Raw genomic sequence first — 288358 nt, forward strand, 5'->3', positions numbered from 1 at the left:
TATTGCTTTGTCCCTATTTAGATACTAAGCACCTAAATATCGATTATTGTGTAAACCTGAAGAAAATTACCCTTTCTGAATACCCGTATCAACACATTAGTTCACCAGTTTACAATATCCATCGTAAACAACAACAAAAAGACGGTAAGTGTTTACATAGTCGTTCCGACAGTTTTATTTCGGATTTTTAAAACAAAACCTTATATTCAGTCTTTCAGTACAAAGAATAACACTTGTCCAACCTACCTCTTTTTTCATATCGAAATAAACGCTCAACAGGAATATTCTAATGAACAATAGCTAACTCTAGCATTTTATCCAAGTCCTAGCACGCAGGTTCCTTTGTAACAAAACAAGCTGAATGCCTGTCATATGACAGGGAATAAAGATTAATTATTTTAATCAAAATTGTAAGTCAATAATTGTTTTATGAACATTTTTTTTCAGTATATAATCTACTAACAATATGTGTATGGAGAATGACTCTCCTATTTCTAGTATTTCACGAAAACAAATATTTTCTATGTATATTTGGTCATCTCATTTAAGTATTGATTGATTAGCATTTTTGACTTCTGTTTACATCTTAAAATTATGTTTAAATATTCTTAATAAATCATTATAGATTGAAACACGCGAAAAACTTATTCTAAATTCATATTCCTACTTGGTAAACTGTATGACCCTGCAAATGATTAATCATGTGATGGTAAAGGCAATGGATTTTATTATGAATTGCGGGGTCTTCTCTTTGGACTGTCATCCTGATTTGGGTTTATTAGCCTTCTGAGATGAAGACAACCTTGGAAACCTTGACAACCAAGGGAACACAACGGGGAATTTCAGCCAAAGATTATTGGCTTCAAATCTAATTACATCACTAAAATCCCTAAAGTACAGCATCGTTCATTTTGTATATATGTACATATATATATATATATATGGCTGGAAGAATATTAAAAAGACAGAACTGTTTATCATGGCAGAAAGGGTCTTCGTTTCTTACAAGTTGCACGCCGATCGGTACTCTAACGGCCGAGATATCGGCGTGATATACTTTGGTCTTTATATAGTAGAAAATTGAACTCTCAAGAAAACTATATGCTGGATACAAATGGCTATTAAGACAGTCTATTTCATGTAAACACGATTTCATACTGAAGCCGCAAATTTAAAAAAACAATAATTAGAAAAACGTTTTATCCACAAAAGATATTCAATTCACCTTTCAGGATTTATTACCTTCTCGCATGCGATTCTCGGATCGTAGGCGTAATGCCACTTATATTGGCAACACAATACACCAAGTACGCTTGTCAATCTATGAACACGTAGAAGTATGCAGGACTGCAAACTCCTAAGTCATCCAGATTCGGAGTTTACACACATGTGAAAGGGGCAGTCACTCAATATGATTTAAAATTTCAAAATCGTCTCAACTAGGGTATTGAATAATGAACTTATAACCACAGAGTGTCTGTCTAGTATAAATGAATTCTGAACTCTAAATGACAACACAACTTCAGTTATGTGTGCCCGAGAATGTTTGTTTGTTTGTTTGTAAGTAAGTACAATATGCAGGGGTGTCGATAAGCAATTATGTCTCCGGGCCCCTTTTTAAAGTTTTCATAAATTCATGGGCGTATAAAGAATTTTTCTGGTGGGCATAAAATAAATGTGTTGAGAATTTACATTTTTTGGATAAAAAGGTATTTTTTGAAGCAAAGGGAGTTCCAGGAATACTGCGATTTTCCCTTGAGTGTATTATGAAAATGAGAATACAATATTCTATATCCCATATTTCCGCGGAACCCTTAATTGACCCCAGGCCCCGGAACTGTAGACCCCCCCTGACACCTCTCCCCCTTCCGTCAGGCCTGACAATATACTCTGTACTCTATCCACCACAGGTATCGAAACGCGGTATGTGGTGTTTTAAGGCCGCAGATGTATCGCTAGGCGAGTGGGATGCTTGTTTTTCCATTGCAACCGGAATTTTATTCATAATTAATTTTCATGATTTATAGAGTAAGAACGAGCTGGATTTTTAACAAAAAATACGGAACGTTTAAAGATTAATTTTCCCATTAGTTGGATCTAAAAATATTATGTCTTAATATAGGATCATAGCGAAGTGGTTAAGTCACTCGACTCATAATCTGAAAGATGCGGGTTCGAATCCCCGTCGCATCAAACATGTTCGCCCTTTCAGCCGTGGGAGCGTTATAAAGTTACGGTCAATCCCACTATTCCTTGGTAAAAGAGTAGCCCAAGAGTTGGGGGTGGGTGGTGATGAGTAGCTGACTTCCCTTTAGTCTTACATTGCTAAATTAGGGACGGCTAGCACAGATAGTCTTCTTGTAGCTTTGTGCTAAATTCAAAAACAAACAGTCTATATCATGATAATTTGTGACTTAAGTGATTAAAATTCGTTTTTCATCTCGTTATTTCAACACAAGTAAGGTGAATAAGTTTTTGAAGAAAAAGCAACTAAATATTTGTCGTTTTCTCAATTTTAGTCACAAAGTAATAATATAGATTACTTCAATAAAATAAATTGGTTCCTGCACTGTTTTTTATATGCTATAGCGTAATAAAGTATTTTTTTATCATATCACGGAACTATTTGCACAATTGGCTATTTGCGCTGTTTCTACCTTGGAGATAAAACTCCAATATTAATGTTATAAGGCCTTAAGCAAACCCCTGAGCTACCGGTTAACTGAATATTTCTAAAATCAGTTTATTGTTGTATATTGTTTTCATAAACGTGTATGAATATTTTATTTTTAATCTACATCATTACTTTACTTTGATAAAGCTTCATAGTAATTAGAAATGATTTATATAAACCAATTTTTAACAATTAAGTGTGGACACTTAATGGCCGTTTGCAGCTCAGAGAGTGCTGAATCAAGTAAAAATATTGAAATAACGCAGTTTCTTTTAAGTTAACGATAATGTCTATTAATCCCAGAGGAAGGTTTAAAATATTTGCTTGTGTGCTTTTAAAATCTAAGGGCCTGTGAAATAGTTGAACATGACAAATGTTTTTCTTTTACGAGCTTTCTCACTTTTACTTTACTTCATGAATAATAAAATAATCGTTTGAACAAAATTTCAAATTTAAAGATGCCTTTAAGCTCGTTCATATAATAAATTCTGATCAACCAATAAAATTTCAAATTTAAGGATGTCTTAAAAATCGCCTACGTGATAAATTATGATCAACAATTTCCAAACTGAAAAGATTGCCAAACAAACTGAAAAAATTAAAGTTCCAACTGCATCTAGAATTAAATTTTTTGAATATTCAGAATGATTATTCTAACAATACAAATAATAGACCGAAAATATCTTTGCAGGGTATAGGTTTCTTAAGTTATTATTTGTGAACAGGAACAAATATAAAAGGAGAATCTAAGGGCCTGTGAAATAGTTGAACATGACAAATGTTTTTCTTTTACGAGCTTTCTCACTTTTACTTTACTTCATGAATAATAAAATAATCGTTTGAACAAAATTTCAAATTTAAAGATGTCTTTAAGCTCGTTCATATAATAAATTCTGATCAACCAATAAAATTTCAAATTTAAGGATGTCTTAAAAATCGCCTACGTGATAAATTATGATCAACAATTTCCAAACTGAAAAGATTGCCAAACAAACTGAAAAAATTAAAGTTCCAACTGCATCTAGAATTAAATTTTTTGAATATTCAGAATGATTATTCTAACAATACAAATAATAGACCGAAAATATCTTTGCAGGGTATAGGTTTCTTAAGTTATTATTTGTGAACAGGAACAAATATAAAGGAGAATGAAATAAAAATCAATAAACAAATATGTCCATCTTACCTTTTTGCCGCTTTGATATTGTTGGTAGCTTCTGCAATTCAAAATACAAATTTAGTTTGTGAAACGACTAACGCATTGTCCATTTAACACTATGTTTGGGACTCAGTATACACGTTTTTGTAAATATATAATCTAATCATTTGTTTATACGTTTCTGTTTACATAATCTGTAACTCATAAATATGCTCACCCCTTCTAGTGGTACAGCGTTATGTCTGCGGACTTAAAAACCCAATTTTGATAATAGTGGTGGGCAAAGAACAGATACTTCATTATGTAGCTTTGTGCCTAATTATAAACAAACAAACTCATAACTATTTGGCTTGGCTCGGTATGGCCAAGCGTGCGACTCGAAATCTGAGGGTCGCAGGTTCGCATTCCGTCGCTCAAACATGCTCGCTCTTTTTTAGCCGTGGGGCGTTATAATGTGACGGTCAATCCCACTATTCTTTGGTAAAAGAGTAGCCCAAGAGTTGGCAGTGGGTGGTGAAACCAACGAATAGTGGGATTGACCGTGACTTTAGAACGCTTCCACGGCTAAAAGGGTGAACATCTTTGGTGCGACGGGGATTCGAACCCGCAACCTTCAGATTACGAGTCGAGTGACTTAACCACTTGGTTATGATCCTTTATTAAGACGTAATTATTTAGTTCCAACTAATGGGAAAATTAATCTTTAAACGTTCCGTATTTTTTGTTAAAAATCCAGCTCGTTCTTACTTTATAAATCATGAAAATTAATTATGAATAAAAATCCGGTTGCAATAGAAAAACAAGCATCCCACTAGCCTAGCGATACATCTGCGGCCTTAAAACACCACATACCGGTTTTCGATACCTGTGATGGATAAAGTACAGAGCATATTGTCAGGCCTGACGGAAGGGCGAGAGGTGTCAGGGGGCTACAGTTCCGGGGCCTCGGGTCAATTAAGGGTTCCGAGGAAATATGGGATATAGAATAATGTATTCTCATTTTCATAATACACTCAAGGGAAAATCGCAGTATTCCTGGAACTCCCTTTGCTTCAAAAAATACCTTTTTATCCAAAAAATGTAAATTCTCAACACATTTATTTTATGCCCACCAGAAAAATTCTTTATACGCCCATGAACTTATGAAAACTTTAAAAAGGGGCCCGGAGACATAATTGCCTATCGACACCCCTGCATATTGTACTTACTTACAAACAAACAAACATTCTCGGGCACACATAACTGAAGTTGTGTTGTCATTTAGAGTTCAGAATTCATTTATACTAGACAGACACTCTGTGGTTATAAGTTCATTATTCAATACCCTAGTTGAGACGATTTTGAAATTTTAAATCATATTGAGTGACTGCCCCTTTCACATGTGTGTAAACTCCGAATCTGGATGACTTAGGAGTTTGCAGTCCTGCATACTTCTACGTGTTCATAGATTGACAAGCGTACTTGGTGTATTGTGTTACCAATATAAGTGGCATTACGCCTACGATCCGAGAATCGCATGCGAGAAGGTTATAAATCCTGAAAGATGAATTGAATATCTTTTGTGGATAAAACGTTTTTCTAATTATTTTTTTTTTTAATTTGCGGCTTCAGTATGAAATCGTGTTTACATGAAATAGACTGTCTTAATAGCCATTTGTATCCAGCATATAGTTTTCTTGAGAGTTCAATTTTCTACTATATAAAGACCAAAGTATATCACGCCGATATCTCGGCCGTTAGAGTACCGATCGGCGTGCAACTTGTAAGAAACGAAGACCCTTTCTGCCATGATAAACAGTTCTGTCTTTTTAATATTCTTCCAGCCATATATATATATATATGTACATATACACAAAATGAACAATGCTGTACTTTAGGGATTTTAGGGATGTAATTAGATTTGAAGCCAATAATCTTTGGCTGAAATTCCCCGTTGTGTTTCCTTGGTTGTCAAGGTTTCCAAGGTTGTCTTCATCTCAGAAGGCTAATAAACCCAAATCAGGATGACAGTTCAAAGAGAAGACCCCGCAATTCATAATAAAATCCATTGCCTTTACCATCACATGATTAATCATTTGCAGGGTCATACAGTTTACCAAGTAGGAATATGACTTTAGAATAAGTTTTTCGCGTGTTTCAATCTATAATGATTTATTCTATATTTAAACATAATTTTAAGATGTAAACAGAAGTCAAAAATGCTAATCAATCAATAGTTAAACGAGATGACCAAATATACAAAAGAAATATTTGTTTTCGTGAAATACTAGAAATAGGAGAGTCATTCTCCATACACATATTGTTAGTAGATTATATACTGAAAAAAAAATGTTCATAAAAAAATTATTTACTTATAATTTTGATAAAAATAATTAATCTTTATTCCCTGTCATATGACAGGCATTCAGCTTGTTTTGTTACAAAGGAACCTGCGTGCTAGGACTTGGATAAAATGCTAGAGTTAGCTATTGCTCATTAGAATATTCCTGTTGAGCGTTTATTTCGGTATGATAAAAGAGGTAGGTTGGACAAGTGTTATTCTTTGTACTGAAAGACTGAATATAAGGTTTTGTTTTAAAAGTCCAAAATAAAACTGTCTGAACGACTTTGTAAACCCTTACCGTCTTTTTGTTGTTGTTTACGATGAATGGATTTTGTAAACTGGTGAACTAATGTGTTGATACGGGTATTCAGAAAGGGTACTTTTCTTCAGGTTTACACAATAATCGATATTTAGGTGCTAGTATCTAAATAGGGACAGAGCAATATGTTTGCAAGAATCGATCCTAAAGATAATCTCACTACCATTACGATGCTTCCGGATAATCCGGATGTTAGACCTCCATATTTATCTGCTGCTACAAGTGTTCCCCGTTAATCATTTGTACTGGAATTTTAGTAATAAATGTGAAATGGTATTTTAAGAATGATTTATTTGCTGTGTGTCAATGAGTTAATGAAATTATGTCAAAAGATAAAAAGTATTTTCTTTTAGTTATTATGGATCTTTCATAATGTAAGGCATTCAAAAATGTCTGAGTTTTTATACTTACAATAATATTATTAGTAAAATCTAGTGTTTGTCTCTGTGCACAATAAATGATTGACAAGTGTAAGTAAGTTGTTTTCCATAAGTTTGCATACTCTACGTATTGACATATTATCATACAACGGTCAATCTAACTATTCGTACGTAAAAAAGTAGCTCAAGTGTTGGCGGTGGATGGTGATAACTAGCTGCCTTCCCTCCAGTCTTACACTGCTAAATTAGGGACGGCTAGCACAAATGTTTCTCTGGGAAGTGTATGTGATACAATACCTGCGCTAACTCTTAAAGTCTTCATATTATCGCATTTATGAAATTCACTTCCTCACAAACATGATAATATATAGCACTCTCTGGTGATCTACAGTGTTTTAACATAAGAAGCCAAAAGTATCTTCTACTTCAAAGCTCTGGATACCACTAGCTGGTTCACACGTTAGCTAATGCATCTTAATGGTTCGTTGTAATAGAACGACACACCATCCTGCACTCGTATCTAACGATACAAGTGTCAGATATTGTGTGCTCATCATGGATTTGTAACAGTGGCACTCTACCATATTATATGAAAAATAACACACAAGCTATATATATATATATAATATAATTATTTATTTATATGCCTAGATCCTTCATTTGCTGTTCCTTACATGGCCTGGTAGTTAAGACGCTCAACTGGCAATCTGAAGGTCTCAGGTTTTAATCTCATTCCCGAACGTGTTCGTCATATAAGTCATGTGAGCGAAATCACATGACATTCAATTTTGCTTTGCGCTAAATTCAAAACAAGCATATCTGTTTTTTTTTCTTTCCAAAGTTTCTGATTCGTCATGTGTAGCGTTCATTCACAAGTAGAAATGTCACTGCTTAGGTAGTTCAAAGTAACTATTGTAAGACTACCTATCTACGTTTTTGTGATGCTGACCCAGAAGATGATGTACAGAAAAGTCAATTGTGACTTATAATGCCCCCATGGTTAAAAGGGCGAGCATGTTTGGTGCAACGGGAATTCGAACTCGTGACCCTCAGATTACGAGTCGAACATCTTAACCCACCTGACCATGCTGGGCCTGTAAGTACGTGTTCGACGAGAATTTTGGAAAGTATTAATTGAAGTGAGTGAGTTTGCATAAAAAATGTAAATCACTGGAATATGCTTCGATGAATAGTGGATTTAATTATTAAAATAAAGGCACATTTTTCATACCAAAGTTTTAATGAACCTAGCCTTGGTCCACAACAAACTTCAAAGGCCAACTGCAGCCATAGCCATCAAATCCAAAGAAAAGGAATTTAGAGAATGATAGAAAAACAAATCATTGTTCAGATTCCTTTGCTAATTTTTGAGGTGTTGCAAATGAGCTCAATGGATTTGTCAAAACACTGAGCGACTCTCCAAAACTGACATCAGTAAAGAGTGAAAACTTAGTTAGAAAGACAAAAAAACTACTAGCCTGGTTGTGAGAGTAATTTGGTAAGTCTGCTAGTTCAAGATTAACTTTCTTCCTTTTTACATTCCACTTACTGTAAACGTATTTAATAACCAAATCGTAAAAAGTTTCTCTGTTCTAAAATAAATAATCATAAAAGTAGTAACCTGAAGTTAATTAAAGAGATATAATGATGAAACTTGCGATTCTATTCAAAAACTAAGCTTTCGATAGAAAAACCAATAATATAAGTATTTTATTATCCACGTTGAGTCGAGACAAAACTTAAGTTCACTATGTTATTGTTAGCCACATCAAGTGATATTCCAACTTCCATTCTTATCTTCTTTGGTTCTCTTTCTTCAAGTTCAGTAAACAGCCCTACTCAGTTTTGTATTTAGCGATAAATTCTAGACAGGCGCTTCTGAGCTACAAGTTTGTATTTTTGCGACTTACAGTAGTATAGCACAAATCAAAGATTTTAAACCGTGATTTAAATTTTAGCAAAGCAATGTTGTGAACATGCTCAAAGTGAATGATTTTCAATTGTTATTTAGATTATTTTAATTTTTAGGTAATATCAATATATTTAACTTTCTATACAATAAAAGTGTTTCAGTATTAAAATTGTAGAGACTGATTTCACCATATGCTTTATTTATCATCTGAAGTTAACTTGAATGGTCACAAACAATGAATACACCTGATTTTGTTCCGATTCCAATCTTTCTATGCGTATGTTCACTAACAAAGTACCTCCAGATTACGAAAAAAAAAAAAACCTTTGAAAACCCCAGGGGGTTAAAGCAGTCGTTTAGTAATCTAAGGATCGCAGGTTCGAATCCTCGTCACACTAAAGATATTTGCCCTTTCAGTCGTGGGGGGTTTGTAATGCGACGGTTAATCCAACTATTCATTGGTAAAAGAGTAGCCCAAGAGTTAGCGGTGGGTGATGAATAGCTGCCGTCCCTCTAGTCTTACACCGCTAAATTAGGGATGCCAAGCACAGATAGCCCTCGACTAGCTTTACGCGAAATTCAAAACAAACCAAACCAAAAGCATTCGAAAAAACAGTTCTTCGAAATAGCAGTCAATCAGATGTTCAATTTGTTCATTGATTTTTCATTATGAATTAATGTACTACGAGGAAATTAAGAAAACATATTAGAAAAAGTCGTATAATTTACCTTTTGATGAACTTTCAAAGTGAAATGGACCGATATTACTTAATACACAAGGAATAATATACATATTCAGAAATTAGATATTTAATCAGATTGGAGAGTAATTTTAAATCATGATATAACAATAGGCAATTTTATCAGACCAACAAAGATATTCCAAAACCCCAACATTATTTGTTTATTTTAACTATGTAATAATTAATACTTTATGTTATGTATAATACCACACAAATAATTATTCATATTATTTGTTGGTTGAAACGCAATGACAAGTTTTTTTTAATATCTCTGTCCAGTCACGATATTTTTCTGACCATTACAGGAAGTTTCTGACCGCTCAGGAGTTTTTCAACACGTACCTAGTTCAGAATTTGCTTCATCTTTATCGTGGGAATTAACTCCCACATATTTGAATAATTTGCAGAAACGTTTTGCGAAAAGCCATGATGCAATATCTTTATTGAACTGTTAGCTTTTCGCATGTTCTGCTGCACGCCTTCGTACCAGTTCCACATCTGAAGCCTAAATCCGAGTGGACAGGCGTCGTTGTCTTCGATCTGAACATCTAATCCAAATATTTTCTAAATAATCAACCGCAGGCTAAACTTCGGGTGGTAAAATGATTTCTTCAGTAAAAAGTTGAACATCTCTGAAATGTGGTCAGTAGAAAAAAATGCTTGAGTAAAATACATGCCAGTCTTTGAAGCAGAGTCTACATCTGTGTGGTATTTTTGTTTGAGGCCAATTTAGCTGACAAAAATGAAAAATTCACCCACAATTAACTGCATGTGGAAATTCAATGTTAGCGACATTTATCATTGCAATTTCAAAATCTGTTATTATAGACACACGGGATTCAAGACAGACACTCCTTTGTCTTTCTGAGAAGTGTCATATGTGTATGTTTATTTGTATTCGACGACAATGCATAATTTAAAGCGACTGAAATGCTTTCTTGCAGCCTGTGAATCGTAATAGTTGTTCAAAAATACTAGAAATGATCTTAAATGTTCCATTTGTATACAAATGATCACAACTTGCCAGTAACTATAGGTTCCTTCCTTAAAGAAAACCAATATTCAATCATTAGTCACACCATAGCCAAACATTAAAAAACTGTTCTCCATTTACAGTTTCAGTGTACTCTTTTGGAAAAAAAACATCCACTGGATAATTTGGAGTAATTAATCTTAGATATTACTTCTCACATAAATTCCGAATACTACTTTTTATTCCGTCTATGGATGGCAAATTAGTTGTCTCAGTTCAGCTGAGTTCAAACAATGCGTGTGAGACAATACAATGCGATGCATTACGTGTAGTCTATGAATTAATTCATATGCTGTGCATTTCATTCTTAATACCAATATCATCCGAATCGCTAGAATTGTTGTGCTTACGACGCCCGATTAACGGTATCATCAAATGTTATCACATGATCTTTGCATTGATTTTAATTGATCACGTTTCCAATGAACGTTTTCATCCCTTGTTTATTTTTAACAAATAAACATCCATTCAGCTCCAATTTAAGTCTGTCTTTCTCACACCCAACAAAATTTAACATTATGGGGAAATCAATTTGCAATGAAATTATAATATTTTTCTCGACATTGTACACACTGTGTACAACGATTTCACAAAATTGTTTGTGAACAGTGACTAATGTTCAGTCGAGGACACTTTCAAGCACTCTTTTCTGGGCGCTTCAGTTTATCCAACAGTCGTCAGTTGTAATAACAGAGACTAACGTATCGAAGAAACAAATGCTTATTTCGGTATGAAGTCTTGAGGGGTAAACATTGGAAGATTACTGAGAGGCGCTCAGAAACATCTGCGTGTCTTAGCCCCACTCGTGATGGAGGTAAAGGGCTATACTTTGACGTTTATGATTCGGCATTTTCGACGTTTTCGGTGGTGTCATTGCATATCTTTTCAACCATCCAGCGATCATTATCGAACTTATGGTCCTTCACGATGACGGGGGATCTAAAAATCCAATGCTTAGACTTTGTTGTAGGGAGAAACAGGAGCTCCTTTCTAAAACCTTTATAGTAAAACTACGCTCTGGTCACGATTTGTTGTTATTATTTCGTATTTGAGAGGTGCACCAAAGAGTCACAAGTGTCATACTTTGACCAATGCATCAAAAATCTTCGCCTACGGATTACTTCATCACTTGCTCAGTAGTCATGAGAGATCGGGGTATTTGACATTATGGGTTGTTGTTGCTTGACCTGCATTGTGATCTTAGTTCCATGTTTCTGCTCTTACAATATTAAAATGAAATGAACACTATACAATCAGTGTGGCACATGAACATTTGTAGTGCTAACTATTTAGTCAACAAATAATGTTTGTAAATGTATGTTTCTATCAGTTGGTATTTATAGCATAGCGGCTCATAAATAGTTTCGAGTTTTTCGTGTACAAACATTTGACTCATAGCTCTGTCACCTCTTGACCGATTTGAGATCTAATTATAGTTTCGAACACATGAGGTCAATTGTTTTATATTGATATATTTGCCCACGCCCAAGACCTCAGAATAATTTGCTTTAATCTTGCTTACAATAATTTCAATTTGAGGGTGAACTGGTAGAGATCCTGATGAGTTATAAAATCGATTGGTTATATGCTTAATATTGCTGTTGCATAAAGATATATCTAATAAAAAGAAAAAAAATCCCATAGATTAATTCACTCTAATCCTGCCCTAAAGAATTTCAACTTCCGCGGCTGCTGAGGATATTCTCTTGTTCTTCAAATGATATACCGTATATGGACGTGTGAATGAACGAAACTTAAAATGTTTAATCCCTAATTTCTGTTTCACAGGTGGGTCTTGTGATTGTGCATAATAAGAAAAGAAAAATGAAAGGAAATAAACTGTTTACCCTGTATGAGTAAAAACTACATAATTAATAACAACTGCCGGACAAAAAACATGTTCTTTCACGTGGCAGTAATAATGAAAATAATTCTGTATTCTTTTTTCTACGATTTACCTATATATGCTGTTGAAGATACGTTGTTTCATAAAGAAAATTTTTCGTACGTTTTCATGCAGGCAGCGACATGACATACACTACATTTCAGGGAGAAGTATTTTCTTTCAAATTTTCTGTGTTAATAAAGTGTTATTGATCTACGCTCTTCGTTTAGTAGATCTTTTTGATGTACTTTAAACACATTTTTAAATATATGAAAAATTTTCAAATTAATATTAACACTATATACATGTATATATATTCAAGTAAAAAGCAATGTAATAATTGATTTTATGCGCAAATGAGAAATGTAATAATATTTTTAGTCGATTTAAATTGTAAAGAAGTAAGCGATTAGATACTTGGGAGTTATATTTAATACACAATTCAACAAATAGATGGGGCTATATGCCTTATGCTTTTTTGTATAACCAATAATACAGTCCTTGTGGAAGTGTTTTAACTCTCACACAGTTGATATTAAATTTTACAAATGATCAAAACTTGATTCTGAAAAACTAATTTGGTTAGAAAAGTAATAGAAAAAATGAGACAATTCCATTTATTTGCACAGTAGCTGAAAAGTTCTTAAATGTTCTGAAATAGCAGCTCCAGTAAATTCGAAATACATACATGATGTATTATCAACTCTACAACGTCCGGCATTGCCAAGCGAGTTAAGGCGTGCGACTTGTAATCTGAGGGTCGCGGGTTTGCATCCCCGTCGCGCCAAACATGCTCGCCTTTTCAGCCAGGGGGCGTTATAATGTGACGGTCAATCCCACTATTCGTTGGTAAAAGAGTAGTCCAAGAGTTGGCGCTGGGTGGTGATGACTAGCTTCCTTCCCTCTGGTCTTACACTGCTAAATTAGGGACGGCTAGCACAGATAGCCCTCGAGTAGCTTTGTGCGAAATTCAAAAACAAACAAACAACTCTACAAAGCAGACAGATAATATAACTGGCTCCAATGGGTACCGGACAACTGGCGCTTGGTTTAAAATTTCGTGCCGACGAAATAATATTAATCTTTCTGCAAACTCAAGGTATTTGTAAATATGTTTTAACTACACCATATTATTTATATATATATATTGTGCGTGTGTATCTTATTATTTCGAAGACCAAGGTGATATGTAATGGAACAAACAGTTTTTGTTGTTATTGTTTTAGAGCAAAGCCACATTGAGCTATCTGCTGTCTTTTACGGGGTAACGCAAACGCAAACTAACGTGGCAGGGGTTTAGTTTAGAGAGAGAGAAATCAGAAGAATTTTCTCTCCAAATGGGGTTTCAAGAAATGTTGTAGTTCCTCTTCGTTCCTTTTTTACGGAGTATGTCAGCGTTGTACGTTTTTAAACATATAGCTGTTCCGCCAACGGACAGTATAAATAGTAAAGGCATGGTAATCATTTCTTTGCAATAACGTCTAATAATTATCACGTCAGAAATTAATGTAAGCTGCTGTAAAAAAACACTATAAAAATCACGCTGAATAATTTTTACTTTCATTTTATTGCATTATTCAGATATATCAAAGCCTCATGAAACTAAATTAATTTTATGGAGCCAATTGGAAACTTTACAAACTAATTTAGCATTGGAATTTGTTGAGAATTTAGTACATTTGTTCTACTATTTGTTGGTGATATTACAACAGGTCTGACGAATCAATAAATTCATCTCTGAAATGAGATTCACTCTTCCACAGTAAAACAAACTTTCCTTTAGAGAACAATCTCTTCGAAAGATGTAAGATTTAATTACTGTTTGTAAATTAGATTTAAGACTTTATAATTGGAAAGAGGTGAATAGGAAGTGAAATGTAATTGCGTTGTGGAATAAAGTTATTACAGTTGTTCTAAAAAAATCACTTAGTCGATTTCATTGCGATAACAAATTCTCTAAGGAACCCTAGCATATAGAAATGAGCTATATTATAGTATACACGTTTACTAGGTTCAAGACAGACTCATCAAATATATTCAAATTACATTTAACTCCACCAGGGAGCCATCTTTAATAGATGAATTTACTGGAAGCGTTATTCTACAATATATATTATATTTTAATATAACTACATACTAAAAATACCTTTGTAGTAAATTTATATATGATAAATAAAATAATACTGAACTCCACGAGACTGTATAAAAATAATCACTTCATTTAATCAGTTAAGTTGTTTTTTTTTAATTTTAGACATTTGAATTAGTGTTCAATTAGTTTCAGTATTCCAGTTAGGAAACAAAATCTAGTATTTTATAAATTTTGAACACTAGACTTGTTAAGACAAAATCCGGAGACATACCGCTGTACTAGCGGGAGGCTTACAGTTAGGTTTTTCAGCCAGTTTTTCCTAACTGTAAGCCTCCCGCTAGTACAGCGGTATGTCTCCGGATTTACAACGCTAAAATCAGGGGTTCGATTCCCCTCGATGGGCTGAGCAGATAGCCCTTTGTGGCTTTGCTGTACGAAAAAACACACCTCAGTGTAGATTTGTGCTTTTTAAGTATTATTAAAGAAATTAAGTATTTTTTCGTGAATAAGACTATAATTTTTCTTTACAGATTTTAACGTAAAGTTCACATGGTTTGTTTTATTAACCCTTAGCGTCTCTAACTTCAAAAGTAAATGCTACAAAATATACTTCCCAAGAAACATTAATTACTTGAGAATGATAACCAATTGTAAAATAAAGTATCTTTAAACAACCCTGTTCAATTTTTTTAAATATTTTTTTCATAATAAAGACATTTACATACTCTCTAGCTTCTCAACCATCCAACTGATGTTGTTTCATTCAATCAGAATAAAAGTATTGACCAGCACGTGCCGTTTTCAGATATATTCATATTTCTTTGTATTTCATTATCTACAGATGAGTTGTGCGATTTAATTTCTATTAAATCACACACTCCAAATTTCAACAGACCTAACATAAGCATACTAAAGTATTGAATAGTCGACAATCAAAAGTGATAAGTAACAAAACTATTTAATGAAAAAATTATTGAACAAGGCAAAAACGAAAAACAACATTAAAGGAAACGTGTTAGATTGAAAATTATTGCACTAAAACACCAATTAGTTCATTTCAAATAGGTCCATAGAACGGTTTATAGCAGAATTATTCACGATGCAAAATAATAACACAATTTTAAAATATGATTATGTAATTATGTTGTAAAGTGTAACGTGTTATAAAATGTGTATGAAGAATCAACACAAGTATTTTCCAAGTTATTTATTTGAACGTACTTAAATACTTACACATATCAATAGTAACTGGATATTATTCAATTACTTATAAAACATTTTTTTCTTTGTCGTTGGTTTGTTTGGTCTCCTAAAGAAACACACACATATTATCAAAACAAAAAATATAATAAAGGCAGTAAAACAAAAGAATATAAATCTTCTAATACATTTCTTAAAACTGTCTTGTTAATTATTTAATTGTTATGTGTCAAAACGAGCTGGCCCGGTATGGCCGGGTAGTTAAGGCACTCGACTTATAATCCAAAGGTCGCGGGTACGATCCCTCGTCACATCAAATATACTTGTCCTTTCAGACGTGGGGGCGTTATAATGTCACAGTTAATCTCCACTATTCATTGGTAAAAGAGTAGCCAAAGAGTTGGCGGTGAGTGGTGATGATTAGCTACCTTCCCTCTGGTCTTACACTGCTAATTTAGGAAGGCTCGCACAGATAGCGCTCGTGTAGCTTTGTGCGAAATGCAAAAACAAACAAACGTGTTTTTTATTTGTTTGTTTGTCGCCATTAAGCGTAAAACTACACAAGGGGCTATCTGTGCAGTACCCAACACGTAATTAAATTTAGTTTCTAGAGTTATAAGCCTTCAGACTTACCGATGAGTTAGTGAGGGGAGGAGGAGGACTAAAATGACTGAAAATAAGAAAAGTGCACTTAAATAATGTTTGAATAAAATAACACAAGGAAGTAAATGTACTACACAAGCTGTTCAACTGCAAATGACTGATTATGGTCAAAATTTCAGTCGTCATCATGGTGTGTATTAGTGAGTTTAAAACACTTCAGTTTGTTCATGAACCATGATTAGAGTATTAAAGAACACAGTTAGATCTTAACTAATATAGAGAGCCATCTTATAAATTGAAACCAGCTTATCATAGAAGGTTATTGTAAAATGACGACAAGCGCTTTTCGTCGCATTGACAGGGTACAAGCTTCGAGACTAAATCACAATTTCGCAGCCGCAAGGAGATATCGGATCAGTATGAAATGGTTAGAAACAGACTTCAGAAGTTGAAATGTATGCCAAACACCCAATGAAATTTCCACGTGCAATGAGGGGTGTAACATATGTAATGTTATTCGTTTTCACTGATGGGCAGCACTATATTATACAGCCACGCAGGCTTGTACACATTTGGAAATAATCCCATTTTTTAACACAAGCATATTGATGTTTAACAATACTAGTGATAGGTAGTGCGATAATGAATTATAAGAACAATTATAATTCACGTTAATCACTCTAAATTACATCATGATCATCTAAAAACTTATACATCCAAACTTACGTACTGAAATAAATTACTGCAGGTTTTCTACTCACAGAAACTCCGCTTCCTATAATTTAATAAGTAAAGTAACTTGGAACATTTTTACATATAATGAGTTTTCGGAGACTTCACCATAGTCTATCTTCAAATAATAACAGTATGAAAAAGGATGTATGACTTTTTTTAAAGATTTTACAGAAATGTGTATTGTGTCAGTGTGTTATATATAAACAACAGAGTATAATTATTGTTATTTCAGAACAAGGGGAAAATATACTATGTTGTTTTGTGATAGAAATTGGCTGTATTTTCTTTTTTAATTATTATTTCTTTAAAATAAGGCAATGCAATTCATCAGATATTTTATTACTATTGACATCGAATGTTTAGATGAATTTTTTGCTAAAGTAGGGGGGCTACATGTAGTTCACAATATCTAATGCTAATAATGACGATTCGATATTTTCTTATACCTTTTCTACAAACCCACTAAACGTTAACTAAACATAGCCTAACTCACAAAATATCCCCAAGAATAAGCATTTTGTAATTTTTTGTCAGAAGGGATCTTACACTCTAACAAATGAGTTATATAGGGTATAGCGTTTTTCGTTTAATACTCTAATGATAAACTGGGTCAATATTTTTTGTTGTTAATTCATACGATCAATGTATATACGAAATTTTTATAGTGCAGGAAGGTTCGCTTCTGGTGGTGGATTTATAAAGCATTCTCGACTGGTTTGTTTTGAATTTCGTACAAAGCTACACGAGGGCTATCTGTGATGGCCGTCCCAAATTTAGCAGTGTAAGACTAGAGGGAAGCAGCTAGTATTATGGTCTGAGAATTGGTAAGTGCTTGCTGGAAGATACTTTTTTTCTTAATATGTTTCTTCTTTTCGTAAGTAGTATATTTTTACAATTTCTATAACTTTATCTTTTAGAACAGTTTTGCTAAATGCGATATTATGTGAACAATAAATTTCGAAACGCGGCCTATTCTGTACAAACTAGACAATACATCAGAGACAGTTCGGATACGAGATAATCAATAATCTGGAATAATATCATGTTAACATAGAAGATAGGGGAGCATGGTACGCCTGCATACCACAAAAATGCATTTCAATGATGAAGAAAGATTTCTGCTTGTCATCTGTATTAGTGGTTTGCTGACGCCAGTCCCAGTATGGCCAGGTGGTTAGGACTCAGACGCAGTCTGAGGATCGCGAGTTCGAATCCCCGTCGTACCAAACATGCTCGCCCTTTCAGCCGTGGGGGGCGTTATGATGTGATGATCAATCTCACTATTCTTGGGTAAAATAGTAGCCCAAAAGTTGGTGGTGGCTGGTGATGACTAGTTTCCTTCCCTCTAGTCTTACACTGCTAAATTATGGACGGCTATTGCAGTTAGCCCTCATGTAGCTTTGCGCGAAATTCAAAAACAAACCAAACCAAAATTTTTTAAACAAAGGTAAAAATTGAAAACAATATTTGACTTAGTGGCCTCATATAAACAAATAGTATGGTGAATCAAAGAATATGTTAGGCTTCTACATTACAAACTATATATTTTAATTTTACCTTTTGACGAAAATGAAAGAAACCTGTAACTTAATCATCAAATATTTAATCTACTGTGTAATACTGAATAATATATTTGGTGCAATGTCATAATTTTATTCACATACCTAATTTAATTTAGGTCGTTAAATGTGGATTACAAGGTTTAATAAAATGATAAATATTATTATACTCACTTTTTGTCCAGCAGAAACACATTAGCTTATACAGGAGATAAGGTGGAACTTATATCACAGAATCAGCCTGGTCATGGTTGAATAGGATGTGATATTTTTTGTAGCTGTTTTTAATAACTTTTGATATATATATATATATATATATATATATATAATCCACTAATGTGTTGAACATCCTTAAATATCACTGAAAGAGACAACTGATTTAACTAGAGATCTAATGTCTGATCTATTACAATAATACCCACTTTGATTTTTAAATTCTTAATTATACTCAGCAAATACAAAACTGTTTTTGATTGTGATACCATTAAAGCTAAAGGTCTTAAGAAGGTTTACAACATATTTGAACAGTTTATGATTAAATGTTTCAACATAAGGCACTATGGATCTCACAGAACAACCTACTTTGTGATGTTTTGGTAATCGGTACGAAAAAAACAAACTCGGCTTCTAACGTATTGGTCTGAGACGTTTAAAAATGGATCATTGATAACGCTACGTAGCAAAATTTGTACTTTTTCTTGTTCCTGGGCGGAAAGTTAATATGTTTCAATATAACACACCATGGTTCTCATATGGCAGCGAAATCTGTGATGCTTTGGTAATACATATAAACCTACTGGTCTGAGTTGCTTAAAAACCGGATAATTAAATTAATTAATTAAAATAGCATTATTCCAATAACAATAGTTATTTCATTTATCGTATTTCTAAACATAGTATCTGTTCCAGTTTTTAATCTTTCTAAAGTTTCCCATTCTTATTTCTTAAATATTTAGAGTCATCATTTATTCTTATAGAAATCTAGACATGTAATGAAGTAAAACTAATTACAGCTATATATACATTAATCCTAGAAGTAATCGGTAAAGATTTGTGGTAACACAGCAAATTTCCAATAAAGAGAATGAAGTCACTTAAATTTATTGCACCACAAGGAAATCCAAACTTGATTCCTCTGTCTAGTATTTCTTTACGGATTTATTAATGAGCTAGTTCAGGTACTAAATATTTATATAAACAATACCAGTAAAATAAACTATTGATTTATACACAGTCTTGGTATTTAAGGATGCTATAAACAGTAATTAATTAAATAAATACATCTTTCCTACATTATTAACGATAACTGGTATTACCAGGTTGATGGTGTTGCTATGGTATTTCGTTAGGGTCTGTTTTAGCTAATGTTTTTATGTAAAACATTGGCTAAAATTATGCCTAATTGTATTTAAACCTGTATGCAAGAGACGTTATGTGGATGAAACTTTTAACAGCTTACTCATAACAAAATATGTTTGTTCGTAGTTAAGCACAAAGCTACACAATGGGTCATTGGTGCTGTGTCCACTACATGTATCGAAATCCAGTTTTCAGTGTTATAAATCTTCAGACCAGACAAAATATATCTGCGAAGTACATATTTACATTTCTGTACAACATTCAACAATATTACTAGTTTATTTCAAAGACGTTGTATTATATGTGAATATTGAACAAATACTGCTCAGTGTCTATCGACTTTTGAAATACTGATAAGATATTTCTTTATCAAATTTTACAATCATTCTAAGACTATGGCTAATAGCTCTTCATATGAGTCCCACGGAATTTTTAAATTCCAACAAGGTTAGTATAACTAAATTTGTATGCTAAATTTATGAAATTATCTAACAAAATTGTGTATGATTATAAGAAACACAAAAATATTAATTATGTAGGGTGTGTGTGTTATATGTATCCTAAATTCTTTGACGATACCTGAAACTTTTGTACCAAATTTTTCATAATACTAGAAAATATAATATTATCCCAGGTACTTTTCCAATCGGCCCGGCATGGCCAGATGGGTTAAGGCGTTTGACTCGTAATCTGAGGGTCGCGGATTCGAATCCCGGTCGCACCAAACATACTCGCCCTTTCAGCTGTGGGGGCATTATAATGTTACGATCAATCTCATTATTCGTTGGTAAAAGAGTAGCCCAAGAGTTGGCGGTGGGTGGTGATGACTAACTGCCTTCCCTCTAGTCTTACACTGCAAAATTAGGGACGGCTAGCGCAGATAGCCCTCGTGTAGCTTTACACGAAATAAAAAACAAACAAACAAATAACTAAGCTGATAAATGTCAGTATTTAACTCACCTATACTGATTCCAAAGGATGTCAGGATCCGATGGCCTGAAGGGGAGGAAAAATCAGAGAGTATCGCCAAGCGGAGAATTCTTTGAGGTTAGTGAGGTTATGGGATATTACATTCCAGAGTGGCACGAGAGGGTTAAAATTTTCAACATGCGCTAGTAGAGGGTGGATAGTTCCACAAAGTAGCGCCAGAAAGCGTATAGTTCGTTTGTAGTTAAGGGCAAGGCTATACAATGGGCTATCTGTGCTCTGCCAACTGGTATGAGAAGCCGGTTACTAGCATTGTAAAGAGCATTTAGTTCTAAATTGCGTCACTGAGGATCCATGTGGGGCACATGTTTTGTTATGTGGATCGCTTGCAAACCACCAGATGGTGTTGTAGCTTCTGTGTGATTATGAGCGCCAGGCTGTGTCATGGCATGCAAGAAAACTACTACTTCATTCTCTGTAGTTTTTAACACGACATTAGTGTTTGCATTATTATTAGGGTCAACTTTACACTTGAATATCAATAATATGCAAGGCGTTTTATGCATTGCAATTTTGGTACAAATTTTGTTAAGATATCACAAGAACTGATGATGCTATTGCAGATTTAGTAACTTAGGACACAATTTTTTATGAAACTTTTGTCAAGAGTACCTGTAGATATTCATGTTTGATAGCATGTCAAAACGTACTAATTATTTCACAGCCATATTTTTGTACTTGGGAGAAACTAATGCATCATAAAAATACAGATGTATCTCATTTTATCAAAGAGAACCTCAACGATGAAATATTATAAATAGGGTTAATGTATAATTATTTTTTTGAAATCATGTAATGAAATGGCATTTTTCATCATAATGTCAGACTAATCATATTAATCTCACAGTACTGACAGACATTATATAAGCTTCATTGTGGTGCCATTTTTGTTAAAATATCACAAAAACGAACACAGATATTACAATTTTCAGGATTATTGTTATGGCGTTTCACAACACATCTTTCTTACCTTGGGAACCCATGAATATCTTTGAATAGAAACGGGTTTATTTTCTGCATAATCGACTATTTTATGTTTCTAATTTACACATGCATTAAAAGATATGGTTGTATTTTGTTTTTACCAATTTCTTGACTCCATTTTTGAGAACGGCCTCAGCTCTATAATAACAGTGCTTCTTGTAACATTTTGAATCAGGCACTATTTTACTAAAAGAAAATAATAGAATCACATTGAAAACAAAACATCAAAAATAGTTTTCAAAAGAACTAATGTTGAAAACAAACGTATTACGGAATAATAATTGCATGTATAAACGACATGATATATGTAAATTGTATTACAATAAAGTATGAAATTCGTGATGATTTTAACATAATGTTACGTAAAATAGCTAAATATTTGTTCTAATACAGTCCAGTCCCAGAAGTGTGTCAGCGATAAGTTTGAAGGCTTAAACTGAGTTTGGATATCTATGCTGAGCATAGCACAGATAGTCCATTGTATACCTTTGTCTTTACCAACACACAAAAAATAAGCAGATTATTCTAACACAATAATCAGACTATGTGTTAAAAATACCTTTCTAAAACAATTCATAAATATATATTCTTAATTATATGATGTTCGTATTAGGTCTATTATATGTTTTAACGCTACATTGTTCATGAAGTCCTTTACGGAATTTCAAGGATTAAAATTGTATAATAACGATGTTTCAACCACACTTTGTTTGCCATATCCATTGCTAACGACGCGTTTCGGTCAATCCAGAGCTCATCAGGCTGGTTGGACACCATAAACACAACAGTGATTGGAACAATGTTTATCTAAACCATTGTTTCAATTCCATTTTTATGTCATGCATCACCAGCTTAGAAAAGACGTCAGCACATTAATATATGTATTCTATCTGGTTCATACAAACATTGAATTTTCGTGCGAAGTTTACATTACAAGTCAAACATAATTATTTACATTTACTACTTTTCCAAAGTTACAGATTCTTTGTTGCTATTAAACATAAGCTCGAAAAATAAGCCCATTTTTAAGCGTTTAATGAAATATAAAATTTATTCGTAAACTAGTTAGGCTATGTGTCTAGACAACACAAAATATTTTGTTGTAAAATATATGTTGTTAAACACAGTATATTAAATGTGATATAAGAGTACATGGAGTTGTGAAAACAATATTGATACTTGTTGTTGTTTTGAATTAAGCACAAAACTACACAATGGACTATCAGTGCTCTGCCCAGCATGGGTATCGAAACCAGTTTTTTAGTGTTGTAAGTCCGCAGACATACTGCTGAGCCACTGGGGGGCGTTGATACGTGTGGCTTATAAATTAGGCTAAAATTGTATGATCTTACCTACATACTGACCTAAAATCTTTTGTTATAAAAGTAATTAAAACTTTACATAGGTAATTGGATTTGTTTTATAATAAATCATTTGCTTGGAAAAATAATTGAGAAAGCACAATATCAGTGTTAGTATATTTAGTTCGAGCAAAAGCTCCATACAAATTTTAAAACTAGACAATAACAGCAGACATAAGAGTGAAAACGTGATAAATAGAATGCAGATGTAGTGACTGTTTTCCATTTCTACATATTGTATTACTTTTTATGTATAAGAATTAGACAAAATTATATTTACAGTTGAATGCTTTAGGTTAACATAAAAAAACGTTCTTTTGAGGACGATTCAGTTGTTAGGTTGTGCATATGAAAACCATAAAGTTAAACTACTATACTGTATTTCAATTAGTTATTGTTGTGTACGCGATACATATATCTAGCGTTTCGATGTTTATGTTAATACAAAAAATAGTGTACTATGTAGAATGTAATTTTATTATATATATATATATATATATATATATGTGAGTATATGTGTAAACTATGTAATACAGTACACATATATAGGGTGGACAAAAAGCGCCTCCCCTTTGAAAATGTTGGTAATTTGTTATATCTGTTATCACATAAAAGAAAACTATACAAAACTATACGTTTTTTAGAAGACGCTGGGCAAGAACTGTTCAAATACGATCTCAAATCCCAATTTTATCACTGACTTTCATAAGTACTAGACCTTTTCGAAATTTAGTTACACTTTCTCATAACAAAACCATTAACATTTATAAACATCTGAGGTGCTCACAGTTACAGATAAAATCACCAAGTAAAATTCCGTCATTCTCTAGAGTTCTTCGCGGTATTAAGATGACCAAAGAGAATGCTAGGAAGTAGCACAAACATAGAATGTCAAATTGTTTGGTAGATATATGGTTATAAAATGAACTATCCACGCTTTGCACACCGCATAAATCAAACCCTGATTTTTGCTTTGCAAGCTCTCAAGCTCCCCGATTAGTGATCAGGGAACAAATTAGAACGAACGTGTGGTTTCAAGAAGGGTAAAAAGCTAAATTATATTGGCTCAAGTCGACTTTAAACTAACAATCATCCGGCCTCTCACAAATTAATCCGAGGGTCGTGAGTTCGAATCCCCGTCACACCAAACATGCTTGCCCTTTCAGCCGTGGGGGCGTTATAATGTGACGGTCAATCCCACTATTCGTTGGTAAAAGAATAGCTCAAGAGTTGGCGGTGGGTGGTGATGATGAGCTGTTTTCCCTCTAATCTTACACTGCTAAATTAAGGACGGTTAGCGCAAATAGCTCTCGAGTGGCTTTGCTCGAAATTCAAACAAACAAAACCAAACTCTCACAAATGTTTAATTACTTTCACCTTAGATTCGTTAATTAGAATGACGTTACTGGATTAACGATAAAGTTGCATTCTCACAGGACGTACAGTATCTAACACACTATACTGTTGTCTAGTGTTGATGTTGACAATTTCATTATAATTAGAAATAAACCAGCTACTGTGAGTTCATAAACGTTTAACGGTTGCTTATATGAAGCCGGTACTACACCAGAAAAATTTCGCAATTAATATTTTGTTCACAAGGCTTAGCCACGTACAGCTTTAATGTTTATAAATTAAAATTAATCTGGAAGAGGAGTTTTATTTTCGCGTAATAATAACTTCTGGAAAATGTATAATATAAGTAAAGCCAAATGTTTCAAAAACTTTATTTTTAACAACATAAAATAATTGATTACCTATGCCTAGTGGTTTCTTACAATATGCAACTACCAAAAGAAATTTTACTTATCTTAGTTCCAAAGAATCTTTAGACATTCATATTTATATTACCAGTGGGGTACATACGTGAATGAATAGAAAAAAATATTGTAACAAACATAAATTATTTTAAACATTTCTTAACATACTGTTTTCAAAATATATCCTTTTTTTTCATTCTTACTTTTATGTCACACTGATATTTTAATGGAAATATTTAAACTGAATCACGGAGAATTAAAAAAAAATACATTATTGTTGACTACAGCTATAAATATAATAAAAAAATGAACACTTTATACACACAACAATGAAATTAAACTTAAGCTCCCCAGCGGTATGTTTGCAGACTTATAACGTTAAAATCAGGATTTGATACCTGCGGCGAGCAGAGCACAGACAGTCTATCGTGTAACTTTGTACTCAACTACAAACAAACCTTAAATTTAATATAATTTAATACCAATGCAAAAAATTATAAGCCATTTTTACACGATTTTCATTGCGATACACAAACAATGAAGAAGTTTTCAAGATTTAAAAATAGCAAACACTTAACCTTAAAAAAAACTACCATCTCTTTTGGCTCCATTCTATGTGTAATGTGTCACACCTTAACATGCTTGTTTATATACAGATTTCTAAACCGTTTCTGACAGATGAACAGAGTGTAATATGAAGTGATATTGGCAATATAGAGTCAGCAAGGAGGGAAGGGTGTTCCCTTCAGATGTCATGACTTGTTATGCGTCAGCTACAGTATAATCACGAAATCCATTTTTGCGACCAAACTCTTGTTAGAAAAATTAAATAGATCACAGTAGTAGGTACAATGTTGGTGTATCTTTTGTGTTCCAAAGCAGATTCTGTAGCTTTGGAGATCCAGTTTAAACATATTTACATTTTGCATTTTAATCCTCAATGTATAAGGATCTTACAAATTCGAATCTTGCTTTAAATCTGAATTTAAATCTGAGTTTAGGTTAAAACTGATACGGAATTAAATAAGCTATTGAACTTAATGCTTGTGAAATATTTAGGATTTGTTTAGAAACATTAACATAGTGTCAGTTCCCAATAAAGTTAAGAGAACAATAATAATGATTGATATCTAACGGTTCTTCTGCACTATTACGGAATGAAGTAAGCTTTCATCTTTTGGATTTCACACATGTTGGTAATGTAGCTTAAAACTTTCTGCCATTTTTACTTTTAAACAACAAGCGTATCTTCGTATTTTTAGACAATGTAAAAGAGTCAGTGCAAAATAAATATATTAGATAGTTAAAAGGGCTGTCACAGCGAGCAGAAAAGCAACACCTGCTTAATCTTTTATCTAGACAAAGAACGCGATAAATGAGTAACTAGTATCATTAAAAATTAACAAAAATTGGTAACTAAATCTTCATTCGCCAAACGTTTTTTAAATAAATTACGGTTCCCAAAAAGTATGGACAAAATGAATAGTTATTGAAATTAAGAAACAAAAATAATTACTCAACATTATAAGCCCCTGAACTGTATCTTGAAACAAGTTATCAGGCTCACGCACTAAGTACATATAATTCTTTTTAAATTCTAAGGCTATTAGCGCTTTATCCACCGCAGGAAAACAAATTCTGGATTTTAGCGTTAAAACACTTTTAAGCTTACTTGTGAGACAACAAATGAATCACGTTTTAAGATAAAAAGCATTGTATAATACAGTGTTTCTTAAAGTGTCGTCAGAGGATCCCTTCAGTGGGGAGCCCAGCATGGCCAAAGCGCGTTAAGGCGTGCGACTCGTAATCCGAGGGTCGCGGGTTCGCATCTCCGTCGCGCCAAACATGCTCGCCCTTTCAGCCGTGGGGGCGTTATAATGTGTCGGTCAATCCCACTATTCGTTGGTAAAAGAGTAGCCCAAGAGTTGGCGGTGGGTGGTGATGACTAGCTGCCTTCCCTCTAGTCTTACACTGCAAAATTAGGGACGGCTAGCACAGATAGCCCTCGAGTAGCTTTGTGCGAAATTCCAAAACAAACAAACCCTTCAGGGGGTCCGAGAGGCCAAAACTATTTTCATAATATAATTCCTTCAATGAAACGTTTTTGTACGTTTTGAACCGAGCGAGAGTGTAATGGTTTTTATAGCAAAGCCACATCGGGCTATCTCCTGAGCCCACCAAGGGGAATCGAAACCCTGATTTTAGCGGTGTAACTCCGAAGACATACCGCTGTACTCGCGTTTTGAGAAGGAAGGTTATGTCTTCAAGTTCTAAGATTTCTTTCTCATGTTTTTGCATACATAAGCGATATTATTTTGAATCAAACTTTTCATTGAATTTATTTGGGATTTAAATGAATTTTAATCTCTATAGTCGGTAAATATGGATTTTATCTATTCTAGAAATAAATACATATAAAAATTGGACTTAAGCTTGAATAAATTGAAATCTAATATTCTATTAGAAAAATTTGGAAGAAGAGATATAAGTGCATAGAGGAATCAGAGGACAAACAAATTGTTCAATCGTTTGTGAAGTAAGCACACTTTGTTATATTATTTTACAATAATATTTTAAAAAACTTGAAAACTTTTCTAAATTTTTAAACTTTATCTAAAACATTTATTATTTTATAATTTAATTATATTTTATTCTAGAATAAAATAAAATTTACTTATAAAATATTTTTCTTATATTTAAGGATGGGTCGATGGCTTAAAACGTTTTCTCAACACACAGCTGCACTGTCTACGTCCAAAGATGCTGAAAAAGATTAATCTGACATATCAGAGAGTTCTTTGACTCATAGAAGAGAGGAATCTACTCCAAAAAACCTGGGAGAACCTGTAAATGAGAAACGAAAATATGAAGAAGGCTATCTTTCCCTCGGCCTTATAGATGTTAATAATATACCTTATTGTGTCTTATGCAACAGAACATTTTCAAATTGTATTATGGTGCTAGTTAAGTTGCGGCATCATTTTGAGACCAATTATTCAGAGTTTAAAGAAAAAGGAACTGAATATTTCAAATGCAGACGTGATCAGCTCTAAAACGTATTTGTTACAGCTTTTCAAACTAGAAATGAAAGAAGCCACTGAATCATCTTACAGAGTAAGTTATCGTATTGCATTGGCTAGAGAAGAGCACACAATAGTTAAGAGACTAATAAAGCCTTGTACAATTGACATTGTTGAATACATGCTGGATGAAAAGTCAGTAAAAATATTCACAGCAGTGCCACTTTCCAACAACACAGTAACTAGTGGAATTAAAGTAGCTGCAAACATGAAGATTGAGTTATTATCTCCACTGCAGTATTGTACTTTTGCTTTACAGATGGACAAATCTACAGATGTGGCTGGACTTGTTGTTTTGCTTGTATTCGTCCTTATCAGCACCAACTCGTCAACGAATATGTGAATTCTTACCAACAACCCCAAGTGGTGCTGAAATATTCAATGTGTTGAATAACTCTTTTGAAACTCGTTGTTTATCCTGGAATAACTGTGCTGACATTTGCACTGATGGTGCAAAAGCAACAGAGGGTAAAACTGCTGGCGCCTTAACACGATTTAAGGTAATGGCACTAAACTGTACTAGTAGTCGTTGTATTCTTCATGGTCACTCACTCGTGGTAAAGAGAAATGCCAGTTTCACCTAAGAATTTCATTGATGAAACAGTAAAAATTATTAATTTTATGACATATCGACCCTTGAATACACGTCTTTTTAATATTCTGTGTGATGAAATAGGAAGTTTGTATGAAGCATTACTGCTGCATATAGATGTATGATGGTTGTCTCGAGGAAAAGCAATTGTGTGATTGTTTGAGTTGTGAGCTGAACTAGCCGCTTTTTTCACGGAACACCATTTTTACTTGAAAGCACGACTGATAGACAAACTATGGTTATTCCGACTTGAGTATTTGGCAGACATTTTCTCGAAATTGAACGAAGTGAGCCTGTCTCTTCAAGAAAAACAGTTGACAGTATTTGTTGCCAAAGATAAAATTCGAGCCTTTAAGCAAAAATAAGAATTTTGGACCACTCGTATCCGCCATCGTGAGCTTGACAGCTTCCCGGTAGTTAGACTTTTTTGACAAGATCGGTAGTGATATTAACGGATGCGATTTTTTGATATTGTATAATGAAATTTGTCAACATTTGGAAGGTCTGCATAACTCAGTGAACCAATATTTTCCAAATGATCAATGCATGGTGTTACAAAATCATACATGGGTAAGAGGAGATCTATTTAAAGTGCAGCAAACGCAAATGCAAACGAACATGGCATGGGTTTAGTTTAGTTTAGAGAGAGAGAAGTCTGAAGAATTCTCTCTCCAACTGGGTGGTCAGGAACGTTGTGATTCCTCTTTGCCCCCTCACGTGAAAAATTATTGAAATTTACATAGGGTTTTTGCCTTTATTTTATTTTGAGTTTTTTAAGGTGAAGGAGTGAGGTTGGTCACAATATAATTAACTGATGAGCGAAACAAAGGCGGCACTGGAGAGGCCAGCCAGGCCAGAACCAAACCAGCAGTTGTCAAAGTAAATATCAATGCGAGACGACCCTTTTCAGGACTCGGCGATAATGTTGCACTGGCTGGGATCTAAAGATCCAATGCCTAAGATTTGGCTGTGGGGGGAAACGGAAGTGCCCCAAGAAAACCCACTTTCACAGGACAGGCGCCGAAAGATTTACCTGTCCTGTGCCCGAGACATGAAAAAGAAGTACATATTATAGTCATGAGGTTTATCTTTTATGTATTTTGTTGAGTGATTTGTGATTGCTGAAATATGTTATATGTTATATGTATTTTGTAAGTGCACTGGCTAATTTACATCGTGATGCAGTTAGTTGATTTCTGTGTTCTGCTTTTGAATAATATTTGTATGATATTTCTGTGAACCTTATTTTTAAAAGTTGGTGCCCCAGTGGCTCAGTGGTATGTCTGCGGACTTGCAACGCTAAAAACCGGGTTTCGATACCCATGGTGGGAGTTGAGCACAGATAGCTCATTGAGTAGTTTTGTGCTTGATTCAAACAACAACTAAAAGTTGGTAAGTTACTAATTTGGTGTACATAATTTACGGGAGTGTATGATGGTAGTGTGTATGCTGCTCTTAGTATTTTATTTTGTTGCAGTCGGATTTTTTGTAGTGTGTTATTTGACATATTATATGTGACTTGACATGATATTCTATTAACGAACGGATGTAAGCCTTGTATATTTGGATAATGGTCTCTGGTGAGCAGTTTGAGTGTTGTTTGCTAGTTAAAGTCATTAAATGTGAAATGCGTTTTTTGATGGATGAGTGTATGCTGTTAACATGTTTTTTCCATGTTAGTCTTGAGTCGAAAGTGATGCCAAGGAATGTGATGTGTTTGCTCATGTTAATGGGCGTATTTCCGAGTGAGATTTTTACTTTTTCTAGAGTTTTTCTTTGTCTTTTTAATTTCCTATAAAAGGTGATTGCTTGTGCTTTTCTTGGATTTAAAACCATTTTCCATTTGTTGCTCCAGTTCGAGACATTATTTAGTGTTTCCTGAACGCCAGACATGGCCATTAGTGGGTTTCTGGAGGTACTCCAGATTGCAATGTCGTCTGCGTATTGTGAAATGTAAGTGTACGTTAAACTTGGAAAAGGTATATCACTGACAAATATAATGTACAGTAGTGGAGAAAGGACTGATCTTTGGAGCACTCCTGCAGTTATTTTGAAAGATTTGGATATAGTTTTACTGACTTTTATTTGTGCTGTTCTATCTGTTAGAAAGTTTGATATCCATTTAATAATAGTGGGATTTATTTTCAGATGTGTTAATTTATACTTGATGGCGTTGTGCCAAACGCTGTCAAATGCTTTTTCAACACCTAAAAATACATTTATGGTTACCTGGTTGTTATTAAAAGCTTTGTAGACTGATTCAGTGAGTCGTGTGAGGTGATCTATTGTTTGTCTGTTTTTCCTAGAGGCATTTTGAGATTCCGGATTATTTATTTCACAGAAGTGACGAAGACGATTTGAGATAATTTTATTCATCAGTTTGTTAAGGCTACTTAACAGACTGATGGGACGAAAATTATCTGGATTTTTAAAGTGCAGAATAAAACAATGGATTTTAATGTAACAGAGTTATATGGTTTCAGATTCAACATTGCATCTAACCTTTGAGATACTACCACTTGTCGTGTTTTAGTATAGTATAAAACAAAATATCCACAATTACCTGAAACTATTTGTTAAAGTACTCTTCCCATTCCCAACTACATATCTGTGTGAGGCCGGATTTTCTTAAAATGCTTCAACCAAAACAACATATTGCAACAGACTGAGTGCAAAAGCAGATATGAGAATCCAGCTGTCTTCTGTTAAGTCAGACATTAAATAGATTTGCAAAAGTGTGAAACAGTGCCACTCTTTTCACTAAAAATGTTTTTTTTTGGAAAATATAGTTATTTTTCACAAAAAATATGTCATGTTTAACATGTACTGGGTTTATTATTGTTATTTTTAGATGAATTAATAAATAAATAATTAAAAACTTATCAATTTTAATTTCCAATACGGTAAATATCGATAGATTTAACCCACATATACTAAAGCTCTTTGGGGATCCTCTATCATTTTCAGGAGTGTGAAGGGGTCCTGAGACCAAAATGTTTGAGAACCGCTGGTATAATACATAATAAGTAACATAAATATATTACCAACTTATAAGCAAAAGTGTACATGAGCTAGTTATAAGCCATACCACAAACTGATATGTATAACTTATTGGTTCAGTAATATTACCCAAGAAAAAATTTGTTTTGGTTTGAATTTCGCACAAAGATACACGAGGGCTATCTGCGCTAGCCGTTCATAAACTAATTGTGAAAGACTAGAGGGAAGACAGCTAGTAAACACTACCCACCACCAACATTCTGAATACTCTTTTATTTACCAACGAATAGAGAGATTGACCGTCAATAAATAACGTCCTCATGGCTGAAAGGGCGAGCACGTTTGGGGGGGAGGAGGATTCGAACACATTTTAATAGAAGGGTGGGTTATAGATGTTGATTTAATGTTAGCTGCGAGTAGTTAAATATACGGTTTGATTTTTAATTGTAGTGAGTAATTTGGTTAGCGCGTATTAAATTATGACGCATAGTGTCTGATTTAGGTTGGTGTTGGTTTATGGCCTTTAATGTCAGTTACTGATTTCTTTTGGTTTGTTTTTTAATTTCGTACAAAGCTAAACGAGAGCTAGCTGCGCTAACCGTCCCTAATTAAGAAGTGTAATACTAGATGGAAGGCAGCTAGTCATCACCACCCACCACCAACGCGGATTGACCGTCACATTATAACGCTCCCACAGCTGAAAGCACGAACATGTTTGGTGCGACGTGGATTCGACCTCGCGACCCTCAGATTATGAGCCGAGTGCCTTAGCCACCTGGCCATGCCGGGTCAGGTATCAGGTATTGCTTTGAAGTTATATCTTATCAACATTTTTCTCCTAATTTCTATTTGGGCCCGGCATGGCCAAGCGCGTTAAGGCGTGCGACTTGTAATCCGAGGGTCGCGGGTTTGCATCCCTGTCGCGCCAAGCATGCTCGCCCTTTCAGCCGTGGGGGCGTTATAATGTGACGGTCAATCCCACTATTCGTTGGTAAAAGAGTAGCCCAAGAGTTGGCGGTGGGTGGTGATGACTAGCTGCCTTCCCTCTAGTCTTACACTGCAAAATTAGGAACGGCTAGCACAGATAGCCCTCGAGTAGCTTTGTGCAAAATTCAAAAACAAACAAACTAATTTCTATTTGATTAAAAAATACAAAACTGAATTTATCCGCAATTTTGAGAGTTGAATGAATTCCATATTTCATTTTATTCAACTTGTTTATTTTTCTTGTATTTTTATACTTAAGTATTCGTTTAATCAGTTAGAGAACCACTACTATTATTCTAAATTGAGATGTATTTAAGCTAATTTGACAGATCGGGAGTGTACCACTTGGAAATCAAACCTGCTCTTTTGCTATAAAACAAATGTATTTTGAATTTGAAATTTTTTGGAACGGACGTGCACCGTGTATAATACGAGTGTTTTATTTTATCTATAATTTTCTAAAATTAAATCAAAGTTCACACAATCGATATCGGTGGCAAATCGTGCAAGCTTTCAGAAAAATAGGAAAATTATTTAAATGATTGCATAAGTATATTTATTTAGAATTTTGGAAATGTTTTCAAGTCTTTATAATTTTTTTTTTCAGTTTCCTCGTAAATAAACTGCAAGTTAATGTAATGTAAAGAATTGTAATTTGTAAGTGAAAAAACTACATATTTAGTATATAAATAATTTTTTGAAAAATTTGCAAAATGTAGTTTGTATGTTGGATTTTGCTTAAACAGAAAAAAAAAGACAATAATTGTTAAAAAGATATATCACGATATAGAATTATCTAGTCTAGTAAATTAAATCAGATGGGTTCTGCTCAACGTCGTAATTTTCGTTTTCCAAACTCAAGTGATGTTTTTACCACTTTATCTTTTTGTTAATTTAGCGATCCGTAAAGAAAAACAAAAACTTTAGCACATTACTTTTAACCTTCTGGGACTCAACTTAAGAAATCGAATTTTTATATTTATATGTCTTTCTCTGAAACTCTCTTGAGAAGTTTGAAAGATATTTTTTTTCTCTTCTTTCATGGATGAGACTCTAGATATGCTGAAAACTCATGTTAATTGCCTTACTTCATTTTCCTTGCATAATTACAGGCTTAGGAACAAAGTTTATAATTTATCCAGTGAAAAAATAAAATGTTCTTGTTAATCGAAACAGAAAGGCTTGATTTTAATTACACTTGATAACAGAAATAAAATACTTATTTTAAATAAAAGTGATTATACAATAAAGTTAAATATACATTATAGAAATGCAGGTGTGTTAATTTAAATAAAGATCCATCTTTTACTAGGAAAACAAAATTGCAGTTACCTTTTACAGTTAAAGAAAGATAAAAGAACATCATAAAATGTTCACAAGGAAATCAGATATGTACTTTCCTATGTTCTAAGTAAATGTATATACAAAATATTAATAAGATATATTATTTTGTAAAACTAACAATGGCATTACACGTCATAATGGTTAGGGCGCTCCACATGTTCGTTCTTGGGTAATGTTGCTCAGCTATCTTTCAGTTAATCAATTGTTCACAATTATGAACTGGTGGTATCAGTAGCCCTCGAGTAGCTTTGCGCGAAATTCAACAAAACAATTACAATTAACAATACCACATATTGCATACCTATAATCACATTTATTAAAGCTTATATAAGTAACAAATTCACAGTAAAACATAATCTTGAGTGTTCAAACGTAGTACAAAATATGAAATTTAATGATCGCCTGCATGCAACAAGTTTTATTATTGATTTTTTTTTACTTTAATATTTTATTATTTGAAGCTGTCGAGTCGTGTATACATTTGTATTTTCTTTAATAGTTCGTGGTTTTAAAAACATACCTTTTCCATTTGATGTGTCTTGCAATGGTGGATTCGGATTTTATGTATAATAGCTTTATTTATGCAAGCTGAGGTGCTCATGTTTTGTCCGGGTTATCAAAAATGTGGGGGCTGCTGTATATGGTAAATGACACAAAAAATTCTAACTTTCACACACATTATTTATAACATAAAGTAATATTACAGTAGTCAATATACTATTTCACCAGAAAGTTTGTATAAACTGTAAGAATTCAATATGTTTATGCTTCAAATATGGTATATATTGTGCGATGGTCAGGGCAACTTTGTAGGAAGAGGTAGCAAAAAATGTTGTGGCGATAGGTGTGCTTCCTGTTACCCCTTTCAATACTCACTTCTGTACGTGCTTCCACCTTCTTTTACATGGTTAATTAATTAATGGTCATTGGCTGCAGAAATGTGTTACGGATCAAAGTTGGAAAATCACGTGTCAAAGATTTGGTTAGAATTTCGCACTAAGTTACACGATGGCTATCTGCACAAACCGTCCCTAACTTAGCAGCGTAAGATTAAAGGAAAGGCACCTAGTCATCATTGCCAACTGTTAGGATACTCTTTTACCAACAAATGGTGAGATTGACCGTAACATTATAACGCTCCCACGGTTAAAAGGGCGAGCATGCTTGGTGGGATATGGATTCGAACCCGCAACCTTCAGATTATGAGGCGAGTTCTCTAACTACCTGGCCATACCGGGCTTCGCGTATTAAAGAAGGAAGTTGGTATAACTCAAGAAACGGTTCTTCATTTCCGCATTATGATGGATTTTGAAGTAGAAATGTCTACTAAAATAAAGGAGAGAAAAAGTTAACAAAGAGAATTTGCAACTGACCATTGCCGGACATATGCTTTAGGGACGTCAGCGTAAAGGGGTACGGGATTGTAGGGTGTTGCAGTATATGGTGGGTTATTAATTAGTTTAGGTAAAAAGGTGTTTCTTTATATTGGTTTAATTTTGGTTTGAGTCGTTGTATGAGTAGGGCTTCTTCGATTTTGTGCTTGTTTATGTTTGTTTCTCTACCTAGTATCTGGATGTTTTCTATGGTTATATTGTGTTTATTTGATTTGCAGTGTTTAAACTCTCGTCACTAAGACATGTGTCTGGCAACGGGCAGTTGCTCTCTTTGTTAATCTGAAGTTGATCTAAGAAGGTCGAAACGTTGTTCTCTAGTTTAATTTAATAAAAATGTTAATACCCATACCAGCCGTCTTGAGATACATTTTTACTTCAAGTGGGTTTTTCGTCACCACGAACTAGAAACTTGATTGCATTCCTTCGTAGAGAACACTATTGCACTCTCTGAGATATATAAGACTGTTTTTGCTCTCCCCCACACTGTGTTTTTGTTATTTTCTAGAAATTTTAAATTTTGTTTTGGAGTAAAGATGTGGCGCCATCTACGAATGTAGTTAAAGTTAACTCACATAAAAGATAAAAAATGCTCAATGACAGCAATATTGTAAAGTGGGGAAGGTTATGAACCTCCTTTCCCATTAATATTTCCTTTATTCCAGGAGTAGTTGTTTAATGGACAAACAGATAGACACATAGACGTTTGTGCTTTGAATGTACAGGTTAACTGGATGGTGTTAGCATGGGATCAAAACCCGCGCCTGCTATAGTTAATCAATTTAGTAATGGTAAAGAACAATAGTCAGAGTTTTTATATCGTTTAACATTAACCTTATGTTTATTTTACAGTTAAAAAACATGATGTATTTTACATTAGTTAAGCAGTTGAACATGATTATAAGTTGAAATTACATTTTCTGTATTTTTCAGTATATAATTAAAAACGTTATTTTGCAGGAAGGATTTAACGAAAATCGATTTTTTTTCTGAGTTGTGCGCTAATTTTCCTAGATATGTTTCTATAGGATTCAAGATTAATTTGATAAAACACCTGTTAAACCATTCTTACAAAAGTCTGAAGCTATATATATAACTTGAAGAAATAAGTAGAATCAAGCAGCTTCTGAATTTTACTAAAATAGGTAGTACTAATTTCATTGAAACTATTGTTTGTTTGTTTCTGAATTTCGTGCAAGGCTACAGGAGGGCTATTTGTGCTAGCCGTCCCTAATTTTGCAGTGTAAGACTAGAGGGAAGGCAGCTAGTCATCACCACTCACCGCCTACTCTTTTACCAACGAATAGTGGGGTTGACCGAACATTATAACGCCCCCACTGCTGAAAGGGCGAGCATGTTTGGTGTGACAGGGATTCGAACCCACACCTTCGGATTACAAGTCGAACATCTTAACCTATTCATTGAAACTAACATGATGAAATATTAAAGTAGTAGTTCAACAATAATATGAGGAATCGGATGTGTCAGTAGCACCATATGTAGGGTAAAATCCGTAATATAACTGTAAGAATGAATTAGGTTTTCATTTTGTAAGTGTTTATAAAAAATACCAAACGACTGACGAATTAGTAAGAGTGTAGAAATTGGACCTTAATTAGATATTCAAATCATTTATGTTTTTCAATCAAATTGTGAAATAGTATGTATTTATTGTGCTTTTACCACAATATTTTTGGACAACATAAAACCTATTGGTCCATCATGGCTATTTCAACTTCTAAACTATAAAGCTATTAATAGATAAATTTTAACAAATCTTAAAGCTAATCCTTACCATTTATATACTTATCAATATTTCTCTTGGACTCACTTTAATTTACTGCCTCCACATTATTCAAAGGCAACCCGTTCCAAAAACCAACCACTATCTTAGAGAAATAAAACTGTCTTAGCTGAAGATGATGCATACCTTGTCATACTTTATACTGTGTTTTCTAGTCCCACTTATCTGACCGTTAAATATGAGAGACACCTGATACATCAATACTATCAATTCCCTTTACAATCTTAAACACATCAGAAATCCTTTCCTAACTCTCGGTTTTTCAGAAAAAGCAATTTGAGATATTTTAACCTCTCCTCGTATTACAACACTCCGTTCCTGGCATCATTCTAGTAACGGTTCAGAGAAGGGATCCTTACCTCAGGATAGACACTGAAGATAGTGTTCTAAATGTGGCCTAACATGTGGCCTATGACATGAAATTATAACATTTTTTAGAGTTGTATTAAGTATTCCCATAGATACAATCTAAAATCCTATTTACCCTTCCACTAGCAACAACACACTGCTTGGATGGCTTTAGAGACATAACAACTATTATATCAAGACCTCTCTTTTTCATAACATTTTTAATTTTATTCTTCTTTAATTACTTATATTTAGAGTTATGATGATTGAAATGCATTATCTTACATTTTTTATAACTAAAACACATTTGCAATTTATTTGTACAATTCACAAAATAATCTAAATTCTTTTGTAAATCAGCAGTATGGTTTTCTCATCTAGCAACACCCAAGATTTTAATATCATCTGCAAAATTAATTTTTTCATCTATACATTGATCTAAATCAAAAACTAGCAATGGTCCTGAGACTGAACCCTGAGATACCCCATTTGTGACAATAATCCAGTTTAACTGAACTCCATTATAACAACCATCTGCTTTCTTCCATCCAGCCACTTTTCTATCCAATTTGCAAAGTTATCTACCACACCTATAGAAATAATTCTTTACAAGCCTTTTGTGTGATACTTTGCCAAATACATACCGAAAACCCAGATACACTAAATCAACACTCTTACCCTTATCTGTGCAAGCTGTAACATTTCCAAAGAATGTCTAAACATTTGCAAGTTATGATTTTCCCTTAGTTATACCATATTGATTATTTAGTAAGATTCTAAACTTTGTTAAATGACTTTGCAAATTATATTTCATCAGACTTTCCAAACCTTTTTTTACAACTGATGTAAGACTAATATGTCTATAATTACTGCGACAATACTTACACTTACTATGAAAAGCTGAGTTGTATTAGCTAACTTCCAATCCTTTGGTACCTACCCCCTATTCAAGGGCTGACAAAAAATAGTAGCATGTGGCTCAAATATCATATCTTTAAGCTTTGGAAATCCTTGTAGAAATATCTGATTTAGGACACCTATCGCTCTTTAAACTTCCCATTTTTTCTTAACCACCTCAGAATAAAAGCATTTATCTTGTTCGCTCTTGTTTCCACTTATCAGTTGTTCGAGATGTGGAATACTGCTTAAACTGCTGTTAGTTAAAACGAAAGAAAAACAAAATTTAATAACTCAGCTATCTCATAATAGTCAGATACTAGCCTTCCTTTATCATTCTTCCAGGGTCTTACCCCATCCTAACATTCTGTTTATCCTTAATGGATTTAAAGAAATCCTAACTGTTCGTTTTTATATTTTCCACCAACATTTTCCCATACATCATTTCAAGTGTTTTAATTTCCTGTTTAAGTAATTTTTTGATCTTTTATATCAGTCAATTTAAATTTATGACACTTTTCTTTAATTTTATCTCTTATATTATTTGTGAGTTAACCCAGTTTTCTACTTCCATCCATTCTTTTCTTTCTATAAGAAACATGTTTACCTTGAATATTTAAAAGAAATTATCTTTACAAATTTTTCCACATCTGATCAGTGTCTTCAAAACACTCAGTTGCCATATTCACAACAAACAGTTCTTGTCTCATCATTTCAAACTCTTCTTTTTGAAATTTGTAACTAAAATATCATTTTTCCTTATCTTTATAGGCAGCAAAACACTGGACCTAATACAATTATGATCACTTGCATCATGATGTTCCCCATTTTCCATCTTCTCAACTATTTCTATATTAGAAGTTAATAATAAATCTGAAATAGCATTACTTCTAGTAGGTTTCTTGACTAATTTGTGAAGAAAACCACATTGAACAGTTTCCAAAAACCTTTTATCCTCGTGGTTTGATTCTATCATTTCCCAATGTATTTACCCGAAATTAAAATCACCCACAACATGACTTCATTAATAGCTTAAATCTTAATCTAATTATAAAGCTTCTCACTAATTTCATCAGTATCATTTGGTGGTCTGTAACAAATTCCAACTTAAAGCCTTTTCCCTTTATATCCACTAATATAAATCTAAATGGATTCAATCTCTTTGCTTTCGTCTTTGATGTTCTCACTTTCAACTGTAACTCACAGTTTACCTTCAAAGCAATTTCTACCCACTCTTTAGTACCCTATCTCTATTAAATAGCATGTAACCCTGCACTTGAATGAAATTCTTGTCATCAAAATCATCTATGTTTAACCATGTTTCAGGTATTTTCATTATATCAAAATTCTCCATTTCTACAAGTGCTCTAAATTTATCTATTTTATTTCTTATACTTCTAGCATTATAATAGTAACAATTAAGCCTACTCTTATAACTACTTCTGTACTCATTTCCTATGCTAAACATCTACCTCTGCCTCTTATTATTTTTCCATTTAGTTTATCCAGACCCTCATCACTATCTAGCCTTACTTTAAACTTTACTTATAGCTGAACTGATAGCCGTAGCAAACAAGCCAGCCCCTATCTTGTATAAATGTAAATCGTCCATTTCGAAGAAGCTTCCTTCTTCCACTGAACTGATCCCACAAGTCTAACCAGTCAATCTACTCATCCTTACATGCTAACCTAAGCCCAGTATTTAGCCTACTGTTTTACAAGTTTAAAAAAGTGGCTTTCAAAGCTAAAGTGTTATTACCTAATTTATTATCGTGTTCTTTCCGCGTGAAAGAGATTGAAGGATCTGTTACTAAGAAGTTTTCTTTTTTTAGAAAGAACATACTCCAATAGAATGTGGAAATGTGTTTGGTTTACTCATTATATCCTTATAGAACGATGCAATACTTATGTCCTAGCTGATAATTTTATCGTATTCAGTAAAGCCGAGTTTGGACAGTAATGATTACTAATTTTACGATAGCATTGAACCAGCATAGTTTAGTCTATATTGATTATCCATAATGTCTTAAATAAAATAATCTTGTCATTATTAATTTTTAAATATCATGTGCATTACCATTATACATCAGACAACCATGGAAACTGAGTTCTCTGTATGTTTTCTGCATGACCGTTATATAATATACACCCTTACAAGTAAGATACTTTACACACTATGGACATTACTGTTATCCAACATATAAACTTGTCCCTAAATTTTTTGTTATAGTATAAGAGAAATTTTAAAATACCTACAGTCAGATATAATCTATTTAGAAAGAATATGAAGTCTATTGGTTTGATGGATTCACAGAATTCGAAATTTTGTTATATAATCACTAATGTCATCACTTTTATTTATAATTTAACGTTATAACATTAAATGAATATTAAGATTAATGGTTGCACTGCTCTATCATATTTAGGTATTTGATTTAACATTGTAACATTAAATATCTGTGGAATTTATACTGATGAATAAATGTGTCTTATAACAGTGATGTTCTACGTCCCTTATTGGTTTTTAGCAACTTCCTGTATCATCGTTCGTGCTCAACATTTTCTCAGTACCGAAGTTTCCATTGTAACAAACGTTTTGACCATACCTTTCCACAATCCTTCCACTGCGCGTTTAGTAGGCTAAGAGTACAAAAGAGCTATCTGCGCTAGCCGTCCCTAATTTAGCAGTGTAAAGCTAGAGGGAAGGCAGCTAGTCATCACCACCCACCGCCAACTCTTGGGCTACTCTTTTACCAACGACTAGTGGATTGACCGTCACATCATAACGCCCCCACGGTTGAAAGGGCGAGCATGTTTGATGCGACCGGGATTCGAACCCGCGACTCTCGGATTACGAGTCGAACGCCTTAACACGCTTGGCCATGCCGGGCTCTAAACAACTCTTAACTTCGAGTTGTGATTAGAAGCATGTAAAAGTTTGGCTTCTAAGCTTTCCTTAACTACAAGGTTTTCTGTATTAATAAAAATATTAAGAAATGTACCTTGCTTCATTGCAATAGGTGGTACATTCTTGGGTTAGATAATTCTTTCTCGTAACCACAACCTTTATTCTCGGAATAAAAGTGTTGCTTCAAATTGTCTTAATATGTGGTGTTCAAGCTCGTTTCTGCTTTAATCGTTCAACTGTGATAGATTCTGAAACTTTGGTGAACAAACCGTAAACTAACTTCATTTAAATATTGTGGAATATGGTTTTAAATATTCCAATAATCTCTCTTCGAGCAAAAACCTGTCTGTTTGAGCAGTGCACGTATGAATAAATCAAATATGTAAGCACTAAATATATGGCCCGACATGGCCAGGTGGTTAATGCACTCGACTTGAATCCGAGGGTCGCGGGTTCGAATTCCCGATACACCAAACATGTTCACTCTTTCAGCCGTGAGTGGATTATAACGTGACGGGCAATCTCAATATTCATTGGTAAAAGAGCAGCCCAAGAGTTGGCGGTGGGTAGTGATGACTAGCTGCCTTTTCTATAGTCTTATACTGCTAAATTAGGGACGGCTAGCGCAGATAGCCCTCGTGTAGCTCTGTGCGAAATTCCAAAACCAAACAAACAAACTAAATATATTGCCTGTGACTGGGATCTACATCGACAAAACTGTGCAATTATACAAGAACGATTAACTCTCCGTGAATAACATTTAAGTTAAGCTTTTTACTGCTATTGTGATATATCCCGCTGAGGTGTTTCGATCATGAACGACCGGTTTTCTTCGCAGCAGTTTGTGGCAAATAAAACAATAGGCATCGTATACTACTTTTATATGCCTTCTCTGATCTCAGTTCCATGTTGGACTATTAAGATAAGAAGAATGTATGCAACAGAAAAATCCTCTACACATTGCATACACTTTTGTCATGTAAATTGATAACTGTATCTATAAGATCAAACTATGTAGATAATTGTTATACACAAGGTAATTTTATTACCATGATATTTTACAGATATATATATATATATATATATATCACTGTGAAATAAGATAATTTTTCAATTACGTGTATGCACGTCGTAGCTTCAGGTAATAACGAATCTTGCCTAGAAAACAGTTTTCGCGATTTGATCATGTATGTTGTACATTATAAGAGATAATTTACACACATGTGAATAATTTAACTCAGTTACGGCTCTTTGAAATTGTAATACATAACATAATAAATCGAAAACTGGCCCAAGATAAATCATTGTACGTAACACTAGTAAGCTTTGTTTTTTATTCACAAATACTAAAACGTACATCTCTTGCCAACAATGTAACAAAACACATTGGAATATTTCGTAAGTGCTACTGAAGATAGATTTATTCCAGTCATCATACGTGAAACGTTGTCTTCTGCGAGCCAGTTATCAGTGGACACATCTAAATATCATTGATAACGTTTTATTATAAAATCGTTTTTAAAGACAAAGTAGGAAAATATGAACGGTTTAGATATCCATCATCGCTTGATATATTCTGCATAGAACGTATATATATATATATATTATTACGTACGAGAGATCTCGCTGTATTCTCGCTGCGTGCAGTCTCGTGCTTCGAGATGAGCTCTTTTACTACTACCAAGCAAATCTCTCCCACTCGGCCAATAGGGAGGGATACAGTACAACTTATAGTTGTTCAGTCTCCCGTATCAAATTACTTTATTAAGTAGGCCTGTTCTACCATTACACCGACAATTCATCTTCATGCACCAAAGCATCCTTACTAACAGGCGAATCCTCTTTCGTTTTTCCTATACATAAGTGGCTATCTCGTTTAGAATGGCGGCGCGTGTATTTTTGGCGTCCTTGCTACATTTCTAAAGAGAAGTACTAAAGTTTTTATGACTAATGGTAGAAACTGCTATAAAAATATTTGTATATACAATAATTCATTATTACATTGTTTAATCACACATTTAAATGTACTCATTAAACCCGAATGATACAAAAAACGTTTTTCTCTCTATATATGTGTATATATATATATATTAATTTTAATTTATATTGCTATTCCTTTATTTTGCCTTTACCTTATTTCTTTATGCGACACTGGCGAGCAAAGGTTAAAACTGGCAGACGGTGTATTTCCACCGCAACGTGGGTCCTACTTCCTCAGTCACATCCCAAATCTAGGGTTACATTTTATATCCTACATTATAGCCAGTACCCTGGAATCATTTCGTTTGATACAGCGTTTTTTTATTTTGTAATTTTGTTTCGGATATTTTTTGGTTATAACAAACTAATTAATTAGTCAGAGGTCTGTATTTGTTGTTTTTAACGCAGTCCTTCCTTGTGATTTTGTTTTGATTTACTTAATTTATTAGTATTAATATTCTCTTTATATATATGTAATTAATATATACACACACACATACATAACTCTTCTGATTACTGATGTAAATATCCAATTAATTTTAATTTCAGAAAGTTAACTATAACCCTTGTCATAGAAACAAATATATCGACTTATCCAGGATTTCTACTGTTGGGGCTTCTTTTAAGTACAGAAGCTGTTTACAACATAATTTATGTGTTGTACAACATCTAGTTTCCAAAGAATGTTATCTGCAACATTTGGTTCTTGAGAAGCTTGATATGCTTTAATACCTGAGGTACGTGTTTGCCACATCCCGTATTTTAAGTCTCTAACTAATATTCAAACCTTTGAGAAAACATAACTACCTTATAAGGAGATTGAACCACAGTATATATTATGTGTATTGGAGCGAACGAAAGAGTTTAATCCAAATATCTTATTTTTTCACACATACCTGTGAAATTTGAGTTTCACTTATGTTGTATCCCTGCTAAAACTTCCGGTCGCACCAAACATGCTCGCCTTTTCAGCCGTGGGGGCGTTATAATGTCACAGCCAATCCCACTGTTCGCTAGTAAAAGTTTGCCCAAGAGTTGGCGGTAGGTGGTGACTAGTTCCCTTCCCTCTAGTCTTTCACTGCAAAATTAGGGACGGCTAGCGCAGATAGCCCTCGTGTAGCTTTGCGCGAAATTAAAAAACAAACAAACAAACAAATAAGCTGCTAAAACTTAGCTTCGGACATTAGTGACCTGCAAGTGAACGCTTTTATTATTATTGTTTTATTTTGTCTGTACAATAAGGCAAACGAAAGGAGTTTCCAACCGAATAACTAGAAACGACAAACTAATGCTATAGTGAAATGGTTGCACATTATACACTTATATTTTGTTTAAGCAAAAAACACAAATATTCTTAAAAGAGATCCGATATAAATGTAAAAAAAATATTTTTAGATTTCTATACACATATAATATTTTCACGCTATTTAACATAGCATTTTCGTGTGTAATGGATATGTACGATATTATTAAGAATTAGCTAGCTGGTAAAAATTCCTCTTGTTTTAACAAAAACAAAATGCCACTTACGTGAATATTTTGAACAATAAAATGTGTAACGCATAATTCAATTATAATCTAACTTATATGTATAGTGTGAGCCATAAGAGCTAAAATGCATGTTTCCAGATAGAATAATTTGATTACTGTCTCTTCATCACGATTTTAGTGACGGGGTTTCATAGGGGACGTGATGGTGGGTGAAGAGAAACTTATATGTTGGTATAATAAACCAAAAGTAAAGACGTAATGTGCGTAAGATTTACCATGAAAGTGAAAATATCGATTAAACCTAAATTGTTTCTGAATTAAACTTTTTTCTGTTGCATTACCAAAGGTTTTAAGAAAAACAAACGACTTTAACCAATGGAGACTAAATTTAGAAATTGACAAATGTATTTACACTTTTGTTGTCTATACATTTCATTTGCTACTTTCAATACATAGACAAACAAAAATATGAAGCTATACTGTTGTTCCTATGAAATATAGTATAAAAGCCATTCTAGGAACATAATGTCAACAAAACAAGCTGCTTTTTGCATATATTAGAAGATAATATAAGTAATTTTTACCAATAATTATTCTATGAATGCGCCACGAATTCATTTTGTGAATTGTCTTAATCTTGGGAGGCTGACTAAGGTGTGTGTGTGTGTATTTTTTTATAGCAAAGCCACATCTGTCTGTCTGCTATGTACACCGAGGGAAACCGAACACATGATTTTAGCTTTGTAAATCCATAGACTTATAGCTATTCCAACCTGGGATGTGTTTACAAAATATTGACAACATTTCTCTTACTGTGTCTTTACGTGTTATATCCCACGTATTATTTTCCTATTGTAATAGGACATTATCATTCTGTAAATACTAGACGCACATCGACTAGTTGATGCCATAAGAGCTCGATGCATTGATACAAATACTTATAATGTTGAATTTTTTGTTTACATTGGTTTTAAGTTTAACACATTATTGTTTTATACTAAATAAGAGGCTAATAGATATACAAGACTGTTCATTTCAAAAATAATTGAAAGTATTATTTAGTTTATATATGTTAAAGTAAGTTATTTTTAGAAGCGATACTTATGGCAAGTTAACTTCTTTTACTGAACTGACGTTGTGAATTGACATCATATCACTTGAAGCTTCTGATTTTTTTCTTGTTGCTTTAATTGAGTATGGTTGAATCATATAATATTTATTAGTGTGTAGAAAGTCCTAGATTACTGACAAAAATATAAAAAACATACGTGTAAAAATTAATAAAAAAAGGTAGAGATATAGATTGGATGATCGTGAGTTTAAGCTTAAAATATTTTATAATGGCGTATTTTAAAGTGATATAATCATAAACTGTGCTGTAATAACAGTATATAAAAGAATAACTTGTCTTGCCAATTGAGTTCTAAAGTAATTGAACCAGACTGGTGGACTTTTGACGTAAAAAAGAATTATTCAAAGCCACAGAATCAACTGCGGTAACCCACGAGATAGCGTAAGTAAATGTATCACTGCTTATTTAGTGATAACAGAGCAGAGAATAATAATTACTCTTGTCAACTAGACTTTAAAGCTACCGAATCGGCCTGTGTGTACTTTCGAGGAAAAAGAACATTTTTTTAAAGCTCTGGATTTAACTATGGTGACTAATTGCGTAATTTGTTTATATGTTTGACTTGTTTAAAGAAATATATATATATATATATATATGCAGTATTTTAAAACAAGAGGAACATGTGCTGTTTGTTTATTGTTGATATTAATCGTTAACAAGTCACAGACACCTTCTGTAATGAAACTCAGCCTTATGAAGCCTGACAGACACAGTGACTAACAATGATTCAAAACATAGTGCATGTTGAATAATAGATATTTCAAAGAAAGAAAAAGAGCTGGGGATATGAAATTTGTAAACTGGCTGGTCCAAAGTATTCATACTAAATAAATGGAACATTTGCTGTAGAGAACAAATAGCAGTAAATAAAGGCTATCTGTGCTGTATCAACTTTAGGAGTCGAATCCCTATATTTTGTGTTAAAACCTCTCAGACTTACGGCTTGCCATTCAATTGAAGAAGTCTGAGAATTTAGAAATAAAAAAATTGACGTTTCTAAAACTATTTTTACATAAACAAAACCAAGTTATTTTTATTTCTTAATTTAAAAAATAGTTTTGTTGTTAAAAATTTGCAATATTTACAAAAAAACAGAATTATCTGGCCTTTGTCCGGGTTATGAACTTCACAAAATGTGGGGGCAGATGATATGATAAATAACACGAAATCCTAACTTTCATACAATATTATTTATAACATAACATTAAATTATTCATTATTACCTCATCAAAGATTTTGCATTAGCTCTAATAACTCTATATGTACGTACTTTAAACATTGTGTAAATTAAGCGATGTTCAGGCTGACTTTGTAGGAAGGGGTAGTGGACAAAGTTGTGGAGAAAGGAATTCTTTCTCTTATCAGTTTTCAGGATCCAGCACATTATGTCCTTTCACAGTGTTTCACGTCATTGATTAATTGACGATCATCGGCCGCAAAGATGCGTTAGAGGTTGTAGCTAAAAGGTCATGGTCAAAGTACAACTTCTTCATATCAAGCTTGTGGTGGCTGTTGGAGTAGAAACTTCAGCTAATTTTATGTATTTGTAATAGTTTTGACCATTTCTCATTGCATAATCAAAAGATGTTTATGTGCCCTCCTCTCGACATAGCGTATGTATATTGTGTTATAGAAAATTTAATAAATTTTTGTGTTTCTAAGGACATGACTTAAGTCAAATGTATAAGAGCAATAATGGGAACCCGACATGGCCAGTTTTGGAGAGTCGCTCAGTGATGTTGAGAAAACCCACTTGTAGAGAAGTATATATGCAAAAACGGCTCGTTTGGGTTGAGAAAATATTTTACGTAGAAGAGCGAACAACGTTTCGACCTTCGGTCATCGTCAGGTTCACAAAGAAAGAAAGAGGTAACTGACCGGAAGCTGACCACATGTTTGGAAGGGGTTGTGTAACTGAGTGTCGGAATGTAGAGGGCGGTGTTAGATGTTTGAATATATAATTTTATATTATTTATTTTATTATATTTAATATAGGTATAAAGGTGTTCCTTTATGTTGGTTTATTTTAGGTTTAAGTTGTTGTATAAGTAAGGCTTCTTTAATCTTGCGTTTGTTTTTTATTTAGTATTTGAGTGTTTTCTATGGTTATGTTGTTTTTATTTGACTTGCAGTGTTCGAAAACGTGTGAAGGTGTCTTTTTATGTTCTTTGAATCTGGTTTCCATTTTTCTACTTGTTTCTTCAATATAGAAGTCGTGGCAGTTATCACATTGTATTTTATAAATAATGTTGGTGTGGTGTTTGTCAGTGTAGTTTTTTACATAGTATAGACCTCAGTTTTGTGCCTGGTTTTTGAATAAATTTGGTATTAACTGGAATGTCATATTTTGTTACTAGTTTTTGCTAAATGTTGATTATTTTTCTGCTGATGTCGGGAATATATGGTATACAGCAGTATATGGTTTCGTTATTTTTTGATTCGTGAGATATATTTACTTTTGTTGGTTGATTTTGCTTTCTGTCTAGGTGTGTGCGTGTAATGTTTTCTACGGTTTGTGGAGGAAACTTATTGATGTTGATGAAGTATTGTTTTATTTTGTCTAATTCATCGTTAATTTTATCTGGTGAGCATAGTTTTATTGCTGTGTTTATTTGGTTTCTTAGTATGTTGAGTTTTTGTTTTGTTTCATGTGCTGAGTCCCAAGGAATGTATAGTCCAGTATGGGTTATTTTTCGGTGGATTTTTGTTTTGAATTGTGTGTCGGTTCTTGTAATTTTGAGGTTAAAAATGATATTTGATTGCTTTCTTCCTGTTCACATGTGAAGTTAATGTTAGGACGTATAGAGTTGATGTGATTGAAAAAATTAAGTGTGTGTTCTGTAGATCTGAATCCCGCAACCGTGTCATCTACATATCTGAACCAGTATAGTGGTGGATGTAATGCTGTATTAATTGCTTGTGTTTCAACTTGTGTCATAAAAAATATTGGCTATAACTGGTGATACTGGGTTGCCCATGCTTAGGCCATTTGTTTGTATATTGTTGTGGTTGTTGAACATGAAGTTTGTCTTTATCGTGGTGATTTCTATGAGGGTTGCTAATTGGTTGCTGGGAATGTCTGTAGTTGGGTTAGGGTCTCGGATATAGAGTTCTAAGGCTATCTTGTAGGCTTCAGTGGTTGGAACTTCTGTAAAGAGGGATATAACATCAAAACTGGCCATTAAGGCTTTATGATTAAGTTGATTTAGATTATACTTGAAAGTAAAAGAGTCTTTGATGAATGAGCTGGCTGATGTTACATATTTGGAGAATGCCCATGGTATGTATTTACCAAGATTGTAATTAAACGATTCATATGTGGACATTATTTGTCGTAATGGACAATCTGGTTTATGAGGTTTGGGAATGCCGTATATTTGTGGTGTGCGTGAGTCGGTTTTACGTAGGTAGGAATAAAGTATTTATGAAATTGTGTTGGCTTTTTTCATTTTTAGTAGTAATTTATTTAGTTGCGTCTCGTGTGTCTTTGTTAGACTTCTGTGTACTGGTTTAAATTTGTTCGTGTCTGATAGGATGTTCTTCATTTTTTGGATGTATTCATTCGTGTTCATTATGACTATAGCGTTACCTTTACCTGCTTTTAGAATTTTTATGTTTTTGTCTTGTTTTAGGTTTTTAATGGAATTAATGTCTCTTTTTGTAAGATTGTTTTTTTAGCTTTCTGTTTTGTGAAATTATGTTGATGGTTTTGTGAGAAAATTCTTTGAAAAAATATTTAAGATGTTGTTTTTAACATGTTGGGTAAAAGAGTAGCCCAAGAGTTGGCGGTAGGTGGTGGTGACTAGCTGTCCACCCTCTAGTCTTACACTGCTAAATTAGGGACGGCTAGTGAAGATAGCTCTCGTGTATTTTTGCGCGAAATTCCAAAACAAACAAACCATACTAAAAACTATAAGTATTACATTTTTATTGCATTTAAAGAAGAAATTAATACCTCACAAATGATTGATACCTACTACAGCTTACACGCCAAACGTGGATCAAGGTTTCTGTTATTTTTGTCAAGTGATTACTTCTAATGCATAGTTTTAGAATTAAAAATATCGATACAATTGTTTCTTTTAAAGCTAGATTTCAATCACTTAAGTATTTCAGGTTATATAAAAATCCACAATATATAATCAGAATTTGTGTTGCAAGTTCTGTTTTCATTTACTATAATTCTGAATGAGAATGCCACCAATATTGCCTCAAACGCTAAGTAAAAGACAGTTTTTTCACGAGCTCCCCCCAAAAAATCGCGGTCATTAACTGTACTAAAACAACTATTGCAAAAAATTTAGTTACTTAAGACAAATTATATACAATAAAGATGGAAACCCTCTGCATTTACCAGTTTTACGCAAGAAGTTAAAAAAATTAGAAAAAGTTAGCCCCATGTCATTTCTTTGACCTTCTTATGCTAACTGACTAACAGAGAATATTTTTCTACGCCACACTCTCAGCTGAATGAACAGAAGAGAAACAAAATTTATAGTTGAATCTAAAAACAATGTAATGTCATATTTAAATGTGCTGATACATAAACAAAAATGTATAAAGTGACTACTACAGTATAATGAAAACGTATATATACAAACAACTACAATGCAAATTCACGAAATCTTACCTACCGATGTCAAAACAGGAATTATAAACTGTCTTAAAGCAAGAGGAAAACATGCGTATAATGAATATCATCTGATCATGATATGCCAAACCTCATCTTTAAAAACAAAGCATTTATCTTAAATCTCTCATATAAAACCCCTCAGTCGGAAGATGCCATACACTACTGGTCAAAATCTTAAGGCCAATGAACATAAAGAAAAATGTGCATTTTGCGTTGTTAGACTCAAAAACTTATTTAAGTAGAGCTTCGAAAGATGAGAATAAGAAAATGGAAAATAAAAATTAAACCTTTTAACATTTAATAGGGAAAATGTAAACACTATGAAATTAGCTAAATACTAGCTGGTCAAAAGTTTAAGACCGTACCAAAACAAAGTCCTAAACAGGGTAGGAAATGCCCAACAAGAGGTCTCAATAGTCAGTTGCACGGCCGTCATTGCGAATAACTTCAAGCATTCGCTTTGGCATGGTCGATATAAGCGTTTGCAGAAAGTTGACTGGAATGTTATTCCAAGTGGTGAAGATGACTTCACGAAGATCATGCACTGTTTGTAATTGACGTCCGTTTTTATAGACTTCCCTTGCCATCCACCCCCAAACATTTTCAATGGGGTTTAGTTCGGGCGGACACGCTGGATGGTCCAAAAGAATCACGTTATTTGCTCTGAAGAAGTCCTTTGTCCTGTGAGCATTGTGGATTGTATCGTTGTCCTGCTGAAAGATCCAGTCATTTCCACACATGCGAGATCCTTCAGTCAATAAGAATGATCTCTCCAACATGCTATTGTAGCCAGCTGATGTTAGACGCCCCTGTATAACCTGAAGCTCCATTGTTCCATGGAAAGAGAAAGCACCCCAGATCATGATGGAATGATGGAACCTCCTCCACTATGTCGTGTAGAAAATATCTCCAGTGGGATACCCTTATTGTGCCAGTAATGTTGAAAGCCATCTGGACCATCCAGGTTAATTTTTTCTCATCTGAGAACAAAACCATCGCCCACTTTTTTACGTCCCATGTTTGGTGCTTCTCAGCAAAGTTAAACCGAGCTGTTTCGTGATGTGGAAGGAGACGTAGCCTTTCAAGACCTTTACGGATTTTAAAGCTTTTCTCTCGTAGATGCCATCTTATTGTTCTTGAGCTGCATTCTGCATCCGTACGGGCCTTAATCTGGTTCGACATTCGGCTGGTGTCTTGCCGGACAACTCGTTGAGTTCTCCTGCTCAACGCCGGCGAAATATTTTGGGCCGATCACTTGAAATTCTTCAGGGTCTTTTAGGAAATCTACAACAGCAGTTTTAGTGCGCCCAATCTCACCAGCGATGGCACATTGAGAGAGAGCTTGCTTTTGCAGTTCGACAATTCTGCCACGTTCAAACTCTGTCAACATTTTATCCTTTGCCATATTTTTACCCAATGTAACACAGGAGTGTTAGTGGAAGATGGTGAAAACGCTAATGCTTGAATACAAATGATTAAATTTCGTTACGTGTTTACCGATTAACGCTTCGTTTCAGTATGGTCTTAAACTTTTGACCAGCTGGTATTTAAGCTAATTTCATAGTGTTCACATTTTCCCTATTAAATGCTGAAAAAGGTTTTTATTTTTATTTTCCCTTTTCTTATTTTCATTATTCGAAGCTCTACCCAAATAAGTTGTTGAGTCTAACTACGCAAAATGCATATTTTTTCTTTATGTTAATTGGCCTTAAGATTTTGACCAGAAGTGTATGACGAACAAAACGAATGTAGTAAACCATAAGCTGATTTACGTATAGTATGTAAGCTGTCGTTTGTAATAAGGTGCAACAATGTTCTTTAACGTGTTTTAAAGAGAATGCCTACGAGGTTCATTGTATATATGTCTACTACAATGTTATGATCTACCCTCACGGAAACGTTTCACCATCACATCAAAATGATGCAGCGTATTAATGTTGGCATCATACAGTCTATATAAATACACAGTTAGCATGTAAGGTTTGGTTTTTTGGTTTTTGGAATTTCGCACAAAGCTACTCGAGGGTTATCTGTGCTAGCCGTCCCTAATTTAGCAGTGTAAGACTAGAGGGAAGGCAGCTAGTCATCACCACCCACCGCCAACTCTTGGGCTACTCTTTTACCAACGAATAGTGGGATTGACCGTCACATTATAACGCCCCCACGGCTGGGAGGGCGAGCATGTTTGGCGCGACTCGAGCGCGAACCCGCGACCCTCAGATTACGAAGCGCACGCCTTAACACGCTAGGCCATGCCGGGCCCTAGCATGTAAGAAAGATACAATCTAATCTTTAGTGCTAACCCTTCTTTCTGGAATGTTAAACCATTACCTAAATGTAACAAGCGAAAGAACCGAATGCAAAATATGTTTACTTGAAAACAGTAAATTTTTTTTTTAAAAATGCATAAAAAAGGCCAATAATGTCTCGATGAATGACTTACGAGAAACTGAAAATTTAGACATAATTTTTTATATTGCATTTTTCAGTTATTTTTGGTGTTGTTATGCCTATAAATATTTTATGTCAATATATGAAAATTATCAACATTGTGTCACGTACTTGATTCTCCACTTTCAACACAAATAACATTTTTAAATACGAAAAAAAAAACACGAATATAAAAAATAAACTGAAAATTTACGGCTAAAGTCCTTATACATATTTTAATTTTATACGGTTTTGAATTTTTTAATAATTAGAAACAAAATTCCAATATTTGTATACTCAACTAAATTTCATACGTCGAAATATAAAGAAAAGAAAATATATACTCACCTATTTTATTTGATTTCTTGCAGATATTGAGTTTTTATTATATATGAAAATAATCAAGCTGTAAATTCCTAACCTAAATATGAATTTCTCAAAGGATACCCCCCGCTAGTACAGCGGTAAGTCTACGGATTTACAACTCTAAAATCAGGGGTTCAATTCCCCTCGGTGGGCTCAGCAGATAGCCCGATGTGGGCCCCTCGCTAGTACAGCGGTATGTCTCTGGATTTACAAAGCTAAAATCAGGGGTTCGATTCCCCTCGGCGGGCTGAGCAGATAGCCCTATGTGGCATTGCTACAAAAAAAACACAAACACACACTCAAATGACACACATTTAAAAATAATACTTCTACTATGAAAGCATCTTTCAACTTGGGGTACGACCAAAGTCAAAATAAGGCGCCCTAAATAGATTTGACGCAAAGATATATATACTTGTTTGTTATATTTTGAACAAAGCAACATTGGGTTATATGCTGTCCCATCGGTGGACGTATATATATGCACACACACACACCCTTAATGTCTCTACTGGTAAATTATATTTAAACATTATAATAAGTACTGTACTGCTTACACTCAATCACATTTTCGTATTTTGGTAAATGTAAAAATATATGAGGGTTTTTATGAATAAAAGATCGTGCAAAATATCGACCGCAGCATACTTACGAAAATTGTAAAAACAAACTATAATTCATGCCATTATGAAACTACACTAAACTCATTAATCTATCTTTAATCACCACTTTTGAGAATTTTATCACAAGAATAAAATTATTCGGAGACTAACAGATGAGAAACGATCACGCACAAAAAACAGCAGCTGCTTGTGAGAATATGGTTTTGTACAGGTTTAAGGTTTCTTTGGCCCATATTAACTTTTTGTAGTATTTAATGACTATTAGGTTCAATAATGGCATTAAGGATTTCTTATGACATTTGTTTTGCCTTTTCAAGTCTCTGAATACTATGTTAACAGTGCAGAGCTCAACGCTGCTACTATATTTAAACGATTTTACAACAATAAAAAGTTCTGTTATGAATTAATAGAAACATTGTATGACTTTATAGCACAACAAATATTACACCAAAACAAGGAGTTATTCGAACTGTGGCACAAATGATTATTGCAGAGATTTTAATAAATGTTTCATGTGTTTTCTATCAAAACAAATGATGCATTGTTTTCAATTCATAATTCAAATACCTTTTTTCTCTTGCTGACTTTCGAACGCTTCTTTCATCAGAGTTTGTGAACGAGAGCAATCGAAAAAGGATCTATGCAGCAATATAAAAAATAATGGGTTAGTCAGTCGTTTGTGACAGATCAAGGAAAAAGATATTTGAACAGGACTGTAAATGAGCAATGAAAGAACCATGTTTCCTATTTGATCAATTCCTTCAGTAATTTTGCTGTTTCGACCGTGTAAAAGACATTATAAAAATATGTCGTAAGTAGTTCAAAAACCAATTAACTTAGATGTTAAAATGAAATAATAGTTTCAATGATACTTATGTACATAGTGTGGACTGTGATAACTGAACGTGTATGCTGTGTACTGAGTTCTTTTTTTGCAGAAAACATATATAGAATAAAACCACACAAAGTGCATGGTTACGATTTTTTTTTATAAACTGTTGGTTTGGACTCATGGTATGGGCAGGATATGCATGACATTTTTGTCGTAATTAATTTTTAGAAAGGTGAATAAAATCTAAATATACGTGAGCTTTGTTACCCATGATTCAGACACACCCGACAAAGCCGAATGTCCATTTTAACGGACAAGAGCTTTCCTAAGACGATTTTACAATACTAAATCATTTTCTCTCTGTCCAAACTTGGTCCGAAGAACTAGCGGAGACCTAAATACTTTGCTTAACCAGCTTAGCTACCATATATCAATACGATTAGGGCCCAGCATTAGCATTAGGTTAGGGCACACGACTCATAATCTGAGAATCGCGAGTTCGAATCTTCGTTACACCAAACATACTATCCATTTCAGCCGTGAGGGCGTTATAATGTGACAGTCAATCCCACTATACATTGGTAAAAGAGTAGCCGAAAAGTTGACGGTGAGTGGTGGTGGTTAGTTGCCTCTCCTCTAGAGTTACACTGTTAAATTAAGGACAGCTAGCCCAGATAGCTCTCTCGAAACTTTGCGCAAAATTCTTAAATAAACAAACAAATTACACGATTAAGCATTTCCTGGGATGAACTTCACTGAAAATTAACGGCGCAGCTATATTCTTCAATGAACAGGTTACAATCAAACAAAACCACTTCTGGCTTCTTCTTTTGGAATGTTTGTCTTTCAAATTTCAGGCTATTTTTGCAATGAAAGACCTCATAACCTGATAAAGCACTGGTCAGTGTAATATTATTTTGGTGATCTATACATTATATTAAACCTGATTTACTTAAGTTCATGAACAATAAACAAATAAAACATTTATGACGTTAGTTTATATACTTCATCAACTATTACTCTGTTGTTGAGAGACTAAAGTCAATAGTTATCACGAAAGAGGATTGGATTTGACTACAGGAAGACTAAAGTTATGCCTGGAAGTTATATAGCAGACATTTTTAATAAGATAAGCTGTTTCAGTGCAAACCTTCCTTCGTTACGTAACCTACTAAACACATAAAGAATAAATACGATTACAAATATATACGTGGATAGCTTCTAATACTCGCTTACAGCTTTTGTTCTGTGGTTTTTCAACGAACATATATAACTGTTAACATTTCCGGAGACAGCATGTTTTAGTAAGTCTCTTATTAACTATTCAGTATATGTTTTCCCGAAGAAGTAAACATAAAAATGTCATTATAGCTTGCCGTGAACTGGTATTAGTACTATATATACTCCTTGCACTCTCTTCTAATAATGTTGGTCTAAATGACACCGTCTCCTTTCCATAGCATTGACTATAGACATATTAATTCAATCTGTGCCAAGGAACCTTCAACTTGTATGTAATATCTTCTTTACTTAATGCAAACAATAAGAGAAAGGAACGCGCTAATGTACTCACTGAAAGAGCATTACCTTTAGATAAACCGATCAAAGGCAGAAATAAAAATATTCCTCTTGTGTGCTTTTAAGCTAAAGTGGATCATAAAGCAATCTTCAAAAACAGAACTAAATGTACTATCACGTTCTGTTGATGTCATTAAATTTTAAAATTACTCTAAAGGATGAACACTAATCTATAAATGAATGATTAAACATGACTCTAATGAATTCAGCTTTTGAATATTGTGTCGGATAACTTTAAACAGAAAAGTTACATTAAAAGAATATTAACAGCCATCTGCTGCCTTAGAAACACAAAATATTTTAAAGAAATGTCCCTAATTAACCTAATTCCTTATATCATTATAAGACTTTTAGAAGAATTTCAGTTAAGCACATGGTTAAAATGAATTTAAATGATGAAATAAGTTTCATAAAACTAGGAGCTAAGTTCAGTTTCTTAAAAACGTATGTGTATTGTAGATGATGCATTTTTGAAAATGAGAACAAAAACGTTTTGGGAAGTAAAATGTAAAAAGCGTGAGACTATGAATTAACATGTTCAATATTATAGACAATTAAGAATTGTTCTTCACACCTTTAGAGCTTTGAGGTTATACATATCTGAAATAAAACTTTTTTAAATATACAGTGTACGGTATTAATACCGCAACAGAGAAATTCGCAGTAATTTAGAACGAAAAAAAAAGGATTAATTATCAAAAAAGATAAAGTGATTACCTATGAAATAATATAAAAGACAGTACAAGTTAGGGCTTTTTTTTGCATAATCTTTGTTTCCTGGTGCACCCGTTATAAATCAGAACCAACTTTATGTAAATAGTTTACGTGAAAAGCCTGGATCTCTGTAGAACATTTATTGGAGAAGGAATATTGATAATAATTTCGAATTAAAACGTATATCTACACGAAATGTGTCAAGCATTACGTAAAATCTACAAGTTTGTTCTACAAAAAGAATTAGATGAGTTACAAAGGTACTTGTATTCAATATATATATATATGTAAATTTACAATGTTAGTCTGACAAGTCGGAGAGCAAGACGTAAGATATTTTCTATTATACATTTGTATTAATATTGATATTTTTTCATTTAAATATATCGCTACAAGTGCACGTAACTTATACTGTTAAATGTGTATTGCAAAATTCTCGCCTATTCCCTAAATTTGTAAAGCTTCTGGAGTGTAAGAATCAACATTATATGTTTTACAAAAGAACTAGCGTATTGTTGGGCGAATTGAAATTTCTAGAACCTCGTTTAAACGTTCATAAGCCGACGCTCCAAGATACAGTTTATATTGTTGGATTGCTATAGTTAGTATACTACTAACCTCGGAAGTTACAACTGTGATAAACGCCTATTAATTGGGAAACTACAAATAACTCATCAATAATTTTTATAGATTTTGAATGTTACAAACCATTTAGTTTGAAAATTTGGCCAATCTATGTTCTTTCTAATCTTACAAGATTGGCATGCTTTTACCAAAATTACCAATGTTTTCGCCAACCGTCACAATTTGACTTCAAATGTAGTTCTATTTATCATATATTATAAAAGTGAAAAAAACAGCAAATAAAATCGAATAGATCTTCATTTCTATATATCTCATACATTTCAACTGTGATACGTTGATTTCCTTCCTCTTCGTATCAAATATCTGTACTTGGAGAGTACACATGAAATAACTTATTATAAGTAATAATTATTAAGCCGAATTTTCTATTACAGTGTTACTACAATGATGCTGATTTACCAATGGAACTACTAAATGATAGGAGTTAGCTATGTAGCCTCCAAGTGTCTAACATTAAACATTTAAAACTACATAGTACTTTACATAGCACACTCTGTGTGCCCACCACGGGTATCGAAACCCGGATTTGAGCGTTGTAAGTCCGTAGACATACCGATTAGCCACTGGGGGCTTTAAATCTTTTAAAAAAGGAGAAATGTAAATCAACGAAGATGCTAACTGAATAAAAAACTGTGTAAAAATTAAAAAGGTTATTCGTATTGCTTACTACACAAGTTTTACATTACTCTGTTAATTATAAATATGGTATTAAAGCTCTACAACTAATATGCAGTTCTGACAGAAATCTTTAATATTTTAATCATCCTTTAGTTTCTATAAAAACTTTTATAAATACTACTTGATAAAATATTTATGATTTAGAAATAAACTCGACTAACTCAGTATAAACATTTGAAATGAAATCTTAATTAGTAATTAAACTGAGATAGTGTTTGTATGTCTACTTACAACCAATGAGATTACAAAAATGTTTTAACCTGATAGAGTTCGTTTGTTTTTGAATTTTGCGCAAAGCTACATGAGAGCTATCTGACCGCCACATTATGACTGGGCCTGAAAGCTCTTGTGACTCGGTTGGAATTGAGCTACAGAGTGGATAATCTGTGCTCTGCCCACCACTGGTCTCGAACCGCGATTTTTAGCGGCGTAAGTCCGCACATATACCGCTGTGCTACTGGGGAGGGGTTCATTTTAAACGTATAATTTATATTATTCTATAATCAAACTTTGCAGACTTTCATATATTAAACGTTTTTCTTTAGATATTACCACTGAAAAAAAGAAACGCTTACACCATTTTTTTTTAATTGCGGGACAAAGACTGAGGTACAGAAATTTTCAAAGTAATCTGAACAATGTTTAGTGGCTCAAGAATGGTGAGTAAGTAAATCTGGTGAATGAAAGTTCATTGACCTATTTTATAGGTCGATAAAGATCATATTAAAGTTGAACATTTGCCATTTTTAATACCAGGAAATAATAATAAGAAAAATATTTAAATAGAAAATACTAAAATACTTTTGTTTCTTCTATTTCTTTTTTTGTTTAAGAATTCTGCGTATAAAGATGTGCTCAAATATATGTAACACAAAACAGTTCTGCATTTGGAAAATCTATTAAAATAAGAATTTGTTTATAAATCTGACTACGAAAACGGCTGATGTACTCCGATGTGCCAATGGTACGTTTAAATAATTACAGTAGTAACATCCTGGGTTCGATTTTCCGTAGTAAATGCAGACATTTCGTTGTGTAACTTTGGATGAAATTAAAGATTGGAAGGTTGAAGTTATGTGATAAAAGAAAACATTGTGCTATATATTTATTGGTCAAGGCAAAATGATAAGTAATATATGTTAACTTAAAATAATTATAAAAACTTAAAAATAAAGTATTTTCTTCCTTCAGTTTAAAAGCTTGGCATAGCCAGGTGGTTAAAGCACTTGACTCCTTATCCGAGGGACGCGGGTTCGAATCCCTGTCGCACCGAACATGCTACCCCTTTAAGCCTTGGGGACGTTAAAATGTGACGGTCATTCCTACTATTCGTTGGTAAAAGAGTAGCCCAAGAGTTGGTGGTGGGTGGTGATGACTAGCTACCTTCACTTTAGCCTTACACTGATAAATTAGGAACTGCTAGCGCAGATAGCCCTCGAGTAGCTTTGCGCGAAATTCAAATATTTTGTCACCAGACCTCTTGTGGGTCAGTGATACGTTTGCGAAACTACAATGCTAAAACTGGGACTCAGTTCCTAGTAGTAGCAGAGTATATATAGCCCATTGTTGAGTTTTGCACGTTGAAAGCAACGGTAAGATTCTGTAATCATTCATTAAAGAAAATGAACTATAAAATATGAGCATGCCAAGTGCAATAACGAACGCTCGACTGGAGTTTGCAAGGCGAGCACCTCGAGGCTATTGCCAGTGAACATTTGCTTTATCTCTCGCAATGAATTCAATTTCGTGTACTTAAGTGGGGGACTTACATACTTTTTATTTGCAAATACAAATTTACCATTGAAAACATTCCATGTCGATATGACTGAAAAAGAATATCGAATAACAATAATAAATATCGCCCTTCACTTGATATTGACTTTTGTTGTTTTTTTTCATTTCCAATGCTCACATTTCAGGACATGCAATGCCCCCTTCGCCAGTGTCACTTCTGCTTCCATTTCCTTCTCACATGTTGTCATCCTTAAAGATAATACGCTTGTTATCCCTTGTAATCTACTAGATAATCTATTTAATATTTGCAATATCCGGACCTGCATATTACTTCCCTGTATTATTAACATCACTTTTAAAGTGGAGGCAATTTGTTCGTTTATCCCTTCCCCAGAATACAATAACTAAATAACATAAAAAAGAGAAAACATTCTGAGTCAGAACTGTCATCATAAGAGTACTCACTGTAAGAAAAAAAAATCACTGCTAGCTAAGAAATGAATACCAAGAATAATCATTTCTAGTATAGTTACTAAATAAAAATAAATGTTTTTCTTAACATGTAAAACTCGGCATGGCCAGGTGGTTAGGGCGCTCGACTCGCAATATGAAAGTTGCCCTTTCAGCCGTGGGGGCGTTATAACGTGACAGTCAATATTCGTTGATAAAGAGTAGCTAAAGAACTGGAGGTGGGTGCTGATGACCTAGTTGCCTCCTTTGTAGTCTTTCTCTGCTACATTAAGGACGGCTAGCGCAGATAGCTCTTGTGTAGTTTTGAGCGAAATTCAAAACAAACAAAACTTAATATGTAGTTATCGATCATTAAATAATGATGTAACAAAACTGTTACCTAGTTTATATAATAACTTGCTTCGTTTATCCACTAGTACAAATAACCAGGTTTCAATTGATGATGTTAATATATATACAGGCAAGAAAATTATAAATACGGATTTTATTACGTAATGATTATCTACATTTAATATACGAATTCGGTTATTTTGCATTAATTAATTAATGAACCAAGGATACTGATAATTCCAGGTCTTGTTTTGATCACATATTTTTGAAATAAAAACTTAATCAACAATTATTAAAGCATATATTACCGATAATCATTCCACAGCTTCTCAAATTAATAATAATTTTGGTGAATGTAAGCAAACATTGTGAAAATCATCTTAATTTGGTAAAACCAACTATGAAATACGAATAATAACCTACAAATAAACCTACAAATTAAACATGAATAATTCGTAATTCCCTTCACTTAGATTTTGTTAATTTTGTGAGAGTATACATAAATTCAATGATCTAATAAAAACTAAGATACATTCGTGGAAGCATAAATGATATGCCGGGTTTTACACGTTAAGGGAAAATATTTATGTTTATGTAGTGACTACACTAGAATTACTTTTTCTGCATTGATATTAACAAATATCGATCGCACCAACCGTGGGAGCGTTATAATGCGACGGTCAATCCGATTATTTGTTGGTAAAAGAGTAGCCCAAGAGTTGGCGGTAGGTGATGATGACTAGCTGTCTTTTCTGTAGTCTTATACTGCTAAATTAGGGACGGCTAGCGCAGATAGCCCTCGAGGAGCTTTGCGCGAAATTCAAAATAAACAAACAAACAAACAAACAAACAAACAAACAAACAAAACAAATATCAAATTTTTGTTTTCCAATATACATAAATTGAAATACCATCACATTTATTACTTTTATTTATATATTCATACATGCAACAACCTGGATAATTAAAATATGTATTCAAATATTCTAAGTTTTTATAAGTACAGTAATATAATAATTTCATTATAATGTCGACCCATAGTAGCACAGCGGCATTTCTGCTGAATTACACCCCTAGAAACCGTGTTGGCCCGGCATGGCCAGGTGGTTAAGGTACTCGACTCGTAATCTGAGGGTCGTGGGTTCGAATCCTCGTCACACCAAACATGCTCGCCCTTTCAGCCGTGGGGGCGTATAAAGTACGGTCAATACCACTATTCTTTGGTAAAAGAGTAGCCCAAGAGTTGGCGGTGGGTGGTGATGACTAGTTGCCTTCCCTCTAGTCTTACACTGCTAAATTAGGGACGGCTAGCGAAGGTAGCCCTCGAGCAGCTTTGCGCGAAATTCAAAACAAAACAGAAACAATGTTTCGATATCAGTGGTGAGAAGGGTACAGATAGCCCATTGTGTAGTTTTGTATATAATATCAAACGTACAAACATTATAATATATACAAACAGAGGTTAACTATATATTCTAATTTATTCAAACTGAAAAAGTGTTTTATATACATCGCCTCATGATATTCACTCTTTCTGACAAACGTTTTAACTTCTTATCCAGGTAAAAACATACTACCTATTTAATGCAACCTTTTCAGTTTTATAAAATAAAGATATTATTACACGAAATAAATGATCACTTGAAAATACCTTACCATCTGGTAAAGTAAAATGTATAACTTTAGTTGTCAGTTGCTTCTTCATTGTAGTAATGCCTAGGAATGACCCAAATTTCCGGTAGATTTACATACAGTTTTCCTTACTTTGGATGGAAGCAAGTCGCACAATGTTTATGGGTGAGTAGCATTTGTTGTAAGTGTGAACTCTAAGAGTAGCGGTAATTTCTCTTTTATTAGGTAGAGCACCTATTGCCACTACAACTCGCTCTAAAAGTGTACTGTTTTTCATTAACAATTTCAGGAATTCTATTTGTTTCCATATTTTTAACATAATTTATTATTTTTATTATTATTGAAAATCATTTATTTGTTGTTTAAGTACAGAAATCCGTTCTTTGTAGGTTTAAGTTCCAGTTGATTATTTGTCAGTTCTTTGATTTCACAGTGATTTTTGATTAGCTCAACACGTATAATTTATTTTTATTACTCAAGTTAAACCCTTGACTTCATCACTACAAGAACAAATCAACATATTTTCAAATGAACGTTTGCTTGTCTTTGAAAATAGCGCAAAGCTACCCGAGAGCTATCTCAGCTAGCTGTCCCTAATTTAGCAGATAGTCAATACCACCAACGACCGACTCTTGGGTTACTCTTTTACCAACTAATAATGAGATTGATCGTTACATTATAACACATCCACCGTTGAAAGAGCGACCATGTCTGGTGTGACGGTGATTCGAACCCCTGACCCTCAGATTGTGAGTCGAACGCCCTAACTACCTGCCCAAGCCAGACCAGACGACTGTATAGTTCAGTGTTTTAAAACAGTGTATAACATATTTTTAGTGAAACTTTTGCCTAAAAAAACATTAGTTTTATTTGAGCACGAAAATATTGATACTCCTACTTCTCCAGCTGTTTTCATCAGTGGTATATTACTGGTATTTATTTCACCAATAGAATTATAAATATTTCGTAATTCCTAATTAGTATACTTAGAAAAAATGAAGGAACAAGTACGTTTTCTTATATAAATTATCTCAGTGTTTCATATGTGATAATATTTTTATTTTTTTAGGTAATTTGACTCATTTCAGTTCCATCTGTATCCATTTCTTAATGTATGATGAACGGTAATACATGGAGAAATAATTTTTTTAAAAATGACCAATATCCCCAGAAGTTATATCCCATATGAAACAATACTTTAAACAGTTTACATGCGTTAATTCAAGAAATGTTTGGAACATTTAATATGTAGTGTAACCTCCACGGGCTGTGACACACTCCTGACATTGATTTGGCACACATCGAATCAGTCTATCAATGTTATCTTGAGGTATGGCAGCTCACTCGTCTACCAGAGTTTGTCGGAGTTCCTGTACATTCTGAGGAAAGTGCTGGCGTTCACTAACACGCTTCGACAATATATTCCAACAATGTTCAATCGGATTTAAATCTGGAGATCTGGCGGGCCACTCAAAAGTCTCTATTCCTTCCTCGTCAAGGAAGTCCATACACAGTTTGGCGACGTAGGCTTGCGCGTTAACCCGCATGAGAATGAACCCATAGCCGAAAGCACCGGCAAAAGGCCTCACAATGGGTTCCATAATTTTGTCTCTATATCGTCGTGCGTCATACTTCACTCGCAAGCTTAAAAAATATATTTGCGGCCACCCAAGTATATGCCTGCCCAGACCATTACGGAACCTCCTCCATAAGCGTCGACTTGCACAATGTTACAGGTGGAAAATCGCTCTCCTCGACGTCTCCACACTCTCACACGTCCATCATCACGAGACACGGTGAACCTGCTCTTATCTGTCCACAGCATGGTGGCCCATTGACGAAGTTCCCAGTCCAGGTGCTGACGACCAAAATCCAATCAGGCTGCACAGTTTAGCTCTCTCAGAATAACGTCTCTTGCAGGCCGTCTGGCCCTAAGGCGTCCTTCGTGCATACGATTGCGAACAGTTTTGGTTCGCAAACGGGTTCCAGTGAAATGCTGAAGGTCATTTCGCAGTGACTGAGCCATAGCTAACCTGTCCCGCCGAGCGGTACTCAAAATGTATCGGTCCTCTTTGGCTGTTGTGCAGCGATGACGGCCTTGACTTGGTCTCCTGCCATAAGGGTTCGTCTCCTGGTAGGGTCGCCAAAGTCGATTGATGACGCTTGGTGACACACCGATGCGCTGTGCCACTCTCCTTTGGGTCTGGCCATCTTCCAGCATTTGGACCGCCCTGGCAGCCTCGTTCTTCGTCAGATCACGCCTGACTGTTTGGGTACACAAGATGAAGGTACACACTGACAAAACAAGCTGCAAAAGATCCATGTTAATGTTTGTTTTGAGAAAAATATATACTTGTTCTTTTATTTTATCAGCAGTATATATACTAAGAACGTGCCCTGGGTTGGTGTAATGCACAAAATTACGTGAAATCCGTATAAACACCAGGTGGCTAAGGTGCCCGATTCATAATATGAGGGTCACGGGCTTGAAATCCGTCACACCAAACATGCTTGCCCTTCAGTCGTGGGGGCGTTATAATGTGATGGTCAATTCCGTTATTCGTTGTTAAATAGCAGCCCAAGTGTTGGCATTGGGTAATTATTAATAACAGCCAGACAAAAACATGTTCTTTCTCGTGGCAGTAATAGTGAAAATGTAAATAATTCTGTATTATTTTTTCTACGATTTAGCTATATATGCTGTTGAAGATATGTTGGCTCGGTGTGCTTTTAATTTCGCGCAAAACTACACGAGGGCTATCTGCGCTAGCCGTCCCTAATTTAGCAGTGTAAGGCTAGAAGGAAGGCAGCTAGTCATTACCACCCACCGCTAACTCTTGGGTTACTCTTTTACCAACAAATAGTGAGATTGACCGTCACATTATAACACCCCCACGGCTGAAAGGGCGGGCATGTTTGGTGTTACGGGGATTCGAACCAGCGACCCTCAGATTACGAGTCGAACGCCTTAACCCACCTGACTATGCGGGGCCAAAAGCATATGCATGTGAATGTAGAATTTACTGGTTTATTAAGTATTTATTGTTTCTTTACCGTTATTATGAAACTCAAGGAATATACTAGAAAAAAATATCCACAAAATGAGATAACTTACTGAAAATGTATGGTTATCGTTTTAGTATCCTCAAGTTGTAAAATCATGTCTTGTACTTGAAATGTTTCACTTTTATTATTATTTCTACAAGAGTGTAAGACTGGTCTTCAAGTACCCTGCTAGTACAGCGGTGAGTTTATGAATTTATAACGCTAAAATTTCAATTTCCATCGGTGGACTCAGCAGATAGCCTGGTGTGGCTTTGCTATAAGAAAACATACACACCCGGTCTTCAAAAATTTAGCGCCATTCATGTGACGATTTAGCTACTCTCGCCAACAGCGCATGATATATCCATATGATTAAATTTATTGAAGCACAATTTTAGGCTATGTAACACTATCGTTATGTACATAGTGTGTATAACATACGATTTTATGGGAGAGAAAAAAGATTTTGTTATTAAGTAAAAATCTATACAAGGGGCTGGCTACTTGTGTTTTGGCCACCACAGGTGTCAAAACCCGATTTATAGCATTATAAGTTCGCAAGCATGCTATTAAAGGGGAGGGGGTAAGAAAACCGAAACTGATTTCAATACCTATTATAAATGAACCTACTGCACAATGTTTTAGTTACATGCATACTTCAGGTACATCTTAAAAGTAACAGAAGCTATTACCATATAGTAAATTGAAAAATTCGAAATCTGTGGACAAGAAAACAATTACGTTTTTATTATTTTGTGGAGATTGGATTTATAATTCCAAAATTAAATACATATGCATCCCAATTAACGAGTCTTAATATAATTTGCAAGTATTTGGAATTTCGGGATTATCATATTGTGATATAAGTTCTGTCTCATTTAATCTCAAACTATGGTTTCAAAACTTGTAAATATTGTACAAGTCGAACATTGTAAAGTTTTCCTTCTAATACTTGTTGCACTTTCATGATGGAATAGAACCTCGACAACATGTTTAGACAAATCCTGACTATGAAACTGTTGCAAGTTACATGCAATTTAAATGGAAGATATTGTATTTCTCAGTGAATGTGCTAATCACGTTGCCTAAAATTACAACGAAAACTATCTGATGATTCTCAGGATATTAAATATATTTACCAGGACTTTCAGACATTGGTGAAGTATCTAAGATCATTATTCAAGAATGTTTTGTATACTTTCGTTTGCTATAGTCGAGATTAAGTCCTCCTGGATGACACTTTAACGTCTTTTTATATTTCGAACTATAAGTACTGTATAACTTAGGCTTTAAGTATTCACTCACGCGTAAGATACACACAAAGAAACTGTCACAGAAATACAAGTTTTGAATGAGTGATACAAGTTTATTTATAATCGATCAAAAAGTTACAAGAGTAGGAAGTAACGTACATTAAATGTGTTTAAACACCAGCCTTGCGTAATAGAAAATATGTCTGTATCACATCGACTCTTGACTCAAAAGCTCGCATATATATATATATATATATATATATACAATTTAATTAACTGTGCCACCATAGAAGATCAATGTAAATTTTAATGCCAAAATCGGAAAAAAAAGTAGATTCCTTGTATCAAATATACAAACTGGTTATTAGAGAATTTAAACTAACATATCGAACATCAAAGGTTTCTTTTTATCAAATACACAATCATGCAAACGTGTGTTTATATATGTTTGTACATATACAGTATATATAGTGGTGGCTGGGTGGGCTCACGTTTCTACCTTTCTGATTTTATGCCCCCAAAGTGTCCTTGTTATCAATTGTAAAAAACTGTCCATAACTACTGCGCTGGATTCCATACCTTGCTTGCTGTGAGATATCAGTGAGAAAAAAATTCAGCTTTAAAATAAATGGCTCAGGGACTTGTAAGTGTTACAGTAAAAAATAATAATTGTGATGCGCTATTAAGTGTTAATACGCAAGAAGTCATTACTTAGTTTTATATTTTATATTTTAAGAAGTGCTTAGAAGACCGATTGTAATGGAAATAAAACACGACTTATTTACTTTTAGTGATTTTAAACCATGTATGTGTGAACCAGAGACAACACAATCCTCCTAGTCTTGACTACCCCCTACCACTCTTAAAAAGAATAACTAGCTGTCCTTGAAAGTGTCCGTGTGTTATCAAGGAGTTTCTCCCCTTTTAATGCCATTTATTAATGTTTATATATAAATACAATATTCAAAGCTTACATTTTATCACGCAGGTTGCAAAACAATACCGTACAAAGATTTACACTAGGTAACTTACACTTAAACAGGATAAGAAATAGAAAAAAAAAACACAACAACAACAACAGAGAAGATAAACCTAATTCCAAATTTGGGAATAACGAAATACTTTGATAATATGTTTACGTATTTTCTTTGCAAATCAAAGGTTAACTATTCTTATTTTTTTCAAAATCGTCGATTTTCACAAAGCCTTGTTTTTCAAGTTATACTTTATTGTAGAAATAAACCCTTCTTATGAAATAACTGTTTATCTTTGAACATTTCGTTAATAATTAAGAAATAGATCACATTACAAAACAAAGACCACCACTGACTTGAGGATGAACATGAATTATGACATATAGAAGTCATACAAAGAATTTAGAAATGCTTCCTTTTTATAGCACATATCACTGAACGTAGAATAGCCTTCAATGCTCCTGAGTGAAGCGTGCTTTCTTTTTATAAAACATAAAATGTATTTTAATGTTTATGATTATTTATATCTATATGTTTCTTTTAAAAGTAGGTTATTAACATGCATAAATATTAATTATCCTAACAAGTGAGCGAAATTAGATTAATTGTGTTAGAAACTATTATTCTGTGTTTGGACACATAACTGTGCATGAATTTCGTAATCATCAATTAACATGCATAATAAAGGTCCAGTGTTGGAATAAGTTTGAAGCTTAAAAACATTAAACAGCAGGTTTGCTTTGTTTTGTATTTCACACAAAGCTACTACACAAGGGCTATCAGCGCTAGCCATCCCTAATGCTGCAGTGTAAGACTAGGAGGAATACAGGTAGTTATTACCACCCAACGCCAACTCTTCGGCTGCTATTTGTACCAACGAATAGTCGGATTGGCCGTAACTATATAACGTTCCACGGCTGAAAGGACGACAATGTATTTGGTGTGACGAAGATTCGAACTCACGACCCTCAGATTACGAGATGAACGCCTTTACGACAGCTGGTATTGTAATGATATAAACTATATCCAAATATCCTCTCCACTACCAGAGTATTTTATTAGGCCTAACGCTAGAGGATGTACAACGTTTAAAAATTTAAAATAATATCCTGGAGAGGGAGGAAAAATTAAATCCATTAGTTAGATCGAAACAGAGATTCACATGCCTATTACCTAATATCCCATCTTCATTGATGACACTCAAATATTGAAATAATGAGCTTTCTTCACTCTCTGCTAGACCTTCAGTGAATTAAAGTTACTCCAAAAATTAAGTTTAATACAGCGTTTAATTACCTAAATGTAGCTCACGAAGCTCTAACACGCGGGAATAAATCCATAAAAGAATGAACGTCTCAACGTAAGCCATACTACTATCCACTCAGCTGCTGTAACCATCTTAGGTCAATGTTATTTAAATTTTCCAAACTCTGGCTTAAAAAAATAGAGGACTTATAACAACGTTATTTTTCTTTCTGCGTTTTCTTCTGATGACAGATGGATCTACGTGTCTGTAGCGCTAGGGCGTTTTTCCTTTTTTATGCAAGCTTCCATATATTTTATCCTGCCAATTTTTAACTGTATGATAAAATCAGTTCACTTTTAAGATGTTGAAAAAATATTCTATTTCGCGAACTTCTCTGAGATGCAACAGTGGTTAGTTGCAATACTACGTCATTGTCTAGTATAAATTAAAATAAACACTGGTAGAATTGAATAGATCTTACGATAAATTCTTGTACGGTGCGCAAGGTAGTTCACTGTATAAGGTTTGGTTTTTATGCCAATATTTTAACTAGATTTAACGATAAATTAATTTGATCATCAAGTTTCACATCATTAAAAACTGTAATATGCTTATGATACTACAGAACTATGTTATTTTTGACTAATTATTTCAGTATTTATTAACTCTAATACATCACATTTGATCATAAGAACGAGTACATGGAGTACTACAGTTATAGATGAAATATTATTTATTGAAAAGGAAACCCGATTACCTCAATACGTATAATTTATTTTCCCTACTCAAGTTAAAGCTTTGACTTCATCACTACCAGAACAAATCAACATATATATAATTCAAACGGATATTTAGTTCTCAAAGAGCGGATTATATGCTTTCCTGTCTCATTGTTATTAAAATTACCACATATAATTACAAGTCATAAGAAGCCATTACAAAAGAAATGTTAATATCTATTCTAAAAAGAGAGACTGGTATCACTAAGATTATCACAAGAGATAAGCCAGTTGAGGATCAAACGAATTCTTTGACTTTTCTATCTTAAAATAGCTTCTCCTATTTATCTTATATAGAAGGTAGTTCACATTAGATCTAAATAAACACACTTATCCTCATGGTTATATATAAAGAAAGTCTTCTAACTCTTCCAGTTGTTCGTGATTGTTGAAAATTGTGACTTGAATTATTTTCCAAAAAGTTTAAAAGACCCAGAGTAAAAATGAAATTGTTATAGAATGGACTGTTTGACCAACCTCTGTTTTTGACAATACAAATAAATCATCAATCGGTCCTTTACAGACTTCGCTTTTGTCTCAACAACTGTACAAGGAATGTTTTGAAAGGTATATACTTTATAAAGGTATATACAAAAGAATACTTTGCTTTTTGAGATGTTTCAAACTAATTTTATTTTAGAAAACACTCGAAACATGTTTCACGACAAAAGATTATCTCACAGATCCCTATAAGTAACATAAGTTAAAATGTTTATTTGTTTCGGATATTCCTACAAGCCTATCTAAGGTAGCCGTCCTTAATTTTGTCTTAATAGAGAAGAGGAAATGCAGACTCGAGAACAACCACCGCCAGATTTTTGGGCACTCAGCTAGAATAGTGGGATTTAAAAGGTCACTTGTATAACGTATCCACTGCTCCAAAGTGAGAAGCACTTCTTTTTTTTTGTTGTTGTTTGTTTGAAATAGGACACGATCTAGGGATCCTCGTGCCCATGGTCCGGCACGCTAACCATTTGCCTACACCAAATCAAAACCTTCAAATAGTTACAACACTTACAAGCTAAATATTAAAACGTTAACATTGAAGAATGATTTTACTTTGTCTTTTATGTATACACTTGTCTTAGCTAATGTTTTACAGAATTATATTTTGATTTTACAAAGATCAAAGTTATTTTTAAACATCGTAACTAAAACAGATTCACATTTTCTTGATGGCAAGAAACCCATTTTAAAAACAAAATATATCTCAGGACGGTTGGTATGGGTATTAACACTTTTCTTGATAAGCAGAGAATAACGTTTCGACATTCCTAAGTCATCTGATGATGTTTATCAATAAAAGTGCTAATACAAGTACCAGCCATTCTGTGACACAGATTCATATTTTTAGCTTTCTACGGTCTGTACAAAACTTTCTACTAAATGTTTATAAAATATTAGGTATTAAAAATAAATAAAAGAAGCGGCAAACAAAACGTCTTCATCATGGAAATGCAACAATATTTGTTTTTGTGAATGTTCATGTAAATAACATTTCCTATTATTTTGGGCCACACTTCTCTCATATTACAGTTTTTTGTTTATAATAATCATTGTTTATTTAATTTTATTTGCAAGTCAATGAGTCTTAAAACAATTCAAATGTTATTTATAACTAAACTTAAATACCTCATGAAAAGATTTAAGGTCTGATTTACCACAGATTGCTTTAGCTACTTATTTCTTAATAATAAAGGATTCAGTTACAGAGTTTGTGCTTTGAAGATAAAATGTTTCACCTCTGTTCGTTTTTTTCAAAATTAATAAGAGAAAAACTGTAATAATGTATGTTTAGCATTAAACTTGCAATCGTAAATCTAACTCTCATTGGAGTGTATATGTTTTCTCATAGCTAAGCCACATTGGGCTATCTGCTGTGTCCACTGAGGGGAAACTCTCATTAAGTCATGTGTTTTGTTCACAACTTATCGGAATAAAATCTCAGTAACTTAATGGAATTTTGTATGTGCAATTAATTTTAATACATTTTTAAATACGCCAAAAGAGAAATATATGTGAAAATTGTTAAACAAGGGTATCACAGCATTCAGTCGTTACTATGGAAGTATAGTTAGTCTCAGCTTTGCCTCATCTACACACAAAGTAAAAAATTGTTAACTGATGGTGAAAGATAATAGATAACACTCACGGCCTGCCTGATTTGTTCGTAGAATATTGGCACACTGTATTTTCAGTTATTTTCTGCCCCATTACTTTGGTTGCAATGATAGCTTGATTCCTTTAAGCCAAATGACTTTTGTATTACTAGTCCCGAGGAGAAGCATTAGGAGAGGACACAAATATTTGTCCATCTTCATTTTGGAACAAAGAAAGTTAATCATAATGTATAGGTGGTAGGGTTTTAATTACCCATGCCGATATTTTTGTGAACAATCAAACTGTTGAACGTGTCATCACCTAATTGTTGGAGACGGCGATATTTGTTGAAGCAAAGCTGGATCACGTGCCACGTTTATGTTTTTCAAAGGATCTTTTTTCTCGTCTCGTGCCGCCAACTGCTGGAGCTGGTGCCTGGTTATCTCTAGATGCTGACGGATATACTCCGTGTCTGGACTCTTTAAATGGGCCTGCTGGAAACAAGCCTCGGCCTCAACCAGTTGTTGACGTCGGTAGTACACTACACAAAGGTTATGAAGACCCTGAATATTGGCAGGATCTGATTGGAGAATTTTCTTGTAGCACTAAGAGTATATAAAAGGGTGAAGAAAAACTCATTAAAATACAATGATTGATAGAATATTAATATCACTAGAATTCAAACTCAAGAGCATAACACATATTTGTGAAACTAAACAACCGTTTGGTTTTTAAAATTTTATTCATTATTATCAATTACTAAAACATTGTTTCAATGTGTGAAATATTGAAACATGAAAAAAAATGTAACTTTGTCAAGAATTTATCTCAATTCCCTCAGGAAAAACAGGTTAATATAAAAGATGTATGATAGAGTTTTTAGTCTGTGCAGGAACAACACACCTATTGTGCCTAAATACGGACTGAGTTAATTTTTTTAGGTACATTTATTTATATTCTAGATTTATTTCATCGAAATATTGTAAGAATGTATTTCAATTGGAGACACATTCTGTTTCATGACCAAGGAAAAAAACCTGAAACTTCTATAATTTAAAAATTTTGTCTGTAGGAGTTATTTTAGATTTCACAGTTTTGCTTTAAAAAAAACTTGTGATTATATTACATTTATATTATTTTGGAACCTTTTGTTTGATTGTTTGTTTTTATGCTCAAAATTACACAATGGGCTGTTTGTGCTCTGCTAGCCACAGATATCAAAACCCGTTTTTTTGTATTTTTTGCGCTGAGTGCTTCGTTGTTTTTGTTGAATCTGTGAATGAGTGGTATAGACAGATGAACAGAAGTGTAAAACGGAGTTACTTTATAGATTAGTAACGTGTCAATAGCAATCACTGTATATGCAAATATAAGTATAAGTGTATGAAAAGTTAAAACATATATGTTTAACTAGAGCACCTACAAAACATAATATATGAATGTAAAATAAAGTTTAGAGTCTTAACTCAGTTATCATTCAAAGGTTTCCAGTGTGCTTAACATATGAATAATTGAAACATTTTGAATGGTTCAAATTAAAAATATTATGTTATACCTCTTCGGCTGCTCCAAGATCTTCAAAGTGTCCAGCGTAAATGTCTCCCATTAAAATTAGTCCTTTCACATGGTCTGGTTGGATCTATTGAATGAAACAGAATTAGAATTGCGTTTTTCTGCCAAGATACAATATAAAATATGTTCTTAAGGACGGAACAAACAAAAATTAAAACAAATATTTAATAGTATTACATAATAATACCGATTGCGTTGCTGATTAAACATGCTCATAGTTGACTTTAAATAATTTTACAAATTATTATATTTTCTCAAGATGATATTTAGTTCAAAATGTTTTATAAGTTGTAGATACTATGGAAACAGCTTTGAGTTTTATTAGCTATTTCTATATGACTGATTTTTAAATTTCGTAGCACCTAAATTATTAGTATCCGAATTTTTCACTGAACTTTTTAGTACCTATTTTACATAAAAAATACATAAGTGTATCATTTTGACTAATTAGTTAGAGATTCAGCTTTGCCAGAAGAAATTTATTGTTGATTAAATTCTCATTCAAGGAAATAATCAAGTATTTATTTGTATTTTTGAACTGTTTGGATACAGTTTATTCGTCGGTAAATATCAATTTTCTTCATTCAAAAACACTAGACACCCAGTATTTCGTTTATAATTTGGGTTTCTGATCTTTAGCTTTGACCGACAAACACTCTAGATACAAAGAAAAATAATAATTAATCAGTTTAGGTTAGATTGAATTTCCTACTTTAACATATCATGCTCCCGACATTTAACCGTTTCAATACGGACTAAACTGTTTTGGAATATTGCTGTGAGGGAAAAGGAACATTTTTCATCCTTTATTAGTGCTTTTATTTTTAAAATTTCATACAAAATAGCACCAGCTATTACAAACTTTAACATATTTATCATTACCCTAATAAGAGAAATTAGTGTGCAGAGAATACAAGGTATATTGGTACACTTATTGCAGTATCAAAAGCGAAAAATCCGAAAAACACCCTTTTTAAATTATGTTTATAAACTAAAAATCAAAACCCAGAGAAACATCGATTTTAAGATTCATAAGTAAAACCATAAAACAGTTAAACCTAAACGTCGATGTTTATAAACAATACATGTAAGTCCCATTTACATCCGTATTAAAAAAGCAAAACAGAGGTGTGGGTGTTTTCTTATAGCAAAGTCACATTAAGCTATCTTCGGAGTCCACCGAGAGGAATCAAACCCCTGATTTTAGCGCTGTAAGTCCGTAGACTTACCGTTGTACCAGCGAGGGGCTCGAAACAAGGAAAAATAATTCATTGTTCAGTTGGTTATTTATTCTTTAAATTTATGCTATTTAAGTAAAATTAGAAATTACTGAAATAAATCAAATTATTTTCTTGTAGCATCTTTCATAGAACATTGGTCCAAAATGGGTCAGCGTTTAAGTTTACGGACTCATAAGACTAAAAGTCGAGGCTTGATTCTATGCGGTGGAGAGGGCGCAGTTCACCTTTTGTGTGACTATGTGCTAAAACGATAAATACATGCCATTTTTAAAATATTAAAATATGAAATAGTACTCGATATTCTTAAGTCGTATGTAATGTATAGACAAACTCTTCTTCACCAGCCTTACGTTTGACTTTTAACCGCATAATTACAGGTTGTGATTAAATGAGAGCATGTATTGCTAAACTTAAACTCTTCATTTGCATAAACGCACAACCAAGTTTCTTATAACTTATGACTTTCTAATTCTTTTAACAAAAATGTTCCTACAAATAACAGAAAAATATAGCGACTTATAGTTTAAGTATTTTAAGCACCTGTAGAAGCCTTTTACTGTAGACAAATGCTTCTAACGGTCTGCCATCTTCTGAAAGAAGCAGCGCCAAATTGAACAGAGCACTTCGGAGGTTTGGGCGTATCTAGAAGAAGAAAACTCAGAAGTGTTTCGAATGTTTATTTTCAGTCGTTGCCTAGAAGATTAGTGATTGCACGTGAGAATAATACGCTTTAAAAAAACAGGTATCTCTTAATAAGAAGTTATTTCAAGCAACGTTTCTCTCTGAAATGATTTTACGCTTCGTATCGAAAAAAAAGAAAAGAAACGACAGACACAAATTTCTGAACGCTATTTTGCTATTCTCCTGGTAATAGTGATTGTTATTATTTTAATCTCACATTGTTGCTCCAGAAGTAACTTTAAATACAAATAATATAAACAAAGTTTTGATCTCTTCGTTTCAGTTGTCTGTCTTGAGTTTTTGAAATAAAAGCATTAATAATACAATTTCAATTAGAGCAAATGCGCTTTATTTACTGCTTCATGTTTATTTGTCTAATCTTGTGTATTTATGGTAAAATGACATGGTGCTATACATTTAGTTCTTTCAACGTATGAAAGCTTGGCTTATGAACAGAAAGATGTTTAGAACTGACTTTACGCATACATTTTAATGATCTAATATTAGGACATTCGGAGGTTTATTTTCAGTGTGATGTCTTGAGTGTAAATAACGCATGTACAATAAATAAACAATACTAGAACGTGTAAATAAAAACACTACTACAGACCTTACAGAATGTTAATTAATTACATAATTTCTATGTTCTCGATGTTCCCAGTAATCACTTTACCTGTAGAGCTTTCTTCAACCATTGTTCAGCGCCACGAGTATCCTTGTTCTCTAGAGCTAACATGCCCAAGTTGAAGTAAATCAATTCATTCTGTTTACCTCCATCCACTATTTTCTGAAGTCTGCGTGGAGGCAGAGAAACAGAATTTATTATCTATATAGAAACAACAACCAACAAACAACAATTTGGAGCGTTATTTTACCTGAACAAACTAACAGTGCATACTGGAAACTTTGAACAGTATCATGAGTTACATTCATTAGTTACTGTTTAGTTGATATTTCCAATATTATCCGGTAGAATATCGAGTATTGTTTGGGACGCGCCACCTGTTTTCCCTCTTTTGCATCTACACGTTTATATAATATTTTTTATTTTAGAAAAATTACGAACGAAGAGCAATAAGATTCCTCCTAACTGGAAACATTATTAAATAAACTTAGATTGAACAAATACATCTTTTGTTTTTCTCTCTATTTGTACTTCTATAGATTTATCGAACTTCGCATCTATATATATTTATATTTATATCTACTTATGATATTTACTTCTCCAACAGATTGCTGTCCTTTAACTAAACTTGAACTGTATTGAACTTGAGCTATTGTTATAATATAAACATTTACAAATATACATACACTTCTGGCTCTTTTCAACTATATTAAATAATTATTCTGCAACAGCTTTTACCCAAGGCATCAGTTTGGTAGCCTCTCTGCTAACAACTAGTAGTTTAAACAAATGCGCAAAATAGCAATTAAACAGCATTTGTATATTTTTCTTTTCTTCAAATATCACTTAATTGTTCCTTTATGTCTTTTACCGAAATATCAATAGCTATCCATTTGAATATATTCTGGAATTCTGTCTGTATGTGTGCTTGGTTTACAGTGTCTTGTTTGTCTATCTATATTAAAGACTAGTCCCTCAGTAGCACAGCAGTATGTCTTTTGGACTTACAAAGATAGAAAGCATGGCTGGCAAAGTAGAGATAGCCAATTGTGTAGTAGTTTTGTGGTTAATTACAAACAAACAAAAATTGTGAAAGACTCTTTAGCATTGATTTGTGATCAAGATTTTGGTCTATTTTTCTATACATCTTTCTCTGTGTGTGTATATATATATTTATCTATAAATATCTACCTATTTTTTGTTTGTTTTAATTTACCCTGTTGGCGTCGCAAGTGTTAAATATTCTTTCCAGGGTGATGTCGGTGGCTTCCGATAGTATGAACTTGTCTACCCATCCCTTTCTGTCTTTTTTAACAGTGAGCTTTTCTTGGTTTTGAAGGACTATGTTCGTTAGGTGACTATACATTATAAAAGTGGCTTTACTCCAATCATATCTCTGAGGACTTTATTCTCCATTTGTCACTTCATGTTTTGTTTTGTTCACTTCTTTTATCTGTGGTCCACGTCTGGCACTGGCGACGAAAGGTTGGAATGAAGATTGCAGTTATGAGATTAAGTCTAGCGTCTTACTGATATTGCTGGATGTGTCAAGATAGGGGTCAACGTGTACCTAATACTGTTACTTTCTGGTGTCGTGTTTCTATATCACGATCCACCCTTGTCAAGATACTGCCAAGGCGCTTGAAGACTTTAGTCTCAGTAAGTTTGTTTTGGAATTTCGCGCACAGTTACACGACGGCTATCTGCGCTAGCCGTTCCCAATTTAACAGTTTAAGACTAGAGAGAAGGCAGCTAGTCAACATCAACCACCACCAACTTTGGACTACTCTTTTACCAACAAATAGTGGGATTGACCGTAACAATATAACGTCCCCACAGCTGAAAGGGCGAGTATGTTTGGTGTGACGGGGATTCGAACCCGAGACTCTCGGATTACGAGTCGAGTGCCTCAACCACTTGTCCATGCCGGGCCGTGCTATTTGTTAACTCCCTTCTGTTCTCACTGCACACTTACTGTCTTTACATAATGTTATCAAATAACTAGCTTTTCCTTGATACTGTAATTCTGCACATCAACCCATAGCTTCCATTTATATGTTTATAGTTTATTCACCTATTTTTCTTTATTTTCTTATCTATGTGTATAAATGTCTATCATTGTCTTAATTTTTTGTTGATTTGCACGTGTAGCAACCTATACCTTTTCTAATCCATCTATTTTTAATGTTATTTATTACACGTTTTGGTGTATTCTTAAGTTTGTTTGCATATGCCTTTGTTTGGAAATCAGTATATTATATATAAATGGATATATATGTTTTCATATCTTACAATGTAGCTATTATTCGTTCCCGCAAGTCTGTCAGTTTGTTTATCTTTATACGTGCAGCAATATGAGCATCGTTAATTATCTATGAAAAATGCAGTTGTTTGATTGTTTGTTGTAGAATTTTAGTACAAAGCTGTTTCTAAGTTTGAAATGACAGAACTCACTGTCAGATTTTGGGTTATTCTTGTATGAACGAATAATGGGATTTTATGGTAACTATTAAAATGTTCCCCAACCCCTAAGTACGGAGCACGTTTTTAGAGGAAATGGGATTCATAATTCAGGATTGATAACCTTAATTAATGCCATGTGAAAGGTTGTTTTCAGTACAAGTGACTTTAATTTATTGTACTAGTTCAATTGTGTATATAGTTTGTCAGATAACTCATTATGAAACGTACAGTTTTGTATGGACCCTTGGCCAATTTTCCATCAGGTTTTTTCAATAAATATTATAATATCCATGTACTTGTGTAATTTCAAGCCCTTTATGTTAAATAGCGTATATTGTCAAAACGCTGTGTTATAGGGTTTTCAGTGTATATGGTTATAAACACCAAATTCGATTTCAATGAGAATTTAGTATTTATGTAATTGAAAGAACATGTGTCAGCCAGTCACTGTGTGTGTGTGTGTATGCGTGCTATCTTATATGGAAACCCAGTATTTCTATTGAATAATCGCACTATAGTAATTTATGCATTTCGATGCGAGTTTGTTTGTGTAATGCAAGAACTGCCTTTAAAGTTAATGTTATAAACGTCGTATTACACAAACAAACTCGCATCGAAATGCATCAGGTTAATTCCTTACATTTTCGTAGCTTGTAAATAACGCAATACCATTACAGCTCAATACAAATTCCTACAATCGCCTAAAAATCGACAATTAGGCCTAAAGCTTCGATAGCTTCGTATGCGTAAAAGGAATGTACCAACTATGGGAGTAAACTCTTACACATTTATCGTTACTTGTGGCAGTGGATTCGACGCTTTTTTTTAATATTATAGGGCAGAGTAACAAAAAAAAGTTGTTTTTATTATGGAACGAGAGAGAAAAGTTATTGAAAAAATGAAATATTTGGTGTTTACACTTCTTGACACCATAATTTAAAAAATGCACTGTATTTTGAAACTATTTAATGTCGCTTTATGAAGAGTTCGATCAAGAAAAAATCTCATGACATTAGTCAAAAATGGTGATAATCCATTAAAGACAAAGTGCTATACAAAAAACGTTGTGTAGAGGGTTATATTTTGTTTGTTTGTTTTAAATTTTGCACAAAGCTACTCGAGGGCTATTTGTACTAGCCGTCCCTAATTTAACAGTGTAAGACTAGAGCGAAGGCAGCTAGTCATCATCACCCATGACCAACTCTTGGGCTACTAACGAATAGTGGGACTGACCGTCACATTATAACGCCCGCACGGCTGAAAGGGCGAGCATGTTTGGTGCGATCGGGATTTGAACCTACGACCCTCGGATTACGAGTCGAACGCCTTAACACGCTTGGCCATGCCGGACTTTTGTTTTCGCCTTCCAATATTTTATACTCTTTGTACTTTAAATCTAAATGCAACTCCATATTCTACTTGCTACGTTTTTGTTTCACTAATGTCCAAAAATATGTGAACAGCATTATTTAAAGGATTTATCTGTCTAAAACATACATTCTTTTCGTATGTACGTATAGTATTCCCTTTAATGATGCTAAATATTTGAAATAGATTTTAGGATTTCGCTCATATGACACAGCACACGCTTTGTATGCTGGAAATCGATAATTTAGTCCTATCTTACATTCGTTGTTTTTACTTTTTCTCTGAACAATATTTCATTAGTCAAACAGTTTTGGTATGCACATCGTACACGAAGCGCAAGTTTATCTCCGTGTCGCTACATATGAAGTATATTAAATTTTGTGGTGTGTGCCTTTTCATGCTCCCAGTGTATATTTTCGTAATTGCTGTATCTGTTTTCTATCATATTGTTTAGTGAGTACTGTCATAGAGCACTATAGCCGTTTTCTATCAAGAGCTTAGGAATTTGACTCAATAAATTATAACTACTAAATCTAATCGGAATATTTGGAACGTGTTGCTACCAAGTCTGTACTATTTGCAATAAATTGAACTAATGTTTACATAATTTTCAAACTATTTCTTCCAATGACGAAAAATTGAATGGTGTCATTCACTTTATTTCAGTTTTACAGTTTTTAACGTATGTTATATCATATAATTACAAAATACAAAAAATATGAAACGCTGTTTTCTGATACACAAACACTGAAGATGTTATGCAGTTTTGATTTGCATAAACTGTAGCTTCCCCGTGGCATAGCGATATATATGCGGACTCACACTGCTAAAAACCGGGTTTCGATACCTGTAGTGGGCAGATCACATATAGCTCATTGTGTAATTTTGTGGGCAATTCTAAACAAACAAGTAAACAAAACATAAACCGTAAAACAAAAGTGTGTTCAAAAAGACACGGGTTGTGTTCTGGAGACTCACGAGGCCTGGTGGTTAGGGTTTGTTTATATCTTTGTTGACATGCACAAATCTACACAATGAGATATCTGTGCTGTGTCCACTGCAGGTATCGAAACTCGGTTTTTAGTGTTATAAATCTCGTAACCCGCGAATTGTAGTTTTTAATTTCGTACTAAACATGGTCACCTTTTCAGCGATGAGGTGTTATAATGAGACGGTCAATCCCAATTTTCATTGATAAAGAAAAGCCCGAAATTTTGCAGCGTACGGTATTGACTAATTGACTTCCCTCTAGTCTAACACTCGTGAATTAGTGGGAATAGCATGGATAGTTTTCAAGTAGGTTTGCGCAAAATTAAACAAAAAACATCATGTTGACACGAGTCTTGTGTTTGAAAGACTCCAAGACTAATACATGTCAAAAACAACACATCCATTGTGTTATGTTTTATCAATGTACATAACACACACAGTGTCCTTCGTAACGGTATACGTATTTAGATTAAAACATTTTGAATCGAAAATCGTACGTATTTGTGTTGTTAGAAAACACATACTTGTTTGTTGCGTGAAAGACAACTGGTGTTGTTCTGAACCAACATAAGAGTGTTAATTTAAAAAAAATAAAACTCGTGTTTTTCGTCGTAATATGACACACACATTAAAAACTTTGGAAATCAGGGAAAGGCTTAATTTCTTGTGATCACTTTTGTACAAGTGTTTGAAATAATTTTAATTTTTAATTTTGTTGGTGATCGTCTGCTTTTCAGGTATGTTTTATCATCACATTAAGATTTCAAGTAATCTCATTTTTGAAGGCATAATATGATATACAGACAGAAACTACGTTGAAAAAGTATCCGATCTCTTAAATATTCATTTCTGCACTTCATTTTGAAATAATCTTATTGTCATATTTTATAAGGTTACATATAGGTAAAACATAGGATAATGAGTTTAATTAATGACAACTTTGGGATTTTCTTGGTTTTTATCGTATAATTATTTGAAATTATGGCAGTCTTAAATCAATAAAATACAACACTATAACGACCTTGACTTTCAACAGTTTGGAACCTTTTTTGGGGGGCAAAAAATACATCATAATCCTACACTTTGAGATAAAAAGGGTGATACAAAATAATGGTCTTTTTTGGGGGAGTAAATTTTTAATTGGCGTACAGACCTGGGAGATTTATGTGACATCTCGTGACAAACGTATTTACAAACTCACGTAAATGGTTTCTTAATACTCCACAGTTTACGTTACTTTCAGTCATCGCGAAAAAATAATAACGCTTTAAAAAGTTCCATTAAGCTCATGTCGTAACAGAATTATTAAAGTAAATGCACTTTATTTTGTACTATTAAGTGAAGCTGTAACCTACCTTTGGAATGTGAATTATTATGAGAGCAGAACAATTACTCTGCAATCGATAATTTAGCCTAAATGTAATTTCTGGGAAAAAGGGCGAGACATTTACCCTACAAATACACCCTCGTCGTAACCTCTCTTTCTGCTTCCTTTTATTCTAATTACTAAATGTTTAACACCTAAAAAATAAAATAAAATGAAATGCAACAAACAGAAAACACAAAGTAAACTACTCAGCAGACAACGTCTGTAAAATAACTATCGGGTGGCCACCGGTTTTAGGAAAGTTTTACATACAAAAACTCATATAACCTTTTCAAGTTTAAGCTTCGACACTTAAGTAATAAATCATAGGAACATAGTATAAGCTCAGATGATGTTAATCTAACGTACATCGTTTGTTCATGATGATTATGAACAAAAATATCATCGAATAGAGAGGACAAATGAAACATTCTAAATTTAATTCTTCGAATATTATTCGTTTTAAGTATTAATGCAATAAACTTCTAACTTGAATATTAAACTAAGGAAAATTCACCACTACGTAGTTTAAATAGTTTTACTACTGTAAGCAGATTTTGTGTGTCAAAGGATTTTTTTTTTTCATGTTACATGGTAAAACTTTTTCACGTACAAACCTGGTAAGCTTATCAAAAAATTAACACGTTGTTCGTTTTTGCGTTAATTAATAAATTGTACTTGACGGTAAAATATTGTCTTTGTTCGACTAGTTATAATGACTTTTTAAAGGTAAGATATATATTTCGTAGTCCTTTGTAAATAAGCTCCAGTAATAAATCTTTAAGGAACTAAAATGAAAGAACCAAATAACAACGTAGCTAAAATACAGTGTTTGAAATATTATTTAATCTAGTCAAAGCTAGTGTTATTCAAATATGTTCTATTGAGCTTTCTGCTTAGAGTGCTTTACATAATTCACCCATTACTTTTATTACGGTTATGTTTTCTGAACAATATTTTATGCAAAAAACAAACTATAAATCCCATCTTTTGTAAAACAATACTTGCAATTCATTTGGTAAGTTTAAGCTAGTAAAAGTTTTATTAATATCTGACTCTAATAACTTATAAACAACAAGAATATGAAATTCCGAAACGTCAGAATAAAGTATCTTGTGTCATCCACTACTTACTGGTGTCACATATAATTGTTTCTAATAAGACTCCTGAACAAAACCTTTCACTTATAATGTTTGTTAAAAAGTTTCCTCCCGTTAATTCTTAACACGACTTAATTTTGTAACGTACACAGTGATGGATTCCAAAATTCTATGCACATGGCAAAGTGGGAACCACAGCACATTCACTCAAACAATGCCAAACGGTCCTGTGATGTTAGAACGTTTAACATCAGAGTATAAATTGACTTAATTGAATGTACCATTAATTACAACTCTGGTAGTTAAACTGATACATCGTAGAGATCCATAAAATCTATTTTAAGTAAATTTCTGATTCAAAGAAACGTTTAATTGAACTTCAGGTTATAACTATAAGTCTACTGCTAGAAGATCATGAAATCACAAATACATTTATGTTCAAATTTCCAGCAGCATCCATGTTTATTTTTCAGACGTTCTTTTTTTTTTTTTGTAAAATTAGTTCCATGTGTCAATGTGTGAATTTATTTGTAAAGAAAGTTTTGGTTGGAAGATTTTGAAATAAAAGGAGTTTTGTTTGTTTGAATTGCGCGCAAAGATACACGAGGGTTATCTGCGCTAACCGTCCCTAATTTTGCAGTAAGGTCAGAGGAAAGGCAGCTAGTCATCACCACCCTCCGCCAACTCTTGGGATACTCTTTTATCAACGAATAGTGGGATTGACCATCACATTATAACGCCCCCACGGCTAAAAGAGCGAACATGTTTGGTGGGACGGGGTTTCGAATCCGCGACCCGCGGATTACGAGTTGAGTGTCTTATCCACTTGGCTATGCCCGGCCTTTGGTTTTTGTAATGCTAACTTTAACTTTTGTCAAATGGGTAAACGTTTGGAAAAAAGTTAAAACACTTGTTGAAGCGTGTGTTTTTTTTATAGCAGAGCCACATCGGGCTATCTGCTGAATCCACCAAGGGGGTCGAACTCTTGATTTTAGCGTTGTAAATCCATAGAATTATACCGCTGTACCAGCGGGGAACCTTGCTGAAGAACCAGATAAAAATGAAGCTGAAAGCAAAAGTTTTAAGTCCAATCTCTAAGGTCGAACCACTGTTTATTTTAATTTTGTAAATATTTTTATATAGAAATGCCTATTGTAAGTTGTTGTTGTTTTTGGAATTTCGCACAAAGCTACTCGAGGGCTATCTGTGCTAGCCGTCCCTAATTTAGCAGTGTAAGACTAGAGGGAAGGCAGCTAGTCATCACCACCCACCGCCAACTCTTGGGCTACTCTTTTACCAACGAATAGTAGGATTGGTCGTCACATTATAACTCCTCCGCGGCTGGGAGGGCGAGCATGTTTGGCACGACTCGGGCGCGAACCCGCGACCCTCAGATTACGAAGCGCACGCCTTAACGCGTTAGGCCATGCCAGGCCCCGCCTCTTGTAAGGACAAATCACATATTTTTTCTGCTAATGTTTGCGGTTTATTATTGTTCAAATTACTATTTGTAAAGCAAGTAAAAGAAAATCATCCTGCCAAGTTTTTTATGCGAAAAACAATAATAAGCGACGTAAGTAAAATGCGTATTTTTTGGTATTTCAACTCACCTGTTATTTTAATATATCTTATAAATTACTTTTTTTCCGTATAGGTTAGAAAGTTTTTATATTCCATAAAAATTGGTTTAAAAAATATAAAGGGGAAGGGATGACAGATGATTGCTATATGCCCTACAAGGACGAAACATCTGATCCAATACTAATACTACTGAAATTTTAGGGTAAACACTCGGGTTATAAATATCTGGGGATGACATGCCCCCGTTACAAATAACGTTTATGTTTAACACTATTTCGTCTATCGTTTCTTTGAAGAGAATTCATAAGTTGCTATGTATTGTACATTCTTTAAACAAAATACAAATGTAAATGCTCCTATAAGTTATTTAGTTAGTTAGAGATAAACAAAAAGATAAAAATACAAGCATTCTGCCATTGTCTGCTTCTTTACGTGTAACAGATATTTGTATAAAACTTAAAAATTATTAGATATTTTGTTTGTTGTTTTGAATTTCGCGCAAAGCTGCTCGAAGGCTATCTGCGCTAGCCGTCCCAAATTTAGCAGTATAAGACTAGAGGGAAGGCAGCTAGTCATCACTACCCACCGTCAACTCTTAGGCTACTGTTTTATCAACGAATAATGTGATTGACGGTCACATCATAACGCCCCCACGGTTGAAAGGGCGAGCATGTTTGATGAGACCGGGATTCGAATCCGCGACTCTCGGATTACGAGTCGAACGCCTTAACACGCTTGGCCATGCCGGGCCAAATTATTAAATAAACTTAGATAATTCATTCAATCAATCCTACCTCTCACTGGCCAGCTTCTTGTGATGTAGGGCCATGTCGGACTCTTGAATTAAAATAGCAGAACTTACTAAAGCTTGCTATAAATAGATACAAATAAAACAATATACCAAGAGTTAATTAGTCATACATTGATAATTAATTATTTTATCGATAATAACTGAGAACTAATCATTACTTCAATACATTGGGTTTTGATAATTCACGAGCTAACGAGGAGGTGAAAACATTGTTTAATCACATTTGTAGAAGGAAGCTAAATATTACAACATTACAAAAACATTTTTCTTCTTACTGTAAGTTTCTGTTATTAACTGTTTATAAAGCATTTTATGATTTTACACTTGATGACTTTGAAATGCTTACTTAGAATATAAAACAACCCAATCTTACTTAAAAGCGAGTGCACTTTACATTCACTGAAGCAGATCGACCATTTTTAGTCTGTAAGAATAATGCAAAGAGGCATTTAGTTTTCACTAAGTCATTTTATAAATTCCTTACTCTCTACAAAACACCATAAATATTCCTCTTAATAATAAGACACTAAAGACGATATACGTACTTCGTGATCTGGATCGATTTCTAGTGCTCTGTTAAACATGGTCAAGGCCTCTTGGTTTTTGTTCTGATCCATTAACAACACTCCCAGCTGATAAAAGTAAATAAAACACCATGAGCTTAGTTTACCTGTTCTTATTTTTAAAAACAACAACAACAAAACTGCTTTCAACTAACAGTTGAGTGTAGTACAATCCGTTATGTTCTCGATAAACTGTGTAGTGGGAAAACACAACACTAAAATGATTAGTATATATATACATGTGTGCATGAAATGAAGTGTTAATCCGGTGAAAAATTAAACTTCGAAAATACCCAACTTGCATCCATATTTTTGTGATATTTAGTATAGTTGTCCAAGTGTAGCTTTTCTTTTTTACAGTTAAAATACAGTTTTACAACTAGCCCAGAAACTTAACTAAGAGTGAAAAATCTCCTCATATCACATCTTTATTGTTCTTAAGATATGAATGTGTGTGTTAGTTTAGGAAAGTATTATTTAGGCTTGTGAGATAAACAAAGCAAATATAAATTATTAATAAGCCTAAAATGTCATATTTTGAGGACCTATATTTGTGATTTTAGTTTTAAATATTTCGAGTACGATTCCCAGTGACAAGTGGATGGAAGCTTTTATCCCACAAAAAAACAACAACAAACAAAATGGCTAAGTCGGGTGCGTAAACAAGACAACAAGAGTCACAAACAGAAAATATAGAACATAATCTAAGTTATCCAGTGCATTTATATATATATATATATTTTTCTCTGGTGAAAGATAATTACATGTTTGTTTGCTTGTTTTTGTTTAAACTTTCGCTGCAGGTAACGAGGTTTGAGTGAGTTATATTTAATTAAAATACTTTATTATCATATTATATGAAGGAAATTGGCATCAAAGCTTAACTAATAATCTAAATGCTAATATTATATAATGTTATATTTTATATTTAAAAAGCAAGTTTTTCTCTAACTATTACTTCTTTTCTAATTTACTTACCATCCATCAAGGTGTACGAAAGTTAACGTAAATCACTTTTTACAATATTGTAATTACTCAGACAAAGTATAATATTTGTAGCTTTCAATCTTATATGGTTACAGAACCATAAACTACAAAATCAGACACCATTTTGCCTGTTTCACCTCCTCTCTCTTTTACAAATTATTTGCAGCTCTCTCTAACGTCTAATAACATATTATTTATATCCAATAAACATTCTTAAGTAAGATAAAGTTAGCTTACGTGATATCAAAAATAAAGTAATTTTCTTGAGGTACCCTCGCAAGAACCCATGTGTTATGCAAATCAATAGGGTAACATAAGTTATACATTCTCCAGGTAGTGAGAATATTAGTTCAAAAGGCAATAAAACAATAAACTTTAAGTGTGAACAGATATATGCTATTAGAAATTTAAAGATATTTAGAAGAAATAAATATAGTTTCATGTTACAAACTAATGTAATTCTAGAAAGAAAAAAAAAGGGGTAATTTATGTATTTTTTGGATATTTTTGGTGATTACGAAGTAGATCAAACCGACCAATCTCGTATAGTTATAGAAAATAACTAACAAAACATTATATTTTATTGAAAAACTAAAGTTTGAAACTTGATTAATGATTTCTAGACACTATGCAAGTGAAATTTGAGATTTTTTCATTTTAAAAAAAGTATTTCTTACTGAAAGCTGGCGAAATTTTGTGAATATACGCAAAACATATTAGAAATCACAATGTGGAAACATTAAAGGTGAATTTGGTGCACTAACTCCGCCGAACCCGCATTGAGAGAGTTCATGACAAAACTACTAAGGCTATTTAACACTGTCTCTCATTTTTAACTGTTGACCACAAGGAAGACAAATGGTCGGCAGAACCCACTGCCAACACTTAGACTGCTCTATACTAACGAATAATGGGATTGAACGTTACCTTATAACGTTTCCACAGGTGAAAAATGGGCGTATTAAGTGCCGTGTTACGATACCTCGACATTCAGATTTCAAATCGAGCTTCCTAACCAAGAGATCATGCCACAGTCATCGTTATATGTTTTCATTTTGTTAACATAAAATATGAGAACGCTTTTCGAGATGACACACATCAATGTAACCACAAACAAAAAAATCATACTACACACAACAAATACAGTTTAGTAAACACGTGAAAGTTTATCTTCATGCCGAAACTTGGCAAAATTCAGAATTAGGAATATTTTGTTAATAATAAAATTTGCAACACCTCTGGAGGTGTCTCAGATCTTTGTAATAATTTAAAGACTTTATTTATAAACTGAATCTTTTCTGTTATCGAAAGAACATCGTAACACCCATCACAATTAATTGTCTTGGAAATTATTTATGTTGCTGAAAGTAATAAATATGAAACTGAAGTTTTATTGTTCAACGTGTTTCTAATTTCGCGCAAAGCTACACGAGGGATGTCTGCGCAAGTCTTTCCTAATTTAGCAGTGTAAGACTAGAGGAAAGGCAGCTAGCTAGTCATCACCACTCGCCGCCAACTCTTGGGTTTCTCTTTTACCAACGAATGGTCGGATTGATCGTAACATTATAACGGCCCTACGGCTGAAAGGACGATTAAGTTTGGTGTGGAGGGAATTTGAACCCGCGACCCTCAGATTATGAGTCGAGTGCACTAACTACCTGACCATGTCGGGCCTATTCTGTATGTTATCTTGCAAACTACATATAGCAGAATATATAACTATAAAATAACGAATAAAAAACGTAAAGATCTCTAAAACTGTACAAATATCAACATTGCAGTTTATATAGAATTTGTTAAGAATAATGAAAGAAGTTATTAAATTTTAGCTCAAATGTCTCATGAAACCACAAAAGTGTGGACATGGTCTTATAAATTACACAGTCAATATTTTATGTGATGCCTTAAAAACCGCTAAACGCGTCCTATAAACCTTCATATATATATATACACAATTTTTTTTTGTGATAATGAATTTTAAACATTTCACATATTAAAGCTAAAAGAGAGGGACCATAAAATGTGAAACAAGCGTATAACTGTTCATTTTAAATGTTAAAATTTAAAAAAAATAATTTTTGTAACATTTTGTAACGTTGTAAAAATTCGATAACATTTTTAGTATTTACTACATGACTCAAATTAGATTTGAAGAGGTCTGCTTTTAATATAAACCAGACATATAACGACATCTTACTAAATTTCAAAACAAAAGTTGAAATGTTTCGCTTTTCAATTTCATAGCCTCAAATAATGTGGACATGTAAGAAATCCCTTACAAATAAGTATAACGCCTACACTATTAATTACTACTTTCATTAATCACTTTACGTGGCTGTGCGCCATAAACAGGCGTATAAGGACCACTAATAAAAATTAAAAAGAAACATCTAGACATATGTATAATTTTGTAATGTTAACTGAAGTAGTAAAATTAAAACATTAATATAAATTTATTGGAAAGTTTGATGACATGTAGATATATATTTCAATACATGAGTAATATATTTACTGAGATTTACAAAATACATTTTAAACTTGTCAGACCGTCTAATGTTTTATTTTGATCATAGCAGGTAAAAACTGTTTGCAGATGAATTTAACTAACCCGTATACTCACTGCCAAATTTATAATGCTGTTTAGATTACTTATATAATAACTCGTATAATAAATTTTTAATAAGTCTGAGTTTAAAAGCTACTGAAATGTCTGTCATTTTACTTCTCTCTTATATAACTACTAACATTAATTTATTTATATAGTATTTTCAGCAGTAATTAATCAAGATTATATTTATTTTCAATCCACTGAGGAAATTATTTGTGTTCTAGTATTAAATTATAAATGTATTTCCTAATATTATTTCTATATGCTCTACGCTTTCAACTTAATTTCAAAAATGCAGAGCGTTGCCTTTAGGCTTTTAGTTAGACACGTATACACAGAGTTTTTTATAGACCTCTACTAACATCACTACATATACATATGCATATATGATATTAAAGAATGATACGGTGAATACAATATGCAATATAACACACTTTTTAAAATTATTTATTATTATGTTAAATGGAATGACATTTCAAATATATGATGAACATACAATCAAAAGTTATGGTTTAAACTTCTAAAGCCAGCGAAATATTGGGAAACCAATAGGTTTAAAAACTACTCTAAAAAGAAAATAATTGCTTATTTTTTTTATCCACTTTCCTCTTAATTTGTCCATTGCTGCTAACAATCAGAGATATGTAAAAGTAGCATTTCGTATCTAACATTTGTCTCTCATATATTGTTGTCCTGTAAGCTTTTCGTTCAATACCAGAACTTATTAGCGCGAACTCTCGGCCATTGAAAAGAATATTTTAAATAAAGTACGTAGGCTTGTTCCTATCAAAAGTAGCGTCAACACTTTTTGCACAATAGAAGATATCAAACGTTTTTTCCTCATACTAAGATTCCAACCCCTTTTTCCAAAATCTCAGAAACACGTTGTTCTATGATTACCCCTCGCTGTGATCCTTTCTCTAAACTTTCTTCAAAGCGCTCCTTATGGATGCCACTATCTGGTGAGTTTATTCCACACGTTTAATTCATTCGTAAGTGAAAGAATGAAATCAATGAAATGGATTTAAACGTGAAGACTAAATCTGTAAATAACTACTCTTACAATGGATTTAAACGTGAAAACTAGATCTATAAATAACTCTTACGATGGATTTAAACGTGAAAACTAAATCTATAAATAACTCTCACGATGGATTTAAACGTGAAGACTAAATCTATAAATAACTCTCACGATGAAAAATTTGTTTTAAATAATTTGCAACAAAGAACCGAGATTGTTATAAAACCAGCAGACAAAGATGAAACCATGGCACTTTAGCGCAATGATTTATATGTAACTGCTTAACTACAGTATGTTTTAAATTCTTCTTCGACACAATCCAAGTACTGACTTCAAAAATCCAATAACATCCACAATGAAAAAACAAGCAATGTTAAAGAATTACCCGCTACATCCAAAAATCTCATTATAAACGAACTTAAGATTTCTACTTTCTATCTTTTCCTTAAAATCCTCCAGGAGGGATATTCATGCCGACACATTGTATCTGTAAGCAGTTGTCTTACATAACAAATATCCTGTTACCTTGACGAACTTTTATCACCATTTGCCATAAACTTACAAACACACACAAGGGTCACCACTCATGCGTTTACTCTAATCAAGAACACACGTAAGGAACAGTACGTATTTATTATGAATATGAAAAAATTGTACACTTTTACCCTACACAATGAGAGTTTAATTGTTCTAAAACATTTCTTACACTAAAAACACATACTGCGCCCCCCAACATATAAGCATACACTTTTTCGTTTAGCCGAACTTGTACTTAAGTTTAGTACTTTTACTTACAATGGTAACTATTACAAACAAATTTCCGGGGTCACTATAATAACTATGGGTCCCACTGTTGATATTATCTTTGTTGGTTAAACTGAAATTCCTATGTTTAATCAATGCAATGAATCAGTAACCATGATGTATGTATCGTCGCTACATGGACAACATACTAGAAATTGCGTGCATGCCAAAATTGGAATTATAAACCTGTGTGCCCTTTGCCTTCTCTTTCCACCCTTCTTTAGAATTTACTTGGGAAATATCCGACATAACATTCCCCTTTCTCAACACTAAGCCGCATACAAGACAACCATACGACCATTAGTATACATTATTTAAGAAACACATCGAACACGTACGCACGTTTCGAATCTTCTCACCCGTACAGTAACAAAAAGAAAATACCTTACTCACTATTTCTAACACTACGCAACCTATGTAGTGATTCTCTCATCCACGATGCAGCCACCAAAGCTAGTTCATACACCCAGGGGTAAACATAAACCCTACTAAGAAAAACACACTGATAGCATTCCACTTGTGTTAACATATTACCAGACCGCCAAGAAGATCAAAGATATATTTTAAAGAACACCCGCCATCATTTCCTAGAGATACGACAAAACCTACATGCGCTCCTACTGTACAGTAACCTTAAATAAAAACAATATGAAACCCCAGACACTCACACATGTAAACGAAACAGGTGTGTTACCTGTCCACATATAAACATCACCACACATATATGAGGTAAAAACACACAAATTTAGTGCTTCAACAAATATGAATAACGACTGATAAGGAGATTAATCTACAATCTGGGAACCCTACAACTATCTGGTTTAAATGAGCGCTTGAATGGTAATATTTATATATAATATGTAATTATGCAGAGAAATTTCACGTTCAACGTTCGAAATGCTACTCATTCAATTTTTAACATTCTGTGTATGTGTCTTCTGTTTAAGGTGTACGATCTGACGAAGAACACTAGATCAAAACGTCATCTTGTTCAAATGAAAATGAAAAACGAAAAATCTGGAGATTTTTTGACATATTTTTTAATTTTTATATATATTTTGCGTATGTGGTGAACTGCATATTTCTTTTTGTAGCTCATGAGTTTGGTTGTACAATGAGAGACAAAAGATTCTACTAAACGTTATTAGTATATTCAGTATGATTATTTAAAAGTTTACGAAATATTTGAAAACTAATGGCATTAAATTTGTTGTTTTTAATTTCGCGCAAATCTACACGAGTACTATCTGCGCTAGCTATCCATAATTTAGCAGTGTAAGACAAGAGGAAAGGCAGCTGGTCAACACTACCCACCGCCAACTCTTGGGCTAATCTTTTACCAACGAAAAAATGGGATTGACCGTCACATTATAACACCTCCACGGCTGAAAAGGCGAGCATGTTTGGTGTGACGGGAATTTAAACCCGCGTCCCTCAGATTACGAGTCCAACGCCTTAATTCACCTAGCCATGCTGGGCCTATATAAGGAACAGATAAACTCAAACACACAAATATATTTATGTTTATTTATATATAATAAAAAAGACCTTAGGTGGGGAAGAAAAGGATTGAGCGTGGATTGGTTGTTTTGAATTTCGCGCAAAGCTACACAAGGGCTATGTGCGCTAGCCTTCCCAAATTTTGCAGTGTACGCTAGAGGGAATGCACCCAGTCATTACCATCTATCGCCAACTCTTGGACTATTCTCTTACCAACGAATAGTGGGATTGACCGTCACATTATAACGCCCCACGGCTTAAAAGGCATGCATGTTTGGTGTGACGGGGATTCGAATCCGCGACCCTTAGATTACGAATCGAGCGCCTTAACCACCTGGTCATGACAGGCCTACAAAAAAGTTAACAGCAGACGCTTTTTTATTTCACATTCCGTTTAATCTGTTTATTTTAATTACAACAACTTTTCTGCCTATTGGTTTTATATTAATTATTTCACTAGTTGTTACTGTTTCAGGTGTAACTTCCGAATCATTGTAATACATGTGCAAATAGCGTTTCATAAAATTCTTTGTCTCTCATCTTCCGGCTGAAATGACAAGTCCTGTTACTGGGACGAAAGTATATTGAGTAGCAATACATGTAAGACAAAACATAAATCTAAAGCTAGTTTTACACGTATCTGAATTCAAGCTCTAACGACCGTATTATCACTTTTTGTATAGTATTTCGTTTTAGAGTGAGTATTTCCTATTTCCTATTAAACATATCACACGAATGAAGAATCTCAAAAAAATGTTAGAAATAATACAGTCTGAATTTCACGTCTATAGTATAAAAATATAACTGATTTGTTTAATTGTGTGATAATAAATAAAATAAAACGGAATTTAAGAACTTAATTTATTAACGTGCTTAAATGCCAAGAAAATGAAACTATATTCACAGTTTTGGGCTTTAAAAAATATACAAAAACAACAGGTTACCATAATTTTCTTTCCTTTTTCACAATATTATTACAGAAGACTACATTCATTAGGTATATCCTCTGATCTAATGCCCTTCGCTTATTAAGGCATTTTTTTTGCTCTTTCTGATAAAAGTTAAGAACGAAGTATGCTCTAATAGTAACCGAAAACATGTTTCTAACGTGGTTATGTTACATCATCAAAGAAACTTCTTCCTGTTCAAGCGGAAAACAATTTACTCTTTCCAATGGTTGTAGAAAAAATATGAAAATATGAAGCCGATTGTGTGTGCTTTTTCAAGTGACTGATTTCTATTATTATCGATTCCAGTGCAATAAGAAATATATCACTTCTTATTAAAAACCTATACTGTCACACATAATTGGTCTCACGGATATCTAACCGATGGTTCAAGTTTTGTTAAAAGACGTAGTTCATATTGTTAACACTTCAGTCTGCGTGTGAACAGTGTCATTAAAATTCACTTCAGCTACACTTTAACTGAAGCGTGATCCGCCAGTCATAATGCGATGTACTATTTCATTTATTATCAACTAATAGATCACGCATTACCAACATAGGCGTTATACGTCATAAGAATGGGTTCTTATAACAACATACTCTCCATTTCTTAGATAGAAGAACGGTTAAAGTACTGGTTATACGACGGATGATATTACAGAAATACTTGAACCTAATTCTTTCTGGTTCTAAATGAAGCATGAACTTTACAGGTTCTAAAAATTCGTTAGAACAACCTGTATTATGTGGTTCCTATTCTACTTACTTTCAGTAAGTGATACTAGCCAGGTAATGACGTTTTATTCATCCATAAATTATATGGTTGACAAGCATAATTAAAAAAACAAAGTAAAACACCTATCTACAGGTGCAAAATTGTATTTTCTATGAATATAATTCATCAGCATGATAAACGCAATTCTATGTAAAGCAGTAAAAGAAATATAAGAAATTTGCTCGAATAATGTTTAATTTAGTATGAAGAAAAGGAAAACAGAGCAACATTGATTTCAATAATAATAAATCCTTACTACATAGTAATTATTTGCTATTACTCACGAACTGTATAATCTTCACACATTGAGTCATGATAGAGCTTTGCGTGAACTGCTTCTTTCATCACTACGTTTCGTTCGCATATATAAATATATATCAAATATTTTATGCTTTCTAATGATAGCCACAAGTAAAAGTACAGTTTGTAGCAGCACTAATGTAGACCACACATAAGTGGAAATACGAATACGCGTAAAACCAGTTAAGTTATATTTCTATAAGGAAATCAAGGGAAATACGAACAGTTATAAAACAACAATGTTATATTTCAAAAGAATCAGAGGAAATAAGACACATATAAAAATAGGCACATTATATTTCTATGAGAAAATCAGGAGAAATCTGAATACATATAAAAACGACAACATAATGTTCCTATGAGAATACCACAGAATCTTCTTATTAAGTAAGCAGAATATTTGCCACCTACATTGTGATAAAGATCCGGGTTATGGGTGTCAAACTGTAGCGCTTGTTCGTACATTGCCTCTGCTTCTTTGGTTCTGAAAAAAAAACCGGCAAAAAAGTTACAGAAGTGACAATATATAAATAACATATTGATTATTTTTTGCTAAATATATCAATCCAGATAACGAAATATTTTTCTTTTTGTGGTATCAAAATGTCAATGTCAATGTTACAACAACATGAAACTGAAACAGTATTAACAACAGGCTTGAACTGGTTCAAAATAACTGACATACGTTTAACTGAATTTCATCACGTTCACGTGCACGAAACGTGCCGTATTATTATTAGTGATGTTATAGTCGTAAGGATGTCCAACAAAGTTGATCAACATACAAACAGAAGATTATTGTTACAAAATTTATTGATTAAAAACTACAAAAGGACAAAGTGAAATTAATCACTTTTTATAACCATTTAAAATGTACGAAAACTAATATAATATATTAAGTCTCATAATTTGGGGCCGTTTTTGTTGTAGAGGTGTAACTTTTTAAATTTTTAATTTGTGAGACTCTGCTGCAAATTAGCTTAGGTAACTTTCTTTCAGTTTGCATGATGTGTTTTCGACCTCGTATTTAACTATTAACAGCAATGGTAAAAAAGTCAATCTATTGACTGCGTAAGCCCAAATCATTATACGGATGGAAGCGTTGTAGTTTCTTAACTTGTGAAAACTATATGTTGCTAAGAAATCACAAACCATTTAGTGATTTTCTAAATTTATTTAAATTTATGTATTTCTATAGATAAAAATAAATAACAAATTACTTTTATGTAATAAAACGAAAATCACTGACTGGTTTTGAAATATAAATAAACTAATTTTGAGGCCCTTGTGACTCAGCGTCACGTTTTAAAGTTTATGACATTAAAATTGAGGTTTCGATACCTGTGGTTGGGCACATCACGGATGACATTTTGTATCGTTAAATAAAAGTAAAAAGCATCTTTAAAATAAAAAGAACAGCTGGGGTGACAAAAATAAATTAAATAGAAGAGGCAAGAGCTTTTAATTATCTTGGCAAAAACATGAAAAGATTACTGATAAAGATTGGAGAATAATCATTATTTTGATTATACGTGTTCTTAAAAAAGAACATTAATAACCTCTTGTGATATTTGACATATACGATACATGACAAACATTACGAATTCCATTAAATGGTGTCACATTTAATTTACTAAAAACACGAAACAGATGAAAGCAACTCCCCATAAATCAATGCCTTGCCGCTTTTCACTTGTTCCTATAGAGAAAAAAAAACTTTTAAGTTTGAGATTTATAAAAAAATATTTCTAAATCTTATCTGTGGAAACCATATCTATTTTTAAATTCGATGAACGCAATATTTCTTTTAACATTTTATTTGATTAATAAACAACATTTTAACATCTTGTCAGAATCTTAGCCATAAAGGAAAGAAGCAGAGCTGAGTGTTTGTCGGAACTATGCTTTTTTTAGTTTAAGGGAGTTAGTTGTATTGTACAATGAGATTGCTCAATGTATTTGTTAACTTACAACAACACAACGACTAATATATGTTTGTACGCACATACATATATACACATTTTTTATTTTTTGCTGTTTTGCTATCTATTAATACCCGCTTTAAATGCGATTTTTATGGTGTAAAGTGAAACAGCTAACACAAATGTAATAGGTAACCACATCAGGTATAATAATTTTAAAAATTAGATGGAACTTAAGTAACACTAGTTCAATGACGTGTGTAGAACTATAATAAAACACAAACATATAGCAATGGACGTCATGCTTGAGCGAAGGTAATAAAGAAAATAAATAACTTTTTAGCAGTAAAAGATGGATTAAAGTTTCATAGAAACTTCAGAACGAGATATCGAGGCCTGCTGGAATAAGTATAGTCTTCGAACCAAACGCGAAATGCCGGAAAAGAGCAAAGAGAGTTTTACAGAACAACCAGATGAAGTGATGGATCAATATTAGTAGCGCGTCAACCATTTCTGTGAAAAGAATCTGAGACGCACAAGTTCTTGAAACGTGCCTCAGGGAAATCAAAGACGGAAGCTGATATAATTTTCACCTGTATGGTTTGTAAAATTTATATTTCTATACCAGTGTGGGCAAAATCATGATGCTTTCAAAGGAACAAGGTGAACTCCTGTTGAGAGAACTTACAAACTACAAAATTGAGTTTCTACAGGTCCGGAAATATGAGTTGCGTTGAGATTTCTAATCAGTGGGGCAATACTGGAGGAGTATTATTCATTTGATATACCCCCCTCCCTAAAAAAAAATAAAAGAAGAAAAAAAACACAGTTTTAGAAAAGAATTAATTTCCTAAAACATGGAGGCGGTATCGGAGTACTTAGCCATCACAGACAAACCAGGTCGTGATATCAAAGAAAAAACTTAATGGACATTTTAAGCTTAGAAAGAGAAACAAAACATTATACAATATCTGTAGAGTTAGAACAGCAAGCAAGACTTCAAAAAATCTATTCCATATTGCAATCTTTTGATTTCTGATATTTAAAAGCATTTAGAAGCAATAATATAGATAAAAAACTGCATACACCGAATGTAGACATTACGTTAATAGAAATTCTATTAAGCAAGCCATCCTGTTTGAAAGTATACCGGGCTTTTATAAAGTTTCAAAAAACTGGAAATCATGAAAAATGTACAAGATAATACAGTAAGAACAAGAATAAACCTTAAGTTAAATGGATTTTTTATTAGGACAGCGGTGCTCATAAACCTCTTATCTCCAACCAAAGTGGAAATATTTCATATATTTTCTGTTCACATCTTGTATGTATGTGGTAAGTTATTTCCATCTGACAAAGAAAGCTTTTCAGAAGACGATTTGCTTCATTTCCTCTAAGTATATAATAGAGCACAAACAAGGTACAGAAACCTATAATCAGTTTTTATGAAAGGCAAAACCACTCAGCACATGTTAAATTAAGAACGAAAAGAAGTGTATACTTCACAAATAATTTATGCTCAGAATTTCAATGATATGTACTTTAAGTTTCCACAGAAAGAAACTATCCACATAACATATAAGGTTAACCCAAGTAGTACTAATTTGTAGAAGTACATGTTAAAGGATAAGATACAGTGTACAGTGATAATTTTACAGGCTACATTTAATATCAGAAATAGAAAGTTAAATGTTCTGTTTTAATAAACGCATCACATTATTATCACATTTTTCATTCAGCCACATGCTTGTTTTTGAGAGCCAGTTATTACAAGAAAAATATTTTAGATTTGTTTATGAAATTTAAAAGGTAATAGATGCATATTTATGTATATATAAACAAAACAGAAATATCTCTGTGTGTGTATATAAATATATATATATACAGAGAGAGAGAAAGAGCATGAGATACAGGGAAATAGAAACTGAAAATGCTTTCCAAGGAACGATTTGTAACTTAATCTATCATTTACATTATCATGTGTAATTAATCAATGTGCCTTTGCTACTTAATTACGAGTAATTGCAAACAAACCCAGTAACTGACAATGTCTATATATTAAAGTGCCACGCGTAAAATATATGAATCATCAACAAAAACACATAATTAATGTCATTTAATAACATATGATTTCTCGCAATACCGCTGTATTATTACTTGCTAAATCAGCTTCTGGTATTAAATTCAGATAATTAATAAAAAACATACGTGTTATAAGTTAACGCAGAGTAACAAAAGTTTCATGTTTCTTTATATATATATGTATACAAGAACGGAACTTAAGAAAGTGTATAGATTTTGCTTAAACAAATTTCATTTTTTTATACTTGCCTTTAACAATATAAATTACTTACCTATTAATTTTCATTAAAAAATCTCCTCGATTTACATAAGCTCCCGTGTAGTCTGACCTCAGCTTGATAGCTTCTTGATACAGCTGAAAAGAAATATAATAAAACTGATAAATTTACTTTAAATTGTTCAGGCATCTCACGCAACGATACTCTGTGATACCAGCAAGGTGACAATTGAAAGTAGAAAATTATATCATTCGGTATATTTACAATCGTTTAACCTTTCGTCAACGACGTATATTGATGGACTAGAGAAGGCTTATTTTGAAGATGAAATCTTTATAGCTAGCAAAATTCGTAATATTCCTATCGTAAAAGTGTCGACTAGTATAATGACATTGTTAGACATTCCGTTACAGCAAATCAGTGCAAATATATCTCGTAGCTTATTAAATCAGGGCTGAAAGTCAGTTACTGTGAATCCATGTATAAATGTCCTCGTTGCTGGACAGACTTCGTTGTAAAATCAATGGTTAAAAACCTTTTATATTTTATTACGTGTATGCAGAATATAATTAAATTTTTATCTGCATGTAATTAGAATGTCAAAGTTTGATTATGTGACAAGAGAATGATTTGTAAAGATCCTCAGAATTAAATGAGAGATGTCACTATCTCTCTTATATAAATAATTCAAATCCTCATTGTTGATATAACAATAGCAATTGTTTTATGAAAACAAATAACCAAGGCCTGATAAATATGCATATTTTATTCTCCAAAGCTACAAACACATTTCCAACAATCAACAACCCAAAATTTACTAATAAATGAAGAATATAACAAACATGATCACTAACAGAATTAAATGTTCTTAGCTAAATTTTATTGTCATCAGTAAAAGTTGTTTGTGTCGAAAAATAGCAGCTGCGCAATAGACACCACAATGATCGAGCCTTGAATTTTAACATAACATGTCCTCAAGCTTATGACACTTTCCCTTTCCTGTTTCGATTGTATTTTTAATTTTTAAATACTACCTTGCAATTATTATAAGAACACTAGTAACGACAAAGTTACAATTAAATTTACCCTTTCACTCCTTACTTTAGTTATTCAACCACTGAAGTTATTAGTTTTTATCATTACGTCCAGATATAATTATTTACATATTCACACATATTTATACACACATTCACCATGGATCAACTTCTTTCTGTGAATGTAGGTCTGAACATTGACCACCTTAACCTCTTCCAATCTTTGACGATTGCGTGAAAAATCAATAGTGTAAAATTGAGAAATAGTGTTAAAATTCAATTATCCATTCGCTTGTCTAACATGGTTGTGTAAAATCGGTGGTGCGGGTCTAGCTCTTTTTATCTGCCGTTTAGTCCTAAAAGTGGGCTTATCCGGAAAATTCGATATAAGCTGTACTTGTCATGATATGACTGGAAATTTGTGATCAAATGACCAAAGCAACTACATACAGAAAATTATGTACATAAAAATTATTTAACGTCACTTTATTGGAATTTTCTGTCGCATCTACTGGAATATAAAACTACAGTAAGTTTTATATCACTAGCTAGGTTGAAATGGGGAAAAGGTATAAAATCTTGTTGAGAAAATGTCAATTTTGCTTTTTGAAATTTCTAGAAAAAATATGCTATTAAAGCTGTAAAGTTAAATAAAGACAAGTTGTAGAAAAGGAACACAACATGGAAAAGGAATTTGACAAACTAAAAGGGTAATAAGGACTGTGCTGGATTTTCATAGTCTTTGGGCTGATATAACTTTAAAAAAGGCTAGTCTTGTGTAAACTCAGGGGCCTTTTACGTCATTGTTGGTTCACTTAAATGGAGTCATTTTGATGAACTAGTTAATGTTGTCGATGTATTATATCTTTATATTAACGATGAAAATGTCTGTGGTTCATTTACAACCACAATTTGTGTATGAAATTTCATACAAAGCTAATAGAGGGCTATATGCGCGAGTCGTCCAACATGTTGAGATGATAACCTAGCGGGAAGACAGCTATTCATCATCATCCATCATCAACAATTGGGTTATTTTTGCCAGATCAAAATGTGGGATTTAACCATCACTCTTATAATGCTCTCACGTCCTTAAAATGCGCAGAGCAATTTTTGTTTTGGCGGTAAAGGGACACGAAGTTTCAAGCATGCTAAAGTCTGGGTTATACTCTGCTCTCTAAACCTAACGTATGCTGAGTCTTGGTACTTGTCAGAAGACCTCGCCAGCGCTGGGTATAGCACATATAGTGTGTTTGGCGTATTGTACATTTTCTTTACTTTCCCTCATATTTTCTCAGAATTTATACTGTCTAGCTCATTACAAGAACATTCCTGATTATTCTATTTTGATTACTTACGAGTGAAAGCAAAGAATATTTAACAATATGCCAATCAAACTATGTCTGCCATATTCAGTGTCGACAAGACCTTTCGCCTAATACCATGATTTATACGGCAAGCTGAAATATAACAAATACGGTAACGGTTGAAACGTCATTTATATTATCAAACTGTATAAACAACAACTTTTGTGGTGCAAACTAGATAAAGGTGGTGGTGTGTACTATTTTATCCATTTTATATATGTTATTTATAATTAGAATTAATGTAGGGATTAATAACACAATGGATATATTTATCTCAAAACACATTATTTATTGTTATTTAACTCAGCATTCAGAAAATCAGGTATGTTAACAAACAAGCCTTAAGCATTGAGAATATAAACTAAGCTAAAAGTTATAAATAAATTTTGCGACTGCAATGCATACTCAAAGAATGAAAGTAAGTTACTTTTACTCCTCTTATTATTTAATTGCATAAAGTTAAAAACTGTTTTTATGTTGATATGTAGTATAAGCCACTTTGATGTCACAATGTGTCAAACAAAATAAATTATAAGTTATTGAATTAAATCCGCCAAATCGCAAAATTAGTTAAATTTGACATATTGTTGACATCATCAACTGGTCTTGGCAGTACTTGATATGTAATCAAATCTAATTTTTTATAATGAAGTCATTATGCTCTGTATGCATGCCAGATGTAACTAAGAGTAAATATTAACTTATTACTTTTCCATTTTCGTTTCTACAATCCATTTCTCCACATATGAAAGCTTACCCAAAACCACATGTTTGCAGATTTTGAATATGGTTTGGTTTGGTGTGAATTTCGCGCAAAGCTACTAGAGGGTTATCTGCGCTAGTCGTTTTTAATTTAGCAGTGTAAGACTAGAGGGAAGGCAGCTAGTAATCACCACCCACCGCCAACTCTTGGGCTACTCTTTTACCAACGAATAGTGGGATTGACCGTCACCTTATAACGCCCTCATGGCTGAAAGGGCGAGCAAGTTTGGTGTAACGGGGATTCAAACTCGCAAACCTCAAATTATGAGTTGAGTGCCTTAACCAACCGGCCATACTGAGCCATTTTGGATATGTTAGAGCTTAAAATTCCGTATCTAACAGTTGTAAAGACAGCTTGATTCACGTCTAGCTCTACAACGACCATACCATGAGATTACTAGCGTAGTGTTGATGCATAAATTTGAATACTTACTGTGATAATCTAATCCAGTCCGGTGTGATGACATAAAATCAGGAATACGAGATTGTGAACAGGAATAATTTCATGTTTTCAAGTTTTTGTGATTTTCTGAATTTGTTAATCCTAAATAACCAAATGTAAATTATCCTCTTATAGTTTACTATAACTGTAGGAGGTTAGAGGCGCACAATTGAGATATTATAGTAAAAAACTTAAAATTTCTAATCTTGCGTGGTTGCATGAGATCATCGACGCAATATTGAGACAATTCAATCAAACGCTTACCGCATCTGCCTCTTCTAATCTTGTGTGATTGCGTGAGATTAGTGACGCAAGATTGAGGAACAGCTGTAGATGTGTCTGAGTAACACGAGCTTCTGAGGACTTAAGACGACTGGATTGAGGAAGGAGTGATTTGGCCTGTTGAGGAAAGAAAGCTTACTTTTATGCTTATTTATCTTTGTTTCTATGTGTTTGAAAATAGATCGATAGATATAGAAAAGAAAGTACAAATTTTTACCACTGATAGTAAAATATTAAAACATTTGAATATTTAGTAAGAATAATGTTTCTGTAGCATTAGTCAGACTAAGAACACCAAGCAAAATGGATTTGACTAAATATTAAAAGTGTAAAAAATATCCAATAAATTACATTTTAGTTGAAACTTATATTTGTTTTAAAACTTTTTCAGAAAATAATAAGTATCACTTTGATATATAAATTATGAAGGATTTTTAGTATATAGTGTTACAAACTAATGTTGGACTTAAGGTCATGTTGTTACAAATATTGTATAAGTGAATGCACGAATTGAAATTAGTATCGCGTACACAATTTGCTTAGTAGGTAAATTCAATAAAATTTTCTTTTACTTTGTAACTTAGGCAGCTGGTAACATAACGTAGATTTTCGTTTAGTTTGACCAACAGGTCCATATCTCAAAGAAAAGTTGTTTTTTTTATTGTGATGATAGGTTTGTTTATTTTGAATTTCGCTCAAAGCTACTCGAGAGCTATTTGCGCTAGCCGTCCCTAATTTAGCAGTATAAGACTAGAGGGAAAACAACTAGTTATCACCACCCACTGCCAACTATTGGGCTACTCTTTTACCAACAAATAGCGTGATCGATCGTGACGTTATAATGCCCACACGGCTGGGAGGGCGAGCATGATGATAGGAAATCTAGAGTTTGTAGTATGATAAAAGTATTGAACAAAAGGCATGAGTGGGTGGGTGGATGGAAATACTTATCCATATCAATTTGACCAACAGGTCCATATCTCAAAGAAAATGGTTTTTATTATGATAACAGGAAATCCACAGTTGGTAGTATAACAAACATATCGAACAAAATGGGTGGATGGGTGAAAATACTTATTCATGTGGCATTTAATCCTAAAAAGGACTGATTTAGTTTTATATCATTTATTATTAGTGGGGAAAGCATATTATACCATGCTAACTATATTTTCACTTATTGAGCTCAGTATTAATAATTAACTAAACAGTTAAGCTAAATCACGCATTACTTAAGTAGAATGCGCAGAAGAATCCTAGCTGCGTTTAGTGGGAATAATGTCAACATGTATGTTTTTAGTATTAACTTTTGTGTCTGACTCACATGCTATTAAAAACCTGTAACAAGCTAAGCTATGTTTGTTTGCTTGTGCTAGAGCAAAGCTACACTGGGCTATTTACTGTGTGAACACTGGATTTTAGTGCTGTAACTCCGGAAACTATCACTGTTTCATTAAGAAACACTAAGTCTTGTTCCCAAGCCATTTGATGCATAAATAATTCAGAGAAATACGTTTGAAAAGCTTATTGGCGATTCAATTCGAGGGTTACAAACAGTTTAAAGCCGCTTTTCCATCAAAGATTCATTATCTCCAAGTAACGTGAACACTTATTAAGAAAATCTAGAGAAAGTTTCATTGTTCGTAATTTGGTATTAGAGACATGAAGAATTATTGATGAGGTATTAATAAAAGAGATACAATATGCTGAACGCAAGTCTTTAATATTTTTTCTATATTTTATAAATAAACAATAAAAAAGACAACAATTTAAGCCATAAATCAAAGTCTTTAATATTCTTTCTATATTTTATAAATAAACAAGAAACAAAAGGCAACATTTTAAAATCACTTTAACATTATAAAAGGAAACGTTTTAGGTAGTCTTCACTCCTAACACTTAATCGTAAATGTATTAGATTTTTGTGTTTCTCATAAAATATACTTTTGGTTTTATTTCAAGATATTTAATATTTCGAATAAACTGTCTCTCCAAAGCCTAACATATCTGCCAATATTAAAATACAGATAAAGATAGTATCGAAGAGCAGTTATAGTAGATAGAATCTAATTCCTGTGGCTCTGAAATTATATATTATTTAAGGAAGAAAGAGAGAGAGAGAGGCTTAATAATAGTAACATAATTCACGAGTACCTTGAGGTACACCAGTTCGGCTTCTTGGTATTTCTTCATGAGTGTGAAGAGCCAACCAGAGTTTAGATAACCTCGTATGTCATCTGGTTGAATTCTGAAAGAAGCAAGAAAGAAGAAAAGGTTGAATACAGGCATTCTGCAGCTTCATATACATCTTGTAGCTCTATTGATTAATAATATAAAAAGCAAAGGCAGAACAATCCCTTGCCAACAAAGGAGTAATTTTATGTTTGCTATCTTGTTAACATCGACATATACAGTTGAACGTCTTACGTGCTTCTAAAAACTAGTGAGAAAATAGAAGTACAACAAAAACAGACAAGTTATTTAGTTCACGAACAAGGAGTAAAATCAGCAACTTGAAGCTAGCTCAGACATGAGTTGGTCAAGTAAATCCGTTTTGTTTTGGTCAATCAATGCTCTTATAAAAAGATGACGTTTTTCAGTCCTGCAATAAGAGCTTTTAAGTAGCTTTTTCCAACTTATAAAACTTCTCTTACCTAATAGCTTGTTGGAAATATTGTAAGGCCTCCTCGTATTGAGCTTGCTTTTCTAAAACTTTTCCCAAGTTGTTGTGAAGTTTGGCATTTTTCTGGTTTACTCGGAGACCGGAAGAAAACAGAGTTTCATCAGAAGCCCTATACAACGACATATGAATCCTTTTGCAATTGATTTTCTCAGAATAAACCAAAGCAAACTCATATCTGTCTAACAGTGTAGTGTGTTGCAATATCTTGGGGTAAACATTCATGTGTTTCCTAATAAGATAATAACTTTCTCGAAGTCATCCAACAAATAAGCAATGACCTGCACAAGGCTAAACATTTATGCCTTATACTTCACTTACAATCACTGTCATTTCTGTTATCTCTATCAAAATAATATATTACCTCGCATGGAAAAAACACGCGTGCTCTTTTTTTATCGTCTTTTTTTGTTACAGGGTTTTCAGTTTTATCGCATGCGTTTTTTTAGTGAACGTTTAAAAAAAATTTCCTACATCTGTCTAATGCGTTAGTCCTCTAAAATTAATGTATGTTGAAATACTAATATAATCTTTATAATTCAGTTCTTTCAGGTTACATTTCCTATTAAATTGTATCGTATCACTGTATGCAAAATAATGTGTGTTGAGAACGTATACTTAATCTTTTTATAATAAGATTTTCGTCTTTCCTCATTGAAAAAAAGAAGAAAAACAGACCTAACAGTTACGAGAATGAAATAACATACAAAGAAGTGCATGACTTGTTTTGCCCTAAATTTTCTACTTATTCGTTTCCACAACCAATAAGAAGATGTCTTTTTAAAGTAATACTAACTTAATGCAATAACTTTTTACTGTTTTAAATTGTATAAAACTGAATACAACGAATAATTATTGTGCAAACTTAAATAAGATAAAGAAATAAGTCAATCAGAATTTAGTTAAAATAAATAAAAAATTTGATATTATCTTTACATTTGCATACCAACGAATTTAATTACACAGACCCGCGTGTTTGAACTTCATAAAAAGTTGTTTTGGATTTAATAATAGACCTTTTAAAATTCAGCTAAGCGTATGTATAAATTAATATTTATTTTTTTTCTAGCAAGTAAGATTTTTTTAAAAATCGGGAAGAAAAACATATTATTATTTCGTTTATCATAATGAACACATTGTATCATTACGTTTTTTAATAAAAAAACATAAACGAATTGAACAAAAGGGAAAAAAAAACTGACGTTAGACGAATATGTATCCTCATTCGTCCTGATTTACTTTGTGAAATTTACGTCCTTTATTAAAATACTACGTGTTGTGTTTTCATGTATTACTTCTGGAGCATTTTGTTTCATTGAATAGCAGTAGGTACCTAAAATGCTGATGTTCTACCTTCCCTTATAGCTCCTCCCAATTTCCCTGATGTCTTCATGAAATGGTTTTCTTTGTTCTTTGCTGATGGCATCGAGATTTTCAGGGAAATAGTCAATATGTGAATGTGAGAAACGAACTTTTATCTCATATTACGACCCAATTCTATGAATTTATCAAGCTTGTTATTGACAATACTTTCATAATTTGAGTCATGCTGTTTCCTTAAAATTTTTCAACGGAATCTCTAAAGGAGATCTACACTTCTCTTTCATCTTCACACACTGTCCTTTCGAGCTGTTTATCGGAAGTTAATTTCATAATCTGAGGCCAAACAGAAGTCTTTACCTTAAACTTCGCTTCTGAAAGATCCGGGAATTGCCCACACAGATATTTGTAACAGCCGCCATTTTTGCCTAAGGCCGTTTGTAAAGGCTTCATCTAGTTTTATTTGAAGTGGAGGTAACAAGAATTTCTTTATGTCAACCAAACATTCACATTTAATATATCAGGATGATTCTAAGTGGCCGATTTTACTTTATCCAGTGCTGATTTAGTGATTTGCTGTTACATTCACCGGATTGTTAACCCAACAACATTCAAAGGACTTTTAAGTCTCCACAAAGTGCCCAACTGTGTTCTTTGTATTTCACATTTATAAGAAGTTCGAGATTTTCGTATGTTTCCTTGAAGTGAACAGGAAATGCAATAGAAACAGATGCATATATGTTACTATTTTTAAGAAGAGCAGCTTTTAGACTTCTTTCGGAGAAAACAATGAACAATTGTCCTCACATTGGTTCATAGGCTGCTGCTTCTAGCATTGGTATAACTTTAACAACATTGTTGCAATACATCAGTGAACCTTCTTGTGAAAAGCATGGTATAAAGTATTTTTCACAATTTCTCTACCAGTAAAATGATGTCCCTGAAGTCTGGACCCCCAAATCTCTGAGGAATCCTTTGAAAGGCGTAAATCTGTCATGAAATCATTGGGTGAAACGTTGTCATTCACCATACTTTTTAGGTTGCAAACAATTTTTCTCATTACTTCTATTAACATCAGACTCATAATCAGATGAAACTGTATCACGAGTCTCCTGTAAGTAGATAAAGGTCATCAGATCCATGGGCAACAGGCCTTAGATCAGGTTGAACGTTCGGATAAGAAATTTTATTTTATTTTAAGTATTGTAACCTTATTTATAGAATCACGCTACACCATTGAAATTCCAAAGGGAAAATACTTTTCCTTATTCTTAGTTTATTATCTCAATTCTTCCATACAAATGGTACAAACTTTGTGTAGAGTCCATAATTTGTTTTGATCCCCATGTTTTATTCTTAAATACGTGTAATACTTATTTGAAGAATTCCGTAATATTTTACATTTGTTTCTTTACAACATATTTATTATAAAAATAATAATATACGTTTGGGTCATTTACACGACTTCTTCTTGTCATAACGACAAATAAATAATATTAAAAAGGAAAAAAAAATGATGTGAAAGTGCGCACATAAACAAGTTTGTTTCTTTTTTGTTTCTAATTAAGTACAAGGCTACACAAAGGGCTATATGTGCTCTGCCCACCACGGGTATCAAAACCAGGTTTCTAGCATTGTAAATCCGTAAACATACCGCTGTGTCAATGGTGGGCGCATAAATGAAAACTTACCAAAAATCAAACGTCATGCGACCTGTTAACCGTTTATGCACTTATGGTATGTTTCTCATGGGTTCTAGAACGATCGATAGGAGTCTCGCGTCACTATTGGTGTAGGGAAATATATATGTATATAGTCAGTGGTTGTCAACATTTTAAGAAAAACAATAAAATGTGATCCGATTACAGTGAACATGATTCACTTATGTAAAAGAGCATATGACGTTTATGTGAGAACTGTGTACGTGATGGAGAAAAATGGATACCATTTTCGAATTCATGGCAAAGAAATTCTTGTAGAACATGTAAAAACTTCCAGACAATAAAGCCATCACCGACCTGTGCTTTTTTATGAAGAAAAGAAGATATCTATGAATTAGTTGCTTGGTCATGATGTCTCGTATGTGAATAATTATGCTTATATTAATACTTTTAAAGATTGTAAATTGAGCGTGAGTACTATTAAGTGGAAAACCATGTACATATATTTCCTGATATATTCAGTGCCAGGCTTAGTTATTTTGTTTACGTGCAAGTGCTTGAAAATTTTTGCTATTACCTACAAAATTTGTTCTTAGCTCTTCAACTCAACAGAACAAACGTTGCAAGAAAGTCACCTCTTTGTATGAATTATTTCTTTCAGATTATTACAAGATTTCACTGCCTGATTGCTATTTTACAAAGCTGTACTACTTGGTCAAATAGCATAAATTTCAAGCAAGTCTGTCCCAGATTTAGAACTGCTAATTAAGAGGAAGGCACCTACGTATCAACGCTCTTGGACTATGTGGTTACTCGTAACTGAATAAAACAGTACACTGTGTGTTTATGAAGTACTCACAGCTAAAAGTAAATAGCATGATCAGTGACATATTGCAGGCTCGAACCTTGGATCTTCCAACCGCAGCCTCAATTCTAAACCACAACTTATTCTTTGTTTCTTAAACGTTCTTTTAAATCTATTTTGGTTGTAACAGAAATTGTACCTTTGGTTAATAGTAGCTCTCTTATTTATCTATCTGTTAAATGGTTTTCCCAGTGGCACAGCGGTATGTTTGCAGACTCACATAGCTAGAAACCGAGTTTTGATACCTATGATGGGCAGAGCACAGATAGCCCATGGTGTAGCTTTGCTCTTAATTCGAAACAAATTGTTAACTTGTATTAAAATGTCTTTGATAGATTAAAAGTTATACAATGAAGTTAGTTATTAGTTCATTTTTTTACATTTTACATCAATGTTCACAATCATTAGGATACAAGTATTAGTTCGCTTTAATGTCATCTCCATTGGCATTTAATACGTTAGAAACCGGCTTTCAATACCCATGCTGGGAAGAGCACAGATGGTTAATTCTGTGTCTTTGTGTTTAACTTCCAACAAACAATCATTTTGCCGTTTAAAACATGAGCTTTTATGTGTTCCAGCTCTTAGTCAAAAAAACAAAACAAAACATTTTAATGTCACGTACTTGAATTTCTCATCGTACACTTTGTTTGTACTAGAAATAAATAATGAGTGTTTATATTTGTTTAATAAAATAATGGTAGTTAAGGCATGAAACATAGACACTTATGAGGGTATAACTTAATGTTTTGTTTAATTAGCCAAATTCTAAGCGTGAACTGGGAAATTTCCCTAACAGGTAAAATAGTTAAAAGTTAAAAATATCGAAATATACACACACTTTTTAATATATTAAACATATTCTTCTTTAAAATGGATTATTTGGACGAGCATTTAGAATCTGTCATTTAACTCATAGAGTTTAAAAGAACTTAGTCACCAAGGAGATTTATGAAAAAAAAAAGTAAATGAAACTGGACGGTAGAAACTAGCAAAAAACCCAGGTGTGGATGTCATGTGCCGACTGTTTTGTGTGTTTTTTATCCTCTTAAATAAAGCCAGAAACGTATAGTCACGTTATAATTTAATATCCTGGCAGAGTCTGATAATTCTTTGCTTAAAACTACAATTTACTTAGAAAATATTCATGGCTAATTTTCAGTCAAATTAAATTTGTCTCTAGTACGTTAGAGTAAAATACGTTTTATTAAAACAAAAGACAAGAAACGACGACAGTAACAAATGCTTGTATTTTACTTTACACGTGAAAGATAAAACAAAGAGGCATAATACCGTACATCTGAATGTACAAGGAAAAAATAAAGCAAATAAATATAATATGTGTCAGTGAGTAAAAAAATTATTATATATGCATATGCGTGAAATAGCGCAGGTATAGTTTGACTGTATGCACAAGTGTCAGATGGACTTACCACTCTCTGTTTCTAACTGCAGTCTTTGTTCCATGGGCAATCACCAACAGAATGAAACCGACCAAAGCCAGGCCCTTCAGACGTCTGAAATGTGAGATGAAGGATTAATTTAATAACTTATTACTGTCTAACATAAAATACAAGAAGTTTTATTTTATTACTGTGTTTTATTTGTTTTCGTTTTATTTTTCAAGTTTCAACCTTTTTAATACACTTTTAACTATTTAGAAACCTCACAAAAGTTTTATTTTGGGTTTTATTTTATTTTCTGTAGAAGGTTTGTGCGTGTAGATCTGTGTATCATATTTAACGCCTTTTAACTTTTTCTCTATGTCTCTCACTTTATGTGAGCCATATACAGGTTACAAATTATTTACCCTATAATTTATTTTAACAAGTTCATAAATCAGAATTTTCTGAGAAAAAAAATAAAAATAGAAACGTACAGTAACTATATAGCTTTGTTTTCAGATGTTGTGCAATATATATAAATATGGATATATATTATTTCTAGAATACCAATCAGCAACATAACCATGAATGAAAACCTCAATTCTCTTGAATTAAAAAGGAACCTTCTTCATAGATATTATGGTATATAATCACCATATTGTACAGCTTTTTTCCACTAATGTTTCAAAACAATATTTTCGACAAATTTGAGTTATAAACAAACATCAGTCAATCTATGTGTATTTGTTTGCAACATAATAAAATATGAGATATTTTTCATATCTTGGGTTTTCCTTGATATAAGGTGAGTTCTGGTTCACGAAGTCTTATGCTTTAAAGTTGAGACTTTAAAAATCGCTAATGTTCTGGAATAATATTACAGCTAAATTTTAAACCAAAATTGTGTGGTTTTGGCAATACCTTCATGTTTTTGACACGTTTTTATCATGAAGATGTTATAGAACCAAGTTCCATATGACTTTCTCTTTTTAATATTTGTTATAAAATTATGTATATGGTTTTATATCTCACGGATATCCCCTAGACTGGATTATTCCCTACACCATATTATGTATATGGTTTTATATCTCACGCATATCCCCTAGATTGGATTATTCCCTACACCATATTATGTATATGGTTTTATATCTCACGCATATCCCCTAGACTGGATTATTCCCTACACCCTTGTGCAAATTAATTGAAACAAGATGGAAAATTACGACTTTTTCCATTTTTCGCATTTTATTTCTGAGAATCTAACAATTACTTACAAATTAATACATGATATGACCGCCTTTATTTTCTAAAGATCATTCATCCGCTTTGGCATCGAGTCCACGAGTTGATTGCAATCTTTACTAACTTTTGGATCGCGGTACAACACCTCAATTATGACCTCAATTAGCTTATTTTTTGTAGTACAGTCTTTTCCCTGAAGTCTTTCTTTACAAATCGCCTAAAGATTTTTAATAGGATTTAAGTCCGGAGAGTTTCCAGTCCAGTCCAGCACCTTTATTCACTTTGTAGTCATAAAATTCTTCACAAGTTTCGATGTGTGGCACGGAGCCAGATCCAGCTGAAAAGTGCCAGATCCATCTGGAAATCTATTTTTCAATTTTGGAACGACTCTTCTCTGCAAAACTTCAATGTACTGTGGTCCTCGCATCATACCTTCTACGATATGCAAGCCTCCAACGCCATAGTAGCTGATTGATGTGAGATTCTCGAAGTTTCTCACCTGGAGATCTGCGAACATGCAGACTTCTTTGACCCTGTACGAAGAAATAAATCTCGTCACTGAATAACACCTTCCTCCATTGTTCTTGCGTCCAGTCTTGTATTTCAGACTCTGTTGATACCGTTTTCTCTTGGTAAAAAGGTTTTTTGACTGGTCTCTTTGCCCTTCTAACGCAATTTCGAATGGCGTAATATTCCTCAAAATTTCGTCATATATCACAAAAGTAGATCCACCGTACTGCAAAACATAGCTAATGATGAGGTCTGTGTGAAAAATGACTATTAAAGGAAACCAACGGGTCCAGCGAGCCTACATCGGCCGCCATGCTGAATATATTGCTGAATAAACAAATGACCATTTGTTTCAATTAATTTGCACAAGGTGTATATCTTGAATATGTACACTCAGCAGGTTTATACTCAGTAACTTGTTTCAGTGCATTACTGAAGCTGTTTGTAGAAACTGTAACGGACTTACTATTATATATTTATTTTATTAACGATGTTTGTTTTAGATAAATATTTGTCTCTCGCTAGTACAGCGGTAAGTCTACGGATTTACAAAGCTAAAATCAGGGGTTTGAAGTCCCTCGGTAGACTCAGCAAATAGCCTAATGTGGCTTTGCTATAAGGAACAACATACACACACAGTTAAATATTTATTTAAAAATGGGGATAATTAATACTATTAAATTTGTATTGTTAAATTCCCGCCTATTCTCTAAATTCGTAGAACATTCTAGAGTGTAAGAATCAGCAAAGCACCAGTACTGTTGCCTTACCTGAAATTTCTAAAAATTTTCCTCTCAAGCTTATAGAAGGTAACCAATGCAGAGAGGTACTTTAATATTGTCGTTTGTTACAATTAGTATACCATAAATATCGGAAACTACAACTGTGATAAACACTTATTAATCGGAAAACTACATATATTTGACCAGGAACGTTTATGGATTTCAAACATTACAAATCACTTAACCTCAGTGAATTAACTTCGAACGTTAACATTTCTACGAAGATATTGGATATTTTCGTTACCCGTTATGTGTACTGTACTGTTATCAAAAATTAAATTACAATTCGCTCATCGTGAACCGTCGATAAAATATTCAGTTCCAGAGCAGATAAAAGACTCATTTTGTGTGTAAAACTTTCGCATACAAATTTTTATTTGTAAAGACTATTTATAATCGTTATTATAAATTATACTATTGTTTGTATACTAAAATACATTTGCGTTAAGAACGAAAATTGTGTGTATCAGTCCTGTTGGTATATATCACAAATTTAATTCATATCTATATTCAATTAACTTCTAAATTCAAATCACAATTTTCAACTATTCGCGATCATAACAAGTAACGTAATAAATCGAAGACTTGTCCGAGATAAATTATGATACGTAACAAAACTGGTATAAGTTACAAGTCATATACTAAAAGCTTCTCACATGATTATATCTCTGCTGCTTGCTTCCGATTTTTATATCACAGATTTTGGTATTTTCATTTTAAGTATTGTTATTTGTTTCTGAGAATAATCCTAATCTTGGAATTTAGCTGTATTTTAGCCATCGTCTAAAATGTTGTTTTATAAGTTGTAAACTTAGCGTTAATTAACATATCAGGGATTAAGTTAGTGTTTAAATTTTGCCCCATGCTACACGAGGACTATCTGCGCTAGCCATCCCTAATTTAGCAGTGTAAAACTAGATGGAAGGCAGCTAGTTATCACCACCACCCCACAAACTTCTGGGTCACTCTTTTACCAACGAATAGTGGGATTGACCGTCAAATTATAACGCCCTGAGAGCTGAAATGGGATTCGAACTCGCTCCACTCAGATGATAATGTGAACGCCCTAACAACCTAGCCACGCCATTTTGTCAACCTTTTATTTAACAATGTAAATAATTAGACTTTATAATTAGAGAGTCTTTTTAAAACATCAACAGAATCCTTTTCATGTTCAAGATTCATCAGACAATAAAAGTTACGCAAGGTAATTACTTACCTATCTTGCCATAAATGGGCCCATCCAATGGCGACAAGCATACAAAAACCCATGCTAGGAAGATACAGTACACGCTCAGCAATAACAAATCCAACGTAGAACAACAGGTTAGAAGCTGGCAAAAATGTAACAGTAGACAAAAACAGAGCCTAGAAAAACATGTTTTGCCTGTTCAATTCAAAGTAACTATACTTAATTGTCTGTTCTAATAGCTACGTCTGTCTATATGTATGTCTTTATATAGACATATGGTTAAAAATGATGCGAATTGAACAAAATATTGATGTAGCTTATATGTTATAAAATTATTTATAACACGATTTTTAATGCTGATAACTTATTTTACTCTTACAAACATTATAATTTACAAAACTTGACTAAAAAGCAAAACAATACAGTTAAAAAGACTACACTTTGGAAATTATTCATAATATTCTATCAATCTGTTCAAATATCTTACCATAAGTAATGGAACTCTTTATAATATTCTATCAACCTATTCAACTATCTTACCATAAATAATGGAACTCTTTGGCTATCTTCTGAAAGCCAAGAGCTACGCAACAAAATAACCAAGACGACACATAAGCACAAAGTAGAAATGTTTCTTGGATCTCCAACTGATGTTATTAATGCGATAGTACCCATGGTCCAATCGCAGCAAAGATCACAAGGGAAAAGCAGAAGCCAAGCATTTACAGACAACACATAGCTGAATGTTAGATGTCGAGTTGGGAATGGAGAAACAGAAGCCGGGTTGTCGAACCTATATGGTAATAAAATCTATTTTAAATTATTCTGTAGAAGTTTTTATTATCCAATATGTGTTATGTAAGTAACATTTTATGCAAGTTTTTAGTTAGATATGAAAGTACTTTACTCAATATTTTATTTTCACACGGGTGTTTCGTGAAAATAACATTGGGAATCTTACGTTTTAAAACTTTTTTATGTCGAATGTTTTTTTAACGTGTGTTGCCTTTTAATATATTTGTTTTGCTTTGTTTTGAATTTCGCGCAAAGCTACACGAGGGCTAATTTAACAGTGTAAGACTAGAGGGAAGGTAGCTAGTCATCACTACCCACCGCCAACTCTTGGGCTACTATTTTACCAACGAATAATGGGATTTACCGTAACATTATAACACCCCCCACAGCTGAAAGAACAAACATGTTTGGTGTGACGGGGCTTCGAATCCGCAACCCTTGGATAACGAGTCGAGTGCCTTTTAATATATAAGTCACATATGTTTTACATAAGCTTTAAGCTGTGCACCTGTGGTATTCAATAAATAGATATAAATAAACCTAAATGTCAACATACCTTCTAAATAGATATAAACTTTTTCGCAACAATCAGTTAAACAGAAATGGGTGTTCCTGAATTTAAATTCTGACTGACGGTTGTATCTGTTTTTTGTTGTTGTTTTTTTCAGAAGGAAAAACAATTCATTAAAGCAACTCTTGTTGAAACAATGCAATTTAATAATGCTTTTCTAATATTAAAATGATAATGTTTTATTCGACTTTAACTGGAATTAAAATACTTTTAATAAGTAGGCTGCTGTTGTAATATAATTAATTGCATTAATCTTTTCATGTAATTACCTAATGATAAATTTTAAAGCGAATGAAATTCTCAGACTGTTAAGAAATAGCTCATATTTCATTAGAACCTGAAATTAAAACTCAAATTGTTATATAGAACATTTTTATTGAATTAGATTAATTACCAATTATCAATTCCTTTAATTTTATATCAAAGCTGTAATTCGTAGTAAATATCATAATTTATAATATTTGTTTCTAAATTATGTTTGACTTAAGAACAAACATAAACTGGGACTGATTGTCCATGTTTCCTTAATTGGGAAAAAAATAAATGTGATGTTTGTTGAAATTAGAGTTAGTAAAATGGTAAAAACCAGTTGTACAAATGCACTTTCTTGCAACTTCTGTGTCACTTTCAACTGATCCACATCATTTAGAAAATACCTGCAAAGTTTTACATATTTTAACAAAACTATTTGATAAATATAACTAGTAGAAATTTCACAATTTGTAATTTTTCCTAGTGCTAAAATTCGGTTTTAAAGCGAGAGTAAGCGCCATAAATCTTGAGGAAATAAAGATAAATAAGATAACCCAAAGATAGTTAAAGTAAAAAATAGCGTTTCTGGATCATTGAGGGACATTAAAGACAGTTTCTTCATTGCAAATATTTCTTAATGTTTTTTCAAAATTGAATTAGATTTAAATCTCGTCAATATTTTCGAAAAACAGAATATATTCAACTACGTTGGAACAACCTTGCCTGTTTTAACAATGGTTAAATTCAAACGAACAAAGTTTAATGATGAATCACAGGGTTCGTATAACTGCGCTATTCATCTGGAAATCTGTTAAATCCTAATCAAAAACGGAACGCTTTCTGAAATAACATATCAATAACTTTTCTGTTTTATTTTCTTGAAATCAATAAACTGAAATAATTCTGCTTGAAACATTTCTCTTAACGTAAATCGTACATGAAAGGCTCGATTATTATTTCAGCTCATGTTTAACATGCCTCAAGATATGCAGCTCTTTCCAAAATTAATCTTAGTTTTATTCAATTGTGAAAGAGATATTACATTTGTTGAAACATCCTGCTAGAGAAAATGATTTATCTAGAAACTATGCAACTTGAGAAACCTTTACGTTTTAAATATATTAAATTCAAAGTAGTTTTGAAACTATCGTAACTTGGAAAGGCAATTTCTTTACGTGACATTCGAGGTTGGCTCAGTTTATACCGTTACATGATCAGAGAACACAATTAAGTCAGTTAAATTAGTTTGAATTCCTTTCAATACAAACATTAATTATTTGTATCTAAGAAAATATATCATGTTTAAAGGAGAAACAAACATTTACTTGAAGATATTAATTGAATATATTAAATAAATAATTTATAGGGATGGATAAATATAAATAATATCAAAATGTGCATAACTAAATAGTTATATTAATAAAATATAGTTGAATAAATATTCATGCCTATCGGATAGAGACAGATACGAATAATAATATATTTATAGCCAAAATATCAAGAGAATTGTGTACAAGCGAAGAGAATTTATACAAATATATTGCCTTATTTTAAAATGTTAACTTATTAAATAAAAAGTCATGGTATTTTCTAGTGATTATCGTACAGTGATACACATTCTGGGTCAATCGTTGAAACCGTGATAGTCTGGTGTACGCTCTTAAATTTTCAGCTAAAGGTGCATTATAAAAGTGACAGACAAAAGTAGCTGCAAAGATGACCCGTGCTTATGACTAGTGTCTTCTCTCCGATCCACAATTCTAAATTAAGAAGGGTTACACCTGAACCTGGAGTTTCTGACCTAGCTGATTTAGCCAATGTGTTAGCTAATAGGTTATTTTTGTTGAAAACGCAGTTACCATTAAATAACAAGCTGTATCAGACAATGTTAAACAGAGCAAATATGGCGCTGCAGAGAAAGTAAAACGCACATTAGTTTTATGAAATATTCTGTTCCAAAGAGCAACGAAAACGTTCATATATAACAATGAAAAACGTTTAAACAGAGAAATTCCAGACATGTGAAGAAGAAAGAAAACAGAGAGAGTGGTGTTTTACTTTTTTATACAGTAAAGCAATTACAGTTTGCTTTTTTTCTCTATGGCTGACTAGAATTTCTGATATCTTCCAACAGGCAACTACAAATTAGTTTCTAAGTACTGTGAAGAACTCAGGAAGTTAATATGGGGCTGAAGGCATTTAACTACAGTTAACAATTAAATAATAATCAGTCAAGAGAAACCTTACTTTTTCTTTGTTTAACAGAAATCTCGAAAGTGTTACACGTAGACGAAAGCATTTATGGGGGTTTCTGTGTGTTTTTCATCTAGTATTTCTTCTGCATGAATGTTTTAATCCTTTTGTCCCAAAGATTAAAAAAGCTTGTGTGTCTCTCTATATATATATATATACATATATATATCAATAAATATTTTAGCTGCCGCTGCTTTTTACACGCCGGTTGATGGTTCCTTTTTGTATATTTTAACATTTTCTCGTCCGATTCCCGAAGCTAAGCAACATCAGGCCCGGTTATTACTTGGGAGGGTGACACCCTGGGAATACCGGGTGATGATGATATTACTTTAAAGTCCCCGCTGGTACAGCGGCAAGTCTACGAATTTACAACGCTAAAATCAGGGATTCGATTATCTTCAGTGGACTCAGCAGATAGCTTGATGTGGCTTTGCTATAAGAAAACATACACACACATCTATACATTTTCCTTCGTGGTCGAGCAGAAAGGCTAAAATATCTATTTTTTAGCTTTATACAGCCATTACCTTTTTCATATTGTTTGTTTCTTAAACATAAATTTACTTCAGTTAATTTTGTTTAGAGAAGAAAAATTTTGATCAATTTCTGAGAAGACCACCTTATCAGCAATCCTCAGTTAGTCTAAGACAAAATACGTTAATCGTTCAAGTTTTAGAATGACCAGCAAATTCTGCGACTTTCAAAACTGATCTAACGGAATAAGACAGAGGAGAATTAAAATCACTTTAAAATATTTTCTCTTCATAAACGGGTAGTAAAAAGTATAAAAATTTAATCCGTTTATTTTATCTTAACATGAGCAAAGAGAGTTTATCACGTACCATAAGAACAATATTCCAGATTTCTCCGTATTTTTGGAACTTCATCCTTTTCCTCGATCGTGTTACATCCGGTGATCATAATTACGCACCATTTTCTGATACCGTAATTTACACTGTAGAGAGATACTATAAAGGACGCTGGACTGTATCTTAAACTTTAAGTCGTGATAACCTTCAGTGTTCTCTACCTTAAACTTCAGATCATGATAACCTTCAGTGTTCTGTACCTTAAACTTCAGATCGTGATAATCTTCAGTTATCCTCTACTGTATGTGCACATGAACGTTCACGTTGAGTAGAAAAGGACAAAAAAAATCAAGTCACTCTGCATCTAGCAATTTGAAAACTTGTGTTTGAATAGGACTAGTTGTGATTGCAATTTCTTTACGAAAACACATGTTAATTTTACGGTGTATCTTGCACGATTTTAAATTATGAGCCTTTATAAATTTCAAATCGTTGTTAATTGTTACTTATACAAGATAATGTGTTCACCTTTGTTGTAATTATTCTTTGAACCGGAATATTCTTAGTCGTATTTAAGGCCTGACCATTGTGAATTAGAGTATTGCTACAGTTCGTTGCTGTCCGAAACGTTTTGCTGTGGAACGTTTTTGCTTTTGTGGTGAGCATTGAAAGTTCTCTTTGGTTTTTCATGATTTAACAGTATTGCTATTTGAAGAATTATGTTATCCATATGTAAGTACCATTGTATAATTTCCCTGTTGAGTGGTTGGGTGCTCACCGTGAACCTATTAATTAATTGTGAACTAAATATGTCATTCTTAGAATATCACTGCATTGCGATAACATGTCACCGTATTAATACACGATCTCTTAAAAGTAAAATACAGTATATGTTCCACAGTGGATAAGCTTATACCGCATATAAATCTATTTATTTATCTTCTTCTTAAATTACTATATAATCCAGTGTTTACAAAGTACGTATAAAACGTATTTTGTATCCACTTTTAAAATGTTAAAAACCATGTAACACGATTGCTTTCGAAAGGTGGACTTTTCTTTTTAATTATCCCCTGAAGAAGAAAGGTTTGCCTTGCGAAAGCGCTCGGATTATAAGAGTTTTAACATTTTATATTAAGAATCTTGAGCCCATGTGTTTATTCTGACATCATGGATTTTTATCTATTATTATGATGATAGAACGCCCTCACCTATTGAACAGCGGTAAATGAGGACCCATCAGATTAAACCTTATTCCTATCATTAAAAGAGCTGTCAATCCAAGAAATCCGATTCTGGCAACCGATTTCCTTATCCATAATGACATCAGACCACGGTCTAACGGAACACACTGCCGAAGATGAGTGAGATTAGAAACCTGAAATTAAGTAACATGTTTGATATTTTTTATGGAGAAACGGTTAAACCTAAAATGGAACAGTAAACATATCTATGTCCAATTTCATAAAGTACAAATATTGTATAACATCATAAACACCATTAAATACATGCTATTAAAAATACAGGAATATCAATCCTACATAAGAATGTACTTCTGCAAATTTTTATAGACAAAAATCTTTAACTCTCTATATAATCTAAAGCTTCCACTATCTTTACAAACACCTTAAAAGTGTACTTTTTTTTAGTTTTCTCATTTATTTTATTAGGATTTTGAGTTTTATTTTTCAGTGATGGGGAAACTTATAATTAGTGTAATAGAATGAGAAATAAATAAGAAGTATAGAAAATGTAGCATTCTTAAATTCCCCGAAAGGGGGCTGAAGTTGTATATTATCTGTTAGTCAGTTAGTAGACACTAAAATTTCATCACATTCGAGACGCTTAACGTTGCACACTGTACTGTGGTATTGTCGGTAAAACATACACATATCGTGAATCATAAGAAAAATTGTGCACTCTCTAGGCTATAACACAGCACACCATATGATCTTCAAAAGCAATAAATAAAAATATTTGTTACACTTACTTTTGGTTTTATTTACTCTTGATAAAAACCTTTCGAGGACCATTCATAAATACATTTAGTTTAAAATATGCTTTCCTACGAATTTGCTTCGTGAATTACAATCACTTCTTATTAACTTATTCGGAATTACAACTGGCATGTATTCATGTACACAGCAAATATACTACTATTAATTAGAAAGACACAAATATCTACTGTTTATCTATTTATCTATCAATGCATATTTCTCATAACATTATCCAATTTTTACTTGTTATTTAGTAATACTATTTTAATTGCATTTTTTTAAAGATTGACTTATATTATGGTACTTCTAATCTTGTAATCTTTATTTACCTAAACCAATGAATAACCTTAAAAGAAATCAATTTCCAGACGTCTTCTAATAATTCCACAGTTATCAGTTTAGCTTTTTGTTTGCATACTCTATTGTTTCAACATAGAGTGGCAAATTTCGATATATTACTATCGAATAATTAAAATAACTGTCATGATTATATTTATTCAAATTCATGTTCATTTTGACCATCTTACAAGTCGTATGATTTTCAAATACCGTGCGTGTTTTGAGAACTACAAATGATGTATTAAAAATATAGTTTTATCTTTTTAACTTATAAAATGAAAGCAAAAAAATTATTAAAATCTAGATATACATTCAGTGATTATATAAAATATGATTGTATTTTATTCCTAAAATGTTTAGATACGACGCTAGAGTCCTAGCCAGAATAACAATCCAAACAGAAAAACAAAGAGTATTTAATAAACATGTTTCTCACTATATTTACTAGACACATAATAAAGTGTTTTAACTAGTATGCGAGAAAATTTCTAAAACTTAAGTGTGACGAAAATTTTCTACTATGTTTTCTTATACCTTCATCGAGAGTAAGTCATACACAGCACAGACCACCAAAACAGTCAAACACTGTTCTTTACACAGCGTTCCACACACAGCAAGGGCTGCAGTTTCTATACAGCAGCGCCAACCTGAAAATAATACAAAAAGAATAACACTTTAATGTATCATAATTCAATAGATTTAGTTGAATTATTACATTAATTACCATGGTAAAATTATAACATTTTTATGAACCTTGTATTTATAAAATATGTTAGCGATTTACTCAGAACGTATTACACGAGTTATGGTCAAGTTACTCAGTCGAGTATACAAACTTATAAGTGGAAATACACTTGCATCAAGCACAACTTCATAATCATATATTACCTACATTCTAGAACTCTAAAAATCAAATGTTAACAGTGTTTCATTGAGCGGCATGAATATTAATTTACTTTTTATTGAATCTCGAGAAGTGAGAAAATATATTTTTCATTATTCATATATATCAAATGTCACAAATAGTAGTACCAGAATGTTTGTGGAATAATAGCCTATTATTTTAAAGTTACCTAAGGTGTAATGAACATGCGGAGCACGTATGAGGCATATAAATATATATTTTATGGTGTCCACCACATATAAATTTTGTTCTATATATATACATGGTGCTCTCATTTGTAACTTGACATTCAGAAATGTAATGTATTCATGCACCCATTGTAAATACATGTTTAAATGTCTGACGTGACTCTTGCCTGTTTAACATTTCTGCTTTACTTCCTCCGGTATTCATTGGTGTTTATTTTATTATATTCAATCGGTAATGTTTGGCATTTATTACTGTGATCTGACATGAGTAAACTTATTTTTCTCTTTGGTGGTTTTTCTATTACGAAAAGACACAGTTGTCCAAAGTACACATCTACAGCGAAAGATTATTGCAAAATTGAAGAAAAATAATGCACGTTTTATAAAGGAAATAGAAATCGTAACTCGTGCATATTATTTATATTTTAGAAGCTTTCGCGCTTTACAACAGCGAAGTAATACGTGGTACTGAGCTGCAGTTTTAAACGATTTGTGTAAGTACGTGTGTGTGTGTATAAACTATGCTAAATGTGCAAATGTCACCGCAACTATAATAAGTCTGATCATACTCAAAGTGATTATGTAAATCTTCCCAAGAATAGAATGGATTTTTTTTATTTAACAATTTGTGTCTTGTTTGTTTAGAGTATTCGCAGAAAGTTATATAAAAGCTACTGGAGACAGCTATATCTAATTTTGAAGTGAAGGAAGCCATTAAACAACATCCACCGCCAACTCTAGGGTTACTTGTATCTAAATGCTTAATGAGAACTGACAGTCACTGTTATTACACATCCACGACTCCAAAATGCCATGCGCGATTTTGCGGCAATGTGGTAGGGACTTCGGGATTTCGGATTCATGACTGGGCACACCAACTACGAGAGCCTTCCAGTGGCACAGCAGTATGTCTGTGGACACATACTGTTAGAAACTGGATTTCAATACTTGTGGTCGACAGAGCACAAATTGTCTTTTGTGTAGCTTTGTGTTTAAATAGAAAAACAATCAAACTACTAGGCTACGTTTGACAATAAAGCATCAACTATTTATGAAGTGTGTAATAATTCGTGCAAATTAAATTGCGCTCCCGTGTTTATCATGATATTACTCCACACATATAGGCAGAATTACCAGATCTCTCCTCCATGAAGGAACTCTGGTTAGGTAGGTTAACGAGTATTTGTAGGCATACCGAGGGAAGTTTTGTACTATAAATGAAACACTAAAATGCAACGAATCGTTGCAAGCACGAAGAAAGTTTATTTCTCCGTAGATCCAAGAGTGCTTGTTTATGCTGTACTAAAGTTTGTTTGTTTTTTATAGTAAAAGGGTGAGAATTAGATATAGAGTATGTGGTACAAAATAAACTTTTATTCATGCATAAAACTATTTCTTCAATCTAATATACATTTACTGTAAATAATAGATTTGTGCATGTTTGTTAAATATACGCAGTGAGTATTCTGTGAACGCTGTGCTAAGTATGAAAGAATTATTATATAAAATTGAAAATGTATAAGCAGATCCAGTTTGTAGCATATATTTAGTCTCACCAAAACAAAAGCTTATACGTCACTGAGAATATTACATAATAAATACTATAAACATTATACATTTAAAAAACTCTGTTAAAAAGTTTGTTTTATTTTATTGTTTTTTTTTTGTATTTGGGCAAAGCTACACGAGGGCTATCTGCGCTAGGCGTCCCTAATTTAGCAGTGTAAGACAAGATGAAAGGCAGCTAGTCATCACCACCCACTGTCAACTCTTGGGCTACTCTTTTAGTGGGATTGATCGTCATATTATAACGCATCCACGGCTGAAAGGGCGAGCATGTTTGGTGTGACGGATATTCGAGCCCGTAACCATCATCCAGGATTAGAGTCGAGTGCCTTAACTACCTGGCCGTCCCGGGCAAGCATCATTAGAATTGATATATTTTACATGATTAAGCCCAAAAGCATGGAAGGAGTCGTATTTCCTGACACGGACTTGACATTTGAGAGACTATACAACTCATAATAACATTGCTCTGCTAATCTTTACAAAATGCTTGTGAAGTAGTCTGATTTCTAATTACAATTATCAGGGTTTAGTGAGAAAGGGTACATCCCATACCTGTTTTTTATAGTCAAATAATGCAAAAGTGTGAAAAAGTAAAACCGTAATACTTCTATATCTTTATATATTCACTGGAATACAAAGTTACGATTACTTAAAATAGCGTTTTATTAACTGCAGCGACACCTGAATAATATATTTTTATTCCATCACTAATTTTCAAATAATTTTTAGTAGAAGATTTTAATACCATCAGAATAAAATAGTATACGAAATTTATTATTTGATCTCGGTTGTCGCAATGACGTCAAAACGTATCCAACACATTGTGCCCAACACTCTAAGGCCTTTATTGGAACCACTTCATAAATTGTTATTTACATACATATATTTAGATGTCGCTTTAGTCAGTGAAGCGTCGTTCCAAATAAATAAGTCTAGTTTCATTTAAAACGCGATAGATGTAAATTGAATGGAACTTATATGTTTTAATTTTATGCTGTCTATTTTATACAATATAAAAAGGGCCTTAACTTTTGTCATATCTTGTGTGTATAATATGACTTTTATTTTGTATTTACCAGTTTTTTCTTAGGTGGAGCTAGCTGTTCCTTATTCCACATAGTATTATGCATTCCATTTATTGCATAAAATATATATTATACGAGGGGTTTTAAAAACGAGGCAGAATTTATTATTTACTATGTTTAACGCTTTAATTTATTAACTTGTTGTATTTATTTGTTACAGAGTTTCCCAAATTCAAAAGTACTTTCGTGCGCACCACGAGGAATTCAGGGTCTTATTTTTATATTTTATTTAGGTTATAATATCAGAAAAACTAAAACATCAAGTAAAAAAAGAAGTCTAAAGGGCTTACTTTGTAACATTCTTTCACCACAACATGAAACATACAGAAGACATGTCTGAAGTGATTAATGGCCTTGTGTTCCTTGGGAAGTACTTCGAGAGCAATGGTAGTCAAAATGAGGCTCTTGGGAAAAGTCGTGTTGATAAATGTTTGTGAAATAACTATTTGTTTGTATGTATTTCATTCCTGTCCAATGGAGTAGTTACGTGTAAGGATTCGTCTCTTTTCAAACAATAAAGCAACTTCAGCTCAAAATGGTAATATATTGTTGTTTCTTCTAAGACATAATTTGCTTTACCACAGAATTCGAGCAATATATAGTTATTTGATTTTTTCTTGTTTCAGATCCAATTTTTAGTATTACAAATTCTTTTTCAGCTCTAAAAGTTTACGTAATCTATCTATTTATAAATGTATTTATACAGTACTCATTAAAGTAAACTTTAGGCTCTTCAGTTTAATATTATAACGGCCCCGCATGGCCAGGTGGGTTGTAAGGGCGCTCGACTCCCAGGCTAAAAGACATGGGTTCGAATCCTCATCCAGCAAACATGCTCACCTTTTGAGCCGTGGGGGCGTTGTAATGATATGGTCAATCCCACTATTCATTGGTAAAATAATAATAGCCTAAGAGTTGGCTGTGGGTAAGGGTGACTAGATGCCTTCCCTCTAGTATATAGTCTTCGTCCAGCTTTGCGCGAAATACTAAATATACCAAAACCTTATGACAAGGAATACCGTTTCAAAAGTTATAATGGTTTGCTCAGTTTAAAATATGTAACACTTGGAAATTTTAAATACTGGTGTACTAATGCATTTTGGCGAGGGCATAGTGACTGGTGTATCAGACTGTGAATTTGAGAGCCCAAGGTTCACATCCTGGTGCTGCAAATTAAAAGACGAGCAAGGCACTACGAGGAAATGGATGCATTATAAGAATGACGGTCAAATCCTGCTATCAGATTGTTTTGGTGGTAAGTGCCATTAATTAATTGCTTTTGTAGTGTAAAAGTTTAAATTTAAGGAAGCTAGCTGGGACTTATGTAACTTTATGTGATTGTTCGAAATGTAATAACACTCTATTCTATATATTCTATAGAGTTTAACCAAATTTTTTCAAACATGACGTGCAAATCGTTATATGTTATGCTATACTTCGATGTACACCTGGTAATAACATCTAAAAGAATTGGGTATTATTTTAAACGAATATATAAAATGCTTCAATGCATTTACTTTGAAACATTTGCTATCTTCTCACCTATTACCATGAATCTTTTCATTTCAAGAAACCGAAAGATCACTACATTAACCAAGTTCATGGTCATAACGTGACTTCATAATTTTATCTCGAAGACGTTTTCTTGCTAAATCCTTTGTAATTTTGTAGACTGGCATAAAATTCGAAGTTTCCCTTTAAATTTGTCACTTCAATTTAATGTTTTTTGCGTGTTTTTTTACTTTACGATATTAAAAAGGGTAATGCCTCTGAGAAACATCCTGTAGTAAGCTTCGTTACAAGTGAAACAGGAATATCAAATTAGTTACGATAAAACTTTGGTGTAAAAATAATAAACTGTTAAAATATTAATCTCTATAAAGAGAACGTTAAACCTCTCAGAAGGTGTGGACTGGACGCGGCCTGGTGTCTGGCTGTGATCATAGGGTCTGGGGAATGAGAGGTCATGCCAGTGGACACACACTGCTCTTTCATCTACTGTTACGTTAGAAAAGTGAAAAGCATTCCTATTATTCAACTAAAAAAAAGCCGAACAAAACGTATGTGGCCAATGGCGTTGCTAACTAGATTGCCTTATCTAGATCCTAAGTTTTTATAAAACGACTTTAATCCACGTGCTGTTTAGATTTTTTAAAAAATACAATTCTTCAATGGATGCTTTGCTAAAATTGCTTAATGAATACGAAAGCTTCTATGAGTGTATTTCCTGTACCTGTATATATATACATTTAATTTTACCATTTGTATAGAAGTACTATACTAGTAGTAATTGTACTCTTCTTTGAAGTTGCACATTTTTTTGCTTGTACATTCATACATGTTTTTTTGTTTTTTTCATTTATGGTATAAGTGACTTCATTTAGTAGATTATTGTATTGTCTTGTTTTTCTGCAATAATCGCCTGGGCTACTTAACGCTTTTCAAAAATGATCCTAAACAGGTTAAATTAATTTTAGGCCTCTCTTAGATTTATAATGAAATACTTAGGTGTTTTGGCGAGTGAATTAGAAGTAGAAATCCAATTGACTGCTTATATTAACTTCTTATCTGTCTTCATAACAGTTGCATACTGATAGGGATATACATTAGCATACATCTGAGCTTAGTAATCTTTCTGGCACATGAGTCATTATATATCATTAAATAGGCAATTAACAGTTTATCAAAAACATTAATTTTCACTAGTTACTTTGTAACGGCCATATCTCACTCATACAAATGAGCTTTCGTTGGTTAATTATTAACGCATAACTATTTACATTTTGTCGTCCAATGTTAGGAAAAGCTCAGACGAAATTATCGACCATATATATTTTGTGTAGGTTAGCACCAAATCATTCAAGTCATAAATATGTGAAATTTATGAATAGGTTTTTCCACAAATAACGTTCATGGCAGGTAATTTCATGCCCCGGTGATTCCATCTGAAATGGTATTTAAGGAAACAAGTGAGGATTAAATCGATAAAAGTAGCTTAAAGATTGTTAATTATTTGTTATAGACACGTGTTTAGCACTTTTAAATTGTATATTATTCTTTCATTGGTTTGATTAGAATAGGAATCAGTTTTATCCTTCCCTTGAAACAGAATTGAAACACAAATAAATTCATGACTTTGAGCACTATATTTCTACAGTCGTTTTGCGTGTTCTCATAATGGTGAACAGCTTGTTTGTTTAGATTTCGTGTAGATAACAGAGGTTTTCTTCTATACCATAGCGTTAATACACTTGAATCAGGAGAATTTAATCTGAGTTAATATCTTTCTTTCTGATTTTTTGGTGCGTATAGAAAATTACGTTAAGATCAAAGTTATTTGATAAAACAAGTCAAACGTTAGACTCTATACTCAGATAAGCTTTGTTAAATCCGAGTTGTTCTTTTTCGTAATTAAGTAAGGCTATTATATGAGAGGGGCGGTGCTCTCACAATCACGTTGTAAGCAAGTATTTCTAGTCATCAAGTAGTTATTCTAGATAAGGCTATTACTTGATTAGCTTGGCACGTCTCGTTTTATGAATACATGTGCGTTACGGTAACATTAAGTTGTTATATAAGCTTGAAAAGAGTGTACGTTTTATTTCTTTTTTTGCCATCCAAATACGTTATGTGGATCCGAAACTAAAGAAATAAATTTTAGTATTAATATTTTTTGTCTTAGACATTTAACTATCCGTAAAAAGCGTAAAACTAAACGTGAAATTCAATCTTAAAATACATAACGTAATGAACACGACAACTTGTTATAAGTGAAGGTAACGTTCTCTATAGAGGCTTCATATTTGTTTGAAGTAGAACTAAATGTGTATTTAATTATAAAAACGTCGTCAGAAATGTTTGTCGATAAAAAGAGTAAAAAGAGAATATTTTATTACGACTCTTTATAGGTTAGCACATATAGATTTTGAAGTGATCTATCAGAAAGTACGAGGTGATTAATCAGACGAACATTTGAAATGCAATTAAACTGAAGCTAGTCTAAAGATTATTAAAACCACAACAGTGTTAATGAAACCACACCTAATAAACAGGTTAACATTGAACTTGAGCACTTTTATAACATTTTGCACGAGTAAGTGATTTAGCTCGATTACTTTGATGGTGGGTTTCAGTTACTTATTGATTATCTGTCGTTGTTGTTTGAGATGACGAGGAATACATAAATAAGTGTATAAGAAAACATTTTTCCTCTACTATTTGTCCGTAAAGGACGGCATACATCAATTTGGAAATACGTGATAATATAACATGACACAGTCATTTCTAATAATATTTCCAAAGAGGTGTTATTAGAAGGTGATACGAAACTTACCCACGTGTTTTTGACGCTGTATAAGCCGTACGTAGTGAGACAAGGCACTCAAGAAGAACACAGCTGAAAGAAGCTCAGCTCTTCCAACCACACCGGCAACCTGTGGAAGATATAAGTGAAATTAAATCTCATACAATGTTAAAGTACAGTAGTAATGTGATCACGGGGAAGGGGAGCAAAGGCTATTTGCTAGGTTTTCGGTTAATCAGAGAAAAGTTTATGTATCTGGTCATTGTATTTCTTGAGATCGATCACAGTATGCATACACCTGCGTTTGTCCTAACAAAGCTAAGAGAAGATTTATAAGTTTTTTCACGACACACGTGTTTTCCGCATAGGCATTAATTAATCTCGTATTTCAATCGTTTGTTTTTGTAGGACTCAGTAAGTATCAGTATCCCATCATTAATTGTTAATATACTATACATCTGCAACATAAATATTTATTTCTTACGCATCTAAAAAGTTTTGTATACAGATAATAAATACCAAACAAGGACAATTAAAAACATAAAATCGCTTGAAGTCGTTAAACATCAGTTGTCAGTTAAAGAGTTCGTATTAACTTGAACTTCTGACTTAGGTAACATCATAATCTTGACCCTTCAGCATGCTATGTTTAACAGATAAAGCTAACGTAATATGGATTAAAAGCTACCGTAAAATCATCGGGGATGTTCGACTTATAATATCTAGGTCGCTGGATCAAAGCCTGTCACCAAACATACTCGCACATTTAGTCACGAGTGAGTTATAAATTACGGTCAATCCCATTATCCATTAATAAAACGGGTGGGTTTTAACTTTGAGAAATTTTGGGCGAAATTCAAGCAAACATGTGTAAGAAATTAACAAGTGATAATGAATATCTAATCACAGATATCAATGATATTCGTCAATGTCCCGTATCATTCTCTCTGTGAGCTAGAATCGTGGGTCGACTGCTACATGACTCGTTCCCAAAAAATGCTCTGTTTCTAAGGTTTCAGTTTCTATACCAGTGACAGACAAATCCGACTATTTGACAAGATAGAAGTAGCACAAAACTTGGCGGAGAGGGTTTCTGTTGATTAACCAAGTTCACTTTAGTCTATCACAACAAATTTATAAAAAGAGCTATACGCAGGCAACCCTTGTGTAGCTTTGCGCAAAATTTTGAAACAAATGAAAGAAAATGATTATCAGAAGATACGGCCAAAATGTATTATGTTAAAAAAAAGTTCAATGAATCTTAGCGTGCAGAATCGCAGAGACGGTATATGTGTAAATCTTTAAAAGAATGAGAATACTGCGCAATTATTAGAAGCTCTAACACAGATATTGTAAAAGTGTTTGTAAGTAAAATATATTTGTATTCTGTTAAATCTAAACTGCCTGGTACGTCAGTTTGACACACCTGTCGTATGAGTCGTTCTATTGCATTGCCACAATAGTTTCAAACTTGGACTGAACTACCTGCAGTTTATATAACGTTTGCAAATAAAACATTTCAAAATTATTTCATTGTGATATCCTTTATAATAAAAAAAATCAAAGTGCTTGCCTTTGTTATCAATTTCAATATAAAAGTTTTATATTAAGAAATCTTTTTTTCCTTTTAGTTTTGATCCGGAAACGCCGCACACATAGCCATTACATTTACGACTACTGACGTACAATTCAAATCACTCTTTTCACCATAAAAATTACAAGAAACTCGACGCCCTTAAAATTATTAATGAAAAAGTTTCATTTAATATACATGTTTCAAATAGTTGTATATTAATTAGTTTATATATATTTTTTGCCTTTGTGAGTTTTCACAAAAGGTTACTTAGGCCGATGAGGCCTGTAAACAATGGACTTGTCGTCGAATCAAAATTTGATAAGGTCGAGTGAGAAATAACCTGAAGAAACTCTCATATTATTCCACAAAAACATTTCTTTATTCTATCACAATGCAACATTCTAATTCAAATGGAATACAAAATAATAAAGTAACATTTTACAAGCTTCAAAACAATCAGTACTGTAACTGTTACGTAAGTTGTTCACAAACAGTCTTTCTCAGCGAAAAAAATTATATTGACTTATAAATTTAAAACAAGTAGAAAGATGAGATTTCATACCATATTTTGACCATTAACCCAAGATTTCTCTGAGCTGAGATAAAGACAATAGCTTTGATTGGCTCGCAAACAATTAGCTCTGGATAATGGAAATTTTTACAGCATACTTCTGTGAGTCTGATATTTGTTTAAATGTGAAATGCATTTGATATTGGAAAATTCCTGAAGAAACATGTCTCAATATTTCTGAATACCCAGTTGTTTGAAAAAACCCTGTGTGGCATCAGGTTGTTAAAGGTACTGTACTTCGAATAAAGTGGAAAAAACTACAAGTTGTGTTTGTTGAGAGAGTAAACTCCTTTGGAACCAAAGTGCTTTGTGACGTCGTATGTAAAAAACGTTCTAAACGAAGGATTATAAAAAGTCACTTTTATGTACTGTTGTGTTGAAATGGTACTTGTAATAACATTTCTGGAAGGTTTCGTATGCAGACCACATGCATTTCCGCCTGGATTTAATGTGTAACTAACCGCCGTTTTAAAAATGTTCGATTTCGTAAAGCGTAATTCTAGTCAAGAGAGAAAGAGACCTACATTTACAATTAACGGTTAGTTTCTCTATTTAACAAAAACTGGTTCAGGTGAAACTAAAGTTAAATGAAGATGATATTTGTTGCTTATATTAAAGTTGAATCAAATGGTTTGAATTACTTGTCAGTGCACAAAACGCTTTGAATAGCGCTTGAATTATTTTATTATTATTTTTGTAGCATATGGAAAACGAAAATATTTCACTATGACTTAGCTTAGATATATTTACTAGGAGAATGAATGAAGTCAAAGAAGTTGATCGCGGTTTCTCATCGTGTCGTCGTGTCGTAACATAGGTTACAAGCTGTACATTTAAAACAATTTCAGTTATTCACGTGGTACAAAATAACGATTATAAAACCTTTGACTACACATTTTTTCAGAGGTAAATTCTGTGTTATTGATCTAAAGACATACGTTACAAATTTCGATCAAGGTATTCAACTTCGACGCCTTTCTTCTTATATTAAAAAAAATTATAAACCTTCCAGGTCACAGTATTTCCAACGAAAATTTATTGACACGGTAAAAAAGTGTTATACTGCCACATAGGGTCGAAACACAGAATCATATCTTTAAATTAATTTTTATTACTTGGCGTTTAGGTTACTCAACTCTCAAACTGCGTGTTGCCGGTTCGAATGTTGTTACTAAATACGTTCGTCCTTTTAACTGTTGTGGTGTTATAACGTGACGGTCAATCTCACGTTTGGAGGTCGATGGTGTTGACTAGAGCTACCTTTTCTCTGGTCAATCACTGTTAAACATGGGCCGTAACGCAGATGCCCCCCCCCCGAGTAGCTTCACGCGAAATTCAACAAACAAACAAATAGCACTATCTTCCAGTTGCAGGGGCACAATATAACGTAAAGTTTTATTATTACCTAGTTCATTCTAAGTGATAACTGTATATCGAAAGCAAAGTTGACTATTAATTATCAAGTAAAACGTTTGTGCGTCCTCTATTAACAAATCTCGGAGCTGCTTAATGTCTTATCATAGAATGACAATCAAGTCCAACAAATATTAAATAAAATCGACGAAATTACATTCTTATTGCAGTTACTAGGTATATATTAGCGCTTGGTTTTTTTGTTTTTTTTTAATTTCGCGCAAAGCTATCCCAGAGCTATCTGCGCTAACCATCACTAATTTTGCTGTGTAAGACTAGAGGGAAGGCATCTAGTCATCACCACCACCGTCGCACCAAACGTGCTCGCCCTTTCAGCCGTGGTGGCGTTATAACGTGATGGTCAATCCCACTGTTCTTTGGTAAAAAAGTATTCCAAGAGTTGGCGGTGGGTAGTAATGACTAGTTGCCTTCCCTCTAGTCTTACACTGCTAAATTAGGGACCGCTAGCGCGGAGAGCCCTCGTGAAGCTTAGCGCGAAATTCAAAAAGAAAAACAAAAAATATTTGAGACACAATTAATGCACATTTGGATCGACAAAGTATATTCTGAATTCAGAGAAAGAAATTGTTTAAGGGACAATATATGAAGTAAAAATGGAGATTTTGTACATAGTTTCTAAGCCAACCAATGACTAAATTATTTTAACTCGAAAGGATTGACATATATTATCATGATGGTCGAAAGATTTGCATCAGAAACTCTTTTCAAAGCAAATTACTATACCTAGAGACGACGCAAATCTCAATAAAACTACCATTGAAATAAAATCAACATGATTAAATGAAATAATGAGATCCCGTTCGAATAGCAGTTAACGTTACTTCCTAAATCACACTTTTCCACTTATTTTAAGGTTTGGTTGCTTTATGTATTCATTGCTTTGAAAAAACTATAATTACTTAATCATACACTTTAAAACTTACATGGTTACATAGAAAACTCAAAGTACACAGGTTTAAGAGAAAGTGTTTACCATTTCTTAAGAGCTAAGTTACAATAGTTTTTCTTCTCGAAAGGAAAAAACAGATGTTTTTTAAACCGATTATCGGGTGATAATCTCGTCTTTACATTATTTTATGAAATTCGATTTGAGTTTAACTAAGGAATGCATAGGTTTATTGATCTCGATCTTTGACTTCGAGAATTCATGATCCGCGTCCCGATGCCACGTTTTAGGTTGTGGGTGAGCAATAAAAGTGACACTCAGATCCTAGTGTTCGGTTAGAAAATAGTGACTAAATAGGTTTTGGGGAGTGCTATTGACTAACCATTTTACATTAGTCTATTTACTTCAAAATTAGATTCTATCAGCAAGAAGTTCTTGTGTAGCTTTACATGAGAATACTAAACAAGAACGATCGTGCCGGTCTGTAATTTCATCACAAAGATAAGCTGAAAATGAGATAACCTGTTTGATACATAAAAGTAAACTTTTAAACCGTAGATAAACAACAAAAAATCAACACAATTTAAACTTTGGTTTCCTGGTAAAGTGCGTTAGAGTAAATATTAGCCATTTTTCTGTCCGCTACAGAAAAATAACAGCTGAAATTTGATATACATATTTTAAACACAAAAATCAAAATTAAAGTAATAATATCTGAGTGTTCCACAACTACTGAATTACAGATTTTACTAGTACGTATGAAAGGCCCTATATTAGGCACAAATACATTACTTCATTTTCCTCTAAAATAACTTACACTTCGTTCATTTATAATACGAGCCTATAATAACACTGCTGTAACCATAACACTTACGTTGTTTTGGAAGTATCACGTGTTATTAAGAGTAAACTTCTTTCTACTAAGATTAATTTGACTCTATTTTTATTAGAGTAAGATTAACAATTAATTAAGTAATAAAAGTGAGGCTTATTCTACCTTTCTCTTCCACTCCTACCCCGTATAGTTTGAAAAAGCAAAATATTCACTTATAAACCCTCTATCTTATGACTTTTAAAAGAATAATTCACAAACAGCTATACCACCAACTAAAGCAACTTAAGAGTGTTACATCAATTTAAATTTTAACCAGTTTGTGCTTTGTTGATCACTACCCTTTGGTTACAGTATATATTACCAATTGTAAAAACAAAAACAAGTCGGAGCCAGTTTACAATAATAATTATTCACAAATTTATGATATCACAATAATAATAATTTTATAGTGACAGTATTTACACAATTATGAAGCACTATTGATACAATCACAAAAATACAAAAATTTAACTAATCTGCTCAGAATCAAGAATTTCCTAATAGAAAATGCCTTAACAAGTCTATTTTCTTCGTCGAATACAATTCGAGCTTGTTTTTTTTTTTTAACCAGCACACACAATTTCAAGTTTTCTAAACGCTCTAACGTGTTAACTTTCGGTAGTCGTTTAGGTCTCTACAGAAGGTACTAACTTCACACTATCCTTAATGAGATTTATATATTATCATAGAATTTCAGAAGCTTCTAGACTGTAAAACTTCTGCACGTGAATGTCATCACATCCTCTCTGGAAAATTCGATTTCAATAAGTTCACTGACCTCCAATCCACATTCCAAAACATTTTGACAATTTATAGATTCTAGACCTAAGTCACAAACGTTCCAGAATGCTCAAAAACGTTTCTTTGGTACAAGAATATTCAATAAGAATGAATCATATTAATTATGCTAAGGATTCTGATCAGATTTATTTGGCCTTTAAATTCTGACACCAGGTATTAAGTTCAATATTAAAAATATTAAGACTTACGTCTGACTACTAATTTTCCTGGTAGTATTTACAGTCAACTTCTCCGTTGACAATTTTTTGAAAACGGCATGGCGTTGTTGTTGATGCTTTTATCAGTCATCATTTGATATAATGAAATCACTAATGTTAGCATAATGTTGATCAATTGGAATGTTGTTTGGGCATTCACATTTAGGAATTTTACAAAGGCACGTTTATAAACCTGTCCAAGCAATAACTTTATAATAGTTACATTTCAACCACCTCTTCCCAATGTGTCAGCAATAACATTGCCCTTGCCTTTAATATGTTTAATTTCCAAATTATGATCTTGTAAAGTCGAACTCCACCTTAACAGTCGTTAATTCTTGTTTATTACTTTGATAATGAATGTCAAATGTTTGTGGTCGGTGAAAACAAGAACAGGGCAAATGGTAGTGCTGACATAGACATAAAAATGTTGTAGCGCTAGCAACAGAGCAAGACATCCTTTCCCAGCAATGAATTAATTATTGTGATGTTTGTCAAATTTGAAAAATAACAAGCCAGATGGTCCAATGATCATCATCTCCTTGTAACAGAACAGCACCAATACGAACATCGTTAGCATCTACAGCAAGTTTGAACTGCTTTGAAAAATCTGGTGCTCTGAGAACTGGTGATTTCATTAGAATTACTTTGATACTTTCAAAAGTATGGTTGCATTGATTATTCCACATACATGTTGTGCTTTTACTAAGTTGTTAAAAGTTTGTGCTGATGTTGAAAAATTTAGACAATTTTCTATAATACCCAGCTATTCCAAGATACCTCATCAATTCTCTTTTGTTTATTGGTGTCGGAAAATTTACAATATCTTCCACTTCAGTTATTAAATACTTTATTTGTCCTTGGCCTACTGCATGTCATAGTTACTCTACATTGGCATGACATCATTTACAGTAAACTTCTCTGTTGACAGTTTTTTGAAAACGGCATGGCGTTGTTGTTGATGCTTTTATCAGTCATCATTTGATATAATGAAATCACTAATGTTAGCATAATGTTGATCAATTGGAATGTTGTTTGGACATTTTACATACCAAATGACATTACTTTGTACTGGAAAAGTCTATCTGGGGTTAGAAAAATTAATATTTTTTTCAGCTCTGTCTATAAGTTGGACTTGCCACTATCCTTTAAATAAGTCAAACTTACTAAAATAATTAATATCACCTATCCTGTCAATACAGTAATTAATCCTAGAAATCGGATAAAAGTCACTCTTCGTTACAGAATTAACCTTTCTGAAATCGATATGAAACCTGTAAGACTAATCCAGCTCAGGTACTACTACAACACATGGTGAGTTTCATTCACTGTTACTTGGCTCAATGATGTTATTCTTCAATATATATTTAACTTAACATCACAGGACTAGTATAGTAAAGATGTTGTTTATTAGGAGTAGCATGACCAACATCTACAACATGTCTAACAAGGTCAATTCTGTTTGGTACATCAGAAGACGAAAGTACAAACTTCTGAATTAAGTTTTTCAATTCTTCTTGTTGAGTAAAAATTAGATGATACAATTTTGACCCCAAGTCTGAAAGTACATCTTAATGTTTCAATTTATTCTGTAATCAGTATATTCTGATTCTCTTATAACCCATCATTTCCATAAATCTCTTCTTTTGTTTTTGAATCTGGTCACTTTTGTGGGCAGTTACTGAGGTGTCAAGTAGCATAACAGTTTGATAGTCATCTCTTTTAAGGTACTTTTTTCAACATGTTATTTTTACTTCTGTTGCCACGGAGTTTTGACAGTTTACTCTAAGTCACTGCCTTTGACTCAATTTCGTAAGGACCAAAATACTGAGCTTGTAAGACATGCCATGGAATAGGCAAAAAGACAAGAACCTCATCACTTGGCTTAAAAACCTTTTTCTTTGAGTGCTTATCATGCACATGCTTCATTCTGCTTTGGCTTTCTTGAGAATTTTTTCGCAGTTGTAAGTGCTCCCATAAGATTATGCCTAAATCCTGACACATAGTAAAGCAGATTCATGTCGGTATCTTCACAAAGTCAATTCTCTTTGAGTAGTTTCATTAATTTCCATACTGATATGAACAAATACAAGCTCTAAGAACTAAAACCAAGTTACTCCAGAATAGCTTCTTGGGCAAAAAAGTAAATGAGTCTTCTCATGCCAGTCTTTCCGAAATTACAAATAGTATGTTCAAATCGTATTTTTCAGTAGTTGGCGAAGGCATTGCAAACCATTTTAGGATTCTGGATGATAAACACTAAATTTGTATTGTTTAATCCCTAACTGACACATAATCTGCTGAAATAATTATGACTCAAAATTCAGCCCTCAATCAGACTGAACTGTCTTTGGCAAACTTACATAGGTAAAAAAGTTTGTCAGAGCTTCTGTAATAATGGCGGCTTTAATATTCTTCAAGGGTATTGGTTTAGGAAATCGACTTGATGCACACATTATTGTTAGTGGGTACTGATTCCTTAACTTGTTTTTTCGAATGTGGGCCTATACAGTTCAGAATAAACTGACTGAATGATTCATCAAATGCTGGTATGAGCTGGAATGGGGTATCGGTTAGTTTTTGATTAGGTTTGCCGACGAACCAGCACACATGGATGACCCGCAATATTCTGCCATATCCTTCTGGGCAGTTGGCCAATAGAAATAACTTAAATTTTTATAGCAGGTTTTCCGTACTCTCAGGTGTTCAGCCATGAGCATACAGTGGACTGATCTCATAACATCTTTCCTATACAGCTTTAGAACAAGTATCTTGCTATATTAGGTAGTCTCCACTTTCGCACTATAATAAATTATTAAGGCAATAACATACGGCACCACTCTCTGCTTCCTCAGAGATTAGTGACCTCTGACGTAAGCTACTCACTTCAAGGTCCTTTTCCTAGTCGGCAATAATCTTATTCCAGCTCAATAATTTTGCTTCATAATCCATGTTAGGTGTAGACAGAGCTTCCTCTCTCTCATTTGAAATATCTTTATTATTAGGTATAGGAGAAGTGAATTCATCCTCATTGAGCTTACTGAAAAAGGTATGTTCTAGTCTTTTATTTAAGTTAACTCTTTTATCAATAGGTTTTATGTCGTCAAGAGTCTTTCTTCAACTGAGAACCTTTTGCTTATAGCAAGATAAATATCTGAAGTTCCTCGTATTCACAATCACTCTGTTTGCAGAACTCTAAGTACACAATCGGGTTCATGATGACTTTGTCATCAGCTAGGTCGTTGCCTAGCAATAGTGGAACGCCCTTTACTGGAAGAGTCGGCCAGGCACACACTGCTACAGGTCCAGAAATAATATCTGACTTAATTTACAACATGGATGGCATATTCAAACAGCCTAACACTACACCCTAAATAAGAACTCTAGGTACAGCTGAAGATTTCTCAGACAGTGGCAGAATACACTTTAATAAAAGTGTGAGATTCAGGTATTTTTCAAATTATTAATGAGTTGTAAGTAGGCATTGTGACCTACTAGTGAAACAAGTCTCTCTCATATAAAGGGTTTATATTCCTACATAAATTCAGGCTCTAATCTTCTCACCTTTATTAGATTTTTAACACTTAAAAACTTAACAGAGCATTTCACTATGGTAAGATCCATTTTCTTTCCTTTGTTTCCCTGAAGAACCCAACACTCAGATATAATTTGCCTCTGTTTCTTACAGTAAGTACACACGGATACACCTTTTGCTCGAGTCAAGTTACTCGACCCTGAACTAGAAGACTTATTGGCATTCCATTGTTTAAGTTTGGTTCTGGTAAGAACTCGAATTTGATCCTTTGATGAGAAACCAGTTGTTTGGGTCCAGTCCTACTTGTAAACATGTTATAACTTTGAATACCTTTTCCTAAACTGAGATTGTGAGTGAGAGCATTGTCATTAACCGTTATTGCTGTTTGGCTTAAGTTTTCGAAATTCTGCTCATCCAAGAGCATTTTTATTTCCGACTGGATAAATGTTTGAAATTTCTAGATCAAAATAGGCTGGTCAGCTGGTTAAATTTGTATTTAATTTTTTAGATAATAGCTATAATGGTTGTTCTTTCTATCGAGCAAATTCCACACATCTTTACTTTTCCTTTTTACTGGATTTTCTTAAGTTCTGCCTGTAAGTTTTTAGCACTAACTCATAAGCTTAAAAATTGTCTGTTTAACAATGTCTTACCCACTATTTTCTTTAGTAGAAGTGCCGAAAATATTTTTCTGGCTTTATTAATTAGCATACTCTGTAATAGCAGAGTCAAAACGTCTTTTGGCTATTTCAGCATGGTGGCAGCTTTCAAAATGTAAGAAGTTTTTATCGATTTCTTATTGCTGAAAGTTTGACACTAGTCTCACTAGGCTGCATAAATATTGCTGCTACCAAATGAAAACGGTGGGGTGGAGTTTGACTTACTAGATAATTCCAGTCCCTTTAATTTAATATATGTTTGTAATTCTTTCTGCTTCAGTTTTAATTCTGTTTTTTTATATCTTTACCATTCTAATTTTACCACATCTACTAACTCTAGTACATCTTCATTAAGCACTTCTTCTTCAACTAAATATTTAAATATTAAAATCCTGATTTCCTGCCGTCTCATCGAAAACTTATGAGGTAACTGATAGTGTTTAGTTAATAATATTAAGTCAAATTTCCTTAAATTGTCAAACCACTCTAGGATGGAGTTTTCAAACATTTAACTACCTCAAACATCATGTTGGCTATTTGATGGTTTCATTTCGAAACCAAAACTTAAAATTCAATTTACTAAAATTTACAATTTATCAAAAAAAAGTTGGTCAAGTATAATAATTTCAGATCCTGGACAAACGCCCAATCTCTTTTACGGTATAAATTATCGATCGTGAAACCAATAAACAAGACAGAGCCAATTTACAATAATAATTATTCACAAATTTATTAAATCACAATAATAATAATTTTACATAGACAATATTAACACAGTTATTAATCTAACAATATTTATACAGCTATGAAGCAATATTGATATGATTACAAAATTACGGAACATTAAGTGATCTGGTCAGAATCAAGAATTTCCTAATACAAAATGCCTTAACAAGTCCAGTTTCACTGTCAAATACAATTCCAGCTTTTTGTAACTGTCACACACAATTCCACGTTTCATAAAAAGCTCGAGCGTGTTGGCTTTTGCCAGTCAATTAGGTCTCTACAGAAGGTACTAACTTCACACTACCCTTAGCGACATTTATATACTATTATAGAACTCTAGAAACTTCTAGAGTGTAAAAATTTTCACACGCGAATGTCATCACAACCTCTCTCAAAAATTCGATTTGAGTAAGTTCACTGACTTTCAATCTGCATTCCAAAAATGTTCCAGAAGTTCGTGTTCCAGAATACTCAATAACTTTTCGGTAGTTCAGGAATATTTGATGACATTCAATTACATTAACTATGCTAAGGGTATTTATCAGGTATTAATTTCAATATTGATAACAGCACGGTTTACGTACTATCATTACATTATTATTATTTATTATTAACACTACTACTGAACAACATCTTAAGACAGTTTCGGGTTCTTTTCAGATTGGCAACAATACATAAAACGTTAGTTTAAATTACCCAGTCTCACTCACTAATTCCTGTCTTTCTCTGTTATTAGATAGTTGGAAAAATGACTGGTGTTGATTTATATTACGGCTGTAGTTAAGAAAGGAATCATTTTGCTCTTTCGTCTCTAACACCTGCGCGACACGTCTTGAGATAACGTTAAATCATTCGTTTCAGAAATAATTCGGATATATATTTTATTTAACTGATAAAGCAGTTTACATAAAATCATTCTCTCTGAACTATATACACCCACTCCAGTGGCACAGCGATATGTCTGCAGACTCACAATGCAAGAATCTGGGTTTTGATAACCCATTATGTTGCTTTGTGCTTAACTTAAAATATACAGTGAGCTACAAATATTTTTTCTTTACTATCTACGAGTGCTTCCTTTTAAACTTCCACACCGTGGAGAGCACTTCTATAAAAACAAGATTTTCCACCTCTTAATGTTGCCAAAGGGAATACTCCTCCAAGGAATTTATTCATAATGATATCCTTTGTATGTGCCTCAGCCATACATGAATACGTTTTACTCTGAAGATTGTGTAACTTATCAATGTAAGTGGCCTGCACTTTCGTATGTTCCACAAAAATAGTGAATCCCTCTTAGTCTATTTATGTACCAACATATACTCTGAACCATATGTTGTTACTTTAAAAAATAAACACGTTGGAAGTGACACGACGGAAGTTGACCTTTCTACTATTTTTTCCCAACCATGCAAAAATGTATCTATAGACTGAATCAGTATTTATTTAGGAATGCGACTTGAAAATGTGCTAATGAATCCAGTTTACTGCAATATATTTATCATCTTTCACTGGAGGAAAAAAACGTTCAGTAAGTGGGGGTCCTTCTGATAACGTATTTCTTTATCCACATTCGTGTTTATCGGTCTAACAATTCAATGCAATAAACCAGAACTCACTTTGTCTGGTTAGAAGAGATAAGATGAGCAGGTGTGTGTTTTCTCAACCTAATGCACTACTTAACTGAAAACAAACTGTTTCGTTTGTCAAATTGTTATGCAAATGCTTGCAAAATATTCCACACTTGCTGCTATGTAAACAGTAAAACAGTAAAAAGTAGTCCGAGCAAGACATGCTTCTAAAGTCACTTCATTAGTTTCATAATAAACCCACAAACGTATGCCACATATACAAATATTTCAGGACTATTTTACTTGGACAATTATTAATTTCTTCGAATAATTTTCTTTGGAAGCTCACATTTTAAGTTTCATTCTTTGTTCCTGTAATCCTTGTTTAAACTTGTTTTTGACTCGAGCTTTAAAGTGGTTCATTTTAGGTAAATGTTTATAATGAATAATATTTTATACGACAGGTGAAAGATTCTATTAGTTGCTGTTGAGCTCTTTAGTATGGCTACTGGTGATCGAAGTGAAAGCTTGCATAGATCAGTTCTGTGTATGAATTTTTCAGTTCATATCCTTCGTGCCAATTAAGCTTATACAAATTTTCTTTGTTAATCTACTTTTAAACATAATTACTAAGTTAATTAAACTGCCACTAAATTTCCTAGACTCTTGTATAGAAGGCGTTATAGTAAACACATCTTACATGTAAAATTGGCTTTATTTCAAAAACTTGCGTGTTGTAAGTTATCACCACGGACATATCACGCACAGAAGAGTTGTAACCGGAAAGTAACAAGAAATGAAACGCAGTGTACAGAGTAATATGTAAATATTGTAGTTTAGATTATGAATGTAGCATGTGTATTTCCTTTGAAACTTTTAAAATAGAGAAAAATAACAATAATTACTTACTGCTTCTGTGTGAATCGGATGGACGGAAAACAAAATGGCCGCGACAAAGCTGACAACACGAGGCAAGAAGAGGAAACACAATCTGTAATAAAAATGTATCTTAAATCGAACTTTCAGTTAATATTATCTTACTGCTTAAAACCTAAAGCAATGAAAGCTTTCTAATAAATTATTGATTCATTTTCACTTGCGATAAGTCCAGGAACTGCATAATTATTTGACATTTACCGATAAGGCGGTCTACTATTTATAAATGGTAATAAGGTGAGAAAAAGTGTATTAGTTATTAGTGGTGTCTCTCAGCTTGTGGATTCATATGTTGGTATTCCTCGAACAGAATAGAACATCTGATGGATATGCTCTGCGTGAATGACTTGATTATTGTTTACAGTAGTAGCCAAAACTATATGCAAAGTCGTTTCGAGACTGGGGGTTCTAACCAAATCTTTAATATTAATTTACATGACAGAGACATAAGTCAACAATCAATTCACATCGCAAACAATACAGGACTTAATAATTATTAGCTTTTAACTTAATTATAAGCACCATTAATCTCCTGCTAACAAATCACAATGTTATTACAAAATTTAGAAACACAACAATAAATGATTTGTCTAATATTTCAATACCAGAGTCAGGGTCATAACAACGTAAATACATTTCCTATAGAATGTGATTAGCATAAAATTATTACAATAGTAACCCCACCAGGGTCTAAGATTAACATGAAACATAATATTACCTGTAATACAAGACGCATACTAAGGCATGAAGCAAAACATTGATCACGTGATAACCCAAAGGCTGCAGGCCATGGACGGCATAATTAAGTCGGAATGTGAAGACAGTGAAAGGACGGTACGACTTGTGGCTTTGTTCCTGCTTGGCAGATAAATATTCGTAATGAATAAGAAAAGTGACCAGCATTTTAAGGTCAAAATATAATGAAAGTCACTAGAAGTCATGTATGCGTATGTGGTACAACATAATAAAGCGGAAATAATCATAGATTTTTCCATAATCGTAATGAAACATACTTAAAATATGATCATTTATAAAAATACAGTATCTCAACCACTAACATTAAAATGGTAGTAACTGTTTTCAAAATATTTTCAGATTTTTATTCAAAATACTCTGCTGCAATATAGAATAAAAATACAGAATTTGACAGGAGGTTTGTTTGTTTTGGAATTTCGCACAAAGCTACTGGAGGGCTATCTGTGCTAGCCGTCCCTAATTTAGTAGTGTAAGACTTGAGGGAAGGTAGCTAGTCATCACCGCCCACCGCCAACTCTTGGGCTACTCTTTTACCAACGAATAGTGGGATTGACTCGTCATCACCGCCCACACTTGGGCTCCCACGAATAGTAGGATTGACCGGCCCCACGGCGAACGAACCCGCGACCCTCGGATTACGAGTCGCACGCCTTACGCGTTTAGCCATGCCAGGCGGAACTTGAAAGGTAAAAACATTACCAAAGTGCTCCATAAATAGGTTATTTAATAATTGAATAAATGAAGATCTAAATATTACAAAAATTTGATTACAAAGAGCACAGTATAGCTTTATACAAGTTTATGTTATAAAAGAGAAATAAAGTCATTTTTAAAAGATTGATGTTCCCCTAAAAAATAAATTATTTCTGAAATGCTGTCCTGCAAACTGTACTTACCATACATAAGGTATTTTTTGTGAACATAAATACAGAAAAACATAAAAAGAAAATAACCATATATAATATTATGATAATATGTGTTAAGACGTATTAAGCTGTTTCTATTGATACATGATATTGTTACGTCTCAACTAGATGAACACGGATATTAGCTTAAAAGAACAAATAAATTTATTATAAACCTACTGGAGAGAAAGGATTGAATTGATAAATTACAAACCTTCTGCAATGGAGTTCCCCAGAAATCATTAAGGAAAAGATTAAGCAAAGAACTAGAAGGTCTCACATCTCTGTTCTCCTGAATGGCGGCTACGTCGTCAAACACAAGGTTACCCCCAAGGGAGGTACTGTATACTGTTAAGGCTGTGGCTGCAATGGCTAGAGGATAAAATCTGTCTGGTTGTGTGCTCATGGTTGTAATACTGAGAAACAGAAGAGACTGGCAAAAGTAAATATGAACTTGTTTCTATAAATTCTAGATTAATTATTTCTTGGCCAGTTGTGATCACTCAACAAAATGTATTTCTCGAAATAAAAAGGACCTAAATAAAGAACATAATAACATTGAAATTTCGAAATTAATTGATACTTAGAAAAATTAATGACAGCAAAGAATTACATACACCAAATTCTCTTTAGAAAGAACGCTATAGTGATTTCCAATTATTTTAATATAGATTTAGTAAGCACATAATATTTAGTAATTTACTTACGTCATTAGTAAACATAAAATAACTGTTGGTGTTTAATACTAAGTTTATTTATTCTTTATTACGTTATTGTTATTAATTCATTGAATATTAGAATGGTACATTAGATTAATTAAATACAACGAATTATCAAAATTTTTATTTCAAACATTTCTACTTAAAACACTTGTTGAAGGGTGTGTGTTTTCTTATAGCAAAGCCACATCAGGTTATCTGCAGAGTCCCCCAAGGTTAATCGAGCCCCTGATTTTAGAGTTTTAAATCTGTAGAATTACTGCTGTACCAGCGGGGGACTATTCATAATTTAACAGCAAATAAAAACTATTCTTTGGTACGATATATGCTTTGTTTGTTTTGAAATTTCGCACAAAGCTACTCGAGGGCTATCTGTGCTAGCCGTCCCTAATTTAGTAGTGTAAGACTAAAGGGAAGGCAGCTAGTCATCACCACCCACCGCCAACTCTTGGGCTACTCTTTTACCAATGAATAGTGGGATTGACCGTGACATTATACACCCCCACGGCTGGGAGGGCGAGTATGTTTAGCGCGACGCGGGCGCGAACCCGCGACCCTCGGCTTGTGAGTCGAACGCCTTAACCCACTTGGCCATGCCGGGCCCCATTTCCCTTTTACTGATTCAGTGTGATAGTGGTAAAAAAAATTTTAAGAGATACCTCATTCACAACATAAACATTTTTGCTATATACATTTGCAAGGTCTGCAAACCAGAGTTAACTAAGTTTAAAGACCTTGAATCTCTGTAATCCGGGCTAATTTCATTTCAAATATGAATTAAGTAATAATAATAAATCACTAAATACACTTACGTTCAATCGATTTGTTTCCTTCTTTAGTTGACCCTCAACAGACATATTTCAACAACAAGAACAAAAACTAATAAATAATAAATTGCAGAAAAAAGATTTTATTTCCTCTGAAAGGCACTTTGGATCCCACTGAGAAGTATATAAACGAATTGGAAAGGTAAATGACATTGTATATATATATATATACCAAAAGAAAGAAAAATCACTTACGTCAAAGATTTCTTATTCTTCAGTGCTGTGAAAGATTTATTGTGTTCATACTATTATTATATTGGAGGAGTAGTACTAGCGTTTGTTATTTTTTTTATTTAGGCTTCCACGAATGAAAATGTTAAATCCTGTAATATCAAAGAAACTGACTGTCCTTGGTCGTCTGACGAATTAGAAAACAGAGAGAAAAGAAATAATCACAGCAAACTTCTGCCGCAAGGATGAAATTCAATACGTTTTGTTTTCTTTATTATGGCAGCTAAACATTTCATGTTTACAATAAGTGTGCTGCCATAAGACAAATAATGCAATTAAGCAAGATAACGCACATAGAATTTCAGTTAATAAAACTTCAACAGTTGATAAATTGTGGCATAAGAATTTATACATTATTTCAAAATACAGAAATTACATTTGAAGCTCTTTCCGAAAAAATATATTGTTGTTTGCATTTTAACTTTCTGCGAAAACATTAATTTATGCTTCGCATTAAGAGAATGCTGCAAAAAATATATTCGTACTACATTAAAAGCAAGGGAGTTGTTTTTATTATTTTATATATCACTCATATTATTGAGCTTAGAGAAGTCCCAAAGGTTTTGTAATTGTTTTGAAACGTTATTGTTGCTCTAGCGCAAAGCTACACAATGATTTATTTGTGCTCTGACCACCACCGAAAATCGAACCTTGGATTATAGCGATGTAGGTTTGTAAATTAGTGATGAACCATGGTGGAACGTGTTTTAGAAAGCGAAGAGACCTACATTGTGTGTGTGTGTGTGGCACATAGCAAAAACACCTCTTAATTTTGAAAAAAATATGAAACATTGACTCGATAGGCTTTGAACTTATCTTTAAAATTTGACTGCTCATATAAACTAATTCACATGTTGGAAGTGCTTGTACAAACTATGTGCATTGAAAACAACTAACTGTATCAGGAACTGAAATTTGGATTTTAGCATTTAAAGACTGTAAACTTACCGTAGACGTATCAGTAGAATGTCCATACGTTTAGGCTTTAAAAAAACAACAACAAATATTAATATCGTTGAAACGTATAAGTAGTTCTAAAATTTATTCAGTTACTTTTACCGTATAAGAGTTACTTCGATCGTTATATTTTGTGTTTACGTTTGAGAAAGTCATACACGTCCTCTAGCATCAGATACAAATAACATTTTGGGTAGATCACTGGTTAACGATAAAAGTTTTGTTTGATTTACGATAAAAGATTGCCATTCCAGTCCCTACAGACTACGCTATAAACGTACAGAATCAAGTTGTTTGTATCTAAAAGAGATATCAATAATTTCAGTAATATATTGAAAAAGTGTTTTACTTGTATAGAACATTATTTCTCAATGAGAAAAAAAAAACATTAATTGGCCAGGACGTTCTAAAGGAAAACTCTCCAGTGTAAAGGGTTTTGTACAACAACTGGTAAATGACACATTCACTGCAATAAAAATCAGTATCAAAGATCTTCAATGTCATCTCTCTCTAAAATGAAAACTGATTTTAGAAAATCGTCTGGTTAGTGATAAATATCAGTTTTTCGTTACCTTAAATGAGAAATAAGTTTGACAAAGCTACTGTAATTGAGTTTGTCAAAATGTTTTTACACATGGGGTTAAAAGTCATTTCAAAATGAATTTTTACAGTACAATGTCGTATTTTATTTTTCACTTAGGAAAAAAAGAGCTCCGTGATTGTCATAGGAATGTGTTATAATGATAATCTTCTGTAAGGAGAGTCACTTCAAATATCAAGATCAAATCCCAGTAGTGTTATGATTATGTGGAAGCCATTTCTTTTGAAAAAGGTCCCTCTTTTTAGTGATAAAATATCCATAATGATAAAATTCCATTTCGACATGGGCTTCCGGCTAGGCGTTGATATCTTTTGTCTTTGTTCAAAAAATGGAAAAAAGCCGGTTGAAATCAAAGCACTTCTATTTTCAGACATATGTAACAAATCACCATTGAACTATTGTACTTTTCAATTATTTCCAAAAAACAACAAACACTTTAACAGTAAAAAGGAAATTAAGACCATTAGATTCATACTAAAAAGCTCCGAAGATGAAATTTTACTGGTTTTGACAGATAGTCTACTATAGTTAAGAATCAAGATATTGGTCTTGAATAAGAGTCAGTATAATCAAAGAGCATAGGAGCGGCTGTGGTGTGCAACAATACCATATATTTACTATTCCTTGTTTCATAGAGCATTTTTTCAAATTTTCTTCTATGAAAATATATGTAATTTTGTGTAGAACATTACTCACAAAAGTAACCACAGTCTTTTCCTCCTTTTGCCAAGATACTCGTTGGTTTGGGTCATTCGCCTAGGGTATCACCTGTGAATTTTCTTTGAAAAAATACTTATAGAGCTATACATACTATGTGAAAGAATATAGTGATATTTTGTATTGGCAGGTAAGATAGACTCTTTAATGATATAGCTTTCCTTATATTTCGATGGTAATGACCAAATGTCACGTGAATAACATTATTGTTATGTAATGGAACGGTTTCAGCAACTTTTACAGCTTTATAACACTTCTTGAGAGAAACGAGTGTTTGGTACGTAGAGAGCCCTCTTCTGTAAAGGTGTTATCCTTTGTAATTATACTACATCTGAATGTTTGGGACCTTTATAAAAATTGTTTGATTTTATAATACGTTGTATCCAGCTTCTTTAGTCTTAGAAACTCATTCACATCCACAAAATTCAGTTTGCTCCGTGAAGCATTTTCTGTCGAATCTCCTGTTATTCAGCGAAACATACTTCATAATTTTTAGGGAAAATCAATATATGTGAAACAATCACACTGTTATAGAAAGAGAGGCTTTATTTATATTATACAGATAAAAATATATCAATTCAAAACCAGTGGTGCATATTTAATATTATGCATTCAAAAACAGCTCTTCTCAGATAGCTCTCTTTATTTTTAAAATACGTTTTAACAAAATTATTTAAAATGTTTTAGTTACGTTTGACATTTTAATCTTTTAAGACTACTTAACATTGGCACGTATGGTAAAAATGGCAATGAGTTTTACAAGCCGACTGAGTCAGAACTCAAGAGTCCTGTTGAGACAAGTTAAGAAAGGCGAGTTTTGTTATCTGAGATGCAGCTTAGTTAAAGTGTGTGTCTGATTAGGACGTGCCTAAAGTCAGCTCCTGCTGAATTTATCATACTTGTTACTATTTCTTTTCCTTATATTGCACACGTTTTATTAGTGATCCTTTCTGGTCGTATAATAAATATAAGTTACGATGGAAACTAACTTTGGGAATTTTTCGTTGTTGGATGTAATGGCACTGATACTTTTTGTGTTGGGAAAGACCACGTATCTCACCACACATCCAGGGCCTAAACACGTCTGTAAACAGTGTAATATTTAAGTAATGTTTGCAGTGTATCCCCATCAGGATGTTATGAAATAGCTTGTATTTTATCAACACACACAAAATTAGCTGTTATAGATGGTTTGGAAATGGTTAAAAATGATGTATTCAAGAGTTTTTGTGCATATTTGTATATAATTTAACAAACATAATTATCTTTTTAATGTGGTAAAAAGCCTAGTTTCGAAACTTCTCTTACTAATTAAAATAAAACTGTCTATGGAAGAGTGTTTAATGTTGTAAAATATAAGAGGTTTATTATAAAATCTACACCCGTTAAAGATGTTATCAAATAATTTACTCATTATCAACTATACTGTATGTATTAAATAGGTTTCGTTATAAAATATGTATTTGTAAAAGGTGTTTTCAGACAGGGATGTTCGTTACCGGCTCTATTCTATGTGTTAAATGGGTGTTATCAGAAAATCTATACCAGTTAAAGATGTTATCGCGCAAATATGTTCGTTACCAGTTTTATTGACTGTGTAAAGCGTGAATCCTTTATATCTCTTGCAAATACAATTATCAACTATAAAAATAATTCATTTCGAGATGTGGGATACGTAAGCTAGTTTATTATACACTATTAAAGCTTTGAAGAAAGTGGAGAATTTAATTAAATATAAAAAGTTAGCTATACACAAGAAATGGATGTGACGTCGGAAAATACTTTTTTTTTCTTTTCACACTTTGTGGTAGGTATGAAAACTTCTCATGTTTCTGTTATTGTAAGTGTAGAATTTGTCAATAGTATTTACCTATTATTATTATCTATGTAATTTAAATAATTTTCAAAAGAAAAATAATTTCCTGATTAGCGTATTTTTCAAAAATCCTTAAATCTTAAATTTATGAGTGGTGATGACTATCTACTTTCTTCTAGTCTTCCACAGCTAATTTATGGAAAGCTAGCGCAGATATCCCTTGTATATCTTTGCACAAAATTCGAAATAAATTAAACCAAACATAGCAAACTTTTTATTAAAAAACAAAAGTGTCTGCTGAGAATCAAGAACTGAAAATATCACTAGTTTACTAATTATTCACTAGACTCTGTATTCACTACATCAAATAATTATCGATTTGACAAAATACTTCATTATCTACTTAAATTTCTAAATAATTTTATCATTCATTTAACTGTATATATATAATAAACTCTTTGCGAAATTACTCATTTAACCAAATACTTTCTGCATTTCATTATATGCTCTCGCCTTAACTACCGGTAACTTACGAGGAGTAATACAGTAACAAAATTAAGGAGTTATATCCTGCTTTAATAGGAATATAATTATGAAACTTGCTAGTTACTATAGTGCATACTTCAGATCAAATTATGTTCACTGTGATTTTCCAGTTTGGTTTAACACACCTACTGATGTTCAGTTTTTGTAGTTTCATCGTTAATAGTTTATTATAATTTCATCGTACTTGAAACAGCTAATTAATTAATATTCTCACGAGTTTACATAAATATTATTCGTACTTCAACATTTTTGATGTTTATGAGACTTCAAATAATGATATTTATGTAATTAAGATAAGAAAAATAATCGTAAACGAAACTGTTTGGGTAATTACCGAAAACACATTCAAACTTCACGTGGTTATAACACTTCGAGCAAATATCTACTCGCGTTGATTACTGTTATGTTCTAAATGAGATGTACCTAAATCTTATTATCATAATAAGTATTTTGTTTACGCATTACAATATCTATAAGCTTTATAATCAGAGAATTAAGATAAACTGACGAACATTTCACACTTTTAACGGTTTTTTTAAAACCGACTTTCGATACCCATGGTAGGCAGATCACATATAATCAATTGTGTAGCTATATGCTAACTTCTAAATAAACAAACAAACAAACCAGAACAATTTTCAGGAGCTGAATTTACGAGCTCTCTAGAATATTCAAAGCTTCCTTCTGCAACTTTAATCAAACACTCAAACGTCGGTAGTCATATTATATATAGATAGAATGTAGAGTGTGCTTTGGTCATGCAGGTTTTGACTGTTACCTGAGTGATCATTATATTTAGAAATCCCTTTTTGTAGCGCACAGCCGATGTATCATTTGAAACACGCACATAGTTTACGTCGTTTGCCCAGCGTTAATATAATGCCAAGCTTAGTTTGTTAATGTCCGTTTTTAGTCCATAACATTTTACGTAGTGTATGGTATATACTAGACAAACATTAATCACACAGATATATGTCTATAATGCACTCTATTTGTTACATACAAAATTATCCCAGAATATAAAACCCAAACAACCTTTGCCTTGAAAGTTTTGGCGTTTCAGGTACTATTAAGATCTACTTTCTATTTCTTTATAAGATTTATATACATTTCTTTATCTTAACCCTAATCACACTAACTATATTTTTACGTTCGAGGTGTGAAGTCAGATATATACATGTTTGAATCACAATTTAGAATGTTATTATCCATAGCTTAGTACTTTAGGTAGGGGTATTTAGTTCTTAATTCTATATTAATTTACATGATTAATTAATCTATTAATACCTATTGTGTTCATTATTTTTAACATGATGTATTAATATGAATGCATAGTTGATTTTTAGTTATTTTGTAAAATAATTACCATTAACTCCAGAAACTACTTATTATGTTTTCAATTGTGTTCTTGTCTTATAAACTTAGGAAGGAATGATTTTAGTGTATTTTTTATGGTCTATTAATTCATTAGCATATTAGATATGCGTTATAACTATTTATTTTAGTATGCTATATTATTTGATAATAGAGTTTTTTCTTTGATTTTCCATTGCTTGTACCTTCTGATTGGTACATTTCATTATTTAAAGTATCAATAAGTTTTTCATTAATCAACATAATATTATTATATTAAAATAGTGAAAATAAATTTCGAAATTAAGCAGAAATATAAGTAAATAAAAACTTTGAAAAAATTTCAAGAGGTCTCTTTACATTTAGAAACCAAATTATTTATATAGAATTAAATATAACAGAAATTGAACGAAATAGAAAAAATGAATGGCATATCATTTGTATTTCTTCCTTCAAAGTTAAATTCTAAGATTATCAGTTGTCTTTTAACAGTTACAACAACAAATTTCAAAACAGACAGCTTTACGTGACAGTTTTGAATATTTTGATAATATTAAAACTAGAAGAAGTATATTAGCTTTGTCATCGTTTCAGAATTATAATTTTGGATGTAAACCACGTAATATCAGCAAAATAAAAGGTTTATATCTCTAAGGAATTTCATTACAAATGATAAAATAGTTATACTGATATTTTATAATGGTAATAGTTTCGTTCGATTGAATAAACTTTATGTTTCAAAAATAATAATATTTTTAGTGATAATACAAAGTTTATTACATTAAAAAATGATCATACAAAGATCAAAGAAACAAAATTACTTATTCATACATTAAAATAACTAGTTGAAGCTTATAGTAAGTGTTTCATGATCCGTATCATTAAAAACACAATCCATTGTTAAAAATACCTATAAAATAATGATATAACTACGTATAAATAACAGTTACCCTCACTATTTAGGATATGGTGAAAGTTGTAGCTCAGTTTATAATGACTAAATTATATTAAATAAATGTCTAATTAACAAAAACGTATAAAATAAATATATATGCTAGCCAGGCCTTCAGTCTTTTGTAGCCCTTATAGTTTAAATATTTGATGGTCGAACACACATATAGATTCAAAGTTTACAGCCAAGTACTTACTGTTTTACTAACTTATTTAATGGAAGAATGAGACAAGAACGCCAAACAATTTCAAATTTATATTGAACTTGCTTGAATCTTGTTCTTCCATAGGATTTAAATTTGTGACTTAAACTGACGCAAGCTGAATTATTGAGTTTACACTTTAGCTATTCATGCAACTGTAACTCACTTTGTTTATTTGGCTGGGCATCAGGAAAGGTTTTAACTGTTTCAAATTATGATGAGAGAGCAAGGAATTCAGAACTGTACCGTAAAAACCGTGCTACATAATATTTTGGTTTTAATCTAATTAATGTTTTGGGAAAATTATCTAATCGTGACAGTAGCTTTTCTTGAATTGCAATAAATTTTGTTAATAAAGATTTTTGGCAAAGAAGGAAGAACTGTATATTTTTATTCCCTTCATACCAACATACTCACCCTTTCAGTTGTGGGGGCGTGATAATGTGCGGTTACTCACACTATTCGTTGGTAAAAGAGCAGCACAAGAGTTGGCGGTGGGTGGTGATGACTAGCTGCCTTCTCTATAGACGTACACTGCTAAATATAGTCTTGCATTAGCGCAAACAGCCTTCATGTGGATTTGCACGATATTCTAAACAAATCAACCCAACCTGTGGATTTTTATCTTAACGTTTTCCGGCAGAATGGTAGATCAGTTTTCTTTTCTTGAAATACCAGACAAAATGTGTGAAAACACTACAACCTGTCTCGAACCAAAAGGGAATGAGAAATCTTTACACTAATTACAGATAATAATTACATACAGTAATGAGTTAACTGGTAAACTAGTTGTATATAAAGTTAACTGTTTTATTGCAACCAACGAATACACCTTACAGATGCAACGATAAAACTACTTTCATTTTTGTTAAACGAAACAAGGATGAATCTTGTCGTGAGTAGCTTTGAACTCAGAGCATCGTTTCTATAAAAAGATGGCAGAGCAGACTATTTGCTCTCAAGAATAAGTTATTGAAACTAGGATTTCTGGTGTCTTAAAGTGGCGTATTTATAATAACGGGCTGAATTATCAGTTAATTTATGGCGAGATAAAAATTCTTGCATAGTGTACTAGCAGCAGCGACACATACACTTTTGGATTTGTCCATATTTATACGTTTCAATAGTGTGTAGCCACGCCATTCCATAAAATCTATTTCCTGGAGAATGTTTTGTATGAAGAGAGTTTTGCGACAGTGGGACTAGTTACTTTTTTTGCAGGAGCTATACCACTGATGTTTGTTTTTCAAATGCTGTGGTTAATTATGAAAATCCGTAAAGATGTGAAGCATCGCTTGACTTCATTCACATATTTTTTCATGTATACTCGTACTTTGGGTAACAAGAAGGTTGTTTTTTCATAATTTGTTTTGGATTCAACTGACTGAGAAATAAATAAAATATTTTGAGTTCATTAAAACGCCAAGCCCGGCAAGGCCAGGTAGTTAGGGTGCTTGACTCGTAATCCGAGGGTCGCGGGTTCGAATCCCGTCACATCAAATATGCTCGCCCTCTCAGCCATTGGTGCGTTATAAATAAGGGTCAATCGCACTATTCGTTGCTAATAGAGTTGCCTAAGAGTATGCGGTAGATGGTGGTGATTAGCTACCTTTCTTCTGGTCCTACATTGCTAAATTATGGACGGCAAGCGCAGATAACTCTCGTGTAGTTTTGTGCGAAATTCAAATATAAACCAAAAACAAACAAATTAAAACGCCAAGTTTTCTAACATTACGATTTTAAAAATACAGTTTTGGTCAAACTGTTGCATTCTGTTCTATAATTGTGTAATTGTTTACATGCATGAAGTAGTAACAAAGAAGGAAACGTATGAGCGGACAAACATACGAGTTTTTATTCTTGCTTTGCTTTTTTATAATATTTTTTCGAAAAAAAACAACGCTTTCTTCAGACAGTTTCTCTGTAAGGCCATGCTTGTCATGTGCCAGAAGTTATAGGGTATCAAATTGTTCGACTTTCTAGAAATGGTATGAAGCAAAAGAACATTGCCAGAACAGTATGTTAACCCCAATGTAATGTATCAAGAATTCGGAAACGTCGTCGGACTACAAGAGATTGACCAATGAAGGTTAATTTAACATAATATAACGTTTTTGGACAACATAAGACTTATTAGTCCATCATAACCATCCCATCATCTAAAATACATTAAAACTATTAATAAATAAATTAAAAATATGTATATATATTAAGGCCAGCGCTTATCGTTTATCTACTTATGAAAGCTTCTTTTGAACTCACTTTAGTTTAGTTTCCACAACATCCGAAGGCAATCCATTTTAAAGGCCATAACACCTTATTAGAAAAATCAACTTGTCTGAGATTAAGATGAATCCCACCCTACCAAGCTTTCTATTTATGTTCTCTATTCCTTCTATTATCACTGTTTAACATGAAAAAAGATGATGTATCAAAACTATCAATTTATTTTAAAACCACGATCATCTCAATCAGATGCACCTGCTTCTTCCTCTTTTAAGAAAAATCAATCTGAGAGATTTTAACCTCTCCTCCTATGATAACACTCCTATTCAAGACATCATTCTCGTATTCTTTCCTTTTATATGCACCAATAGAACATAAATGCATTCAATCTCCTTACTGTCATCTCTGATATCCTCAACATCAAGAGAATGTAACTTACATCTTATGTACAAAGCTACCCCTCTTTATTCCCCGCCCTATTAAATAACATGTAACCCTGTATATAAAAAAAAATTATGTCATTAAAATCATATACATGTAACCACGTTTCAATTATTCCAATTATATCAAAATCATCCATTCCCACCAGTGCTCTAAAGTCATCTATTTTATTTTTCATACTTCTGGCATTACAAAAGTAACAATTAAGCCTACTTTTATAACTACTTCTATACTCGTTTCTTATGCTAAACGTTTCTCTGCATATTAATTTTTTTTGCATTTAGTTTATCCTGTTTAGACCTAGTTTAAAACTCCCCTTAGAGCTATCTGCGTCTCAGCATTAACCAGAATTTACCATCATCATCGTGTTATTTGGGCAAGACAACATGCTAACTTACAATTAGGATAACAGCACGATGCTATTTTTTAAGGTGAATCCTGTTTCCAACCTGTTAAAGTTATAATAGGATACGTGTTTGTCGCTTGCCTGAAGAACAGATGAGGGAAAACTCATACGAAACACACAGAAGATGATGCAGTATGTTTTTGAGCATCTATTCTTTATGATGAAAAACTGACTTTCATATCTAATGATCTCATATCAATGGCACCTCATACAGACATAACATAGAGATGATATTTTTGCCATATTCTGGAGCAAGGATTGGTTAAGAACCAAGTGTTCCAAGAATAAAAAAATGTCATTGCCCACATTGCACGTATTGTACAGGATTATCTTGACCATGAGGACGTTAACAGATTGCTATGACCAGTAATGTTTCCAAACTGTAATCCCATTGAGAACTGTTAAACAGAACTCAGCAGGAAAAATGCTCACCACGATCTTAAATAAGCTACTGTATTTGAATTGTAGTGTCTTCCAGTGATAAGTGGGGCAAAATTACGGTAGACTACATCAATAACCTTATCGACAGCACGCCATGTCGCTTTTCAGAGGTTATTAGCATACAAAGAAGACAAACTAAGTACAGAATGTTTAATATGAACTGATATAAGATTGCAAGCGCTATTCATAATCATTTATGTTGTGAATTGCTAAATTGCACATCTTTCTACAGGAGTCTGTTGAAATTGTTAGCTCTTCTAATAAATCGTTCATGATGTCCATAGAACCTCACTCATCATAAAAATACATATATGGAAGTTTAATATAACGTACATTTCTCAGTTTTCGAATTATCGTGTTTCTGTGTGCATGTTTCATTGAGTCACTTCAAGTGATTTGTAATTATAAGCTTTAAGGGAGACACTGGTATTCCAAGTGAGTGAGTAATAACGTATGATTTGATGAGTATGTCAATTTACATATGTTTTGCGTGACTTGGCTTTTATATATATTGATTCTATTATGTAGTAACATAAATAAAACTAATAAAAATTTAACTCACATCAAAACTTTTATTATTAAAGCAATTTGCTAATATAAACATCACTTCAATCACAACCATATATGTTAAATTCCAGCAGAAGAGAAATATTTGATATTAAACAAAAGGCCAAGCCAGCATTGGATATAGCAACTTTGGCGTGGTTAGTATGTTATCATAAACTGTTTGTGTTTTATATCTTATTGATATAAATTAGCAATAGAACATAAATGGATTCAATCTCCTTACTGTCATCTCTGATATTCTCAACATCAAGAGAATGTAACTTACATCTTACGTACAAAGCTTTATTGTACGTAAAGCTATCTTCTTTAAAATGAAAAAAGATGATGTATCAAAACTATCAATTTATTTTAAAACCACGATCATCTCAATCAGATGCACCTGCTTCTTCCTCTTTTAAGAAAAATCAATCTGAGTGTTTTTGAATCCATACTCAAAATATCAGTTTTGATAATACATATAAATACATTTGGTGTGTTTCAAATCATTATTTGAAGTCAATTATCTTCAAACAGTTGAAGATTATTATATAATTTTCAAAACAAAATTTCACATACCGCCCATGTTATGTTACATACATAATAATTTATGTAAATTAATTATTACATAAACTATTACAGTTGTAACTATTCGATAATTTGCTATATGGACAGACATTTTTGGTTTTCAAATGTGCTAGTTATATCATTGCATGACTTTCCCGGCTTAATTGAAACCACCGGGGAGACTTTGGAATGTAAGTGTATTTGTATAAATTCACGAACCCATTTGATTGTTTTAGATTTATAAACCTAGCATTACGTAGCTTTTTTGTTGGCAAATGTATTTTTGTAATGAGTCCAAAATTATTCATGGTTAATCCTACAATCCTAACGGTAATGCCATTGTACTACAGCCACTGATAGAAATTATATTAAAATGTTGGTAAATTCTCGATTTAGCAAGATATGTAAAATAAAAGGACATATATGTGTATTTTATACATTTTAGTTTCATAATTTTATTAACTAAGTTTACATAAGTGGGGTGGTATAAAGCGTAAGTACAAAAGACATATTAAAATCCACCAAACTGAACTATTTTTAAAACAAAACAAATTGTTTGCTTGTTTTGAACTTTTCGCAAAATACACGAGCGCTATCCATCCCAAGTTTACCAGGTGAAGACCAGAGAGAAGGCAGTTACTCACTGCCATCCAGCGTCAATTCTTGTATCAACGAGTAGTTGGATTCAGCGTATATTATAACAGTTCCACGGCTGAAAGTATGAGCATGTTTGGTGTGACAGGGATTCGAACCCGTGACCCTGATTACAAGTCGACCGCCCTAGCCATGCTGGACTTTATGTGAACAGGACCTTCTCCTTCAATCTTAGATAAAAGTATCAATGTTAGATAAAAGTAACAGCAGACAGTCAAACTGAAAGTGGTAATATTGTTGATATGTGTAGGGCTATCTATATCAAGAATAAGTAATTAATCTTTAAAAAATTACTTTTAAACGAAAAAGCATGCTAGATTTTTTTTTGAAAAGTGATAATAATCCTATTTCAATACGCTTTTTAATGAGCAAAATTACCATATCGAAAAAAATCACCTTAATGGTAGTGAATAGAATTATTTTTCGCATTGATTATCGCATGAGCGTTTCTTATGCACATATAAAATGCCGTAAATTAAAAGCATGTTTTCACTCCCCCCATATCATAGCCACATGGGACTATCTGCTACGTCCACCGAGGGGAATCTGACCGCTGATTTTATCATTGTAAATCAGACGATTTACCATTGTCTCATCGGGGTACAAATATCAACTATTATTTTGTGTGAAAATATTCAGTAGTTAATGCGTTTAAAGACATTTCTTCAGTTTGGTATTAATACCTTGCACGTTCATTTCTTTTTATATATATAATATTATATTTTATTATATATATATATATGTGTGTGTGTGTTTCTTAAAATTTCACTTGTCACATTTTATGAAAAAAATCCAACTTGATATTCTGTCCTCATTTTATAAAATTCTGAAAATTCATAACAGTGTATGTTTTATACATGTAAAAACGGCTGGTATGGATTGAGAAAATCCTATGTAGAGTTGCAAACAACGTTTCAACCTTCTACAGTCATCGTCAGGTAACGAGCCGTTTTTACATATATACTATTTTCAATGTGTTTGTCATTTGTTGCATAGTGTTGGAAAAAATCAGACAAATTAATTTTTCTTTTGAAATTATTAAGCATAATTCGGTTTGTTAGAAATAATTTTATAGTTGCAGACGAAAATTAAAAGATTTTCAATTTAGTATTGTAACTGCTTTAATAATTTAAATAAGATCATACGTAATAAACACAAGGTTATCCAAAAGTAGTTCCAGCTTAATCGACTTCGTTTGTTTTTTTTTCTCTTATAAGTTTGAAGCATTACTGAAGTGATTGGAATGCCACAATCGAGGCTGAATGTAATAAAAAACAATATTGTTAGGACTAGCTTGGTGAAATTATTTTTGGAGACCCATAGATGTATAGCATCAGAGCTCAGATGAAAACGTCAATGCCACTCGCTCAGACAGAGCAATATAATAACCACCTTCTTTCATCATTCGAGATGCTTCCCTTAGGTGAAATCATTAATCGTTATTACAAAAACCAACAACAAAAGCAACGAACTGAAAATCGAAAGAGTCAGCAGATGAACGAACCCATTAGCGTATAAATGTAAACTTTAAGATGTATCAATTAAGGCAAGTACATTTTATTCATTCATATAGCGGAAACACTAAAAAGGAAAACACGATTTGTAATGTGACAAAATGTGACTTAAGATGCAGAAGCTTCTATTTTCTCTACTTTAAGTTCTTGTTGTTTTTCTAACATTTCAGGTAAACATGCTACCTTTATATTTGCAATTAATTATTGATTTGATTTATTTCAATTCAAGTTAGACATTGGTTGGCCTACATAACTGTTCCTAGAATGTGCCCTCTGGTGGCTCAGTGGTAAGTTTTAGGGCGAATAAAAATAAAAATCTTGTTTTCATACCTGCAGTAGGCAGAGAACAACTAAACTACTGTGTAGCCTTGCGCTTAACAACAAATAAGTTCTAGAATTAAGAGTTTATTTAAATCGATCAGCGGAAAGTACGTATTTGACTCTTGGTATAAGAAAATATTGTTTGGTGGAATTTCTTTTATAAACCTCGTCCCCGCTAGTACAACGGTATGTCTATGGATTTAGAATGCTAAAATCAGGAATTCGATTCTCCTCCGTGGGCTTAACAGATAACCCGATGTGGCTTTGCTATAAGAGAAAAAACACTCTTTTTAGAAACATCGTGTGTGAAATTATGACTTTTGGTACTCCAGACTGCTCTATGAACAACTGAGTGAAGGTAAAAAAAAGTCTTAAACATTTTTTTCATCAAAAATAACGCCACTATAGCTAAGCAGGTTGAGTGTGAAAAAGTCTGTTTTTGTAGTTTAACTTTAGGATAAGTTTTTAATAGCAACTAACACATTACAGGTACTTAGCTGTCCCATTAATAAGAGTAAATGAGCTATTTTAACGATAATGCTGTAGAAATATAATTCTAAACACAGGACTATAAAATATGCACAAAGGCATCTGTATATCATGAAATCATGCGCTGTAAGACGCAACAGGAACATGTCACTTTCATTTGAAATTTGTATCAAAAGAATGAATTGTCGGAAAATAAAAAGAACTGAAGGTTTAGAGTTAGCGAAGTAATAAATATTGCATAATATATACGCTAATGTATCTTTATTCGAAGTTAAGCAACACAAATGGCTATCTGTGTCATGCCCACCACGGGTATCAAAACTCGGATTCCAGCGTTGTAAGTTCGCGAACATATCGCTATACCATTGAAGAATAACTTATAACTTAAAAACGTAAAATACTACGCAGTGGACTATCTGTGCTTTGTCCAACGCCGACATCGAAACTGGATTTGTAGTGTTATAAGCGATCAGACTTACCGCTATGTACACATTCAGTAAACACCGAATAGTGAAGACATAAGAAGGGTTCCATTGCAAATAGTGGAAGAGTAAAAAGGTTGAATTAAAGGAAGTAACGACAAATATTGAAAAATCGTGAAAATATGAAAGTAAGAGAAAGGTAAACATGATTTAATTTTCCAAAATTAGACAAGTATTTATGTTTCAAATATTCAAAATTACAAGAAGCGTTTAAGAAAATTACAAATATTTCACATTCACCTGGAGATATACAACAAGGAAAGTATTTAAAGGAAGAATGAATAATATAGTAATAAAGAAGAAACAGAAAGTATATGGAATAATTTTAACAAAATATCGAAAAGTGTGAATAATAAGGATGAGCATCAGGATACAATAATGATACAAAAACATGAGAAAGAGATGAAGAATGAAGAAAAGAGCAAAATACGTATTTCTTGAACAGATAAGAGATTAAAACGTTGTGCTATAATTATATCAAGTAAATATATAAAAATATGTTATTAGGATAGAAAACAAAATTTAGTGATAAAGGTATTAAAGACGAATGATTTGATGCAACTCAGTGGTTGAAAATGCGTTGCTATAGAAACTAATCGCTGTCTTCAAAAAATGCACCAATGTACCAAAAAATGAAATATTATATATATATACTTATACACCTATATTTATTTTGTGTTTGTGTTTAGGTGGGCGGTTAAAGGCCCAAGAGTAATGGTGTCAAGATCAAAGCGATCATAGCTTGAAACGAGAACCTTAACGACGTGTCTGACATCTGGAATAGATAATTTAGTAACACAGAAAATCAAACCAAGGGACATGAAACAACGAACCAAAATTCTGAAAGTAGCTGAACTCCAAAAATATTCAGCGTTAATACAGTATAAAAGCTGCGATGACGTACTGGGTATATCATATCAACTTGATTGTAGAAACCTATTCACGCTCAAACAGCGTGGACGTGAAGAAACAAGACCTTTTAGATGCAGATGATATTCCTCTGAGAGGTAGCATCAACAGGAAGAGCAGCCAAAGGCTCATCTTCCAGGGTCTATGATAACCTTTTTTTTCTTTGCAAGAAAACAAAGTACCAACAAGGATTTCATTTTTAGGAACTACTGTAGCTCTACGGAAAGTTGCAGAAGGAAAAGGGATACAAAGATGTCGGCTATACATCAAAGATCTGGTTGGTAGCTTCAGAGCACATAATTATTGTACCTCATATAGGACATACATTAGACAAGTCATAAAACACAAATACCATGAAAATAGTGACTATTGTTCATACTATGAAAAAGATTCAGAAACTTGCTTTTCAAATACACTTGGACCAATTTGTTTTCCAACTAATATAGAACCAGTAGTGAACTTCACACAAAAACATCGCATCATACATGTTTTAAATTAAGCACAAAGCTACAGAATGGGCTGTCTATGCTTTACGAATATCAAAACCTGGTTTGTAGCGTTGTAAATCTGCAAACATAGACCTATGTCACTGGGGAGTTTGAAAATATAAAGCCGCAAACAAAGAAGATATTTGGAGAAAACTAGAGGAGGAAAATGTTAGAGTCTTGAAGTTATACCAGATCATAAAGGAAAACTTTTTTAAGGTTATACCAGAAAAACTTTCTAAAGCTACGTTATTCAAAGACATTCTTAGGATAGCAGCTGAGCTGGAATTCCAAAAGTTAAGAAACATAAGAACAGATGTAAATAAATACGAGACTAACCAACCAATTAGAACAGATTAATAATGATTACACTTATCTGCCAAAATCTTTCGCTGACTACCTAGCAGAACTTATGAGAAACAATGACTGAATATTTCCAAATCTACCAGCACTTGTCAGTTATGTAAAGTTCACAAAGGTTGTCACTATGAATGCCTGTGCAAAGAATGTTTAGCTCGAAGACGTCTGCTAATTACTCCGATGTACGATTTATACAGCATATATAGCCTACCATGTCCAAGATATGTACATGTACATTTCTTTGGTAGGTATTTTGGATTGAAAATTTCAGTTTCAGAAGGGGCCTGAAAGATAACTAGAGTTAGTTAGAAACTGTAATTTGATATGCGTTCCGCTCTCGAAAGTTTTAAATGATCAAATATAAAGATATAAAGGTTGCGAAGAAATTAAGGTTTAATTTTTTTGATGAAACAACGTGAAGCTTAATGTTGAGAGAATGATTAACAAGCATGGTTGATAAATAAGGTAAACAAGAATGGTTGACACTTTCTAATAAACGTCAGGGATAAACCGAAACAGTGGGAGCTGGAGAACGAAAACAGGAAGTTAATTGAAATAAACTGAAGAAGATTGCTTGTTGTATGTGAAGGATTGATATAAAAGACGGCTGTTGACGAATAAGGGGCAAAGATTGAAGGAACGAAAACTTTTCCAGGGATATCCAGTTCGAAGTTGACACGAGTTGTATAAATAAGAGTAATAATTAGGATCTGAAGCAAATAAGTAATTAATTATTGATAAAGGATTTATATATCTAAAAGTAGCAAAGGTAGTAATGGTTAAATAGGCTTCAAGTTATTAACATTGTTGGTAAAGTATTAAATAGTTTTGATTGAATTAAGACATAACAATGTAAGTTTGAATAGGAAGTGGAGCGTTCCTTCTTACGGTTGGGATTTTAAGATCCAATGAAAATAATTTTACACTGGGCAGGCGCCAAATGTTCTAGTGATCTGTGCCGGAATTGTTAAGGGTTAACTGGATATTACGAAGCTTTTCCCTACTTTTATTTATTTTCTAAAGAAAAAGACCATAACTTGAGTTTGGATGGGTTGAAGGCTATATCCCCATTTGTTGCACCAAATGATATTTGGACTTTAAATATCGCATATTGAGATGCAAGTATATAATTTAAGGACGGTGACAAGACATCGTTTAAAAAAATTGTATAATGTTGGGTTTACTGACCATTGAGAGACATCAGCTTTAAATATGAAGGGTCTGGAGGTCACATTGTTGATCTTAACTTTAGCTGTTGTGTTGGTTAGAAAGCCAGATATTCTCTGTACAACACGAATAGGTACGTGACTATCGATTAGTTTATAGCAAAGTCCGTTATGCCATGTCGAATCAAAGGCTGTTTGGATGTCTGGAAAGGTAGCTGTGTTGTATGATTTGTGTTGAAAGCGTGATAAATGTTTTTTTTTTCCAGTAAGTCTAACGAGGTAGTCAGTGATCTGTCTATATTTTCAGCCCGAATTCTGAATGTTGTTAGTGTTATTGTTGGTTTCTAGGTATACTAAGGGTGTTTAGCAAGCTAATGGATCTGTACCTACCGCAATTCGTCATTATATTTTAGGGAATTACCTTAATAATTGCTGAATTCCAAATAGATGTATAATATCCTGATAATAACGAAAGTCTTTCGAAACGTCGTCCTCTACACTTGTGTCTCCACAACAGGAAACTTTGTAGAATGGACAGCAACTGCATCATGAATACTTTGCCTAACCAATCTATCAAAGAAAATGATCAATTATTACTAAGTGGGTTTCGGTTTCGTTTGATAGGTTTTCAGGATCCAGGTTTTAATTCCATTCTCTCCTAGGGCTTTGTTTTTTATTTTTCTAAGGTTAATTTTGGTTTCTGCTAAAAATTATAGGACGTTATACAACCGTTATAACTAAAACTTGTGGCATAGAAAACAGGAAGTTCGATGTTAAAGTGTTGATAATTAAAAGGGTGTTGAATTACATTGCTGAAATATTATGTGTCAAACTAGGTGATAGTTGGGTTTACAAAGGTACTTTCAAAATATTTGGAATAAGGTTCAAATCGTTCATTATCGCTAATACCACTGTTCCAATTATATTGAATTTTATTTATGGTGCTATTTGATTTGTTGTTCGTGATTTAAATTTCTGCCAGAATTTCAAAGATTCTGGTTTGGAGTTAGTTAAAGACAGAGAGAAGTCTTTTCCAGTTATCATGTTGTTACTGTAATATAAGATTCTTAGCATTAATAAGTGGTTTAAGTGTAATGTTACGGATTCGTACGAAGTCGTGTCTATTTGTCTACGAGTAATTATATGAATTTCTAAAGTAAGTTTCTAGGATCGTAGGTCAGGAATTGTTGCTTTGGTAACGATTGTTTCTTTGATGGTTTCGGGTTATGGCATTGATTACGTCAGTGGTGTAATTATCGATTTCGGTTTGGTTCTTCACGTCTGCCTCGTTTAAAGGTTGAGGGCGCAGGACTCCGTTATTTGTGAAATTAAATCGTAAAAATGTGAGTATATTCTGCACTCAGCACCTGGGAAACATTCTAAATAGTAATCATGAATGAAAGAGAAAATGCACCTGCAAAAAGAAATGTTACTGCTAACTGAACAACGGGCTAGAATGCATTAAAAGTCCTTTATGATGCAGAGTTAAAGTTCCATGCATGAAACTCAGAGTCTAGTCTCACCTGGTACGGCCTTGCAATAAGTGGCTTAATATGTTTGCCTGTCGTTTTTGTTTCTAAAAACTTAATATTTGCATTATGTAAACAGTTATTAAAAACAACAAAATGCACACTGGAAAAAAATGACTTTAGAAACTAAAGAATAGATCTGTTATTTTAATGCTTTTCAAGCATTTTGGCCTTTTTTAATAGAATGTATATATACATATATTTGGTTTATGTTTCAAGACTTTTTATGTTAAAAAACTAAAATCTTCAAAATAATGGAACTTCCATAAGCATTATGATATGATATGATTCAAGTTAAGTTAAATGCCTGGCCAGGGGGTTAAAGTTCTCTACTCGTAATATAACGATCGAGAGCTCGAATCTCCGTCACACCAAATATGTTCGCCCTTTCAGCGGTGGGGATATTATACTGTTATGGTCAATCCCACTATTCTTTAGTAAAAGAGTAGCCTAAGAGTTTGCGGTGGGTGGTGATGACTAGTTGCCTTCGTCTAGTCTCACACTGCTAAATAAGGGACGGCTAGCGTAGATAACTCTCGTGTAGCTATGCGCCAATTTCAAAACCAAGTTCAATGCCTGCCTAAAGAATAGGGCGAGATATCCAGCTTTAATTGGCCAATCATGAGGTAGCATTCTGAAACTATTAGTGTTCTAATAACGAAGGGTGCATTAATTACTAAAGCAACAGATTTTTTTCATTTGTCGCGAACACACTTGCATGGAACAGTTACAGGTTGTTCATGGTAATAGACCATGAACAGCGTCTTCACATTCACATTTTTTTTCAAGGCTAATACTCCATTATTAGTTTTCAGATTCATATTCTCTTCTCTACGTATATTATATAAGATTACGCCACTAACTACGTCATCGTGTAACCGTTTATTATCCCTCTCCCACTTTTCCCTGTAACACGTTTTTCTCTTTTACATGTCCACATCACTCTTCCCTGTAACAAGTTTTTCTCTTTTACATGTCCATTCTCACAGTTCAGTATTTCACTACTTTCAGTTACGTTCTTCAGCTAGATGGTAATGATTTGTACGGAACAAGAATAAATAACATTGACAATAATGCAAAGATTTTCTTTAAAGAGCAGTTCATTAAAGTGTTAAAATTTATTGTTTTAACTTCTCTTTTCTTTCCTAAAACAGGAGTTTATAACAGAATGAAGACAGATGTGTTATTATCTTTAGTTTCTCTGCAATTTATTTAACATCAGCTATCTAATTCAGTGATTTTTCTCATAATTTCCATAACAGAGTACATTGTACAATGAGTTATAGGATTGTCCCCTGAAACTGCTTACCAAATACTAAAAATGCACGTTTTGGGGGTCCAGCTGGCTTCCTAAAATAACCAATAATCGTGAGCCCTGCAACCACATATATTTCAATAGTACAAGGAAGCACATTAGTTTACCTTGGACAGCAAGTTATCTAACTAGCAATGTAGAGTTAATTATGATATTGAACCATTTAGGCCACGCCATGGTGAATACAAAACTTAGAGATATAACAGAGATAGAACAGTTAACAAAGAAATCCCATGATAAACAACCAAGCCAAAACTGAAGGCGGATTACAATCTTTTCAGACACATGCTTCTGATAGCATCAAATTGAAGCCACGACATGAATGAAATCCTACATCATTTATAAGGTTCGATATCCTGGACTCTTTACAATTATGGAAGTACAACTAAGAAGACAGGCAAGCGTCTATATCACGAAATTTTGAGGACAGATTTCACCAGTTGTCACAGCAACCAGTTCTTCTGCTTGCATTAGTCAGAATGACGAAATTGACTGCAACAGAAAAATTCAGTTTTCAACGTGTAAAAGAACATTTCAACTAAGAATGTGGAAAGAGTAAAAAGAGGATCCAGCTATGAAGTGCTAATGAGATGAACAGTATTGTACCTGGTTAAAATATGTGCAATGGAGTTTTATTCTAGAGTGTTCTATGAAGAGAGCTCTTATCAAGTTTTTCTGTAATGAATGTTAAATCAAAATACGAACCAGGTACGTAGTCATGAGCAAGCTTGGCACATTACTTGGAAAAGAGATGTGTGAAAGTTAGTTAGGGTTTATGCCCTCGTAGAATGCCACTACATGAATATGTTTGAAGGAAGAGAAAAATTATATGGTTTAAAAATGGTTATGAAGCGAGAGCCCCTTCAAAAGCCATTAATTTACATGGCATAACACTGGGACTTGTCTGGAAATCTCTTATGTACACTTCAGCAGTTTACCTATAAATTAAACACAACTGGATCAGATATCACAAAGGTGAAAGAACTAATGTATCAACTCTTTTTTAACAAAAAAATAGGAAACATTGAATCCAGTTAACTACCTCAATGTGCAGATTTTATGTCTTCGGCGAGAGCAAATTACCAAAACGTTCTATGGAAATACCTGTGTAATTTTAGGCGCCAGATAACATCTTGGTAATTAGCTTTCAGCGAAGATATAGAATCTGCACATTGCGGTAGTTGACGGGATTCAATGTTTGTTTCTGAGATGACAATGGAATTAATGGCTTGCCAGTGCAGCAGAGAATGTAGGTTCCAAATTGTCAGTTTCTTGTAAATGACGTCATGTGTTCTCTAACATGTAGGTTACAAACGTGTGAAAACATGCCCGAGTATGAGTACAATGTGTAATGTAATACGGATGACAGATCAGATGATGAAGATGAATAAGGTATATAGAATTACATGTAATGGATACATATTAAAGCAAGCAGTACAATGTACCAAGTGGACAAACAACTAGATGAGATACAAACAATTCAGCTACATCAGCAAATCAGAGCCCAAATAATTAATGCAATATTTAAAGGATTCACTTTTGTTTGTTTATTAACTGATTTTTGTCGAAGTTTTCAGTTTAATTTTAATTTGATTGAGGTTGAGCACAAAGTTTCACAATGGACTACATGTGCTCTTCTCACCAAGGGTATCGAAACCTGATTTCTAGCGTTGTAGATCCATAAACATTTTGCTGTGCCACAGGGAGGGTTGTTGAGGTATAGGCCAAACTAACACCTGAAAATTACTTCTTTAATACTTAATCCATTCCAAAAATCAATCGCTGTATTTCATGTGTGATTATGTATTTTATATAATTATATGATTTTTATATTTATTAGATAATTTGCATTTGTCTCTTTAATATGATAAAGCATTCCATGGTGGTGTTATATTTAGATGTGGGAATAAGACAGACTCATTAAAATGGAAGAATGGTAAAAGTGATTTCAACGTTCCAAAAATTGGTCATAAAGAGATTATTACACAAATTATAAGTTATCGTATTATAATCAACCATTAGTGTACACAAAGAAAACAAAAGAGTAAAACAAAGCGGAACAAATGATAAAGGGATTTATAAAATTAGCTGAATTAATGTACCATAGAACTTATCATATCATGGTCTATGATTTCCTTTTCTGTGGTATGTGACCATATTATGCTTATCCAATGTCATATATAAAGTATTGAAAGATCAAGGTAACAGTAATAAATATAATTCAATTAAACATTCTGTGTATTCATTTTGATAAGCCATTTATAAACTAATAATAGGTATACCAATAGTTTCTCATTATTCAAGCTATGTTGATAATCATTATCTTTATTATTACGAAAACAAACTTATAAATAATTGTCTAAGTCTGAAATTATTTTTCTTAACATACAGAGATATTAACAATTTAATTGGTATTAATAATTATTAATACCAACTAATAAGTAATTATATTGTTAATATTTGTCCTACAGTTCTATAAATCAATAAACAGAAGGATGTAATTTGATTTAGATATTAAAATAATTAATAATTATAGTAGTATTCATATTTATGATAAATATGAAAAAATTGAAATTTTAACGAAGAGTGTGAATCGTAGGTTATTCGTAGAATTGCTATAAGTATCCAAAACAAAATAAATGATGCAATAAAAGGTACACAAACAAGTGAAGTGATATTAGTTGGATAGATTTTAAAACGATTCCCAATTTTCTTTGGATGACAAATTTATACTGTTTTTTAACTATATGGTCTCCATTGAAGTCTTGTGTTCTAATTATTCCTCTCTTGCTATCGTTTCTATTTAACTTATTATGAGCAACCACATTCCTACATCTAGCTGCAGATAGGCAAAATTGTAAGGAGGTGAGACGTTGTAATTTAAAGCATCCACAGCTACTTTTTTTTTCCATTTCTAAATATGTGAGACCAATGGATTTGAAATTAACCTGAATCTTGCTTTCGCAAGTACTTCAATAACCAAGGCACATTACGCACATTACATAATGACCCACCTTGTGATTTGTACTCTGATGTTAAATCTTTATTTTGTGGGTGAAGTTTTATCTTTTTTCTCTATCTCTCTTCATAAAATTCATTTAATTTATATATGTACACAAATTATCTAAAGAGGAGTGAAAGAAAGGAAGAAATGAAGGAATTAAAAAAAACCGAGGTTTAACTTTTAGGTTACAAAATAGTTATAATGGTAGTTGACAAAGAAAGATTGAAAGAGATTATCCAAAAGTTAGAAAGAGGCGTAAATAGAAATAGATGAATATAGAATTTAAATAAATCAAACCTAAAAGTGTAAGATCATTCCATAAGTATTGTCCGAATATTTAATACAGAAAGTGCATCATGATTTCTCTCTTTGTAAAAGGCTTTAATGACTAAAATATGTAATAGGATGTGTATAAAAATGTTCAGACAAATAAAAGAAACTGACATAACTCCACTTTTTCAGATCATTAATCAAATAATCACTTATAAAGATTAATGTGTCTAAGGAGCACGTTAGCCATATAATGCTTCATGAGTTTAAAAAAGGCAATAGTGCAACAGAATCTACATGAAACATTCAAGGTGTTTATGGTGCAACTTCTCTCAATGAAAGAAAATGTCAAAGGTGGTTTCAGAAGTTCCGATCAGGTGACTACAGCCAAGTGATGCGCCACATTCATATTATCATGTTGAGTTTAATGATGACTTGCTGCTGGCTGCACTTAATGAAGATTGTGCTGTAACAATTGAAGAACTAGCACAGTAGCTTAACTCAACCCATTCTACAGTTCACTGTCAGCTTGGAAGTGAAGTAATAAGAGAAAACCACTAGTACAACGATATCCGGATTTACAACGATAAAATCAGGGCTTAATCCCTTCGGTGGCCTCAGCAGATAGCCCAATGTAGCTTTGTTATAAAAAAAACACCCACAATATAAGAAAAAAAAAGTAAAATGCAAATGTATGAATCAAAAAACAGATGACAAACAAACATATTTGAGAAAAAAGATGAACATATAAAATAACAATATGCACAGTTAATACAAGAAATAAACAGCTTATAATACTAGAATGTTGTTATTACTTAATTAGACCCTCAAGATTTCATGTTATAGCTTCTTCAGAAACGTTTACCTAAACGCAAACCGAAACAAATCTTTGCTTAATATTTTTCTTTACATTGGCTCCAGTATACTGAAATCATATTGTTGGACTTCACCACTTTTAGCTTAATTATCCAGTTATAAAGAGTAATTCTGGAGTATTCTTTAAACAATTCCAAATCTTCTCTTGTACTTTTTGTGTTTTTAACAGTTGAATATCAAACACTACTAACCAGGATTTACAGCAAATTTATTATTAACTACTTAATTCTATACTTTCCTTCAGATCAGCCTTTTCTCAAGGAGAGGGCCACGGTGTTGTCCACCTATATAGAACTTATTGCAACTGCGCAATGGAATAGTGAGGTTTAGTTCAGAGGAGAATGAAAACAACTGCTATATCATAAAGGATATCTATCAATCTTTGTACCTCAAGTTTTTTTCCTCGTATATCGAACAAAGTTCTTCATAAATCAGTCAAGCTTTTCAATAAGCTTTTATTAATAATAGCGAATAACAGTAAACTTTCAGCAAACAGATTCGTTTGCTCATAAAGAAATCCAACCTATCAATCCATTGAAAAAAAATCCGGGGAATATATTAAAACAAGAACACACTTCATCGTTGAAGAGCCAACCAGATCAACCTAAGAACATCCTATGTATAATACAAACCTTTTTATGTTAGTAATTGTGCCAGTTAAAAAATTGGTATTATCTTTAGTGTAATATAATGCATGTTGAATTAGATATGTACGAAACATAGGAGAGAACAAACGTCCTTCGCTCTAATGACTTAAAATAAACTTTATCAAGATTAATTTCAGACGCATAGGAAAATAAGTTACAGCTAAATACTACGTATCGAAATACGAAATAACGAAATTTGATATTCATTCTCGTTATATTAGTTGTTAAGCTCAAAAAATGAAATATTTTCAAACTGTACACAAAAGCTTTACTATTAAAACACTGAAACGACAGATAAACAAATACAAAGTCTGACAAATCTGAAATATCTTTTTTCCACAATTTCTAAATGTCTACTGTCTATTTTCATGAATGATGATTGTAATTATGAATAAAGCTAAATGAGAGTTTCCGTCAACATTTATTAGTTATAACGTATTTAGTATAAAAACGTTCATACTCATGCATACATGTATTCTTATTTAATCATTTCCATTATCTTAATTATTGTATACAACGTTTATGAAACGTTCATGTCCACATTTACTTTATGTAACATTGCTTTTAAAATTATATTTTTATAGCCATTTGTTCTAAGTACTGAGACTAGTCTGTTGTCAAACGCTTCATTTCTGAAGAAAGCGTTAACCGGAACGTGAGTTAAATGATTAAAACGTTTCTGGAGTTTAAGTACATTATGCAACGCAGTTATTAACGTAGAAATAGAGAATTTGTTTCTGATTTGTGTTCTTAAGCGCAAAGCTACACAATGGACTATTTGTGCTGTACCAACCTAGCCCATATACAGAGCTATTAGTATTACTTGTATAATTTTATCGTTAATATTCAGTGTACTCAACTTTTATTCAATGCAATCTTTTATATATAGTTTATGAAATCAAACATTTTACGTGAATGCGGATATATTTTGTTTAATTCATTCAGATTTGTAAGCTTATCTAATACATTCAATAATTTAATTATTTGAGTTTTTTTTTTAAATATCAAAAGCTGTTTTTAGTTGAATAACTTGACATTATAAAGATTGTACAAAGGGGATAACACAATCTATATTCACTTTGAATGCTTTATTTTGTCAAAGTAAACCTCAAATTCCCGCATAGATAATTCACGGTTTAGTTTAAAAAAGAAAACCTTTTCAAGAGTTATTTTACTAGATGGAAAGATATTATGACGCTAAGTTACGTAAACTAACGTTTTTATTGGAAAAACATGGTACTTGTGTCAGTGACATAGACAGAAATGCCTTTCTAAATGCAAACATGTAAATGTATTCTTATCTTAGATCGTTTCTAAGATGGATCGAACCGCACGAAATACATCCCAAAATAACCTTCGCCCATTTACATAGGAATGTCAGTATAAAACAACTGAAGATTGGCTAGCTTCTTTAAGCTTTGCTATCCGCCGCATTTTTTCCTAAAACGATAAACCTAGTCGTTGCAAAATAACCTGGTGACAGAACCACTCACCTCAGTTTCTCCAATGGTTCAAGAATGCAACTTACTAATAAAACTCTGATCATTCACTTTCTGTTTATAAGTGTATGTTATTACCTTTAGGAATACATTATACACATTTAGTTTACACTGACAAATCCGTGAATTTTACAAAGTAGGGGCTTGAGTTTCAAATATCTGAATATCTATTCTTCATTTCTAATTACATTTGAGAGTATATATAAATATATAATCGTTTCTTAAACATTTTGAAATACATTTACAAAATAACATTTCTTAATTGTTAACAACGATATCTGAGTAAGTTACACGTGTAGTAATTTCATATTTAGAGATAATTTACAACTTACAATAAAGATTAGATTTAGTTTTTAGGTAAAAAAAATGTTACATTTAATTTCGTTTTGAAGTTAATAAATAAGTTCTTGTGAAAGGATTTGTTTTTTCACTGTGTTCGCCACCAGATTCCGTTTTTCACAATAGAGGTAGTCAGTATTCATAAAAAATGCACTTTATGGATGGTAGGTATCATATAAAAATAAAAGTAAAGAGAGCTAAAATAATATCGATGTTTTTGACTGACAGTAAGATTCGTCATAAGCACTTAAACATTACAAAATGTTACAACATACGAAATTGTATGCAATATGAAAGGAAGAGGAAAATGTTTCGTTTTAAAGGCATGTCTTACGAAAAACCATTAAATTATTGAAGTAAAATAAATCTATATCATTTATCTTTCTACCCAGTTGAAAGGCTTTAAAAAACTGTTGAGTAAAACGTTTCTAGTTTAAATCGATAAAAAAGATTGGACGAACAACTAATTGAAAAACTGTTATTTGTAGAACTGAAATATTGTGAAAATACAGGATGAGAAAGAGAAGGGTAAACAGTACTGTTTATAAGATAATATGTAGGGACAGTAAATATACAAAAATAAAACTAGAAAATTCAGCTGAAGTTAGTTTTAGTTTAAAGCAAGAACATAAATGTAGTCTACACCCACATGTATTCTGGTGGGTGACACGTGTATATGATTTCCATTTAATTGTTTTAACTTGGTTTTGTTTGCAGTAAAATCACGAGTAATGTAAGTAGCAGATTCTGAATACACAAATTTCACATATGTATAAACTGACAAATATAATTACTTATAATAATGTAATGTATATACTACTAAATATTATGTTTCATCATGTGTTCTATACATTAGGGCTTAGTTTTTCTAAGCCACTGATACAATAAGTAAAGAGTTAACTAAGATTAGCACCGGTAATGAGCAGAAGTCCTCGTCGGTGATTGGTTTGATTTGTTTTGAATTTCGCGCAAAAGCTACACGGGGCTATCTGCGCTAGCCGCCCCTAATTTAGCAGTGTAAGACTAGGAAGGCAGCTAGTCATCACCACTCACCGTCAACTCTTGGGCTACTCTTTTATCAACGAATAATGGGATTGACCGTTACATATAACGCCCCCACTGCTAAAAAGGCGAGCATGTTTAGTGTGACAGGGATTCGAACCAGCAACCCTCAGATTACGAGTCGAGTGTCTTAACTATCTGGTTACGTCGGGCCTTCGTAGGTAATAATTTATCATATATATTTATTGTTAGTAATTGTTCTTGGCTCCAGCTAAGGTGTTCTGCATCCTGACAAAAAACTCAAGTAGTTGCTAAAATAAAATATGTATACTTCATGTAAAATTCATTATTCACACTGAATTGTTGAAGTACTCAGTTTATTTTATAGAAAGAGCATTCTGTATTTCAACCGTCATGAAAGTGCCAGTAGATTGCGTTGTAAGGCAGCATCTTCATTTAGATAAATAAAACTTCTCTATCCTAAAAACAAACAACTTTGTTATAGTCTGTTGCATGTATCTGTTTTAAATGCGCATCTTCATTTAATTCTAACTTAGTAATGGTAAATGAAAGATCTTTGTTTTCATTAAAACCTTGCAGCACATTATACTTCTACGTTCAAATGTACCAAAACGTCCGTAGTATTTATTTGTAAGTCTGTAAAAATATACAATAATAGTTTTGTACTCTAGTGGTTGCAGAATAAGGCTTACTTTTTAATGATTAGTCTGCAGAAGAACAAGATATATTCTGTGTTGTTTATATGTAGTTGTTCCTTAAAGTATTCTCACTCTGTCGCCAAACTAACTCTCTCGTTTCATTACGATCTCCAAAGAATCGCGTTTTCCTTGTATACGTCGTTCATGTCAGTTTGCTAAAAGATTTAAAGCTCTTATAGAGCAACGTTAGTGGAAAAACAGAGCTGATAAATTATTAAAGTTAGGTAAATTAAAAGAAATTTAAATTCTTTGTTCTATCTGGGTAAAAACCATTAACCTGTCTGTTGAGAGCATTTGGTTTGAACTAATATCAGTGAACAAAACCAGATTATGTTTCTTTGCATTTAAGAATGTTTTTGTGTTAAATAATAGCTTAAGTATATACTTGGAAAATTTTGATTTAATTGATACTGTAGGTAAATAAGGTATCTTAATTACTCTGTATTTAAGATAAAGTGATTTTATATACCATGTAGTGAATACTTAGGAAGAAATATTGATTTAAACATCACTTGACATAAAATCCATTACATTTACAGCCATGTATATTTTATTTTATTTGATAGTCGAAATTATTTGCCACATCTAGTCAATACACGAATGATTTTTACAACTTAGTTAAAATACAATAAAAATTAAAATAAAAAACTTGACATTTAATTGTATTGGAATAATTAAGGGATACATTATATATTAAAATAAAGATTTAAAAATGTTTTATTATACAACAGTCACATCAAACCTAGGAGAACTACATACCAGATATGACAAATACCCAGTCAGGTGGAGTGCATTTAGCGTACTGGATTGTGAATCTGAGATCACGTGGTTCGCGTCTCGCTGTCGCTAAAACAGATTCAGTTCCTGCATTTTGGTGTCGTGTTTGCTTTATAATGAGAGACGTACAAGTTTCACTAGTCGGTTAAGCAATAATAACCCAAGAGTTGGCAATCGGAATACTAGTACTGATTAGATGTCGTTTCTCTATGGTCTACCTCGTCAAATTACGGACGGCTAGTGGAGATAGCTCTCTTTCAGCTTTCCACAAAATTCAACAAACAAATGTTTAATTGTTATGGATGGGTAGTCATTCGTATCTCACCAGTAATTATATCATAAATATTTGTAAACGAACATAATTGAGTTGTTGGTCTTGTTCGTGTTAGAACACAGTGTACGATAAACTGACTCAGTTCATAATTAAAAAAAGAATTTATGACTACAAAACTTGAACGTTATTTTGTGTTTACTGTCCAATGGAGAACTGCATGATAGAAATACAGTCTTTTCAGAAAAGTGTACAAAAACAACAACAAAAACGTAAGGACCACCAACAAGATTAGCACAGCAGTGGCACAGCAGCATGTCTGCGGACTCCCAACAGTAAAAACTTGGTTTCGATACCTCTGAGGGGCAGAGCACAAATGACTCACTGTGTAGGTGTGAACTTGACTTCAAACCGACAAGACTAACATTTTTATTGGTTCTGTTCCCACAAACAAACCAAATGACATGTACATTTTGTAAACATTTTGTGGAAAAAAAACCTATTAATAAAGTTACTTTGAATACTGACTATGCTAAATTGTTCTGATCTTTATCAAACTTCAAAGCATAGTGGCACAACATATTTTATTGCAAAATGTTCGAAACACCACCTACCACAAATGTAAGTTAATCAATAAAAACTAGCAAAAATCGACGTACGTGTATAGAAAAAATTAACAACAACACGGATTTCAGGTTTACTTAAGTTAATTTCTTAAAATAAACTAGCGAAGAGCTAAAATATACATTGTTAACGGACGGGAGAAAAGTTCAATTGTCATAATGTATCAGCACTACAAGAACATTATTATTTTATCAGCTAAAGATATGTCACACGTCTCTATTTCTACCAGAGTAGCACGTTTTCATTGCACTTATTAAAGGCCTCTTTTATTTCTGTTCTTTTATAGTATTCGTCAGTTGTCAAAGAAATAAAGAATTTTTAGAAAAGAATTCTTTTAGCTTCGCTTAATTTTATAAGGAATTCGAACTATTTATGGATTCGAATTATTTTCCTCTTGCAAAAGAATTTATTCGAATCTTTAACCACAACTTGCGAATTTCTTTAATACTGTAAGAAACTAGGATATAAAATTTAATTGAATCACTCATGTCATTAACTTTTTCAAAATAGGATTTTTATGTTGTTGTTAAAAAACGTATAATTAGGGCAAAGCTGATTTATTGATGTTTTTTTCGTTTATAAAAGTTTTGGTTCATTCAACGCTTTAACTCTCAATGTCGTATGTTTAAATAGAAATCCGCTTTAAAATCTTAAATTTTCGCTTTCGTATTTTAACAATATTTATTTTTTTTACCTTAAGAGTATTAAGTAATAAAAGTAGAATTAAGATTAAATCACTAATTTTGGTTGAACCGTTCTGTTGTGTTCTTCAAGTATTACAAATTGATGAAAGGAAAAATGAAAATCGTTCTTATTAGGAAAATATTCAGTATTTGATTTTCAAACCAAAGAACTTATTATTATTATTATTTTTTTTTGTATAAAAGTTTAGGTTGTCTAGATAATTCTGAATTCACTCCCCCGCCCTTCCAAATGGGAGATGTGAACGAGCAAGTTGTAACTCTGTAGGAAAGCGAGTATATGTGAAGCACATCTAACTTTCATATTTATTGTCTTTTCAATGTTATATCTTCGACTAGGCTATAGCAAAATTTGTAAGGAAAAGCTTATTTTCTATTTCTATTAGTTGAAATTTTACGTAACCAACATATTAAGTTTGGATCTTGGGAACTCCAAAACATCAATTTTCAATTATTACTTTCGAGTATCGTTGGGTATGAGCGATTAGCAACTGCATCTGCTAGTTATATCTACTTGTGATAACTTCAAGGAAAACCATTTCAGCCTTCAGGGGATAAGTACAGATAGAAAAGTACATCAATCAGCACATCAGCATAACATAAGTATAATATATAATACAACCAACTAAACCAGTACTTCTGAAAGCTTTTTTCCCTCTTTCCGTGCTTATTCCATTTCCTTGTTTCGCTTTCTGTGCTGAATAGAGTATTTTAAAAACACGGAGCTTGTTATTAGCTATGGTCTTGTGTCGTTAGATGGCTATAATTTATCTTCCAATGTTCAGTTTTTTTTTCCATTTTTTACCAGCTTCGCTTACTTAATGTTACTTCAAAGAATCGATCACTGGGAATAGCTGAACATTTTTTTTTTTACTATTCTCTTGGTCAGTATACCTTCTAAGCGCAGGAGTTAGGCCAACGATTAATTGACTGCTCCTGTAGGCGAGTTCTATTATCAATTCAGCGTTGTAAACATTAATAACAGTCTCAAGATGTACAAACGTCTAAAGAATGAAAATAAGAACAGCTCAATTCTCCTTATCCTGTCCTCTTTAAAGACCACGTCAGCACTGGTACTACTCAATTCTCCTTAACCCCTCCTCTTTAAAGACCACGTCAACACTGTTACAACTCAATTCTCCTTATCCTATCCTCTTTAAAGACCACGTCAACACTGTTACAACTCAATTCTCCTTATCCTATCCTCTTTAAAGACCACGTCAACACTGTTGCAACTCAATTCTCCTTATCCTATCCTCTTTAAAGCCACGTCAACACTGTTACAACTCAATTCTCCTTATCCTATCCTCTTTAAAGACCACGTCAATACTGTTACAACTCAATTCTCCTTATTCTATCTTCTTTAAAGACCAGGTCAACACTGATACTACTCAATTCTTCTTATCCTTTTCTCTTTAAAGACCAGGTCAACACTGATACTACTCAATTCTTCTTATCCCTTTCTCTTTAAAGACCAGGCCAACACTGATATCCCCTCTCTTTACAGGTCAACATTGATACTACTTCTCCTTATCAACCCTACTCTCTTTAAAGACCAGGTCAACACTGATACTACTCAATTCTCCTTATCCCCTTCTCTTTAAAGACCAGGTCAACACTGATACTACTCAATTCTCCTTATCCCCTTCTCTTTAAAGACCAGGTCAACACTGATACTACTCAATTCTCCTTATCCCCTTCTCTTTAAAGACTAACTTCAACACTGATACTACTCAATTCTTTTTCTTTGAGAATTCCCGTCTTCCTTAAGGTGCGTATTATAAGGGATAGTAGTTATTATAAACATAAAATAAATAAAAGCATTTAAGTACCTTCTGCTTACAGATGATAATGCGATATATTTCAGTAGAAATAGGTGTGTTTTTATATATTTATAGGAAACAAACATGCTCAGAAAATGGCTTCAAATTAAGTTTCTAAATTATTTAGTTCCAAACAATATGTCAGACATTAATGTCGCATAGATAGACCAGATAGGTGGAACTACGATACAAGCTACTGCGAATGGTAGTGTGAATCTTTATGATAATATTGTTTGTTAAATTCAGGCCACTTAAACCGTTTTTCTACTTTAAATTTTGTTTGCAAGACTTAAACGTGAAATTAAAAACTATACTTCACCATCTGCAGAAAGTTGTGGGTTGTTAGGTGTTCCTACTAAAAACAAAACAAAAGAGAAACATGAGAATATAAAACAAGTAATCATAACGGACAATGTAAAATGTATCTCTGAATTTTATATTGAGCTCTAAATTTGTCACACAAAGGTACCTGTATAAATGGTATGATAACTTGTATGCACTATAGAATGACGTTTAAATCCCATTATATAGTGAGGAAAGAATAACCCAATGGTGATGGTCAGAACTGTTGACTAACTATATTTCTTCTTGTGTATCAGTTTAAACTTTTTAACGATTATACGCAAATTATACGCTGTGTAGCTTTGCCCCAACGTTTTGTAACAAGCAGTGATGTGTACAAATGAGGTTACACACACACATATATATATATATGACAAAACTGTTGTATTAAATACAATTTCATAGTGTAAGTTACCGACTTTCACCACATGGCAAAGCATCTTCAGATATTATCATATGACTATTGACTACATCACGTGGTTACATAATGTATTTTATATAACTGAGTATTCATTTTAATAGCATACTGATTAAATAAGAAGTTGAATGATGTGATACATTAATAGAGTTTACCGACTTTTTTTCACGAAACTCTATGTAATCTGTATGGGGGCTGGAACACCGTTTTCAAAATTTTATACGTGGGACATAATTTGAAATTGTTAGTTTTATTTCGCATATAAGACTTGCAAGAGGAAGCCAAGCCTGATAAAGTGTGTATCCACATTGATCCACATTGGTACTGTAATTATAAAAGAATGAGGTATTTAAAATAATGATATCTTAAAAACTTGCTTTTTGTAGGAGAACTAAATTTCACCAGAGGTTCATTGTAAATAACGCGTTACATTTAGAAGTGTCTGGACGCATAATAATTGTTTAATGTAATTTGATAATGTAAATAATCTGAGTACCTAATATGTCTGTCGTAACATACCCAGCGTGTTGAGCATTGGTACTGGCAGAAGGATACGTCGGTGTTGGGTATAACAGATATAGTATGGTTGTTATTTTGTGTTATATGCGTAGCGTATTGCAATTTCAAAACGCTAAACCGAGTTAAATGATAATTTAAATTAAATAGTTAAATAAATGTTGATATGTATCCAGTTTATGATATTTTCCAACAAGATTGATATATACAGTTTTTGTAAATACAAATATACTTTACTATACAAAAAATAACAGATGTTACGATAACGGTGATTACAAATAATGATTTATATACGAGATTTTTTTGGTTTTCTTTACAAGGCTACAAATATTACTGAGGCCTCTATCTGCTTTGAAACTTGTAATTTTATCTAGGAAACACGATGAACACATTAATCTTGAGTAAGCATTAATCACAGTTATAGCTTCCGAAGTTGATAGTATACAATAAGGCCCGGCAAGGCCAGGTGTTTAATGTGCTCGATTTGTAATCTGAAAGTCGCGAGTTCGAACCCATGTCGCACCAAACATGCTCGCCCTTTCAACCGTTGGGGCTCTATAATGTGACGATCAATCCTACAATTCGTTGGTAAAAAGTAGCCCAAGAGTTGGCGGTGGATGGTGATAACTAACAAACAGTATACTTTATAATAATAATAATATATACTGTTTTATGGCATGTCGTGTTATAGGCGTGAGGAGAGTTTTTAAAAATTTCAGCCTGCATAACAATATAGATGATACACCATTGTTTATGTACACACATTTATTGTTGTTGATTTTTACACTTCATAATGTTTTACAATTTAAATGAATAGGAGGGAATTTTGCAATACAGATTTAACAGTACACATTATGTACATTTATAAATATATATTTAACTTAGAGAAATATCGATATTAAAATGGATATATAATAGTAAATCCATCACAATTGTTATTTATATATATATTTTTACTTTCACTCACACGTTCTTAAAATTTCAAAAGGTGATACAGAAAGTATTCCTGAAACAAACTACGTCAAGCATGCTTTTTCTAAACAGTGGTTATTGACACTCTCACAATCCTTTTAAATAGTCAGTTTCAGATCTTCCATATTTGGTGAACTAATTCCATAAGTATTATTTTTGAGAAATCCTCATTATAAATATCTGATTGATATCGGTTTTGAATTTTGCACAAAGCTACACGAAGGCTATCTGCGCTAGCCGTCCCTAATTTAGCAGTGTAAGGCTAGAGGGAAGGAAACTAGTCATCACCGCCCATCGCCAACTCTTGGGCTACTTTTTACCAACGAAATGCGAGATTAACCGTCACATTATAGCGCCCCAACGGTTGAAAGGGCGATCATGTTTAGTGTGATGGGGATTCGAACCTGGAACACTCGGATTACAAGTCGAGCACCCTAACCACCTGGACATGCCAGGCCCATAAATACCTGTAGTTTAATGTCCATGTATCTTGACAAAGGAAGTATGTAACTCTTTTCTTTCCAATCGCTTTTTAACCAAAACAATAATATTGTTTTTTATAGAACAATCCTTGCACATCAACATGGATTTCATTTCCACTGCCAATCTTAAATTGTTGAACGAGAAAAAAAGAGAGTTATGAATATTTGCAACAAAACAAAACCTTTGGTACACGGCTAAGTACAGTTAAAAAATAACCATGACAACAGTTTTCTGAATAAAACGTGTAACTATCAAGGTGACTGTGGTAAAAGTTTAGTCACCTCTAACAAGTAATTTTAAGACATAATTGTTTTAAATATGTATATATTTTCTTTGCATTTAATTTTCTTGATGTCACTTTTTGAATAGCATTATCTCCATCTGTCAATTGAACAATAATTTTATACTCTGTTCTACAATAATGGCACCAGCATTTTTAACATAAAAATAACCAAACCTGAGTAAACGTTGTATCATGCTTGGTTTTATAGGTATTAATACCAGTTTCACTACTGTGATCTCTTTCTAAATACATATACAATTTTTATAACTCTTGTTTTTAACCATGAATGTTTTGTTATCTGAAAACGTTTTTTCTTGTTTATGGTTTTTTGTGTTGAATTGTTTTATTAAATCACGCAATCATAAAAGTGCAATAAAAATCGTAATTTCAACTAGGCAATCATTATAACAGGAACAGGACTCCATTAAACTGTCGACTGCATTCAAATAGTACGTATTTGTATTTTACGACAAAACTATTAAGGCTAATTATCGCGGGTTCGAATACGATGTACGAAGATGCTTATCTTTTCAACATTATAAAGTGACGGTCAGTCGTACGTTTTTGTTAACGGTGAGTAATGTTGATTATCTGCCTTTTCCGTATCCTATAACGTCTAAATTAGGAACGTATAACGCGGATAGCTCTCGAATAGCTTTGCACAAAATTGTAAAAACAAACCCCTAATTTTTAACAGTGGAAAAACAGACAACCTGTCAGGAGCACCATACAACTCAATATCCACATTAAATTCGCACTGAATCTGTTTGTGTTTGTGTATATTTTGTTATAGCAAAGCCACGTCGGGCTATCTGGTATATCTACCGACTGGAATCAAAACCCTGGTTTTAGCGCTTAAAATCCGTACCAGCAGGGAACTGCAAGGAATCTAACCCAGCTCGTCAACTCCGAAATATAAAGCCCTACCACAGGATAAATTGACGCTTTCAAAGGATATGGGTGTAGAAAAGATGACTGGAAGCTGATAGTTTGTAATGAAACGATAAGAGGGTGGGAAAGCTATTACGCACCAATAGAATGCTTTAAAATGATGTGAACATGTAAAATAAAAAAGTAATAGGCACATGGTAGTCAATATTTAAGAAGTAGAAATGACGAAAATTACTTGTTAGTTAGGATTCAAAAATTATTATAGACCTAAACATCGAGTATATTGTAGATCCAATGGTTGGAAATGTACGTAAGATAAGTGGAAACTTACTGGCATTATCTAACATACAGAGATGAAACTGTTAATAAAAAAAATATCTAGAATTAATAAAAATAGGAAAAAAGATACGATGCTTCCATTTAAAGAGCGGGGATAAGAAAAGAGCTAAAAGAACGTTGGTAATCATTATTTATTGGTCAGAAGTGGACAACAGAAGATAATGAAAAGCCTATTGTCACTATTCGAGTAATAGAAGTATAAAAGTGGTAATATGAAGATATTAATAAATATTGAAAATAATAAAATACGGTACCTGGTCCTATTAGTATTCAACCATGAACAGTATAAAAATAACGAGAAATTGACATAGAATATCTTAAGAATTAGAGTTTGATTGATTGCTTTGTAGTTAAGCACAAAGTTATACAAAGGCCTATCTGTGCCCTGCCCACGATGAGTGTTAAAACCCGGTTCATAGCGGTATAAGTTCGCAGACATACCGCTGTACCACTATGGGCAGGGATTAAAGTATAATTTATAATATCGTTTAAGAGTTAAAAGTATTAAATATCTAATGGAAAACTGGTAATCAGTAACAAAGGGATGGCATAAGAACATTGTTATGAGTAGTGAAGAAGTAACTGTATAGTGGCGGTACTATAAGCCTTACAATTAATACTGACGTAGTAAGACAGTGGAACATGATGGTCAGTACACAAGCAAGATGGATAAAGACAAGGTAATGGGAACTCGGTTATATATATTTAAGCTATAGAACCATATAAAACGTAAGGGTTATCAATAATAAACATAAATATTCAAAGAGCAAGATGTTAGAAGGGTTGATGAGAGCTTGGTGATTAGCTTTAAACTACATGGATGTGATTATTAATTGAAACTCGGATGAATAGAATGAGAATTGTAGAAGCGAACTGGAATGCTGCTAAGGAAGAATTAGTGGATGGAAAAACTGGAAATCAGAAAGGCACTCGTAGAGTTCAACCTTCATCCTTCAGTTCTTTCCAGTTTAGTTGTAAACAACCTAAAATAATATAAAAATCGTTTGTCTTAAAAATATAATTGCATGTGCAAGATAATCTTTCTTTTTCAATTTGTTCTCGATTTTGACCATTTGCAGGAAAAATTTCCCACCGTAATAACAAACGTGTGACCTTCACTTTTACCGTAAGTTCAACAAAATGTATCTAATTCCTTCTTCCAAAACACTCAACCATGTGAGAAATTTGATCATAATTAGATAGAAACTTTGAGTTATAGTATGCATACAAAGGAGTGAAAACAATTCACCTTCCATCGAAGATGGATAAATAAGTGTAAAATTTAACGAGTAGAAAAAAAATGCTTCGCGTGATATATTTGAAAGTTTTCATGACACGAGTTTTAAGATAATTACCTCTTTCTTTGTGAACTACAACTTGAACTATGAGTTTAAGATATAGTTCAACTCTGAGTCTCTGAATCGGAGAAGACATGTTTAGTAGGTTGATTTCCAACCAAAGCTTTAATTATGAATAAAAATTGAACTCCTTGCTATATGTAGAACCTGAAATGCCCACCAGCGTAGCTGAATTCGCACTACTTTTCACACAATGAAGAAGTAAAACCAATAAACCGTCCAAATTTTCACACGCAACACGGTAGTGGCCGCAGATGATGCGCAATGTAAGGTCTGGTTTTTCAATTCTTTAAAGCCGTATTATCCGTGATTCTGCAGAAGGCTTGAAGAAACGTACTTTCTGCTGTAAGGTAGCTAAATGCGGTATCTATTTGAACATTAGTTCCAATATTTTGTTTTATAGGGAACATATTACGGCACACCCCATAAACCAAGCATTTTCATTGCTGAAAGAACTTGCGAGATAGTTTATTTTGGCATCAAAGTGTGGTTTATATGTTATAATATCGAACTCTTTGTCGAAGTTTATTTTTTAAATTTCTAATCTGAATACTAGAAGCCGAAGTTTCCATCTATACCTCGCCCAGTATAATCAATTTGGTATTATTGACTCACATACTAGATTGTAATAATACCCCTGAATGTTATTGGGTAGGGGTAAACGTTTATCTGTAGCTACTATTCAAAGAAGACCATGAAAATCGAGTAAACTATCTAATCTACTCAAAAATTTGCAGTTTATTACTTGTAGATGCTTGATGTAAATTATAAAATCAATTATATAACCAGCTACTGGTTACCTATTTCCACTTAATCTAGCCTTGCATTGAATGATAAAATGCTGACTAGAGTTTTATCAAACCCAACAGCTGCTACAGGTAGTCAGTTCAACATGAGGTGTAAGAAATAAAAAAATTCTCGAATATTAAGAGTGTAATGATTCTCATAATACTCTTACCTAAAGCTACTAATGTGTCGAAGAAATAAAGAAGCACTGAATGTGTTAAAGTGAAGTATTAACTTCGGCATTAAAATGAGTTATTCTTTGGTTCACACTGTTTAAGGTGTTAGGAAACGAAACAATAAATGTGGTATAAAAACCCTCACTGAAGAATTTTAAAGAGAATGAACTGTAGGAATACAGGCCAGTATATCTATTGTGCCACTGTTAGTGACATCTAGGGTTAAGGTGTAGTTAAAATGTCCCACACCAAAGTTGAGAAGGAAAGGCAGCAACTTTTGTTATGTTATAGAATCATAAATGCTGCTATTAATTTGCTTTGGACAGATGGTTCTGAGTTTCACAGTAACCTCAAGAATGCTTTAAATATGCCAGAGTCATCCAAATCGTGAGGATTAGCAAGATGTATCATGAGTTATATTAGTTAGCAAGACTTGCTAATTGAAAATAAATAGTACCACACAGGACAGCGGTAAGACTTCAGATTTACACTGCCAAAGTCAAGTGGTTCGATTCCTCTTAGTGGACAGAGTAGAGAGCCCGATGTGGCCTTGCTACAAGAAAAACACACGCAGGAATACACAAACTGAAAATAAACAATGGAATTATGAACATCTTGTCGCATTGGTAAAAGAGCAGCCCAAGAGTTGGTGGTGAGTGGTGATGACTAGCTAACTTTCATCTAGTCTTACACTGCTAAATTAGAGACGGCTAGCGCAGATAGCCCTTGAGTGGCTATGCGCGAAATTCAAGAAACAAACAAACGTTTTCCATGACAACATATTGTATACATGTTAGTGTGTGGCGGTTCGTGCAGTATGTTTCATAAATCAGCTCATTTGGCTCTAATGTTTAATATTCAAGTTTCGTGTAACACAGTGACATTGTTCAATGTCACGTTAGCTGGAACATAACACCTATTACGTTTTGTGAATCTTAAATGAATAAAGATCGTTACTATTTTTGTTACACACTCGTGCTCGACCTTTCTCCATCTCTGTCCGTGTTCGATTTACTCTCTGCAAGTAATTATCTGAATCAGATGTTTTGGTGGATCTTAGTACTTGCTTGACATCACTGAACTGGTATATCTCATTAGTAAAATAGTAAGGACTGTAATTAATGTCAGAACTGGAACCACTAGCTATTAAATCATCACATTAGTAAAATAGTAAGGCCTGTTATTAATATCAGAACTGAGACCACTAGCTATTAAAACATCATGGTAGTAAAATTGTAAGGACTGTATTTAACGTCAGAACTGAGATCACTGCCTATTAAAACATCACATTAGTAAAATAGTAAGGATTGTGATTAATGTCAGAACTGAAACCACTAGCTATTAAAACAACACATTAGTAAAATAGTAAGGACTGTTATTAATATCAGAGCTGAGACCACTAGCCATTAAAACAACACATTAGTAAAATAGTAAAGACTGTGATTAATGTCAGAACTGAGACCACTAGCTATTAAAACATCACGGTAGTAAAATAGTAAAGACTGTATTTAACGTCAGAACTGAGACCGCTGCCTATTAAAACATCACATTAGTTAAATAATAAGGACTGTGATTAATGTCAGAACCGAGACAATTATTCATTAAAATAAGCCCCATTAACTTGAAACCCTTTCAAGTGTGAAAAACACAGTACGATAATTACGAATTTAACTGTAGTAGAACTTATAGTACTTAGTACCATAATTCACATTTGTAGTAAACTTATATTTACTTTATTTATAATAATTTAATCACGCCTGTTTATTAAGTCAATAAAAAACATTGATCAGATATATACAAAACAAACAAAACACTTAACTTTTCCTCGTGATGAAATTTAGTCACCTAAAATATATTTTATCGTAATCTTTTCTCAGTTGTTTGAATTTTTCTCTGTATGTAATGTCACCTACTCATTGTGTATTTTAGTACTTGCTTGTTTGACAAAGAAATTAGAGTTGTATCATTGCTTGTAAATAAATCCTATCACAAGCCTAACGAAACTTGAAACGGTATTTTAAGAATCATAACATGTCAAATTTGACATTTCTATTACTCCTACTAGTATGTATTACAACTCGAAAAATAAAACACAATCAGAAGGAAGAAGACAAAAATGTTTTTGTTATAAATGTAATCGAACATTCAAATAATCAACAAACTAACACATGCTCCATAAAGTCTATCAAACGTTTATTTATTCTGATAATAGAATAAATGATAAAGAAAGAAATAGTAATTAATCTGTATTTGACTTGTTTTATATTTCGTTTCTCGTTAGTTTTTGTTAGATTTATTAATCACTAGCTTTATTTCAGGAATATAATAATAATTATGTTAACCAAAGTCTACAGGTTCACTATGCATTATAACGCCATAGTACGCCACCTACCACTTTGTTCAAGACCTCAGAAATACAACCGAACAGAGATGTCAATGGAATCGATTGCACACCAGGCACACTTCATGAAAAAATAACTCAAATACGACATAAATAACTCATACATGTCTTTAAACTATGACAGATATTTCGCTACTAAAACCTCAAAAATCTACATTATTTATACCTAATACAAAAATAAAATATACCGGTTTTAGAATTCAGTAGGCCGATAAAGTGAGGACTAACCATTTTGAGTGAAAACAAAATGAATTACCAAGACGTTTACAGTATAATGATCAAGCATGCTGTTGAGAGCAAGAGGATAAAATACATTGTTTACCATATATGTGAATACGTAGTGAAAAATACAAAACTTGACTATGTTTTCCACAATATAGAGCGTGATTAATGTTGACAGTAAGAGCAGCGATCAAATTAATAGTCATATATATCTTATTACGTTACGTATAGCATAAGAAGTGATAAAAAATTCGCATAGTATAACATACTGGTTTAATTTTTGACAGTATCAGAAGTGGTCACACTGTTGTTGCATAAGTGCGAATAATATATCCAACCATATAAAAAATGGTCATTTTGTGTACAAGACAAGAACTGATGGTATTGTTATCAATTTAAAACATGGTCATGTATACAAAATAACAAAATTATGCATATCAGAACTGGTGACTTTGTATAAAACATAAGTATTAATCACGTTGTATTCCATATACGAACTAGTTAAAAAGGTAGAATGATAATGTTAAAAATACAGTATGTGGCTGTTTTTACCTCATATAAGGAGTGGCCATATTGCTTAGGATATTAGGATTGGCCACACTATTGACGAGTTAAAGATCTGTTATAGTGATTACAAGAACAGCTACAACTGTATTTGAATTATGTAAACAAACATGTAACATTCTACTGAACAATAATAAAAACCCTAAAACGTACACTATTGTAATACTTTGATTCATTTGAAATAATTAATTTGTCCAAAGTGTGTATGTTTTCTTATGCCAACGCCATATCGGGCTATCTTCTGAGTCCACCAAGTGGAATCGAACCCTTGATATTAGCATTATAAATCCGTTGGCTTACGTCTGTAACAGTGAGGGACGTGTGCGGAGTTGAGTTTTATTTTCATATTTGAATAGCAAAGATATTTCTTATTAGGGAGGATTTTTTAAATTTATTCCAACATCTAAAACGCTTTAATTCTTAATATCTGTTTTTCACTTCGTTGTTATAAATCATAAGATAGAAAGATATAAAATCTCATATTACATTCAGTCGCAAAGGCGAGTTCTTCCTGTGATGCCAATTATTTTTCTCTTTATTCATCCCATCTCAAAGATGGGGTATAAACAAAAATACATGAAATAAAACACTAGTTAAATAATTAACATATGGAGAGAAAACATCACAAGATACCACCTTGTTAAAAAATTATAACAAAAGGTATAAAATGAATTAGAAAATATAAAAGAAGTAATAGTTAGCGGTAAGTATCTAAACCATATTACACGAAAAACATTAAAACAAAGCAAACAATGGAACACTTGTGTTAAAAAAGAAAACTTGTAGAAAAGAACACACTTCATCTTAACAAAGCACACAACAGGTATGTTTGTTACTAATCTACCATTATAATGATATACTAAGTGAAACGCTTGATACTCTGGTTAAACGTTATTTATATCATATGTTTCACAAATAACAAATGTGATGGTTTGAACTACATTAATTAAGTGATGTATAACTACTATAATTGTTACGTTAAGCCACTTTGAAATCACAATGATGGTAAAAATTAATAACACATTATTATTTATTTTGTTTGTAATATCAACTGTATATTAATTTTAATATTAATTTTATGTTTAATTAATGTTCACTATCATTGAGAAGAATTTTAGCAAGATGGACTGCTTAATCTCAGAGCTGACAAAGTAACCTCAACGATAATATGAAAAATACTACTTTAATAATTATAATAACTTATGACTGAAAAAAAAGAAATGTCATAATATGTCAAACACACTATATTTAATCTATCCAATACCGACGAGACTTTTCGACTAACACCAGAGCTTACCTGCTAGCTAAATTTGGTTTGGTTAGGTTTTTGAATTTCGCGCTAAGCTGCCGAGAGATTGACCGTCGCATTATAACGCCCCCACGGCTGAAAGAGCAAGAATGTTTAGTGTAAAGGGGATTCGACGCGACCAACTGGATTTCGACAGATATAGTAGTTTCGTTTCTCTCAATGTCATTTCATTCAATTCCAAAGAGATGGCATGCCAACAGAGGGCTATGTTCTGTCCTCGACAATGAGGAAGAACTTTAGAACACAGTATTTACTGATAAAGGGTGGGTAGGTATAATATTTTGGTTTTTCTGTAGTGAAAAGAAAAATTACGTATCGAAAATTGAAAGGTGTGAAATGACGATTACCATGTGTTCAAAGCTTATTGAGTCAAATTAAAATATGAGAACAGAAAAGTATTTCTTGCCATGATAAATACATGGAAGTAGGTGTTTCTTAAAGGAAGCATCGTGTATTGGATCACTCTCTTTAATAGGCCTTTAATACATGTTGAAGAGACTTTCAGTTGAAGGAAGCACCTGTCATGAAGAATGAACCGGAACGTTTAGTATGACAAGTAGGCAAGCGTAACATAGTTAGTCCGTAAAAGCGTATGATATATTTGATACAAAGATGAAGAACATTTGGAAATGTTATGCTCCTAACATACATAGTAATTAGCCTCAGTGATATTTATATCTTAATTTGCATGGACAACAACCGTTATTGTGTGAGCTAGATTAATTAAGTGAAATATAATTATTGTTTTTAAGTTAGTTACAAAATGAAAATTACGGAGGGAGGTGAGCATTAATAACACATTACTACTTATTGTATGTTTAACACCAATCATTTATTATAAACCAGTAAAAATCTCTTTTTTTCAAATTTATGTATGCGAAGGGTTTGGTTTGTTTTGAATTTCGCGCAAAGCTACACGAGGGCTATCTGCGCTAGCCGTCCATAATTTAGCAGTGTAAGACTAGAGGGAAGGCAGCTAGTCATCATCACCTACCGCCAACTCTTGGGCTACTGATTTACCAACGAATAGTGGGATTGACCTAGAATTATAACGCCCTCACGGCTGAACGGGCGAGCATGTTTGGTGTGACGGGGATTCGAACCCGCGACCCTTGAATTACTAGTCGAGTGCCATGACCACCTGGCCATGCCGGGCCCTGTATGTAAAGGAAGAGGAAGGATGTATGTTTCAAAGTTCTTCTTAACTTCTAATATAGCAGTGAACTCCAGTCGTTCTTGTAGCGAACTATAATCGGTTTTACTAAAACGATCTAAGAATTTAAAAGGCAAATTGTTGATATGGATTTTAACATTTCAGTTACGTTATATCATTTACTTCAGATATAATTTAAATACTATATGAACCAAAACATCGATTCCAATTCGAAGAAACCCTTTCAAAGCGTTGATTATCCTTCCGCCAGTAATGGTTATTTCCACATATAAAGACATTAAAAATTTCTTTTCTTACATTTCAAATACTTGAATAGAAAAATATATACTGTTTTAAGCAAAAGCCCCTATTAATTTCTATTACAGTACATCTCCTGTAATTTGATTATTTAGGGGAACAGTTTTCATTTAAAATATCTTCATCGGAGCTTTTCTTCCGTTATTTTTATGAGCTTAATTTTCCACAGCGACGTATTGTATGTATATATTAAGTTTGCAGCAGTGCATACAGAAACTCGCATGAATCAGTTCATTTGGCGCCAGTTTTTAATGTTCAAATCTCGTGGCTCGTGTAACGCGGAGACAATGTCAAATGTCATATTAACTGGAGCATACCACAGTTGACAAACTGATGTCTGTAAGCAAAAGAAACTTTTAGAATAAATAAACAGAAATACTTTTGGATAGGACTATCTATCCTCCTGGTTGAAATAGATGTACAATTGCATTTTCATTCAGAAACTCAATTTTTATTACTCTTGAGAAAGAAACTGGTAAATCTCGCATTTTGTGCAAAGTAAAAACTTGCGGCTGCCTTTATGGTTTATATGTTCATTTGATAATGGCTTTTAGCAATGGTAAAATATTTAACTACTACTACATGTGGTTATTCATAAGCTCAAAATACTCTTAAAAATGTATTATATTGTGCCTATGTTATTTAATGTAATGATTGGTTTTAAACCGTCGAAAAGTATGTTAAAAACTAGTACACCTTCCGTCATTTATCTTGAATGAGTTGTTTTAGGATTGTATTAAGTTTGAAAGATTCCGTTAGATGTCGATTATGTGATCCGTGCTAAGAAATAACACCTGTGGATGAACCTATCACCAATACGAATATTTACATCCTAAAGTGTCTTCCTCGGTTATTTCAGTAATTTTACCTAGATATATTTCAGATAGTAAGTAAAAACCATATCTTCGTTCATTAAATAATTCGAATAAGTTACGTTAAAAAATATATATATAGATAATGTGAATCTTTTTCATATTTGTAGATATTGTATACGATGTCTAAGAATTTATGTGAAACTGAAAAGTGATAGGCCTAGCTGGGTGAGAGTTTTGACAAAGCCTTATGTAACTATTTCTTCTCTACTATCAAAATAAAAGTAATAGGCGTATGAAAAGAAGAAAACTTACAAAACGCCAAGTAACCAACAGAAAAATAGTTATTTTACTGGCTTCTCTTAAAGAAAAAAGAAATCTGTCCAATGTTTTATTGTGTTTTCCCCCTGTGTATCGAAATTATTTTCATAAGCCAGTCCTTTTAATCTATAGGCTTGTGTCACACAATAGAAATAATCAATATATATTTTATGAGTCTTCTTTTTATGTAATAATCAGCACGCTCACTATGATGAAACCAACCAACCATGTATCGAATGAAACCACCACAAGTTCCCCATACGTATAGTTTAACCCCTCATATAATGAAAGCTCTGTCGAAATGAGTCATAAAGTAATTTGCATTACGCTGATACGAGTATACATCGTTAAGAGACAGGAAATTAATGATAATCTAACAGGAAGTGTGAAGCAGAGAAATGAAGTGGTATATATGTATTATATATTTGTATAATACGTATACACGATTAGAAAAAAAAGTAGTTTTTTATTACTATTAATAGCATGAAAGCAATTCCATTTACATTAGAAAAAAAAAACATGTTAGAGACGAGAGTATACCAGCTTTGAGAGTATAAGTACGTAACGGTTGGAAACTGAAAAGTTTCTTTCACCCTATCCTGCTACATTGATGTAGACACTTTAGACAACGCCTTCTGGTTAATAGCAAACGTTACGAGTACTGCGAGCTCCTCTCATGCAGGGAAATATTCGACCTCATCTGCTATTTGCCATATGCTGATTTTCTCTAGAGCATTACGTGGATATAACAGACCAAACTAGTTTTCTTAAATACTGCCGTCTGGGATCCTAATTTTCGCTATTTCCAGCAAATGTATTGCTGGGAATGACTACAATTTTCAACTCATTCACTTCACCTTCTCGTGACATTTTGACGTAATTTAATGCATTTCTCTTGCAGTTATGTTTTATATGGTGATAAACTTTGGTAGTTTAAGACCCATGAGCCCAACTGTTAAACCAATGAACAGTATTTCAGAACAACTGTACTTCCTTCTGCGAACAACTGAGATATGGTTCGAAGCTGAGAAATATAGCTCGCTGTGTTTCAAAACTGTATATACATATATACAGAATTATTTCAATAAATATGTTGTGCTACTGTACAATAATAGAGAATAAAATAATGAGAATGTGAATCAACTGTGTAAAAATCTGTTCAAATAATTCATTTTACTCTCCAAGTAAGTAAGTTACGAATAAACAATCTTTTAAAAATAAGTGTTGCTTAATGGACATTAATTTCATTGAAATCGATAGACTTTTTTTAACCCTTAACACAACAAGAACCAAAATGAGCATGAATATTGTATTAGGTTTCAAAGATACCAAATATTTTGTTATGAATGATTTTCCATCAAACCCAATTCTATCGTATAATGATAGTGGATTACAACTACACTAAACATTATTTATTTTATATATATATATATATATTTAGAATTTTGAATGAGCCACCGAGAGTACTATTTTGGTTTTTATTTGTCAGTAGTTACGATACCCACCCCACATTTTCATATTTGTTCTATGTCTCACCTCTACCCCTATTCTGACTCGTTTTAGCTATTTAGTGTTGAAAAAGGTTCCTACTGTTTTATTTAAAACAGTTGTTAAAGTTTAATGAGTATTTCTTATTCACACTGTAAGAAATTGAAACCGCAATTCAAAATCCAAATTTTTATTGAGAATAATTTTCATTTAAGGTGTTATACTTACAAGAATGATTAAACTCTCAACGATAACATTTTTGCATCTATTATTTATAATTTTTTGAAACATTCGATTGGTTTTGTAATAATATTTCTAGTGGAAGTACCAATACCTGTCAGTGTTGGAAACAGTCTTATTCATTCATTCATTCAAAAAAATTCACGATTCTACTTTACTGCTAACTTTTCACATATATATTAATTTCAACTATACTCATGTTTCTATGACCAAAGATTGTTGCTGATCAACAAACATTCTACACACAGCAAGCATCCATTTTCAATGCACAAGACATTCTCTTAACTTTCTATTTCCAGCTAACTTTAATGTGTGGAGCTCTAGCTTTCATCATCCTTATTGCTCTTTCGTAGCTATGACGTCTAGATTTTGATATACAGGATCTGATTATACGTTTATCTTTGTTTGTTCTTATATAGTTTCATGTTCTTGTATGTCTCTATAATGGTACTGTTCTATTACAAACGCCCATTAAGTGGAGATAGTTCGGCAGTAAATCGAGCTGAAATGATAATAAGAGAACGAATAAAATACTGAAAAGGAAATTACGTAAACAAGACTGCTCTTCTGTCTCTATAGTCTCTTGAAAAGGATTTACGTAAAGAGGAAAATGTTACTAGTTCATTTCCTGGTCGTTTTAGTAAATATCCAAATAACGTATAAGCAGCTTGGTTTGCGCGATTTCTTTTCAATTTGCACAGTGGTGTCCATCGGGACATACTTTAATTTTCTCTGATGGTCTCGTGTTTTATGGCATCAGCGTATGCACCTAACATGAAATTTTTTTACAGTTACCTAATGTCCTATTTTTCAGTTCAGTACTTTAAATATGCAACAAAAATAAGATAGTATGCTCGCAATGCATGCTTCAAAACAAACTTCAGTCATATGTGTCGTTTATTCAAAATGTTTACAAATATTCGAACATATTTTCTTCTATTTTTTATATATCTATCATATTAAGATGCATCAGCTATTAATATGGTGGTATACTGAACTGGCGTATTCATATAAGCATATAATTTAAAAGCTTCTAGGGATACTTTTAACAAATTAACAGCTCTCCAGTGGCATGGCAGCAATTTTATGGAATTACAACGATAAAAACCGGTTTTAAGTACTTGTGGTGGGCAAAGCACAGATAGCCCATTGTGTAGGTTTGTGCTTAACTACAAAGAAAGAAACAAGTTAACAACAGTATTACATCCGTAATTTTACAGTTTACATTTCCTGCTCATCGCCAACTCCTCCCTAGAAAAAGTAAAGTCCAGACTTTTCAAAAGCTCGCAGATTTATGATGTCTTGTTGCGTGATTTAAGAAAGCTTCGAATTACAAATTATGTGTCGTATTCTGATTTCCATCTTATTTCAGTTATTATAAAACAGGAGCTTAGTATAAAAGTCATTACCTCAATATTATAGATATGCACAGACGTTTTGAACACAATTAGATGATTCGTTAAGTTATAATTATTTAAATATTTCAATTAAGTTCACATGAGTGACAACGTTGGCTTACGGAGATTGTAAACAAAAAATGAAAAAAAAATGTTCTAAAAGTAATCTAAAGACTGTTATTAATTTTGGATTCGATGGGTACCGTTTTCATAGTTACACATGGATATTTACACATTTAATAAACTAATTGGTTCATCATTAGTTTTTACCACAGCAAAACGTCAAACTTAATAAAACATAGAACATTGTGATACATATGACAATTTTGAAAAAAACATTAATTTCTAGTTTCTTTATTTGCCAAGATATACTAATCCTTAAAATCAATTTAGTCAGTTAATTAAATTAGTGAACTCAACATTTCTTTCTTAAATCAGTGTAACTATTTTTTTTTCGAGGCCTGGAAATAATTCAGATGTTGTAGTTTTATAAAGCGACAAATTAAATCATAAATCTGTAATATAAGTTTTCAATACATAATCGTTCCCCCCACCAGTGGCTCAGCTCAAGTCTCTGGACACCTGGCGTGAACAACAGAGTTTCGATACCCACAGTGGGCGGCACGGTACATACTGCTGATCCACAGAGCGAATTAACTTTTCAACTTTATTATGTGACGCTACCATATGATAAACATGATACTGCTTGCTCTATACCAGTAGTCCCCCGCTAGTACAATGGTAAGTACACGGACTTACAACGCTAAAATCAGTGGTTCGATTCCCTTCGATGGGCTTCGTAGATAATCTGATGTGGCTTGGTTGCAGGAAAAAACACAAATACACTGTATAGAAGTAAAAGCTACGTGATTTTAAAATATACCAAATTTCTATCGAACAGAACTTTCTTATGGTTATGTGTAGAGTGTATATTTCGAACAAAGCAAAAAAAATTCATCTTTTGATAGCAGAATAAAAATAACACAAAAAGACATAAGCAAAGGCAATGTCTGATGATTTTATCAGTATAAATCCTATTTGTTCATGTTGCATCTGAGATGAAACTTGTAAGAGTTTGAATCAGTGCGTGATTCTTATGGAGATTAGTTATTTTGGTTTGAAAAAAGAGAGTAAATAGTCAGACTATTAAAATGACTTGGCAATAAAGTCATGGTATGTGTGTGAATTCTAGTTTTAATACTTTATATTTCAAAATTCAATAACATGGCCATAAATAACAGTATAGATATTTATAAAGCCTACTTCACGTTTATATATATATATATATTACATTATTATTGTATGTATGTAAACACACACTACATGGCCAAAAGTATGTGGACACCCGACCATTACACCCACATGTACTTGTTGAACATCTCGTTCCAAAACCATGGGCATTAATACGGAGTTGGTTTCCCCTTTGCTGCAATAACAGCCTCTTCCCTTCTGGGAAGGCTTTTCACTAGATTTTGGAACATGGCTACGGGGATTCGCTCTTATTCAGCTACAAGAGCATTAGTGAGGTTGGACAAGAAGGCCTGGATCGCAATCGGGATTCCAATTCATCCCAAAGGTGTTCGATTGGGTTGAGATCAGGACTCTGTGTATGCCAGTCAAGTTCTTCCACACCAACCTAGGGAAACCATGTCTTTATGGACCTTACTTTGTGCACGAAAGCATTGTCATACTGAAACGAAAAAGGACCTTCCCCAAACTGTTGCCACAAAGTTGGAAGCACACAGTTCTCTAGAATGTCATTGTATGCTGTAGAATTAAAATTTCCAAACCATGAAAAACAGCCCCAGACCATAATTCCTCCTCCACAAAACTTTACAGTTGACACTATGTATTGAGTCAGGTAGAGTTCTCTTAGCATACGTCAAACCCAGATTCGTCCGTCAGACTGTCAGGTAGCAAAGAGTGATTCATCACTCCAGAGAACGTGTTTTCACTGCCCCAAGAGTCCAATGGCTGTGTACTTTACACCACTCCAGCCAATGCTTGGCATTGCGCATGGTGATCTTAGGCTTGTGTGCGGCTGCTCGGCCATGGAAACCCATTTCATGAAGTCCCGACGAACATTTTTTGTACTTACATTGCTTCAAGATGCAGTTTTCAACTCGATAGTGAGTGTTACAACAGTTGACAGACGATATTTACGCGCTACGCACTTCAACACTCGGCGGTCCCGTTCTGTGTGCTTGTGTGGCCTGCCGCTTCGTGGCTGTGCTGTTGTTGTTTCTAGACGTTTCCACCTCACAATAACAGTACTTACAGTTGATCAGAGCAGCTCTAGCAGGGCAGAAATTTGACGACTGACTTGTTGGAAAAGTAGCATCCTATGACAGTGTCACACAGAAAGTCACTGAACTCTTCAGTACGACCCATTCTACTGTCAGTGTTTGTCTATGGAGATTGCATGGTTGTATGCTTGATTTTATGCATCTGTTAGCAATGGGTGTGGCTGAAATTGTCAAACCCACTAAGTAGATGAGGTGTTCACATACGTCTGGCCATGTAGTGTATATGTGGGTGTATATTTTTATGACTTAAGTATCTGCAAAGACTAAGTAATTTATTATGGTCCAAGTCAGCATGATATTTAGAAACCAAGAACAAACACATGGAATTTAGAATATATCTTTTGCATACACATCTTACTGGTTGCTCAACCGTACCAGTGACTGCTGAGGGATTTTGATTGTGCTGATTGAGGAGAGGTGCAACATTCATTTCAATGTATTACGTAAAAGCCTTCTGCAATGGATTTTACGATGCATAACCAAGACCATCACGTAGAACACCATTGGCGATGCAAAACTGAGACTGTTGATTTCTTAACACAAAGTTACACCAATGGGTTATCTGAGCTCTGTCCTTAATGAAGAAATGAATGAAGGTTTTACAGTTACATGTCCGGCAGCTTGCTGCTGACCCATGTGTAACAAGGACTTCATGCTAGTTCTTCTATAGACGCCATAGATCGTGAACACTACTCTTTACAGGACATATGAATTCACCATCTCATTGAACTTTGTAACAGTCATTTATTTTGTTTCATTACACGTTTTTATTGCTAAGCACAAAGCTATACAATGTGCTGTGCTCACTAAGGGCATTGAAACCCACTGGTTAATTATATAAGCCCTCAGAATTGCTAGTGAGTCACTGGAAACTTCTGTATTTTACTGAAGGTATTAAATTTGTCTTAATGTAATGTTACTGATAAATGATCTAGATATTTTAGACTTTGTTAATATATTCGCAAAAGTAACGTGAATTACGATATGATCATAATAAATGTTTATGGTGCTCAACAGCAAAGATTAACTACTTCGAATAGTAAACTATCTAAACAGCGATGTGTGGGTAGATATGATAAGAAAATATTGCTGTCGAAAAAAGTTAATGAAACAATCGATTCGTCTTTGTTAGTATAGAGAAACCGATTTTAACGGGTGGGAAATACTATTTTAAATAACCTTTGAGAAGTACAAAAATTATGTAGTCTATTGTCAAATTCCGGACCATAGAAATAATTCAATAAATGACAAGTAACAATAGAATTTTATTACCCATCATTTCACAATAAGTACTTATAGGTTTGTAATTTTTGTTATTTGCTATAGATAACAATTATAATAAATGCCTTAAGAGGGTCTGAGTATTATTTGTAGACTGTAAATAGAAACTACTTTATATTCGTTTAACAGTTTCCCCTGTTAACACTCTCGTCGTAACTCTTCTCGTTTGCGTCCTTAAGGATAAACTTTATAACTGCGGAACATTAAGACGTCCCAGTTTAATCACAGAGTTAATTAATCATGGACATCGTTAATAAGTTAACATCATGTTATGATTATGAGCTCTCATGTCCCAAAACTTTTATCATCAGACGTTACGTTTACCAAGGTACGGCTATCTAAAGCATTATGTGTTAATATTGAAAATCACGTGATACAGATGAGCGAGTAGCCAAAGACTTTAGGCTTTAACATCAGAGCCATATAAAGTTGAATTTTATGTACATCCATTTATATACGTTCTCCTATTGGCTATTGCATTGTCTCTACAGTCTCTTAAAACAAAAGCAAACTGAAATCAAATGACTAACGTTATCTGTTTGGACGTGACGTCCTTGTGATGTATTTATTTATACATATTTCAAACAGTTAATTAACCTGAGCATGTATGTTAAATATTTTGTAAGTTACTATGATTACTTCACTTTTAATTTAAACTTTTCAGTTGATAATAAATAATATATCAACCTAGTTATACATGTGTTAAACGAAAGTATGTTACCTTACACAACTCAAAGTTCCAGTTCAATTTATTAGCGTAAAACAAGAACAATGATATGACCAGAGTATACGATTTTAAATCATATGAAATATTCAGAGTTATTATAACATCAAAATCAAACAAGTCTGCCTGTGATTGCTAGTTTGGTTTTAACTGAACGACTGTAACTTACAGATGAGAGTGTGGCTTATTCAACTTTAAAATCAATTAGTGCAGTAGAAGGGTCATCGTTTACCATTTTTAAGCACGATTATGATTAGTATCTAGTGATCGGCCAAGAAATCTACTACTCTATAATGCTAAAAATGACTTATAAAGTTGAGTTTTAGTCTTACTTGAGCCTCTATTTGCCAGTGTCGAGTGTTTCATAACTTATGAGGTTTCTAATGTCATTGAGAAGCGTTATTAATGTGGAAAGCTGAGAACTAGCTAGAGAGACCACGTGCTCTTCTTTCTTTTTTTTTTACTTTCCCACGATGTTCAAAATACGTGTGACAGAAGAGCATTTTAAGAGTACTTCGAAACGGGCTGTCACTAATCACGGTACTTCTTAGTATAAGTTAAAGAAAAACAAAGAAAACCTTAATTTTATTGTAAACGATGTTATTATTGGCCATTTAAGCTTCCTTTCTTAGAGAAATTTGATGTTTCTTTACAAAAATTATGCACAGGGTGAAAGAGAAATTACTAATCAATAATAAATGAACATTAGATAACTGTAGCATGTATTAACTCAATGCTTTGTATGCTGTGCAATCGTTGTATTATGTATGAAGCGAAGGAGTAATAAAAGAAACAATACATATAATATTAAACATTGCTATATACATTCATAGAATACATTAACGTTTAGTCAGGGAAAAAAACCCATCACAAAACAAGTAATAAACATTTTATAAATGTAAAATCATGTAGAAATGGCAGTGTCTAAAAGAATGCAAACATGAATACAGGGACGTACAGCTATACATCTTTCATATAATTTTTCTTTGTGTAGATTAATCAACATCAAGTCTCAAGAAGTCAAGTGTTGTAGTGCTTGTTGTATGTTTTTGTGTATTTATCCCAACCATAATTCTGTATTTTTTGGTATTACCATCAATACATCATAGTTAACTTTTGATTTTTTATTTCTTTTTATACTATAGAAATACATCTGTACCATCACTACAACAATCAAGCATATCCATACACACTAAATAAAACATTGTAGACTCTTATCACGATGAATCACCTTACAGTACAAAAACATCAGAAATAAATATTTATAAGTTTCAAATTAAAACTTATTTTACTTTTCCTAACTATTACGCTAACTAAATTTTTGTCACAAAAATAATTAAATTTTTCTATGTAAAGCAGAACTGTCGTCTGTTTGTCCAGTTCAACAAATTTTTGCTAGAACTGGTTCGAAAAATTTCAAAGAAACTTAAAATACAAAATTATGTGGGCTCCTAAAATATCAAGTTTTAAGGGTTAAGCAGTTGAATTAGCTTTTCGGTTTTGAGAGCCATTCTAACTTAACCGCGTTAATGGCGCGATTGAAGATTAATTGTGGGTGAAGATTGACACTAAAATGTATGAAGATGACGCCAAAAGAAGGTGACGTTCAATAACGTTTGTAGCAAGATAACCTTAGCATCGGACGAGCACGCCCTATGCGACAGCTCAAGATGGCGTAAGCGGGAGGCCCATGCCCCTATCCAGTTTTTTAAGCAACGACGTTGCTGAATAATTTTGCACTTTTACTATAATAAAAATAATAGTATGAATGGAATGAAAATAAAATATATACAGTGGTTGGGGCCTCCCCGCACAATGTTTATTTTATCTGAATATAGTTAAAAAAGTAATAAATGTTTAATAGTCAGTAATTATGTTAGCACATGAATATTATGATCTCAACTGTTACATCTATATGGAAATCATAGCACTTTTCCTTTCCTTTGTATCACATTGTGCCCTTAAATACCCTTTGGTTTTGCATAATTTGTTTGTTTGTTAGGAATATATATATATTATGATCATTTTTATTATATAACTAAATGAACTAGAATCTTTGTACTTTCGATGTTGTGTTACAAGAAAAAAAAATCCTTCTGCCTTTAAGCTTCACATGATTTCGGTACGACTCTTTAATGTAAATAAATTAATTATTCTGTCAAAACATTATTGTTCGGTACTGTCTTCTTTTTGACATTGTTTGGATACAGCACTGTTCGCTTAAGTCTCAGAACAAAAGATCACTGTTTATTTTCATATATAAGAAAATACTACGAATATAAGAGCAAGACTGCAAATAATTAGAAAATACAACATTGTAATTAGTTTATACACATTCCTGTGTAAATTATAAAGGGACGCGGGATAGTCTTCTGGTAGAGATCTAGATGAAATAGAGAGATTGGCTCTGTTCCTCACATTTAATTAAGCTATGGGTGAGTTATAGCGTTATAGTTAGAGTGCTGTTGACTGGCTCTCTTCCATTGGATTAACAGCTCAAAGTTAAGGATGGTTTCTGATAGCCTTAATAGTTTTGCTATAAATACAAAAAAAAAAAATTAAAGTGTATTTTAGTTAATTTGTTGAATGTTGCAAAACAACTTGAGAGCATTCTGAGCTAATCGTCCCAAACTTTAAAGCGATAGATCAAAGGGAAGGTATCTCGTTAAGAATTCTCACCGTCAAATCTATATCAATGATATAAAGTGGAATTTAAAATAATATTATAACGCCCTCGTGGCTTAAATAAGGAGAATGCTTAGCGACGTATTTCAATTCTGTAATTTGCAAAATGTGAGTCTGGCACCTTAACCACAACATATGTTTCACTTAGAAGAAAAACATACATTTGATCTCAAGCTACACATACATTTGTTTCTGATTCAAAATAATAATTTCATTTATTTGTGTTATAATTACTCAAGAAATGTCTTACTGTCATTGTCAAAGCGCTGTCTTTAGTAAAAATATAATCATTATATAATTTCAAAACAGACAAATACTTTCATGTATTAATAAATAAACAATGAAACCACAAGTACTTTACATGTTGACTATTATCAGTTGTATTTTGATTATAATTAACAAAACAACAAATGATGAAATCACTTTAGAAATTATGATATTTTTGAAAACCAAGAGTAAATTACAACGTAGCTAACAATTGACTACAGCGCATTGTTTTTAACTAAGTTAACGCGATGACAGAATTATAGTAAATTGCATCTGATGGTAAACTTGGTTACATTAAGGGTATTTAAACTTCATGGAAAAGCCTTTTTAAGCTTTTAGTTATTCAATTTAGAAAAAAAAAGATAACAAGCATTTAATACGACATTTAGGGCAATTTTTTTAGGCTAACGTCTTGATAAAGTCACAAGGCGAAACTTTGAATAAGAAATGCAGATCATTTCTGTAGTACATCAGCCTTTTAACACTTGACTAATTTGATCACTATACTCAAGAAGTGCATTACGTTCTCGATTATGTACGACTTAGAACTTGCCACGGTGAAAAATATTCATGTAACAATAAACGCCAAGTTACGTTTACAGATTTCTTTTTATCGTCAGTATATAACTTATTTCCGAGAGAAGCTTTCCAAGTGTAAAACACCCAACAATTTGTTCCTGAACAATTATGCTTATCTTGGAAACACGTGGTGTTTTCTGAGTGATTTGAAGGAAATTTAACATTTCTGAATGTTTTGTGTTAACATAGGTTTTTATGTGCGGAAAAAATGTGGTTCTGGAAAAATTTAAAATCTAATTAAAAACACTAAAATACAGTATATTGTTTACTGTATTTTGATACCATGATATTATTTAAAGGTTAAATGATTAATGAAGGTATTATGAATGAGGTTCGAATCACTCTATTCAATTTGGCAAAAGTAGTCCAAGAGCTGGGGTGGCTGTAATGGGCTCCCTGCCTACCCTTCAATCTATTACCTCAAGATTAGGGATGACGAGCGAATGTAGCCCTCAAGTAGTTTTGTGCTGAATTCAGCAAATGAAATCTACAAAAATAAAGTTATAGAGCTATTACAAATCCTATTTTGTAATTTTGTTTTCAAATTTCGTCTCTTTATGTTTCCTTTTAAAAGAAATTTTGGAATTTTAATAATTGTGTGCATTCATGTTAAAAGGTTATATGTTTCAATCACTTTTTCAGAGTTTTCATCATGATTTTGCAGACGAGCGTTTTGAGAGCAAAAGGATATGCAGGTATATACATATGTGGGTTATCACAAAATTAGATATGTTTAAACACGACTTTATCGTATCTGTTTATATTTTTTTTTCAATATAATCACCTATAATAGAAGTAGAAAAGCGGCTGACAAATCATGAATTTGTCGTCTCCATGACAAACTTTTTTACTATACTTTATTAAAAGATAAATAAAGCAACTCCGTTCTATTTCAGTGGTGCCACTCCGAAGTTCGTGCAACCACTAGCAAGCCCTACACTTGCTAGCTAGACAATATTTCTGGTAAAACTGACCCGCTATCCATACAACAATCTAGCTTGTATACGCAAGAAACCATGCAAAACTAAAACATATGTAAACATACGGTCACGCAATCTCATTAAACATACGTATCACTTAGTAATCAATGTGCGCTTATAACTAAGGTCTGTTTGAATCCATAACTAACTTTTAAACGACAAATAAAATCAAATTACCAGTAGAAAGAAAGGCACTATATAACATCAACATTTCTTCTTAATATCTTAAAAGAAATGCTTCAATATCTATATGAAACTGAAACAAAATAAAAAATATTTTTAAATTTTTTCCATAAAAATTATACATAAATATCTACAAACTTAAATAACAAGAAAACCGTCACACTGTCCTTGATAATATAGATGAGAAAGCACAAATATGACCACAAGCTTTATAAGATTAAAGTCAACATAAACTTATAATGTTTTAGGGGTATTACCCCTTATTAATTAAATAAATTACCTTGCTTATATTGCAGAACCTTTTGATTTCGCTTTCCTGTTTCGCTGTTAAGAACAAGTTTGTAATATAAGTGTTTTCTATGTTTACGAGAAACCTTATCGTTCGTTCGCGTGGAGCCTATAGAAACTACTGCGTCTCTGGAACGATCGTGCAGACCGGTTAGTATCTCTCTACGACCAGATTTCGGTGTTTTAAACCAAGGGTAAGCGCTAGTGGCTCCACTAGTGGCAACTCAGTAAACTTAGTAAAGTTGATATACGGTTGTAGATGGAACAGTAAGAGACGAACCTGTTGCTGCTTGGAATTCTGGATATTGTTATTAAGTAAACTTCTAGCAATTATATTGTTGTTAAAATCTTTCTTCTCAAAAAAAAAAAGAATTTGAACGTTTATATGACGTCTTCCTGATACCGTGAGGCTCAAGAATGTGTACTTGAGAAAAATTACCTTTATTGTTAATTGTACGGTGATTATACAATTTTCAAGGAAAACATTACTACACGAGGAAGTGTCGTTGATCTACCGTCCAGTGATATAATATGGCCTCTTCTTTACTCTATACCAAGAAAAAAATTTAAATACGTTAATAAATGTCTGAAATATACGCTTAAAATTACTCTGTATATAAATGTTCGTTATATTTTTACTTGTTTCTGGGGTATGTTGATTTAATAAAAAGAAACTCGTTGAAACTTGAAGAGACAAATTATAGTATATAGAATTATTTTTTTAATGCATAGTGCTGCATTAGCCTCTCAGTAATGTCATAAGAATAACGCCAGTTTTATTATTTGTACTACATAATTATCTGTTTGATTGTAAATTTTGCGCAAAGCAATACGATAGGCTGTCTGTACTCTATTCACTATGGATATCGAAAGTCGGTTTCTAGAGTTGTAAGTCAGCAGATGTACCGCTGTGCCACTGGGGGGCTGTATTACAGAAACCTCAAACATAAATCAACACAAGGTATATATACAAGTAGTAGTTATAATTACAGTAGTTTCACCAAAATACTAAATTAAAATTTTACATTAATAATTATCAATTATAATAAAAATGCAACTGTAACGTCATACATTTACGAGTAGTTTTATAAATAAATAACCACATATCTTAAACAAAAAAACACCATAATTTTCGCCAAGTAAACAGCATTAGTTTAATTGAAAAATCATTCGCCAGTGCCAGTAAACAAACAACAACAGTACCATACATAAACTGTTCATTTGACACAAAATAATAACAAAGCAACGTTTTATTATGTTACTTATGTTAAGTAACAATAATGTTAAAGATAATGCATTAGCGCTGAAGTTAATAACAAGTAACAATAATTTTCTAGAGAACTATTCACAAAATTGGATTACAGAAATGTTAAACAGATGTCATAACCAGTTTTGTCAACAAGCGTCAGTATTCTTTGAGAAACATCATTACTAGTTGTACCAATAAAAATTTGTAACGTAATAAAAATTCATCAACAGTTTGACTTATTAAAGTACAGAACTCAAGAAACATTGTTTGCACAATTAGACCCCCACATACATTGATAAGAGAAATAAACAGTAGAAAAGTGTTCGGTGAAATGCTTTAAACAAGAGATTTTGAAGTTTGTTGCAATATACATAAGTTTGATGTATTTGAATGAGTACGACAAAGAAATGGGAAATTTCTATCTTACTGTTAACCAAAATGTTTTAAAATTTTCTAACATGGAACAGAAAATTAAAGAAATGATTTTCGTTGGATTATACTGTTTTTACAGGCTTTTCTTTTAAAGGTAAATTTAAACTTTGCAAATTAAAGACCAAATCTCGTCATAGTAGGATAAAGTTTTCATAGAGCACTGAACAATGCTTATTTACTTGGACCCATCCACCCCCACAGTCTTCTACCAAGACTACCGATTCGAATTTTTGGGAAAAAATATGAAAACAATTCTACTATGTTTGTAAAACAATACTTTTAATTCACCTTGCTAAAGAAGCTGACTTCTGTATAATAGCGCCCCCAGTGGCTCAGCGGTATGTCTGCGGACTTACAACGTTAAAAACCGGGTTTCGATATCCGTGGTGGGCAGAGCACAGATAGCCCATTGAGTAGCTTTGTGCTTAATTCAAAACAACAACAACTATAATATAGCTACTTCTGGACTTTCATAAATGCTAGCCGATATTTCGAAAAATTAAGAATATTGTCAAGCTTGAGGATGAATACTATTCTTTGGTGGTAGCATAAGATCCAATCTCACATTAGTGATCTCAAAATGGATTCATCATGACAAAAAGAAAAAAATGTTAAACGAGACCTTGAAAGCTGACATTCACGTACACTTGACAGTGTTTATGTAGTTCGTCAAGACGTGTGGTTTAAAACACTCTTCGTCGTGTTTTGCAGAAGTTTGCTACAATAAAAATGACTATGTTAGGTAATAATGCCTAATCATATCCATAAAAATGTGTAAAATTAACAAGGGCATCACGGGAATTGGACAGTATCTTGAAAACTGATTAACACTGGGTACAATCATTTTCGCCAACTTCATTAATATTTAAGAGAAATTTCTTATAGAAATTGTCACTAGTTATTACATATTATAGTTATCTCATACAAAACTCACAGCAGGTTTTGTAAAACAAAACTGTAATTTTTTATAAACCTTACCACTAGTTGTATTAATAGTATTTCAAAGATATGACACTAAAATCGTTTCCGAACTAACAAATGCAATTCAACAAGGTGCACAATTAACAGTGTATTCTAATATTTATGCTCAAAAAACGGAAGTAAATTGTAATATTAACTGCCATAAAATTCTTGGTTCTAATCTATGCATTGGACAAAGTGCAGTATTTAGATTTTCTATAAAATAAACAAACAGAACAGCAACACCCTCACAACTAGATACTTAGCTAGATCCATGACTCTTAAGAGTGAAAATTCTTTTAATTTCTCACAATAAAAATAAAATATTTGAAATTATTGATGTAAATATGAAGAATTGTTGTAACTGCTTATCCTTCGGGTTATATTTACCCGAGACAATTAACTGGATGTTTTGAGATCCGGTTAGAAACTTGTGAACGTTTGGTTTGTGACTGATTTTCACATTCACGTCCTTGTTTAGTGAGTGTAACTGGTAGCAGGAGGTGTTTATTATAATAGCCCTTTGCAAATCTTCACTTTACGGATGATTACTTTGCTCGCAACTGGTTTGGCATGTGGTTTTTCTCCTAAACAGTTTGCCGCTGGAATTTATCTGCTTTCTTGGAGAGTATTCAAAGCTTCCTTCTTCGAAACGTCGTGTCCTTCGATTTTACATCGTTTAACGACATCGCTTTTTGAACTTCCTTCATTGACAAGACCTGACATGTTATTCCAACTATACGTCTGACCTGACGACATTACAGTACTGACATGGTGAGGAATATGCAAGTGCATGACATCGGTCTTGGTGCCAAAGTTAGCGTCTGGAGCGACTGCAAATGCCTAAGCATTGAAATTTTTTTGATAGAATAATTGGTTTGTCTGTTGCATATATTTTTACCCACATTTAAATAAAATTGTGACCTTATTACACGGATCTAGCTAAAGTAATGTGAGCTGATATTAATTACAACTGAATATTTTAAACTAACCATCATTTCTGTGAAAGATTTACACAATTGTAGGTAGTGCTGGAAAACTTTATTATATCAAGTACTTTCTCGTTTTATAAAATATGTAAATATAAACTTAGACAAATAATTTGTTTAATTCACACAGAAAAGTTAAAAGCTGCATTTTATTGTGAATCAGGATAAATCTATATTCTATTAACTTATGTATGTGTAGATACACAGCAAGAACATAAGGATGATCGAAATTAGGAAAATAATAACATTTATTTTGAAAATTAACGTTTTTCATTACTGTAAACATTTTCTTTTGAAAGGAAATGTTAATTTCATGACTCTAAAGTTATCTTACGACATTAAACACTGGATTAAGAGCTTAAACTTAGGTTGTGGCAATCGGATATCAATTGTTGTCATCATTAGTAAGCTGTGCGGTCACCTAAGTCTAATTACTATAATTAATCACTGTTTTCTCATTAATGCTCAATAATTATTTTATAGTTGATAATCTGGTATGATATTTAGGGAAATTTTGAGAGATACACTATATTGTGGCAGGAACTGGGATTCAATCCTTGGTCTTCTCATCATAAACGTAGTTGTGGTGTGTTATATAGTCTTTGAGAATCAATTACTCACCACTTGCAAATAATAATTCACTCTTTGCTTATTTATTAATTTTATTCACATGTTGCTCATATCCCATTCATAACATTTTCTCCATTAGTCTTTACAACAGTAAAATCGAAACAAACAAAATCAAAATTCATTTAATTACAAGAAGTTGAAATATCTAATTATATAAAATAGCTTAAACAATAAGTTTTGCAGTTAGTTTTTAAATATTACGTAGGAAAACACTACAAAGGACTTGCACTGCAAGAATATATTGGAGGAAGTTTTAAACTGTCTCATTGAGTAATCAAGACAAAACAACTAGAAAAACGTTCATAGTCAAAATAGTCAAAACGCAACATACATGTACAAACAAATGAAGAATAAAAGTGTTATAATAGGTAGGTAATAGAAACCGGTTATAAAATCTTAGGCTATTAAAAATCAGAAGCTATGTTGCCTTAGAGGATCAGTAAGAGGTTGTATACACTTAGTTCTCAATAACTAGCTGTTACTTGATTTTAAAAACACTTTGTGTATCGTTTTGCTCCCCTTACACGTACGAATCAAATTTTGCTCTTAAAATTTAATATCAGTTGAAAATAGTTTTATCACCCATGCAGTTCGACTAACGAGTTTTAGTCTGAGAAGTCAAACACATCCGAAGTAGCTTTGTAGTTGTATGGAGTCATGGTATTTCTTAGCTTTGTCTTCCAGAGTTAAACATCATTATCAGATCTTTCTTAACATTTCTTCTTTAATAACATGACTTTACTTTTGTCGCATATGTAGTTTCTGTTTAATTTGAGAAGTGTATGGAGGATCCAAACAAATAAGATTTTCCATAACTTCGTATACAACCAGTTTGTTAATTACGAGGAAATTTGTCTGGTAAAGTATTCTCAACTTCTTATGTGAAGTGAAAAGTTATAGTGAATATTTAACAGCTAAAAACGGATCAACTGCAATGTGTATATTAATTTCGAGTGAGATATTCATTGTCGTGTAAATAATATATATATAAGAACACAATACAGTAGACAACTGTTACACGACCGAAATATTTTCTGAAAAATGACTTAATTCATTATCAAAATGTTATTCATTGTTATTTCGTATTAGTGGATAGTTATTTATATTAATAATAAAACATTTTGTTATCTAAGATTTATAATTTGAAAAAAAAACAACTATAAAAGCAAATTAAAATACATTAATTTAAGACTTACTAGTTTGGAAAAGCGTTCAAACACATACATATGCATATATATTAAATATACACGAAACATTTATCACTACCATAACTTTGAGGCATAGCGTTAATTACGACACACTCAGTAAACAAAGCAACCTACCGTTTTCACTGGCAGATAGTTGACAGTTTTTACAGACAGACAACGAGACGGCCGAGTTTCTTTATCATCTAAACTGCAGACTAGACAGCCTTTCTGTAGCAAATTAATTCATAGAAGTCTCCATGTGGAACTTTTCGCATTCCTCCTTCCTGTAAGTTATGCTAATAACATGGTATATGTATTTGTGTATATGTGTAGTTCAAAAACTATCTGATTTGTTTTTGTCTATGTGTGCTATGTGAAGCACAGTAAATATTATATTAATTTAACACAAATATAAAATATTTAACTACTCTTGAAATTTTTACTCCTGTAACTATTTCTTTCAAGGTAAAATTTAAAAAAATATAATTAGTTGTTCATTCGATAAATTTATCATGCAGAATATCAAGATATACCTTCAGTATTATTTAAAGTTAAACAAAGAGAAAGAGAAATTATTTTAAAGTTAAACAAATCGATACATTGTTACAAGGATAAACACGTGTAGAAACAGATAACTATACAGAATGGGCTGACTTAGCTCGGGTTGAGAAACGCTGAAGGCCATGTTCACGCCGAATTCATATTGTTGTTTTGAATTACACCTCCCCGACATTATCAGCCTGTAACAAAAAATATATTAGAAAAGCTGCCTGGCGTTACATAATCCTGTTGAATTTAAAAGAGATTAAACACATTCTAGTGTATTCGAAGAAACGACTTAGACCAAAAGCGTAATCCTTCACATTATAGCTGCTACAGAAAGCCCATTCAGAGCAGCCACTAAAACGTGAAAGAAGTTGCTTATTTACCATATTAAACACAAATACTACCTAACATTATTTTATAAACATTTATTAAAATTCATTATTTTTTTTCTAAGTTATAAAATTCCTGTTAACTGAGCATATCAACCATGAAAAACAGGTTTCAAGCTTAAAGATTTTATAATTATCTTTTTAATTCGTCTATTTATTTTCCTGAATAACTCTTGCTTTTTGTATATTATTTTTTTTTCGTTTTGCCTCATTACATTTATTACATTTTTGTTGATTTACCCTTTTATTTAAATGTTTTTGTGGAAAAATCAAAAGTGAATACAAAACCTATTGTTACTATATTTGTTTTGTTGCTCATTAATTCAGAATTTCTAACTTTCAATATATTTTGTGTCTCGCATTAACTTTAGTTGTAAAATTAGAAATCGTATCTAATTATTTAGTTCTCAAAGTATGCCTGTTCCAGTTCAACCTTACTAGATTAAAAATGTTAGAGACTACTCAAAAGTTAGATATTCTGTCCTTTGTATTGCAAAGTGAGAAGTGTTACCATGAAGATTCTTTATAATTTGAAACCCACAATTTTTTTGGAGAGGGTTATGCACCTGACCAGCTTACAAAGAGGTAGGTGTAGAATGTTAATTTTTGTTTATTCAGGAAATTCTTAGTTATGACCAAGACACTTACTTACATTCACATGATCAGATTTTACATTCTTTAAAAGAATTTCTAGACACTTGAAATTTTGCAGCTTGGAATATTTTGGGTCGTTTTGACAAGTTATAGATTTTACTTGAATAAAATAGCCAAACATAAAGACATTTACCTGTGACCGACATTACACATTAATTCACAAATCACTGTATCCTGGCAATTATCTTCCAAGTTTTGCATATATATATACATTTACAGGCCGTACTTCATCCCCAAAAGAAGAAAGTTTTACCTTTAGAGTAACCATGTAAAATTATAACCATAGTTATAACATATATCTGTTGATTGTTTCCCGAAACATAGCCAGAGGCCTCGTGGAGGGGTCAAATGTTTTAAACGCTCGCGCCACTATACAGTAATGTGTTATCTGTCAGTAGACACTAAAATGACGTCGCATAAAGAATGCTTAGCTTTGCAATTTTTATTGTCAAGACATCAATAAAACGTGCGTATACCACGAATTACAATACAAATTGTGCACTTTGTAGGCTACAAGACAGTATGATGCGTGAACTTCAAAAACAAAAGGTAAAAATATTTGTTACTCTAAATTTTGGTTTGATTCATTCTTTAAACAGAACACTTTCGGAGACTCTGGGCAAGTACATCTAATTTTATGGCTATATTTTAATTGTTGTTGTGTAGAAATTTAGTGCAAAACTACAAAAGGGCTATTTGCCCATGGCTGCCCCTGGATTTTAATTCATAGTTCAATAAGAAGAAAACCAAACAAAATTACTTTACTAACTCTTGCGTTACTCTTACCTGACAGAACGGTGGGATTTGACAGTCACTCATCTGATGCATCCCACCTCTGAATTGCAGAGCGCGTTTTATTGAGCGAACGAGACACAAACCATGAATCCTCCAATTAGCATTCCTCGGTTATACTTTATCTCATTTTTACTTTCAGCTTTTACTCTATTACTAAAACATAGTAATATGGGAAATTTAAAGAGGGCGTAACAAATAAACTGAAATTTTATAGTGCAGGCTTAACTTTCTCTACTTTTTACAAACATAACATGTCGAATAAAACTAACTTAGATCGTAGGTTGTCTATTCGATTATTTCCGAATACTTCCATTCTATCGTTTTATTTATATTAATCAAAACTACTTAATTACTAAGAAGTAACGCCTTTTTCTTATAAGCTGGTACGTTACTTTACTTGTATAATTCCAATTATATTTTCTTGATTTCGAATGAAAGTTCAAAATTACTGTATTGGTCATTTTTGTGGTTATTATAACACTCTTTATAGATTAAGTGCCGAAGAGATGTTGCTAGAAAATGTTCGCTTTTTAATAACCTCATCAACAAATACTTTCTGGAGGAAGTTTTTCCTTTTTATAGTTGAAAGTCTGTTTTGAATTTCACGCAAAGCTACACGAGAACTATCTGCGCTAGCCATCCTTAATTTAGCAGTGTAAGACTACAGGGAAGGCAGCTAGTCATCACCACCCACCGCCAACTCTTGGGCTACTCTTTTACCAACGAATAGTGGGATTGATCGTAACGTTATAACGCTCTCACGGCTAAAAGGGCGAGAATGTTTGGTGTGACAGGACTCGAACCTTCGACCCTCGGATTACGAGTTCAGTGCCTTAACTACCTGGCCATGCCGGGCCATAGTTGAAAATAATGATATTGCTTCCAAATTCTTCATTTTCAAATGTTTATTTCATAAAAAAATACTTTTCACCAGAACAACAACATAATCTATTTACGCTTATTTGATGTTATATCTGATTCAAAAATAACTAAAAATTATACTTATCTTCGCACACCAAAAAGTTAGCTGCTATCTTACTTAAAATACTAAATAAAAGCTGTTCAGCAGCTAAATATATTTTTCTCTTTTGAATCTCACACACATACGTTATCTTGTCTTGCGAGTATAACTTTGATCAGCCGTTGCCACGGTAACAGTTTGATCGTTATGACCCCGAAATGAAGCAGCACTGTTGACAAACGCAAAAGTAAGGCAGCGCCAATGTGTTATTTCTTCTACGACTCTTTCCCTCCGAAGTGTTTGTTTTTGAATTTCGCGCAAAGCTACACGAGGGTTATCTGCACTAGCCGTCCCTAAGTTAGCACTGTAATACTAAAGGGAAGGCAGCTAGTCATCACCACCTACTGCCAACTCGAACCTGCAACTCGCGGATTACGAGTCGAGTGTCTTATCCACCTAGCCATGCCACTCCCCCTCCAATCTGACTAACTAAAAATGTGTTTATATAAAATCTAATTTGTGAAGCTAGTCTTCGAATCCTCACTCTCCAAAATACGTTCTTGTTTAATTTTCGAACTTTAGAGTTTCAGCCACTTTCAAAATTTTGATATACATTGAATTTACGTTTTAAGAAATGTATTGCTGCATCAAAATTGCTTTAATTTACACATACCGGTTGCATTATCTTAAATGTTTAAAAAATATCACAACATGTAGATTAAATATATATTTTTAAAGATTTCCTATTTCTCTTATTATAATTTAAAGTGATTATATTGGAATCTCCTGCTCTTTATTGGCAAAGTTATTCTCATAAACGTGCTTTAGCATATTTTGTTTCTGTATTTTTGAAGCTGAGATTTCTAGTTCTAATACTCTACACTTATAAACATGCATATTTGAGACAAACAAACATAAGTATATAGCTAAAAATCCTCATTGCCCATTACAAGACCCATCAAAGATTTTTCTTCTCACATTCTACTCATTCATTGTAAATTGTTGGAGGAAATTGCCTAAGCCAGCGAAAGCATTTTATACACAGAATGTCGAAAAGTATCCGTGACTCTTGTAATAAACTGGAGATACTGTTAAAGCGACTGTACTCTTGTAATACGGTCTTTCAAAGGAATGGGGTGGTCCAATAAAGCAGACTAGAACCTCCTAGGGGTAATTATTGCCGAGAGATTGGAAATGCTGGCAACGTAAAGGAATGTACCCATTGATGCATGTGGCTGATACAATAGCTATCTTAAGAAGCCACGTAGAGAATAAAATAGGTTTTCGCTGCTTCCGCCGCCTGTGGTGAATGGATTGATGAAGCCCGAAACTTGGCCTTAGCTTCATCAATATTAAATTGTGAGTGGCAACAGATCGAGACGTAATATGTGGTTAATATTACGAGGTAGAATAGGTTATTTTGAACCATTAAAATTTACCGTATATAACAATATCAATTCCTGATTAATTTCAAACGAAACGAAGTAGAGAACATGGCATAGTAACAACCACACCAAACATGGAATTCGTTTAAAGAGCGGTAAAATAATTAGAATATAGAAATCATCTTTGCCGGTTGAGGCAGAATTTTGATGTGGTTCTATATGACTAAAATTATTATTGTTATTATTATTATTATTAAATGTGAAAATTAGTAAACGTTAAAAATAAGTACAACGTGGTAAGTGTTAAAACTGTAAATGAAATTAATCTCTGTGTTAAAACACCAAAACAATTCCTTCAATCAGTGGACACAACTTGAGAACAATTCCCTGTTGAGAGAAGGGTAGAATATCATAGAACAGGGTAACAAAAATTTTAAGGTGCTCGATGACAAGAAAGTAAGGAATTGGATATATATATGATGAAATACTCGTTGAATTGATATATATATATATATATATATATATATATGATGAAATACTCGTGAACCGATGGAGAGTGTTCGAGCTTAAATAAAACAACGTAAGTTTAACAGCAATCATGTACTTTATGTCAAAATTTAAAAATTGTAATAAACCTTCTTCGCAAACTACATTTGCAGTTTGATTTCCTTCTACCAACAAATAAATATTTTGAGGTGATCTTACCTTGAACACCCTAATGATTTCATTGACTGTGATAAAAACGTGTTTGTTTGAGAAACAGTTCATTAGCTTTCATACTTTGACGTTGAATCCCTTTACAACATCTAACATTGTCTAAAGCACCAACCATTGTTTGAGATTGACTCAATAGGTCAGGATTAATTAACCAATAGGCTTCACAAAATAAAATATATGGTTAAGTTCAAATTTGACCACCTTAAGATATTTCTTACAGTTCATAGTGCTCACATACAAATTTTGGTTTAAATTAGCCCAGTAGGCTTGCAGGAGTTATGGTTTCAAACATACAGACGTCTTTATTGATAAATATATATATATATATATGCATTCTGGAACAAGTATATAAGACAATTAAGGTGTTGTTGTTTTTTATAGATACGAAGCCCACTTTTAGTAGAGTTGTTAGAAATTGAGTGAAACATGTAATTGATTTTAAGGGAGTGGATTGCGAGGAAAGAGGGGTTATGGTGAAATCATAGTAAATATTGTGATCAGCTAGTTGAAAATGAGATTCTGGAAATACAGTTTTAGTGCTTTGCCCTATCAATACCTGTTACTTTAGAATTAAGTTGTAATATTAAATTAATTATTATTGAATCAAGAATAGTTAGTATCTATTAGGCCATCTGATTCTAAAAGAACACACCAAAAAACAGAATATAAATGTGATGTATAGCTAAAGTGCTAATATTGTATTATTCTATGAAAATAATTATAATTTGACTCCTTGTTCAACCAAGTTGATAACTTCTGGGAAAATTAATATAATTTTAAATACAATTATTATCACGAAGTTTTTATTTTTCAAAATTAATAATCTTAAGTATATCAATTTTTAAAAGCAGTTGTACAATATAGTAGAAAGTCTCCAATTTGTATTTGTAGCCTTAACTGATTTAAGTTATTTAGCCAAATATTCTGAAAATTGATTAAATGGTTGATACTTAACCAAGATTATATACTGATTTTTTGTCCAATGAAAGTTTTTTAAAGTTAAACGTTTACTATTGAAATATTTTATTTTATTTTAAGTTTCGAGATAATCCGAAAAACTATTCATTGTATTTGGTCGCAGTTTCACATCCCTCCACTTCCAAAAAACAAAACTCTGTGAGATTGTGAATAAAAGAAATTCATTATCAGTGGTAGCGCCACTAAACTGACTGTTAGAAGTCAATACACGTTTTTCTGTCATGCTTACACTGCCAGTTTCACTATATCCGCGTTTGAACGTGATAGAAGACATAACTTAAATTAGCTATACGTCGTTCGTGTTATTAACTTTTTAGTACTCTTGTAGCAATTAAAAATGAAAAAAAAATTATTGCATCATTGAATAATTATTTTCTAGAAAATAGTTACAAACATTAATAATTTTCTGAATTATGTATAAACAATAAACTAGCATAATAACTCCTACTAATCTGTGGCACACTGTGACCGACACATGATAAATCTGTCATGTTGTATACAATTTCATGATGTGCATACTATTGCATACATGATAGGTGGTCCCTCATTGGCACAGCATAATGTCTTTGGACTTAAAACGCTAGAAACCGAGTTTCGGTACCCCTGGTAGGCAGAGTATAGATAGCCCATTATACAGTTTTTGTGCTCAACTACCAACAACAAAAAAAAACATCGAGCCTGCCAGGTTTTACACCATATTATGTACCGTAGTGTTTCTATAGTCAAAGTACGAGTCTTTGTTTGTTTGCTTTGAATTTCGCGCAAAGCTACTCGAGGGCTATCTGCGCTAGTCGTCCCTAATTTAGCAGTGTAAGACTAGAGAGAAGGCAGCTAGTCATCACCACCCACTGCCAACTCTTGGGCTTCTGATTTACCAACGAATAGAGGGATTGATCGTCACATAATAATGACCCCATGGCTGAAAGGGGAGCATGTTTTGTGTGACAGGGATTCAAACTCGCGATTTTCAGATTAATACTCGAGCGCCCTAACCATCTGGTTATTCCGAACCAAGAAGTACGAGTCAGCTTGGATAAATTTAATGTTGAAATTCACGTTTATATTAAAAAAAAAGTGAAATGATTCGAACACTAAGAAGTGTTGTGCAAATTGAGCTTAAAAGTTATATTTTCAATGTACTTTAATCCGATTAACCAAAACAATGATGTTTTGTTTTGACTTCCATTATTAATTCGGCAAAATATTAAAGGTTAAAAGGGGATAACTTAATTGTGTTACGTTAAAGTCTTACTTAATAATATCCGTACGTAGTAAGTACTTCTTGCACTTTAATTACACACTACACATTAAGTTCACTCATGTCATCGAAAACAAATGTCTCATCACTAGTTAAGTCGAAAACAAGAATAAAAACAATTTAAATAAATAAACTAGAGTTTTCTAAGTTTATAATACTAAGTAGCTTTGCTTTGTTCATAACAAAAGCATTAAGATTGTTTGCTAATATTCCTAATTTTCAACAGGAAACACACAATTGGCCGGCAGCACTAACTGATGACATTTGAAGTTCTCTTTTAGTGTGTTTGATCGTCGCATTATAACGCTCTCACTACTAAAAAGTCGATTTAGAATTAGGCGCCGACTTTCGAATCCACGACCTTGTAATTGCCAGACCTAGCAGCTTATGAGTATAGCTTAAAATAAATTGATTTGGTAAAAATACATTTATGTAACTTAAGTCTGTGTGTTTGTGTTTTTCTTATAGCAAAGCCACATAGGGCTATGTGCTCAGCGCACCGAGGGGAATCAAACCCCTGATTTTAGCGTTGTAAATCCGGAGACATACCGCTGTACTAGCTGGGGGCGTAACTTAAGCCATTTAAAGAGGAAACAATTAGCACAACCATAGTTTAAAACCAGACTGCCATTCTTACCTTCCAGCCATAATAGTGCTATCACAGGTGTTCTAAACTTGTAAATTCTTTGCTCTCTGGACCACTTGTAGCTCATCGGTAAGTTTGATAATTTACAACGCTAAAATCTGGACTTTAGTTCCTTACGGTGTGCATAGCGAAGACAGACTATTGTGTTGTTTTGCGCTAAAAACACACACATACACGAAACCTGTTACTTATGGTACTTTAAGAGATTTTATTCATTTAGAAACAATAAGTAAAATTATTTTCAAAATTGTAAAAGCTTATTTTATATTTATTTTAAAGGCCTTTGCATGATTTTGTTAGAAATGGTAAAACGTTGGTGTCAGGACTTAATATTCAGGTGAAAATAGTTTTTAATTGACAAAATATTAAGTGTTGGACTGATTATATATTTAATCTAAACAAGACTACTTCATGCTGTAAGGCTTAGCCTCTACGATTTCATGGTACAACAATAACAACGATTCAACCGTCACTAGAATTGCAACGCTTAATAGCATTCAGAGCATATTCCAGAGACGTTTAGTGTACTCTTTATGATAATATCGGCTTAACTAAAGCCCTAATTTTTAGTATCAGAATTCTCTGTTTAGGAATATTAAGCATTATTTATTACACTATACGATGCCATGAATTAAATCTCAAATCAAGGTCAAGCAACTGCTATCTCTGAAACTATTAGTTTGAGAGAAAATGTGTTAGTGCGAAAATTATAGCCCAAAATGACGTCACACCAGAAACCTTTTTTTTATTATTGGTTGCGCATAAATCTCCATTATTTTAAAACCAAAATAGTTTGCTTCAATACATAGCGAAGTATAAATTTATACAATTGGTTGATGATGATGATGTGTGTGTGTCCGTGTTTTCTTATAGCAAAGCCACATCAGGCTATCTGCCCCACCGAGGGGAATCGAACGCCTGATTTTAGCGTTGTAAATTCGTATACATACCGCTGTACTAGCGAGGGACTTTGTTGATGATATTAATCTGAACTGTACACTATAATTGTTTGAAGTTAAGCACAAAGATGCACGAGAGGCTTTCTATGCTATGCCTACCACGGGTATCGAAACTCGGTTTCTTAGTGATGTAAGTCTGCAGACGTACCGCGGTGCCACTGAATGGTTGTTGAGGTATAGGGCGAAATAGCACCTGAAAATTACCTGTTTAATACTCAGTCCACCCCACAAATCAGTTACTGTATTTTCTGTGTGATTGCGTATCTTATGTTATTATATGATTTTTATGTTTATTGGAGCATAAATATATAGGTAACAACAACCTAGACAACAAAATGAACGTCCAGGCCACTCCTTATAGGGAAATAGTTAATACACATTTCTGTTTGGTTTACATCAAACGCTCCCCCAATCGCACAGTGGCATGTCTGCGGACTCACACTGCTATAAACCGAGTTTTGATACTCGTGATGGGTGAAGCAATGATAGTCCATTGTGCAGCTTTGTGCTTAATTCCAAATAATCGATTAAATCAAACGGTGCACTACCTTCATTTATATTACATTATTTCCTACTAGCTGAAGTACCCGTCCCACAGACGGATGTCATCTAAATTCATGATTAATGGAAGGTTATCTTAGGACATTAGAAGTTGCTTCTCTTATACTTAATTATTTTAAAGAAAAACCCATAAAACAGCAAAACATAAAACTTTAGAAACCGCAAATTTGTGTCTTTCTCCACATGGATTCATCAAACCGTCTAGCGAAGTAGTTACATGGACATACAACAGATAGCATAGAAGTATTAAATAGAATCTAAATTCAACATAAAATTTGTTTTTAATAAAAATGTACTAAACGATACTTAGATTTAATTACTACTCATATTATCGTATTTCTGGGTGTATTGGTTATTTTATAGGTATGAACAGTAAGCACAACAGCAGCAAGAACAGCATGAAACATTGTGCAGAATTAGAACTCAATTTCTGACTTTACTTTGTGTGAAGAAATAAACTGAACACAGAGTTAAAGTAAGCAAAGTTTAATCGTTACTTACAGCCAAACTAAAACGACATTCCATAAGTTTAAAAAAAAGAGGAAACATAACCTCCTCCGAATATAGCTAAACCTATACACAGTCATTCTTATTCGAAAAAAAAGAAGCATACTACCAGTATTGTTAGTTTCAGAGTAAAGCCACGTTTGGCTATGTGTTGCGTCCGGAGTACACATAGTACTAAACTAAATAGTTTTTAGATGAAAGTTTCATTGGGAAATTTTAAAGAACACCAAACAAGAACGACTTCTGACAAAGAACAAACAGGATACCACTATAATAGATAAATAAACTTTAATATTGAAGTGTGAGTTCAAAGAAGGTCCAGTTCAATCTACACTTTGATCAACTTGTGCTATTGGGTTATACTAGTTTCGTAGAATTCCACTTCTCATCACTAACCCTGAACACAAGTTAACCAAAAAGGAATAAACTGGACCTATATCTGTTATTGTGGAGTTACATAAAGTGAAGAACTGAATAATGGCCGATGACACTTTTTCTTCTCTTCACCTTTCTAGTATATAGGTTTTTCTCATAGTGACTACAAAGCACGTTCACACCAGTGGCGTGTTTGATAGGATGCTAGAAAATTGCCCACATTCCATAAAGAATTATTTGGATATTTAAATACACCTGCTCACTTAAGTATGAAAATTTTAAACATTTTCAATAAATATCGAAGTGTTCACGAATCTAAACTTAAATGAAAATAAGCGCTTGCTAACATGTTTCACATACCGCAATGTAGTTAGATCAACAACAACAGATAGTGTGCTCTGTCCTAAAAAAAATGTTCTCGTAGTCCTTAAAAAATTGTTCTGGATAAGCCTAGCGTGGCCTAGCGTTAGCATTCTGGGCTATGTATAGGAAGTTTCAAGGTTAAACTATGTTGTGCCACTGAAAACAATCTGTACATTAGGCTGTGAACATATTGCAAAATTAACAGTTAGTTTCTCAATTTAGTTGGGAGGGGTAGATGTTATTGGCTAGTTCTAAATTAGGAATAACTCTACGTGAATTCTTCGGTTTCTGACTCTTTTGTTTAGATTATGTGTTTTATGAAGTGCTGTTGAAATACTAGCTTTGCTGTAAAAGTAAATTTTTATCTCTGTTTTAAAGCTCTTTTAATCATGAGAGCGTTATAATGTTACGGTAAATTCCACTATTTATTCGTTAAAAAAGGAGCTCAAGAATTGGTTGACTAGCTTCCTTTGCTTTAGTTTATCACTGCAAAATTAGGAACAGCTATGCTAAAATACTTCGGTTTTTTGACTTGTTGGTTTAGGTTATGTGTCTTATAAGATATTGTTGGAAAAATAAATTTTCATCCTATTATATTTATTAATATAAATTTTATTTATGAAAATTAAGTTTTCTATAGATGTTCTGCAATGGTGAAATACTAAACTTGGTTTCTATTGAAGGAATAGTTCTTTTATAAAAAAAAATCCATATCGCCTTAAAAAGAGATATTGAGTTCCTCAGGTTAGTGAAGAAATTACTTCGTGCAATAAATTTAATGAGGTTAGAAAAATATAAAAAAATATATTGTACTAACACAGGAAATATTGAAGGTTGTGCGATATATCCATGCATTCTTTATTTCGATTATAAGTTGAGGTTGTCATTGCATGGTGAGAAAACTTTGTCTCACTATGTGTTATGCAAATCCTAACTTTACTTTAGATAATTTGAATAATTTAAAAATATAAACCGAGCGATTCACTTCATAAGCACAGACGATGTCAAAATCAACTTCATTGATCAAAAATTCTGCATAGATAGTACATTTAACTTAGTTAAGAATGTGTATGGTAAAGTTCGCCTACGTTGTTTGTCTTATTAATTCACTCACACACACTCATATGTCTGTCTATATGTATATATAAATATATATAATGTAATCAAACGACCAATCGGCTTGAAGCTTTAAATCAATAATATAATCTAAAACCAACAGTAAGAAAAACTGTATTCATTAAACACTGAATGTTTAGAACCAGCTGAAATAAGATATCTTATTTATTTTCTGAATTTTGAATTTAATGAGGGTACTACTTCATACTATTATTAGTTCGTAAGCTGACTTTTATCATTTTGTTTCTGTACAATTTGCGGAGCAACAAAGATAGGATCGCCTGATTACCTGGCTCTATATCATTAAATGTTTACTCCTGTTTTAATGTGGTTTCAAAATACACATATACTTTAAGGATACGAGTACAGTGAAACGTGCAGTTTTTACAATATGATATTTCACATTTCTCTTAATGATTACATTTTTAAATTTCAATGAAAATGTAAAAAAAACATTCAGTAAAAATAAAAAAGTATGACAAAAGATAAAGTGAAACTGAAGATGGACCGACGACTGTAAAATAAGTATTTTCGGTTCATTGGAATATCTGCTAAAATGAACTGCCATTTTCGAACAAAACAAGAACTATTATGTACACTATGTGACATTTTAAGTGCATACTAAGTCATTTCTCCAGCTTACAGAGAGCATGTGAATGCATTTTAAATATACAAAAAAATGATGTAAAACCTTTTGATTATTCAGTTTGGCATCAGTCATAATAGCAAAGAACTGAATACACTGTTGAAAAACACGTAGTTTCACGTAGTTTGAAAGAAACACAGAGATGTATGAGAGGATCTGAATTTGAAACTTGTCAGTTTACTTCGTTCTTTTATCTTCTTTCGTATCATCAAGTTTTTCTTATTCCCAGATTTTCGAAAAAGGATAAATTATTAAGAAATATTTCTCCCCTTAAAATAATCTGATGAAATTTAATTTATATGCTCAGAGTGAGATTACTATGCATGAGTTTTCCATTGCTTAATCCAAATCTTTTGTTTTTATATTACAATGCGTTTTTTTCATGAATATTATAATGCCAAATATTTTCCACACTAATTTCGTGCTAAAATTTTTAGCTAAAATTAATAACAATCATATAATACAACATATAATAAGCCTGAACATTAAAAGCTGGAAATGAATGACTATTTTAGGTTTTATGAGTTAAAAACTAGTTTGAATTAATTAACCTGTATTTTTCAATTATAAATTTTAAATCTACAATTTATTCGTAATTTATTACAAAATTTTGATATTTTTTGGTACTTGGAATTTTTAGCCTCAACACAAACTTATGTGACACAAGGGCTGAAAAGCCAGTTCACAGGAACCATAGATTTAGGCATAACCATTTTTATCTTAGAAACTGGAATTTTTAAACTGAACAGCATACAAAGAATACATAGACGGATAAAAAAATCTTTGGAGGTTAGATATAACCGTTTTTAAGTTAGAAATACTCACCAGAGAGATGGCAAGCAACCATAATCATTTGTGAGATTCACTGTTAGTAGTATAATGCCCAGTCAACGTGTGGAATTTATTCAACAGCACATTTAACCTTCAACCCGCACCTTGGCATACTCATCAGTTGGTATGGACTAACTAATACCTAAAAACAGAATAAAAGTTCTAACAAAAACAACAGTAGGACAAGTTTGCAAAAAATTATAAAAGTTTTGCTCTGTTATCAAAGTCCCTCTTAACATTTCTTTACTATTGAAGCTTATAAAACAAACCGTGACTATCATTCTTATAACATGAATCAACTTAGAACACAACCATTACACAAATCCAAATTTACCATGCATAACACAACAATAAATTATATTCTTCCTTAAAATGAGACTTTGGATTAGGGTTATAAGACCAAGAGCCAATAATGAAACTTTATTTGTTGTTACACATAAACCTACACAATGGGCTATCAATGACGATCGAACCCCAACGGAAATGATTTAAGAAACGACAAAACTAGGTTGTACATGTGTAAAAGAAGGTTTATAAAGAATTCTAAATTAACGTTATAAAGAGGAAAGAAGTGCTCTTGGTTTGTCATACTTTTGACACCTAAATTTTTAAAGCAGATATTAAAATTCTTGAAAAGTGCTTAGTAAATACTATAATTATTTAAGTATGTAATGCAGAATAATTTCATAATTTCTGACTAGGTAGAATCTGGTAAAGTTTGTTTGATTTCGGAATGTAACACAAACATACTACTAGAATACCATCTGCGCAAGCCGTCACTAATTTTGAAAGGTTGAACTAAAGAGAAGGCAGGTAGTCAACACCGCCTATCTCCAACTCATGGGCTACTCTAATTGAAAAATGGGACTTGTTCTTTACTTTTATAACATACCCACAGCTCGAAAATGTTTCTTTGCTTTTAAATTTCTCGCAAAGCTACTCGAGAGCTATCTGCGCTGGCCGTATGTAATTTAGTAATGTAAGCCTAGAGGGAAGGCAGCTAGTCATCACTTCCCACCGCCAACTCTTGGTCTACTCTTTTACCAACGAATAGTGGGGATTGACCGTCAAATTATAACCCCCACCACGGCTGAAAGGGCGAGCATGTTTGGTGTGACGGGGATTCAATTCCGGCCCGAAAATGTGAAGCACAAGTGTTTTTAATGGCAACGGGATGCGAACCATGAAATATTGGATACATGGTATAGACGCTAACAACGGTGTCGCGGGTAAAACACTTTTAATGTTAGTTGCACAGTGGTTTCAAACTCTCACAACGAAACCAGCAGCACATCACACAGAACTCTGCAATTATGCGCTGACAGTCAATATAAAGTCCTATCACAACTTAAGAAAGTAGTATGTGAAAATTAAATGGATGTAATTGGTACAACAAACAACCATATATAATACTTTTTTTATTGGCTTCATCTTCTATATACTGAAGCCTCTCAGTGGCATAGCGATATGTCTGTGGACTCACACCACTAGAAACAGGATTTTGATACTCATGGTGGGCAGAGCACAGCTAGCCCATTGTGTAGCTTTGTGCTTAATTCTAAACAAACTATATATTCAAAAGTAATCAAGATCGTTATACAAGAGCATTTCATGCCGTTATGATGGCTACTATTCTTCTACCGTCTTCAAGAAGGTTCTGAGAAAGACTGTTTCTATTTCGATAGTAGCTAATATTCATTCTTGAATCACCTCTCACTTTCTGACTTGAATCAACAAAATGTTTCGAATGTTTCCAAGGAGGGTATCTAGGTAATTCTGTTTTCTACGATATGCTGACTTATATCACTTTGGTTTCTTTTATCCTTATTTTTTCGTGTACTGTTATTTTAATTTTATTCCAATATATACAATAATATATTCTCTTAACCAAGGGGTTGTTGCAAGTGGATCGTATTATGTCTGAATAAACATTTTATAATTAATTCTCAAAAGGTAATATGGATTTTAAGTCTTCACGCTAGTGGACATCTTTTACATGGTTTTTACAAGGTATTGAAATTGTGTTTTTTTGTTAAGTAAATGCACTTTTTTTGCTTGACTTAAAACTCAGCGTCTTCTATCTATATCAAGTGAAGTTCAAAAATAAGCCAAAACGAATGTAAAAAATGAATATTCTTGCAAATGATACAAAAATGATTATAATGTAAAAAATAAAGTTTCTATGTAGCAGTAACGTTCTAAAGACAGAATTCAAACCTTTTAGTCACTTAGCTCTTATATTAAATTAACTGTGTGAATAAGTACCTTGAATGTGATTTACTTAAAAAGCTAATGAAAAAGTAAGTCGATAATCACATATGTAGAGTATACACTCTCTATTGAATATAATTTAAAGTGCACAATTTACTCAAGTCATTGAAAATCACTTTCATTGTTTTGCTTGTTTGTTTTGAATTTTGCGCAAAGCTACTCGAGGACTATCTGCGCTAGCCGTTCCTAATTTAGCAGTGTAAGACTAGAGGGAAAGCAGCTAGTCATCACCACCCACCGCGAACTCTTGGGCTACTCTTTTACCAACGAATAGTGGGATTGACCGTCACAATATAACGCCCCCAAGGCTAAAAGGGCGAGCATGTTTGGTGCGACCGGGACTCGAACCAGGGATCCTCGGATTACGAGACGAACACCTTAACACACTTGGCCATGCCTAATTGCTTTAAGAGTTAACATGAAAGAATAACATTAATAATCAAGAATGTTTTAGGAATGTTCATTTTAAGCTGATTCTTTTATTTATGAGTATTACAATTATAGAATATAAATATAACTGCAGTGCTGAAACATTATTTCTTAACTTGTGCTCATAGATAAAGTGATTTATATTCGTTGAATGGAACTTTATGCATTTAGGATTAACGTTGTCATTAATTTAACTTCTTGTTTTTTATGTTATTGCTTGTTTGTGATAAAAAATACAATACCATTATCGTGTTTTTGTGCTATATTCAACAAGTTGATGATTGCTGATAGACGTTCCTATAAAATGATGATTAAAATGGACATGTAATATCAATTTCGCATTTTTGTTTTGTTTATTTATACTTATTAATATATATATATTAATGTTTGGTTACAATTATTAAAGGATTTTCTACAAATAAGCTGATTTAGCTATGTGGAAACTTTTTATTTTCATATATATATACTTTTTTACTGATATTTACATATCGTATGTAACAAAAAGTAAAGAATTATTCATATTTTTCTACATAAATCATTATTACGTTTTTGAAAAATTAGTGTACATTGGCTGTAATTAAACTGTACCGAATTTACTGCATAATATTATTATGCTTTTATTTTAATAGAACTTTTTAATTATAATTCTGAATGTGACAGAGCTATTCTTATAAACATAAAACAACAGGAATGAAAAACATTACAAATAAAGAAAATCTTTAAGTAATATGGTTGCTAATGCGTACTTAAAAGAAACAACTATTAATATAGAATTTTCGCGAACTGCGTTCTATTAGTCACAGGAATACATTTTTTGATGTCAGATCCCTGAGAAAAAGTATGACAACCAAATACAAGGATTTGTGTTTCAAATTCCTATTTCATATATGTATACATTATTTTAAGACAAAATTGAAACTAAAAACTTTTAAAATGTTGATTTTTTTACCCCTTAAAACCCAGGACTGAATGAGAATTATTCACTGAAAGAAACGTATGATGACACATTACAGTGCTATTAATGTTGTATACGTGTTTTACTTATAATTTTGAACCAGCTGTATTAATTCTAACGTGACAACTTTATAATTGAACGCTCCAGGGTTGTTCTTTCGGAATAAATTAGATATATGTAACATTAATGTAGTGACAACGGTATATGTGGAAGAAATTAAACAAAAATCTATTTTTTGTCTACTTACGGTATTCAGTTCTTAAAAGATTTAAAAATAACAAATTACATGATTCAGACAGGAACAGATTTATTATTTCAGGCATTTTTACTTATACCAGATTTGATTTTTCATGAAGAAATTGTTCGCAATAATTGTAATCCTAAATATTTATTACATTCAAAACATACATTTAATTTTAAGTAAGTTATAGACTAATCTAGTAGAGGAGATTGTGCAAAATTAATAGCTAAAATGTACTTTAAAAAATTAACAAGTGTTATAATTTAATCCTTCAAATCAGAATATCAAACAAACAAACAAATGATAATACATCCCACTCGACGAGCTGTATGTGAATAATGTATAACGTTCTACTTGCAACGACATACATACGATAATACAGTAGTGAATTGTAGAAGACGACAGCTGTGATTGATAACAAGTTGTAGAAGACAACAGCTGTGATTGATAACAAGTTGTAGAAGACAACAGCTGTGATTGATAACAACTTGAAGAAGACGATAGCTGTGATTGATAACAAGTTGTAGAAGACAATAGCTGTGATTGATAACAACTTGAAGAAGACGATAGCTGTGATTGATAACAAGTTGTAAAAGACGATAGCTGTGATTGATAACAAGTTGTAGAAGACAACAGCTGTGATTGATAACAAGTTGTAGAAGACAACAGCTGTGATTGATAACAACTTGAAGAAGACGATAGCTGTGATTGATAACAAGTTGTAGAAGACAACAGCTGTGATTGATAACAACTTGAAGAAGACAACAGCTGTGATTGATAACAAGTTGTAGAAGACAACAGCTGTGATTGATAACAATTTGAAGAAGACGATAGCTGTGATTGATAACAAGTTGTAGAAGACAATAGCTGTGATTGATAACAACTTGAAGAAGACGATAGCTGTGATTGATAACAAGTTGTAGAAGACAATAGCTGTGATTGATAACAACTTGAAGAAGACGATAGCTGTGATTGATAACAAGTTGTAGAAGACGATAGCTGTGATTGATAACAAGTTGTAGAAGACAACAGCTGTGATTGATAACAAGTTGTAGAAGACGATAGCTGTGATTGATAACAAGTTGTAGAAGACAACAGCTGTGATTGATAACAACCTGAAGAAGACGATAGCTGTGATTGATAACAAGTTGTAGAAGACGATAGCTGTGATTGATAACAAGTTGTAGAAGACAACAGCTGTGATTGATAACAAGTTGTAGAAGACAACAGCTGTGATTGATAACAAGTTGTAGAAGACAATAGCTGTGATTGATAACAAGTTGTAGAAGACAACAGCTGTGATTGATAACAAGTTGTAGAAGACAACAGCTGTGATTGATAACAAGTTGTAGAAGACAACAGCTGTGATTGATAACAAGTTGTAGAAGACGATAGCTGTGATTGATAACAAGTTGTAGAAGACAACAGCTGTGATTGATAACAAGTTGTAGAAGACAACAGCTGTGATTGATAACAAGTTGTAGAAGACAACAGCTGTGATTGATAACAAGTTGTAGAAGACAACAGCTGTGATTGATAACAAGTTGTAGAAGACGATAGCTGTGATTGATAACAAGTTGTAGAAGACAACAGCTGTGATTGATAACAAGTTGTAGAAGACAATAGCTGTGATTGATAACAACTTGAAGAAGACAACAGCTGTGATTGATAACAAGTTGTAGAAGACAACAGCTGTGATTGATAACAATTTGAAGAAGACGATAGCTGTGATTGATAACAAGTTGTAGAAGACAATAGCTGTGATTGATAACAACTTGAAGAAGACGATAGCTGTGATTGATAACAAGTTGTAGAAGACAATAGCTGTGATTGATAACAACTTGAAGAAGACGATAGCTGTGATTGATAACAAGTTGTAGAAGACGATAGCTGTGATTGATAACAAGTTGTAGAAGACAACAGCTGTGATTGATAACAAGTTGTAGAAGACGATAGCTGTGATTGATAACAAGTTGTAGAAGACAACAGCTGTGATTGATAACAACTTGAAGAAGACGATAGCTGTGATTGATAACAAGTTGTAGAAGACGATAGCTGTGATTGATAACAAGTTGTAGAAGACAACAGCTGTGATTGATAACAAGTTGTAGAAGACAACAGCTGTGATTGATAACAAGTTGTAGAAGACAATAGCTGTGATTGATAACAAGTTGTAGAAGACAACAGCTGTGATTGATAACAAGTTGTAGAAGACAACAGCTGTGATTGATAACAAGTTGTAGAAGACAACAGCTGTGATTGATAACAAGTTGTAGAAGACGATAGCTGTGATTGATAACAAGTTGTAGAAGACAACAGCTGTGATTGATAACAAGTTGTAGAAGACAACAGCTGTGATTGATAACAAGTTGTAGAAGACAACAGCTGTGATTGATAACAAGTTGTAGAAGACAACAGCTGTGATTGATAACAAGTTGTAGAAGACGATAGCTGTGATTGATAACAAGTTGTAGAAGACAACAGCTGTGATTGATAACAAGTTGTAGAAGACGAGAGCTGTGATTGATAACAACTTGAAGAAGACGATAGCTGTGATTGATAACAAGTAGTAGAAGACAACAGCTGTGATTGATAACAACTTGAAGAAGACGATAGCTGTGATTGATAACAAGTTGTAGAAGACGAGAGCTGTGATTGATAACAAGTAGTAGAAGACGAGAGCTGTGATTGATAACAACTTGAAGAAGACGATAGCTGTGATTGATAACAAGTTGTAGAAGACGAGAGCTGTGATTGATAACAAATTCCCGAACATTTGACGTTGCAAGCTGTCAGGGTAGATATCGTTGGATAAATATTTTAAAGTCAATTTTAAGAAAAATAATTGTAAAGTGAGACTGCTAAAAGTTCAAGAGCCAATATACACCTTTCGAAGAAGAAAGTTTTCAAAGTTTCTTGTGCAAGAAATAAACCCAAAGAGATCTTCGAATGTTAATAAACTCCAAAACTACACTCTCTACCACTTCGAAGCAATACCTTTTATTCAACGTTACGAAACAGAATCTTTCAACATCCTCAACCCATTGAAAGGAAACAACATTATGATGAAGCTAAACGCATTGTTTGACACCACCAATGAGATACTAAACAAAGATTTGAAGTTGACAATGTCTCGCATTTTTAAGGTTTATAACTTTTCAACACGATTCCAAAATAATGCTTTCTATAAGGTGTACCTGTTGTCGCAAAGAAATATAGATGATTTAAAATCTTTATGTAGCATTGTGTTATGCAGAATCTGACTTCTGAATTTAACTGTCATTCAAATAATGAAAAGGAAGAAGAAATTAATTCAAGTAACTTTAAAACAAAAAGAAATAACATCATATACTCTCACTGAATTTTACAAGGTTCATATGTTATCGAAACAGACAGGACTGTAAATTACATTTCTTAAGATGTACTGAATGAGCAAGTCTTCTATTCGTTAGTAATTAATTCACCATTCAATTGAAGCTATACTCTTCAAAAAAAGAAACGCAAAAGGCAAAATATGAGACAAATTGTTAACAAGTTTATTCCGGGTAGTTCTGTATGACATGTGTGAAACTTTGCACATTCACTGCTGAACATCCAAAGTCTGCAAAGGCGAAGTCCACGCTCACTAGGTGACGTTTAACGTTACTCAACGTCAATAACGAGTATGCCCCCCGTGAGCATCAATAACTGCTTGGCATCTCCTGTCCATGGAAGCGATGAGATGACGAATCACATCCTGTGGAATGGCTGTCCACTCAGCCTGCAAAGCTGCTGCAAGCTGAGGTAGAGTCTACGGTTGAGGTTGTCGCCATCGCAGACGTCGGTCCAACTTGTCCCAAGGATGTTCGATGTGGTTTAAATCTGGTGATCTGGAAAGCCAGGGAAGAACGTTGATGTTGTGGTGTCTCAAGAAGACAGTGGGGAGTCGGGCTGTGTGAGGACGGGCGTTGTCATGTTGAAAAACGTCGTTGACGTTCACCATGATGGGTTACACATGGGCCCTAAGAATATCGTCGACGTATCGTTGAGCCGTAAGATTCCCTCGAATGTGCAAAAGGTCTGTTCTGGCATTGTAGGCGATGGCAGCCCACATCATGACGCTGCCACCACCAAATCTGTCAACTTCTTGTACACAGTTTGCTGCAAAACGTTCACCTCGGCGACGGTGAACACGAGTCCTTCCATCCTGCCTACGAAGCATAAAACGTGATTCATCGCTGAACCAAACATGTCTCCATTGTCGATGAGGCCATACCCGATGTGCCCGAGTCCATTGCAGCCGTGCTTGACGATGTTGCTGGGTGAGGATGACGCCTTTGACTGGACGTCAAGGTCGGATTCCTGCATCTCGTAGACGGTTGCGTACGGTCTGATCGGAAATCCTATTCAGCCCTGGTATGGTTGAGGCAGTAGATGTCGCAGTGGTGGTCCTATCCCGAAGGTGACGTAACCGGATGTTGCGATCTTGTGCGGGCGTGGTCACACGAGGTCTGCCAGATCGTGGACGGCCACGAGTTGATCCATGTTGTTGGTGACGATTCCATAGCCTTGTGATGGTGCTTGGGTGGACATTGACAGCTCTGGCAACATCTAATCGAGATTCGCCTGCTTCCAATCGAACAATGGCGTTGTTGCGTTGTGCTTCAGTCAGTCTTGGCGTAACTGTATTGCGTGTCGGTGGCTTAACACTGAGCTATGAAAACCGAGAACCCGTCACTTTTATAGGGATTTTGCACATGTTGCACTTGCAGAACATGCAGATCTCTCAAACAAATTTATTGGACACGCATGCGTTTTGGCGAAAAATCCGATGTTTTCCTCCGTTTTCAAAGTGCACAACTTTTATTGTTATTTTGGTCTGACAATCAGTGCCTTAGCACGTGTAACATCACATACTTTGAGCTTATAACGTTATTACATACATTTCTCTTTAAAATAACAAAAATATCCCTTTTGCGTTTCTTGTTTTGAAGAGTATATATTACATTTATTTTGCTTGTAATTTTTATCATTTACGTTATTCTGGTATTTTTGGTTTTTATTAGAAATATGAAAACCGTCCGTTGATTTAATATCGTATTTCAGTTCTATTCTTAACTGTTTATCTGTGATGCTTGCAAATGGAGATTAGAATTGATTTCCTTTGTTTCTCAACCATTAAGTGGGTCCTTCTGTTGTAGTACTTATTTGTGACTTCAAAAAAAGAGAACTTGCTAAAAAACGTCGAGAAGGTAATAAAAACTAAAGCTTAAGAATTTTAGGGTGATTTATTTCCAAAAGCCTAATTTCTTTTCCTTCATATACCTCCATAACTGTGATATATTTTACTTTTCTCTCACTGTAGTTTGTATACAAGATTTATATATCATATGTGACGCTTTTTCAGTCGAGATTTCTGAAAATATGTTTGAGAAAGTCAGTCATCCAAAATAAATAGAATCTATTTTTAACATTTTTTTCATTTAATTGTTATAACTAACACAGCTATTGTATGACATATATATATAAAGAATGTTATGTTAATTTGTTTGTAATTAATCACAAAGCTGCACAATAGACCATCGGTGCTTTGCCCACCATAGGTATCAAAACCGTGTTTCTAACGTTGTGAGTCCGCAGACGTACCGCTGTGTCACTGGGAAGCATTATATTAATTCGAACTTAAGAAAAGCAAATGTAGAATTGCATCTTTATACTTTCGGTGTTATTTAAAAACAACTTTTCTGTTAACAAAACCAAAAGAACAACAACAACACAATTGCATAAAAAAGACAAAAACTGGATTAAACTAAAACGTCAGAATAGTGAAAGATATGACAGAACAGCAGTAAGGCTGCACTATCTATGAAACAACTGCTATTCGTAAGTCTTACATTTAAGGGCAAATCTAAATGTTAAGAGAAGTTACGAATGCCCAAATATACAACATCTTACATCTAAGCCTTTTACTCACCACCTGTAGTCACACCTGTGTTAGTTTCCTCTCATGAAAGTTACTTGTGAAAAATTAATATTAAACAAAGTTCTTCGTCCTGCTACTGTAGACGATAAGTAAGTACATTAATGTAACAAAACTTGTCATAAAATAAACAAATATTAATGTTAAGAGGATAAAAAACAGTTGTTTTTTTTCACTTCTGTGTGGAATTTTTCCCAGAACGTTAAATACTCCCCTAAGTAGAAGCGACAAAACACAGGTTGTACACAGTCACATATAAAAACTTTCAGTATCCGTAAGATCAATGTGCATTATATATTTTCGGAATTAATCAGTTTATGGTTCAATAATTTGTTTACAGTCTTCCGCCACAAGCTTCCACCGAAAATTTAGCAGTGGCGATAGAGGTGGATCATTAAACTTATTATGTGCAATTTTTCGTCATTTTTCTCTTCTGGGCATAATTTTTCCCCTACATATTGAAGACATATTAATAAGTTAGCTAAACACGTAATTACGCAAGCTCATGCTTTCCACAGCATGTAATTTAATTTTTACTTGTGAATATCTTATGTACAGTTTATTAAGCGACAGATGTAGGGAAACATATAAGGTTTTTGTGCTTGATCAAGTGAACTTCTCTGATCATATTAAAGGGTCATATGCAAGATAATTATACTTTTTTTTTCTTTACATAATTTTTATGGGTTTAGCGTCGTACAAATTGTTCAGTATACCTGAGTAAATACATCAAAATTTCATGTTAAGGACTAGTAAACAGGTTTGATTTAAATGTAATATTGCTTTATACTACTGTAAACAAAATCTCACAAATTGTGAAATACTAAAATAGTTTTGGACAAAAACAAGTTATCGAATATAACTGTTTATCTACCATATCACAATGGAAACATTTGACTTTTAGGACAAAAACTACATATTTTCAACACAGTGTTAACGTTATAGAATATTGAGACCAAAAATATTTCAATTTTAAATGTTTGGCATCAGAAAAATTAATTTAATTTATGGTTCTAATTTTTTAAAATGTTCGGCTATTTTACAGTATAATAACAACAATAATGTAAAAAAAAAAAAAAAAAGATAGTATTTCTGCTCAAGTTTCCGTAAAGCTCCATCTACAGTGTTGAAGGTTCGAACTAGTTTTAAACAGGAATAAATATTCTTACAGTGCTTTTACGGGTTTTAAACCTTTTATTAAAATCAAGTAGAGAACAACGTTTCGACCTAAGTTTTCCTGCCTTTAACACGCCTTTTCCAAAGGTCTGTCTTGTAAGAAAATGCTTATCAAAAGGCACTGTTGAATAGAGAGGTGTATTAAGTGTTCCAGGTTCATGAGATACCAACAATAATTAGTGATCATTGTAATTTTCACTGTATTACAAGAATAAATTGAAACTATTGACAAATTATTGGTAATCAGTTTAAAAATACAATATCACATGTACAGAAGGTCATTACACTTAATTTTAATGCAGTGTTTAGTACTTTTGTGTTTGGTTATATGATATTTCTCTCTCATTTCACATTGTGATGCTGTCATGAGTAGACTAAGACTTAAGAAGTGTAATGAACATCAAAAATGAATCTGCATACAACGAAACTATTAAACGGTGTAACATCAAAGAAATCAGCACTTCGGAGACGGAAGCATTCGATGTGCTCCATGGAAGCAGACATCTTCGCACATTATGACATTTAAACAATATGGAATAGCCCATTAATTCGTAAAGTGAAGGTTATGATTAAGAAAAAATAATCCTTGTCCTAAAAGTTTCATGTAATATTAAAGGGTTTGAAATAAGCTAACTCAGAAACAAACATAGGGTGTTGTAGAATGTTAATAAATAAACGTTTACTAACTACATGTACTATCTCAAAATTAATGGTTGTTTTCATAAGAAAAAAGAAGGAACAACAGGTAAAGCTGAGATAAAAGGATTCCACCACGACCGCTAACCATTGAATCCCTTTATACAGTCTACTATACTTTTGTGCTTTTGGTCTGCTTAAACGTGGTCTTGAAAGCCGACGTCCATATGCAATAGAAAGTTTGTCACGATACGTGGCCTAATAGTGACCATTCCATTATTTGCAGATTCTGGTTACAATAAGAATCATTGTGTCGGCAATAATGGGTAATAATGAACACCAGTTTTTTGGCTTGTTTTGAATTTCGCACAAAACTACACGAGGGCTTTTTATGCTAGCAGGCACTAAGTTAGCAATGATAGACTAGAAGGAAAGCAATTAGTCAAAACCACAAATCGCTAACATCTGAGATAGTATTTTACAGCGAATAATGGGATTGACAGTTACATTATAACGCCTCCACGGCTCAAAAGACGAATATGTTCAGTGTGGCGGAAGTTCGAACCTGCGACCCGCAGATTGCGAATCAAGAGCTCTAACCACCAGGTCATGTCAAGTAAATAAGGGAAATCAGCTTGAATGTATTCGACCATATAAAGAGTAATTCCTGTTGCAGTATGGAACACAGAACACCACTATTATAAAGAATATTTAACTCTAACCTTTCATTTCGACAGTCAGATACATTTACTGTTTATTACTAATTCATAATTATAAAATACAACTTCATTATAATATTTCCTTTACCTCATGAAATCTATAGACTGATTGCCTTTTGTTTAAATATTGTTTTATTTGTATTCTTTGTAAGACGAGTTATAAAAATATATATGTGTTTAACATTATGTTTTCATAAAATCCATTTATCATAAAACTCAACTCGAAATTGCAGGAAAACTTGATTTTTATTAATTTTCAGTTATGAATGAATTTGAATATATTTAACTTTTTCAGTTTTATTAACCTCCCGACAAAAAAGTTGCAATACCAGTGGTGAGCAAAGCACAGACAACTTATAATTTTTCGCCTTACGGCAAACACACCAAAGATTTTTTAATATAAATTTTTGTTATTCTTACTATAGAAAATTGTGATAATAGTAAAAAATGTAAATTTCAGTTCTCTTGTATGTTTTATCTACGTGATAAAGATACTTTTGAAGATCCTTTTGTATAAGGGTGATCTTTAGAACGTGTGCATTTGTGTATTTATTTTATTGTAAGTAACTTGTAGCCTCTCATTAAATTAATACATATATAATATTCAGGTTTTAAGGATGTCACACATATTACCTTCCATATAACTGATGAAGCATAGTCTTCAACACACAAAAAGTATCCCGACATACCACTGATATATCATCTAATCTAGTAAACCATAAAAAATGTTATAGCAGTGTATTCGTTATATTACGTCAGCTAAGTTGACGAAGTTGGAAATACTTTGACACTTGTAGCGAGAACAACAATAAATGGAGTACTCAGTTAATGGCTTGTTTGTTTCATCTAGCTGGTTAGTTAATTGTTGCTAAGCTATAAAATGGGCTATCTGCGTTCTGCCAATCACGGATATCGAACCCGATGTTTACTGTAGTGAACCTGTTGACTTACCACTGAGTCAATGGGGACCCATTTCATCGATGGGACAACAAGAGCACATAGTATACTTTTTACAATCTCCCATTAAGGCAGTTACTAAACATTACTATGTGGAAAGGTAAGCACTAATTAAATATACAGCGTGAGTTACGAAGTTAAAAACTTATGTTGAATGTACTCTCCACTACAGTTACCATTGGGTTACGAAGTTAAAAACTTATGCTGAATGAACTCTCCACTACAGTTACCATTTGGTTAAGAAGTTAAAAACGTAACTTAAACTGAATGTAACTACTCTCCTCTACAATTACCATTATACATTATTGATGCAACCAATGATCCCCATTTTGATTCAGAGTTACTTTTTTCAAGGGTATTATCTACGGGTATGATATGTTGGTTTTGTTTCTTTTGAAATGAGGAAGAAGACCAATCTTTCAACATATTGTATCAGTTTTCTTTTTTCTTCTAGTGAACGGAGTAATCTATCTTCTACTGAACTGTTCTCTGTGAAGGCGCAAACAAAGGCGAGATATCGATATCCCTCATTGTCAGGTATATAACGATCTCCAATACGATAGATCATTTTCGTTTGACACGGCGCTTTCAATCATCGTATATGCATAGCTCTAATTTAGATTTTTGGCGACTCAATCAGGATTGTTCAAGAAACGAAAAGGTGAAAAGTATCATTAATACATGATAAAAAAAACATGCTGATGTATATGTATACATATATATGTTTATCACATGATAAATTGGATAGGGCTCTGGTGGTTGACAAAAGAGAAAATATATACAACATCTTGGAAAATCGATTAATAGATTCTAAAATTTGTTGTTTAAAAAAGTATATAAAGTTTCAATATTTTTAATATCAGTATAGATCCAAGCCATTTTAAGGCTAAATAAAGATGAATAAAAAATGTTTATTGCCTTACATATTATATTTATTTTTAGCAGATAGTTTGTTTGTTTTTGAATTTCGCGCAAAGCTACACGAGGGCTATCTACACTAGCAGTCTCTAATTCATAGGAGTAGGACTACAGGAACGACAGCTAGTTATAATCATCCTCTGCAAACTCTTGGATTACTCTTCTACAAATGAATAGTGGGATTGACCGTCACAGTATAACGCCCCAACAGCTGTAAAAAAGCGGGCATATTTGGTATGACGGAGATCCGAACCCGCGACCCTCGCATTACAAGTCGAGCGCCTTAACCACCTGGCCATGCCGGGTCTTTTGAAGATGGAAAAGAAGAATATTCAGAAAAGACACCAATGAAAATTCCAAAATGAGGTCTTAAAACTGTGTTATATTCCATATATATGATGTAATACTGTACGTCAAATAGAATGACAAAAACTGATATTCTTTGATACAGCTTCACAAAATCGTAGAGCTATAAGTAGCATAATTAGAAACGATGTCTGAAAAGTGGTGTTGATAAACAAGTATACTTACCATAATGAATTTATCTTCTGTTTTTTCTTATAGCAAAGCCACATTTGGCTATCTGCTCAGTTTATCGACTGGAATCGAACCGCTGATTTTAGCATTGTAAATCCGTAGATTTACCGCTGTACGAGCGGAGGACATTAATTTAACTACCCTACAGAAGAAATATCAAAACAATATTCAATAAACTATCCGTTTTGTGAAGAAATATAACAATTTCATACATGATAAAATACAAATATACTTAATGATGTAAAAAATCAAACAAAAATATTTTAGTTCAAAATGAGAAATTTCAAAACTTCGTTCCGCTAGAATTTGTAAACAGCAATATATGTGTAAAACTTTATTAGTTGAATATAATAGAAACGAAAGAAATAAAATGACAAAAGTAAATAAGAAAAACAATGGATTTTGTCTGTTGGATAAGCAATAATGAAATTAAATGTCAAATGGGCAATGTTGAATAATTTAGACAGAATTGTAGAGGTTTGAGAAGTAAGTTTCCACATTGACACTGTTGTATGGACAAACGCTTGATAGAGGTTCCATATTTTCTTAAAAATACCGACGTTTTTCTTGTTTACTTCTGAGTAATCGTTAAGAAGCAGTTACTAACAATTTTACGTAACCTATATAAAAGCCAGTTTCTGTCACGTCACGCTTGATTTCTCGAAGTAGGAGGAGTCATAAAACCTAAATATATTTATCCTGACAAAATAATTCGATTACTGTCTGCCCATTATGATTTTAGTGGCTGGATGCGTGAGACTTGTGAAAGAGAATGAAACCTTATAAGTGTAGTGAGTGTTAGTATAATAAGCCTAAAGTAAACACTTAGTGCGGGATCACGTATCGTAGAGCTAAGTGCATAAAACTCATCATAAAAGTAAAAATACTGATTAATTTTTTCAGAATTAAGATACTTTGTTTTATATCACCAATGTTTTTATTATAAAAACCTTTTAGTTAATGGAGACTCTAAATTAAAAAAAAAAAAACAAATATTTTTCCAGTTTTTCTCTCAATGACATAAAAACCATTGTTGAAAGGTGATGCTACCTAAAAGCATTGTTTATATATATATATATATTAGAAGTTCTTTTTTTTTCTAACTGTTTTTACCAATAATTAATCTATGAATACGCCACGAATTCAGTTCATAAATAATTTTAACTGTGATTGGCTTAAAAACGAATGTACCGGTTTTTGACAGTCTCGACTGCATTTGCTGCTCCTTTGTTGAACGAGTTTCATTTCGTAAAATTTATTAATTTCGGTTAGCTATGAAATATTACGTTAGGGTATATAAAGAGTGGGGTGTGTTCGCGTGTGTGTGTTTTTTTATAGCAAAGCCACATCGGGCTATCTGCTGAGTCTTCCGGTATAGAATGGGAACATTAGAAATTGGTCCGTTATTTTTGACGAGATATATGCTAGTAATTCATATCACATGGGGTTCTACTATAAAAACAGATTATATTTATTTACTTTAAAACTAAAGACAAAAACAGTGTGCTTTAAAAATGGCATAAGAAACAAAGATCTACTGGACAAGATCAAAATACAATTGAAACAATATTATATGGACATACATGTATGTAAACAATAATCTTATTAAGAAAGGTATCACAATAGATAGAACCCACTCAGAAGATAGATACACCGTTGATCACATTTAACCTTTATACCTTTATTCGCAAATTTCACATGTGAACAAAATAACAAATTCAATATCAAAAATAAATAAGCGACTGGGTTGTGGTTGCTTGGGCATTATCAAACATTGTTACATATGGTAATGTTGTGCAGTTCTATTTATTACTATTTCTTATGTGTACAATAATAAGTGTTCAGCTGAATAACACACCACTTCAATAAACGGTGAAGATATGGGATCTGCGGGGGAGTGATACAAAAAAGATGAAAGCATGAAAAATGGACACGCAGCAGGCAGGGACCTCAGAAATGACATAGTGCGTTCAGATCGGATTGCTAGTTCTCCAATGTCACTTCTGTGGGAGACTATGAATGCATAACAGGATATACTGATGTTAATGGAAATTTCACCTGTAAAAACTTGAGGCTTTGGAAGTAACATAAGAGGATCAATCCGAAGATCAATTCCCAATGTTAGTCTCTTGAGTGTGTATGTGTGTGTGTGTTTTCTTATAGTAAAGCCACATCGGGCTATCTGCTGAGCCCATCGAGGGAGAATCTAAGCCCTGATTTTAGCGTTGTAAATCCGTAGACATATTGCTGTACTAGCGGGGTGCCACTCCCTTGAGAACTCATAGGGTGTATGGCAAGTTTTGTTAATATCAGTCAAACACTATAGGTACAAAAGAGTAATACATAGGCAGAGATCAACCCCAAAGAGTGACAATAGGCGGTAGGATCAGAAATTCTTTCCATCTATGTCACTTCTAGAGGGTCCCAACATGGCCAGGTGGATAAAGCACTCGACTCGTAGTCTGAGGGTTGCGGGTTCGAAACCCCATCACATCAAACGTGCTCACCCTTTCAGCCGTGTGGGCATTATTATGTGACAGTCAATCCCACTATTCGTTGGTAAAAGTGTAACCCAAGAGTTGGCGGTGAGTGGTGATGACTATCTGCCTTCCCTCTAGTCTTACACTTCTAAATTAGGGCACAGATAGCCCTCGTGTAGCTTTACGTGAAATTCAAAACAAACCAAACCACCTTTAGATGTAACATGCAAAACAGATCCGAATGCCGATTACGTAAGTTACTCCCTTTGGAGCCCAAAGGGTCATAGTAAATTTGGTTGAGTTGAGAGTGAAAGGTGGACAAATAGACAATCAGCAATCTTCAGTAGTGACATCAGAATTAAATTCGAATGTCATATCCTCCTACGACATCCTATTTAACTATATAGATTATATAATACTAAAAAGAAGCAGTGAATATTGGTATATTCGGGAAATTGTGGGTTTAAGCAAATGGAAGTAACCTTTTTAATGAATTTATGATGTAAATCTAGCAAATTGTCTTTTGTCAACAATAGTTGGTGATTGACCAGAAAACTAACAACGCGTTTTAGGTGTTGCTACTGGAGTTATCTGTGGTCAGAGTTATATGTCTTTAATTTTTATGAAATTAGTATAACTCTGAGGTTTCTCATTTATGTGTTACTTGCACAGTGTGTATTATAATTATGCATTCATCATTACTTTGTTGTTGTTGTGTTGATTTTATCGTCCAGCTATTGTTGGAGTTATCATACTTTGATTTATAATAACATATCCTTAAACCATTATTCACGAAACGTTTGTTGTTGTGTGTTTAAAATCGCTTGTCACCAAACTTGGAATATAACCTTTAGGTGCCAGAAGATCCGTATACATGGGTATTAGTGTTCAAGTGTGCCGCCCTTAACTCCAGAGAGGCTCTGTATTTTCCTCATGAGTTAAATGGATGTGACAGTTGGTAAAATTTAGTTTTAACTGTTACACAGTCGCTATATCAATTTTATCATATAAAGAAAAGAGAGTGTAACATTGTACCTGTACCACGGATGATATAAAAACAGTTCTAATGATTACGTCGAAAGAAAAATCGATGCACATAAAAGACAGTTAAGCAAAACAAACGTACAAAAAACAACGTATGAAGGGTAAAGTGTTCCTTAGTAATAGAGGTATCTGCAGTGGTAGAACCCATTCAGAATCACGGATGTACCATTTATCAAATTTAACCTTTTTTTTTTCCTCGCAAGCTGCATATGGGTAATACCTATAAGTAATAAAATATAAATATACAGAGCAGAATTCTAAAACTGGTATTCATTATCTACAGCCACTTGTTAAAATATAATTGTATTTAATGATAAGGAGAAGCAGAAATTTATTTTATTTTATTTTGTATAAATATACAACATAACTACCTGAGTTAACTTTCTCTAATTTTGAAATGATAGACTAGAAGAAAGAAAGGTAGTCGAGGTCCGGCAAGGCACTTGAATTGTAATCTGAGGGTCGCGAGTTCGAATCCCCTTCACACCAAACATGTTCACACTTTAAGATGTGGGGGCATTATAATGTGACGGTCAATTCCACTAATCATTGGTAAAAGAGTAGCCCAAGAGTTGACGGTGCGTGGTGATGACTAGTGGCCTTCCCTTTGGTCTTACACTGCTAAATTAGGGACGGCTAAAGCAAATAGCCCTCGAGTAGCTTTGCACGAAATTCAAAACAAACAAACAAAAAAAACAGCTAGTCGATACTATCCACCGCCAGCTGTCAGGCTACTTTTTTCCTATGTTGTTGTTAAACTAAATTTTGGGTTTCATCGACACTAATTATATCACGTCCACAGCCTTAAAAAGCACAGAGCGACTTCTTCTTTCTTTTCTACAATAAGCAAATACCAGCTACACAGTTCAGTACGCTTATCAAATGGACACTTAAGGTTATGAATGAAACTTATGTAGATAGCATATTAAAACCTGAGATATCTATATCAGTAATTTCATCTGTTACAACAGTTTAAAATGGAGTTTATTTTCCAACTTCGAAAAAGTAATAAAATATTACCTTAGATCTATCCTGAATAGTATGTTGTTAAAGTGAACTTTTATTTGTATGTTTGGTTTGTTTTGAGTTTCGCGCAGATTACACGTCCCTAATTTCGCAGTGACAGACTAGAAGAAAAAAATAGCTAGTCAACGCTATCTACCCCCAGCTCTTGAGTTACTCTTTTGTCAAGACATAGGGAAATAAAGGTCACATTACAGTACCTCCAAGGCTGAAAGAGCAAACATATTCAATGAAGTGGATTCGAACCCGAGTCTCGCAAATTGCGAATCGAGCGGCCCTAACCATCAAAACATGTCAGGCTTATTCAGTTGTATGAAAGATATAGATATTTTATTGATACTATGTAATGTTTTCTCTCGTTGGGCAAGTATTTTTTGATTATTCAGTAAAAATACTGCAAAGTCCAGTTCAATTAATGAAAAAAGAAACTTATTACTAATTACAAGCAGGTCTTTGATAAGCCAGGCTATAAGAAAAACACACACACACAAACAATTTGCTCCTAGTGGCTCAGCAAAATGTTGAAAGATTTATAGCATTAAATCCGGGTTTCGATACTCGTAGTGAACATAACACAAATAGTCCATTGTGTAGCTTAAGAACATACAAAAAACAGGCCTATCATGGCCAGATGGCTAGGGCGTTAGACTCGTAATCTGAAGGTTGCGGGTTCGACTTTTATTTACCGTGGGGGTATTATTATTTGACGATAACTTCCACTGTTCGTTGATACGAGAGTATCCCAAGAGTTGGCTGTGAGTGGTGATGACTAGCTTCCTTTCCTCTAGTCTTTCACTGCTAAATTAGGAACGGCTAGTCAAATAACCCTTGTGTAGCTTTGCGCGAAAATAAAAACAGCCAATCAAACATTGATAAGCCTACAGCACAAAGGAAACTAAACTAAACAAGAGTTTGTAAAAAAAAACTCTGCTTTATTGAAAAAGAAATCCTCAAACTATACACAACTAATCTTTATGTTTAATACTATAATACATTCACCAACTTAGTAGGTGGCTAATTTATATTATCTTACTAACCTAACTTTATACTGTCAGCCCTATTTCACACACTCTTGAGAAATATTGGAAGGTTGCTATTTGTCGTAAAATAATTGCTATTAGTGATGCTATTAAAAGTATTTCTTTTACTATAGTTAAAAAAACACACATGGACATGACGCGTGAAAGAGATTTGCTTTGAAGACACCAAACAAGTTCATGCGTTAATCTGCCAATATTAATAAGAATAGTTGTTACACACTTCCCGTTGAAACTTGAGCTTTAACCCTTTCAGTGTGGCTACTTTAAAAGCACGTGGAACTTTTGAGAGCTGTGTGCTGTATACAGCACAAACGCATTCAACTGCCGGAGGCTGACTGTATCCTATACGGCGAAACAGCAGTCAATCGATTAATATAGGATTTACCTTAGCTGAATCATGAACTAACATAATAATGAATAACATCTCTATATATGATCCAAAGTCAAAACAGTAAACACAGACTTTAGCATCACGTAGGACCTGAAATAGCCTGGATTTGAGTTGAATTTGCTATCTACAAGTCGCGGGTTGGAAGCCCTTCACCATACATACTCCAACTTTCAACTCTGATGGACGTTGTAAGACGAAAGTCAGTCTCAATGTTCTTTGACTAAAAGTAGCATAAGAGCTATCGGTAGGTGATACTGATAGCTGCCTTCTCCATTATTTCAAAATTATAAACTTCTAGCGCAAAATGTCCTTAAAGTAAATTTGCGTGAAAAGTAAACAAATGAACAGATCAATGGAAAAGTTATTAAATTTAAATCTACTCTCACAAATATATTTTAACTTTCTTGTAAAATTACGAAAAATCATCTTAATAAATATAATTAAAATAATTGTGAGACCTAACCTCCATACAACTAAATACACAGTACGTCCATCATGCGCCGAGTCCAAAATAACAAGTATATTGTAAAGTAAACTGAAAAACAGAAACGTAATCCATTTCTATCTTCCAGTTAAATTATTTATTTCTACACTGTGTAAAGAAGCAATATGAATGTGTTAATATTTTATATTTTCCTTATCGCTATGTATAAGGAATATACTATTGATATTCTCAAAAACAATCATCGAAAGTGTGTTGTACTGTAGACGTGTTCAAACAGTTTCTTATGCGCACTGATTACCGACCGACTTTCATTTTACAAACAACCATATTTACCCTGAAGGCAAAAACATCTGGTGAATATGTATAGCAACATCCACTTCAAGTGGATTAGATAAAGATATTCCTCTGTGGGAGATACAGATATTACATCAAAGTATGTAATACTGTAAGTCCATCATGTAACAGAATACGAGAGGAAAATTTATGATATCAAGTAGTAAATTATACAAAATACAATGGTGTAGACAGGCTGTGACCAAGAAATATCGATCGTCTAGTCCAATAGTGTACCCTCAAACGAAAGATGTACTCACTCAAATGAGGCTTTAAATCAATTTACTAAGAAATTAGTAATAGAAAAAAAGGTATAATTTCAGGCTAAGCAGGCGAGATAAAAGAAAGTTTATTCTAAATTCTTTATATTCAAATGTAAGGTTTAAAAAAACGCAATAAATAGATTTAAACATTACACTTTCTTGTGTACTGAACAATCAGATAACATTATACATAGATCAGGTTGTAGAAGTAATACAGCATGATTGGCTTAAAATGCAGGCTGTACTTGTTTAAATGTTGAATTTCCAAACACAGCTGCTCAAAGATTATTTGTTCTAGCTATCTTTGATTTTATTTTGATAGATTAAGTCGAAGGTTGCCAGTCAACACCATCCATCGTTAATTTTAAGCTAATCTTCATCAACGATTAATGGCACTGACTATCACATTATAGCTCCTCCATGGTTAAAAGGACAACATGTTCAACGAAATATCTCGATCCCACGTCTCGAAGATTATGAGTCAAACGCCCTAACTACCAGACCATAAAGCCTGTGAGTCATGTTGTTGTCATGCTAATATTATTTGTTTTTATCAACAAAGTTTACAAAATAAAGGATAGCAACCTATTTGAACGTTTTCACTGAAATTGGCGCCTGACTGAGATTTAAAAAGCTTAAATAAACCAACTCGTATTTTATTTTCCTTCAAAATATACGTAAGTCTGAAAAAAGGTGTTCTCTGGCTATCTATTAATAAATGTAAGGGTCAATAATGAAAATCTCACATAGATGTTTTTATCATTATTTCAGTGATATTATTATATTTTTAAAATGACAGAAGCTATCTCTACACAAAATAATTATTCGTAAACAAACAAAAAAAGAGTCATCTTGACCATTTCATTGTAAAGACAACAGGAACAGTTTCTCTAATATGGTTATCAATTAGAATTTTATATAACATAAAATATTTTATGTCTTAATATATATAAAAGTCGAGGTCTAAAGAATATGATTCTAGACTTAGCAAAACTTTTGTTTGGTGAATGTTGAAGGTACATAAGGATATTAGCAAACAAACATACACAGACGTAGAGACAAGAAGTGGTATATGTTTGTTTGAACACCCTTTTTCTCTTTAATTTAAGCATACACTTATGAACATTAAGTATTTACAGTTACTAGCAGCTTCCACTTACATATGTTTCCTCAAACACGCAGGATTTGTACTGCAAAAACCAATTTATTGCTTTGTACTTAACAATAACAACAACTGTGCATGCGAGAGACAGATTTTGATAAAAACATCTCCAAAGTGATTAGGACGAAACACGAAATAGGTATGTTATTTATGTTTTTTGTTTTACTGTTTCTAGAAAAACGTACTTTAGATGCACTTGAAACTACTACACAAACGATTTTTCAAACTCATTTAAAACGTCATCTCTGAAATAAATATGCATCGTGTAATTTATAAATGGAAGATTCAAGTATGATCTTTCAAGTACCAGCGTAGTCTTTCAAATACATGCTTCATATATGTTATTTTAAATGCATCTGATATGAAACATTTCAACTGAAAACTGAGAATAACTAATAAGAAGTTTTACATCCATTGTTCAATATGGCCTGTTAACTACATATTAGCAAGAACTAATCACATAATAAATGCGATTTTTCAAAGAGATTGTTCATGTATGATCTTCCAATTACATATTGGCCATAGCTAATAATATAGGCCCGGCATGGCCGAGCGCGTAAGGCGTGCGACTCATAATCCGAGGGTCGCGGGTTCGCGCCCGCGTCGCGCTAAAACATGCTCGCCCTCCCAGCCGTGGGAGTGTATAATGTGACGGTCAATCCCACTATTCGTTGGTAAAAGAGTAGCCCAAGAGTTGGCGGTGGGTGGTGATGACTAGCTGCCTTCCCTCTAGTCTTACACTGCTAAATTAGGGACGGCTAGCACAGATAGCCCTCGAGTAGCTTTGTGCGAAATTCCAAAACAAACAAACAAACTAATAATATATGGTTTTTCAAATACATAGTTTGCTTTGCTTTTTCAACTACACATTAACATTAACGAATAGTATAATAAATATATGATCTCTTAAAACTTAAATATATGTTTTACTTCTGATCTTTTATATACAGAAGAGTAACAAGTAATAATAAATTAAATACTATTTATTTATTTTTCACAAATATGTTTAACATGTGATCTATCAACTGTATGGTTTACTTGAACCTTCAACTACAATGCCTATTTTTAATTGGTTACCTGTTCCCGATTTACGACGATAAATTCAAAAGTTCGATTCCCCTCGGTAAACACAGCAGATGGCCCATTATAGCTCTGCTATACGTAAAACACACACACAAAATATGCCATAGTGGCTCAGCGGAAGATTCATAACACTAAATTCGGGTCTCGATACCCGCCGTGAGAATAACACAAATAACCTCCTCAAGAAACAGGCTCGTCATGATTAGGTGGTTAGGGCACTCGACTCGAAATGTTAGGGTTGCTACTTCCTATTCCCAGTCACATCAAACATGCTTGCCCTTTCAGACATTACAGAGGCCTCTATCTGCTCTGAAACTTGTAATTTTATCTAGGAAACACGATGAGCACATTAATCTTGAGTAAGCAATAATAACAGTTATAGTTTCCGAAGTTGATGGTATACAATAAGGCCTAGCAAGACCAGGTGGTTAAGGTGCTCAACTCGTAATCTGAGAGTCGCGGGTTCGAATCCCCGCAGCACCAAACATGCTCGCCCTTTCAGCCGTGTGAGCGTTATAGTGTGACGGTCAATCTTACTATTTGTTGGTAAAAGAGTAGCCCAACAGTTGGTGGTGAGTGGTGATGACGAGCTGCCTTCCCTCTAGTCTTACACTGCTAAATTAGGGACGGTTAACGCAAATAGCCCTCTTGCAACTTTGAGAGAAATTCAAAAACAAAAAAACACACTTATCTGTAATTTATCAATTAATCACCATATATTGGATTCTCTTTTTAAAATCTTTGAACATGATATTTTATCAGGTTTTTCAAATGTCGTTATTATTGTGGTTGAAAACAAAAAGATGTTCTTTAACACAAAATGGAAATAAATCTTATTTTCTGGAGAATTACATTATGATATTTTAAAGCTATGTTTTGACAAATATACTCAGAATAAAATCTATATATATTATTTTAAAGCTAGTTAATTATGTTTATAGCTAATGATATAATAACCGTTTAGTTTTTAGTTGATACGATAGTTATATTTATCGATTTTTTATTTTAAATGTAATGTTACCGACTAAATAGGAACAATAGTCAGAGGACTTTGTTAGTGACGCCATAAAAAGTTATAGAAAGAAAAAAATGTCTTAAAACATTTTACATTTACCTATCACGATGAGGTTTGTTAAATATACAAATATGTGGATGGGTCTGGTCACTTTCCAAGAAAATAAATAATCGAGTTTAAACACAGAATTGCAATCTTGTACACATGAAAGCAGTTAATTTATGAAATAGCATTCCCTGAATACTCTGTTCATAACTGTATACCAATACTATGGTACATAAACTTAAACTGACACATGTTTCAATACATTGTAAAACATTTATCGTGAAAATTAACATTAAAACAAACATCGCATATCATAAACCTCTTTTAAACTACACTGTGGCTATAAAGTAAGCTTGTTTCTGAAATGTATTATATTTTAAAATTTGCTTAAACTGCGCAAACAAACTTTTGTTACAGGAATTTAAAAATAATGAATTTTAATCAAAATAGTTGGTGAGGTACAGGTCTTTCATGTCCCCGTCACGCCAAACATGCTGGCCCTTTCAGCTGTGGGACCGTTATAATGTGACGATCAATCCCACTATTCGTTGGTAAAAGAGTGGCCCAAGAGTTGGCGGTGGGTGGTAATAACTAGTTTCCCTCCCTCTAGTCTTACACTGCTAAATTAGGGACGGTGGCGCAGATCACCCTTGAGTAGCTTTGTGTGAAATTCAAAACAAACCAAACGAAGTCTTTTATAAACCAAATATTATTGCATGTCTAAATTTCCTTTTTTCTCTGGAAATCTGCCAGTACATTTGTTTCCTTTCTTTCTCTATATACGATATAAGATTGTGATTTTAATAAATTTCATGTCAATGTGCAGGGTTAATTATCTGTACTATCAAAATAATGATAGCTTTACTTTGGTTAAAAGAAAATAAACGCCCTCTTCCTTGCAAGTTTCTTTAAGAAAACAAACACCTGAGCTATTTGGACAGTTTTAATCCTTAAAGATACTAATAGTTTTGTACGGCCATCTGTATTTATACGATGAGTCTCAGACATCATTCAACATATCGAAGACCGAGTTGGAAAAGATCCTTTTAGAAGCAACAACTGGGAGAAACGCTGCTCGAAAACTTAATCTGCTGTACAATATATATTGTGAATAATAATAAAACACTAAAGATCAAAGTGTATAACTTTAGGCGCCTGTATGTCGCTGATAGGTAAAAAGTAGCTTAGGAATATCTTTTGAACAGAGAAAACTCATTTTATGGCTATGTTAATTCAAATGAGCTGTCTTCTAAGTCTATAAAAACCCATATTCAGCTTTGCCAGAATCCTACTCATCATCCTTATGTTTATGAATTATTGAACTTCCTCAGCACTTTTCTCATTACTTTTTGAAGTTGTTGATGAAACCGGTCGTGTCCAAAGTCTTTATGTAAGGGGGGTTTACTAAGAAAAAAATGTTGGAAAAATATCATGTTCGAAACATGAAGAGCCAAGACATTAAAATCATCATATTCAAAACAAAGAAAACGTTGCCATCCATCCGATCTACCCATCCTATAAAAAGACTTCTGACAAATGTTTCATTTTACGATAAAAACAACATGTTGATTCAGAATGACTCAAACTGTATTGAACACCTTCTGTGACAGTTTTTGAAATATTGTGTTGTATGTCTAAACTTTCCTGAATAAAAACATCTTATAATTTTCAATATGCCTCTGAAGGAGTAGGTTTCTCACATGTAATAATTTAAATGCAAGATTTTCCTTATAATCTCCCTGTGCACATTGTTCTAAAATTATTCATAATTTGTATTGTTTCTTTGTAGTCAAGCATGACACCACACAAAGGGTTATCCATGCTCTGCCAAAACAAATGTACCGAAATCCGGTTTCTGGTGTTGCAAGTCCACAGATATATCGTTGTGTCACTGGGGGCAAATTATATTGTAATATGTATTTTAAAAAAGCAAGAACATTATGTGTGATTAGCTATATTCATTTACTCATTGCCAGAGCAACTTCTATTTTTTTGTCTAATTAGATAGCTTGCTCTGAGTTGACACTAATATTAATTTAAATAACTCCAGTTTTCTCTTTATTCCCTTTCAATTACATTATAAAAGTAATATCATTCGAAATACCGTGACTACTTTCTCATCAGAATTACTATTTAGAATAAAGTAGGAAAATACCCTTTTTAATCTATTCCAAAGTGTTAAAAATACTTATATTTTTTATCCAAAAGTACATGTAAAGATCTTCCCTATTTTATTTTTATTTGTGCATTACTTATCAGCCAATAAATTCGCAGTTTGCTTTGTATAGTTATTGAATCGATAAAGTTTTACCCCATTGCTTACTGTGTTGTGTTTAGGGCCTGTTATACTGAAGTTGTGTTAACGAGAAATCATTCAATTAAGCTGCAAGAATACAGAATTAACATACGTAATGTGAAGCGTGGACATTTAGGGAGAAGACACATACTGGACCAACGGTGAACTAAAAGAGACGCGTTCATTTAGAAAGATAAGGCAATCCCTGCCGAATATGATGCTATTTGTACTAAACGTCAGTAACACTACTGATATTCGAAACAGTGTGCGTCTGAAGAACCCCTTCCAGATGACAATGAACCTGAATGAGGTGACCTAACTTATTGTCCTCCTCAACATTCCAATCTTTGTGTAACTATAAACAAACCACGTTGCACAGGCTTTAAGCTTTCAAATGGACATAATACATATGAAGTGTATTATGTGTCCAGAATATCCTTGGCTGATTGTTGTATAATTCGTAAAATAAATCTATCGTGTTAATTTCATACCTGCTGGAGCTCAATGCTGAAAAGTTCACTTGGACAGAAAACAATCTGTACCCCACTCGTGCCAAGTTATTGATGTAGAGATGAAACATCATATCAATCCGTGATTAGGAGAAAACCCACTTGTAAAGAAAATTATATATTTAAAAACGGCTGGTATGGCACATGTTTTTGAACACTGCAAATCAGATAAACACAACATAACCATAGAAAACACTCAAATACTAAATGAACAAACAAACATAAACAAACGCAAAGTTAAAGAAGCCTTACTTATACAACAACTCAAGCCCAAAATAAACCAATACAAAGGAACACCTTTATACCTATATTAATAAATATATCCAACATCTAAGCACGCCCTCTACATTTCTACACTCAATTTCACAACCGCCTTCAAACATGTGATCAGCTACCAGTCAGTATCCGTTTGTTTCTTTGTGAACCTGACGATGACCGAAGAAGATCGAAACGTTGTTTGCTCCTCTACTAGTGCCTTCTTTACCCATACCAGCCGTTTTTAAATATATATAATATCACATCAGTTATAATTAGAAAGAATAAACTTCTTGTAAATCATACATGAAACAGCAAAATGGTCAAATAAAATAATTTTCGATAAATCTCACAAGCTAGCTGATGGTAGTGAATACTTTAAGCTGAATAAAGTGACAAAGTTTTGATTTGAAGTCTTGTCTTTCAGACTTTCATTTCTGAGGAATACACATGTACATCATGTGAGAACTGATGGAGTCACCCAAACATTCCAGAGTTCAAAGGCTTAATGAAAAGGCCGATATGGAAAGCGTTAAAGAAGGTGATGCAGCTTTGAACATTCCAAGTTGTTTCAGTAATGTCTCTGGCCACTGACATTGGACGTATTCCATCTGAGTCAGGTAGTATCACACACTCAGCGACATCTATTTAAGGATGGGTTGTATAATTTATGGGTTAATACTGAAAGAAGTGGTCTTCTCCGATAAAAAATTATGTACTGGTTTATTAAAAAAAGTTATATCTTAATCTTATATTACTTGAAACTGGATATATTGGCCAAAAATAAATACATCTACCCACACACTTTTCTTGCATGAACAATTTTGGCAAAATGGGGACAAGGGCATTGTTATCATAGTCTAATATAGCCCAAGTGTGTATATTTAGGAATATGTAGGAGAATATGCTACAATGTGTACACTCATCGACTATTTATCAAATTAATTATGGTTTGTATCAAATGATGGCACACTGTGTTTTCGAATTTAAGTCATATCTTACTAAATAAGTGGCGAAATAAAATGATGTTGAAAACATTTGCACCTAATATGTAAAGTCTCATGATATGGCTATTATGGATAGACAAGTTGTAGGTGAATATAAAGGTAATTAAATGAGTGTGAAGACCCAATTTTAGTTTCTATCTATTAAGCATGTTTTGACGAACATCCTTAAGCCACTTCTTCCATGTTTTGCCACAGCAATACGTTTGATGGTAAAAGTAATAAATGATTGAACTGATGAAGTAACCCAACAAATTCCAGATTCGACGACTTATTGAAAAAAGGTTGATGTGGAAAACACTGAAGCGTGCGATGCAACTTTGAACTTTCCAAAGTGTTTTAATAAGGTATATGGCCATTGACACTGGGCGTATTCCATCTAAACTAGGCAGTTTTGCGTACGAAAGAACATCTATTTGAGGACAGACTGTATGATTTATAGGCCATTAGTGGAAGAGGTGGCCTTCTCTGAACAAAGATATGGGCCACTAGTAAAGCGGGTGGTCTTCTCTGAACAAAAATACAGGTCACTATTAAAATAGAGGGTCTTTTCTGAACAAAAATATGAGTCTCTAGTGTAAGGAATGGCCTTCTCTGAACATAGATTCATGTTTCATAAACGGTGAACTCTTTCTGTATTAACCGTGATAGTCAGGGTGACCCCCATATACAAGCCAAGAGCGCATAGGAGCAATAGTTGTGTTGTGCAGTAAACACATGTTATTAATATTGTAGTTCCTCAAACAGCATGAGGAACATACAGGCTAATAAGTCTCGCTCATGCACTTCACTGTGTTTGGGTTGATGTAATAGAACTTTCGCGTAAAGCTACATAAAAAGTCCTCTGCACATGGTTGTCATAATTTTTGTTTTGACGTATTAAAGGATGGCAGTTAATCAAGCGGAACCACCATAAATTTTTGGGCTGCTTTTGTCAGATTGAACAATGGGATTTGACCGTCAGTATTATTGTAAATTCATGCTGTTAAAGTGCAGACAGCACTTTTGTTGCAATGTGGCAATTCTCTGCTAGGCCTAAAAACAAAGTTATCTTTAATATGTAAAGCAGACAGACATTCTGAAATCACCCAAACTTGGGCACTAAGGATAACACGTTTCTCCTTTTTTTTTGTTATTGTAATGTTTTCCGGAATAACTTTGGCTTCATTCTGAACCATTTGACTTTATTGGATGTTTATTTCACGTTTCATAGCATTGATAATGCTCATAACTATAAGTTTTGCTCACTTTTTTATATATTTAACCTTATTTAAACTTTTAAACATGTGATTTTAAAACATTTTGAGGAAAGCTGATATTTTGCTGTTTTAACTTAGGCGTACAACCTAAACTAGACATAATTTTATTGATAGCAATGATGAATGAATTTTTTTATTGAAAATTAAGACGATGTGATAACAATTGTTCTTTACGAAGTGTTTATCTTTGAATATATCAACCTTTTCCGAAGAATGGAAAATTAAGTTTAATTCACATGCTATTTTAGCTAAATGATTATTTGTTATTATTATGTTATCGTATTATATTTTATAGTTATTTTTGACAAATCATAAATATCTCTGTGATAATTAGAAAAATTTGTTAACAATATAAAGTTGTCCTAGTTCCATTTTTTTATTACCCCTCGAAACGACATAAAGATATGTCTGCGGACTTAGAACGCTGGAAACTGAGTTTTGTTATCTATGGTGGTCAGAGCACAGATAGCCAATCGTGTAGCTTTGTATTTAACTTCAAACAAATAGTCTGTCTCGACTGTTTAAAATGAGTCTAACAGACTAACCTTAATATTAATGTTTTCATCGTGTACTAATAATACAGGAAAAGATCGAAAACCGAATAAATAGGCATATGGATATAAAGGGAAAAGGTGATCAGATATAACGATAAAGAAAAAATGAAAGATATAGAGGTGTAACGAAACACCTAGGCAGAACTATCTATTTACATTTATATTTGGTGTTTGAGATTTCGTAAAATGCACGTCGCTACACTCAAACAGAGTTATACTAAAATCTTGTAGAGCATTAGATTTTAATACTGTCTAATACTTCGTAGGTATGATTACAAAAAGTTTAAAGACGTAAAATAAGTATGCTGCTCACCCCACATGCACTTTTTTCCTGTTGTTTGCTATTATGTAAAGGATATACATGTTTATGACTTTTTAATCTGCTTACAAGGTTAAAACCTATATTTATTCTGAATAAGCATGTATAGAATTGTTTGTCCATCCATATAATAATTACGTATTCAAACATGGATGTAATTTACTTTAGCTTACAAGGTTGAATGTATCTAAAGGACAACATATTCCCTGGTTGAACCAAAGTTATGAAATATATGCACTTTATGTGAGGTCTAAGGAATTTTCTTGAATAAAACATGGTAGAATAATTTGTAAAAAGTAACTTCGAGGATTTTCAATTTCAGTAGTCGCCTAAGAACCTGCCTTAAGGCAGTTGAAAGCTTTTTTTCTTTTCGTTTGAAACGAGAAAAGAGACAGATCCAATCTTGAAAACGTTTCATGTAAAATAGAAAATTCGAAATGCGCCAAATACCTTTAATAACTTTTACTGAAAAGGCAGCGTGTAGTCAGTTCCTTTATTTTCGGACATGACCGTATTACATATAGTTGAAGTTACAAGTTTTCTTCCAGTCAGACCTTGTAAAACTTTCGTTTTGTTGCCTCGCATCAACTTCAGTTCGTATACTGTTTGATAAATAATAGTGTTGTACGTTCAAAAATCTCATGATCTATAAAAGGAAAATAGCAACTTAAGTCCTATCTTCGAAAATATTGACTTACCCCCTTCGTTCGAGAAACTAAAAGCTAGTTATAATTTCATCAACAACTCGAATACAACAGAAACTCCGAAAAAATGTGTGGATGAGCAATAGAAATATTTCTTAGACGTAATTTCATTTAGCTGAACATTGGCGATTAACTAGTTTTAACTTACGTTTCTTTATTAACATTTTAACTTTACTAATAATAATTTTAATAATTACTAATTAGTAATTCACACCTATGATTTTAAATTTTCTCTAAACAGTAAGAAAATATTTATATTTATTTATCTTGGAAGAATATGACACAAAAATTGCAATATCAGTTAATTATAATTTTGAAGGCGTAGAAAGTCCTTCTAAATGATACACTGTTTGTTTTATTATCTTTATTATAATTTGACGATCTATTACTGCTGTTAAATCCATTCAGATATCAAAGAAGAAAAGCATAAAATTGTTTTCTAATGTTATACCCAATATATCCAAACGAATATATACAATCATGTGAAAAAGTTAGGACACCTATGAAAACCTGTGTATTTTTGTAACATTTTTGTATATATAGATACTTAATCTCAATTTTAACAACACTGAGATATTATAGGAATATAACTAAACAATTAAAACTGAAGCAAAAACTTTTCAAGATCTTCTGTAAATGTAATTCTACAAAAATGAATATTCTAACTGATGAAAATGTTAGGACACCCCCGCATTTATTCCCACTTAAAATGGCTCAACTCACACACAGGTGTATCACACCAGGTGCACATGAGTAGAAGATCGTTACTCAGCATTTTGAATGAGGTTTGCCCTGTTTAAACCTCAGACATTTAGTTTGGTGTGCTCCTGACTGTTGAAGTGAGAGTGAGCACCATGGTGAGAGCAAAAGAGTTGTCTGAGTCCTTCAGAAAGAAAATTGTAGCAGCTTATGAGTCTGGTAAGGGATTTAAAAAAATCCAAAAATATTTTGAAATCAGCCATTCCACTGTATGCCTCTATAATCAGAAAGAGACTGCACAAGTTTAACTTGCATGGGAGGTGTGCAAGGAGGAAAGTTTTGCTCTCTAAGAGAAACATCAAGGCCAGACTGAAGTTTGCCAGAGAGAATGTAGACAAAGACCAAGACTTCTGGAATAATGTTTTTTGGACAGATGAGTCCAAAATTGAATGATTTGGACACCAGAACAGAGAACATGTTTGGCGTAAACCAAATACAGCATTCCAGGAAAAGAACCTCATACCAACTGTGAAGCATGGAGGTGGAAGTGTCATGGTTTGGGGCTGCTTTGCTGCAGCCGGACCTGGACAGCTCACAATCATAGAATCCACTATGAATTCTACCGTATATCAGAGGGTGCTTGAGGAACATGTGAGACCATCTGTACGAAAATTAAAGCTGAAGTAGAACTGGGCCCTGCAACACGACAATGACCCAAAACATTACAGTAAATCCACCAAGGACTGTCTGAAAACTAAGAAATGGAAAGTCCTGGAATGGTCGAGTCAAGGCCCAGATCTCAATCCCATTGAGATGCTGTGGGGTGACTTGAAACGGGTTGTACTTGCAAGAAACCCCTCAAACATCTCACAGCTGAAAGAATTTTGCATTGAGGAGTGGGGCAAACTTTCTTCAGACCGATGTCAGAGACTGGTAGATGGCTACAAGAAGCGTCTCACTGCAGTTATTTCAGCCAAAGGGGATAACACTAGCTAGTAGGGGGGTAGGGTGTCCTAAAGTTTTCCTCAGCTAAAATATGCATTTTTGTAGAATTACATTTACAGAATATCTTGAAAAGTCTTTTTTTCAGTTTTAATTGTTTAGTTATATTCCTATAATATCTCAGTATTGTTGAAATATCTATATATCCAAATACGTTACACAAATACACAAGCTTTCATAGGGTGTCCTAACTTTTTCACATGACTGTATATATATGAGGGAGGGTTAATTTTACGAATTAGTTTTAAAGCAAAGGAAATGTTTAGGAGGTCAAAGATGTTTCAGTAGAGAAACAATATTGTTTATAAAAGATGTATCACTTTCGACAAAATTGCAAAAGGAAGTGATACTAAATTTTAAATCAAAATTTGAAAATAAACCAATAGTTGTTAATCTTTAGAACTATTAAAATGCAAAAACGTTTTTCTCTCAACTTCCATAGATGAGCAAGAAGAAAAGAGAAGCGAGTTCTTGCTCTTAATATAAAAACACATTGAAAACTACCATGGAAGATAGCAGTTTCATCAGGCTACCATTTTATGATTGAGTAGAAATAAATCCTTCAGTTTCCAAACTTTTGTTCAATCTTTTGACACTAAGACATGCAGATATAAATTGATATAAATAGCATTATTTTCTCAGATATAATGTAGTTTTTTCATATGGCTATTAATATTTTTGTAGACATCTTACTCTGATTAATGATGCCTTCCAAATTCATTTTTTTAACTCCTAGAACACCTTTATTGATTTTACATTCTACATTTTATTGGGAACTTTATTGCATTTGGAAAGTCGTCACGTTAAAAAGGACATTTATTTTAAGCAGGTGAAATAAAAGTAAAAAAAAACAAAAACATTTCTACCATTCAGCCAGAGTATATGGTTATTGTTCGCCAGTAAACTGATTAAATCATTAATTGGTGTAAATTATTTTAATATTGCATCATTGTAATAAATATTTTAATTTACATTTGCATAACTTAAAATCACCATTTTCATCATCCCATTTCTGCCCTAATTAGGTAAAGATCTTTGCAGAATTAATCCTATGTTGCATGGTGTTCACATTATTCGTTCATTGTCATTTCTATATTTATTTGGAGAAAGTTATTTAAAAAATCATCTGAGACTAAGCTTGCTGCTGCCATGTTGCACAGAGTGTGTCTACAGACTTACAACACTAGAAACCGATTGCAGATAACCATAGTTTGCAGAGCATAGATGCCTACTTCATTGTGTAGATTTGTGTTAATCCCAAACAAAGCTTGCTATTATTAGCAGTTCTGACTGTGCATAACAATTCACGAGGTTTTGGCTGCTAAGACTAACTAGGGTAAGGATTATAATGGTAATCTGAATACTCACGCATATATATATTTATACTATTCGGTACGTATTTATCACTAATTAGAATTTAGATTTGAAAAAATGAATGTACGTATCAATATCAATATTCGACTTACTAAACATAAAATAATTTTAGATTAACAGTGTTTAATGCTGACGTTAGTGAAGGTCAATTCAGTCGGACGAAAAAAACATTCTTACACTCCGTGAGAACAACTGTAATCTTACTTACAATATTAAAGGTGTCGTTCTTAAGAAAGAACTCAACTATCTACGTTTCTTGGAAAATTCCCTGTCTTTCGCTACCTTGAAGGAAAGGCAGCTTTTTACGTTGTTCTAATCATAAAGACAACTAGACGTCTTTGAAACTCGCATTATCAATAACTCTTAATCAAAGAAAGTTGCAGGCATACATCGAAACTAATAATTAGCTTGGTAATAAATATACCTACATTAATTCATTAGTTAATTAGTTACCCAGACCGCCTTTTTGTTTACCTTACTACGGGCCCTAGGAGAAAGACCCAAAGCGTCTTGGGCTCGGCATGACCAAATGGTTAAGGAGTTCGACTTGTAATTTGAGGGTCGCGGGTTCGAATCCTCGTCACACCAAACATGCTCGCCCTTTCAGCCGTGGAGGCGCTATAATGTGACGGTCAATCCCACTATTTGTTGTGAAAAGAGTAGCCCATTAGTTGGGTGGTAATCACTAGCTGTCTTTTCTATGGTCTTACACTGCTAAATTAGGGATGGCTAGCGCAGATCGCCCTCGTGTAGCTTAGCGCGAAATTCAAAAACAAAACAAGCAAAGCATCTTTAGTAACGCTATGGAAATTAAATTAGCAGCTCCTTGTCATCACCCACATGCACGCCATACAGCCGTATCATTCATGAATATTTAGCTAATACCATGTGACACTCAAGTTTCTTTAATTTCGTAATATTTGGAATTTTTTTCTTAAAAGTTGGCAATGAATAATGAATAATAACCGTCTATCCGTATGTTTTAAAATGTAAGCTAGAGACTGTAACTCTAGTTTGCTTTGCTTTACAAATAATTGTTTATCTGCAAGTGTTTTTTTCCCTATGGTTTTGTTGCTCCAAGTCAGCTGTCTTTAATTTTGCTAGTAAAGCTGCAGTAATAATTTAAAATAGGTAGCTTACCTAATTTTTTTGCGTAGGCATGCGCAAATATTTTGGATATTATTTTCATGACTAGCTGGAATAGCTAAATGTTGGACAAATGAAATAAAATCTCGTTTATAACAAAGGATGGAACATTGTGATTTTTCTTTCTCAGCCTACTAAATATTAAAAGAGCAATAAGATACATAAAGGTACCAACTCTGAGAAGAAAGACATGTTGCTTTTAAGAATTCTATCAATATGAAATTATATGGGGGTCGAATCTCCCTCATTACGTTCTCCATGTCATACTGTATCACTATGTCAAGTTTGGTACTGACTGATTGAGAAATTGATAAAGAACAAATATACACACATAATTATTGACGTTTATTTAAATAGATACTAGTTAACTGCATAGAAGCCAAAACTATATAAAGCACAAAAGTGAAAATTCGAATGCTTTCAAAACTAGTTCTTTCTTGGAAAATAACAACCCACTCATTAAAAATGATAATCTACCAGCTCAGAGTTTACCCCTAAAGAAGAAATGTCTACCTTCTCACAGTTCACCACTAAAGATGGAAGGTCTAAGATACGAAAATTCTCTGTTTTTCGTCAGGTTTCTTGTCTTAACAATCGTTCCTAACATTTTCATAGATAGACTAAAAAGACGAAAATGTGCAGAAGGGAGGAAAAGGGGTTCACTCTTGGGAGTAAATGAAGCTTGTCATAAGTACGTTTGTCTTCAGTTCGCTGAAAGTAAGTAGAGCTTAGAGCTGACATTTTTTATAAAAGATTCACAGATAGAATGACAATTTTTCGGCCTATTTCACACGTTAGGACTAAGCTATGATGGAAATCAGGAAAACATTTCAGTGAAATTAATGTCAAATTAATAGTTTAAAAAAATAATTTACATGACCTTCCATTTATTTACTTTTATCTATTCGTCTTTTCTTTTCGACGTTTTATCCTCCCCTTCAAAACATCAAACATGCTCTCCTTTCAGCCGTGAAATCGTTATAATGAACGGTCAATCCCACTATTCGTTGGTAAATTCAAAAGCTAACAAACAAACTTCTTAAAAAATAATTTTAGAAGCTTTATTTGTTTATTATGAATTATTATCTTGGATTTAAAATTCAATTCAAGTTCGGAAAATCGTACGCCTATTACCTCCCAGTGGTACAGTAGTATGTCTCCTGATTTCGGTATCCGTGGTGGGCAAAGCACAGATAGCCCATTTTGTAGGTTCATGCTTAACTTCAAACAAGCTATTAATTCAAACGTACACCTATCGAAATTTATTTGGAAGGAAGAGGCATAGTAGGTGCTGTCTTACAGTTTCAACGCAAACCCAGCACGTTAGAATTGTTAAATAAAAGGTGTAGGACGTTGGCGTTAAATCTGAATAAATGCAAATTTCAGTAAAAGGGGCGTCGGGGTGTTTAAAGTCTAGAAAGGAAGAGTAATGTATTCTACCAGAGTGTGACAGATGAAATATAAACTTCAGAACTGTTAGCTCTGCCGTTCTGTATGGAAAATTCTGCAATGAACTGTATGATAGAAAATAAATCCATATGAAAGTAGTACCAAGGTACTCCAGATGTTAAAGCTGTGTTATGAGCCATTAGATTTGCAGCAGTGATTGAAAACACAAACCCTTTTTATTTGTAAAGAATAAGGTTAGGTAACCTAGTTCATGCACAGTATAATCTTTATAGCAGAAAAAAATATTAAAAATTTACTTAAGGTTGAACTAAAACATTTTTATGTTTTCTAATTCTAAATCAGTGTGATACCTTTTACTGATAGCCAATTATATTCAATTTTTTTTCAAAACGTTCTGCAAATAATATCTACTAAATTAGTTGATGTCTGAAAGTGTTTTTTTTTTTTTTTTTTTGCATATTTTGGTTCTTGTCACATAATGAACTTTTGTAGTTTCGTTCATTTAAAAATCAACCCTATTCTAACTTGGTGGGCTCGGCATAGCCGGGTGGGTAAGGCGCTCGACTCGTAATCGGAGGGTCGTGGGTTCAAATCCCCGTCACACCAAGCATGCTCGCTCTTTCAGCCGTGAGAACGTTATAATGTGACAGTCAATCCCACTATTTGTTGGTAAAAGAGTAGCCCAAGAGTTGACGGTAGGTGTGATGACTAGCTGCCTTCCCTCTAGTCTTACACTGCAAAATTAGGGACGTCTAACGCAGATAGCCTTCGAGTAGCTTTGCGCGAAATTCAAAAAAACAAAAACAAAACAAACTAACTTAGTGATGAAGTAAGGAAATGTAATCAAATTTAGAAAAACAAAGACAAATTTACCGTTCGAATTTCGTTATTTGTCCTCACAAACCACTGAAACACAGAAAAATTAAGTATAGCACATACTTCCACGCAGGGTTTATAATATTCACATTCGTCTGACAAAAAAATACGAAAATATGTCCCTATGTCCGTCTTTATCAACGAATACTGACCATCTTACTAGAGAAGAAGTTATAATATTTTACATATGTTTATCAAATTTCATCAAAAATATGATCATTTTTACTGAATTAGAGAGCAAAAATAATGTTAAAATCGATCCCCAGGCTAATAGATAGGGATTTTTTTTAATTTTCAGGACATCGCTATAAGCTTGACCTCTAAACTTAAACCACACAAACTGATCACTTTTAAATTACGTCGTAGTCCAAATATATACTTTGAGCCAAACCCATTCAGCCTTTTTCGGGAAATCTTACTGACAAACACACAAATGTGTAAAACGTAACCTTTGCTACCTTTCGTGGCAGAAGTAAAAAGAAAGCATAGCTCACCAAGATAAACGAAATGGCCCTCTTATGTTTTCCAAATATTTTGTTAATTTGTTTGTTTCACAACTAAACCCCAAAACACAATTTTTAACGATTACTACTCATCTCTTCAATATCACCAGATTAATACCTCAAAGTGGATCCAACAGTTTACAACGATTAAATTACACAAACTTATTTAGTTTCACTAACATAGAACATTAAACATGCAGCTGGTTTGGATACGCTATGTTCTATCAACAGGCAAAATTACAGAAGCTGCAGTAAAAGTAGAATGAAGTGTGGAACTCCCAAGGGCCAAAGTACTCCCACTGTTCAATTGTTATCATGTTTTTTACTTTAATAATTATACGTTTGAGCCCTTGAAAAGGTTTGTATGTTATGTTTTGTTTGATCTTTATTAACCTTGATTTCAGGTAGTCTTGCAAAGTTTATTGTAATGGCTCCTTTGTCGAACATATACTAAATTATCTTCATAGATTAAAAGTATTTTTAAGTTATTATAATTATTATATTTAAATAAGTCTCGCTTTGTTCAGGCGGTAATTCCAAGGGTGGTTCTCGGCTCTTTGTGGCCGTAGTTGCACAACAAATGCGACACTTATACCCCAGTGTTTAGTCACAAAATAGTACTCCAAGAGTCAGAAGTGTTGCTGTTGACTAGCTATTTTCTCTCCCGTATATTACTCCAAAATTAGACGCTGCTGTTTAAAGATATTTCTGCGTGAAGCGAAAATTCTGAAAAAAGTAGCCCCCAGCGGCACAACGGTATATCTGTGGACTTACGTCGATAAAAACCTGGCTTCGATAGCCGTGGTAGGCAGAACACAAATAGTCCATTGTGTAGATTTGTGCTTAATTTTAAAACAAAGACAAATATTTGAAAATAAAAGCATAAAATTTGGTCATTTATTTTGATTTTAATTACAATTTCAGGTTATTATCAATAAACACATCATCTTCCTTAAGTAAACCATAATAAATTGTCCTGTGCCGAGTTACTTCGTTGAAATGAGTTGTCTAGACTTCTGATATTGTTTGTCTTTTCTTTCTATTTTAATAGTATATAATTAGTATAATTCTGATTGGTATTAGGGTTAAAATTTAGATATATTTTTCCCTCAATGGCAATGCTATTTCTTGCTGAAAATGCATGTTATTACATTCATAGTTTAAGTATGTACCTTACAAAAAGTTTGCAGCGGTTTTTACACTCAATCAAGCCCTTTTCAGTTGCCATGGATATATTTCTAAATATTTTATACGATAAGTTCTTTTCAACCTAATTTCATGTTTATTGTCTTACACACATAAACAGCTTCTTGTTTAAATATATACATTTAAATATATTTTCTTCTAAGAATGTATTTACGTATAAATTGCTCTTTCTCAATACAAAATTAGATGAAGGTCTATAGCTGTAAGTTATCTAACAGTAGATTGGTTGATTTGGCTATCTGGAGATGGGTAATTTAAGAAATTATTTGTTAGTTTTATGAATTTTGTGAATAAAACCATTTATCTTGTATATATTCATTCTAATATGCCATTTCAGTAACAGCTACTGTACTTTGTACTGGTTGTAAGGTTAGTTGCAATCATAGAGAGGTTTCCATGAGGAGCAACTGCCTTTAAAGCTGTAGGGGTAGTTCCATTTATGATATCTGGAATATTGGACTATTATCCCACACACTGTCTAAAGCCTTCTCGACAACGAAAGAGTTGACAATAATAGTTTCTTTTTTGTAAAAGGTTTTCTACCAAGGATTTAGTTAGTCTAATTAAATAGCATTATTTAGTTAATTAAGTTAGTCTGACTAAAATCTGCAGTTTGCATGATCTTTCTGAAACCATTGTGAGCTTTGGGTAATTTTAAAACGTTTTCCAAGATTATTGAAAGCCTGTCACTTGTTATATGTTTCAGAACTTTGCCTGAGCAGCTAGCTAGTCAGACTAATTGGACGTTAATTTTTAGATTTATTCGCTGGCTTTCTCTCCGTCAGAAACATTTGCGAACATATATCCACGTATGATAGGTAATTTGAACAAAAATGTTGAGCGTTTTGTCAGTTCCTGAGTGCTTTTTTCAAAAACAATTACCTGTAAACGATCAGGACCTGGAACTTTGTTTTCACGTGTTTAATGGCTAATGTGACTTTCTAGATCATTATTGGTTTATTAGTTTCATCGACTATGGAATTTTCGCATTGGGTTTAAGCATTATTTATCTGAAGTAGAAATCGCAATGCATAAATCATATGGGTAGTTTAGAAATGATTGTTCACTTCATTAAAAATGCAGGTGTTCTTGGTTTGATTTTGTGATGTTTTGAATGAGCTTTGTAGGTTTCACTGAATGCGTCTTTTTTTTTAGTTTGTAAATACGTGTTTGTGTTATTATACTGAAGTGCTGGGCATTTATGACTGCTGTGGCTATGTACAGTCATGTAAAAAAATTAGGACACCCTATGAAAGCCTGTGTATTTTTGTAACATTTTTGGATATATAGATATTTAATCTCAGTTTCAACACTACTGAGAGATCATATGAATATAACTAAACAATTAAAACTGAAGAAAAGACTTTTCAAGATCCTCTGTAAATGTAATTCTACAAAGATGCATATTCTAACCGAGGAAAATGTTAGGACACCCTACCTCCTAATAGCTAGTGTTACCCCCTTTGGCTGAAATAACTACAGTGAGACTCTTCTTGTAGCCATCTACCAGTTTCTGACATCGGTCTAAAGAAAGTTTGTCCCACTCCTTGATGTAGAATTCTGTCAGCTGTGAGATGTTTGAGGGGTTTCTTGCATGTACAGCCCGTTTCAAGTCACCCCACAGCATATTAATGGAAGTGAGATCTGGGCTTTGACTCGACCATTCCAGGACTTTCCAGTTCTTAGTTTTCAGCCAGTCCTTGGTGAATTTACTGTTATGTTGGGTCATTGTCGTGCAGGGTCCAGTTCTACTTCAGCTTTAATTTTCGTACAGATAGTCTCACATGTTCCTCAAGCACCCTCTGATATACGGTAGAATTCATAGTGGATTCTATGATTGTGAGCCGTTCAGGTCCTGCTGCAGCAAAGCAGCCCCAAACCATGGCACTTCCACCTCCATGCTTCACAGTTGGTATGAGGTTCTTTTCCTGGAATGCTGTATTTGGTTTACGCCAAACATGTCCTCTGTTCTGGTGTCCATATCATTCAATTTTGGACTCATCTGTCCAAAAACATTATTCCAGAAGTCTTGGTCTTTGTCTACATTCTTTCTGGCAAACTTCAGTCTGGCCTTGATGTTTCTCTTAGAGAGCAAAACTTTCCTCCTTGCACACCTCCCATGCAAGTTAAACTTGTGCAGTCTCTTTCTGATTATAGAGGCATACAGTGGAATGGCTGATTTCAAAATATTTTTGGATTTTTTTAAATCCCTTACCAGACTCATAAGCTGCTACAATTTTCTTTCTGAAGGCCTCAGACAGCTCTTTTGCTCTCACCATGGTGCTCACTCTCACTTCAACAGTTAGGAGCACACCAAATTAAATGTCTGAGGTTTAATTAGGGCAAGCCTCATTCACAATGCTGATCTTGTGCACCTGGCGTGATACGGCTGTGTGTGTGTTAAGCCATTTTATGTGGGTATAGACTTTTTCCTCAGTTAGAATATGCATTTTTGTTGAATTACATTTTACAGAAATCTTGAAAAGTCTTTTCTTCAGTTTTAATTGTTTAGTTATATTACTTTAATCTCTCAGTATTGTTACAATTGAGATTACATATTCATTTATCCAAAATTGTTACATATATACACAGTCTTTCATAGGGTGTCCTAATTTTTTCACATGACTGTATACATAGGTTTCTTTTTAATATGATTAAAACTGTTTTGGACGAGTTTTGTACAAAGGCTGTTTCATTTTGCAGCTTTAAGTGCCTTAAAATCTTATCTAACTTTACACTTTCAAAATTTAATATTCCGTCATGTAATGTAAAACAGCTCCATCCACATATTTTGATTGTTATGCACTTCAAAGAAAACAAAACAGCTTGGTTTACATAATAAATAGATAACAAAACTAACAATTTTATGTTTCTTTGTAATTAAGCACAAAGCTACACTATTGGTGGCTCCTCCCATTTGTACACCAGTATGTATGCGGACTCACATTGCTAAAAACCGGGTTTTGACACCCGTGGTGGCAGAGCACAGATAGCCCACTGTGTAACTTTGTTCTTAATTCCAAACAAACAAACACAATTGGTGATCTGTGCTTTTCTAATGAAATTTAGGTTATAGTGTTGTAAGTTCAAAGACATACCGTTGTGCCACTAACTGGGGGAAGAGATATACTTAGGTTGCATGTTTTTTTGGATAACTTTAAGCCTATGCATATTTACGTAGTTTTATAAAAATCTATGAACATAAAAACAGTGTTGTGAATACTTACTGAAAAAAAAAGAAATAATTTTCTGAGAAAAATATTTTGTATTTAAGGTTTTTCTTTATTTGTCTTGAATTTCGCGCATAGCTACAAGAGAGTTATTTACGTTAGCCGTCTCTAATTTAGCAGTGTAAGACTAGCGGAAAGTCAGTTGGTCATTACTACCCGTCGCCAACTCTTGGGCTACTCTTTTACCAACGAATAGTGAGATTGATCGTCACATTATAACGCCCCCATGAATGAAAGGGTGAAGATGTTTGGTGTGACGGAGATTCGAAACCCCGCCCTTCAGATTACAAGTAGAGTGCCTTAACCACCTGGCCATGCCGGGTCGACTGTATTTAAGGAAGGATAGAGATAAGTGTGAACAGCAAAGAAGTTGATTCTAACTTAAATTCGAGTTATGTACTTCAACCTTTGTTTTAGTCTGAGGGCGTTTGTCAGTTCATAACCATCTGTGACTTATTGTATATTTGTTATTAATTCACGAGACGATTAAAGTATACATTTATTAGAATTAGGTCGTTAAAGTCTTTCCTTCGATTTATGTGTTACTCAAGAATTTGTTTGAGTGAATAGTTTAACGCTGAAAGGCATTCAGACAGAAAAGAACAATGCACATCAATGTTATTTTTTAAAGTAAGAAGTCGTTGAAAAATAGTTCTTGAAAGGCACAATATTGAATAGAAAAATTTTAAAATACTACTCGCTCCAAATTAGTCAGTAAATTGTCATATAAAAAAGGATTTTTAAAAGTAGAGAATTTTTTTGTGTTATGAAAATACTTAACATTCCTTATTGATCGGTGACATTCATTTAAAACTACTTCAAGAGTACTAAAAGTCTGTTGAAAATTCTTTTAAGAAGGAATTATATAAATTAAATGAAAATATGTCAATGAACATATTTTTTGTTGTCAGAAATGAAAATGATTATCATATATCGTTCTTGAGTGTATAGTGATAAAAATGGTTAGTACGTATTTCATGCATTTGACATTTTTTAATGTCGATTGGGTAGAAAGTTCGTTATGAATCTCTAGCTTAATCATCTTCACATTTTAAAAAGGAATAGAACTTTCATATCGCTGTTATATAAAACGTTTATGATACGAGAAGTTTATAAGGTGTTCCTCTGATTTGTAAGCTGTGAGTCGAATAAATAAAAAACGAAGCGTAATGATTAATATCCAAGTTGACACGAGAAGCTTTTGAGGCGCTTATGCAGTTTAATTGTTTTGACAAAACTTAAACAAAAGAGAATCCTCAATAGCCTCGGCACTTGAACTTTTTCAGGCAGGATTAGAGCAAATTAATCCATGAGACTTTTTTTTCTCCCTTTCTGTTAGCTATATTTTTGTACGTCAGGCGTAAGACGCGCGTGTACCCGATTCGATTGTATTACTCATCACGATATCTACCAGTCTATCCTTATACTGCTATTATTTTAAGCAAGTGATGACAAGAAAACTCTCTTGTAGAGAAAAATATAATAAAAAAACGGCTGGTTTGGGTTGAGAAAATTTTTATGTAGAGGAGCAAACAACATTTCGACCTTCTTCGGTCATCGTCTCCTCTATATAAAAATTTTCTCAACCCAAACCAGCCGTTTTTACATAATATATTTTAAGCAAAATTAAAATAAATTAATTTATGAGACATAAATACATCAATCGAAAGGGTTTGAGTTCCTGAGTCCAAAACTGTAATTATATCTCAAATCGGTCACGACGCGACGAAGTTATGAGCTAAATGTTTGTGATTAAAACATTTAGAGCCATTTTATGAGCCATTATGCCGCGACTGAAAATTTTAATAAGTAATTAGCGAAACTTTCTGTTTCTGTTTTGATGGGTCGAATACGAATATTTAACTGCTGAGCTTATTTTTAGGCTTTCCCAACCACATCGAGTAATCTGTTGGCAACTTCTTTTCTGTGTTGCAAGCATTCTGAGCGACATTTGATGTTTTCTGGCCTCAACACGGAGAAACTTAGTATATATAACGCAATAAAAACGGTTTTTGGTGACTGATATGTGAAAAACCCAGAAAAGAAACCAAAGCTGTGATCTCTTCCATTATTACAGAACAACGATTCTTCCTGAGCACAAATCTTAGGAAATTCCGTAGATAACTATACACCAGTCACCATGGAAACAGAGCATTAGGGTTATCAACTTTATTGTCTTGCATGTTTTGTTGTTGTTGTTTTCGTCCCTACTACAATCCTATAGCATTGTACCAATTAATTTTTCATGATACGAAGGTCTTTCGTGAATTTTTTTTTCAGGTTAGTCGCCAACTCGCTTAATAAAATCACAAGAGTTTTGTGTTTTTTTTTTAGATACTCTTGAGAATATTCCTACAACCGAAATTTACTACAAGTGTCAAAAAAGAAAGAAAACGTACACATGAAGTATTAGAGTTACAACCAACTAGTAGCAATTTTCGCGTGTGTGTGTAACTGCAACTAAATAATTAAACCAGTTATTTGTTTGCATTAGCATGTCTGAATCCGTGGGTGTGGATTATAAACCAGAACTGCTACATATTTAGAGAGTGTGTGTGTGTGTGTTTTCTTATAGCAAAGCCATATCAGGCCATCTGCTGAGTCCAAGGAGGAGAATCGAATCCTTGATTTTAGCGTTGTACGTATTAAAGATTTGAAACTCCTTACTCTCTGAAATAGTCATCATAAGAAACCTGAGAATAACATGACGCGAAAGTAAGGTAAACAAGAGAGCAGTTTTAATGTGATGCTAATTATATTCACGAAATTAATAGACCAAACCTCCAGAAAATAGATTAAATACTTAAGTGAAAATTAATGGCATTTATTTTTTTGATTAAAAATAATATTTTAAACATTAAAAGATTATTATTTAATTTTTAACTTTTTGATAAACTAGCATGTATTACATTCAATTACATTGTAAGCTGTTGGTTTTTAAGCGACATTATATGCACTCATACAAATATGCATGTATGTATTTGTTTGTTAATTTTCTTAAAATATGTACTTTATTTGATATGGACTCAACAGATAGCCTGATGTGGCTTTGCTGTAAGAAAAACACACTCACACACACTTATTTGATATGTAAAAAAGTGCCCAGCTTGAATACAGGAGTATATTTATAAAATGTGAAATATAAAAAGAAAGATATAAATTACATAAGAGGGTAAATTCTAAAAAATTGTAATCTAAGACTTGGTAAGTCAAACATGAAAAATTCGAGAAAAGTTTGCTCTCTTTTCTATTGCAACTGGAATGAATAGCAATGAAAATATAAAGCTCCCTAATTTTCTCTTCTCCTACTTAGCTAATATTACATCTTTTCTATGTATTGTTTGCTTTTTTATATAATTTTGCCATCACACGTTTATATGACTGAACCATATATTCTAGCTACGCTGTTTTCGTACATGTAAATGTTTTGGACAAATATCACTAATTTTCTTCTGGTTATTAATTTAAAATTAAAGAAAAATGTCATTTGACGCACATTGTCAGCGTAAGGTATTATTAACATAACTGCAACATCTTAGATCACTCCGCTTTTTCGCTGCCTCCATCAGTTTAAAGCAAATTGCTATAGATGAAAAATAATATACAAGTTGGAATACCTGTTCTACATCTTGAGGTATAAGGATTGCATTTAAGGCCTGAACTAATAAGTTAAATAATAAATTTTTATTTAAATGTATAATTTGTTTCACAAGAACGTTATTTCACGTTTGACAACGAATAAGTAATTCAAAGATTTACACATTTTATACTTTTATTATAATTACAACATTTCAATTAAAGTTAATCAATTTTAAGTGCTTCAAGCGCCCCACATTGTATTTTCCTTGCAGTATTTACATTTAAATTCTGATATCTCTGATTTAATAAGAAAAAATATTGCGAGCTAGTCTCACAAATAATTTAGTTCTATTTTTAAATTAAAAACCTAGCTGACGTACCCCTACCTTGGACGGAAATTATGTAAATTCGTAATTAAGGAAAGGTTATTTTAAGACGTTAAAAGTTGTTTCTTTTGTACATAATTTTAAAAAGAAAACGCTCATAAAAATAGCAAAATGTGAAATCGTAAATTTCCACGTATCTCCTCATGGTCCAAACAAACTTTTTTGCCAGATATGATAAAGATCTATCAACAGGGGCAAAGTAGCGATAAAACCACGCAAAAACACTCATTAAAACCGCAAAATGCAAAATTAAAAATTCGTGTGTATTTTCCCATGGACCAAATGAGCCTCCATACCAATTTTGGTGAAAATTCATCCATATTCTGTAAATTATTTAAATGAACATACAATACACTGTACTGTTATATTTATATAGATGGTGCCAGTGTATTAGATTCGCGTGTGACGTATTCATGACGTCATAATTGCACCCTGACAATGGAGAAGAATAAAGTTGTACGTAATGGGAAATGGAGGCGAAATCAGAATATCGTGACCCCAACTGCAAATTTACATCTACACGAGATACAAATTTCGCGAAGTTGGGGTTACACATCCCGTAATAAAAAAGATTTTTCTAGTATCATATAAGCAAGGGTTCCATTATAGTATGATAAAAATATAAGCCCAAACAATGTGTAGACGTAAATTTAAAAGATATGTTTTTTAATGGTTACTTTTAGCATTAACATGGATACTTATTAATACTCTATGTTTGGATCTCCAGTGGTACAGCGATATATCTATGGACTCAAAACAATAGATAACGGGTTTCGATACCCATCTGTAGCTTTGCGCACAACTACAAACAAAATCACTATTTATTTCCTGAGTAAGTATATTACACATCGAGTTTAAATAAGGTTTTTAATATTAAAATCAAGAAAGTGTTTTTAAACAGTTTTCAAAACATCCTCGGCGAAAGTGATTACTATGAAATGTAATATCGCTCATAAATAGGCCCGGCATGGCCAGGATGTTAAGGCACTCGACTCGTAATCTGTGGGTCGTGGGTTCGTATTCCCGTCACACTAAACATTCTCGTCCTTTCATGGAGACGTTATACTGTGACGTTCAATCCCACTATTTGTTGGTAAAAGAGTAGCCTAAGAGTTGAGTGGTGATGACTAGCTGGCTTTCCTCTAGTTTTACACTGCTAAATTAGGGATGGCTAACGCAGATAGCCCTCAAAACAAACCAAATCATTCATAATTTAATATAATTTCTGTCACTATATGTTTTATTAATCATAGTTAAGATTGGAGCCGCAAAAATGCTATACTTTTGTTTCTACTTACTCATTTTTATGTAGTCAACCTGACATTCAATATTCGGTATTCTATGATGGCATCTAATTATATGTTTTAAAACAGTAAGTTTTTAGCATTGAAGAATGTTAATTCATAATTCGCGTTTAATTATCAACTCTTAGATCAAACCGTCATGTGTGTAAGCTTACTAAGTGTATCTGTGTGTGTTTTGTTCTTGTTTTATAAGCCTTTTAATAGTTGCCACTCATTCCAGACATTTTGGTTTATTTTGAATTTCGCATAAAGCTACAATTAGACTATTTGAGTTAGTTCACTTCAATTCAGAAGCGTTAAAGTAAAGGGAAGACAGCTAGCTAGTTAACACTACCCATCCCCAAATATTGGACTATTCTATTGTCAGTGAATAGTGTGATTGACGATAACTTTACAACACACCCAAAGCTGAAAGAAGGAATGTATTTAGTGAAGGAGATTTGAATCCAGCGCACTGATCAGCAGTCCATAACGGGCCCTTTCCAAGAATTTCGTTTGTTTGTTGAATTTCGTGGAAAGCTACTAGAGGGCAATCTACGCTATTAGTTCCAATTTTAAAGTGGCAAGATACAAGGAAAACAGATAGCTAGTCAACACCATCCGTTGCCAACTCTAGCTATTAGACTGACCATAACATTATAGCACCTCTGTGGCAAAAAAGGAGAGCAGGCTCGGTAATGGATACAACTCGCACAAGTAGTGTATTCTGAGAACCACTACACTAAACTTTATATTTATGATTTAGAATAGTTTCAGAAAATAATTTCAGTTAGATAATGACTAAATTACTATCAAAACTGTGCATTTAAGATTAGTTTCTTCAATTAAGATATATATGGAAGGAAAACAAAACCTTTAGAAAAATTACTCATTGTATCGGGTGGTAATTTGATTTTGAAAATTCTATTATATGCATAATAAATGTATATCCATTTTCTTGCGACATATAAGGTTACAAACTTGAAGGTCCGAGGTTTGCTTCTGCGATATGCTACTGAACGTACTCTAAATCTCGCTATTTGATTAAAAATTGCCGTGTAGGCGGACAGTGCTGCAGATTGGTTGCCTTCACTCTAACCAGCAGTAGTAAATTATTATTTCTCAACCTGTCTAAGCAATCAATTTTTTCCGTAGTTAATTTTGTCATATTTTAAATATTATATTCCATCCTGGATGTACGTGTTGCTTTTTTTCTTTTTCGTCCAATGTATTTCCCAAAAGTGAGTTACAGACTGTTTTTTTTCTTTTTATAGACATTATGCACAAAATAGCTAAATTTTGTTATTGGTAGTCTCTAACAGTCTTTTTCCAAGTCCTATTTCCACCAGTATTGATTTAATGCTTTTTTGTCTTGCCGCCCATTGAATCTTTTACGCTGGTAAAGCTCAAAAGCCTAACTTGTTTTTTTTTCTCTAATATCTAGGGTTTAAATCCACGTAAAGCAGGCAGGTAAACAATGGATTAGTATACAAACATTAAGAACTAGTGGTAGCTTCTTCTCCTTCATCACCTTACGAAGTCTGGACAAACAATTTCCTGTTATTCCCCGCCTTTTCTTTAATATTTAGTTGAAGTTGCTCCTTTTATTGATAATTCATTTCAGACAGTTGAAATAATCCATTTCTTTAACAGCTTAAACTCCTACAGTCAATGATCTTTTCTCCAGCCTCTTGTTGTTAAATACCATAAATGTTATTTCTTATGCTCAGAAATAGTTTCTCTCTTTACTTTGGTCCCTAACATTGGCTCAAGGGTCTTTACACTGTTCACAACAAAGATGTGATGTTAACTCTGTACTCAAGTCGTTCAGCTTACATTCACCAATCTGAATTTTTTTTGGTGCTTATTAAAGAGTATATTTTAAAACACTGCAAAACAATTTTTTGAAAAGTTTTTGCTGATTGTGACAGGTACCTTACATTCACCAATCTGAATTTTTTTTGGTGCTTATTAAAGAGTATATTTTAAAACACTGCACAACAATTTTTTGAAAAGTTTTTGCTGATTGTGACAGGTACCTGGTGGGTATGCACAAATATAGTTTTAGTTTTGCTTTATCACGTAAGAACTCTGAGAAATAGACAGTTAACTGTTTACCGGCAATAACGTATTTAATTGCGTTTATGTTTCTAATACACTATTAAGTTCAACATAATTAAAAGTGTTTTGCTCCTGATTTTCTTTTGTATTCAATGTCCGGTGCATCACGTTGCAGTGTCCAACAGTAGTCACCAAGCATTGATGGATTCCAGTTGCCCTAATATCGTTTTTTTCATTATAGCAATGTCCTAGTGAAACCAAGATTTCGATGAAACGGTACGTGATGAGCAAATTTGGATGTTATTTTCGTGATCAGCAGCCAAAAATCTATAAGGAACACCCAAAGTGTTCAAGAAGCAAAAACTTTGTTGTGCAGTGTGTAATCTGAACATCATATAAGTTACATACATTAAGTGACATCAGATTTCCTTGTTTGACACTTTTCGGGATTTTAAACCATTCTGTACTTTCATGTTTTTATCTGGTTACTACTTCTCAGCTTCTACAAAAGAAAAGTGCGAATAAGATTGATCAAAAGGGTAGAGAAGCCCATTAACTGTAACTTGTACTTTGGTGAATTGTGTCTTTACAGTTTTGAACACATTTCGGATACTAAAAATTTAACTCTAGTTTCTCGTGCAGCTGCGGACTCTCGTTGTTCTGGTTATATATTTTCTTACATGTTTAATGACATGCGATTCATAATTATCTTTACAAGGATTATTTAGCTTGATTAATGAAAGAAATAATTTTCTAAGTAATGGGGGCTATGCCTGAATTTTGGGGTATCTGGCCTCGCTGTTAAGCAAACATGTAACGTAAGGTGTGTATTACAAAATACTGCACTTACAACGTATCTTTAATGATTAATTCACGTGTTAATTCTCCGAAATTACAGCAAAAAAACAGTTGATTATAGGTATATATTACTTCGTCAAATAACTCGAATCTTACCAATAACAATAAGATGAGTATACGCAAAATCCACTATTAGATAAAAGTAGGATTCTGTATTCGTCTTGTGTTATCTGATAAAACCTGTTTTCATCGATCTTCAAATTATGGTGGTTTTTTTTGGAGTTGACGACAAAGCTACACAATTGGTCATCTGTGCTGTGCCCACTATGGGTATCGAAATACGGTTTGTAACATTATATGTTCACAGAATTCCCGTTGTGCCACTAGAGAGTAGTCTCAACTTTTGGACAGAAAATAAAAGTGAACATTTGTTGTTAACAAAAGAAAGTTGTAAGTTGTCTTAAAATTGTTAATGTTATTCAGTTTGTTAAAACAGCGTGCAATGAATATCTTCCAGCAACAATACATGACTTTTAAAGATATTGATGGCAATTAAAATGCTCTTAGAAAATAAGATGTTCGATATCAATAATTTGCAACTTTTTATTAATTAGATCAAACAATTTTTTATTTCAAATAACATGACAGATTAAATGCAATACAGTTAGTATCATATTAATGTTTTGAATGTTTGAAAAGGAGATTTATAGTATTTTGTTTTTGTTGTCTTTGTTCTAGTATTCGTTTTGAAGTTGCAAAAATGTAGTTAGAAAAGTAAGAAGCTTTTGAAAAGAACATTGTTTTATAAAAATAGTACGTTATCCTTTCATATCTGTCACAGGAAAGAATGTTTACTTAAATTCCGTTGTTTACCTCCAATGTCAAAAGCAAGGATATTCGGTATTCATTAAGAAACGTAAGATGCTTTTGAAGGCTTCAAGGAGTATTGAAAAACAAGAGCGTAATAAAAGAAAAATGACAAATGTAAATAAAAATCAAGTGAGATAAATATTTTTGGTACGTACCAGAGCCCTTAAGGTAAGTAATAAAATTCAAAACTAAATACTTAACATTTTAAATTTCTAACTTCTTCTAAGGAAGGATGAAACAATTCATTTTCAAGGTCAAATACGTAGATGATTTTACAGTGATTACAATACTTATGCTATTTTTAAACTAATTGTTCGTTTGATTTATGTTATTAAAGATCATTTACCAACAAAGTCATGGACACAGAAAAAACTCAGTGGGTAAATAGTTTAGAAATATCTGTTTAAAGGAACTTATGTATAACCTGTAGATTTCGTCAGTATTTCTATTAAAGAGGTGCTTTAACTGTACTTAACGTACTACGTATAATTTGATATGTCTTACAATACCTTCTTAAAGAATTTACTACAATACGACCTCAAGGATTTTTAATGTTCTCGCACTCGGTTTTTTCGCTCTTTAAATACTGACAAGCTATACTTCTTTATTATCACACAACATTTTTTCCATTGTTTTAAGCTTTCTCACTAGTTTTCAAACATAAATAAAGATTGAAAAGTTCATTCGTCTAAGCTTTAGGTTTTGTCAAATTTGTATGACAGTTTCTTTTTCCTAAGGTAAGAAATATGATCGAACACCGTAAATGCAAAAATCATAGATTTCCTTTTAAGCATATCTTCCCGAATAGACTTTGAGATATGCAACTGGCACATCTGAGCATAACTGACATAAAATGAATATGAAAGTTTAGAACATAACCAATAGGTGTCAGCTAAGAAAATAAAAAAAACAGTTGACAGTTTTAAGTATTGTAAATAACTGACAATTTAGGATCGACAGATTGTAGTTTTAAAAAAGACATTCAAATGGCATTTCTGGAGATAGCAAATATAAGTTTGCTGGAAAAAAGAACTTTTATATGACAAGTATAACCATACCTGATAAGTAGCGAAAGTAAAAATTCTATAGAGCGAGACGTTCCTTAGTGCTATCTTTATTTGTAAAGACGACATCCAAGTGATACTTATGGGTATGATCAAATGTTTTGAAAACACTCCTATCTTAAAGCTGTTCTGTGAAGTCAAGTATCATTCGTCACTTTTCGTATCGTGTTCTAATCAATCTTTTTCTCAGTTCAAACATATGAATATCTATATTTCGTTTCATGGTAGGCCTTAAATGTCTCACTGGTATGGTTTTAAGAGCATATACAAACGAGACTATAAAAAAGACTTGTGTGAGACTTTCCTTTTATTTCAAATTCGATACTTAAAGACGGTGTTTTGCTAATTTAAAATGAAATTCATGATTACTATCAGAAAAATAAACTTCGAGATTATATTTTCAATCTAAAAAGGTTGATGAATTTAAAACTTACTTCAAAAAAAGAAAGAATATTGTGACAGTTTGAATTAATAATGATAAGCTAATTTATTTTAAATGTTTTATAATCCATTTATTTCCAACGGGCATAACAGTATGTTTACAGACTTACAACGCTAGCAGCTGAGTTTCAATACCTTTGGTTGATAGGCCACAGATAGCCTTTTGTCTAGCATTGTGCTTAGCTTCAAACAAACGAAACATTTTCATTGTTCCGTCTGTTTTTTTATCAGCATTCTGGAGAAAAAGATTACTAAAAGTTGAAGTAATGGAATATATTTCTTTGATTCTTTATATCAGCGTTTTCTAAAGTGGGAGACGTAGTCCCCATTGGGATGAAAATAAAAATACTGGATTAATATTAATTCTAAATAAGCCGAAAAAATTATGTTGAACTAATTAAATGACACAGTATGTAGAAATAATATGCTATTGTTTTTATTACAGCGCTGTTTTTCAATCACGATGCTAAAGATACAGATTGGGGTACCTCAAACTTACAAAGGAATGACAGGCTAAAAACTCAATTATTAAAATATTTTGATATTTTATCTCTTGTAAGGTCCCAAGGAAGATAAAAAATCCCATATATGTCTACATAAGTCTGTCATAGTTGTCATTAGGTACGATTGTATAAATTATGATTTGTATTGGTCGAAAAATAAAGAATTACTGAGTCCAAAACATTCATTTTCGTACTTTTTGAATCTGACTTCTGTAAAATTATATGATAGGCACAAATATCCAGTGTATCTAATTTGGTATGTGGGGACTGTCTAAAGGTATCTTATGAGAAGTACTATTTGAAAAACTATAAAAGAACTGCTAGCCAACATATATGTGTTTTGTGAAGTTTGACTTTGATCGCCAAAACAAAAAATGAAACAATACGGTTCTGAGCGTATTAGTTCAAGGTATAACTTCCTCCTCCACGTTTTAAAAAGGTTAATCTAAAAATATAGGAGTGTTTTATAAATGTAATTGGTGGAATGAAGAAGAAAGTAATAAGAGAAATACAATCTATTTTTCTTTCTATGGGGGATAAATAATTATAAAGGGGTCTAACCCTTATGATTGAATACAGGAAATCAAAATAACGCTATTCCTTGCTTACACGAGCATCAGAATAGGGAGATAAATATCACACAAATATATAACATATGTGTCGAGACTGGGGACCAGAATATCATTGCTTTACCAATATTGTCATTTTAATAACACTTTGAAGAATTAAAATTTCATTTCCTAAAGCATTATAAAGAATTTTAGTAGCTCATTAAATAAATGAATTTAACATAGATTTTTTTCTTAATGTTTGCTTCGAGAAAATTTCACATATTTGGATGTTTCTCAATAGTTTTTACATTTTTAAATATGTCCATTGAGTAATTTCTATTGAAAGTTGATAAATGATAAATAACTGCTTTTAGAAAATCGTAATCCAATTACTGGAATAGAGAAAAATGAGCGTAATATTATAATGTATTTTGTATTATAGCTATAGATCTACCACCAGCACTTAGTAGCTCGTGTAGGTAAAATTCAAAGGTTTCTTCAGTAAATTTTATTTTGTAAAGTTCATTAATATTATTTTCTGATCAAAATAAGGTATTTACTTGTTGACCATCTTATTATCATTCATGTTCCAAGCTAAACCAGATATCTTTCGATTTTATTATAATTTAACATCATCCGCAGATCACAAAATTCTCAACATTAATTCAATAATGTCCTTTTTTACATCAGACGTTCTACTTCAGAAGCACTAACCATCAGGCCGACGTTAAGTTGCTCCTTAAACATTGTGCTCATAAAATCACCACTCATAAAATAAATAAAAGAAACACTTTGTTATTATTGGAATAGTAAATGGTGATATTCAATCCTTTAATTAAATTGATTTTTTGAATGTGTTAAGCCGTGTTCCATGGCTATGTGGTTAGGGTGCTCTATTCGTACTTTGAGTATCATGGGTTCGAATCCCACTCGCATCAAACGTGTTCACCTTTTTAGCCGTGGGGGCATTATAATTTTTCAGTCAATCCCGTTATTCGTTGGTAGAAGAGTAGTCCAAGAGTTGGCGGTGGATGTTAACGACTAGCTGCCGTCCCTCTAGTCTTTCGCTGCTAAATTAGGGACGGATAGCACAGATAGTCCTTGTGTATCTTTGTGCGAAAATTCAAAACAAACCAACTTAAGCAAAAAGAAATCACAATAGAGAAACAACTTGATGGATCGATCTTCTTTCAGATTAGCATTATGCGTAAATCTGTACATCTTAAAGAACTTGTTCAACCATAAATATTACATTGGTACATTACACTTTATCTTTAATTAGACTAAATAGTCTTAAATCCAAACATCTGTCTTCTATGGCATAAAAAACAGACTGCTAGAGACTGTTGTAATTCCTTGTTACGAATAGTGATATTATTTATGTGATCTCTAAACCAGAACATAGACCTTTATTTTGAACTGGAATAAGATCATTACATGACATCTTAAATATCTTAATTTCTATTTTAACACCTTCGAAAGGCAATACAAAATGTTTTAAGATAATCGATTGTTTAGCTAATAAACGTTATCTGGTATTACCTTTTAGTAAGCCAGATTCTAAATACTTCAACATAACGACAAATGAAACAGAAAATCCATTTTCAGAAATTTCTGTTCCATATAATTGTTGTTTGTTCAGAATGTTTTTTCGACCAAAGTTACATCAGGGCTATGTGTACGTATTTGTCTTAATTTCAAAAGATATTTTATTGGGAAGGAAGCTAGTCAGTAGCATCCATCGTAAGGAACTCCCCTTTGTCTGACCGAATGATGGAATTTGACTATCACTCTTATAACGTACTCGCAACCTCAAAGTGCGAATTGCATTGTTTCGGCAACGGAACGCGAACCATGAACTCTTCGGTTCAAATAAAGAAATGCTAATCGTTAGACCACAAACACCTTTGTTGTGTAAATCTAGCCTTTATTAGCTTTCAACTTGTTTACAGAGTACTCTAACGATAATTCATTGCGCCAGTTGTTGACTGACATGAACTTCCTATGGTATGATACTTCTTTCTCAACGAACGTTTCATGACCTTCTGTGTTGACATTTAGCAGTTATTATCAAAAGATGTGTCTCTGTTTTACATTTAACGTGATTGCTGAGTCCTACACAAAAATGATACTGTGTCATTTAGTTTATCATTCAACAATTATTAAACGATTAAACAATCATAACGCTTAACAAGTATATCAAATATTTCAAAATACATCAAATGTGTGAAATATTTGTCGTCTTTCGCATCTGAAAAAAATCAAAAATCAAAAGTGTTCAGTAATTACAGACTATCTATCATCCAATAGACTTATTGAACGACTGACCAAGTGACACTTGACAAAATGACTAGTCTCGGGGTTTTATGAAGCGGGAAATCACGTTAAGTTAGAAAAAATGCTAAAAGACGATACTGCAAAAGATGGTCTAGTTTAGTGGTTGTAACATAAATCTAAAGAACCTCTTTGCTATCATATTATACAAAGTCATTGCTTTTTGTACAAACCAAGGGTAGTTTCAATTATTTTAATAACTTTCCAGTGTCATTGAAATAAAACTTCAGCTACGTTAGGCACAAAGCTTTCTTGAAAATTACAGTTTCTAACCATAAGAACACCTTGTTTGATAACAGAGTTGTAATACGATTAAGTTGAACAGACCTTCAGCGCATTGGCTAGCCATAGAGTTTATTTAATAACGAGTAAGTGTAAGAAACCTGATTAGTTTCAAATACTTTTTATTTGTTCCAATAACAAATGTCTGTTTCAACGCCTTTTCCAAACGTAAAAATCATGAATACACTTAATTATAGTTGTCTTAAGACGTTAGTATTAGGCCTACTGTATTTTTAGCCTTGTATTTTTTATATAATCTCTTAGAGGTTTCAGTAATTGGAAGAAAATATTGCAATAGTGCTCCAACCACGCTTTGTTCCTTTTTACTGAATTGAATGAAGCAATGAATATGGTAAACACAGGATGGTTGGAATAGCATTATTATACGCTCTTCTAATTCTTAAAGATCCTTAAAAGATTGGATAAAGAATGTAATTTAAAAATATATATGATAGGCCCAACACTAATGTCTTATGACAAGTACAATTAACTTTTTGTTCTGTCTGTTATAAATAGTTAGTGGCGCGAAAAAAATAGAAAAATAATTTTCACCATTCAAATATTTATTTTCGTAAGGGAGGGGTAGAGAAGTAGTCGAGAATGGCCTATTCGATCATAACAATCCAAGAGCCGGCAGTTGTTAATGCTGTTGACTAGATACATTTTTCTAGCTAACAAGCTCAAAATTAAGGGCTCTTTGGTGCGTCAACGGTAGCTTTACAAAGTTACAACGCTAGAAACGTAGGTTCGGTTCCTCGCTGTGAACAGAGCATAGATAACCTTTGTGTAGCTTTACGCGAATATCCTAAAATTACAAAAGAGAAAAGGATTTATCCCTTTTTGTCTGCTATTATTTACAGTTTAGTACTTTTCTATGTTTGTGTGATGGTAGTAGCTTTCAAGTGTTGAAAATCGTTATTAAAATTAGTGAATAATTTTATTTATTTACAATTAGATTTTGACCAATCATTTACTATTTCTGTGAAAATCACAAACAAAAATACTTATAACTATAAGACTTGGGCTGAAAAAGTATGAAATAAATTAAACTGCAGTGCTCTACTTTTCATAAGCTGTTTCATCATATTTAATATTCTATATTACGTTATATTTTGCTATCTTTAATTCTCCGTTACTTAGAATATATATTCTCTCACACTAGGCCCGGCATGGCCAGGTGGTTAAGGCACTCGACTCCTAATCCAAGCGTCGCTGGTTCGAAGCTCCATCGTAGTAAACGTGCTCGCTCTTTCAACCCTGGGGGCTTTATAATGTGACGTTCAATTCTACTATTCGGTGATTAAAGAGTAGCCCAAGATTGTGGGGTGGATGGTGATGACTAGCTGTTTTACACTGCTAAATTAGGAACGGCTAGCGCGGATACCCCTCGTGTAGCTTTGCGCGAAATTCAAATCAAACCAAACTCTCACAATAAACTAAAAGCAGTAAATTAAATCCTAGTGTGTTACTTTCAGATCTGTTTTTTTAGTATTAAAGTTAGTTATCCTGCACTAAACATAATAGTTGAAAGTTTGGACAAAATTTATTTTCTTTTTATGCACAACAATCGCAGGCTGTGCTGTATATCTCAGTCATTGTAAGAGCTGTATTTCAGAAACTTCTTGCATTTTTATGTTTCTTTCTTTCGAACAGAATATCAGATTGTGACCTGTTTTTGTTTTTTTTTATTCTTCGTCAAGAAACGCATGCTGTAGTGTAACCAGACAAATGTAAATCTAATGTGTAAACAGAACGAAATTTTCGGTAAATTATTTATTCCTAAAACACAGTTTTCCACCTTAAAATTTGTTAAATTCTTGAAAAGCTTTATAAGAACACGAGTAAACGAAACTAATTATATTACTTTTTCTTTTATATGAAGTGACAAACAAAAATTACAAACAAGTCTTGTATTTTCTTATCCATTATAACTGTTTTTTATTAGGTTTTTTTCAGAAGAATATTGATGAAAACCATTTATTCTTTTAATGACTCTATTTTTAAAAGTAACTATTTTCAAGATACGTAATCGATTTTTGTCTTAAACTCTATGCTTCAAAAACGTTGCAACATAATCTTATTTACATAGCCTGGGGACCGTAACTTTTATAGTAATTTACAGCTTAGAAATTTACAACTTTAAATAAAGAGACAAGTTAATGATCCTGCTTTCGTATTGCTTCAGATTTTATAAGAGAAGAACGTTGACTTATGCAACAAACAGCAAAAATTACCAGTAATATACTTCTAAATACTATTTTAAACATTGGCATATACATTATTGTTTTCTATATGCTTTTAGTATTTGTTAAAAGTTATATTATACTCATATTTTGTGAATACCAGGATATCAAAACTGTAACATCTATTAAGTTTAGTCTAACTCCAGCTTGTTAGATGTTGTGTTATATATTTTCATATATTAAAACAACTGTGTTATAGGTTTTATTTTTCCTTAACTTTGTTTCTTGAAGAGTTCAGATATATTTCAACATTTGTTTTTGTTTTTCTCTTGGCTACTTTGAACAATAATTTTAAGAAAGCAACATCTAATTACCGTCAATCCCAGACTGTCTTTGTATTATTATTAGCATTCTTTTGGTCGTAACTTTGTATTATTATTAGCATTCTTTTGGTCGTAACTTTGTATTATTATTAGCATTCTTTTGGTCGTAACTTTGTATTATTATTAGCATTCTTTTGGTCGTAACTTTGTATTATCATTAATATTCTTCTTAACCTTCTTAGGTTATTTGCTTCAATTAGTCTTTTTTCCTCTCAGTATCAGAGATAAATCATGTGTTAAAGATGAGAACTATCGTTGTTTAAATCATGTTTTCAACAGTATATGTCAGGATTTTATGCAACGCTATAGAAAAAACTATCTATGAATAGCAGTCTCTATTTCTGAGCCGATAGACTGCATGGAAGGCCCACCACCCACCACCAGTTCTAGAACTACATTTGTGGCAAATGATTGTAAATCATGAGGTATCTAATTTATCCTCCGCTCAGCTGATGTTTTAAATGAGAATCATTTAATCTTCAATAGAGTTTCAATTTATATGAAAACCTTTTACGTATAGAAAATATTACGTCACTGGATCATTTGTGTAATGTGTCAAGCATTACAAAATATGTCAATTTTCATAACGCTTATGACAAATTGTGAATAAAATAGAACCATCTAGCGAAATAATTTATATATGTAAATTATCTTTATTAACAGCGTGCAAAAATAAATTAGCTACATAATAGTTGTCTTTACGTAAATGGAACAAGACAGAAAATAACTCCATCTATTTGAATTACAAGAAATAGAAGTCAGATAAGAAACTTTCGTTGTTGTTGTATTTCTATGGCTACTGAATGTATTTCACTTGTTTTGGCACTCGTTCTTGAGCTCGTGTGAGTGAATATGTATATACGTGTTTCAAACAAACAAACACAACAAAGCCATTCCCACTGATGAACAATAATAGATGAGCTTGTCAGGGTGAATGCGCGCTCAAGTCCTCGTCCCTCTACCAGTCACTTGGAATGTTAGAATTACACATGGCAGTCTAGCACCAACAACTAAACTATAATATATGTATATATGCATGGATGCACGAGTACACGTGTGTGTGGGTATGTGTTTGAAAAACCAATACTGAGTCATCACATGTACGTTAACACCATAGACAGATATGATAGTTTGATAACTTGTAACTCAACAAATTAAACTACACCAACATATTTTCTTAGGTTTTCCTGTTTTAAAAGGACCTCTGAAACTTCTAGATATTCGTAAAATTTGTTGATGCGTACATATAGTTTTCAAAGACTCGACAGATATCGGTTATAAAATATAGATTTATTTTAAAATCCTTATCAATGTTTTTCTTCTTCATAGATTTTCATTGTATGTTATCTGTTTACACAAAACATAAAACACAATCAATGTATTATATACGCTAAGTATAATATAAACTATCCTCATTATCTGGTATGTTAATTCTTTTGCACTCCAAATATTTATGGCATGTTTTACTAGGTGTCAATCAGTGCTTCACTCTCACATACAATGTTTATGTTGTTCTAGGGCAACGCTATTAAATAGAATATCTGCACCATGTACTCCGCGGAGTTTCAGAAGCCAGTTTTATCATAAACTAACTTCTGACCCACCGAAAGAATCACTAGCAAAATATAAACAACTGAAGTGAATCTAGCGAACAGTGAGAAACAAAATAAGTTTCTAATAGTTTTTGTTTATTTGTTTTTGAATATCGCGCAAAGCTACACAAGGGTTATCTGCGCTTGTCTTTCTTAATTTAGCAGTATAAGACTAGAGGGTAAGCAGCTTGTCGTTACCATCCACCGCCAACTCTTGGACTACTATTCTCCCAACGAATAGTGGGATTGACTGTCACATTATAACGTCCCCACGGCTGATAGGGCCAACATGTTTGGTGTAACGGGAATTAGAACCAGTGATCCTCAGATTAAAAGTCGAGCGCCCTAACCTCCTGGCCATGCAGGGCCTTTGAATAGTTTTATAATGAGAGTAAAACAACGTCTCGGAAATGTATT

The 288358-nt window shown here is 33.0% G+C and overlaps 2 protein-coding genes across 4 annotated transcripts; both read right to left on the reverse strand.

Moving 5' to 3' along the window:
* Positions 1–64564: 64564 nt before the first annotated feature.
* LOC143257832 (uncharacterized) lies at positions 64565–64909 on the reverse strand. Its single transcript, XM_076516861.1, has one exon. The coding sequence runs from the start codon at positions 64907–64909 to the stop codon at positions 64565–64567; it is 345 nt and encodes a 114-aa protein (XP_076372976.1).
* Positions 64910–70592: 5683 nt separating this feature from the next.
* LOC143256852 (protein O-mannosyl-transferase Tmtc3-like) lies at positions 70593–207161 on the reverse strand. 3 transcript variants are annotated; one of them, XM_076514612.1, is made up of 21 exons: positions 207022–207161; positions 145841–146042; positions 144684–144820; positions 143939–144020; positions 130230–130329; positions 122685–122797; positions 121026–121192; positions 115672–115924; positions 115159–115307; positions 111454–111537; positions 106149–106286; positions 105649–105742; positions 103480–103614; positions 99665–99747; positions 95800–95872; positions 86429–86515; positions 85867–85943; positions 76253–76373; positions 75439–75540; positions 73641–73724; positions 70593–72690 (listed from the first exon to the last, which is right to left on the reverse strand). In XM_076514612.1, exons 2-21 carry the CDS (start codon positions 146030–146032, stop codon positions 72403–72405), a joined length of 2559 nt encoding a protein of 852 aa, XP_076370727.1. In that variant the 5' UTR covers positions 146033–146042; positions 207022–207161; the 3' UTR covers positions 70593–72402. The 3 variants fall into 3 exon arrangements, with proteins under 3 accessions (XP_076370727.1, XP_076370728.1, XP_076370729.1); XM_076514613.1 differs by having other exon boundaries at positions 145841–146059; positions 207022–207138; XM_076514614.1 differs by lacking the exon at positions 103480–103614.
* Positions 207162–288358: the final 81197 nt, after the last annotated feature.

Source organism: Tachypleus tridentatus, chromosome 7 (assembly GCF_004210375.1).
Source record: "Tachypleus tridentatus isolate NWPU-2018 chromosome 7, ASM421037v1, whole genome shotgun sequence".
In the NCBI taxonomy this organism is placed as follows: domain Eukaryota; kingdom Metazoa; phylum Arthropoda; class Merostomata; order Xiphosura; family Limulidae; genus Tachypleus; species Tachypleus tridentatus.

Coding starts and splice junctions, on each gene's coding strand:
- LOC143257832 (XM_076516861.1), bottom strand. CDS start 64,909: ATGCTGGAAGATGGCCAGACCCAAAGGAGAGTGGCACAGCGCATCGGT.
- LOC143256852 (XM_076514612.1), bottom strand. CDS start 146,032: ATGAGCACACAACCAGACAGATTTTATCCTCTAGCCATTGCAGCCACA. Junction 130,330..143,938: donor ATCCGATTCACACAGAAGCA/GTAAGTAATTAT, acceptor TATCTTCCACAG/GTTGCCGGTGTGGTTGGAAG. Junction 99,748..103,479: donor GATTAGAAGAGGCAGATGCG/GTAAGCGTTTGA, acceptor ATTTCTTTTCAG/CTGTATCAAGAAGCTATCAA.